The sequence below is a fragment of the Diabrotica virgifera genome, chromosome 3 (assembly GCF_917563875.1).
Source record: "Diabrotica virgifera virgifera chromosome 3, PGI_DIABVI_V3a".
Taxonomy (NCBI): domain Eukaryota; kingdom Metazoa; phylum Arthropoda; class Insecta; order Coleoptera; family Chrysomelidae; genus Diabrotica; species Diabrotica virgifera.
In genome coordinates, this window is record NC_065445.1 from 5045307 (window position 1) to 5333664 (window position 288358).

The 288358-nt window shown below is 33.0% G+C and overlaps 9 protein-coding genes and 1 long non-coding RNA gene across 16 annotated transcripts in view; 4 read left to right on the forward strand and 6 right to left on the reverse strand.

Annotated features, from left to right (window-relative positions):
• Positions 1–983: 983 nt before the first annotated feature.
• Positions 984–14725, reverse strand: LOC114326601 (coiled-coil domain-containing protein 63-like). The gene is made up of 9 exons (XM_050647413.1): positions 14572–14725; positions 12809–13084; positions 9297–9475; positions 7902–8076; positions 7304–7486; positions 5196–5346; positions 2559–2771; positions 2196–2302; positions 984–1287 (listed from the first exon to the last, which is right to left on the reverse strand). Exons 1-9 carry the CDS (start codon positions 14662–14664, stop codon positions 994–996), a joined length of 1671 nt encoding a protein of 556 aa, XP_050503370.1. The 5' UTR covers positions 14665–14725; the 3' UTR covers positions 984–993.
• A 3246-nt stretch (positions 14726–17971) lies between these two features.
• LOC114326602 (clathrin heavy chain) lies at positions 17972–94964 on the forward strand. The gene is made up of 21 exons (XM_028275017.2): positions 17972–18197; positions 58015–58686; positions 58748–59000; positions 59733–59951; positions 60787–60904; positions 61610–61784; positions 61847–62133; positions 63407–63786; positions 66126–66436; positions 68255–68511; positions 69848–70051; positions 72171–72364; positions 72455–72658; positions 77252–77564; positions 78635–78903; positions 79168–79349; positions 79451–79689; positions 84501–84633; positions 85963–86244; positions 92522–92747; positions 92869–94964. Exons 1-21 carry the CDS (start codon positions 18153–18155, stop codon positions 92958–92960), a joined length of 5055 nt encoding a protein of 1684 aa, XP_028130818.2. The 5' UTR covers positions 17972–18152; the 3' UTR covers positions 92961–94964.
• On the forward strand, positions 37555–39133 carry LOC126882771 (uncharacterized). The gene has a single exon (XM_050647769.1). It carries the CDS (start codon positions 38500–38502, stop codon positions 38956–38958), a length of 459 nt encoding a protein of 152 aa, XP_050503726.1. The 5' UTR covers positions 37555–38499; the 3' UTR covers positions 38959–39133.
• Positions 39209–39814, reverse strand: LOC126882772 (uncharacterized). The gene is made up of 2 exons (XM_050647770.1): positions 39579–39814; positions 39209–39446 (listed from the first exon to the last, which is right to left on the reverse strand). Exons 1-2 carry the CDS (start codon positions 39644–39646, stop codon positions 39209–39211), a joined length of 306 nt encoding a protein of 101 aa, XP_050503727.1. The 5' UTR covers positions 39647–39814.
• Positions 94965–96961: 1997 nt separating the features above from the next.
• On the reverse strand, positions 96962–135617 carry LOC114326604 (cullin-2). 2 transcript variants are annotated; one of them, XM_050647771.1, is made up of 12 exons: positions 135394–135617; positions 134917–135120; positions 130322–130602; positions 127383–127558; positions 127046–127258; positions 121780–121971; positions 121335–121595; positions 115995–116153; positions 115715–115936; positions 110120–110386; positions 104989–105204; positions 96962–102775 (listed from the first exon to the last, which is right to left on the reverse strand). In XM_050647771.1, exons 2-12 carry the CDS (start codon positions 135033–135035, stop codon positions 102644–102646), a joined length of 2238 nt encoding a protein of 745 aa, XP_050503728.1. In that variant the 5' UTR covers positions 135036–135120; positions 135394–135617; the 3' UTR covers positions 96962–102643. The 2 variants fall into 2 exon arrangements, with proteins under 2 accessions (XP_050503728.1, XP_050503729.1); XM_050647772.1 differs by lacking the exon at positions 135394–135617 and adding an exon at positions 135224–135342.
• A 3525-nt stretch (positions 135618–139142) lies between these two features.
• LOC114326605 (60S acidic ribosomal protein P2) lies at positions 139143–144888 on the forward strand. Its single transcript, XM_028275022.2, has 4 exons — positions 139143–139295; positions 139509–139680; positions 143845–143940; positions 144758–144888. Exons 1-4 carry the CDS (start codon positions 139191–139193, stop codon positions 144829–144831), a joined length of 447 nt encoding a protein of 148 aa, XP_028130823.2. The 5' UTR covers positions 139143–139190; the 3' UTR covers positions 144832–144888.
• Positions 144889–148772: 3884 nt separating this feature from the next.
• LOC114326606 (uncharacterized) lies at positions 148773–168275 on the reverse strand. The gene is made up of 6 exons (XM_028275023.2): positions 168115–168275; positions 157520–157925; positions 156899–157069; positions 152610–152819; positions 152243–152377; positions 148773–149225 (listed from the first exon to the last, which is right to left on the reverse strand). The coding sequence occupies exons 1-6, from the start codon at positions 168130–168132 to the stop codon at positions 148834–148836; spliced, it is 1332 nt and encodes a 443-aa protein (XP_028130824.2). The 5' UTR covers positions 168133–168275; the 3' UTR covers positions 148773–148833.
• A 1577-nt stretch (positions 168276–169852) lies between these two features.
• Positions 169853–172141, forward strand: LOC126882773 (uncharacterized). Its single transcript, XR_007697380.1, has 3 exons — positions 169853–170225; positions 170861–171018; positions 171961–172141. It is a non-coding gene; the product is annotated as an uncharacterized LOC126882773 (long non-coding RNA).
• A 19810-nt stretch (positions 172142–191951) lies between these two features.
• On the reverse strand, positions 191952–268433 carry LOC114326607 (neuronal synaptobrevin). 6 transcript variants are annotated; one of them, XR_003651868.2, is made up of 6 exons: positions 268279–268433; positions 255789–256006; positions 252746–252825; positions 247920–247971; positions 232813–232990; positions 216662–227599 (listed from the first exon to the last, which is right to left on the reverse strand). XR_003651868.2 is itself a non-coding variant. In XM_028275028.2 (6 exons), coding segments are annotated over exons 1-5 (366 nt in total). In that variant the 5' UTR covers positions 268281–268433; the 3' UTR covers positions 216662–227599; positions 244040–244058. The 6 variants fall into 6 exon arrangements, 5 of the variants coding, with proteins under 5 accessions (XP_028130827.2, XP_028130825.1, XP_028130826.1 ...); XM_028275028.2 differs by lacking the exon at positions 232813–232990 and adding an exon at positions 244040–244072; XM_028275026.2 differs by lacking the exons at positions 216662–227599; positions 232813–232990 and adding an exon at positions 191952–195373.
• A 13463-nt stretch (positions 268434–281896) lies between these two features.
• The window catches only part of LOC114326614 (acetyl-CoA acetyltransferase), a 55009-nt gene continuing 48547 nt past the window's right edge, over positions 281897–288358 (reverse strand). Inside the window, exon 7 of the mRNA XM_050647778.1 lies at positions 281897–282289. Coding sequence (XP_050503735.1) covers positions 282011–282289 — 279 coding nt within the window. The 3' untranslated portion in view covers positions 281897–282010. The remainder of the gene's footprint in view (positions 282290–288358) is intronic.

Genomic DNA, 288358 nt, shown 5'->3' on the forward strand with positions numbered 1-288358 from the left:
ATGGATTATCTAAGGAGAGCGTGTGGTATATCCAAAAAAGATCACATCAGGAATTCAGGAATGAAGATATTAGAAGGAGGACAAATACCGTGTATTCCAGTGTAGATACAATTGAAACGAGACAACTAGTGTGGTATGGTCACGTAAAACGAATGAATGAAGATAGATGGCCAAAGAAAGGGGAAGGCCTTCAGTTGCCTGGAAAGATAATGTACGGCGCATGATGAGAGATAGTGCCATCAAAGAAGACGAATGGATGGGCAAAAAATTATGGCGGTCGCAATGCGAGAAGCGGCAGAGGTTGTAGGAACCTCGCTTATAGATAGATAGCAATTATTGTATCTAATATTAACAAGTAGGCATTTTATTACATGAAAATAAAAACTAAAATTCTCCCAGAAAAGCTTCCTGTAGCTTAGATGTATTTGACGACAGTATATTATGCTGTAGAAGCACGATTTGTTTGTCTCTGGCCATTTCAAGCTCATCTGTTAGCATCAGATATGCATAATGTTGTTCTGAAACTATTTCCTTGTGGCATTTTTTGTAAACAACTCTTCTAAATGGGAAATAAGCCACAATTAACTAAAAAAAAACGTATTTTGACAACGACATCCGATGTGGACGTCGAAACGTTAATAAAACCATTTTTTAGTTAATTGTTGCTTATTTTCCATTTAGAATAGTTGATTACAGATATGCATAAATGTGTACAAACTCAAATACGAAGATCAACAAGATTGTACGGTTAGTCTAATTAAACTTAAAGTTAAGATTAATATTTTTAGAAAAATTTCCGGGTTAAACCACGTCCAATTTGTCTACACCGAGCTTTCGACCTCCTCTCTGAAGCCTTCATCAGATCTTCCGGGGTTACGGTCTCCTGAGCCACCTGATTACTTTACTTGTGCATTGTTCTTTGCACTACTAGTACAGTAGTGCATTGAAGTAAAGATGAGAAGAAAGACAGAAAGAGTGATCACTTTATAATTTTTATTGATATCTTTTTTGTATAATTTGTCTGGATTTCGGCAGATGACAGGCGGATACATTATGCAACTTGTCGTCTGCCTCTGTTTTATCGATTTTGATCTTAAGCCTCTCCTGGATCTCTTCTTTGGTAAGCGCGAATTGCAGTACATCTATGACATCACTGACATGCTCATGTTCAACGCACAAAGGGCAAGGATTAGTAGCGACTATTCTCTCGATGGGTTCGATCATGGGTGGACATTTCACGTGTCTCAAAGTTGTTATTTTGGGTTCCTTGTGTTTTGTTCTTTCCAACTGAAAAAAAAAATAGCATTCAACAAATTTGCTAAAGGTACAAACAGAAGGAAAAGCAAATAAAAAACTTAATTAAAGAAAAAGGGAAGGATGTAAAAGGGAAAGGAAAGGGAAGACACCATCACAGAGATAAACAGATATAACAGCTTTCTTAGATATATGTGTAGACGGTAGTATGCCATCTAGGAGTAAAGTGCTTTTGCAAGTTCTCTGGTTCAGTCATAGATATATGTAATAACAAGTAGATTAGGCCAGGTCCGAAAAATAGCGTAACGCGGAGCAGTTCGGGTCTATATATCTCTCTCTACCGGAAATATTCGTTGTCGCGATAATCCAAAACAGACGTATGTTGGTGGAATGAACCATACACTCCAATGCATTGAGTGGCATATAACTAGCCTGGTCTATTGTTAACATGTCTCTGGGTTCAATACATAAACGCATATAGGTACATATTAACATACACTGACCAGACTGTAGAGCTAAGTGACGACTCCCTATCTATTTTCATTGTTCATTGTGTCTCTATCTTTCTTTTTGGAGGGAGAGAGAGAGTGAGGACTTTTAATGCGCCAGCTTTCTTTTCGTTGTTCATTGTGTCTCTGTCATTCCTTTTAGTGGGGGAGAGATAGAGAAAGAGAGAGAGAAGGTAGGGGAGAGTGATAATTTCAATGCGCCAGAAAGTGACAGATCGAACAAACGCAAGAAATCTTGTCGTCAGCTGCGGAGCCGGTGTGCTTGGTCTATATTAAAATATATGTGAGTCATATGGTTCAATGAGAGAGAGTAAAACATACTCTGGACTATAAAACTAAATTCTAACATGCTTTTTATCATTGTGTTCTTTATAAAACCAATTCTTTATAAAATAGATAGATATTAGCAAAAGGTACATAAACTATACGTACAGTTTGGGTCTCCTTGAAATTGACAGAAACCATTGCCTCTTCGATGTTGTTTTCCAAAATTTCCAGATACAGCAGTACATTATAATAATGTATGTTTTGATTTTCACCTAAAATCAATTTTAAAATTACACATACACGAAGTTTAGCAATATATGCTCGTACAAGTTGGAATTTAGCGTCCCCCAAAAATAAAAATCTAGGGGAGCTAAGTCTGGTGACTGAGGGGGCCATTTTATTGTACCTTGTGTATTAATCACATGTTTACGAAAAATTCAGGCCAAGTAGTCTCTAACGGCCTATACATTATGTGAAAGAAAACTATACTACAAGTAAGATAATCGCTGTAATATTTTAGATTCTTACCTAATAACTTTATTAGAGGATCATTTTTGCATCTAAACATTCTAAACAATTGGCCGATGCCATTTATAATCGTTCTCAACTTTTGATCAATTACTTTCAGCTCTTCAGATTTTTGACTCGTGATCTGTTTAGCATCTTCAAAATCTTTATTCAGCTTTTCCAGCCTAGTTTCTTGTTGGTGCTTACGCAATTCATTTAGTGCCTCCTGCTCGCCTAAAAAATATAAATATTTTTATTTATTAGACCAGAAAATCAACTGAAAAAAAAATCTAAATAGGTATATGGTTACGTTCGAACATTAGTCCAGGAACCAAAGCTTTTCACCTCTCAATTTTTACAGAATGTAAGAATAAGTAGTGGATAATCCATGGATCAAAATCTGTATGATTCCGACAGGTGCTTTTACCATGGGGGTGGTTGCCGCTCCATCTCGGGGTGGAAATTTTTTATTATATTTTGACCGCAAAAGTTAATAAAAACATTCATTCTAAGCAAAAAATGTTCTATACATTTTTTTGATAAAATTAATAGTTTTTGATTTATTCGCTATCGAAAGTGTTAGTTTTATATGTAAAAAATCAATGTTTTTCGATGGTATACTCATTTACGATTCACTCAATTTTTGCCGTAGAACAAATTTTATCAAACCAAGTTCTTGGGAATTAAATAAGCTACAATTTCATATTTAAACATTTTTTCCACCTACCTCTACCGAAAGTATACTTTTCCGGACCTGATTGTAGGGAGCAAAGTTGTACTTTTCCTCCCTAGGGAGGAAAATATTTTTCCTCCCTAGGGAGGAAAAGTAAAAGTGACGTCATGTTATTTCATTCATGAAATATAACTTATTGACGCTCTGTACAATATCTATTTTCTATTACGTAAGTATCTATACGTTTTAACGTTTATTTAAAAACACTCTGTATTTTGCAGAATGGTAAAAAACAGTAAATTGTTATTCTAATTTAACAATGTTTACATTAATAATTTGAGTTATATTTGACAGTTGACAGTTATATTGTACCTACTTCTTAGTTTTAGTTCTAATAAATTTTGTTGGTTAGTTACCTAAACAAATTAAGTAAAAATGAAAAAATGACTTGTTATTTGAGGAAGGTGGAAAAACCATATGTATAACATGGGAGTAAAGTGCCTTTTCCTCCCTTGAATGATTACTGCCCTCCGCTACGCGTCGGGCAGTAAACTTCATTCTCGGGAGGAAAAGTAGCACTTTCCTCCCTTGTTATACAAATAGCTATTTCGTATCTCTGATGATAATCTTTGTATTCTGAAGAAAATGGCATTTTTTACCAAATTGCAAACATTCGTTATTCGATTTAAACTTCAGTTTTTTAAAAACTAATCATTCTAAGCCAGTCAAACTTCTAGAATCTAGAATCTATTAATAATACATAAAGAAAGAAGAATAAATAAGACCAATGACAAAAAACACCGCTAACTTACATTATTATGCTTCCAATTGGATTTCTCCTTTTTTTCATAAAAATATATTTTTAACCGTAACTTTTTTATTTTTTATCTTAGAAAGTTCGTTAGAAAAGAGTTTTGTAGGTTTTAACAAGATCTATAAGGCTGTTAATATTAAATCCTTTTAAAATTCTCAGTCATAAAAAGAGGTGGCATTGAAAGGGTTGGTAAAGGTGGTTTTTGCATGATATTACAAGTTTTAATTGTCAATAGCTCACTCAATATTTGCCGTAAAAAAGTTTGCAAACCAAGTTCTTGAGAATTAAATAAGCTACAATTTGATATTTAAATATTTTTTCGTATCTCTGATGCTAATCTTTCAATTATAAAAAAAGGTATTTTTTACCAAAATTGAAAAACTCGTTATTCGCTTTTAACTCCATTTTTTTTAAACTAATCATTCTAAGCCGATCAAACTTCTAGAACCTATTAACAATACATAAATCAAGAAAACCAAATCAGGTCAATGACAAATTTTCATTTTGCAAAAAATCACTTTTTTGCTGAAAAAAAAATAGGACTGACATTCTTTTCATTATAAGTCACTTAATTTTTTTAGCTAGAGATTTTTTTTATTTCTGGAGATACATATTTTTAAATACTTTAAATGGGTTTAAACAAGTTATCCTCGAAAGATGCATAGTTTTCCCGTCCTTTGACTTTGAAACTACAATATTTAGCATTTGACGAAGAAGAGGCAACATATAATAAAGTATAGCTCGATTACTATTGATCTTAGAAAATAAAAAACGGTTTTGTTTATTTTTTCAAAAGGTACATTTTTGTTAAGTAAAGTTGTTTTGATAAAACGAAAACTTTTTGAGCTATTAGCAGAAAACTGATTATAAAAACATTGATATTTTCGATAGCGAATAAATCGAAAACTATTAATTTGATCAAAAAAATGTATAGAAGGTTTTTTGCTTATAATGAATGTTTTTACCAACTCTTGCGGTCAAAATATAAAAAATTTTCACCCCCGAGATGGGGCGGCAACCAGCCCCATGGTAAAAGCGCCTTTTGGCATGATATAGATTTTGATCCTTGGACTATCCACTATTTATTCTCAAATTTTCAAGCAAATCGATCCATTCTGTAAAAATTGCGAGGTTTTGTCCTATTTTAAGCTTCATTACTTGGACTACATACCAATTTTGAGTTGCAATTTTGCTAGACTGTCCGTAAGATCTTCCATTTCTTTGTTCAAATGATTAATATATTTAAACATCGCAAAATTTTCTTCTTCTTGGGTTACAAAATTGTTGGCAATCGTCGTAACTTTTTCTTCTCCGGTAAATTCCTTAAAAAATGTAGAAAATTCAAATCTTTATAACCGAATTTTTATATTATAGTACCAAAATCTGTCATATAGAATTCAAACAGAATCATTAATATTCAGTTCAGCGGGGTCCTACTGAAAGAAATGTATACTTACATAAACAAGGGATCATTCCATAAAACAGGCATATCCCTTGTTAATGGAATTTCACACCTCGAAAAATAGCACCCCGATGAGCTGAATATTATTGAGTTTCTTAGATAGATGGTAGTATTATACTGTAACAAAAGATTACTTCTGACTGACCCTCGTATAACAGGTCCCATCTCCACACACGCATTCCACGTGGATCTTTCTAGATAAGACGCGATGTAGCGCGACGGAAGACGAGAAATGTCTGTCCGAATGTCTGGACAATAACTAGAGATGAGCGTGGATTGTTCCAGAATAACGGATGGTGTTTATATAGGAACGAAGTTTGTAAATAGGGTTAGTTTAAGCTAGATATTTGTAAAGAAAACTTGTATAAATAATAATAAATACAAACGCTCGTTTTATTACAGTGGTGTCCGCTGTTCGGTAAACTTAGTGCGATATAAATAAGAGAATTAGAGAAAGACTGTAAAAGACTTTTGAACTTTATTCGTAGGGGAAAAATCGGGCTGCGTTAATTGTTCGGTATTCGGAAAGACTTTTAAAAGACATTTTGAAAAGTACGTGTGTGCCGACCAAAGATATTGCTAGAAGAACTTTCTGTAAAAGAGCTCCGTGAACAATTAGAAGAGTACGAGTTAGACGCCAGTGGGTCCAAGAAAGTCCTGAAAGCACGACTCGAGGAGGTCCTCAAGAAGAATGGAGATGACCCAAAGACGTTCCACTTCCAGTCAGCAGAACAAGCAATCTTATCGAAATTCGAAAGTGTTTCTCAAAAGATCGATGAAACGTCTAAGATAAGTCTAAGTCTTTCTCAAAAGATCGATGAAACTTCTATAAAGAACAACGAGAAACTTGAAGAAATTAGTAAAAAAAGCGACGAGAAATTCGAGAACGTTGCTAAAAAATTTGACGAGACTTCTCAAATACCTAATTAAAAAGGTTTGTAGACAGAACAACGAAAAACTTGAAGAAGTTTGTAGACAGAACAACGAGAAATTCGAAGAAGTTTTTAGAACAACCGATAAGATACAGATAAGTGTAGACGACAATAAAGAAATGTTAGAAGAGAAGATCAAACAATTAGAGACCGTAGAAGAAAAGATCAAAGAATTAGAGAGCATAATAACCAATACGAAGATGCAACCACTAGTGAATGCAGTAGCGTTAGATCCTGTAGTGAAAGAAGAATCACTGAGAGACGAAACGTCGCATCATATGAGATTTAATTACCACCATTTGATGGAAAGTCTTCTTGGTCCATATACCTTAGACAATTTGAAGCTATTGCGACCGCCAATCATTGGACCGAACAAGAAAAGGCTGTTTTCTTGACTGCTGCTTTACGAGGTGATGCTGCAGATATATTAAGATCAATTCCTAAGGGTCAAGAAAAATGTTACCAGACCTTGTTCACTCGTCTAGAAAAACGCTATGGAGATGCCTATCTACAACAAGTATACAAAGCACAACTGCGAAGTAGAAGTCAACGAGCAAGTGAGAATCTGCAAGAATTTGAAGCAGATGTCGCTCGTGTGGTGCGGTTGGCTTATCCGGAGGTGCCAGACAGCGTTTTAGAAGAAATTGCGGTAGATACCTTCGTCAATGGGTTGAAAGAGAGTGAACTACAGAAAGCTTTACGACTAGCAAGACCGAAAGTTTTAAATGAAGCACTTGCTATTGCCTTGGAACACGAAGCAGCTAGCCAAGCTTCACGAAACAATCGAGTAATAACCGTGGAAAAAGGCGATAAGAGAAAAGATGAACGTTTGGAAGTAACAAAGATGACGTATATCGGCGTTTACTTTACGTTGAGCATACATACCTTAATCGTAATTAAAATTTGTAAGTAACGTTCCAATTTCTTTTCCATATTTTCTTTATTGAGCATCCTTTTGTTTTTTTCTTTTTCTTCTAGTTGTCTCATGATTCTTTTTTGGCATTTCACTGAGAAAAACTCTTGTAGTTTCTGATCGTCGTCCATTTTTCTTTGCAACACCCTCATTTCCTATTGAACGAAAAAAAAAGTATTTTGTATAATGTCAAATAAAGTATTTTAAGATATCAAGGATAGATATTGAAAATGGTTATTCAGTCAACATATTATTTTATTTTTTTTTATTTTTATTCATAAAAACACACAGGTTTTTATGAATTGTGATTATGAAAATACAATTAGTGTAGGAAGCAAAAATCCAATTAAGTGTAGTAAGCAAAATCACAAGGTTGCACAGTCCAGCGCGCAGAGAGAGAGAGAGAGAGAGAGAGAGAGAGAGAGAGAGAGAGAGAGAGAGAGAGAGAGAGAGAGAGAGAGAGAGAGATTAATTACATTTGTACAGAATCGATAGAAGTGTCATTTTGATGTTAATTTTGTATATTTTGTTGATGAATTAATATTTTGGAAAAATATAATCTCTATCTACCTGAATGTGATTAATCAGATCATTGTGGGCTTTTGTTCTTAAAATCTGTAGCTTGGACACCCACTCTTCCCTTTGATCATAAGCTATAGTTGCTTGTTCTATCAAGTCCAACATGAACTTCTTTCCGACAGCTAAATTGTTGATAAGGCTGTCCCAAATTTTGTTAAAATCGTTTCTAAAATAATAATTATCTATATTAGAAATACCACAAAACAAATTTTCAATGTATCATATAATATTATGGGTATAATAAGGTATTATATAATGTACTATTTTACTGGGAATTACCAATTAACCAAGAAATAACCAAACAATACTAAATCCCATCAAAGCCAACAGTGATAGAGAAAGTAAAGTCCTACACATTGGCATAACATCTAAACAGGTAGAAAACATGGAGCATGACAGAAAAGACAATAAACCTTATCAATTATTTTCAAATAAAGATACTGAGAAGGATATTCGGACTCATCTGTGACAGTAGTATGGCGAGAATAAGCTTCAACTACGAGTTGTGTCAATATTACAAATAATCCTCTACAAAAAATACAAAGATTGCGCTGGGCAGGTCATCTTATAAGAATAGATAATGGCAGAAAACCTAGTAGAACGCTTAGTGGTACTATGGTGGGACGTCGACCAATAGGAAGACCAAGGAAGAGGTGGATAGACGAAGGGAGAACTGAGGCTAAAGAGATATTGGGTGGATAACTGGAGAAAGGCAACCAAAAACAAATACACTTGTAGGCAGATGCTGGGAGAGGCCAGGGCCTGACTTGAGTTGTAGCGCCATAGGAGGGAGATTATTTAACATTGTACTGTACACCGTTCCAACAAAGGTAAACTCAAATAGATCACAAATTGAAAAGGAGGAAAAAACATAAGCTAGCGCTGTTTAGGAAGCCTGCAATGGCAGAAACAGCTGTCCAGCGATTGTGCATCCCTCTGAATCGAAAACAAGCAAAACCATCTTTTACTTTTTAAATGGATCAATTTACTGGGGATTAACAAATAAAGTGGAAGATCTAGATTACGCTAAGTAAAAAGATTACGAGAAGAATAAAAGAATAGCAATAAACATTAACAAAACCAAACAGATGCGATTTGACCCCAGAAACGATCAGCCTATTGTGATCAACAACCAGAAAATTGAAAGAGTGATGGAATCTGTATCTACATCTTGGCAGCATAATAATTGACTGTAACGGTGTATGTACAAAAATAATTAATATGGTTCATAATGCCTACAATATGCCTAATAACATAGAGAAATTGGAAATTCAGGATTTACCCAACTAACCAACCAAACCAACCAAAATAATTAAAAACTAGACAGATGAATATTGTATACCGATATATTATCTTTACCGAGATATATTAATTATCTTTAAATACCTTTCTAAAAGTAAATGATCAATTTCTTCTCTTAACTTGATATTCTCGGCTGATATTGAGCAAAATTTCTTTATTTGGACTTCCAGTTTGTTTTCTAAAGTTTGAACCGTCTTTTCTCCTGCAATTACTCTTTGTTGATACATTTCGTCTGTAATTTGCTTCGACCTTAAGTCAAGAACCTGTAAAGTAACATAAGAGAGTAAAAGATTAAGACCAGTATAAAAAAAGTGGTATTATAAAATTTTAAAACTTTATATGCTGTATAGCAGACTCCCCTCGTCACGTAAATTGACTATTCCGAATGTATCGTGGCGCTATTTCCGTGACGCTCGCCTCAGCATTTTAGTATTGAAAAAAAGTTATACAACGCCAATATAGAAGCTTCGCTTCAAAATAATTTTTCTTCAAAATATGCAAAAGAAACCACAGTTCAAGTAAATAAAATTTTATTCTTCATTGATTAACTGTCCACCATTGTACATTAGCCCAAGATAGTGAAGAGACACGAATTATACGTACCCAATGCAAAAATTCGAAAAAGTGGGGAAATCTCCATTTTCTTCCAATTCACAGAGCAGCTGCAAGTGAACCAGAATGCGAATAGACGTGAACATACGAGCACTCAGTTGATCCAGAACCGCTTAGCTGTTTGTGTGGATAGTTTTACTGTAGAAAAGATTCGCGACGTTGACAAATTTTGTAAAAACCTCAATTTTTAATAATTTGTTCATTTAAATAAAAATGGAGCAACAATATCAATTGAAGTGATTATTTCATTCATAGGAGATTCTGACCAATAGAAAGCTACAGAAATAAAAATTAAACTGATTATTTTTTGATGATTTTAACTTCCAATCGTATAGTAAGATATTTGATCACGTGTTTATTTCTGTCCAATCAGATTAAAATTATACTGAGAATAATCTACTGTAGAAAATTACCGATAGCATTTTTTTAAGTAGATTGTTTCTGTTTAATGGCAACCAGTTTCCTAGTTTTGACAACTGTCACATTTAAGAAAATATCCATAATATACGCATTAAAAAAGAATCTTACGAATATCACACGACAGTAAGAATAAATAAGAAAATAATGCTTCATTTTTACTCAAATTTGTTGTCATTGGGCAATAGCCACTCGAGCCCTGCGGGCTCTCGTGTCTATTGCCAGATAACAAATTTTCGAAAAACTGTCGCATTATTTTCAATTTATTCTCACTCTCTAATTATGATTATATTATGATGTGATATTGTGCCCGATAATATTTGATAATTTCCCGTCGTCAAGTATATTACGTCAGATGCCCTTCGTTGCTATGAAAAAATACATTCAGTGACATTAATGACAATTAATGTTTTAAAAATTATAAAAGTGATGACTTTCAACCGTCAAATTTTTATAACAACTGTGTGTTTAATTGTACTAATTTGTACTTACATAAATAAATTATAATAAAATTTTGGTTTTGAACAGTTTTATTCATGAAATAATTGCAACAAATTGCACTCGATCTCTAAAATTAATGTGACACTTTAACATAATTTCACTCGCCTTCGGCTAGTGAAATTAAAACTGTCAAAGTGTCACTCGGGAAAAAATCAATAATTTTAGAGCTCTTGTGCAATTACTACTGAAAATTTTTAAATGATCAATCTCTTGTAATAATACACTCAATGTTAAAATTGGTTCAACGAGAAGCAGCTGCTGATAAACCTATTATTGACTTTAAAAAAGTGCAAGAGTGTGCAAACCACAAATAAATTCTGCATCCCTCCTTCAGTTTACGCACAGCTTTCGTCTATTGCTATACGTAGCCAGGAAATGTGCTTGAGGGGGGTCCAAACACAACTCAAATTTTGGTGCTCTCTGAACTAACTAAAATAAGACTGCTATTGCTATTGTTTCGATTCACAACGAAATGATTATTTATTATTTTTATTAGTTCTACTCCTATTCTGAGGAACTAATCTTTGTTTGAATTTTGCCGTGCTGGACAGGCGGGTAGTGAGATGCAACTTGATAGATCTCCCTCTTTACTCCGGCGATTCGTTGGCTTGCAAATTTTAGAAGCCACGAATGGTGTAACCAAAAGATTAGTTCTGATAAAGTTTTATTTTAATATTGTTAATATTAGAAGTAAAACTTTCGTTCGTCTGTAGCAGATGCCACCACGGCATCCATATCATCATAATCTTTCGTGCGTGGGTAGAGTGTAGAGGCTGACTGCCAGAATTTTAGTGGTTCAGAGAGAATCAAATATGTGTTCTCTGAAGAGACTCTTACAAGAGTCGAAACTAGTTAGAGCACTTTTGGCGCTCTCTGGACTAACTAAAATAAGACTGATCTTGTTTCGATTCACAACGAAATGATTATTTATTACAACTCAAATTTTTTGTTAGATTAGACGGTAAAAATTTTCAAATTTCACCATTGTATCTTTCCTTTTAGCGTCTCTGAATATGTTAGTCATCACATATAACAGGGTTAAAGTGGAGATTTGCGGGTCATAATGCGAGACAGGAAGATAAAAGATCGAATGCTACAATACAAAACTAGAGGCCGTGATAGGGAGAAGAGGAAGACCTCAGATGCGATGAAAGGACGATATTGTATAAGCTACAGGAACTCACTGGAAAAGCGCAGCCAAGGACAGATTATATGGAAAAATTTGGTGAAGACCTATGTCCAAAGCTGGATAAAAATGGGCTAAAGAAGAAGATGATGATGTTAGAGATTACTATGTATAACGAAATATAGGATTCCATAGAAAAGATTACATCTGGTCTTCTATTCAGTTGTCGACCCAGTCATTTTTGGTTATTTGATAAGAAATATACTTGGCTTTAACTCAACATTCCAATGAACTTACCAAAGAGCCAATAAAATGAGTCTTTCGCTTTCGTTTCCCATCTTGTTTCCGGGTGAAGTTTTTACTCGATTCATTGTTGAGAACGAACGTATTACACTGGCCGTTGTGACAGGGATAGTTGCCAAAATTGTAAGGAATTTGTAAATTTTTGGAAAAAAATCTCTATTACAATATTCATTACGCGGAGACTTTCGGTATTTGGTTCCAAATATGATATTGTGTTACAGTTATACCATAACATATATTCAGCTTTTATTGCTCTAAGAGAAATGTCGTGGGAGTAATAGGCTGACAAATTTTCTAGTAATTTTGCTTTTTCTGCAGAGGCAAATCCAGGTAAAAGAATTTAAAATGTTGATAGAATACTTTTCCTCGTGGTAAATCTGATTTCTAAATATGTTGAAACGTACACTGAATAAAAACAAATAATAATCCTAGTAAAATATAATAATAATTTCGTTTACTTTTTCAAAAATAATAATATAATAACTTGGGGATAAACTTGCTGCTTTGGTACCAAAGCCGAGACAGTTTTGGGAGGGGTCCGGACCCCATGGACCCCCTTTGGCTACGTGTCTGATCCTGGGTGTACTGTACAAGAGTTAAAGCTAGGTCCACCGAACCTATAAACATACTTTCTTACCTTTTTCTTGGTCATTCGAATCTGTCCATCGATCTCACTAATATGTGATTTTTGTTGAGTGATTTCAGCGTCGAAATCGTCGTGCTCTCTAAGTAAATCCTTCAATTCCTTGGACTTCTTTTCGTCCTCCACTCTTCTAGCATCGGCAGACGCTACAGCAAGATCCGTGAGAATATTTTTTTGTTCCTTCTTGAAAATGTCCAGCACTTTTCGTTGTTTGAGAAGTTTACCACCTGTATCACATTTTTGGGCTCGGTTTCTTTCTAGGATCGTATACTAAAAACAATTAATTTGATGTATTTTCTATAAAATTTGGTATGTATAGCATTCGGAATTATAGATCGAATATTATAAATAAATGCTGACAGAAAATCGAGCCGAATTCCAAGATAATGGCTACGAAAAATATGATATTTCTTACCGAGAAGAAACTGAAATAACACAAGAAGAAATTAAAAAACACGCTGTTATGAAAAATGGGAAGGCTCCAGGACCGGGGGACTACCCATAGAACTGAATTAATATGCCTGACAAACTATTTCAGCTCTTGGCTTATATTTTTAATTTATTCTTGAGATGTGAAGAGAGTTTTACCCAGAATGAAAAACTGGATATATCAGCAATCTATAGAAAAATAAAGGTGACAGAAAGGATTGTAAGAACTACCGAGGGCTTAGTGTAACCAACTCAATTCGAAGAATCTACGGGAGATAATTAAAAGCCGAATTGAAGATTGTTGGGAAGACTCTCAAGATCAAAGTGGCTTTCGTACTGGTCGTTCTTGTATAAACATTGTATTCTGTCTAAAACAAACCATAGAAAAACGCTTGGAACACAGTTGGAGACACACATGGTATTTATGGATCTTTAAAAACCATATGATAGTGTCCCATTAGCCACGCTGTGGCAGGTGCTAGAAGTCATGAAAATTCTACCGATTGACATTAATGCTTTGAGGGAGTTTGCACGACGATATGGCGAGTTCAATGAAGATTAGACAAAAAGTGACAAAGAAGATAAAAATGACCAAAGAACCTCACAAAGGCTGCTGTATTCATTGACATATTAAGCGTAGACACGGCATACTTACCAAAAAAGCGTAACGCGGAAACAGCATGGAAACAGTCGATCGGTGGTCTATCTATCTCTTTCAACCAAACGATCCCGCGCATGTGACAGACAAAGATGGCTAGACCACTCAATCCTATGTTGGCGTTACACCTCGATGCATTGAGTGGCATATGACTAGCCAGATATATCCTTAACATGTCTCTGGCGGTCGCTGTATTGCGCCTAGGCTTTTGATTCCAAGAAAAAATGAAGATAGGAAGATGATGACCTTAAAAAACATGCTGGAAAAATACTGGATGACAACACCAATAGATAGAGTCTAGTGGAAAAAGCAAATGATCTCTAAAAATGAAGAAAATATTAATTCGCTGACATTTTCTTAATGGTTTCTCAAGGTTTGTAAATTTGGTGGGGCATCGCCTATATTAAAGTGATTGATTAGGGAAGAATACTAAAAAAACTGTAAAAGAATCTTCAGTACAGATAAGAGAAATACGTTTTTAAGGTCCATTTGCCTACACTTTTTGAGATACATTGGTCACTTGCGTTCTTTACCTGAGTCTCCGTTTCCAACCAATGGTCCGATTGACTTTTTATATAGTTTCATCATTTGGTATACCATTCATTATCTCCAATTTTTCGATATTTTCGCTGAGCTAGATATTCAAAAAATTTAAAAATTTTGTACTTACAGTTCTGACTAGTCTGCCCAGTTCCTGCTCAGCTTGCAGCTGAATATCGAATTTTTCTTCTTCGGTTAGTTCTTTAACGTTATTTAAAACCATGTTTCTAGTAAATTCGTGCAAAATTCCTGTAAAATGTCAAATTTTATAAACGTCAGGGACGTATTCATATCATTCACTTTCTTCTTATTCTATTCATTATATGAGAATGAAATATTATTTAGATTCTAAATTATTAAATAAACAAAACTATGGGAAAAACAAAGCTTCTTCTTCTTCTTGTAGTTCCTTCTCCTATCGGAAGTTGGCTATCATCACAGCTATCTGTACCTTATTGGCGTCTGCTCTGAAAAGGTCTACTGAGCTGCAACTATATCACTCTCTTAGGTCTATCAGCCAGGAAATTATTCTTATGGATATTTTACCCTTAATTTTACCTTGAATTATAAGCCTTAATATCTCATATTTCCCACCTATGGTAATGTGGCCTAAATATCCCAGCTTTCTTGTTTTGATGTTCTTTATCACCTATCAATATTTTTGTAGCCTTCTTAACACCTGCATTTGTAACTCGTTGGATACATGGTATTTTCAAAATCCGTCTATAGCACCACATCTCAAATGCTTCTTCTGCAACTTCTTTACATTATCTACTTTTAGTGTCCAGCTTTCCATTCCAAACAGCAAAGTCTAGAACACGTAGCATCTTAAGGCTCTTATCCTCAGCTCCAGAGGAAGATCTCGATTAACAAACATTTTTTTCATTTTTATAAATGCTTGTCTTCCTGCTGTTTGTTGCTTAGAAATAATCATGAACTTGGGTTTCTTAACGTTCATTTGTAGTCCATATTCCATATTTTATACTGACTTTATGTAATATATTTACTAGTCGTTGCAGTGCTTCTAGACTGCCTGCAAAAATAGCGTTGTCGTCTGCGAATCTTATGTTGTTCAAGATTTTTCTGTTTATTGATACACCCTGTTCTTCCTCTGATATTGCTTCCTGAAACAAAGCCACTAGGTACTAACATATTTACTACAGTCCAGAAAAAAATGAAAATGTATTGGCCATATTCTGAGGGAAGGTCAAAGAAACATAGCGAGACATGCACTTGAAGACCAACCAGAGAAGAAAAGAAAGAGATGAAGACCAGATAACAGCTGGAACAGAACTACAACGAGAGAACACTAAAAAATTGGACAAGAAAAACAGAGCAAGAAATACACCGGAATGGAAGAAATAGAGAATGGAAGAAACTAGTACATCATCTACATTCAAGTATACGAGTACACGAAGACATAGAAAAATTCAGCATGGTTCGAGGAGTAAACAAAGTAGAGAAGCTAAAGATGTAGAATTAAAGAAAGAATTTCGACTGCTTACAAGAGCTCTTTGACCTGAGAGAAAAGAAGCCGTGCACAGTAATAACGATTGAATACACTTTATGGGCAACAATATCCAGGGGTGGCCAAGCTCCTTGATAGCCAGAGCCACTTTTCACAAGTTAAAATTTTTCGCGAGCCGCAATTAAAAACGTATTCAAAAAGTATGTAAAGAAGGTATGTAGGTAGAATTGGTACAAAACCTCATGAACCTTGAAAATAAGCATAACCTAAAAAAAAATAAATCCTAAAAAATTCGACTATTTTAATTTCATACTTAATTGCGCAACAGGATTACAGGATCCGATCTGCACTCTGATGTTTTCAGTAATGTTCAATTCCAGCATTTTGTTCATAGATTGACATCACCAAATGAGTGAGTCAGGTTCATGAGATTTTGTAAATAGTCTACAATGTTTTTTAACAGAACTTTTATTTATTGAAAACAGAAATAAAATTACGAAATATTAAAACTTAATTACATTTGTTTTCCTTATTCTTCTTCTCGTTGTTCTTACGCCCAATAAGAGAGTCGAACTTTGCTATCACCTATCCATCTTTTACTTATTTCTTCCACGCCTTCCGGTCTTCTTCCCATTTCCTTCACCTGTTGCTCTGTTTTCCGTCTCTTTGTTCCGATTTCCTGGATTTGTTCCATCCGCCCATTTCTAGGTCTTCTCCTTCTTCTATTCCCCTGTCACTTGGCATCTGTCACCTCCTTTACTAGTCTGTTCTCGTTCATTCTAGTTATATGTCCAAACCAATTCAGGTTTCTTTTTTCAATTTTTTTCTCTCTTGGTCGCTGTCTTAGCATGTTTCTAATGTTTTCGTTCCTTTCCCTGTCCAACGCATTTGTTTTCCTTCTTTTGGTAATTCTTTAAAATTTGGTGAATAATTTGTGGTAGCACTTCTAAGTAATTCTTTCAGATGTTGGTTAGTTAATACTGATATGTGTTAGGAATTCACGAATTTTAAAATGGAATTAAATGGTACGTTGTTTCTAATATGGAAATAATTCGACATCATCCTTTTTTAATTTAGAGTATGTAGGTACTTCGATTTTGGTACAAATTTACAAAATTCGGTAATCGGTGTCGACTTATAGTTTTATTTTCAAGCTTGATCTTCTTGCGTCTCGGTTAATTTTAATTCTCCAGATGTTGTTTGGGTCATATTATGGTAATAAAAAATTCACCTTATGGACCATGTTTATTTCATGAATTCAGAAAAAAATGAAGAGACGATTTAAAATATTTTAAGTCTTGAAATAAATTTTGGAGTTCGCTCAATATTCCTTCTGGCTTTTTTATTTACTCGTTAAGTTTTTCTAGTTTAATATTGTAACAATTTTTTTAAGTCGAGTAAAATGACTACAAATCGCTCTGGAGTGGGCTGATTACTGACTTTTTTGTCGCGCCACTCTTAATATTCTTTCGCGTAGTTTTCCATTTTTCATATCACTCTTAGCTTGGATGGAAATGGAATTTGTTATAAAGTTGCATTTGGTCTTTCATATTTGTTGTCAGTAATTTAAAAAACATTCTGAAACACACGTGGAACGATAATAACTTTTTTAAATAATAACACAAAACTGAAAAGGATCTCGGGTACATTTATCCAGGGCCACAAATAATTCTTCAAAGAGCCGCATGTGGCTCGCGAGCCACAGTTTGGCCACCCCTGTAATAGACAAAAAAGTCAAACCAGCATCATAAAATATAAATTTTGGTTGTTTTATGTGTTGTCTGTATTAAGGGAATCTAGAAGCAACTTCCCCGATACAAAAGTTTATGTATCGAGCATTGAAAGTTTTTTAAAGGTCGGTTGATTTGTTAGAAAAATACAAGAAAATAGTCAAAAAGTCGAAGCTTACTTGCTGTAAAACAAAGATAAAGACGGTAGGTTTAATTTTCATAGTGCAATAATCTATCAATAGATTGCAGCATTGCAGAAGAAGTTCAACTTAGTATGACAGTAGACGTTTGTTCCATGTCACCTGTAAAGTTCCATGGGTGATGTGGCGAATTGTTGACGTCACACGTCACCGGCCTGTACAAAAGGGCGACGCCATATTAGATGTTTGATTCAGCTAGCTGTCAGTTTAGTGAAAAAATTGTCATTTTCCTTAAATTTCCGAAAACGTTTCAATAAGTAAAGTGGAAAGTGTTTAAATTTTATTTTGTGTTTTGTTGCAAAGAAAAAGCAACATGACGCAGCAACTGTTACCTATCAAGTTCCAAGAACATTTGCAGGTAAAAACAAAACGCCCCTTACCTACTTTGATCTCCATTTTTGCCATACCAGTAGCATGGATTTCTATATTGACTTATTGTATTTATTATTAATAATATATTTTCATTTATTGTTAAGTCGTAAGGGACATGGGGGAACGTACCGGTGATATTTTGCTCTTTAGTGGGGGCGTATTGTTATCAAATTGTGTTCAGGTTTTTCTAAAGTACTCTGCACGTCTTCTCAGATAGTCTATCAATTGACAATCAACCTATTAATAGGGGCACTGTTGAAGTCAACAACTCTTTGGCCTTTCTTTTCTTTCATGAAAGGAAGTGGTTTTAAAACCTACAATTGCTTGCTAAAAATCGGGTGTTCCTTATGTTTTTCACTAGTAAAACCAATATGAAACTAAAATTGTTTAAAAATGATGAAAAAAGTCTGCAGTTTTTGTTATGAGATATGTTTTATCATTAGAAAAAAAATTGTTGCTATAGTTTGATGAGTCACTTGTTATACCTGTTTTATTACAATTATTATAATTTGGCTAGGTGTAATTTTTGTGCTTAATCACTTGGAAATAATTGAGCATAGTGAAATGAAAGACCTTTCCCTTTGTTTTGAATATATGGAAAACATGAAGATAAAGTTATGTTTTTTCTTCAGTTTTTATCATCTTTCTGAAAAGAATAATGAAACATTAAAATTTTATACATTTCTTTATGGTTATTCCTTTTATGTTCTCCCAGAAATGTGTTATTATCTTGTCCTAAAAATAAAAAAAACACATCATGTTTTAACAGACCTATTTTTGCAAGGTTGTGCTGAGATTTTTTATTTATAATTCACCTATGGAAGTTGATCTGAACAAAAAATTTAAACGTATACTATGGAGATACAATATGCTTGTTCAAGGCTTGACAGTGGCAGTATTGACGTTATTTATGAATTAGGCAATCCATCGACTTGTCAAAGATAAACCACGTGATCTTTGGTTGACACACAAAACTGTTCTTAACCTAGACTCAATGTAATTATTGATTTTTCTTATGTGTTTTTTGTCGTGATTTTGAGGTAGTATAGTATTAAAAGACATTCATTAGATTAATTATTTTATAAACTTTACGTTTTTGGTGATTTTGAGTGCTGACAACATGCCTGTGACTTGTATAGTAGTGAACTTGGAAGTCCAACTGATCGGGATAATGTTAATTTTAATTTGTTTTTTGTCCTGATTTTGAGCTAATATAGTATTTAAAGACATTCATTAGATTAATTATTTTATAAACTTTACGTTTTTGGTGATTTTGAGTGCTGACAACATGCCTGTCACTTGTATAGTAGTGAACTGTGTAAGTCCAACTGATCAGAATAATGTTAATTTTAATTTGTTTTTTTGTCGTGATTTTGAGCTTAATATAGTATTTAAAGACATTCATTAGATTAATTATTTTATAAACTTTACGTTTTTGGTGATTTTGAGTGCTGACAACATGCCTGTGACTTGTGTAGTAGTGAACTGTGGAAGTCCAACTGATCAGAATAATGTTAATTTTAATTTGTTTTTTGTCGTGATTTTGAGCTTAATATAGCATTTAAAGACATTCATTAGATTGATTATTTTATAAACTTTTCGTTTTTGGTGATTTTAAGTGCTGAAAACATGCCTGTAACTTGTATAGTAGTGAACTATGGAAGTCGAGTTGATCGGATAATGTTAATTTTTTTTGTGTTCCCTCTATAGGGCTTTTCATTCACAGTCATTTGTTTTGAGCTTCTGTCATATGTTGTATAATCCGTGTATAGTAATATTATATACCCTATTCCATGAACATATGCCTGTTTTGGATTACTTCGACAACAAATATTTTACTGTGCAAAATAAGAAGAACGAAAGTAAATTGCAAATTACATTGTTGTTTATTGGAATAATTATTAGCGCCATTTACTTTCGTACTTCTTATGTTGCACAGTAAAATATTCGTTGTCGAAGTAATCCAAAACAGGCGTATGTTCGTGGAATGGCCCATACACGGATTATACAACATTTAACAGAAGCTCGAAACAAATGATAATCGATGAAAAGCCCTATTAGAAACTCATTTATGTTTCCTCGCCTAACTAAATTATCAAAAAACAGGAGGCACTCATGCTAGGAATTAAGGTTTTTATTAATATTATTACATTTATTTATATGTGACACTAACGTAACTAGTGACATTAATTTTAGGCCAATGTGACAAACTTTATTAATACTAAATTTTAACATTTATCCCGTATTCCTGTTATTCATTCTATTCAAAATAAATGCAGTTTTGACAGGGAATTTGTTTTGTTATTTATTTATTCCATATAGACCCGGATCCCGCGTACCAAAAAAAAGTTGATTAATAGCAAGCTGAAAATTTATTAATAGCTTAACGGTGTCTAGTCCGACAAACTTTGATGTATGGGAACACTGGAAGTTTTAACTGTGGAACGGGTTAAAAATTTGGAACGTCAAACTATGAAAATGTTTATTTAATTTGTCAGATAAAACTTCCAATTGATTTGCTACCAATTCATTAAACTCTCATGCAAAAACCAGACTGGTGAAAAAATCACCAACTGGGCATTTTAATGAGTAGAACACGAAGACCATGTCAAACTACAGGAATCTTGTTGATTAGTAATAGCAGTCTGATTTTTGCATGAGAATTTAATGAAAGGGTAACAGATCAATTGGATGTTCTGTCCGACAAAATATATGGGATGTTTTCATAATCTGATGTTCCAAATCTGAGTTTCCAAACTGTTTCACAATTAAAACTACCCCTGTTCCAGTGTCACAATACATCAAAGTTTGTCCTACTGGACACCGTTAAGCTATTAACAAATTTTCAGCTTGCTATTAATCAATTTTTTTGGTACACGGGATTCAGACCTAATAGGTTTGTTCGTAGTATGACACAAACGATTAGCAACTGCTGCCAACCATCAGATGCATGAGCAGTTAACAGTTAGCGTTGTGCAGTTAATAGTTAGCATTCATAGACTACGAATGCGCATGTGTCTGATGGTTGGCAAGAGTTGCTGATCGTTCTACGAACAAACCTATCAGTAAGCACAATTTGTGATATCCATGGGTAGTTACTAACAGAAAGAGGCAGGATTCGATTTTTAAAACATTTATTTTAGAGTCAAAACATAGTCATACCTTAAACGATAAATGTATATAGTAGAGTAGAGTAGAGTAAATTTTTATTTGCATAAATTTTTAACATAATTGAGCAAATAACGTCACATTACTAACAATCACATATTAAAAAATGTTACTAATAATCACATATTAAAAAGATATATTAACAATACACTAAAATATACAAACAATACAAATTACATACAGTGCTAGTCAAAAGTCTGTACCCCCCCTCGTATCTTTTGAACGGTTATACCTATAATAGTGAAATTTGGAGGGAGGAAATAAACGGACGTAAGCTTCTTATCTAGTTATGACAGGTGACTTAACAGTGACAGGTGACGTTACAGAGCCACTGTGACCGATAATTTTAAATGGGACCTTATGGCAAGTGATACCTCGTTTGAACGGTATGTAAAATACCTATTCAGTCATACTAATTTTTTTGGGTTTAAGTCGATTTTGATTTTGGTGAATACATTAAATAAATATAATATTGTAGTTTCGAATTTGATTAATAAAAATTAAAATGTCCGCCTATGGATTTTTTGTCAAAAAAGTTGACGTTTTTTAATTCTCTAGAAGATTTTACGTCAACGTCAACCTGTTTGACAAGTAATCATAGGCGGAATTTTGAATTTTTATTAATTAAATGCGAAACTACAATTTTATATTTATTTTATTTGTACATCAAAATTAGCTTAAACTCAAACAAAATTAGTATGACTGAATAGGTATTTTCAATACCTTTCAAACGAGGTATCACTTGCTATAAGGTCCTATTTAAAATTATCGGTCACAGTGGCTCTGTAACGTCATCTGTCACTATTACGTCACCTGTCATGACTAGTTAAGAAGCTTACGTCCGTTTATTTCCTCCCTCCAAATTTCACTATTATAGGTATACCCGTTCAAAAGATACGAGGGGGGTACGGACTTTTGACTAGCAGTGTATATGCTGATCAAGGCTGATAGGCCAGGTACTCCACCACAGTATACGGCTCAATGTTAACCAGGTGTTGAAAAACCGTTTTTTTTAAAGCTTTATAGCTTGTTTCCCGTTGAATGTCAGATGGTACACTATTGTAAAATTTAAAGCACGCATACAATGGACTTCTCTCTGTTAGGGACAATCTGTGAAGTGGAATATTCAAATTAAGGCTTCTTGTGTTATATTCATGATTTGGTTGTAGGTGATAAAATAGAGTAAAATTTTTAAAGAGAAACATAATACATTCATATATATAGATAGCTGAGAAAGTGAGTATATTGAGTGATTTGAATCGGCCTCTACAGGATTCTCTCGCCTTTAGTCCTAGGATCACCCTGACTGCCTTTTTTTGGACTATGAAGACAGTTGAGCTATCCACCGAAGCACCCCAGAAGACTATTCCATATCGCATAAGAGAATAAAAGTTTGCATAATATACCGATAGTAAGATTCCCTGGTCTAGATAGTTTTTCAAAACTCTTAATGAGTAGCAGGCTCTATTTAGTTTTTTTGTCGCATTTTTTATTTGTTCTCCCCAATTCAAGTTCTGGTCAATATGAAGACCAAGAAACTTAACTGATCTAGAAGGTTCTGTGTTTTGGGATAAAAGATTGACTGTATCTGGGAACTCTTCTCGTGATTGGCTGGTTCTAAAGTAAACAAATACTGTCTTATCAGTATTAAGCACCAGCCTATTTCCACAGAACCACTGTTCAGCCTTGTCCAGAGTTTGTTCTGCCACTGTGAGGAGTGTTTCTAATGTTTCTTCCCAAAATAGCATGTTTGAGTCATCAGCAAAGTTTACCAGGTTTGAGGAACCACTAATCACTGCATTTGGCAGGTCATTTATATAGACCAAAAAGAGAAAAGGCCCTAAAACGCTCCCCTGTGGTATACCTAATTTTAAGTTTATCGGTTCAGAGTAAACCTTACATCCCTGTTTCTCCAAGCATACTTTTTGTGATCTATCTGTAAGAAATGATTTTATCCATTTCAATGCTGGTCCCTGTATTCCATAACAATATAATTTTTGCAATAGGAGAGCATGATCTAGGCTATCAAAAGCCTTAGATAGGTCTAAAAAAGCACCTAGTGTTTTCATTTTTGACTCTAGTTTTTCTAAAATTTTTGATATAAAATCATAGGTAGCTGTCTCAACTGACCTCCCTGCAAGAAAACCGTGCTGCGAATTACTAAATAAGTTGTTTGTAGTAAAAAAGTTTTGTAGTCTGTAATATATTGCTTTTTCGAATATTTTTGAGAATGATGGAAGAAGGCTTATTGGTCTATAGTTCTCCATCTTAGTAGCATCACCTTTTTTATGTAGTGGCTTGACAATTGCTTGTTTTAGACTTTGAGGAAAATATATTATCATTACAAGTTGATACTAATTACAAAAATAAATACACATGTAAAAGACCAATACATAATTACTCATGATGAAGAAGTACATTATAATTAAAAATGAATAACCATTTTCATATCGCTGCAACACAATGCCAAAGCCATCTTATATTTCAGTTCGTTTAGTGAGCGCAACAAACACTCTGACCGAACAGTTTCAAAACTCAGTAGTTTTTCATCAGAGAATGCATATGTTGCTATCTCCAAACCATGTAGCTGTAACATATGTACATGCATTGGGTTCTTCTTCGTCTGTCTTGCCCTGTGCATACTCAGCTAAAAATAGGATTGCTGCAATATGGCTGCAGACTTCACTATTACCGGCCATACGCATACAATGTGCATTTGCTATGTCATCAGAACTAGCTATCACCCCACCCAAGCATTTAGTCGTTTAGCATTAGCTTTTTGGAAATGCTTCACCTAAAAAAAATATTTTATTTTTTTGGAAATTCTTCAACTACAAAAATTAATTTTTATTAGAGTATTTGCGTTCTTTACAATGATTGAGAATATTTTATTTAAAATCAGACATTCATATAATATAATTTTAGAACAATCATGACAGTAATTCAAATAGATGGCAGTAATAAATCATTTTCAGAGAATTATGGAGTTCGCAGTTTACAGATTAGGATGACGATATGTCTGGTTTCATACAGATATATAAACGTAAATAAATCTAATATTTAGAACCAATTTATCCAAAAGACACTAATACTGTTATCCATATATTTCTTAATGGTGAATAAATAAAATAAAGGCATACCTTTCCAACAATAATATGGAAATCAGGAAATCATTAACAATTTTTACTCCATTCAAAACAAATCCAGCTGTAAAATATTTATGTGCCTGAAGGCTTTTGTATGCTTTCATCTGCTGCTTAGAGTAGCAACTGTGAGACTCCACCAGATATGTATAAATATCTTTAATAGTAACTTGATGGACTGCACTTCCAATGGACCGCACTGTAAAATCCAATTCTGACTGAATTGCGTATGGATCTAAATCCCCAATTATTTTCAGCTTCAATAAATATCTAAAACAATAAAAGAAATAATGTTATTGCTTGCAAAATTCATCATTATTGATAAATATCGGGGCAAAATGAACAGTAAATAAAAATTGTTTCGCCTATCTTTCTCGCAACATCTGGAGTTTCCAATAATAATTTCCTTAAATAATCACTTTGCATTGTGGTAAAGTTTATAAAGTTCACAAAAACAGGAAACGAAATCCAAATGAATCCAAAATAGAAAAAATACGACGATAAACAATGAAAAATCATTGAAAAATAGATACAAACATAACCTCTTTGTTAGTTTGTGTGCCAACCAGAGGTCACGTGGTTTGGATTGCCTAATATCGGAGTTTGGCTGGCATTCATAACATGGAATTGAACATTCTTCCTATGTTATGGAATAGCTTGTTTCACTTTAACACACTCAGTGCCACTTATATTCAGTTACTTTTGTATGGAGCCAATACGAAAATAACCCTGTTTAATACCACAGGTTATGAATGCCAAAAGGTGACAGTGGCACCTGACTCAAGTAGCAGAAAACATCTTTTAACGTCAGTGGCTGAGAATGTGTTAACTTGGTTTCAACCCCTCACATAATATATGTATGAATTTAGGTCTCTTTCACTATTTGGTTGGTAAACTTGGCTCATCTTTTTCATCCTAGGAGATATTCAGTTCTTATTATACCAAGTTTTGGCTTTTTTCTCTCCCTTTACCCTACTTGGTAGTTCTTGCAGAATTCAGGGACTCGAGAAGTTGTTCAGCTAGGTCTGGGTCTCTGGTTTGCTAATATTGATCATACAGGTCTTTGCATTCTTCAGTCCAGAATGGGATGTATCATTTGGGTAGGCCCCGTGGAATATGTTTTTTACCACAGCTAACTTTCATAGTTTTCTACCTTAGGCTCAATATGTCTGATGTCATTCTCCAATTGTGCTTAATACTTATCCTAGTTTGCCTTACGAAAGTTCCATCTAAACAGAGGAATTGACTGTATAATGGGAATAGTGATGTCCATAATAATTATTACTGGCCCATGCTGCGATTTTGGGAAATTATCAAGAACTTCTCTAGTTGCATGATTATGGCAGTAATCTTTGGTGGAAATGTGTTAATGATAAACATTCTAGTCATAGTTTACCAAATGTTATGATTTACAGCCATCAACCTACTTCTAATGGACAAAAAATTGCTAATTTGTTTACGGCTTTCTTTCAAACTGTCTATACCCCTGGGGTTGATAACCTTCAGGTTCCCAATATCCCAATCAATAAAAATGTTGACACAAGTTATAATGGGCGCGTTTACCAGATGCAAACGTTGGCAATCAGTTTGTGCTTTATGCTTCTGAACGACTTGCTAACGTCAAACATGTTTGGAAAGCGGTCGCCATTTTTGCAAACATAAAATATTTAAGTTGAACTTTGCAAACGTGTTGAATATTGAAAAAATATGGCGGGAATTTAAATTGTATATATTGTAGAATATATTGATAAGGGTTTTATATATTAAATAAAGGCTACTGAAGACATTCTGTTACGTTATTATCTATTAAATAAATTTTGTTTTTTTCTTTAATAAAAAAAAAATAAATTCAAAAACGTATTTATGGAGAAAATTTATTTTAGGTTACGTTCAAACCAAGCAAGCAAAATGTCAAATTTTAACCTAAACAACCAACTGTTCAGCTCGCTGTCAACAAGTTTAGAATCAAAGCGCAAACATTTGTGAACGTGTTTGCATCTGGTGAACGCAGTCATTGTCTCTGAATTTGCTCATATCATTGATATTTTTGATTGCATAAGTTCTCTTCCAAATAAGATTACCTCTGGACCTGATGGTGTTCCCAATTTTCTTTTACAATGGTGCCACTCCATTCTAGCTTTAGTTTAACACTTAAAAACTATACTGCAAAGAGTACTACTTAGTTGTATTCATGTAATCATTTTGAAATAAAATAGGCTTTTAAGATATTTTAGGAAATTTATATCTTTTCCTGGAAACTATCTCGTAATGGTAGATAATTTCTGTTTATTGATAATTGACCAAGAAAATTTAGTTAGTCATCTTGCATATGGTTTCTTAAAAGCATTTAAATAATTAAAAGTAAAAAAACATAGTTCTGATTCTGTTGTTAACATTGAAGCTATAAAAATAATGTTACAGCTTCCACAAACATCATGTAATGATTGTGAGAGAAAACAAAACATCAGCAACGATTTTCTTTAATTGATGTCTTGATTATATTGCTTTTAATCTATTTTTCAGTCTTTACACAAAATACAGTAAAATGCAAGTATGTGGAATGGTTAATTATGTACTTTGACTTTGTAAATTTTGTTTACTTCTAAAGTAGTAATCTTCTTTCTCTTTTTCTTCAAATGCAAATCCACTAATGGATGTTGGCGATCACATTTTCCATTAACTCTCTGTTTCTTGCAATGTGGATCAGTGATTGTATGTCGGTAATCCCTGTCCATTGCCTTATCTTTCGGAGCCAGGACATTTTCTTGCGTCCTATTCCTCTCTTGCCTTCAATTTTACCCTGGATTTTAAGTTGAAGGAACTGGTATTTTTCGATACGCAAATACGCCGTTTTTCTTTTCTTGATGTTTTCGAAAAGCTGACGTTCTTGGTTGATTCTTTTAAGGACATCCACATTTGTGACTTTCGCCGTCCATGGTATCTTTAGGATACGGCGATAAAGCCACATTTCGAAGGCTTCTAATCTGTTTATATCCCTCGTTTTGAGTGTCCAGCCCTCTATGCCATATAGCAGCACCGACCACACGTAGCATTTAGTAAACCTTAGTCTCAGTGTAAGGTCGAACTCTGAGCAGCTCAGTACCTTCCTGAATTTTACGAAAGCTTGTCGAGCTTGCTCAATGCGACATTTTACTTCCCTGTCCGATGCCCAGTCTTCAAAAAGCCACGTTCCTAGGTATTTGAATTTGCTCACTCTCTCAATGGACTTAGTATTCAGTGTTATGGTGGAGTTTTCAAATGCATCCAAGTTTCTGGAGATTATCATGAATTTGGTCTTTTTGGTATTAATCTCTAATCCCATTCGCTTACTGTATTCTTCGATTATAGTGACAAGTTGTTGAAGATCTGCTATGTTGTCGCAAATTAAGACAGCATCATCAGCATATCGTATGTTGTTGATTAATACTCCATTCACTTTGATTCCCATCTCTGCATCTTCCAAAGACTCCTGAAATATGGCTTCCGAATAAATGTTAAATAAAAGAGGGGAAAGCACACATCCCTGCCTAACACCCCTTCTTATATGTATGGATTTGGATATAGAATTGTCTATTTTTAATTGTGCTGCCTGATACCAGTACCAGTTTTCAATGCATCTTATGTCTTTTTGGTCTATATCAAGCTTCTTGAGGATCTGCATTAACTTGTGATGTTGGACACGATCAAACGCTTTCTCGTAGTCTAGAAAGCACAGGAATACGTCCTTCCTCTGATCGTAACAATTTTGGACCAACACCTGTGTTGCTACTATTGCTTCTCTTGTTCCCAAACCTTGCCTAAACCCAAACTGAGAATCACTGATGTCTCATTGACATTTTTTGTATAATCTTTGATATAGTATTTTTAAGAATATTTTTAAAGTGTGACTCATCAGGCTAATGAGTCTGTGATCCTCACATCTTTTTGCATTGACTTTTTTGGGTAGGGGAATAAATGTAGAGAGCAACCACTGCTGAGGATAGCAACCAGTTTCATAAATAAAATTAAATATTTTATGTAGTGCTGAAATTCCCCTTTCATCTAGTAGTTTGAGTATTTCTGAAGGGATTTCATCAGGTCCAGGTGCCTTATTGTTTTTTGAATATAATATTGCCTTTTCTATTTCCTCTTTAGTAATTGAAGGGCCAGTCAGCTGGTCGTCTGTATAAACTTCACTCATGGGTCTTTCGTCATGAAAGAGCTCCTGAATATAGTTTTCCCATATATGAATTTTTTCTTTTTCACCTAGCACTACCTGGTTATCCTGATTAACTATAATAGTTGGTCTTCGTTTTCTGTATATTCCAGCAGTCTCCTTAAGCTTTTTATGTAAATTCCGATCGTCGTGCTGTCGTTGTAAATGTTCTAGATCGATACATTGTTGCTTAAGCCATTCATTTTTTGCTATTCTTATCTTTGCTTTTATTTGCCTGTTAATGTTTTTATACATATTGCTGCCATCTGGGTCATTCTTGTGTCGTCGTCGTTCATCCATTAGTAATAGTATTTCTTCTGTCATCCATTTTTGCTTCTTGTTCTTTGGTTTGTACCCCAAGTTGCTTTTCATGATGTCTGTTACAGCACTTGTAATCTTATTCCATGTTGGTGTTAGATCTTCGGTAATGTTTGTCGTCAATATTTGAATTTGTGTGTTTATTTCATTACTTTCAGTTTATCCAATGCGATCTGTTGTTGAGTTTCAGGCTTGTTTTTGCATGAAAGAGCGATCTTTATGACGGCCACTAATAGTACATGGTCAGAAGGCACATCTGCTCCAGGATATGTGCAAGCTCTTTTGACAGTTGTGCTGAATCTACCGTTGATGAGAATGAAGTCTATCTGATTTTTTATTATGTTCTGAGCTCTATCGGCTGGAGATTTCCAAGTATAAAGGCGACGGGGGTGGAGTTGGAACCATGTGTTGGTAACTCTCATGTTTTCTTCCTGACAAAATTGTACAAGTCGGTCACCCCTTTCGTTCCTTCTTTATATCCTTGTAATAATTAATTAAAGATAGTAGATACAATTTGGCAAAGATTGGTAATTTAGTTAAGATATAGTGGAGAATACGGACTCTCTCCTCACATCAAAAAAACCAGATTTATGAGCATTAGCAAGAACAACAATACAAACGAAATATTAACAGTAGGCAGCCAGCAAAAAATATACTTACTTGGGAATGATAATCACAGAAAATAACGATTACAGTGCAGAAATAAGAGTGAGAATTGAAAAAACATGTGCCAACTTCGTGAAAATGAAAAAGATTTTATGCAGCAAAGATATGACATTGGCCCTTAGAATAAGGCTAATTAAATGTTATGTACACAGTGTGCTTTACTATGGAGTTGAATCATGGACATTAAACCGAAATGCAATAAATCAACTTAATGCGTTTGAAATGTGGACATTTAGAAGACTGTTAAGGATTTCATGGGTAGATAAAGGAGGCCATAGATGGCAGAGAAAGGGAAATTGAAAACACAATAAAAGAAAAGAAATTGGAATATCTCGGGCATGTGATAAGAGACGAAAGATATAACATCTTGAGACTCATAATTCAAGGAAAAATAGAGGGTAAGAGAAGTGTAGGAAGGAGACGCGTTTCCTGGTTGAAGAACCTGAGAGAATGGATTGGTTGCAGCTCAAGGCAACTGTTCAGAGCAGCTGCCTCGAAGGTCAGAATAGCCATGATGATTGCCAACCTTTGTCGTGGAGATGGCACTTAAAGAAGAAATACAATCGGCTGCATTAGAACTAATGTAAAATAGAAGACTTTGAGAGTAAAAACCCATAGTAACGAGGGGCGGCTCGTGATAGTAGAAGTTGGTGAGACATACTACTAGTCCTGTCGCCAGGGGGGGTACAACGGCCTCCTTAATTCAGATTCAGATGGACTTACCCAAGTTTTTTTATATATTTTGACCCGCAGAATACGAATTTTTTGGGTAACAGTTGATCCGGATGTCGATAAGAATGTTATAGACAAAGAACTTGAGGAATTACACAACAGCGATTTCTCGCAAAACAAAACATCTTTTTGTATTTTTTGGGTCATTTTAAGCAAAAAATATTCCTACAAGTTTTTTCGTAGAATGCATAGTTTTCGAGATAACCGCGGTTGAACTTTCAAAGAATCGAAAAATTGCAATTTTTGAACCCGAATAACTTTTGATTAAAAAATAAAGTAGCAATTCTGCTTACCGCATTTGAAAGTTTAAGTCAAATTATATCGGTTTTGATTATTTGCATTGCTAAAAATTAATTTTTTTATTGTTAAACAAAGCTATAAACACATAGTGTTTCCCGTGCCTAATACATGCGTTTTAACGCATGCTACGTAGAAATTGCCTCGCTTGCACTTGTAGCTACTCTACCTACTCGTTCGATTTTAAATGAGAAATCATTGAAAACATCACTCACGCACTAGGTGATTATAGCTTTGTTTAACAATAAAATAATAAATTTTTAGCAATGCAAATAATCAAAACCGATATTATTTGACTTAAACTTTCAAATGCGGTAAGCAGAATTGCTATTTATTTTTTAATCAGAAGTTATTCAGGTTCAAAAATTGCAATTTTTCGATTTTTTGAAAGTTCAACTGCGGTTATCTCGAAAACTATGCATCCTACGAAAAAAATTGTCAGAGCATTTTTTGCCTAGAATGACCCAAAAAATACAAAAAGATGTTTTGTTTTGCGAGAAATCACTGTTATGTAATTCCTCAAGTTCTTTGTCTGTAACAATCTTATCGACATCCGGATCAACTGTTACCCAAAAAATTCGTATTCTGCGGGTCAAAATATATAAAAAAAACTTGGGTAAGTCCATCTGAATTAAGGAGGTCGTTGTACCCCCCCTGGCGACAGGACTATACACCTGAGGAATTTTATTATGATGGTTAGCTTCTCTTTAATGGCCGGAAAGTCGATTTTGTGACGTTATAACGCTAGGACGAAGCTAGGACAAATAATCCCCACAAATTATTCCTGGACAAGAAATCCCCAGACAAATAATCCCCGGACAAAAAATCCCCACAAAAAATCCCCGGACAAATAATCCCCGGACCAAAAATCCCCACAAAAATCCCGGACAAATAATCTCCACACATTTTTTAGACAAAATATCCCCACAAAAAAATCCGGACAAAAAATCCTCAAGAAATATTTGCTGCCGATTAGTTCTCTAAAAGTTTTCCCGTGAATGCGATCGACTCAAATGCTTTCAGCCTCAGTGCATAGAGTTATTTTGAATTCCAATTCCATATCGAAAACTTCGAATTTTATATAACAAAAGAGTGTGAGTTTTTTCAAAAATCCTGGAATATATGGGGAATGAGCTAAGGCTATGGGAATCATGTTGCAATATTATTCGCTTAAATCTTTTGCTCACTCTGATTTGAATAACTATGTTCAAAAAAATTTTACAAAAAAAAACACAACCACAACATATAACATTTTTGAAACACTTAAAAACTTTTTTTGGTATGTAAATGTAATAAATAAATAAAGAAAAATAATTTATTAGTTATATATTTTACAAAAAAACACAAACACAAAATACAACATTTTTGAAACACTTCAAAACTACTTTTGTAAGTAAACGTCCGATGTGGAAGTGGAAACGTTAATAAAATCATTTTTTGTTAAATTGTGGCTTATTTCCCATTTAGAATAATAAATTACATAAATCAAATGTCACAAAGAAATAGCTTCAGAACAATATATTAGGTGATAATGAACAATGATTTAAAATGAACAATGCTTTAACAAATACATATCCATAAACTTCTAAAATATAATAATCCATTCGTATATACCGCGTATGCATAGAAAGCTATGTATGATAGTCGGTTCAGTTCGGCTGTTCCTATTCCTTTCCGCGGAACCTTAAGTAAAAAAATACGTGTTTGAGGCCGGCCTCAAGGATAGATGAATTTTGTTCCCAGAATCGGTGGCACATTTTTCAAATTTTGCCGGTTTTACTGTTGTCGTTGCCCCATTTTAAGAAACGGTAGTATGCTAGACAAAAGGATGGTGTGAGGCTAGCCTCAACTGTGATGATTTGAGGAAGTTGGAATGAAATGCATGATGCATAGATGCATATAATACTGGCACGTGGAAGACGGTTACAAAGATAAAGTGTCAGGGCCGTACCGACTTTAATTTTTTTCATAAAAATAAAGATATTTAGGAAATTTCAAAAAGCTAAATTGTATTTAAAAAAAGAATGTGCGTGTACTTTGTACGCACGTAAGAAGTTATACTTCTATTATATGATTTAAACGAAATTAATATACTTTTTATTTATATTTTGTTTAAATATTAAACTAATTTATACTTACTACTTCTCAAACATTTTTATTAGAACAGTGCCAAAAATTAAAATAATAAAAGAATAAAACACACACAAACACATTAAACAAGCCACAAATGATGTCTGAAAATTAATTGTCGAAAATTTTTTTAACTAAATACGTATTTTCTGAAAATACAATTATATAATAAATATACTTACAATCATAAAATGTATTAAAAAAAAAAACAAAAAAGAAAGTTTCTATTGGGACTCGAACCAGCGCTGATACGAGCGGTTGGTATTGGAATTCACTCGCCTTCTCCGCTTAGCCACGGACACTATGTGTCATTATTTACGAAGATCGACTAACTAAACGGATTAAACTTGTGATATTTTGATATTTTGAAAATTGATCAAATTATTTTAATTTTGAATTGAAATGATTTAGAATTGAAAAAATACAACAAAACATAGAGCAAAAAACCAATATATTAGGTGAATATTGATAGAAATTTTGATGGTAATCAAATTATATAAATAAAAGTATTACATACTATGTATTTTGGCAGATCAAATAGGTAGGTTTATACCCATGATACATTAACAATTATTACGTACCTGTTGCTTTTAAAAACTATTTAAAAGTCACTACAATATTATAAACTTTTTTGTTTCTGTCCTCACAACAATAAAACTAATATATTATACATTTGTTTACCTTTACCTCCAAACCACAGCTGCCATATCGGATAATTTTTGACATGTCATTTGAACATCCAATCAGAACAAAGTTATAATGCGCATGCGCCGGGATGATAGGTTTTAACATATAAAAAAATCACCCTCTATCGCCGGTAAAGAAGTATAACTTCAAAAAACTGATTATGAAACAACGAAATAACGTAAATAGTCGATTGATATACTGGTGAGGCACTGCCTCACCTGCCTCATAGGACAAGCCTCCACTGATAGTAACCCCTTATACACTATAAACATAAAGGGTGCAGCCATTAGTGACAGGATGTCCAATTACTCATTTATTATAGTATTATAATAAATTACCCATATATTATAGTATAATTGTGCACAATAATTGTTGATGTAATGAAAATTATATTTCTTAGATGAAACTGTTGTTTGACGATTCAATTTCCACTCTGGAAGTCGTCCTTAGAATTATTATTTTTCGTAAGAGATACGAAAAACATTGTTAAGCTAAAAGTTGGGGTATAAATAGAACCATACTTTAGAAATATTTTCAGATATACAGGGCCACCCATATTGACAGGTGGAACAAACTTACCTTTTTTTAATGGAACAGCCTGTATATTTTTACATTTTTCAATCTCCTCGATGTTCTCGTTTTTTTATAGGTTTTGCGATGTGATGCAAGGTAGTTTAAAAGATAATTACGGTTTTTTATTAAATTTGTAACATTTAAAAAATATTTACTCTATAACTCTATAACTCACTGCATATTTTGTTGGTTCAAAAAGATAAAATTTATTAAATAATTATATTCTAATTGTTGTGTAAACACCAAGATAAGGGCGCCGTGAATATTTTTATCTATTATCACAATAGCAAAGGCGTTTATCTTCCTTGCCCATTGTTAATTGTGAAATTGATGAATTTAATTTATACAGATCATCCAAAAAATATTGTTGTTCCTTTAGCTGGACTTTTCACAAGCAGCCAAAATATTTTAGTGTAAAGATACAATGTTTTTTAAAACATTTCAAAAAGCTTCAAAATGGCGTGTTCAAAAAGTTGTGAAATTAATTTAATGCTCTGAAAACTGCAAAATATTTAATTGTTTGTGTCGAAACTGTGTTCTAGAGATGTAGATGTTTTATCGACTTCGAAAAGGCCTTTTAAGGTCGCGTCATATTATAATGCACGTCGCGTTTTCGGCACGTAGCGTTTGCAGACCGTCAATCGGACTGCCCATTCACATTATCATACATAGAACGTTTACGTTGGGTTCAGTTTGGTGTGGTGCAGATGTGTTTATTGTCACAACACATGTTTACATGACAAATTGCCTCGAAAACTACTTTTTAAATTAGACCGGGCAGTATCGTCGCCCCCGCTAGCGCAATTATTCTGATTCGATTTTTTTGCACAAACTTACTCAAAAAGAGGTCCTTATAACATATCCACAGGGTGCCGGGCGGTGCCGTGGTCGAAAAATTTTTCAAACAATTTTTTTTAAACAAATTCACAAAAATAATTTTTTTATTTCCAACAATTTTTTTTAGATAATTTGGGTCATTCTCAGCAAAAAAGGTCTCCTGTCATTTTTCTCTAAAATTGACTGTTGTCGAGTTATACGCGATTAAAAATTTGAAAAATGCGAAAATAACCATTTTCAAGGCTTCATAACTCGATTAAAAATGATTATTATGAAATTCAAAAAAAGGCAAAATCAAGATTGAAATACGTTCTTCAGCGTCCTGAAGAGATTTTTGTCATTATTTTATTACAAAGCTGTTATTTTTAGTTATTAACAATTAGCGGTATAGTCCAACTGTATCGTCGCCCCCGTTAGCGGAACTATTTCGATTAGATGTTTTTGCACAAACTTACTCAAAAAGAGTCCTTATAACAAACACATCCACGGGGTGCCGGGCGGTGCCGTTGTCAAAAAACTGTTTTAACAATTCTTATTAAACAAATTCACAAAAATAATTTTTTCATTACGAACGATTTTTTTTTAGATAATTTGGGTTATTCTTAGCAAAAAACATATCTTGAAAAAATGCGGAAATGGCCATATAACTTGACAACAATCAATTTTAGAGAAAAATCACAAGAGACCTTTTTTGCCCAGAATAACTCAAATCAACGGCGGATCCAGCAATCTTGCAAGGAGGGGGCAAAGAAATAAAAATTTTCTCGTCACTCGCGTACGTAGGATTCTTTTTCGGTATGGGCGGTTACTTTATTTTTCTTCATGTACCATGTCCTTTGAGAACGTTGGTTACTATCACAGCTATCTTAATTTTATTCACTACCACCCTAAATCAACCACGAAGTTCTTTTTCATCCTGGGCTGCCTTTGCCTTCTATTTTCACTTGCATAATATTTTGTAGCAACCTATATTTGAAATTTTTATTACATGTCCAAAATACTCCACTTTTCTCTTCTTGACGCCTTCTATAATCTCAGTAGTCTTGCTGAGACGTTCTATTATTGTCGAGTTTAGAATCTTCTTCCCCCAAGATACTTTTAAAATTCTTCTATAGAACCACATTTCGAAAGCCTCAAGGCGATTTAGGTAAGTAGATCGATTTTATTCACAGTCCAAGACTCGACACCATACAGTAAGACCGAGAACACGTACTTTGGAGAAGGAATTCTGTTTTATGTTTTATTCCGTCATTCAATTGTCAACAGGACAAAAACTCACTATTTATTTTCAATCGTATTTATCTCTTTCTTAAAAAAATGCGACACCAGGCGAAGTCTCAAGGAGGGGGCAATTGACCCCATTGACCCCCCTTGGATCCGCGCCTGACTCAAATTATTATTAATTTGGGTTTAATTAAATTATTAATAAAAAATTATTTTTGTGAATTTGTTTAACAAAAATTGTTTAAACAATTTTTAGACCACGGCACCGCCCGGAACCCTGTTGATGTGTTATAAGGACCTCTTTTTGAGTAAGTTTGTGCAAAAAAATCTAATTTCGCTAACGGGGGCGACGATACAGTTGGACTATAGCGGTAATTGTTAATAGTTAAAAATAACAGCTTTGTAATAAAATAATGACAAAAATCTCTTCAGGACCTTGAAGAAGTTGTTTGAAACTTGATTTGGTCACTTATTGAAATTCATAATAATAATTTTTAATCGAGTTATTAAGCCTTGATTTTTCGCAATTTTAGAGAAAAATGACAAGAAACCTTTTTTGCTCAGAATTACCCAAATTATCTAAAAAAAATATTGCTCGAATGAAAAAATATTTTTGTGAATTTGTTTAAGAAAGATTGTTTAAACAATTTTTCGACCACGGCACCGCCTGGCACCCTGTGGATATGTTATAAGAACCTCTCTTTGAGTAAATTTGTGCAAAAAATCGAATCGGAATAATTTCGCTAGCGAGGGCGACGATACTGACCGGTCTAAATACTCGGTATCAAATTCAAAGAAATACCTACATAAACAACAAGGGGAAAACGACCCGTATCTGTCAACATCCGAAAAATATTGTTTTCGAATGAACCGAACGCAGACGTAACGTGTCTTAAGGAATGAACAGACTGCTGCGATTTAATCGTTGCGTCGACGACAACATCGCAATGCGAAATTTTCGCGAGACGAATGGCCACGGCGGTTAACGAGAACCAACACATAGGTGCGATGATTTCTCGCAGCGACAACGTTAGTACTGCGTTATATTTTGTTATCGCAGTTGGTTGCGTTTTCTGTCATCGTCGTTGCGATTTTACAATGGTTCCAAGTTCCAACAGAGAAATTAATAGAATTAGTTAAAAAATATCCAATACTTTATGATTTGTCACACGAGGACTATAAAAATATTAGAAAGAAGGATAAAATATGGGATGAAATTGGTCAAGAGATGAAAGAATGCCGTAAGTATTTTAGTTGTAAGTTTTTATTCACTTTAATTATTATATTAAATAATAATTTTTATACATTCACTTTAATTATTTTAATTTAGAGTTTTTATTCACATTTCAAATATTAAAATGGTTAACAAACTTTTCTCTAGTTGAAAATGCTAAATTGGTTGCACGCCTTGGGTCTCTTTCTATATTGATAAAAGCTCTACCTGAATTTTCTTCAGTTTCTGAAAACTCTCGTCCTTGTTGGTTTACTTTAGTGCGTAAAAAATTATGCAAAATGCAACAAGTTTCAACGATTGAAATTGTCGTTTCAACTTTTGTCTCAATTGGCCTAAAAAATACTCGCCATTTTTGAGCTAAAATGCCAAATGCATTTTCCACCACACGTCTAGCTCGACATAAACGAGTATTATAATTTTCTTTTCGTCTGTCACTTCTAGATTGCTTGTAGGGAAAAGGTCTCATTAAAAAAGATTTCAAAGCAAAGGCCTCATCTCCAATCAAAACATGTGGACAAGGAACATTCATTAAACCTGCTTCAAATCTCTGGCCCATGTTTGAATTTTCAAATATGCCTCCGTCGCTATTTTTTCCGTAGCCTCCTACATCAATGCATATAAATTTGTAATTAGCATCAACGATGGCCATCAGTACAATTGAGAATTTTTTCAAATAACAAAAATGGTTTGACCCGGTTTTTCCAGGGCATTTTATAGTTACATGTTTTCCGTCCAAACTGCCGATGCAGTTAGGAAATTGCCACATGTTTAGAAAATCTTCAGCTGATTTTTGCCATATTTCTGTTGTCGGTTCGGGAAGAGAAATAGGCTGTAATCTTTTACGTATAGCTTCACATACTTCATTTATAATTGTAGAGACTGTTGAAAATCCAACACGATAACTGTGCCCTATTGTACTGAAGCTGTCGCCAGTTGCTAAAAACCTAAAACAGTATATTTTTTAGGTGAGGAACTAAAGAGAAGGTGGAGAAGTTTACGTGATTCTTATGTGCGATACTTAAGAGTAATCAAAACAAGAACTGGGCAAGGTGCACAAAATAAAACATGGCAATGGGCTGAAAGTATGAAAATGTTCCAACCTTTCTTGCTTTTTGCTAAAACCTCTTCAAATGTGCCGGAAGTTGTGACTAATGTAGAGTCTGCAACTGAGAAAGATGATGGTGTAGATGTTTCGCGTAATGAAGAGAGTGAAATTGGTGATATATCTGAGGTACCTTTACCTACAAAAAATAAAGAGTCTGCTACTTGCGCTGATGTAACCACCCCGATTGTAGAACCAGAACCAAAAAAACGAAAAGTCAGAAATGTACAAAATACGAAACCAACTTCAGTTGACTCTATTATTAGTTATTTTGAAAGCAGAAAAAAAACAGAAAAAGACTCCACAGATTTATTGTTTCTATCATATGCAGGCTTGATAAAACAATTTTCTGGAAAACGTCAGGCCGAAACAAAATTACAAATTGCTGAAATAATTGCCAAGCAAGAGTTAATGCATTATGAAGAGCAGCAGCAGCAGTAGATAATTGAACTATACCAGAGTGCTCAACCATCAACTTCCAATAGTTACACCTCTGATTCGAACTTCTGTGAAACTCCACTTATTTCGCCAGACCAAGGAACCATTTCCCATGAACATAATCCAGGTACCAGCAGTGCAGATTGCGAACAATCATTTCCGACTTCAGCAGGCACCTTTTTACGAGTTTATACTCCTTTGTAATGTTGATATATAAAAAAAATATTAAAATAAAAATACAATGAGTGATGATTTACCTCCAAGTAATGGCTAGTCTTTCTTCCGCTGAAATAGATTCACGAAAATTGATATCAAGCTTAGAAATATCTTCCCTTATTAAGTTTACAATTTCATCAAAATAAGCAATTTTCATTCTGAAGTATTTATAAAAACGTTTTTCGTCATTTCGAAGTTGTGGCACTACTAACGTATGAAATTCTCCTTTTTGATGTCTTTCCAAATTTATCTCATGAGTCCAAATTTTTCTTTTTCTATAAAAAATATAAATAGATATTAAAACTTGCACATTATATGAAAACAGATATTTGGTATAATATTTCCAGTTGCCTAGTGAGTACATAACAAGACAATCTTTAATTTTAATATATATTTAGATATTTTACCTTTGATCCTCCTCGTCTGCTAAAGCTACCAGCAAGATCAAATCTTCCTCCGATTCCGAAGAATCCATTCTAGACTATGTTGTTGTGATCGGTTCAACGTCATCAATGACAAAAAACACGTCGTCGTCACGACGAATAATCGCAGCAATGTGTTCATCACATGAAAAAACGCTGTCGCTTATATTGCGAGAAAAATCGTGTCGTCGACGCACCGATTAAATCGCAGCAGTCTGTTCATTGCTTTATACGCTACGTTACGTGTCTTATACGCACAATATGAATGGTTCAATTTAAAAACCATTAAATTATATTTTTCGCAAACGAAACGCTACGTGACGAAAACGCGACGTGCATTATAATATGAGGCGACCTTTACTCTTTGAGCGGGTAACCCATGACAATCTGATAGGTGTCTTGTCACAGGTGGGAATTGATTACCAATATCCTCCGTATTATCAAAAATTTGTATTGGCATCTACGTGATAACATACGAATTGGTCAGAACACAACAGAAAATCAACGGACTTAATGTCAACAATCTCATAGACACATACAACACGGTACTGATTGCTTTCAATAAAAAAGAGTTGTGACTTACCGAAACTTATGTTGAATATGGGCTAAATCTTTTAAAATAAAACTTACAGATGTCATCAAAACGGAGTTATAGCCAATGAACATCAGAGCATATGGAATACAGTGAGAAAGAGGAATACATATATCAATACCACCTATTTGGGCGCCAACGTTAAAGATAACTGGGATATAAACAAAGAAACAATATAAACGCGTTGAAAAAGCCAGAGCCGTCTTCTATAAACTAAAGAAAAGTTTCATTAATAGAGATATTACATTAAACCTTAAAATCAGATTAATACGCTACCACATATTCTGCACATTGCTGTGTAGCATGGAGAGCTGTACTCTTACAGAGACACTAATGAAAAAATTGCCTTTGAGATGTAGAATAGAATAGAAATATGCATGAAAAATTGTACAATTTTATCGACAAAGCTTATAAAAAGTCAAGAAAACAAAACAATAACAATTCAATTTACTAAAATTACATAAATCGTCAATATAATTAAAAAAATAATAATATTGAAGTTAAACAGAAAAAAGAATCAATTGCAAAATTTAAATAAATTGCAAATTGCATAGTCTACCTAGTAATTAATAAGTTTAAAAGTTAAGCTGCTTCATATGACACCCAAATATAGATACAATAAAAATAATAAAAATACTACTTGTGCAAAGAGTACACTGTAATTTCTTAGTTATTGATTAAGAAAATCGTCTACTGAATAATATGGTCTTTCAGATAGGTAGGCTTTTGTCAGTTTACGGAATTTGGGGAAAGATGCTGCAGATTTAAGTTGTAGAGGGAGATGGTTGTAAAGTTTTTTTGCGGAATATAATATAGATTTCTTTTCTAACTCAGATGACGGGGTCGGTAAATAGACGTCAAAGGTAGAATTTCTCGTGAAGTAGTCATGATTAGGTCTTGGAGGAAAGACATGCAGATGTTTACGAATTAGGCAAACTGTTTCTAAAATATACAAAGATGGAAGGGTTAAAATTCGATGATCTTTGAAGTAACTTCTGCAATGTGTTGTTCTTCTGAGGGCAAACAGATATCTTATTGCTCTTTTTTGTAATTTGAAAATAACATCGAATTGGGCAGCTGTACCAGAACCCCAAAAAGGAAAACCATAACGAAGATGTGACTCGAACAAAGAAAAATATGTTATTTTGGAAGATGCTAAATTGAGTTCATTCGAAACAGATCTTATAGCATATAGCAAGCTGAAGATAGTTTGTTCCTTAACAAATCGATATGGAGGGACCATTTAAGGTTGCTGTCTAAAAAATACCAAGAAATTTTACAGTTATCAAACATTAAACGAGAGTAAATTGAGTCAGACCAGGTTTTTATTGTAAGTAGATCAGAAGATATAGTAGCATGAAGAGTTGCAATATTTGAGTTATACTGCGATACTGGTATCTTCAGCAAAAAGGAAGATTTTTCCATCGATTTTTAAACTAGTGATGTCATTAATAAATCTAAGGAAAAGTACAGGACCCAATACTGAATCTTGAGGTACCCCACATACAATGTTTTTGAGACTAGAGTCTGTATAATTTGCTCTAATTGTTTCCTATCATTCAAGTAAGATTGGAACCAATTTCAAGAAATACCTTGAATTCCATAGAAATTTAGTTTTTTATCAAAATGTTGTGATTTACACAATCGAAAGCTTTGGCATAGTTACAAAAAGTGGTGGAAGTATGAAGTTCAGTGCTTGATAAACCTCATGTAGTACAGAAAACATGGCATCAGTGGTGCATTTATTATTTAAAAAGCCGAACTGATTTTGTGATAAAACGTTTTTTTCAACGAGAAAGGACATAAGTCAGGCTTTTATGAGTCTCTCAATTCTCAATAATTTTGGAGAGTACCGGTAGTAGTGCAATAGGTCTATAATTGCAGGTATTAGACTACCCTTATGAAGAGGAATAATGATGGCTGTCTCTAGGCATTCTGGAAATTTACCTTTCTCAAAAGAATCATTAATTAGTGAGATGAGGACTTCCAACACATTTTTTGGGAGATTAGAAACACTTTTTATCGATAGACCATCAGTACTACAGTAAGATTTGCTTTTGATACTATTGATTGTTTGGATCAGTTCAGATTTATCGACTGGTTTTACAAAGAATGAATTCGAGACCTTTCTTGAATTAGGGAGATTCATAGAAAATGGGACCTTGTTGTGGCAAAATAGTTGATGTAATATTTTTACTCACATTAACAAAGTATTCATTTAGATTTTCAGGGTCTGGAAGAGAAAATGTTTGAGCAGTGTGGGTTTTATTTCGAAGATCGTTTATTATGGACCAAGTTTCTTTTGCAACACTTTTAGAGCTTCCCAGATGGTTTTGGTAGTAGACTTTTTTAGCTGATTTTATAAGTTTAAGATAGGGTGCCCTGTACTTGGTGATATATTCAGTGATAGAGACGTTGGTAGTAAATTTCTTGATGTAGAGTAGAGAACGCATATTCTTGGAAGATATTCGGATACCTTTAGTAGTCCAGGGCTTGCGATGTTTTGGCTTAAATGTAGATTTACTGATGAACATTGCGGATAAATTGGTTTGCTCGAATAAGAAATGAAACAGTTTTACACTGAATGAAAAAAAGCACAGAAATAACAAAAACAATAAAAATTCGAAAGTTACAATATTTCGGCCATGTAATGAAACATCCAGAGAGGTATAACTTACATCTCATAACACAGGATAAGATCGGCGGAAGAAGAGGCCCGGGCCGAAGAAGAACATCTTAGCTCCGAAATTTCCGAGAGTGGTATCAAGAGACATCCGCTAATCAGTTTCGAGCTGTCGTAGACCAAGTGCTTATTGCTGATTGCTGAAAGAAGAAAAATATTTGATAATTAATGTTGTCGTTGTCAGTTGATCTATCATTACTCCTAAACCATATTTTAACAATTTCGTTTGGTATCCCATCTTTACTTGCAGGTTTTCTACAAGTTTTTATTTGTACTTCATGCTTGCTTGTATGAATTGCTTCGTTTATGGTAATTTCTAGGCTTTGTTGTTCCTCTGTATATAACTTCTTTATCCATGCATCCTTTTCGATGTGTTTTAGGTCTCCCCAATTCCTTCACCTTGGCTCTTTGACTGCTTATAAAGGCAGGTTTACATGTATCCAGTAACTGGCGCCAGTCGCACTGGAACGACAGTGCTGGCATGGTAGTGGCATCATGTAAACGCTTTTTTGCTCCAGTCCAGCGCTGTCTGCCAGCGCTGTTTCGAATAGAAAGCTGGTCTATTTTTCATGCTAGTGGCCCTCGTCCGTGTCCCCTTTAACCCCGTGCCAGTGGTTGTAGACACGTGTAAACAGCGTTCCAGTCGCTGCCACTGTCGGACCTCTGGTTTCAGTGGCAGTATTAGGATTTTTAATAAGAGTGCCAGTGAGATTGGCGCCAGTTACTGGATACGTGTAAACGAACCTATCCAGCGCTGTCTTAGTCAAGCACTCGCATTCCAGTGAGACTGGCGTCAGTTACTGGATACGTGTAAACGTTACTTAAAGCGTAAATTATACAGTGATGAGCGCGCTAATAACCGGCAAAATAACCCAAAAGATGGAAAACATAATACATTGTGAAGTAAAAAGGGATGGAAATAGTAGAGATGGGAAATTTAGCGATAGAAACGTATAAATTTACATTTTATTGATTGTTTCCCACCTTAAGACGTATCAGACGAGTATGTGAACTAAAACTGCTACAGTGTTTGTTGCCAAACTTTTCTGATGCGTCTACAGTGGGAAGCAGTCAATAAAATGTAAATTTATACGTTTCTATCGCTAAATTTCCCACCTCTAGCAGTTTCATCTCTTTTTATCTCACAACTTAATATGTTTTCCATCTTTTACGTTACTTTGCCGGTTATTAGCGCGTTCATCACTGTATAATAGTTGCGAAGGATTCCCACAGTTTGGTTTTAATTCTTCGTACAAGTGCATATATTTCATTTCTTATTCTGTTGTAATCTTCGTACGCTTGTTGTGTCTTGTGACATGTACTTCAAGTAAGCTTTTATCTGTATTTGTAGAAGCTTTCTCTTGTTTATATCTCCGGTGTTATCAGGTGCATAAATTGCTCACATTTTAAGGTCTTAAAGTGTACATAGTTTAATCTTTACGTGAACTATTCTTTCTGAGACAAATAATTTACAGTCTTCTACTTGAAGTTTCTGGTGTACTAATACACCGACTCCTTCTTTGGCTCTCGTTTTTTTTTAGCAACACCATAAGAACATTACGATTTTTACATTGTACCAAATTCATAGACATACATAGTTATGAATGATATAAAAAGACCGGTGGGTTGTATGACATATTATTTAATGATTTTTTAAGTTTGTAAGCTCTCTCTAAAAAACGCCCATAGATCGATGTGCTTTATCAGATCCGGTTGAATGCTACTCAATAGTTTTTCGACGATATCGCCGCATAATTCTGTGTTTGATACTATCACATCTAAACGACATAAATCGATAGCGCTATTTATAGTCTAGGGCTTTAAACTAATACGTTAAATATGTATTTTATTTATGATTGACCATACGAGGGTTCCTCGATGTCTATACATAGGCGAAGAAATAAGGCACTAAAATCGCCTAAACCTCTTAATTGCTTTAAAGTAAGTGAAATGGAAAAACAGCAGTAGAACTCTTGAGAACCGCTTCAGATAGAGTAAAATAAGCCGTGATGATCGCCATTACCTCCATAAACCTCTTATTATAACAGGGGATTTCAATGTGCACTTCAATGAAAAAGGGATATTGCAGCCCTGGATCTGTGCAATTTCTTTAGATCCTATAACCTCAAAAAATCAATAAAATTTAACACCCGTTATAATAGATGTCTTGATAACATATTTACAAATATTAATAGTACCATGTTGCAATCCGAAGCTGTTGATCTTTCACACACTTCAGACCACAAAGGCATATTGTTTAAATGTGAAGTGTCCCAAACTACTTCTAAATCTAGAATAAGCTACAGGCCCATTACAGAGATGGGACTGGCCTCTTTAAATAACAATCTTTGCTTACAAAATTTTGAATTTATTGATAATGAATGTATTGATGTGGACTCAAGGTTTAAAATGTTTATCGATATTTTAACTCAGGCAATAAATCTGTCTTTTCCTGAAAAATCTAGGCTTGTTGAGCAAGGTAAACAATGTAAAAAAAATTCTTGGTTTAATGATGATTTGAAACTTATGAGGGAGAAACTACAATTTTTGACATCTTTAAATAAAAGTGACCCCGTTTTAGTGACAAAGAAAACACTCTCAGAATATAGGAAAAAATACAGACATGCTATACATAAGGCAAAGATTAAATCTAATGATGATTTTATATTAAACTCTAACAACCGTCAACAGGCTATGTGGTCCCTAATAAACTCAAGATGTAAGAATTTACCAATAAAAAATTCATCACTCAATGCAAATAGTTTTAATGATTTCTTCTGTGGTATTGCTGAAAATGTAATAAATACACCTAATCATACTGACCAATCATTCAATACATACCTTAGTTTTATACCACATGCTCCTTCATTCGCCTCTAATCATTGCTCCTTCAGATTTGAGCCAACAAATTTGGAGGAAGTTGTAAAAGCAATTGAAGAATTAAAAAATAGCCAGAGCAAGGACCCGGATGGAATGAACACAAAAATAATCAAGGCAATTAAACACAACATTAGCTTACCTTTAACTAAACTAATAAACTACTCAATTTCATCCTGCATTTTTCCTTCAGTGTTTAAAACTGCGAAAGTCATACCTCTCTTTAAACGTAAAGGTTCGGCTGATGATCATAATAACTTTCGTCCAATTTCTCTTTTGCCAATTCTTTCCAAAGTGTTTGAGAGAATCCTAAAGAAGCAGATCAATGACTATTTTGAATCTAATCGGCTTTTTGCAGTGCAGCAATTTGGATTTAGAAAAAACAAAACAACAACACTTGCTATCGATCATTTTACAGGCAGTATTTTGGAAGGATTTGAAAACTTTCTTGATATCCTTGCCTCGTTCCTTGATCTTACTAAAGCTTTTGATTGTGTCACTCATAGTATTCTTCTTAAAAAATTACATGCCTATAATTTTCATCCTATGTCTATTCAATTGATTGAGTCTTATCTATCAGATAGATTTCAATATGTGTTTTTTAACCAGCTTAAATCTGATAAAAAACCTTTGATGTATGGAGTGCCTCAAGGGTCAGTTCTAGGTCCAATATTATTTCTCATTTATATAAATGACTTGGGATTTTCACAAGAGGGCCCGGTAAGCACAGTCCTATTTGCTGATGATACTACATGCTATCAAAGTTACCACCCTTCCCAAATCAGTGATATTGATCTTGAGACCACAGAGAGCAATTTGTTCCAATGGTTTTTGGCAAATCGTCTCTCTCTCAATAACTCAAAATCACAAACAGTGAACTTTACCCTAAGACATAACACCATTACACATCCCATTTTAACAGATTGTTCACAGGAAGCTAAATTTCTTGGTGTTTATCTTGATCAGGGACTCACTTGGGAACGGCACATACTGAAACTTTCCCAAAAGCTCTCAAGCCAACTCTTTTTATTTAGAAACCTATCTAAGGTTACCTCCCTTCAAACCCTTCTTACATCATATCACAGCAACTTTCACTCACGACTAACTTACGCAATCCTTTCCTGGGGACACTCTTGCCATATAGATAAGGTGTTTGGTCAGCAGAGAAAGTGTATTCGCATAATCACAGGTCAGGGTTATCGGGACGATTGTAGGCAGTCTTTCAGAAACCTGAGGATTCTCACACTACCTTCTGTGTACATTATGCAGTGCCTGTTGTATGTTCATCAAAATGTAGATCTGTATAAAACACAACAGCATACTTATCAGACTAGAAATCATGATGCCCTTGTACCAGACTTCAGTCGACTTGAGAGGACCAGAAATGGAACCAGATACCTAGCATTGAAATTTTATAACTGTATACCAATATCTATTAAAAGTCTTGATTTTAACCAATTTAAGAGACAAATTAAAAATTATCTTCTGATGGGTGCTTTCTACTCATTTGAGGAGTACTTCAGATCTAAATTTTGTTTTGTCCTGTAATTTAATTAGTGTTTAGTTTTTAAATTTTAGTAATAGGTTTTTTTACTGAAGTACTGTCAACTTTTAATGTAATTTTAGACAATTTTAATTATTGCTGACCTGTAAAAGTACATTTGTACATTATTACCAATAAATACTCTACTCTACTCTACATTGTTCCTAAAAATAAAGATACACTAGAAGAAGACACCAAAAATTAACGAAACTTTTTTAAAGTAAGACGGATCGTTATGAAACCTTTTGCTTTTGCATTTGATTCGGAAGACCTTCAGGAAAATTAATGAACACTTGTCATGAGGGACAAATTGCATTGTTGTATGCTGAAAATGCATTTTCCAAAGTGCATCCCAAAGTGTTAAAAAATTAAAATTCACAACTCGGAAAATAATTATAAAAATGCGTTCAATTTTCCGCGGTTCATACCTGCTGGTTTTTGAGGAACAGGAATATGGGGTCGGCGAAGCAGTAAGAGGTACCTGGGCCTCGATTTTTGACCCTTCGCTTCGTTATCGGACGTATTCGCTTCGTATCTGTTTAGTATACGTAGCGAATACGTTCGATAACGAAGCCAAGGGTCAAAAATCGAGGCCCTGGTGCCCAGTATATACTAGACCGGACTCTCAAAGGAGTTTCGTTTGAAAAAATTGCAGACCGGATTCTGACTTCTGAAATGTGTTATTGTAACCCTGGACTTTGATTTCACAGATGTTGCCAGTCTGTACTGTGGTTCCCCCTCCCCCCACCCCACCCGCTCCAATACTCCATATTTGTTTTTCAAAAAATTCTACAGACTGTACAATAGCACCAGTAAAGTTAATTTTAAATTTGGATCGATCTCTTAAATATGACCTACATAACAAAAAATGAATCATAAAAATCGGTTCATAAATGATGGAGTAATCGCGTAACAAACAAAAAAATCATACAGATAAAGGCTTGTATTCGCGATGAAAAAAATAAAGATGCGATGAGATAAAAGCTTCTTTTATTGAAGTCGATTAAAAAGACTATTGCTTTTAGGCATGAAATTTTATAGGTACCTACTTGAGGCTATGTTTTTCCTATTCATATGTGGCGAAAGTAAAACTACAATAAGGATTTAAAAACTTTTAATAGAAATGAAAAATGCACAAAATAATTTAATATTCACATGTTTAATTTAACTTTGTTTTAAATTCTTGCAATCATTATTGATACATTTACACAAAGATATACAGTTTAAATTTTCTTTTCTACAAGAATATGACATTGTGTGACAGTTAGATTTACATTTGCATGGGTTAATTAAAGAGATAGGCAGAGCATTTTTTGTCATTTGCTTTGGATATAAGTTTTCTTCTCGTAGCTCATAGCCAAATATAAGGAAATCAATGGGCTCAAACATTGGTTCGGAAGAGTATTTCCAAAGATATATTTGTGCTGATGCTCTTAAACAATGTAAATACAATGCATCGGAGGTACATATAACTCTTGACAAATTTAAGACAAAGCCTATGTTTTGACATATCAATTTATGTCGAAGTTCATCGGCTGTTGTTTGATGTTTGGAAATTAGGTAAGTGCAAACTTTCTCCACATCTTGGAAATGCTGCCTTGACAAAAGCCCATCGCCCAACTTAAGGAGTGCGTTCTGAACAAAACTAAGCTTCATGGCACTTAGCATTTGTTTTTTCGTACCTACGCGACTTCTGGTATCGCAGCTGGTTAAAGAGTGCAATGCAGGAAGAACATTACATACATTTTCACCAAGAGACTGTGCAGCCCAATGACACCCAAGGAAACGGTTCTTCTTTCGTGATCCCTCAAACCACAAACCCCAGCACCCTAGTTTTCAAGTTTATGCCAGAAATAAATACCTAACACAAATATGTCTGTGTCAGGACTGAGGATGATAATTTCTGTTTCAGTATTTTGTTTCACGCCTTGAAATATATGACAGAATATTCTGCAATCAGCCTCTAAGTGATTTGATTTTAAATTAGTAACTTCAGCGAAAGAACCTCTTTGCAATTTATAACATTTTGTAGGATCGTCAAACCCACCTCAAATATAATATAGCTCACTATTTTCACTTACTTCTACATAAGTGGGAGCGTACTTGCAAAGAAATTTTACTAATTGTAATTTGTTTTCAGTGCTAGTAAAAAAATCTTTGCAATCAGCGGGGATTTTTGTCAGTGGACTGGTAATCATTACTTGTTTTGTGTTTCGTTATTTGCTTCGTAACTTTGACTCCATAAACTTAATCGATATATCATCATACCGATCAAATACCACAACAATTCGCGTAACGGAAGTTTGAGACAAAAATGCCGTTACTTTTTTGAAAAACGCTGCCGCGAAATCTCCGAATGTACTAAATTTATTTAGTTGTATTTGATACACGAGTGCCATGCAATCTACATGATAAATTTTTGGGTTTAGTACAATATCTTGTGAAGTGCAATTGCTATTTTTTTCAATTTCCAGAGCTAAACTTGACTTCTGCGATTTTCTATAAAAACCATGCTTATGAAAAATATATTTTGGATAGTCCAGTATTTCGTGTGATGCAAGTTCTTTGAGGTCAAAATCACGTTGAGAAGTTAACATGAATGATTGTTGAACTTCTGTAACATCTTTTGTATCTTGATATTGTTTATTAGAACTTGTCATCTTTACTTCATACTTGCTTTTGGTAGGTTGGAAATTGAAGTTTAAAAATTTATTTCTTGTTATGGTATCAAATACACTTTTTTGTTTTAATTCAAAACGTGCTTTATCAAAATCTTTTTTCAGACGTTCTCCCGATTCTTTGATATTAAGAAGACATTCTGAGGTATCTTTATCAGCCAAAGCACCAGTATGTATGTTGTAGAGTACATTGTTCTCCCCATTAGATTTAAATGGATTAAAGTCATTCAAAATCGAAATAAGATTTTGAATATCTTTTTCATCTCTAGCGATCCTTGATTCACTCCACTCAGTATGTACCCTTGAATCAATATCACCCGTAGCATCTGTTTGCATTATAAGATATGACAGTAGTGTGGAATGAATTGAGTTTTTGAAGGGATACAGAAGGATCCACTGTTGCATCGCTTCTTTATTTTGAGTTATACCAATCAGGCCTCCAGTTACGACCGAAGACCGATTCTGCGACTGCTCTAGAGCCAAATCACAGCCAACAGAATTAAGCTTTCCCATGGATCGCTTTACTGAAAGCATTCCGCGTCTGAAATCATCCACGATATCTTTAGCCAATTGAATCATGTCTTGTAAGTAGAGTGACACTCCACGGACATAATTTGTGTGGTTCACAGGCTTTGGTTCACTCACTAACTGTCCGGGCGAATCGCAAAACAGACACATTAGTTCACTGGGTCTCTTTCTCTTTAAATTCATGATTTCTAGCGACATTGTCTCAACAAAACATATTACTTTAATAAGTAAATAACGTACACAATCGAAAACATTAATATTCGGCGATGTTTACGCGTCGACTGGCGTGCACTGTACAAGCTGACAAGGTCGCGCTCGAGCACAAAGGCAAACTAGGGAAGTGGGCGAGGCGCGCAAGGTCGGAATGGCAACGCACCGCGCTCGCTCGTGGCAACAAGTATTTTCATACTGCTAAAGGTACCAATAACACGTATCAAAACTCAAATCACGGTCGGCAATTTTTGCAAACGATTATCTGTTTCGAGCCTGCACTATACGTCATCTCCTTGAGTTTTATGAAAATATGGGCCGTTCAAGTATTACGTAACGCAGGTTAGAGGGGGGTTAAAAATCTTCAAAAATTGCGTTACGTAATACGTGAACACCCCATTAAAGTGCGTTACTTAGGGGGAGGGGGGAGGGTCAAAAATCTTCAAAAACCGCGTTACGTAATACTTGAACGGTCCCATATAGTTAAAATGAATGATGCATGCTGACACCGTAGACTTCAGATGGTAAGGTTTCTTGACCTTACCATGATAAATATTCGTTTTATGTAATGTAATTTTTCGTGTGAAAGTCCTTTGTGCTTGTAATAGACGTTTTTAACTTTTTCGACCTCAAAAACAACAGCAAAGTTGAGAATTTTTCGACAGTCAGACAAGTTTTTTTTCTATTTTTTTCTATCAATTAAAAAAACTGCATAAGAAAATAGAAGTATTTTTATATCGTACATGGGATTCATTTCTCTTCATAGTGGTATTTTGAACCTTTTGACCATAGCTCTGAAGATGGCTTTATAAGCCGAAAACGCTCAGCTAGGAATTATTTAATTTACACACTTCAAAAGTACACTTCTCCCTCTTTACCTGTATTCATAAGTGTGTACAAAACTATTTCAGTTTTTACATTTGTTAGATTATATGTTTATCATAATTTTTATATGTCGCGCATATCGTAAATCTCATACATACTGATCAAATCTTACAGGATATTCGGATTTTTTGAAACAGTGCATTTACTCAATAGTCCTGTCGCCAGGGGGGGTACAACGGCCTCGTTAATTCAGATGGACTTACCCAAGTTTTTTTTATGTATTTTGACCCGTAGAAAACGAATTTTTTGGGTAACAGTTGATCCGGATGTCGATAAGATTGTTATAGACCAAGAACTTGAGGAATCAAATAACAGCGATTTTTGGCAAAACAAAACAATATTTTGTATTTTTTGGGTCATTTTAAGCAAAAAATATTTCTACAAGTTTTTTAGTAGGATGCAGAGTTTTCGAGATAAACGCGGTTGAACTTTCAAAAAATCGAAAAACTGCAATTTTTAAACCCGAATAACTTTTGATTAAAAAATAAAATAGCAATTCTGCTAAGCGCCTTTGAAAGTTCAAGTCAAATTATGTCGGTTTTGATTATTTGCATTGCTAAAAATTTATTGTGTTATTGTTAAACAAAGCTACAAACAACTAGTGCGTGAGTGATGTTTCTATGATTTCTCATTTAAAATCGAACGAGTAGGTAGAATAGGTACTAGTGCAATCAAGACTATTTCTACGTTACATGCGTTAAAACGCATGTAAAAGCACGGGAAACCCTACGTGTTTATAGCTTTGTTAAACAATAAAAAAATAAATTTTTACCAATGCAAATAATCAAAACCGATATAATTTGACTTAAACTTTCAAATGCGGTAAGCAGACTTGCTATTTTATTTTTTAATCAAAAGTTATTCGGGTTCAAAAATTGCAGTTTTTCGATTTTTTTAAAGTTCAACCGCGTTTATCTCGAAAACTGTGCATCCTACGAAAAAACTTGTAGAAATATTTTTTACTTAAAATGGCCCAAAAAATACAAAATATTGTTTTGTTTTGCCAAAAATCGCTGTTATTTGATTCCTCAAGTTCTTGGTCTATAACAATCTTATCGACATCCGGATCAACTGTTACCCAAAAAATTCGTGTTCTACGGGTCAAAATACATAAAAAAACCTTGAGTAAGTCCATCTGAATTAACGAGGCCGTTGTACCCCCCCTGGCGACAGGACTACAATAGACATCGGAACTAATTTCTTACAAAACTTGTTGAAAACAAAACAAACCCCAGCGCGTCTGTTCGACCACATTTGAATATCAAACGAAGTATTGATTTTCCACTAGAACATATGTACCTTCATAGTAATATTAAATATCCGTCATGACCCCAATTCCTAAAGAGTTTATCATGGAAGAAAGGATTTGTTGGCCGCAGGCCAGTGTGGAAAACATTGCAGTGGAAAATTTGCAATCTCGGAAAGATTCGTCTGCTAAAGTATTTTAATATACGATTAAATACAGTATGTGGCAAAGTAAACAGTACTGAAATGAATATTCCTGTTTTTTATTATTTATATATTTAGTATAATATGATATAGCTTTGCAAAGATTATTCTCGACGGCGTTCCCTATAAAACAGATGTTCATGATGCAATCCGTGCAGTTTCAAGCATGCGTTTTTGAAGAATCTCAATTATGTCTCTAGTGTTGGAAAATTTTCGAGAGTGAAAAATCGGAGAATATTCTCGATATGGAGAATTTTCTGAGAATGAACCCCATGACGCACTTAAGAATATTGTTGAAGATGAAAAAGGTTTTAAAAATCATGATCTTATATACAAAATTATGAGACGAAACAACAGTGTTCTTTGTATATAAAAAAATACAAAAACAACAGAAAACACAAAATTTCTTTGAAAAAAAAATGAAATTTTCTTTTTAGTAGCAAATAATCGATGTGGTATGATAAAAGATGAGACCCCAGATTCAGAATATATTTCTATCATTAGCTCATCCTAGTCATCTACAATCTGCATTTCAATGTACTGATGAGTTATGGGATTTTGTTTTTCACGAGTGGCCAGCTCAGTCATGGATTGGTCTACGTCTAACAATTTTAAATTGTGAGCAATAGAAGTTACCTTACAAGCCCATTCAGCAGTGAGCCGGTTTCTTTTAGAGGAGTGGATAAAAAAACCATAAGTCCTGAAACTTCTTTCAGTCGCTGCACTGGATGAAAGCATGCTTAATAATATATCAGCTGCTATTTTAGCTAATTTTGTTCAGAAACATGTTGCTAAATTATCTACAAACTCAGTTTAGCCTACACACATGCGCAGTATTCCACGCTTATCAGCTGCACTCAGACGTTGTCTGGTCTGTATTTTGTATGTTAACCCACCAATATTACTACCCACAACATTAATTTGACGGAGAAATCGATCAGTGATATTCAATTTTAACCCTTTCAGACCTGACTTTTTCTCTGCAGGAAATTTTTTTTTCTATTGAATCTTCTTAACGGAAGATTGTAATAGTCTAAAATCACATTTTTGTTTAATAGGTAGTAATTTGACAGAATGTCCATTGTAATGGACATTGGGACTATAATAAGAAATTAGGATAATAGTCACATATTATATATATTTTTTTAATTTATTATATTTATATCAAGCAAATGTTAATTAATTTAAATGAAAATATTTAAAACAATTTTTGTCATTTACAAAACATAAATGTTCATTACATTTTTTACAAAAAACATGAGTTTTCCCTTTACACCCAACATTTTTGCATCTGGATGCTTCCTTTTTGTTATCGCAATCTGGTATATGATCTATTTTATCTATGCGTATTTCCTTCAATGGTCTAATTTCAACTCTGTGTCTTTTTGGAGTGTGGGTAGAATTCTAAGTTGATATTTTCGGATGACTAATGCTTCTTTTATGGGGTTTTCCACTTCAATTAGATTGATCTTCAATTTGAGAGAGCACATTATCAGATAATTGTTCTAATTAATCATCATCATATAAAAAGAACATTAAAATCTTCTAATCTTTTGGATTATCCGGAGTAACAAAAATATCAATATAGACCTGTTGTCCATTGCAATGGACATCATATTTTAATGTTTGTTAACAACAAAAAACAACAAAAAATTATCTATATTGAAAAAGTAGTATGTGTATAAATTGATATGTCTACTATTGTATAAAATAATATTTGGTAACATAAATATAACAAATTTACAACGTGAAGAAACATGATATTTACTTGGGCTTTCTAGGATATCGTGAATTTGCCATGTCACACTATCTTTAACAACACTTAACTTAGCTACGATTCAAACTAAACTAATAAGTGTTATGTTTGGTAGTAACTGAGATATGCAAAATAAAAAATATGTAGTTGTCAGCAATTTACAGGAGTATAATTTTTTTGTAGAGCTTACGTAAATGTATGTCCATTGCAATGGACACCAGGTCTGAAAGGTTTAATGATGTTCTTCTGAGGCTTCGTTTCCGAGACGTAAATGCGTCTGAGCAACTGATTTTAAGCTTGAACCGTTTTCGCGACCTTTTCCGTATGACCGAAAATAGTAGTCCTCGATAAAAAAGATCTGCTACACTGAGAACAATCCTGAAGCACCTAACATTAACACGACATTCTCATACGTTTAACGACGTTTGGAAACCACTCAGTATGTACCTACGTAATATGTCTGTCATAATAGATATCCTTTTCTTCGGATTATACCCCCATCATCTTTATTACTACGTTCGTCATTCCATTATACGAGTGTAATGGTCTAAGAGCTAGCAACGTTTTTCGAGAAAGTATTTTAAGACAGCTGATTCTTTCATAATATATTGTTCCCTATGCTTCCTCAAATACCGTACCGGCCATCTGGCTGCTGATAATGTTGCGTTCATTACTTCGCAGCACTCTCTATTCTATAGTAATAGACAGCAATAACAGTTAATAACAAAAATTGTAGCCAACTTCACATTGCAAAATTTGTTAAAATGTTTCATGGGGCCGTCCATTAATCACGTGAGGTTTTTTTGTCATTTTTTAACCCCCCCTTCCCCTTGGTGATACATTGTGAGTTGTTAAGTCCCTGTATATCACGTGTACTTTGACATTTCGTGATTTTTATAGACCCCTCCCCCCCTTTCGAGTCTCACGTGATTAATGGACGGCCCCCATGGTGTTCGTTAACAGTGGCAGACCAAACTTTTGTTTTTTTAAATGGAACACCCCATATTTTATTTTATATTCGATATCTTCTTAACTTCCCCATCACAAAAATATAAAGGTTTGTTATGTTACACAGGGTATTTACAAAGTTATAACCAATGTTCTATGAAAATCGTAATGGTAGGGGAGCAAAGTATGCTAAATGTGCAGTCACTCGAGCGCTTTGGGGACCTATTGGGTTGTGAAGAGTAGGTCCTAAAACCAAAAAAAGTTAAGTAAAGTTTTCCATTTTAGTGGGCGCTTGCCATTTTTTTATTTAATTTTCCATTTCCAACAATAGTTTTTTTCGATTATAACGCCATCTATCCATAATTCTAAAAAATGTTTCGAATAAAAGTTACTTATTTTTACGTAAGGAATCGAAATCTGCAATAAAAAATGAGGGCTCCTATTTAAGATTTTAAAGTAACCCCCCACCCCATGTCCATAGGGGGTCCTGTTTGGTGCCATTCGATAGATTTTTCAAAAATATTGAATAAGTGTATTTTACAGTTTTTCGATCTGATGTTCATTTCGCGAAATATCGCGGGATTCGTATTTAAAATATTAAATTTACCCCCCACCCCTCTCCGTGTGAAGTCGTGTTTGGTATCATTCGATAGATTTTAAAAAAATATTGGACACATATTTTTTAGTTTTTCGATCTGTCAATCATTTTGCGAATTATTCGCTTTTTTCTTGTGAAACTTTGGGACTCACCCATTTCCTTACGCCCGGCTCAAATCGTCAGATTTTTGAAATATACACTCTTTTGCATGTACTTAACTTACCGTATCTTAATCTGACAATTTCGAGTTTTTTTAAGGATAGATTTTTTTTTTCGGGCCCCCCTTAACGAACTCCCCTGTGTTAAGAGCCAATATATGGTAGAGGTACATCTGCAGAGTACCAGGTTTCTCCCCATATGCTAATCTGACGCGCTCGAGTAACTGCAAAAATCCCCGCTTGGGCTCCCCTACCATAATAAGTTCAGCTCCCTGTATAAATAAAAATAAGCACAACCGCAATGGTTTATTGGTGCCATATTTTTTTGTTAATTGTAAAAATTTATAAAAATGGTTGATATTGCTAATTTTCTTTATATCGAATACAGGGTGAGTCAAAACGCAAGTACATTATTTTCTCAGTAATTTTAAATAGAATACCCTAATTAATAACTTGCTCTGAAAAATGAAAATATCTCGAAAACTAACAAATTTAAGCATAGGGAATATTATACAAAAATTAAAGAACGGTAATGACACTTTTCGATGGTAATATAAAATACAGAGTGTTCCATTTAAAATTTCTGAGAAAATAATGTACTTGCGTTTTGACTCACCCTGTTTCGATATAAGGAAAATTAGCAATATCAACAATTCTTAAAAATGTTCACAATAAACAAAAAAATATGGCACCAATAAACCATTGCTGTTGTGCTTATTTTTATTTATACAGGGAGCTGAACTTGTTACGATTTTCATAAAAAATTGGTTATAACTTTGTAAAAGCCCTAAATAACATAACAAACCTTTATATTTTTGTGATGGGGAAGTTAAGAGAATTTCGAATATAAAATAAAATATCGGGTGTTCTAGTTAAAAAAATATAAGTTTGGTCTGCCACTATGTTATCGAACACCCTGTAACATTCTAACTAATTTCGTAATGTAAAGCTGCAAGTTAACTACAATTTTTGTTAATAACTTTTATTGCTATCTATTACTATAGCGGATCTACTGAGTTTTATCACACTCATCAATCACCCTGTATATTGAATTTAAATTATTTTAGGACGAAAAATTTTTTGTCATTACTTTATAAACCACAGAAATGTCTGGCAAATATAGTTCATATTTCTAATAATGTTTAAAAAGTAATGACAAAAAAATTTTTTGTCTTACAATAATTTTAAATTCGATATATTTACCTGTACAAATGTGCTGCGCAGTAAAGAACGCAACCTGTATCAGTAGCCAGATGGCCAGTACGGTGTTCGAGGAAGCATAGGGAATAATAATTAAAGAACCAGTTGTCTTAAAATACTTTTTTTTTCGACGTTGCTAACTCTTGGTCCATAACTATAGTTAATTTTCTTGTCCCAAAATGCCCCCCGTTATCGTATACCGAAGAATCTCTGCATTGGTTCATTTTAAGCATCACTACATCGTTAGATCAGAATCTACGGCGCACCGGAGTGTCATCATCATTGTAATTAGTACAAAGTTACTTTTTTGTTGCAGCTTACCAATGTTGGTATCCATGCTACCAACATCACGTTCGCCAATCTCACCATGGAGAGCGACAAGTACATCTGCGTGAGAGAAAAAGTTGGAGAGACGTCCCAAGTAGTCATCATAGATATGGCCGATACGGCCAATCCCATCAGACGACCAATCACCGCCGAAAGTGCTATTATGAATCCAGCATCCAAAGTCATCGCTCTTAAAGGTAAAGCAGGCGTAGAAACACAAAAAACCCTTCAAATATTCAACATAGAAATGAAGTCAAAAATGAAAGCCCACACCATGTCTGAAGACGTAATTTTCTGGAAATGGATCAGCCCCAATACGTTAGCGCTAGTCACTGAAACTTCAGTGTATCATTGGTCCATGGAAGGTGATTCAATTCCACAGAAAATGTTTGACAGGCATTCTTCTCTTAACGGCTGCCAAATCATCAACTACCGAACAGATCCCAAACAAAACTGGCTGCTACTGGTCGGTATCAGCGCTCAGCAATCTCGCGTCGTTGGTGCAATGCAACTGTACTCAGTAGAAAGAAAATGCTCCCAGCCAATCGAAGGACACGCCGCTTCTTTCGCGACCTTCAAAATGGAAGGAAACCCTGAACCATCGACTCTCTTCTGTTTTGCAGTGAGAACTTTACAAGGAGGAAAGTTACATATTATCGAGGTAAAATATCATACTACTTCCAGTATCTTCCAGATCTTACTGTTTCCTTTCTTATTCTCAGGTTGGTCAAAGTCCAGCAGGCAACCAATCGTTTCCTAAAAAGACAGTGGATGTTTTCTTCCCACCCGAGGCCCAAAATGATTTTCCTGTAGCTATGCAAGTGTCCGCTAAATACGACGTCATTTACCTGATTACCAAATACGGCTATATTCATATGTATGACATCGAGAGCGGCACCTGTATCTACATGAACAGAATATCTAGTGACACAATATTCGTAACCGCACCCCACGAAGCTACGGGAGGAATCATTGGTAAGAAAGTTAAATATTTTTTTGAAATTTGTACTTTTATTCGATTTTTACTATAGATATGAAGATATATTTGTATACTTGACAACACTGTAAGAATCGCAATGCTATTCGCGATGATACCATATGCTAAAATTCTCTTTACTTCTCTTTATGTTCCATCTTCCAATCGGAGGTTGGATATCATCATCACTACCTTTACTCTATCTACCGCTTCTCTGAACAGTTCTATAAAACTGCATTTAAGCAGTCCCTTAAATTCTTAATCCAGGACACTCTTCTGCTTCTTATAATCCTCCACCCTCTAATCTTTCCCTGTATTATCAGTCTTCGCAATTCATATCGCTGTCCCCTCATTACGTGTCCCAGATATTGTAACTTTCTTATTTTTATTATGTTTATTATTTCGTTTTCTTTGTCCAGTTCTCGCAGTACTTCCGTGTTAGTTTTCTTCTGTCTCCATGCTATTCTAAGCATCTTCCTGTAACACCACCTTTCAAAGCACTATAGCTTATTTATGTGTTCTTGCTTCAATGTTCAGTTTTCAAGTCCATATTACAGTATTGAAAACACGTAGCATCTCAAAGCTCTTACTCTCAGTTCTAATCTAAGGACTTTGTTACAGAGAATTGTTTTCATTTTTACAAACGCATTTCTTGCTATTTCTTTGCTGTCCCTTATTTCTGTAGTACCTCTACTAATTGTAGCCAATATATTTACTTGTGACATTTCCAGGTGTTAATAGAAAGGGTCAAGTCCTATCTGTCTCGGTAGATGAGGAGAGCATTATTCGATACATCAACACCGTCTTACACAATGCTGACTTAGCGCTGCGTCTAGCTACGAGAAACAATCTTTCAGGAGCCGAAGAACTGTTTGTTAGTAAATTCCAGATGTTGTTCCAGAACGGACAGTACGCCGAAGCTGCTAAAGTGGCTGCCAACGCTCCAAAAGGTAAGAACAAGCTTTTTGTGATCGTTTAAGTGCAATTTCAATGCGTATGGTATTGTTTAATATGTTGATGTTGTACATCAAGAAAAAGTGGTAGATAAGAAAAAAGGGTAACAAAAGAAGTGTTAACTGGTCTTTTAAAACGTCAAACGTTTATAAAAATCAGTTAATATGCTTTTTAAAACGTCAAATTTTTTGTAAAAATGAGTTAATGAGTTTTTTAAAAATGATTTAATGAGTTTTTTGAGTTTTCCAAAATGAGTTAAAATATTTTTAGAACGTTAAAATTTTGCCAAAATAAATTAAAAGCTTTTTAAAACTGAAAAAATTGCGAAAATTAATTATAAGCTTTTTCAAACGTCAATCATTTGTAAAAATGAGCTAATAAGCTTTTGAGAACGTCAAACTTTTGCCAAAACGAGTTAATAAGCTTTTTAAAATATTAAACATTTGCCAAAATGAGTTATAAGCTTTTTAAAACCTAAAACATTTGCCCAAAATGAGTTAATAAGCTTCCTAAAACGTCAAGTTTTTGCAAAAATGAGTCGTTAAGCTTTAAGAACTTTTAGAAATCTTTTATAACGTCAAACATTTGTCAAAATGAGTTAATAAGCTTTTTAATACGTCAAACATTTGTAAAAATGAGCTAATAAGTTTTGAAAACGTGAAACATTTGTCAAAACGAGTTATTAAACTTTTTCAAACGTCAAAACATTTGCCAAACTGAGTTAATAATATTTTTAAAACTTTTGACTACCTACATGAGTTAATAAGCTTTTTAAAACGTCATACATTTGAAAAAATGAATAACAACTTAAAAATTGTAAACATTTTTCAGGAATTTTAAGAACCCCAGCTACAATTCAAATGTTTCAACAAGTCCCGACTCAACCTGGACAAAACAGTCCCCTTTTGCAATATTTCGGTATACTTCTAGACCAAGGGCAACTAAACAGGTAATGGTTAACAATATTTTTAGTTAAAGGTAAAGGCAGTTTTTGTTTTTATTTGATTCAGAGTTTGACCACCATCTCCATATAGCTATTTCTGCATCTATGCGTCTTCAGTGGAGCTATGCAGTCACAATTCTAAACCAAGTATCAACACCCTGCCTATTTAAGGGAAAACATCGCGATGCAATGATTCCACCTTTGAGACGCAAAAACAGTGACATCTCTCGTAATAGGAGGAAGACGAAAAGCCCTAGGTACAAAGTTTACTACAATTAAACAATTAAAATAATTGAAATAAAAATAATTATCAATATTTTAAATCCAAGACTTTTCGTTAAGAAACTGCTTTCTGGCTGCATCCTGTATCTCTGGCATTTACAATATATAAGCCCAAGAGACGACGAATATAGAAGAAAGCAAATAAAGGACACTGGCCACGTATTTACCTTCTTTTCTTCTAGGAAAAGGACCGAAAGACAGTGTCAGGTACTCAAATCTGAGTAAAGATGAAAAAGGTAAAGGCAGGTTTTGTTTATATTTGATTCAGAGTTGGACCACCATCTCCAGATAGCTATTTCTGCATCAAGCGTCTTCAGTGGAGCTGAATATTTTTAGTATAGTTTCGAAAAAACGCCAATAAATATCGTTTTTGGTGATTTTTTTTCGTGTAATCATATTTCATGCTATATCGTATATAATTTTTTGCAGATACGAATCTTTGGAATTGTGTAAACCAGTTTTGTTGCAAGGTCGCAAACAGCTTCTAGAAAAATGGTTAAAAGAGGAAAAATTAGAATGTTCCGAAGAATTAGGAGACCTAGTCAAACAGGCAGATCCTACTCTGGCTTTATCTGTGTATCTTAGAGCTAATGTACCTGCAAAAGTAAGTACCATTTAGTTAGACAAATATCAGCAGGAGTAGAAATATTTCTTTTTTCGTTTCAGGTTATCCAAAGCTTTGCCGAAACTGGCCAATTCCAAAAGATAGTCCTCTACGCCAAAAAAGTGTCTTATACTCCCGACTATGTATTCCTGCTTCGCCAAGTCATGCGCACCAATCCCGACCAAGGCGCAGCATTTGCAGGGATGTTGGTAGCAGACGACGAACCTTTGGCCGATATCAACCAAATCGTGGACATTTTCATGGAACAAAACATGGTGCAACAGTGTACTGCGTTCCTGTTGGACGCCTTAAAGAATAACAGGCCTACTGAGGGGCATCTACAAACTAGGTAAGTCTCTAATTAAACGAAAAACATGTTTGAATTTTTGAATAACTCACAAGAAAATATATTTTTAATGTTTATCCGAAAGTTATACTAGTGCGAATATTTTATGTATTGCATTTGTAAATTAATGTTAATTTACGGGATAATTGAAGCAAGATGTTTCAGAATTGTTAGAAGCCTTTGAACCGTGTAGACAAATATCGCTAAAAAACTGGACAGAATGGTTCAAAAATATTGAAAAGTACCCAAAAAAAATAGTAAGGACATTTTGGGAATATAAAAGTACTCAATATACCTACGAGCACAAACACTGAAGAAGACGGAAATATAACAATAAAGGAAAACTCAATTGAATAAAGGAAAAGGTCGGAATGACAAAATAAAAATTCCAGTTTGATTAAAAAAAAAGTATTTTTCCGTGTAGTTCTGTACATAATGGCCTTCGAACTAGATTCAGTGAATGTTTAGAATGTTTAGTGCTTAGCAATAGCGTAAATGTCTTTTTGACTTAACTTCTTCGGAACTTTGGCGTAGAAAACAGTTTAAAGTGCTTGAGGGCCATGCTGACGACAAATATTCGGCAGAATTTTCATATTCTTGTCTGAGACACTGTGTATGTCATTCATAGTATGTACTTAGAAAACAGCTTATACCTCTAGGTATATCCAAAATCGTTCATATGTCTTTAGACTCTAACGCTTATAAAAGTACTCTTAAGCCCCTTCTTAAGTTTTCAAACCACCTTTCAAATCTAGGTATGTGTCAACTTATATCTAGAATCAGTTTCACTGCCCTAAGTACTTCCAAAATCACCATTATATTTCTACTTAGTTATTTTCAAAATACAGCTCTAGTTAGTTTTCAAATCAGTAAAAGGTATCATAAATATCTTCCAACAATGATTCATTCGCCTTCAAGTATTTTCAAAATTAGTGGATATGCGTCTAGGTACTTCCAAAATTACTATTATAGCTGTTTGTGTTTCTAAAAGCACTTGCTTGTCACTAGATACTTCTCAACGACTCGTATGTCTCTAAATATTTTCAAAAAGGAGCCTCAAAACATAAGCACTGAAGAAGAAGGAAGCCAATGTCTGAAAATGCCTAGTTTACTGAGGAACTATGTACATATTGGTCCCTCGAGCCGGATTCATTGAATTTTTAGTGCTTGACAAATACGCAAAAGTTCTTCGGACTCTAATTGTAAACATACAGTTGATTTCTTAACAAGTTAATTCGATAATACTTAGTTACTTAATCTTTGCTTTGTTTACCAGACTATTAGAAATGAACCTGATGTCCGCACCGCAAGTAGCAGACGCCATTCTCGGCAACAACATGTTCACTCACTACGACCGGCCCCACGTAGCCCAGCTCTGCGAAAAAGCTGGTCTTTTACAAAGAGCTCTAGAACACTACACTGATTTGTATGACATCAAACGTGCTGTGGTACACACCCACTTGCTTCCAGCTGATTGGTTGGTTAACTTCTTCGGAACTCTCAGCGTGGAAGACAGTTTGGAGTGCTTGAGGGCCATGCTGACCGCGAATATTCGACAGAATTTGCAGATTTGCGTGCAGATCGCTACCAAGTACCACGAACAACTCACCACTAAGGCTTTGATCGATTTGTTTGAAGGATTTAAGAGCTATGAGGGTAAGTAACGTTGTGGTATATTCTTCTTCTTCAGGTGCCATCTCCGCTACGGAGGTTGGCAATCATTATAGCTATTTTAATTTTAGAGGCAGTACCTCTAAATAGTTGTTTTGAGCCAGGGCGCGAGGATATATATCATGATATTTATATTATAAATATCGTGATATATATCAGTATTTTATTTCGTACTAATTTTTACATAAGAAGGCATTGTGGCAAATGCTAAGGACTTTCTAGAAAGATTACATCCTGTTTCAGTGGCAGTTGATAGAATGCAACGAGACTCAACGACAATTGCTGTCGCCGTAGAAATTTGGATTCATCTGGAAAAAGATCCGAGTGATCAACCAATTCAAATTAAGAACGTTTATTACAAACGGAGGAATATGGTTAGATTCGCCTCATTTTTTGGCAAACTTACTGGACCATCCCTTTTTGGGAGAAAGACTTACTGCCGAACAAAAAGAACAGGCTTATGAATATTTAAATTCAACACAGATTTTGTTTCGTTCGTAATGGCCCTAACTTCGAAGTCTAAACCTTTTCCGTCTTTCATGTATGGTCCAAATTTCAAAAAAACATCTCCATTATTATGGTGGAAGTCTGTTTCAATCGCTGAATCTGCTTGGCCTGATAAAAGCATATTTCTCGAACGAATTAACCAATTACTTACAGCAGTAGCCTAAACGACAGGCATTGAAAGGTGCTTTTCAAGCTTTGGACTTGTGCATTCCAAATTACGGAATAATTTAGGAACAGAAAAGGCTGCTAAACTTGTATTCATGTTTAAATATTTAAACAGTTCTTTATACCAAAAACATGACAATTTGGAATGGATTTGGCGAATTTGGTCTGAACAAGAAACTGAAAGAAGGGAAAATGAAGAGGCAGAATTAAGTTTTGGTTGCTTTACTGGTTTTGATTCAGACACTTCCGATGTTGAACCTTCATCTTAATTAATTTTCTAAATTATTTTGTTTTTTAAATGTTCAGAATTTTAAGTTATTTTGGAAAAATAGAAATACCTATATGTTTATGTTAATGTTTTCAATATGTTTAGTTAATTTAGTTGTTACTTGGATACGCCTATCATTTTGTTTTCTGTTTATGTAACATACTACCATACGTGCGTTAATATTTTTGACAAAAATTTTTGTATTTTTTATTTAAGTAAAAATATATCTTTTATTAGATATGTATTTTTTATTTAAAGTAAAAATATATCTTTTATACTGTTACTTATTTTCGTCAATTTAGTTTCTCTATTGAATGTTTTCCAAAATATCATAAATATCATATAAATATTACATTTTGGATATATATCGGATATATATCATATATATCCGATATTTTGATATTTACATAAATATCATGGATATTTTGTGCCCTGTTTTGAGCTCCATTCAAACCATTCGCTCAGATTCTTCAGCCATGAAATTCGTCTTCTTCCGATGCTTCTTCTGCCATTTATCTTTCCTTGCATTATGAGTCGCAGGATGCCATATTTCTCGCCCCGTATCACATGTCCGAGATACTGTAGCTTTCTTTCTTTAATTGTAAGTTCAACTTCCTTCTCTTTACCTATTCTTCTCAGTACTTCATTATACGTAACTCTATCTACCCAGGAAACTCTCATAATTCTTCTAAATGTCCACATTTCAAAGGAGTTAAGTCGTCTCATTGTCTCTAGATTTAACGTCCATGATTCCACTCCATAGTATAGTACACTGTATACGTAACATTTTGTTAGGCGTACTTTAGGAGCTAATGTTAAATCTTTGCTACATAGGACCTTTTTCATTTTCATAAAATTAGAACATGCTTTTTCGATTCTGACTTTGATTTCTACAGTGTAGTCATTAATTTCTGTTATAAGTGTTCCTAGGTAACTGTACTTTTTTACTCCTTCGATCTGCTGGCCCTCTACTATCAAGATTTCGTTAGAATTATGGTTGTTTTTACTAATTTTCATAAGCCTCGTCTTTTTGATGTTGAGAGAGTACTCCCTCCTACACCTTACTATTTTACTCATGAGTCTTTCCAGGTCTTGTAAACTGTCGGCTATTATTACTGTATCATCTGCATATCTGATGTTGTTAACTAAGACTCCATTTACGACTGTTTCATCTTCCAGAGTTTCTCGAATTACCTCCTCAGAATAAGTGTTAAATAATAGAGGTGATAGTATGCAGTCTTGTCTGACTCCTCTCTATTTCCATTTATTCAGATGTTTCTTTTTCAAATCTTACTATTGCTCGCTGATTGTAATATTGTGTTTTATACTATATAATAGAGGTGTGGTACATTGAGGTATGATAAATTTACGAGACAAATTTCAGGTTTGTTCTATTTCCTCGGCTCCATCGTCAACTTCTCCCAAGACCAAGAAGTGCACTTCAAGTACATCCAAGCCGCATGCAAGACTGGCCAAATCAAAGAAGTCGAGCGTATCTGTAGGGAATCAAACTGCTACAATCCCGAAAGAGTCAAGAATTTCCTGAAGGAAGCCAAACTTACAGATCAGTTGCCGTTGATTATTGTCTGTGACAGATTTGATTTCGTCCACGACTTAGTGTTGTATCTATATAGAAATTCGCTGCAGAAATATATCGAGATTTATGTCCAGAAGGTCAATCCCAGCCGTTTACCGGTAAGTGGATGTTAATGTTTATATTTTTGTTAATAAGTATAAGCGTGACAGCGAAAATGTTACGATCAAATTCATTTATTCAGTGTGACCTTCTGTTGACCCTATATTGGGTTTATAGCCCCTAAACTGTTAATTTTTTACTATAAGGAATAAATATGCACTCTGTTATTTGGATACGTGCATATTTTCGGTGAATTCACGCCTTATTTGTCTCTAGATACTTCCTACAACACATATATTATGTCTACAGGTACGTTTAACAGTACTTTTACATCACTAGGTATTTTCCAATATAACTTATTCGTCACTAGGGATTCTTAAACAGTCATACCACTGTAGGTGTTTTCCAAATCACCCCAAGTCCTTAAGCTTCCTCCAAAATCACTTTAACGTCTCTAGATACTCTTACTCCAAATCACTCTTATATCTTTAGGTCTCTGAAACTCTCTAAATATTTTCCGAATGTTACTCATACATTTCTGAGTAAGAATATGAAAAATGGGGCCCCAATATGAATATGTTAAAGACTGAGTATCTTAAAATAAAAAAAAATGAAGAAGATCCAAAGTTAGAAATTCAACCACAAAAACATGTAAATAATATAAATACCTCGGATCTATAATATTTAAAGAAGGCACTACCAAAAGAGACATCGAAAAAGAACGCAGCATGGAAAGAAAGCGGTAAACATTCTAAGCTCTCTACTATCTCTACTATGGTCTAAAGATATTAGACAAATTAAGTAATTGACAATCTATCGAACCTTGGTAGAGCCTATTATGACTTATGGGGCAGAAGTTTGGCAGATCACGAAAAAAGATAGAAAAAGAATAGAAGTGGTAGACATGGCTTATCTAAGGAGAGCGTGTGGTATATCCAAAAAAGATCACATCAGGAATGAAAATATTAGAAGAAGGACAAATACCGTATATTCCACTGTAGATAGAATTGAAACGAGACAACTAGTGTGGTATGGTCACTGAAACGAATGAAGCTATATGGGCAAAGAAAGCTTTAAATTACATACCACAACAAAGAAGGAAAAGGCATTTAGTTGTCTGGGAAGAAAATACGACACATAATGAGAGATAGAACCATCAAAGAAGACGACTGGATGGACAGATAACGATGGCAGTCGAAATGCGAGAAGCGGCAGGGGCTGTAGGAACCTCGCTTATAATAGATAGATAGACATCTCTCAGTACTTCCAAAATCCTCAAAAGATATTTTTAAAATGAATCTATGTCTCTAAGTACTTTTTAAATTATTCATACATCTGTAACATATGTTAAACTAGGACCTAAATGTCTAAATATTCTCCAAAACGTATAAAAATAACTCTTAATGTATTTCTAGATACTTCCCAAATGAATGTGTCTTTGGTTAATTTTAAAATCGATTAGACAGAAAGTACTTACTTTTGTATTTGCATCTTTTACCAACTTTAGTGAACGAATTTTAGTGTCATATGTAATCTAGACACCAAAAAATGTTTAACTTGTCCTAGTATACCTACTTTCTACTTTCAATAGAAAATAATATATTGACGGAAAATACAAAACAAATTATACTATTTTTCAAAGTTAACATTATTATACTATACAGAAATCCAGACTATTATTTATAATAACAAAGGTGAAGAAAAATTAAGAATATTCGAAAGAAAAATTCTAAGAATTATGGGTCCTATAAGAATTGAAAACGAAGAAATGAGAAGAAGAATGAACCAAGAACTGAGAGATATAATGAAGGGAGATTTATTTTATATTATAATGAGAAAATTATATATAATTTTATAATAAATTTATACCTTTTCAGGTTGTGGTAGGAGGTCTTTTAGATGTCGACTGTTCCGAAGACATAATCAAAAACCTAATTCTTGTCGTCAGAGGCCAGTTCTCCACTGACGAATTAGTAGAAGAAGTAGAAAAGAGGAACAGATTGAAACTGTTGTTGCCCTGGTTGGAGAGCAGAGTACACGAAGGATGTGTCGAGCCAGCTACGCACAATGCTTTGGCCAAGATCTACATCGATTCCAACAACAATGCCGAAAGATTCTTGAAGGAAAATCAATGGTGAGTCATCTCTAAACAAAAATGTGATCAGTTATACAGAGTGAGTTTTATGTATGGAAACCCTCAATTATCTCGAAAACGACTTTCACGATTTTTATAGATTTTGGTGGGTAGGGGTTTTCTAATGCGGCCGATATTATAGTGCTAATTACGTTGTTGTCATACTTTCCGTTTTTCTGGAAATCTAACGAACTTTCCTATTTCAAATGGAACACCCTGTATATTTTTTGCGTTTTGAAGTCCTTAAGAAATACTGATTATTTTTCATGTTATATTCCTTATACCTAAATGTCTTAATTTCGGAGTTATTGCTACATTTATTAAAAAAAATTAAACAAATAAATAAGGTTTTTCAGATCGGATGTACATCATTTTACGTTCGGTTCATTGGGAACAAAAAAGATCTGTAATTTTTCTCCAAAGTTAATCATTTTCGAGTTATAAACAATTTAAAACTGGAGAGATCGACTAATGACGATTTTCAAGGTTCAAAGACACACATCAAAATATAATTTTTGACGTTACGAAGTACCTAAATTCAAGCTCAACCCTTCTTCTAGGAGCTCGCCATAAGACTTTTTGGTACGTTTTATTCTAAAACATCGCTTTTTAATTTGTTAATAAAGCGCATATGAGAAGACGGGCGATCGGAATGCATTAACAACTAAAAAACAATGTTTTAAAATGAAACAAGCTCAAATTATTTATCAGTAACTGATAAAATGAGGCTTGAACTTGAATTTGGGGACTTTACAGTTTCAAAAATAATATTTTTGATTTGTATTTTTGAACCTTGAAAATGGTAATTATTTCATTTTTTTTTCAGTTTTAAATTGTTTATAACTCGGAAACGATTACTTTTAGAGAAAAATTACAAAAAATCTTTTTTGTTCCCAATGATCCAAAGAATCTAAAATAATGTTTACCCGGGCCGAAAAAATTGATTTTTATAATTTGTTTTAACTTTTTTTAAACAAATGTAGCAACAACTCCGAAATTATGGCATTTAGGTATAGGGAATATAATATGAAAAATAATCAGTATTCCTTAAGGACTTCAAAACCCAAAAAATATACAGGATATACCATTTGAAATAATAAAGTTCATTATATTTCCAGAAAAACGGAAGATCTGACAACAATGTAATTATCACTATAATACCGGCCGCATTAGAAAACCCCTGCCCACCAAAATCTAAAAAATCGTACAAGCCCTTTCCGAGATAATTGAGAATTTCCATACATAAAAAACTCACTCTGTATGAGTATACATATTTATTTAGCAAGAATCACGAAATATTGCACAAGGTGGCAACACTGTATTTATTATTTTTCAGGTACGATTCCCGAGTTGTGGGACGTTATTGCGAAAAGCGCGATCCACATCTGGCTTGCGTTGCTTACGAACGAGGCCAATGCGACAGAGAACTGATAGCTGTATGTAACGAAAACTCTCTATTTAAGTCTGAAGCTCGTTATTTGGTCCGTAGACGTGACGGAGAATTATGGGCTGAGGTTTTGAACGAGAGCAATCCTTACAGGTAAATATACAACACTTGAGCAAAAAATTTGAGTATAATTGGCAACGTTGCATTTGTTAAATTACTGGAAACTTTGTTTAATTTTTTTTTGAAAAGTAGCTGAGACCTTTGTCATTTAATTGGTTTATCTATATTTATCTTATTGAAACATAAATATGATCAAACCGGCATGTTATGTTCCGTGGACCTTAAGAATGCATTTGATAGGGTCAAATTAAAGAATGTTATGTACTTATTGTACGCATGAGATAAACCTCTAGGAATAATCTACGATCGAAAACATCTACAGATCAACACAATAAAAGTAAAAGTAGAAGAAGAACTAATTGACTCAATTGAAGCTGGCAATGGAATTGTAACGAAAAAGCGATGGACTACCCCAGCTAATTGAAACAATATTCGAAAATATTACCTCAACTAACCAAGATAGCCATCGTTACACCCTTAGCTTAGCTCAGTCACTCAGGTGTGTGTTCGTCTTGTCCTAACCTTAGAATGAACTCTGAAAATTGGAATGGAAGCAAACAAAACAATAATTTTAACCAATCATGTTTATTGTTCATAAAGATATAATAAATAAAATGACTTAGTAAATTGCATTAACAAATGTATTCAAATTCTTGCCAAAAACTAACAATTCTGGATTATACTTATGGCTTTTGGTAGCTGATGGTATCTTCTTGATGTCGTATGGCACTGCTGTTGTAGACTTCTCGTAGGCCTGGGCGGATCTTTGGCGCAAGGCCCCTGCAGCTAGAGGTGGTGGTTGTGCAGTCTGGATGTCATTGTCTTTGCCTTCAAGTGTGCATCACCGGTGATGTGAGGCTCAGGTTCCCGAAGAGGGAAAGGTTGATCTCTTTCCAAAAAACTGTAACAGTAGAACACATATCAACAATCAAGAAGAAAAAACCAAAATGTACCTTTGCCAAATAGTATTCAGAAATAGTAATTGGCAAGGGTAAATTACATAGAATTTAGATGAGAATAGTTAAAATTTTGATTACTAAACGTGCATATTAATAGATGAAAAGAAATATAGAAACCAAACACATGGTTGAACATTTGAAAGTTAGATAAAATATAATGACTGTAAGAAATTATTAAAAAAAAAACTGTTTGTAACTCACCCCAAGAGGAAGAAGATTTATTGAAATGAAAATGATTTATTTTTGGAATTACATGCCTTTTTAAGGATTAATTTTTCCCTTCCAGTCTGTCAGGGAGTAGGGATGACGGATGAAGTGACACTTTCATGACAGTGCGACATAGGTGGCGGGCATGTTCCGAATTGAGACAGATACTTACAGATTAAGTATGTACGAGGTGCGTTCAGAATGATGATTTAGATTTTAGATGAAAAGAAATATATTAAATAGAAATAACAGAGGATAATAAAAGAGGATAATAAATGAGAGCGCCAACCGATTTTTAAAGGGGAAAATGGGTAAACCAATTAGAAGATAATTATTAATGAAATATTAAAGAAAATAAGGCAAAATAATTATTTAAAAATAAAATATCAAAGATGTGACGTTTGCAACGTTACAGAATAAGACAGGGGGATTCCCTGAGTCCTCTATTGTTCAACCTGATCATTGATGACATAACAAAAAAAAGTAAGAACTAAAAAAGGATAGCAAATGAAAAAAAATGTAAAATAATCTGCTATGCAGACGTCACAATACTAATCTCTCCAAGTGAAGATGATTTACAACGTATGCTGCACCAATTTACTGTAAAATAGACAAAAAAATGCATGGTTATAACAGCAAATCTACTATGATGTAAATTAGAGTTGGAAGGAGTCATAATAGAAAAAGTGATGATAATAATGACATAGCTAGCAGAAACACGAACTGACACATCGGAGACAAAAAATACTAGAAACAACAGAGATGGGGAAACCCCGCCAAAACTTTTGACTTCCTTTGTGGAGTCATCTTCAAGAGTTGGATCATTTTTTATGCTTTACAAATGTGTATGTTACGCCAATGTTTCAACTTTTAACTATTTGCCTCTTTGGTAAATCCCCGTCAAGCTTTCTATTCATTTTCTGGAGTCATATTTCAGAGTTTGCTTGTTTTTCTTGTCATATAAATGTATCTGTTTTGTTTTTTAGACGTCAGTTGATAGACCAAGTAGTGCAAACAGCTTTAAGTGAAACCCAAGACCCCGAAGATATCTCTGTTACCGTTAAAGCATTCATGACAGCTGATTTACCAAATGAGCTCATTGAATTGTTGGAAAAGATTGTATTGGATAGTTCTGTGTTCTCCGAGCATAGAAACCTTCAAAATTTGCTTATCCTAACAGGTAAGTGTTAACACGTCAAATCAGTAGAGTTCGTAGATTCCTCTTGCACGACGAATTATAATGTTTTAATGCTTTTCTCATTTTATATAGCAATCAAAGCCGATGCTACAAGAGTTATGGACTACATCAACCGCTTGGATAACTACGATGCCCCTGATATCGCGAATATAGCCATCAACAACCATCTCTATGAAGAAGCTTTCGCTATTTTCAAGAAATTTGATGTCAACACCTCAGCTATTCAAGTATTGATCGAACAAGTCAACAACCTGGATCGTGCTTACGAATTCGCAGGTAAAATTTATTTTTTTTATTGGTAGCAATTGTAAAGTGATAATTTCAGTTAGATTAGAATATAATGGTCAGTTGTCGAGTAATTGGCCAGAATAAAAAACGTTAATCAAAACTGAGAGTTCTGGAAAAACATCCATAACTTTCTTAATTCTTACTGAAGAAGTAAAAGACTTCCTTAGTTTTTAACTATGGTGTACAGCCAACTGGAAGGATTTCCCTTTTAATGTTTCAGCCATCTTGAGTACTGCTTGTTCCCCTCATTTCCCTTCATTTGACTTGCTTTTCTTTCTCCATTCTTGAGCATGTGGTACATTTGAACTACTTCTCATGTATCATCGTATAATATCATCAAAGTTAAAAAAAAAGTTAGCTACCTGGGACACATAATGAGAAACGAAAGTACCGCCTCGCGCAACTGATCATCCAGGGGAAGATTGAAGGAAAACGGGGTCCCGGTAGACTCCATATTTCATAGCTTAAAAATATCGAGAGACTGACCGGTCTTGACTCAACATCTTTGTTCAGAGTCGCATTGGACAGAGACAGATTTGCCAGTGTAGTCGCTAACTTCCAATAAAGGACACAGCACCACAAGAAGAAGTCATGTATCATCCTCTGTATATTAAGGTTGCTTCGTCTGGTTACTTGGTACATCTGAACTACTGGTTGAGGAAAAGCCATGAAAACCACATATCGTTTTCATGGCTCCGTACAAAGTTTCCTAAATCATCAGTGATTTTGAATACTAGGGGAGAGTGGGGCACAATCGGCCCCATAATTGTTTTTAGGTAAAAAAATACAAAAAATGTTTCATTATATTTAACTTGCAAACAAAAAAGTAAAATTTGTACTTTTGTTCATTTAAACAGTAAAATAATTTTGTTGAATATATTTTAGTTTTTTGTTAATAAATAAAAAAAATATATTACACTCTGGCTGATTTTGCCCCCAGTTGGGGTACAATCAGCCAGGCCAAGGGGCACTTTGGGCCTTAATGTGTTAAGGTATATAGAAACGACATTGTTACAAGTTAAACTGTTTAGGAAGAGTTATCAAACATTGTTTTGAATGTTGTTCTGAAGCTATTTCCTTGTGGCATTTTTATAATCAACTATCTTCAATGGAAGATGAGCCACAATTTTATCAAAAAAAATGATTTTATTAAAGTTAATAAAATCTTTTTTTTAACGTTAATAAAATAGTTGATTATTGTTTTGAACATACAAAATATGGCAAAGTAAGAAAATTCGCACATCAAAAAAGAACTAATGAATTAAAAAAAACATTATTAACTAATAACTAACAAAGATATTTTCTTAACGGTAATTCCTTCAAAGTTGTAGTCTGGCATGAATACTTGATTTTTCGCAGGTTTCTGTATGCTCTATTTGAGGAAAATAAAATTTATTAGAATTTCCCTGCGCCGCAAATATTTGACAAAATATTCAGAGTCAGATATTTTTTCAACCACATTTCCAACATAGTAAGCTACTGTTATTTTCAGTTCAAATGTTACTAATATGAAAGTGTCTTTTATGAGTTCCTCGCCGGATTCAAAAAGTTCAAAACTTTCATTGGCATCCAAGTCGTTACAAAAAATACTAACTTCCGATTCACTACTAGAGCTGCCATCAAAAACTTTTTTTTTTATTTTTTGGATTCTTGCTTTCTTTACTTGTTCATCCCTATTGGTTAAAATTGTTTGCTTCTTTCTTAGATTAGGTACTGTCCTCTTTTTCTGATTTCACTTTTTCTTTTATTTTTTTTTTCATTTTCTATTTCTTCCAATCACTGTTTTTCGGGAGTTTCTGTATAAATTCTAGATTTTGGGAAAGGTCTTACATATTCCGGACTTAGAATTTTGCTCGAAACTGTTTCGTCGCTGTCGATCTCCGACTTTTCATTATTATCTTGTACAGAGTCATCAGGGCCTGCGCCAGCACTTTTTGAAGTAGATGGCTGATTATTTATTTCAAAATCTGCATCTTGATTTGAGATATTTTCACGCCTTGATTCATTCTTTAGACATTAGTGGCATCAAAATCTGCATCACTAAATGCTTGTGAATTAAGGGGCCATATTCCTGGTTTTTCAAAGGAGCTTGTAATATTTCTAAGCGAAAATGCCTCTAAAATGGTTAAAAAATCCACAAGGAAAGAAAAGTTTTCCTGTAGTTGGCTGTATACCATCAATCACAAAAATTGGAATAAATCCTTTGTAAAAGGTATAAAATTTATTAAAATCCCTAAAGGGCTACATCAAAACAAAACGTTTTCGATTTTATTACAAAATCATCATCAGTGTAAGACCTAAAAGTAAGTATAACCTATTTTATTAATGTAAAATTGATATTTAAATTCTGACTAAGGTTTAAAACAAGCGGTTATACTCACAGTCTGGATGCTAGCTGAGCCACCAAAGAAATATAGGGGTAATAACCCTTCAAATATAAAATTTATGCTTTACAGATGCATATTTACTTAAAATGTTTTGTGATGGGCAAATGACAACAGGAATAATGCCCTAAGGTAAGGTATTTAAATTCCCAATATGTGGGATGCAAAAAATTGAGTTGTTTACATTTCGATGACTTTATGGCAACTGAATGAAAGTTGAGTGATGTTTCTGAAAGGTGTCAAAGATCAAACCGAACAATGTGACAATGTGACTTAATAGTTACCATGTGTTACCTCAGCAAACTGATTGTGATATGATATTTTTTTTTAAATTTCCAACAGTAATAACTAACATCAACAAAGATGTGGCTATAATAAAGTTTACACCAATTATGTAGGTTGTATTAAATGATTTATGGTTGTTTTGTAATTTTTGGAATATTTTTAACAGCAACAGTTTTTCCCGGATTATTTATCATCCACTAATTTAAGGCAAAAGAGCATTTACTTTTAAAAGGCCCAAAAACTCCCACATCAAGTGGTTGAAGTTTATGGGACGTATGCGGAGGAAACGAAAGCATTACTATTCCATGATCTCTGGCTGCTCCCCTTTGGGACATATTTCTTGAAAAAACATTTTGTAGAGCATTTGTTACGCGCTGCTCACTTATATTTGCTCGATCTGTTTTATTTTGGTAATTTCCTACCATGCAATACAAAAAAAAAAAAAATTAATAATCACTAAAACTACTATTACATTAGTGTAGGGCAAAATCAGCCACTGCCGAATGTACCCCATTAGGCCGGCCGAAAGTGCCCCGCCTGACTTTGCAAACGTGAAAAATTTATTGTGACCTTCTGGTCTAAGTTAGAGGTTATGTCAATACATATTCTGAAACTAGAGATTTTCAACCTAATATGAGCAAATTGTTACAAAAATATGTGGACAGCAACTATCTAAATTGCATAAAATAATTTTTTTAAAACTTACCTTTAGCTTGAAAAAACACACTTAAAAACAAAACAAATATTTGGACGCTGTTTATTGCAGAAATACCAACAAGTAAAGTGAAGATGGATTGCTGCCCCATTTCTAGCGAAAAATCTGTGCGAAATTCTGCTTATTTAAAATTTTAGTTGCAGTGGCTGAATCTGCCCCCAGGCCGAATGTGCCCCACTCTCCCCTACATGTTCCTCCTCATTTTCCTCCGATTGACTTGGATTTCTTTCTTCATTCCTGGGCACGAGGTACAGTTACGTTCACTGAATAGTTTACACCTTAATTTTTATATTGTAATACTCTACAATTGCAGTGTCGTACGAATTTGATAAATGTCAAAGTCAAAAAATTTCAAAAAGTCAATGCTTGTCAAAAAATTCGCTAGTATTGAAAAATAAAATTAAATAAAACGATATCAAACTCCTCCAAAATGGTTAGAATGCATTTGAGTGATATGCAAAAAGCAAGAGCAATTGCCAAACTCGAAGAATGTTGTTCACTAAGGAAAGTTGCTGCAGATTTGTACGTGAGCCATATGCGCATATGGGAAATCAAAGAAAGATGGGATAATTATCACTGTACTGTATAGCAAGGTTGGGCGGATCAAGGAGGCAGAAGATCTCCACAGATCAACAGGATGAGTTGTTAGTAGATTATTTGAGAGAATCTCCTTTTGCCAGAGCTCAAAAAGCTAACGAGACAAGCGTTTCCGGGCAGTATTTGCACTGAACGTATAGGAATTACACAAATTATTGTTTATTATTTAACATTGTTTATCATTATTTAATATAAAATAGATTTAAAATAAAATGGATATTTTAATACCATATTTCCCTATTTTCGTTACCTATTAAGACCATAATCCATTTTATTCAACAAAAAAACCTTTTTCTATACGATCCTTTTTGTTAAATTTTGTAAAATATTTTTATATTATTTTTATTTTTTAACTTTAATCAACCCATTGTAGATACACCACTGTTAACGTCACTTTGACTTAAAAGGTGGGTTTAAACGAGGTAAAAATTAAAAAAATTGGCTCCTAGATACGTAAGCCTGTAAACTATTCAATGCTCGTAACTGTACATTCGAGCAACTGATAAGCTGTTAAGATGGCTTAATGGTAGTTACAAAAATGAACAGGCGTATTTATGGATTTGGGGACCATATCATTCATTACAAATTTTCTTTTTGCAGAACGTTGCAATGAACCGGCCGTATGGAGTCAGCTGGCCAAAGCGCAACTGAACCAAGGCTTAGTCAAGGAAGCAATCGATTCTTACATTAAAGCTGATGATCCTTCAGCTTATAAGGACGTCGTTGAGACCGCTTCGAAAAATAATAGCTGGGAGGACTTAGTGCGGTATTTGCAGATGGCAAGAAAGAAGGCCAGAGAGAGCTACATCGAATCTGAATTGATTTATTCGTACGCGAAGACCGGAAGATTGGCTGATTTGGAAGAATTCATCAGTGGACCCAACCATGCTGATATCCAGAAGATTGGTGATAGGTATGTATTAGAATTTATACTTTCAGAATTAAAGTAAATTATTACTTAATAGAGAAGGCGAAAACGGCGGTTTCGTTGGAAAAAATATTCCCATGAGCTTTTTTTGCATAATTACATTCGTGAGACATCCCAGAATAAGGTTCAAGAAGTCGCCCACGTAAAAAGTGGTTCAATTTTTTTTAATCACATTGAAAAAATCAATATTTTCGGCCCGGGCAAATTTTTTTAGGTTTTTTGGACCATTCTGGACAAAAAAGGTCTCTTATAATTTTTCTCTAAAGTTTCTCTAAAAAAACGAAAAATGGCGATTTTCAAGGCTCAATAACTCGGTTAAAAGTTATTATTATGAAAGTCAGAAAGTGACTAAATCAAAGATTAAAGCCACCTCTATAAGATCCTGAAGAAATTTTTGTCATTATTTTATTACTAAGCTGTTATTTATAAGTAATAATAATGAGCGCCCTGCACGTATTAGGCTGCCGTCAATGGTGAGTGCGAGAGCGATGCCATTCCGGCAGTCAATGGTGCATCTTACTCGCACTCACATTTATAGCCGCGTCAATACGATCTTACGGCTCATTAATAATAATTAAAAATAACAGCTTAGTAATAAATGAATGACACGTTCAGGATCATGCAGGGGGGGGGGGCTTTAAACTTTGATTTAGTCACTTTCTGACCTTCATAATAATAATTTTTAACCGAGTTATTAAGTCTTAAAAATGGCCATATTCGCGTTTTTCAAATTTTAAATTGCTTATAACTCGAAAACTCTCAAGTTTAGAGAAAAATTACAAGAGACCTTTTTTGTCCAGAATGGTCCAAAAAACCTAAAAAAAATTTGTCCGCACCAAAACAATCTATTTTTGCAATTTGATTAAAAAAAATTTGGACCACTTTTCGCGTGGGCGAATTCTTGAACCTTATTCCGGGGTGTCTCACGAATGTGATTATGCAAAAAAGTCTCATGGGAATATATTTTCCAACGAACCCGCCGTTTTCATCTTGTCTATAAGTTTTATGGTTCTTTTCTTTATAAAGAACTTACTGAACCTTATACTCTTCTATAGGTGCTTTGACGACAAGATGTATGATGCCGCCAAGCTACTCTACAACAATGTATCCAACTTCGCTCGTCTAGCTATTACTTTAGTGCATCTAAAAGAATTCCAGGGAGCTGTTGACAGTGCTAGGAAGGCTAATAGTACCAGAACATGGAAGGAAGTGTGTTTTGCTTGCGTCGATGCCGAAGAATTCAGATTGGCTCAGATGTGTGGTATGCACATCGTGGTACATGCTGATGAGTTGCAAGATTTGATTAATTATTATCAAGATAGAGGTAAGTTTTTTTTGTCTTCCGCTTATAATAACAAGTGTCTATTTCTCCAGATTTTGATCTTTCTTGAACAGAAATAAATTAACTACATGTAATTTCTATACGACTTCTTTGTTTGTATTAGAATTAACTTTTGTATCCTTGGTTAACGATGGTATCTCAATATTTTTTCAAATCAAAATTTTTTTCATAATTGGCGCAGTCGGCAGGATCTGCGAGAATAAATACGTTGTTTATGTTATCGTTTTCATGAAATGTCTCTTTTAGGATACTTTGAAGAATTAATCGGCCTATTGGAAGCAGCATTGGGCTTGGAAAGGGCACACATGGGTATGTTCACCGAATTAGCAATTTTGTATTCCAAATATAAGCCCGCCAAAATGCGCGAACATCTGGAACTCTTCTGGTCTCGAGTGAATATCCCCAAAGTTCTTAGGGCAGCTGAACAAGTAAGAAATGTGTATTTTGTCAACTAATTTTTCTTTATTTGATCTCTCTCAAACCCTTTCTCTCGATTTATATGATGCTATATTTCTTTATTATTTTTTAGGCACATTTGTGGGCAGAGCTAGTGTTTTTGTATGACAAATATGAAGAATATGATAACGCTGTGTTAGCCATGATGGCTCATCCCACCGAAGCTTGGCGCGAAGGTCATTTCAAGGATATTATTACAAAAGTTGCCAATATCGAACTTTATTATAGAGCTATTCAATTTTACTTGGATTACAAACCGCTGTTGTTAAATGACCTTTTGTTGGTGTTGGCACCCAGGATGGATCATACTAGGTAGGCTTTTTTTTTTAATTTTTTTACACTTCTCCAAAACATAAAGATTTCCAATTTTTGCAATGTTATCTACACTTCCTCAAGAAATTAACGCACCACCTTAAAAACGGATCATTTTTGATGTCTCCAATTTCCTGAACCTGTTGTCCGATTTAAGTGATTTTTTTTGTGACATATTATAGCCTTATTCTTTAACATTATCGCTGTAAGAATATTGATGCAAGACAGGTAAATTGTCTTTATATACCGGGTGTACCAATCAAACTGTTTTTTTTTTCTCAAAGTTCGCAACAACCTGTGAAATATTTTAGCATTTATAAAATACTGAAATTAAAACCCAACTATAGCCTTAGATTTTCTTAACATTTTGTTTTTTGATTCACTCGCTTATGTGGGATAATAAAAAAGTTAGGTACTTTAACTAGCCATGTTTTTCATCAATATATCCTAATTTTCTGCTTAGTTTAATAAACAAGCGTAAAGTAGGTTGTGAGAAATTAACAATTTGATAAATGTCAAATTGTTAACAGTCAAAAAGTTTCTGGTTTGTTATGAAAATTAGTAGGTAGATTTATTATTTAAAGTTTCAATTAAGTCCGTATTTTTTTTTGTTTGGTGGAAATGGAACGAGCTACAAGGAATTTGACCCGCGATGAGTGTGTTCAAGCAGTGACCTTACATAGCGAAGTACTTAGCTACCATGCTATCGGCTCCTTATATAGGTAACAATTTTTTGCTAATGCACGATAATGCAAGACGTCACGTTGCACAGACTGTAACCGAATATGTATTTACAACAGGTAAATCTTCGGACTTTGAATTGAATCGGTGAGATCTAAAAGGATAATATTCCATTTTTTGCAAAATTTACGGCTATCCCTACTTTTTCTGTCTTTACACGGCAAATTACGTGTAGTAAAATTCACACTGGTATGGATACGTAAACATTACTAGAATGTCATTCTACTTGAAAATGTCATCATTAACTTAAAGAGACGGCTTTTGAATGTTCTTGGATAACTGTTATTTGCATAATTGCAAATTATTAATTCAGTTAATAAATGTGATAATTTTTTCACTAACTATGTATTTAGTGATTATAATAATTTATATGTACAACAAAAACTAATACTTAATCGAGAAAAGAGGAAAAGTGTTGAAGTGATTTTTTAATAATATATTGTTACTATGGAACGCTTACAATTTTGAACATCTTTAACAACAAAATACTTGGATCCCAGAATATATTATCCTGATGTATTCTTTGCTTGGATGTTCCACAAATAATACACAATAAATAACTTTTTATTAAGTTCACGTCTTAAATCAATTATTTATCAAATACACTATACAGGGTGATCAACTTCTGTGACAAAGTCCAATATATCTGTTAATATAAAATATGTGAAAAAAAGTTGTGAATTAAAGTTATAGACACATTTAATGTACACATTTTAAAATTAGTGAGAAATATACAGGGTTCTCATTATCACGGTGCCAAACCAAAGTTATGTTTTTTTAAATAGAACACCCTGTATTTTATTCAAAATCTGGTTTCTCTACATTTTTCTGATTAAAAAGATATAACACTTGCCTAGGGTTATACTGAGTGTTTCAAAGTTATGAGCACTTTTATCAAAAAATCATACTGATTTGATCGCCCTGTATGATTCTAACAGTATAATATAAACTTATTTTTTTACTGCCGTTGACTGTCAATATTAAAGTAGTTTTGCAACAACGTACAATCTTTTTATCACTATGCAAATTGTATACAGGGTAAGTCAAAATGCAAATAAAAGATTTTCTTCATATTTTTAAATGGAAGACCCTGTATTTTATACTACCATCGAAAAGTTTTTTCATTATACTTGCATATCTTTTAAATATTCCCTATACCTAAAGTTATTAGTTTTCGAGATATTTTAGTTTTATTGCTGATAACTCATAGATACGTTTATTACAGTAAATTAATTACCCTTAAGATTAGAAACCTCCAATGAGTTTGTTAATTATAATTAAAATTAGACTGCATTTCATTTTTTCTCCAAGTTTATTTAATAACGACAATTTTATATTTACTAACAAAATGATATTAATTTTCCGCGAAGAAATGGGAACTATAAATTGCTGCAAGTTCTTGTTTAAGGTGGCTTTGAAATAATTGACACAATAACTTTCAGATGTAAGATTTTAATTATCTGTACGTTTTTATTTTTGTTATTGATTATAATTGTTTGCCATATTGTTATAATTATTGTTACCTAACAATAAATTTTAGTCGTGAAGAAATGACAGACATGATATGGATTTTAGGAGAGTGTTTAAAAAACTCATTAGTTGCCACAAGAATTTATAAGGAACGGTGTCCGTAGCGTCAACAATCAAATAAGAAAGCATTTGAAAACTTATTAGACAGGTTTAATCGTACTGGTTCTGTTAATGAAGCAAAGGAAAAAACAAAAATCATTATTACGGATGAAAATGAATTAAATGTTTTACTGCCTGTTACAGAAAATCCTCATACAAGTATTTAAAATATTACAAGAGAGCAAGATATAAGTTATGGATCTATTCAAAACATACTCAAGAAAAACAACATGCACCCATATCATATACAATTACATCAGGAACTTGTTGAGGAAAATTTAGAACGAAGAATGGTCACAACAAATAGTTATACAGAGAGATTTTTTTGAGTTTGTTCCTTTTTTTTTGGAGACGAAGCAACATTCCACAAAAATGGTAGTGTAAACAGACACAATTTTACGTTATGAAAGGTCATGTTGAACACCTTTGTACCACTTCAAGTACGTTGGACATTTTTTTTATTTAATTTAGTTTTTTTAATAAATTTTAATAAAATAAAGTATTGTTATTAATAACTAAGTAATACATGTTGTTATCGACAATAAAACTAAAATATCTCGAAAACCAATAACTTTAGGTATAGGGAATATTTAAAAGATAATGTAAGTATAGTGATAAAACTTTTCGATTGTTCTATTTAAAATTATGAAGAAAATCTTGTATTTACATTTTGACTTACTCTGTATACAATTTGTGTAGTTATAAAAAATTGTACATTGTTACAAAACTACTTTAATATTGATAGTCAAAATCATTAAAAAAAATAAGTTTATATAACACCGTTAAGAACATACAGGGCAATCAAATCAGTATGATTTTTTAATAAAAGTGCTCGTAACTTTGAAACACTCAGTATAACCCTAGACAAGTGTTATATCTCTAGAATCAGAAAAATGTAGAGAAACCAGATTTTGAATAAAATACAGGGTGTTCCATTTAAAAAAACATAACTTTGGTTTGGCACCGTGTTATGGAGGACCCTGTATATTTCTCACTAATTTTAAAATGTGTACATTAAAGGTTTCTATAACTTTTATTCACAACTTTTTTTCATATATTGTATAATAACAGATATATTGGACTTTGTCACAGAAGTTGATCACCCTGTATATCAATATTATTTAATCAACAACTCAAAATATTCTCGATGCCATGTCCAATATTTAAAATTGTCACTGATTGTCATTGTCTGACTGACAATATGCTGACAATATTCTATTCGACTGAGTGCGTTAAGACAAAGATAGATTTGGAAAATATTACGCCGGACATTGTGTTCATTTATTTCGAATCCTGAAAAAACCAATAAATATTTTTGAAAAATTTAAACGCAGAATGAAAGACTAAATTATTACCGAGGGCCGAAAGTCCCTTAGAATAAATAAAAAGTTGATTTTGAATCAGATATTTGAAATTAAAAATCACACTAAATTTTCTCTTAGTTTTTCACCCCTGTAACTTATTAAAATAAACATTCTAGAAATTCTCAGGAACTTTCGGTCCTCGCTAATAACGTAATCTTTCATTCTGTGTTTAAATTTTTCAAAAATACTTACTAAAAATAGTTTTCTCAGGATTCGAAAAAAATTAATCCCCATTTGAATAGCATTGCAGCCGAAAATACGTACCCATCCCCTTAAGATAGCAGTTTTGTTCGCTTGACCAAGCTCTACAGACTTAGTCAAAGAGATAACATTCCATCACATTTTAGCTATTTAATGTGTTGGAATGTTTTCTAAGTCTGTAGAGCTTGGTCAAATGAACAAAACTGCTGTCTTAAATAAATTCGACAAAAAAATGGAATATTATCCTGTTAGATCTCAACGATTCAATTGGCCACCGCATAGTGCAGATCTTAACCCGATCGAAAATTTGTGGAACATAATTGGCAGAAGACTACGACAGCGTTTGCCACCTCCTAGAACCATACAAGAGGGAGAAACAGTAGCTCTGGAGATTTGGAATGATATAAGACCAAATAGCATACCTCATTTGTAATATAAAAGTACATATCTCTTTTATTATCGAAAATAGGCGAATGAATAAAAAAACAAAACGTTAAGAAAGCTTAAGGCTACAATTGAGTTTTAATTTCAATAGTTTATAAAGGCTAGAATATTCCACAGGGTGTTCCTAACTTTGAGAAAAAAATACAGTATGATTGTTACATCCGGTATACAATGACATTTACCTGTCTAGCAACAACATTATTACAGCGATATTCTTAAAGAATAAGGCTATAAAATATTACAAAAATCACTCAAATCGGACAACAGGTTTAGTAAATTCGAGACATGAAAAATATCTCAATTTTAAGATGGTACATTGATTTCTTGGAGAAGTGTATTATAAGAATGTGTGTTGATGATTTGTATGTTTTGAAGTGCGTTTAGGTAGGTTTTATAATTTTAATAAATGTGTAACAAATTCTGTTGTTTTAGGGCTGTTTCTTTCTTTACAAAAACAGGACACTTACAGTTGGTTAAATCCTATCTCCGGTCTGTGCAAAATTTGAACAACAAAGCTATCAACGAGGCCCTCAACTCTCTACTTATCGAAGAAGAAGACTTCCAGGTATGTTTACATGCTTTTGTTACTATATTATTATTTTATTACTATATGATTGTAAGTAATATTAATAAAATTGAAAATGAATGCTAAAGTTTCATGTTCCACCTCTAATTGCGATGTTCATTTGAACTACTGTGTTTATATTATCTGATAATATGAGCGAGACTCTTACGCAATATACACAAAATGTACTGTAGATACTATACTACAGTATAACTACCCTGACCACCTTAACACACTGGAACAGTCACACATACAAAACACAGTACAAAAAAAACACCTAAAAAATAACAGGTACAAATAACTGTGACAAAGTATTAGATGATGTCAATGTGAAAGTAATTCTTTTTATTTAACCTCCCAATTTATTTACAATCTGTAAAACAAGTTACAATGAGTAAATGTTGTGACCACCAGTGTAGGTGACTTACAGAAAATGATTCATTAATCATTTTCTTTACAAAAATATTTTACATAGATATAAAATTGTTTGTCTCTGGGAATTACGGCACATATAACTAAAATCGCGATGGTAAATCACTAATAGGTGTATTTCGTCTAAGTCTTCGTCTGACTGGTTGTCTAATCAGGTTTCTGCCTAGTACATTAATTTGGATGTTGTGTCAGTCTGTCTTCATATTTCTGTGCGAAGTTAGTAATTTCTTCTTTTACTGTGGCAATTTCTAGATCGCGTCTCATAATATTATTTGCAACATACCATGGGGCATTTGTGATTATTCGAAGAACCTTCGACTGGAACCTCTCCAACATTTCGATATTGGAGTTTGATGCAGTACCCCAAAGTTGGATCCCGTAACTCCATATTTCCTTCAAAATTGCTTTGTAGACAAGTACTTTATTTTTCATCGAAAGTGAGGATTTGTGACCAATCAGCCAGTAAAGATTGTGTAATTTGAGACCAAGTTGTTTCATAAAAATGTGTGTTCTCCAGTTTAATCTTTGGTCTAGGTGCATTCCAAGGTATTTGACTGTTGCTTGCTGTTTTAGTTGGTGGTTGTTGATATATACAGGCGGGCAGCGACCTTTACGGTTTTTGAAGGTAATATGAACCGACTTTGTTTCATTTGTTTGAAAACGCCACCGTTTTATCCAAGTTTGCATTTTGTTGAGGCTGGTCTGCAGAAGTTGAGAAGCTATCCGTGGGTCCTGATGTACTGACATCACTGCTGTGTCATCTGCATATGTAGCTGTCGTGGTTTAAAAGTAAATACTGACGCAATATGTCCTGATTGAACCCTTTTGCAAATTTTATTAGTTGTAAGTCATATATTTGAACATGACGTAGATTTTTGACTCAATTTGTTTTTACAGGGTCTGAGAACGTCCATCGACGCCTTCGATAACTTCGACAACATCGGCTTGGCTCAGAAATTGGAGAAGCACGAACTGACGGAGTTCAGACGCATCGCCGCCTACTTGTACAAAGGCAACAACCGGTGGAAGCAGAGCGTAGAACTGTGCAAAAAGGATAGACTATTTAGAGACGCTATGGAGTACACTTCTGAATCTAGAAATCAAGAATTGGCCGAAGAGTTGCTGGCATGGTTCTTGGATAGGAAGGCCTATGATTGTTTTTCGGCATGTTTGTATCACGTAAGTACTTTTCCGTTATTTATACATTAAAAACCGTTGTAAAAACAGTTCTAGGCATAAACGAAGAGCAAAAAAATTTTAAATTACAGTGAAAATCCCAAATTTTCTTTTGCGTGCATTATGTTAAAAATGTTAATGAATCGCACATTGAAGATATATGCCTGGTAAATTCAAAGAGTCTAACATTACGTGGTACATTTGAACTACTGCACTTGTGTCCACTTCTATCTGTTTACTACTCCCACTAAACCAAACTACGCCTTTCATAGATATCAAGAAATAATAAAATATTATGTAGCAGAGTATTCTTAACAAAATTCTTTAGAAAATAAATATTCAATTTTCAAAAAAAAAAAACAGGAAATAAGCTGGATTCTGTCGTCACATTCCGAATCGATGAGAAATATTAAAATAAAATTTATTACTTTAGTTTTCCAAATGGGTATGTAGTGGAAATTGAGCAACAGGATAAGCAAATGTAAAACAATCAAAATATGGTTGACTTTATTCGTACATGCCTCAAACTAGACGGTCTCAAATTGAACTGGTATTAAATTAACTGCATATCAATACGAGAGCGTCCTAACAAAATACGCTACCTCGCAAAATCTGGCCAAAAAGTCAGGACTTTTTGTGACTTTTTCACATTCCAAAACCAAAATTATTGTGTGAAACCAGATTGTATGCACAAGTAAATTTTAAAAATGATTTATTAGACAGTGACAGTTAGTCGGTGGATGATCAGAAATATGACTGTCGTTATGGAATTTGTTTGAAAATTGAATTTAAAAAGTTTTCTCGCGGTGACCACTTATTATTATGATTACGTCATGCAAGTAATCGGTGTGAATTAAAAGAGGGATTAATATTCTTAAATTAAAGGTATACTTATTTCGGATCGTTACAATACGGTCGAGAATTTACATTATCTACGACCACAGCAGCCACTTAGGCCTACTTCGGCTCTGGAACAAAAACTCAAAGAAACTGTACTAAATACAAACTACTAATTTTCTCCATTGAACTATTTTCAACAATTTTCTCCGTCAGCAAGCAAGGCAAAGAGCCTGCTGACGGAAAGGCACAAACTTCTTATTCTAGACTCTCTAAAACTGATCCCTCTTCTCGACTACTTGGAACTGATCTCTCTTCTCGACTAATTAGAACTGCTCACGAATCTACTTCGAACTCTCCCACAACCCAAAACTCATTCCATCTCCCCATTTTTCCATCCTACTCAACGATGTCCGGTTTCATCAATCAAAAAATTCGCCAATTTCCACTTTTCATTTCAAAACGAATAGAAAAGATTCAAGCAAACTTCAGCCACGCCTTCAAAGGCAATAACTTCTTCTCCCGCAAATAGGATTCAATCAACGAAATTCTGATATTCATATCTGAGCTCAATATTCTCCCAGGCTTTTTCGCATCGTTCGCAATACTGCACGTGTAAACTTGTTGGATTATATAAACACACTCAGGGCCTCTTATCCGCAACGGTATGCACTATGTAAACAAATCAGCTTCAAAATAACATATTCCAGTCGCCAGAAATTACTTATAGAAGAATTTACGACTGTAATTCCTTTGATAAAAAAACCGACAATCCATTTCACGACAGAATAACGGCTAACAAAACATGACACTTCTAAAACCTGCGTTCTCCGGAATGAGAAACTAAAAAAAATATTCATGAGAATCGAGGACGAATTACGTAATACTACAGATTCATGAGCAATGAAAAAGAATCACACATTTCCACGCAACAAACAAACACAATTTCTGAAACGGATTTGCCATACAGGGTGAAGCAACAGTATCAGGAATTCGAAAACGTTAATGCTATTTGCACCCGTTACAATATCTAGTCCTTTTCATGACCATTTTTCAGTGCCTAACAGTTTTTCGATTTCTCTCTAACGCATTAAATTGTATGTGACAGAAAAAAAGGCACGTCGGTGATTACAGACATTTATAACATTTCTTCTAGTTATTCTAGTTGTCGATAGATGGCGCCATAATCAAAAAAGAATTATTTATTAAATAAAATAATATTATCAATATAATCTGTACAATTTATAAGACTATACAAATCAAAGAAAATACCATTTTATAAATGCAATAGACACAATTGATTTGTTTTTATTCCAAATTGAAAACAAAATTTGACAACTGTCAGATTCAACTAAAATGTCATGTTAGAATAAATGTCATAAATGTGTATTATCACGGACTTAGCTTTTTTTCTATAATTTGTGACGCACTGAAAAATGGTCATGAAAAGGAGAATACAATCTTATAATCATCCTCTACCTTTGAGGTACCACTGTCTGGCTACGTGGTACATTTGATTTACTCGGCATGTATCTTTCTCTACATGTGGAGGTTCTACTCTATGGGTATATGGTACCTTTGAACTACTCATATTTTTGTTTGTTGAGGTCTCATTGTTTTGGGTTGTTCACATTTGGACTATTCAGCATATCGGTACAAGGGTACAATGGCTGTGCCATTGGATCCAGAAATGTAGAGTCCTGTTCTCACATTGCCGAAAGTATTTATTAGGCCAGCAAAAATATATAATTATTTTAAAACCTTCTTTAAACCATTCGCTACTCTAAACTTATTCGCCACTCGAATAAGGGGCGGGCGAAATAAAAATCGTTATTTGTCACATTTATGAGGTTATTTGCTTAAAATGTGAAGAAAATCACCAAAAGTTTTCCGTATTTAGAGTATATTCCGGAGAGAAAATAACAAATCTGATCCCGCCATTCAAAAGAACGAAAAAAAATATACGAAAAATAATTGGACGGCGTTATGCATAACTCGACCAAGCGCCATTTCTTTAATATCGAGATAACAGCGGATTCTGGTGACACATAGCTAAAATTATCTTGGAAAAAATCCCTGTTATTGTCACGTTAACGGTTACTAAGAAAAACAAAATTAAACCAAGCGACATTAATCCACTTACCATTAAGCGACCATTAAGCAACCAAGAAACGAAAAACTTTGAAGCCATTTATCTCAAAACTATATTTTGGCGCTTGGTCGAGTTATGCATAACGCCGTCCAATTATGAGTTTGCCAAAAATTACCTACATAACCTAAAATATTTTTGAAAAATTCAAATATTTTTCATGGGCTCAATTTTGAACCAAAAAAATTTGAAAAAAATCAGAGTGTTTATGGGCATAAACAAAGAACATATTTTTTGCTCTAGTGTAGGCAGCTAAAAATTTTGCTAAAACGGTTTTTAAATATGTAATTTCGAGTGAGTCCCAGTCCCAAATAAGAATCAAGCCGAGTGCAGATTTTACCATCTTATCTCGCAGCGGCGGCTCGTGGGTCAATCTTCAGGGGGGTCATTTTGGTTTGAAAACTTCAAACTGTTGATTTTTTAAAGTATTTAAAAGATCTTTTAGCATTTATATTTTAGATAAAAAATACAGACTTAGATAAAACTCAATACTATTTACCCTAGTTTTCCGAAAATTAAATTTGTCTTTTTTTAGAGTAAATCTTTTAAAAAATATAGGAAAAATGGTATGAACAGGTTATTGACTGATATATAGATAGGAATATTTATAGTATAATAAATTGTAAATTTATTAAAACGAAACTTACTTTAAATATTTTTATATTTTAAGTCAATTCTTCTATCCTTTAGTTCTGCAAAATAGTCTATGACCTTCTCATTGAAATTTGGAATGCTCTTGACAAGCGTTTTCTCGATGCTCAGCATAGACAAGGCACTAAGTCTAGGTTGTCCCATCGTATTACGCAGGAATGTTTTTACTCTTTTTAAAGTAGAAAAACATCTCTCACTTTCCACGGTTGTCATAGGGAGTGTGCACAAAATATTTAATAACTTCACTGCTTCAGAAAATGTTTCAGACAAATTCATGTTAATAAAAAGCTGAAGTATGGCTACTGCACCAGCACTATTGCGAAAATCCTCACGACAATATAAGACTTCAAGTTCCGATTTTAGTTTGGAAATATTCACTGTGGGATAATTAGCCGTCACCATTTTTAAAATATTTTGCGGAAAGTTGGTAGTGTATGCTTCAAATTTCTCTATGTAGAATAACTGTGAAATCATGAGATGATCATTGAAACTAAACCTGTGATTTATTTCAGATATAATAATATCACAAATTTCAAGTGCAGTTCGTCGCTTTGGATCCTCTGCAGTAGTTTTTCTTTTTTTTGCTGTTGATGTGCTTGGTACTTCTGATTCCAAAATAGTATTTCTAATTATTTGGATATTGTTGTTAAAAGACAGGATACAATTTTTGACAGATATAACATCAATGTCTCGCATTTGCAATTGTTTAAACAATATATCAACATGGGGCATTATTTTATGGAAAAAATTTAACCAAAATAAAAAATGCTCATCTTCCAAATGTCTTTTTAAACCAGTTGCTTGATTTATATTGTTACCATCTTGCTCCTCATCAATAATTTCCTCTAAGCAAGATTTTAAATCATCTTTATAAGTGTATACAATTTCAACACATTTTGTATTGAAAGCCCATCGAGTAGGCGCAGCTTTAGGTAGCCTTACTTTAACCACTCTATCCAGAACCATCGTACGTTTTGGAGATCGGCCGAAAAAGGACGAAAATCCGTGTAAATTTGCAAAAAATATTTTTATCGGTTTGTGTTGACTCGCCGCTTTTTGGAGGATAAGATTAAATTGATGGGCATAGCAGTGAATGAAGTGTGCATTTGGGTATATTTCTTTAATTTTTGTTTGTACTCCTCCCAGTTTACCGCTCATGACTGATGCACCATCGTAACTTTGGGCAATCAATTTTTCAGGTGCTTCATTAATTTTTAATAATTGAAGTTCTTCCAATATTACATTAGTTAAATGTTGTGCTGTAGTACCTAGGGGGTTAACAAATTTCCAAAATCTTTCATGTACAATACCAGTTAATACATATCGCAATATGATAATCATCTGCGTTTTATTGGAGCTGTCTGTGGTCTCATCTACTTGAATGGCCACAAAATTTGTCTGGCCAATCTCCTTCATGATATGAGTATGCACAATGGCTAACATTGATTCTAAAATATCGTTCTGAATTGTTTTCGATGTTCCTTTAAATACTGTACTTTTTTCAATGTGTTCTTTAAACATTAAATCCAGTTCAGAAACAAAATCGATAAGGCCCAGAAAAATTCCACGATTATTGGAGCTGTCACTTTCGTCATGACCGCGCAATGCAATTTCGAAAACTCCACAAAATTTTACACAGTCGATTAGTTTGTTTAAAATATACCTATTTTTAGATACCAATTCATTAAAGTCATGCACAGATTTACGATATACACTATCAAGTTGCTGTCTTATGTTAACACGTCCTAAACTTGCGTAACTCATTGATGAATTTATATGAGTAGTTGAAGAGGCATGTTTTGTAATTTTCACTTTTAAATGCTTAATGTCAGTTACTCCATTTTTCGCCCATACAGCGTCATTCGAAAACAGTAAACACGGATAGCAAAAAAATGCATTTCTCACACTGCAGCCACAAATCCAATCACACAAATTGTACATTGATTCTTTAAAATATCTTTGAATGTCCTTACCCCTATCCTTTGTTGTTTGTTTTAAATTCATGTTTGGTTTTGGTCGACCACTTTCTTTTTTCTCAAGCCGCCGTTCATAATTTAGTGTTCCAGCAGATTTTAAGGCAATTATTTCGTCAACAACACTCATCTTGTTTTTGTTACAATCACAAAAAAATCCAACAAAACAAAATAAATTACGCAAATACGCCGCGATCGATATAGACCTGCCGTGAAGTGCGGTCAGCAGACGGTAACTAACTAAACGTGAGGCCGTCGACTCTACTAGAGGTATACGACGGAAAGGTCACTCCCACTCTCGCCCACGAAATTGCTATCTGCCGTCTCTTTTCTATTTTACATGCATTTGTCCATAAGCCATAAGAACTGTATATAGACAATTTAAAATACGGCCCAGCCACGGGCTTGTGTATAGCGCGAGGCGCGACGTTATTATATCTATTATATTTGTTTTGCCAATGCAGACTGCTGAGAGAGAATTTTATATTTCAGAGTGAAGTTTTAGATAAAAGATATTTTTAATAAAATTGGTATTTTTATGAGATTATTTTAGGGGGGTCATTGACCAATTGACCCTAAGGAGGAGCCGCGCTTGTTATCTCGTTTTATTATCTATCGCCTTTTGTGGATAGATTTATTTATTTATAATTTCTTTTTCTGTATTTTCTAGTGCTACGACTTGTTACGGCCCGACGTTATCCTTGAACTAGCATGGAAACACAACATTATGGACTTCGCAATGCCTTTCCTTATTCAAGTAACTAGAGAACTGACGACAAAAGTAGAAAAGCTAGAACAATCAGATGCCCAACGACAAAGCGAGGCTGCTGAAGAAACGAACAAGCCAATGATGATACCAGAACCCCAACTTATGCTAACGGCTGGCCCTGGCATGGGTGAGTCTTTATACTCCAAGATAAAAAATCTAAAAGTGTAACAGTTAAGAAATTACTGTTCAAAGTAACTGTTACGTGTCGAATTTTTTTGTTTCAATTAATGTATAAATATGTCTTACAGGTATTCCACCCCAACAGTATGTACCTCCCCAAGGCTACGCGCAGCCAGGCTACGCCCCGCAAATGGCTTACCAGGGATACCCAGGCATGTAATATAAGGCCCCTTTTACAGCCAACTGTATAGGAAAGTGGAATTAGTTTTCAAGTTAAACTGAGGAGCTAGTGCTAAGGACAATAGAGAAGTTATAACTAAAAAAATAGCGGTTCCAATTCGTTTCGTGTATTATGAACAACGTTACTTTCTAAAAGAAGAAGAATATATTGAGGAGTTCGTTTTTAAAATTATGTACAAGTAGAAGTTTTAATACTTGGTTAACTAAAAACGTTACATTTTTTTGAGATTACAAATAACTGAATAATTGAAAATATTACTTACAATTTTATGCGAACTGCTCGATAAATTTCTCAAAAATAGCAAAACAAATAATAGGTTTATTGAAGTGTTACAGAAAATTTAGGCATTTCCTTTAAATCAAATAAATGTTTCATTATTTGTGTGAAAAGTTATTTATTAACATTATTCATCTTTTGCTAAAAAACAGTTGAGATTATTGCAAAATGTTATTGCATTTTGAAAGTAAAGATGTAAATGTGTTACAAATGATCTATTTGTAGTTTTGTCATCATTATGTTTTGTTTTTCCGTCCATTGTTGAGTATATTTCTTCATAAATAAAGTATCAGATGATGTTTATATATAATACAATAATTTTTATTCTTTAATCGCTTCAATATTTGTTATAATGTCTTCAATTTCAACATATTGTTTTTTTTGTCGTATTGGTCTTTTTAGTGTTTCCTGCCACCTCTAACCAATTATTAGGCGATTTTACATGAGGATTAAGCCTACAGATGTCAAAATGGCGTCATATCTATCGAATGACAACTGACAGTTGAAGTGTCATATTTAAATTATGATCATACTGTTCCGTCTTTCTTCGTCTGTAATTCTAATTCGTTCATAACGATCTACCTACTCTTTTCATTTTTTTTTGTGTAGTTATTTAGGCATTTTTAAGTCTACGACTGTCAAAATAGTGTCAACTGACAAGTTGGAAGTGTCATACTTAAATTATCACCATTTTATCCTGACTCCCTTTGTCTTCAATTTTGATTTCATAATAATTTTTATTTCAGTGCCCACTTGAACCTTTTTTTATAATTTACATATCTCATAGTCATTTTTAGGCGTTTAACTTACAACATTGTTTCCACACACATTTTCCAGCTTCGATATCAGTTATTGATTTACAATAATTTAAATTTGCTCCTTTATACAAATGTAACAACCCAATTCCAACCCTTTTATTAATTTTCTTTTTGTTTTGATAAGATTTATTTGCAACAAACAATTCTAGCGAAGGAAGAATTTCCAACAAGTTAAAAACAAACTTATTTCAATTGTCAAACCTTTTAATTTTCTTTCGAAATCTTGATATTTCTTTCGCTAGAATAATTGCCCCAAATTGAATTTCAGGTACTTTCCTTCGAGTCAAGATCTGGTCATAACCCCAAAAAAGACAGTTGACGTGTCGTGTCATGACACTGACGTTTGAACACTTCAATTGTCAGTTGTCATGGAAGACCGTTGGTAGAGATAAAATGACCAAATTTTCTGTAGCACATTATGTAAGCTTAAAGCTTAAAGAATAAATGCTTAAACAAATTCTAGTTAAATACAATCAATCTTGTTGAACTGTTTGTTGTAGTTTTAATTCATTCGCATCATTTTCGGACATTAGGCTTCGTTTTGACGGGACACTTGATTTACTTTTTCAGTTGGAGAATGTATATATATTTTTATGTACTAGCACCCCACTTTAGAATGTATATAATCTAAAGAAATTATTTTGTTTTCCGAGAGAATTATCAATGCGTTCTTTTGTTTGTTTTCTTTTTTTTAGTCCGTTTATCATTCCTTTATTTAAACATAGATATATGTATATGAAGTGACTATTTAACTTATATTATTATATGAATTATATGAAAGTGATTCTTCAATGTTTAATAAATAACTAAATTGTTTTTTTTATTCATTATTATTCTTATTTATGTTAAGATTTTGCGAATATATTAGTAAATATATGTAAAGAATCGAGAGTGTAGTTATTTATCCACTCCTTGCGGCTTCAACGATTATGGTGCACCGGTGCCAAGAGTTATTTACACAAGCACTTGAAAACTGTACAGAAGGGTCAAGATAAATGGTGAAAATATAACGGTCGTTATGCCGACAATACAGTCATTATCGCAGAAAGTGAGAAAGAGCTGCATACGCTAATAAACACAATTTGTCATGGTTCAAACTAGGGAACAATTTGGTTTAAAGGGACCGGAGCAAAATGCAAAATTTTGACGCATGTCAAAATTTTCAATGTGTTTTAAATGTATTCATTTTTTCGAATCCTGAGAAAACTAGTAAGTATTTTTGAAAAATTTAAACGCAGAATGAAAGATTACATTATTACCGAGGGCCTAAATTTCCTTAGAATAAATAAAAAGTTTCTTTTGAATGAAATATTTGCAATAAAAATTACACTAAATTTTCTTTTATTTTCACCCCTGTAACTTATTAAAATAAAGATTATAGAAGTTTTCAGGGACTTTCGACGGTCGCTAATAATGTCTTTCATTCTGCGTTTAAATTTTTCAAAAATATTTATTAGTTTTCTCAGGATTCGAAAATTTGTATTTTACATTAATTTGGAGAAATATACAAATATTAGTGCAAAAATATGAGAAAACTACAAATTCTATTGTTTCTAAATTGTAGTGGGGTCTTTACTGATAAAATACTAACAATAACACTCAAAATTACTTAATTAGAAAATGAAAACATATTACCTTACACTCTAATCCAAAATTAGATACATACTCATAATCACTGTCGCTCGTATCTTTATTCGGAAATTACTTCTAAGCTATTTTCGCGCATCCAACATTCTTATTAACTGTATTACCATTGTTTGTATAGTAATAGCTGGTCCACGCAATAGATAAATTTGTTTGATTCTAATAGGGAACTTACATAAAATTTTAAATTCGAAAAAAATGTTATAAATCACAACAGAACATAATGTAAAACATGCATCAAAAATAAAAAAAGTTGTTTTTGTGCCCCGTTTGGCCCCTAAAGACGATTCTAAATTCAAATTAAAGCAGCTAGCGTTGTGACGTCATATGGTTATATAAAAAAACTAACATGAAATAAAAACCACTTCTATGTAATTGTATATTTATTAAAAGTTTTAAAAATCGCAGTGGACTGGATATAATGTGACCAATTCAGAACGTTTTCGGACCTATCAGTCCATCATCAGTGAATTCGAATACTTGCTAAATAGAGAATTATGTGTAAAGCTATAGAATAATAATTAGGGGTATATCTTATCTTTAACTAATGCTCTTTCTAATGATTCCTTAATTTTTTTATTTAAAGATAGAAAGCTTCATTATCGGAAGTCCATTTTGTTTAAAGTGAAAACGATATAAAACAGATTATAATCTAACTCCATAAAATTCACGTAATGAGCGCATTGGACATAAAAATTGTTTGTGATCGTTTGTAATTGATTCCAAGCAAGTTAATTTCAGATGAGTAAGCGAATTCGTTTACAGCAAACAAAATTTTTAATACATTGTCTAGAAATTTTAATTTTAATAATTTATTTGCATTGGCAGGTAACGAGTCAGTTCAGTAAATAATATAAAGTCCGGCCCTAGTAGCCGTTCCAAAACTATTGCCAGCTGTCGCAAAGATAATTGAGGGATTAGTAACGTCAACTATTTATTATGATACTTAATCGGTAGGGACATCCCACCAGCGTCAGGCCAAATTTCTTATATCTTGACGCGAAGAATTCCTCGCCGTTGTTTATTGTTCTTCGATCAACGCTCTAAGAATAATAATCAACTAGGCTTTTCGTTCCGACTTTTATATCGTCCAAGACGGTACAAAAACACGTTTTACTTAATTCATTGGCGTACTCTAGACAATAAAATTATATTATCGTCACAAAGGGTATTTCACGCAAGGGTTTTCTATTGAAATTTTAAATAAAAACAACATTTGATGCGAATTTACTCGGATCGATATTAAAATAAAAAATATTTTATTTAATTACACACAACAAATAAGAAATAACTTCGTATCACATTGGTTAGTCTAACAAAAGAATCTTACAATAAACTTAAGTCTGTATTTTACAATAATATTTCGGTATAAATTAAAGAGAATGTAATAAATAATTGACAAAAAAATCATCGAGACAATTTAATTTAATTTAAAACTAAAATGTGTCATCACAATACTTAAATTTTTCTGTCTGGATTATAGTGGATTTATTGAGATCTAGTTATTTTATGTACATTTTGACAACACCGGAATTTAAAGAGCACAAATGACTTTGAGAAAACTTTTTTGACCTTTGAGATGGTAATTGAAGAGTGAATGGGCTGTAGTAGGTTGTTATGAAGACTTTAAATGCAAAACATTTAAGGTCAATCAGTTCCACTAATTATAGAATAGTTGCAGATTATATAGACGAAAGTTTCAGATAGTATAGAATATAGTGACTCGCAGTCATGATTTAGATCACATTTTTTTACTATTTTACATACTAGTATTTCAAAAGGAAGATATTTCAGAGAGCTAGGGAAAGGAATATCATCAGCTATTCGTAATACTCCATTAAAATGTTACATTTTTTAAGCCGTACCTTGCATTTGTTAGGAGTCAATTTTATTTCTTTAATGTGTAGGGGAGATCAGTAGAAGCTAAGTTTAAGTTTTTGGGGTCGCCACCCGTGTCCCCCAGCCGCCATCTTGGAAATGGTGTGCAAAGGGGTTTCGCGCTATATCTCGTAAACTACCAACCCTACGGAAAATCTAATTAAACATAAAATGTAGCAAATTAAATTTTCTACAATTTTATTTCTATTACTTCTTATCGTCAAGTGACCAACAAAAAAGATATAAAGAAAAATATGTAAAAAATTTTAACAAGATTCCTTTTGGAGGTTATAACTTTTTTTCAGTTCATTTTAAAATAAAATAACATTATAGCAATTTTTGTAGAGGGTTTTTCAGCGAACAATTTCCACTATAAATTTGTTTAATTCTATTTATTTATATAGGTGTTACAGCGCTCCAAACTTGACCAGATTCTCGAATGCTCATAGGTATATTATAATAAAAACAAAAGTTAGGCTTACTTTTCTATCTATATATATTTTTTATTCATACAATTTATTATGATTTTAACATTCCTATGCTATTATTAATCTGTTTTTGACCTTTCTCCCCACTATAAAACTCATAACCCGAAGCATATATAGAAACGGCCCAAGAAGTTGTTTGAGGACAAATTCGCCGGTTCAGAAGAAGAATGACGCAACCGCATATTGCAAAATTCTTAAGAAGAGCAAAAAACGAATTTTTGTTATCAAAATCATAAAGTATGATCAAAACTAGCCATTCACCACACCGTGGTCAGGATCTCAAGATATAACCGTTTTTTGGGGTGTGCCGCTTGTTTATGAAGTAACATAACTTTTTTCCTATTGTATATTTTGACTTAAAATTTTCCAAAAAACTTCTTCATGAATTATATTTTATTGTTTTGTTGGTTAAAATTATAAACTAAAAAGTTTGTCACTCAACTTTTTTAAGTAAACATGAAACTAACGAAATATGATCACGAAATGTTTAAAAACTAACAACTCCTTTTTTAATGTGTTTAAATATTTAGGACAAATCCCATTGTTATCTACATACTTCAGAGATTAAACAGTAAAATTTTCAAAAGGAAATATTTACAGCGACCAAAGATACAGCGAGGTAAATTTGAAAAATCATCAAAATTGATTTTTGGCATTTTTGTATAAAATTTATTTTTTTACCAAATCTAGATAAAAATAAACTTCATATTCGGATTCACCGACCTCGAAAACATAAAAATTCAACAACATTGGTCATTCACCTTAAATTTGATTTTCGTGGTCGGCATAAAGATTGCTGCTCGACTAATATACAGGGTGTCCAGAAACTCTACCGACAAACGAAGACAGGAGATTTCTCAGATAATTTTAAGACAATTTAACCCAATTCACCTAGTCCGAAAATGCTTCCTAAGGGAGCTAGAGCTCTTTGAAGATGTCGCTATGTAATTAGTTTTTCTTAAATACCTCCAGAATGCTTTCATTTAGAAAAACGAAAATTTGTATACATGTTTACTTTCCAGAAATGAATCGATTCCATCCATTGCGAATTTCTAGTACCGGCCATAGGCGTCCGTTTTGGGTAGGGCAACGGTTATTTTATGGCATAACTTTTTTGTCTTCAACTTTTAAGCATTTTTGATACTGGATTATTAAATTGTGAGGTATTCTAGTACTAAAAGGTACTCTTACTTTAAGTCGGTCGGACACACCGTTTTCTAGAAAAATCGATTTGAAAGGTTTTCGTTTTGGGAATTTGAAAAAAAAATGAAAAAAATAAAAAAAAACGATTTATTTTATCAACTTAAAGCAAGAGTAACTTTTAGTACTCGAATATCTCATAATTGAATAATCTAGTGTCAAAAATACTTAAAAATTAAAGACAATAAAGTTATGCTATCAAATAACTGTTGACCTACCCAAAACGGACGCCTATGACCGGTACTAGAAATTCGCCATTAATGAAATCAGTTAATCTCTGGAATGTACAAGTTTTCATCTTTCTAAATAGTTTTTGAATCTTTTTTTTTAAATTCAAAGAACGAAAAATTTTCAAATCGATTTTTCTAGAAAACGGTGTATCCTATCGACTTAAAGTAAGAGTACCTTTTAGTACTAGAATACCTCGCAATTTAATAATTCAGAGTCAAAACCGTTGCCCTACCCAAAACGGACGCCTATGACTAGTACTAGAAATTCGCAATGGATGGAGGCGATTCACTTCTGGAAACTAAAAACGCATACCAATTTTCGTTTTTGTAAATAGAAGCGTTCTGGAGGTATTTAAGAAAAACTAATTACATGACGCCATTTTCAAAGAGCTCTAGCTCCCTTAGGAAGCATTTTCGGACTAGGTGAATTGGGTTAAATTGTCTTAAAATTATCTGAGGAACCTCCTGTCTTCGTTTGTCGGTAGAGTTTCTGGACACCCTGTATAGATAGAAAAGTATTTTTTTTTATTGTATTCCTATGAGAATTAGAGAATCTGGTCAAGATTGGAGCGCTGTAAAACCTAGATAATAAATAAAATTAAACAACTTTATAGCGAAAATTGTTCATTGAAAAATCCTCTACAAAGTCGCTATGATGTTATTTTATTGTGAAATGAACGGAAAAAAAGATAACCTCCAAAAGGAAACTTCTTCCAAAGTTTTCTCATATTTTATTTATAACTTTTTTGTTGGTCACTTGACGATAAAAAGTAATAGATATAAAATTGTAGAAAATTTAATTTGCTACATTTTATGCGTAATAAATTTTCTGTAGGATTGCTAGTTTAGAAGATACAGCGCGAAAACCCTTTGTACCCGTTTTTCCAATATGGCGGCCGGGGGACAAGGGTGGCGACCCCAAAAACTTAAACTTAAGCTTTTACTGAAGCCCCCTACACCCCCAGTCCCCCTAAATGTAACATTTTAATGGACTATAAAGAAAGTTTGTTGGTTACTGTATATAAATATATTGATTGCATCTATAGTTTATACCAAACCCTTCTTTCAGTGCGTCATTAATTTTGACGTCATATAGGATTTTAAAAATGTCGCGAATCATTGCATGCCATTTAAGTTAAATCTGACAGTTGTCAGAATATTTATATTTATATAAATATCAATATTTATACAAATTTTTGCAAAGAAATTAATATTTTAATTTTTTAATGAAAAAATAAATAAATGTGAAATAAAATTTCACTATACTATGTCCGAATATACCAATAACATAAAATATTTATATTTACGTCGTTGAAAAATAATAACCTACAAAAATAATAACCTTCATTTTACCCGTTGACATTGCGAAAGTACTGTTACGATCGAATACTTTTGCGTCAAATTATCTTTATTCGCATCATTGATTGTTTATCTATTTAGCGTATTGTAATCGTCAACCAATTATACATCTATAAGTATAAGTCGCTTTAATATGCAAATACCCGTCACCGAATACATAATTTTTTAAGTTCTATGTATAATAATCATGGAGGTACGTTTTTGAAGATATTCTTCTTTAGCGGCGAATCGATTGAGGGTAAAATTGTACATGATCCGCGCGCCTGCGCACACTGACAGTATGTAGTTCATTGCTAATCTTTCAAGATAGGTATGTATGTATCTGTAACCGTGCAAATAAGTCATTAAAAGAATATATTAGTGGTTTTAGGAAATGTATTATTTATTATAATTCTTGTGTTTTTGGATTTGTGTTTCCCTGTAGTAAAATAATAAAATATTATGTACCTAAGCATAACATTTTTACACTATATGTCGCCGTGTTGTGTAATTATATCCGAAACTTACATGTCTATTTCTAGGGCCTCGGTGGAGTAGTGGGTAATGCGTTAGCTCTGAGATTGGAATGACGCGGGTTCAATTCCTGGGCGATTCATATGTTTTTTAATTTTTGGTTGTTTTAATAAAAAATTTTTGAAAGTGGTAGATAAGAAAGTTAGTTTGATTTTTAAATAAAATATAAATAACCTTTTAAGTATATTTACTTCGTTTAAATTACCTATTATATAATAGAAGAATATCTTCTTACGTGCGTACAAAGTACACACACATTATTTTTTCTGTTACCTCCAACTTAATGCGTTAGAGAGAATTCGATAATCTACAACGCACTGAAGGGTTTCGTGTGAACTATAGTCGGAAAAACAAAAAAATGTGTGGTAAGTGTCAGATATAGGGCTACAGCGTTGCCAAGTCAAATTTATTTCTTGGTTTTCGCGAAATAGTCGTCGATATTCCAGATAGAAATTTTTATGTACTGTAAATAGTTTGAATATCGATGAACACATTGCGCAATTACGAAAGACGAACATTTAACAAAATATATTAACCCTTTCATATTGCATGATAGCAAAATATTCGTAAAAATTACTGGTATGAGGGTATATATCATGGATAAAAAGAAAATGAAAAACCTTGACAAGAAAATCAAAGGTAAATCTTAAAAAAAGAGGAAAATGTACATAATTTAAAAGTAGTTATAATGACCTTAGAAGCAGTTCGTTGTTGAGTGTAGCGTATGTTTTTGCAGCAAGAAGGGTTTATATTTTTTATATACGGTCAATTAATGTTATTTTGCGGAATTTTCCACAACAGTAGTCCTTCGAACCGGATATGAGACAGTGATCTCTAGATTTTTTGTTGCGCACTAATTCAGCTAAATAATATTAAGAGATTGTAAAAAATAATTTATCAATCTTCGTTAGGTACAACAAAAATATACGGAACAATCACCCTATTTTTGCAGGTTTTTCCACTGATCTGTACTTTTCAGTTATTCAGTGGCGACAAATTTAAATAATTTACATTATGGTTAATAGTAAGGAAGAATTTAAAGGAAAATAGTATAAAATTAACAAGAAAAATATAAAGTACCAAAAATACAATAAGTTATTATAAGTAAGAAAATTATGAACAGCATTTCATAATTGTCGTAAAATTTCATAAATACACAATGCAAATCAAAGAAAAATATGTCTTTTGTAAAAACGCACAGCGTCCATCAGTCTGTCTTCTACAAGAAAAATAAATTTTTGCTTTTTTATATTTATTTATGCTACATAACTGTATTCCTCGCTAGATTGGGGCGTCCTTTCGATATATTGTTTATCTATCAGCGATTCTATACATTTCTTTATTAACTGTACACTAGGGGCGAAGGATACTTTTGATTGAGCATAAACCTAAAAAAGAATATGTTTGATTACTTGATTATACTGTCAATATATTTTTAATATTTTCTCAATGATAGCAAATAAATTAGACGATAATACATCCAACTCCCACAGAAAACTGGAAGCACGTTGCCACTAGCGTCTCTGTCTAAACATACAAATTTAATTTTGTTAATTTTTGGATAATTAATTAGCTAATCTTGGTAAATTATGTTTGTATTTTTACACAAAATGTCTTATAAAATAGGTTCGATAAAATGGAATCTCAGCAAACACCTAGGATGGCAACAAAATTAAGTAAAAAGTGTATTACTTTGCCTCCATTCACCCCGATGAAAGGGCGTTTAGCTGCAATTTCTTTTTACAAGAAGGCTAACCCCAGACTGTATAGGAAATTTATTTTATATTATTAGGGCTAAGGATACACGTGATAGTGTGAAATTTAGGTGTAACTTATAAAGGGAGCTTCAGATAAAATTAATGATATATTTAAGAGGTGTTTTTAAAATTATATACAAGAGAGTGTTGAAAATGTTAAATATAATTTAAAATTAAAATGTTACTTACAAGAAACTCTCCAAAATGTATGTACCTTCCTGCAAATTGTCACAAAACTTTTATAGATAAATATTTTGATCTTTTAATAAAAGCGTATGTAAATAAAATTAACGATAGTAAAAAGGAAAAATTATGTAAATTAAAAAGTAAGAATATAAAATTAAAAAAATAGCTCACAACTAAATTTGTATTTTGATTTAATCCTATAAAAATACCTTTCTTTTAAATGCATTGTTTGTGGTTACAACCCATACCACTAGATGGCGCTATTTTGTTTGCTTCCACAAAATTAATGGGAAATGTCAAGAGTTGTATGTATTATCGTCTAATGTATTTGATGATAGTATGTTTGTAATTAACACATTAGAACGTCGATTGTCACTGTCACAGTCTATTTTTTTTGAGGTTCAGGATTTTGTAATGTTCAAACATGTTAACCGTAAAACTGAATTAACCTTTAACAACACGCGCTGGCGTATTTTGTACGCCAGATATAATAATTCTACTGAAAATATATTTAAAAATTTAATTTTTGACCCTCTTTATCTATCTAACCTATTGTTACAAATCTGACTTGATTTTTCTATGATCTTTTAGGCAATAATGTTTAATTTTAGTTGACTTTATTTATTTTTAATAACTTACAACTAAACAAATGAAAAACCCTGAATTTATATCTTTTATTTTACAAAGTACGATATCTAATTTATTTATTACACCAAATCTACTAATTTATCTAATTACAAATTCAAAAATTATACCGCGCCCGTTACATGTCAAAGTACACCGACGGTTTCAAATTCACAACTGACCAAATATACAATTTTGTTTCCTTTTTATAGAAACATAATCTTTCGCGAATACATATTCCGGAAAGAAATTGTATGTTTACATAATACAAGTAAAAGAATAGTACAGAAAAATCGAGAAACAATATTTATATAATAAATCAATAAAATTTCTAGAATGAAAAAGAAATATCGAGGTGTGTACCTGTTAAAAAGGTTCCCCTTTTAAATGCATTCACAGACACATAAATCAAAGTCAGCAAACAAAAAGGGACTAATAAATTATAATAAATAGGCCAGGAGCTGAAAACAGTCGGGCGCCATAATCATGTCACACTATCACTGTAATTTGCTTTACATTTGGTTTTAGTTTCGTTAGAATCGGCGTTATGAGAAGAACGTAATTACCAGTTTATTATTTCTTGTTTCCGGTGGTATACAGAATACGCCACAATTGTAGTAATGTAAGTACATCTTTCAATTGTTTTTTAGTCATTATGGCACAAAATATATTTCTCTTCATAAACGTTACTTCCCATGTGATAAAAACTTTTTTATTAATAAATGAAATTAATGATTTTAAATCAAAACGAAACGTCTATTTTCTATTTTTACTAATACTTTTATTTTTCAAGGGATTAGATTCCAGTTAGAAATCCCAATCGACTTACAGAGAAGGAACTCCAAGCATTCGCTGATGCCAAATAAGGTTTATAACAAACAACTAAGTGTATTTAGAAAAAAAAATAAACAAAACCGCTCTTTTTAAGTGTATTCTCATGTGGTGTATAAAGTACGCCACGCGTGTACTTATGTTATAACTTGATGCGCGAGTAGTTAAAGGTTAATAAAGTAATAAAAATAGTGTCCACTAACCTCTTGGATGAGCAGATTGTGTTTAAGCACCTTCCGCGATTTCATTATTCTAACAATGGCAGCCTGCAGGTACATTTTTCTGTCTTCTTCTATAGAATTCATCGTCTGTTCTACTTCGTGAGGTGTTTCCTTCTGTACGGCAGCTGTTATCCTAAATTTAGTTCTTTTATTCGAATAGTCCATATTTAATGAAAGTGTCACTTCAGGTGTCAATTCCTACAAAATTAATCGACTGTTAAACAAAAACGTAAAAGAAAGGGAAACAATCGATGAAATTGAAGCTGATCACATGATAGTAGAAATACAGACAAAGGAAAAAATAGAAAATGAAATAAAAGGACTAAAGACAATAAAACTAAACATCGCGTGCCTTCGCAAAAAGCATACTTCACGAACTGTTTTATAAATAACTATTAATGATACTATAATATTTATGAGATTTTTAAAAATCGGTATTTTAATGAAATTTGATTGGGTGTTCACTTCACAAGTGAACCAATGGAGAAACCTCCCTTGCTTTAGGAACTGGGTGCGCCAAACCTCTGGTCTTCTTTGATTACGGCTAAACTATGAGATATACAAAAACATGTTTATAACAAAACTAATGTGTATCAAAGAGGTCTATAATTTAAAATTATTTTCAATTATACAGGGTGAGTCAGAACGACGGTATGAACCAAAGTTGTATTTTTTTAAATGGAACACCCTGTATATTAAATCATTTTTGAATATATTATTTAAAAATATGAAAAATTTGTATAAGGTCTTATAGGCCTAAAGTTAATAATTTTCAAAATATTTACATCTTTATTGAGAAAAATGGTAATATTTATAGGGTTGTGGATTATGTTTCCAAGGAAATAAAAATTTAGGTGATAGGTCAAAGTTTTTAAAATACAGTGTTATTTTTAAATAATTTAATATTTTTTACTTTTAGCCATAAAATATACAGTGTGATCACTATTTGCAAATACAAAATTTTCTCATTTTTTTTAAATGGGACACCCTGTATATTAGTTTTGCGTTTGGTAGTAAATATTACAACCTTTCTTTTGGTATAAGGTTGTATGTACCTAGCATGTTTCGTTTTGTAGATATTTTAAAAAAACTATAGATTTTACGTTTTTGCGGATTTTTTATTTAAAAATTTTTTTGCAAAAAAAAATAATTATAATCTGGTTTTAGAAACATACACTAAAATATAAAATATGAAAATAAAAACGTAATTAAAGATTAAAATAAATCGTATGCTAGTACAATTCAATTGAATTTAATAACTTTAAATTATTTTACAAAAAATATTTTACCTTATTAATGAATACATAAATTAGTTACTAAATTAAATAAACAACCAAATTTTAAATCAATCGTAGTAATTCTTCTACCGCAGCAACTTTCCTGTACCAAATTAATTGTTAGTTATATTGTATTTACGAGTAAGATCAGTTAATAACTTTTTAATTTACCTACATCTTGAGAACGTATAAAGTATGCTTTGAAACAAATGAACGTTATGGAAGTATATTAAGAAGTAAATAGTATCTATGTACCTACTCGTGTCACAAAAGCTGGTAATAATTTCTAATGGTTTCGCCCAAAACAAAAGTCATATCCAAAAATTTTTCGGTTAAAAAATTAAAATTTAAAATATAAAAAATTGTTACAAAAATTTCAACTACAAAAGTATTACCAGTTTTTGTGACACCAGTAAATACTATTTATATTAATAAATAATTTGGATGATACATTTAACATTCATTTGTTTCAAAGCATACTTTATAATAATTTTTATATTCTCAAGATGTATGTAAGTAAATTTAAAAGGTAAATTAAAAGTTTAACTAAATACAATTTAACTAACAATTAATTTGGTACAGGAAAGTTGCTGTAGTAGAAAAATTACTACGGTTGATTTAAAATTTGGTTGTCTATTTAATTTAGTAACTAATTTATGCATTCATTAATATGGTAAAATATTTTTTGTAAAATAATTTAAAGTTATTAAATTCAATTAAGTTGTATGTACTAGCATACGATTTATTTTAATCTTTAATTACGTTTTTATTTTCATATTTTATATTTTAGTGTATGTCTCTAAAACCAGATTATAATTATTTTTTTTTGTAAAAAAAATTTTAAATAAAAAATCCGCAAACACGTAAAATTTATAGTTTTTTTAAAATATCTACAAAACGAAACATGCTAGGTACATACAACCTTATACCAAAAGAAAGGTTGTAATATTTACTACAAAACGCACAACTAATATACAGGGTGTCCCATTTAAAAAAAATGAGAAAATTTTGTATTTGCAAATAGTGATCACACTGTATATTTTATGGCTAAAAGTAAAAAATATTCAATTATTTAAAAATAACACTATATTTTAAAAACTTTGACCTATCACGTAAATTTTTATTTCCTTGGAAACATAATCCACAACCCTATAAATATTACCATTTTTCTCAATAAAAATGTAAATATTTCGAAAATTATTAACTTTAGGCCTATAAGACCTTATACAAATTTTTCATATTTTTAAATAATATATTCAAAAATGATTTAATATACAGGGTGTTCCATTTTAAAAAATACAACTTTGGTTCATACCGTCGTTCTGACTCACCCTGTATAATTGAAAATAATTTTAAATTATAGACCTCTTTGATACACATTAGTTTTGTTATAAACATTTTTTTGTATATCTCATAGTTTAGCCGTAATCAAAGAAGACCAGAGGTTTGGCGCACCCTGTATATGCGACAAATATTTGCAATAAAAGAAATCCACACTATGTGCTATGAACATAACCAGCAGTATATGTCCTGTCGTCGACTTTAACGATGTAACGAGTAAAGAGACAACAGATGTACGCACTAATAAAATAGATGGGCCTACAAAGTAAAATCATAAAGGTCATAAATCCAAACAATTTTGAAAACAAAAGAAGAATTAAGACAAGGAGACCTACTCTAACGACTCTTTTTAATCTGATAGTGGAAGGAATAAATTAGAAAAAGCAAAATAAATATGTGCGAGCTTTAAAAATGGCCATCAATGTATAACACTCGCAGACGATCAACACTATTGACGACAAGTAAGAAATAACTAAAAAGATTAATGAACAATAGAATAAAAGAAACAAAAAAAAAATTGGGTTTGTAATAAATAAGGAAAAGACAAAATACATGATAATGGGAGAAATAGATAAAGAAAAAGGATAATTTCACATTGGAGATAGGAGAAAATACATGAATGTTCAAAAGACTTTCAGAATTGACTTACGTGAGACATGAGGAATGAGAGATAAAGGCAAGAATAACAAAAGGAAACAAAAAGTATGGAGCGTTGCGATCATTAATGAAATTCAAATGTGTCTCAAGAAAAACAAAAATTAGAATCTACAAAACAGTGATCAGGCATATAGCTACATAGGCATGTAAAACATAGGTGCTTAAAAATCAGAAATAAATCTATTAGAAAGATGGCAGCAAAAATATAAAGAGCAAAATATGGAGGTGTGAAAAAATATGGTAAATGGAGAAGAAGAAATTGAAGAAGTATCACGAAGGTAATCAACACAGGATAATATGATATAAAGGACACATTGAAAGAATGGGAAAGGAAAGAATGTCGAAAATGACACTATCACGAAAGCCAATACAAAAAAGAAGGAAAGGTTTACCAATAAAGAGATAGAAGGATAGCGTATATGAAGACTTTTTATACAAATAAATGTAGATAGGACTTAATGGGCAGTCAAAATTTTTGAGCTGAGCTTTATAAATAATAAAATGGGTGAAAACAATTCAAAGATTCCTCTCTAAAAACCGATATTATAGGCAGTCTGTAACTTTGAACCGTTGTTTTTGTGAAATCAGCCCTATACTGTAACTTTTAACAAATCGAATAGAAATGACCAAGCCTAATTGGAATTGCCCGAAATCGGAATGTTTGATATCTATCGCGGCATTTGCGTGTTTGGATTCTCATTCTGTAACTCACATCGTAAGCAGGGTAAATCGAAATCGCCCGTTTCTAGTTGACGCTCGCAGGAGGTGATGGCAACCCCGCATTGACAAGCGAAATTAGTGTTCTGTGTTTGTTACTGGATTTATACTTGAAATATGACACCGTTGCCATATCCTCAATTTTTTTATACTATCACATTACATAAAGTGTTTTTGAAAAAAGAAAAATTTTGAAAAGTAAATAATAAAATATTAAGTAGTTTATTAATACTGAATACAAAAAGCTCAAAAGAGGATAAATTGTTTTAAATCAAAATTAATTAAAATTGTTATAACAAATAAAATAGACTGATAAATAAAAAAGATAAATGAAGACAAGATGTATAAATTTTTTTAAATCAAAGATAATTTAAAGTGATGTTATTAGTTATTATTATTAATAAATTACTTAAAATCGATATGTATTACTAATAATACGCAGTCTTAAGATTTGATTCCAGCTCAAATAACTGCTAAACAACGTTTCCCAAAAATGGCTTTTTTTCTATAATTTGTTCAGACTATAAGCGTTGATTGATAAAGAAACAAATATACTGATATAATATATTTATCAATCAACGCTATAATATCTCAATATTTTAAACGTTCTTATAAATATTATTCTTGTACATTACACCATTGAGTGAAATTGTACAAGAAAATAAATTAAGGTTAGGTTCAATGCATACTCCTACAACATGTCTAAATTAAATATACAATTCTCTAAATAAATAACACCACAGACTAACAAATTATAAACAATTATAAAGAAGTAGTGATTAATTTTTTTTAGTGGATATATAAAATATTAACGTGAAAACAAAATAAATTGCGCTTGCGCCAAGCACAATTCCGATATCGACAACCCATTTCGACAGGGTAAATGCAGGTAAATGCTGTCGAAGTCATTTCTATTCACTATTCCGATTGTAGAGATTCCGAAGTAGTTATGAAATACCGATTTGGACAATTTCGATTCGACGAATTTGACTTTTGTGACAAATTCACTAGAAATTTAACAAATTTTTGGCTAAGATTATAAAAAAGTACACACATTGTTGTTTTTTTTTAATAAAGAAACTACACACTGTATAATATGGCAATAAAGTTATAATACTAACCTCTGAATCTGCTAACAGCAATTTCGAGTCTATGAGACTCACTACATGTCTATTGAACTGCTCGTTATTCAACTGAAGAGTTTCCCGAATATCTTTACACGTTAAAGCATTAGTATTTTCAAAGAGAAGCAGCATAGCCATCTGGAACGTCTGAACAGTGACCATGTATGATTTCTTGAGATGGTTCAATTTCAGTTCTGCTTGACAAAGGTGATGGAGCCAGGTCAGTTTTCTGCCGTTGAATTTGTTGTGATAGAAGGATTCGAACTACAAGAAAAGTAAATCATAAACAAGAATATTGTCATCGAGTGATTTATATGTATAAGCTTGTTTAATTGAAACATAATATCTTGGGTCAGGTTAGCCTTGAAAAACAATAGTAATCACTCAACTGATGTTCTGAAATGTTAGTTAGGTTTCTATACGTCATACTGATCAGTTCTTATCATTTGTATTTGACTACTATTTTAAGTATACGCTGTGAGCTTCGCTGGTATCGCCAACTAGCGGATTACGAGTGCAACTTTTGCTGGAAATTTAATGAGAAAAGTATTGCGAATAATAGCAAATAATTGTTTCAAATTTATTATTTTTAATTCTTATCCTGTAATATTTAAAATGTAAAGAAGTAATTAGATTATTTTTTTAGATTTTGCTTATTATTTTGACGTATTGACTGGCGAATATTAGTTTCCTTCTTTCCCACTTCTGATATTTTGACAATTATCGTGTAGATGGCGCTTAGACTAATAGATTAATTATTATATAAGATGTAAAAAAAAGAATGTGTGTGTATTTTGTACACACGTAAGAAGTTATACTTCTATTATTATGATTTCAACGAAATAAATATACTTTAAACAGTTTATTTGTATTTTATATATAATATTAAACTAATTTTAATACTTACCACTTTCAAAAAATTTTTACTAAAACACTACCAAAAATAAAAAAAAAAGGAATATGAATTGTCCGGATTTGAACGCGGGACCTTTCGATCTCTAGTCGAATGCTCTACCAATGACCAACCACGGCTCTGTATACATCGCTTCTCGGACATAATTACAATCACGGTGACAAATAGATCAAGTGAAGTATAAAATAAGAATGTTTTAATAATACTTATTATCTTGTTCCCGAGAAAGACAAGTCCAAAGACGCAAAAATTATAATATATTTACTAAAAATACTAATATATTCGTTTTGCACCTTATTTGCGCTGATACATATCTAGATAAATTGAAAGGTTTAGCAACTAAGTCCATCCTGTCTGTGTGCGCAGGCGCACAGAATAATAAAAAATAATATTTAAAACGTAAAAGTATATTTTAATGTAAAATTATATGCCACAGCTTTGGCCAACTAATATTTTTTCCTATTAATGTTTTTAATTTCAATATTTTAAATTAATCACTTTGACATTAATGTCAAATTTCCAGCCGAAGTTCACCGATTTGTCACTACTGGCGCTCACGAACTTTTAAATATCCCCTCTACCTACGAGCTCACAGCGGATAGTGACTTCAAAATGGCGTTTGTTGTTAACAATCCGTCCAAATTATAATCAGTGTGTAGTCATACAATTTCAACCTTCTGCGGGCAAGGTCACGTTAAAATATTTTTTCAACCATGAAGGACCCTTGCCCATGGAGTTTTCGGAACCTAGAGTGCATATTAACGAAAACCTTTATAGGGAAACTTTAAACAAGGTTTATCAAGCAATATGACCAAAACGCCCAGAAAAGCTTGTCATTCTTCTGCACGACCATGCTTTGCTTTATGTCGTCGAAGAAGTGAAAAAACTACAATGAAAGAAATAGAGGATATTAGAGTATCCACGCTATAGTTCTGATTTATCGCTGTACGTGTGAGGATATATAATATAATTTTTTCGTCTAGAGTACGCCAATTAATTAAGTAAAACGTGTTTTTGTACCGTCTCTGACGATATAAAAGTCGGAACGAAAAGCCTAGTTGATTATTCTTGGAGCGTTGATCGAAGAATAATAAACAACAACGGGGTATAAGAGGTGAGTTATCCCGATCATTTTCCGCCATCGTTTTGGTGCGTTGAACGAATCCGACGGTTTTTCCTTTTACCTATCCTTATACGAGCGGTGATCGTATTTCCCAACATGTCTTTTCCCCTGGCGAGCTGAGCGAGATTTCCTCTCCTTATACGTCCATTTCATAAAAGTAATTCCTAATCCACGTGATCGTCAATATTATCCATTTACGTACAAAATATCGTCACATCGACCCGAACCGAAAGTTCGATGCGTAGATTATAAATATATTTTATTAACGAAATTAACGAGTAATTAAGGCTAATTATCTTATCTTTTATATGTTTTGATTCTAAATAAAAATGTCTTAAAAAGCGAACCTTTGTCTTCGGCTGAATTTTGTTACCTGGAGCATCAGATAAAACGACAACGTTACATACGATTTTCAGATCATGGGGCTACTGAAATATATGGGACTGATCTATACTAAATTTACAATCAAGATGCAGTAGAAATAAACAAACCAAGTCACGTTAAACGCTACTAGGAGCAATTCCGAATCATAATTTACAATGTATAAACTTTGGAAATCATGATTTGGGATTTACAATATATATACATTGTAAATTATGATTCGGAATTGCTCCTAGTAGCGTTTAACGTGACTTGGTTTGTTTATTTCTACTGCATCTTGATTGTAAATTTATTATAGATAGTCCAGAAAGCCACTGCGCATCCGCTAGGAAAAATATTCTAATTCGAATTTTTTGCACAATCTTACTCAAAAAGGACTCCTTTTAACAAATTTGCATGTTGCCAGGACCAAAAGGTGGTCAAAAATTTTTTAAACGTTTTTTTTTTGTTTTTTTCCTAAAATTATTTTTTTTGCATGAAAAAAAGTTTTTTTAGGTTTTTTGGATCATTCCAAACAGAAAAGGTCCTTAGTGACTTTTCTCTAAAAATGATAGTTTTTGACATATCAGCGATTAAAAATTGAAAAATTGCGAAATCGGCCATTTTTAACCCTCAAAAATTATGTGAAAGACTTAAAATTTTAATGTTGCCAAGGTAGGTAGATATTCTTTAAACATCGATTGATGAAATCCCGAAGAGTTTTTTGCAATACAATATTCAAAACTTCTTTGTTTTTTAATTGCTAATCAAGCGTGCGCGACACTATTTTCCACCGAGAGTATGGTGCAAATGAAAGGAATAAATTCGTTATTTCATAAACCGGCGACTTTAAGGAAAAATCCCGAAACAGGTCGATTTTTATTTTTAAGTTATGATATTGTGGCATATATGGTATACTAGTGACGTCATCCGTCTGGGCGTGATGACGTAATCGATGATTTTTTTAAATGAGAATAGGGGTCGTGTGGTAGCTCATTTGAAAGGTTCTTCAATTCTTTATTCAGTAATGTAAACATTTACATAATTCAAATATTGAATGGGTTGCATATGTGAGTCCATATTAAATATAGTAATGAAACACAGACTTACTCACAATCATTTAATTATACTTTGACGACCGGTTTCGATCTCTACAATATACAGATCATCTTCAGGTCGGCGTTACAAGTAGTTAAATGCTACAATAAGAGAAAACTTGTGTTAGACCAGTGTCTGATTGAAGAGATGTTAATAGAAAGCCAAATTTAAAAAATTTTTTTATAAAATTTTTTGAAATAAAGGTTTGCAACTGTTGACATTTCAGAATATTGGTATATACAAAGTGAAACCTATGAGTAAAAATGCTCATAGGCATGTATGTGCAAATGGGTGCATACAGTTTGAATTTGTTGAAATTAAAATTTTAACCATTAAAAAACAAAATAAACATAAACTGACTTAAATATGCTTCCAAATTCAAAGTAGTAATAATAAAAGAAATAGTAATATTGTTCTAATCTACTTACATGCCGTTACAAGGATTGCGTTGCAACTTAGTTGTTGTCATATTAGTACGTCCAAATTATGCTAATTGGTTTGTTGGGATAGTGATAGGGTAAACAGACATGTTACGTAGGTTAAAACACAGTAAGATTTCGAATTTGGAATGGATCCTGAAGGAATCTTACTGTGTTTTAACCTACGTAACATGTCTGTTTACCCTATCACTATCCCAACAAACCAATTAGCATAATTTGGACGTACTAATATGACAACAACTAAGTTGCAACGCAATCCTTGTAACGGCATGTAAGTAGATTAGAACAATATTACTATCTCTTTTATTATTACTACTTTGAATTTGGAAGCATATTTAAGTCAGTTTATGTTTATTTTGTTTTTTAATGGTTAAAATTTTAATTTCAACAAATTCAAACTGTATGCACCCATTTGCACATACATGCCTATGAGCATTTTTACTCATAGGTTTCACTTTGTATATACCAATATTCTGAAATGTCAACAGTTGCAAACCTTTATTTCAAAAAATTTTATAAAAAAATTTTTTAAATTTGGCTTTCTATTAACATCTCTTCAATCAGACACTGGTCTAACACAAGTTTTCTCTTATTGTAGCATTTAACTACTTGTAACGCCGACCTGAAGATGATCTGTATATTGTAGAGATCGAAACCGGTCGTCAAAGTATAATTAAATGATTGTGAGTAAGTCTGTGTTTCATTACTATATTTACATAATTATTTTAACAGGGTGTCCTTCTACTTTTTTTTGTCAACTAATTTAATTTAATAAAAAGTTGTTGGACACCCTGTATAAATAATTATGTAAATGTTTATATTACTGAATAGAGAATTGAAGAACCTTTCAAATGAGCTAGCACACGACCCCTATTCTCATTTAAAAAAATCATCGATTACGTCATCACGCCCAGATGGATGACGTCACTAGTATACCATATATGCCACAATATCATAACTTAAAAATAAAAATCGACCTGTTTCGGGATTTTTCCTTAAAGTCGCCGGTTTATGAAATAACGAATTTATTCCTTTCATTTGCACCATACTGTCGGTGGAAAATAGTGTCGCGCACGCTTGATTTGCAATTAAAAAACAAAGGAGTTTTGAATATTGTATTGCAAAAAACTCTTCAGGATTTCATCAATCGATGTTTAAAGAATATCTACCTACCTTGGCAACATTGAAATTTTCAGTTTTTCACATAGTTTTTGAGGGTTAAAAATGGCCGATTTCGCAATTTTTCAATTTTTTAATCGCTTATATGTCAAAAACTATTATTTTTAGAGAAAAGTCACTAATGACCTTTTCTGTTTGGAATGATCCAAGAAACCTAAAAAAACTTTTTTCTATGCAAAAAAAAATAATTTTAGGAAAAAAACAAAAAAAAAACGTTTAAAAAATTTTTGACCACCTTTTGGTCCTGGCAACATGCGAATTTGATAAAAGGAGTCCTTTTTGAGCAAGATTGTGCAAAAAATCCGAATTAGAATATTTTTCCTAGCGGATGCGCAGTGGCTTTCTGGACTAAGAATACTTCGGCGCGTGCCGTCCGAAAATGTTTATACATTTTTAATGTTTAATTTTTTTTGGATCAAAGATACATTTCAATTGAACAAGCCTAGTATAATACGTGAATTTCCTTTGGTTCTACTTACCTTTTGAACACTTTTTTCTAGTTGTTGAGGTAAAGCAAAAGGAGTGACGATGGCTTGACCCAACGGCCAAGCCCCTGCTTGCAATACGTAGATACTAAAGTTGATGCCTAGATCGATATTATCTTCCTTTAAAATTGAGTTGAATTTGTTGTTAAGATCAGAACTGACGGACATATCAGTGAACATGCGGTGGAGTTTGCTGGTAAATTCATAGCCGCAAGCCTGAAAATAAATGAAAAAATAATTAAAAACATTAACTTTTAATCTCTTTAAAGTATACCTGTTTCAGCCGATTGATCATAGACTCTTCGGCGTCCATGCTTTGTGTTTGTTGGTGTATCAGTCTTTTAGCCAGCATTCGTGAATAGAATTTTTGAAAAACATCTTTATCATCTATGTATTTAAATATTATAATGCTTTCTGCCAATTTTTCGTCTACCTAAAATGTATAATAACTCTTAAAACATACATTTGTCATGAGATTCTCCAAATACATTCACATTTACCCTGTACCATTGATTTTCTTCATTTATCCCAATCAAAACGACTAAAATATATACACAGTGAGCACGTAAAGGTTGGAATAAATTCAATTTTTCATGAATGGGCGATTTTGGAGATTAATTCCGAACAGGTCGATTTTTATTTTTAAATTACGATTTTTTGTCATATATCATACTAATGGCGTTATCCATCTGGAGGTGATGACGTAATCGATTATTTTTTTAAATGAGAAAAGGCGTCGTGTGATAAGCTCATTTGAAAGGTTATTCAATTCTCTATTCACTAATATAAACATTAATATATTTACTTATACAGGGGATCAAAAAATTTTTTTTAATTGAATTAATTGGCGCAAAAGGAAGAATGAATGTAATTTATTTCATTAAAAATACATTTTACAGCTCAAAGCTATACATTTTACAGCTAAAGGTTCAAACTGCCAAGAAGCGGGTGGGTGGCATGTTTAACCTTTAATTTAAGTGAAAAACAAAATTTATTTGTCAAATAAACATTTTTCCCTGTTTTCTGATAGTAGTAAAATGCATTTTGAATTCAATAAATTACATACATTCTTCTTTTTGCCTAAATTAATTTAATTCAAAAAAATTTCCTGTATAAATAATTATGTTAATGTTTATATTACTGAATAGGGAATTAAATAACCTTTCAAATAAGCTGTCACACGACCCCTACTCTCATTTAAAAAAAATCCATCGATTACGTCACCACGCCCAGATGGATGACGTCACTAGTATGACATAATATGCCAAAAATCGAATTGTTTTGTGATTTATTTCCAAAATCGCCCATTTACGAAAAAATGAATTTATTCCAACCTTTACGTATATGCGAAATATATTATGTGGTAATATTTTTTTTAATTATTAAGCTCAAAATGCCTTGTAGGCCTAGGGCTAAAATGTTTACATGTTTGATTATATGATTACATATTTTATTTTAGTCTTATAAATTTTATTTAATTACACTTTAAGTCTTTCTATACACTCCTTCACCCCTCCCTCCATCACCTTCTGTCCAATACTAGTTCTTTTCATCTCTCAAACTTTTCTTCAGATCTTCGTACACACTATCCTTCCATCTTTCCCTTGGCCTGCCTTCCCTTCTCTTGTGTATTGGTCTTCGTGAGAGTACCATTTTTGGCTTTTTTTTTAATTCCCTTTCTCTCGATATGCCCCAAATATCGTATTCTCTGTGCTTTGATCGTCATCGTGGTCGATGGCTCTTTATATAGTTCTTCCAATTCTTCATTGATTCTTCTTCTCCACTGACCTTCTATTTTCACACCTCCACATATTGCTCTTTGCATTTGTCTCTCCCATCATTCTAAAAGGTCTGTTTCTGACTTTTTCAGCACCCATGTTTCGCATACGTATGTTACTGTAGGTCTGATAACAGTCTTATAAATTCTGATTTTTGTTTTTCTTGATACGTATTTATTTTATTAATGTGCGTAATGCTCCACACTTTTTATTTTCTTTAGCTATTCTAGCCTTTATCTCCCCTTCCTCATGACCATTTTCATCTATTTTGGCTCACAGGTATTTATTTTCTTTGGCTCTTTTGAACGCAGTGGCGTGCTGGCCATATAAATGAATCGGTGCAATCACCGAGAGGCCGCGGCCTATTGAGGCCGGTCAAATAAGATTTTTCCAAAAAATTTTGGATGTAACAAACTGTTTTTTAATTTCTAATAGAATGATATTAACAAAACATTTCAAAAATATTTTATTTCCATACATAGTGTTCGAGCCATTTTAATAATATTGCATGAATTCCAGTTGTCTATTTTATACACACCCTGTATTTCAAAACGGTTAAAATTAAGACGTTCAATTGAGCCATGAATACTATGAATAGGTATTATTCGGCTGATGATATAAACACAGACTTTTACACAAAATACGACTCAGCAATTGTATATATTTTTTTTGGAATAATTCGTTAACTATTTTTGGATGTTTTCGGTTTTGCTGAGTGGACAGAACCAGGCGCTGTATCGCGGTTATCTTGAAATTAGCGAGGATATATCCATTAGAAATTATATGTTTAATATAGATTTTATAATATTTTCTATAAATGGAAAAACAACTTAAAACAATCTGCTATGCAGATGATGCAATACTAATGTCTCAAAGTAAAGATAATTTCCAACGTATCTCTCTATCTCTTGTCGTTTTCCCATTACTGAGGATCGTGATTTCTTCCAATATTCCTAACAATTTTATTCCATTGGTCTCTATCTTCAGCTGCTCCAAGTGCTTTGCAGAATGACTTTCCAGCTGAATTCTTAATTTGGTCGGACCATCTAATTGGCGATTGTCCTCTTGATCTTTTCCCCGGAACGTTTCCAGAAACAATTAATATCTCCAAATTATCGTCACCTCTGTGAACCACGTGACCGAAGAATTGCAGAATTCGTTACAGACATATGGACAGACTTTTTTTTAATTTCGAGTTGGTTTAGAATGGAAACGTTTGTCCTATGAGCTGTCCAAGGTATGCGCAGCATTCTTCTCCAGCATCACATATCAAAGGCATCCGCTCTCAAAAGCACCACACTTGGACTCAAAGAGTCCAAGTCTCTGCCCCGTATAGAAATATTGAGAATACAAGGGCATTCACCAGTCTCATCTTGATATTTTGAGAGATAGATCTGTCTTTACAAACTTTAGTTAGGTGACTCATCGCATTTTTTGCAATACCAATACGTCTCCTAACTTTTGCTTCACAGTTACCATCGTCAGTTGTACTAGACCCGAGATTGACAAAGGTGTTTACTATTTGGTATTCCTGTAACATGTTAGTCAATTGAATAGTGTCGAATCTGTCGACCACCATTATTTTATTTGTCTTAGCTTTATTGATTTTAAGACCAACTTTATTGCTTTCGTACTCAACTCTTCGCAGGAGATCAATCATTTCTTACAACGTATGCTGCACCAATTTAACATAACCGCCAGAAAATTCAACATGTTAATTTCCTGAAAAAAAAATGCATGGTTATATGTAACAGCAAATTCAACAGAGTGTATGTAAATTAGAGCTGGAGGGCTAATAGAACAAGTGATGGAGTTTTAATAACTAGACATCACATTATCTAGCTACGAAAGGGTCTAAACAGAAGTGAAAGATCAAGTGAATAGAACAAACAGAGCAGCGAGTTGTCTGAATGACACAATATGGAGAAATAAAAATATCGGAAAAGAAATGAATAGCAGAATTTACAAAACAGTCATCAGACCAATAATGACATAGGCGGCAGAAACACGACCCGACACAGAGAGGACAAAAAGCCGTTCGAAAAATCGATGGTAAGACTCTATGGGACAAGGAGCTAGAAGTACAGATATACAGCGGAAATTGAAGGTGGGCAATATTAATAACTGGATAAGAAACAGAAGAATAGAATGGAATGACCACATACGCCGAATGACAACAAATAGAGTAGTATGGACAGCGATAGACGGTTTCCCAATAGGAAGACGATCAGTGGGAAGACCACGAAAACGATGGAAGGACAACTTACTAAAGGCACATTGAAAAAACAGACAGAGTCATGAACACAGAGTCACAAGAAGAAGTATTTTTGTCTTATAAATAAGAAATAAAAATTCTGATAATAGAAGATAAAATAAGGATGGGAGGCCGCTTTTCTATAAAATCACCGGGCCGCATGAAAAGTTCCAGCACGCCACTGTTTGAACGAGTATGTTTTTTCTCTATCTATTTGTACTACGATGTTATTTTCTTTTTGTTTTTGGATCTCTCCCATTAGCATATACTTTGTTTTTTCTTCATTTATTTTTAAGTCCCAATTTTTTGGCTACTGCTATTATGTTTTTCATTAACTTTTGAAGTTCTTTCTTGTGATAATTTTATTAATTAAACGTTTAGGAAAAATATAGAACAAGAAAATAAATGGATACAGATTCAGTAGAGCACCCAGGGGGGGGTTATGGGGGTTAAAACCCCTCCCAGGGCATATAAAAAATATGTAAAGAATAGTAGGAAAATGTAACTTGTCTTTCACAAACAATACAAAAAAATTTCGGTGCCCAAGCCAACCCACCCACAGGAAAATTCTAGATGCGCCACTGTACAGATTACATGATTATTATTATGAATTAAACATAAACATTGAATTTTTTTGCACGTTGATACAAAAGCTAACAAAATAATAGAAACATTAAAAATATCACAAGGAAAAATTTCTGTAACTGGCTGTATACCATAAATCACAAAAAATAATAACCTTATCTTGTAAAAGGTATATTTAAAATCCCTAAAAAGGGCTATATCAAAACAAAACGTTTTCGGAATCAATATTCTATCATCAGTGTTATCACAGGTTTACATGTTTTAAGCCACCAAAATATACGGGTAAAAACCCTGAGTTGTTTTAAAATGTTGAGAGATTACATTATATTGTCAGATTTTTAAAGGACGTTAAAAATATTTCCAGATTAACCCCTGGCATCACATGAAATCAACCATATTGGTTGGAAATTTGTAGGTAGGACCTTCCATGGCAGAGTTTAGGTGACAACTAGTTGTTACCTAACGAGTTGTCTAACGAGTGACAACGAGTTGTCACCTAAACTCTGCCATGTAAGGTCCTACCTACAAATTTCCAACCAATATGGTTGATGTCATGTGATGCCAGAGGTTAATCTGGAAATATTTTTAACATCCTTTAAAATCGGATAATATAATGTAACCTCAACTGTTTAATAACAACTCGAGGGTACTTACCCGTATATTTTGGTGGCTTAAAGCATGTAAACCTGTGATAACAATGATGATCGAATATTGATTCCTAAAACGTTTTGTTGTGATATAGCCCTTTTTAGGGATTTTAAATATACATTTTACAAGATAAGGTTTTTATTTTTTTTTTAATAGAAACGTTATTATTGATTGAATGAAGTGGCATCGGCAATTCGATTGATGATACTCGCGTCGGCAAATCCGATCGTTGCCGATACAGTGGACGCACTATGAAAACTTGATCAGTTTGATGCGTCCGTCCGATGCCACTTGCCACCGATGCGGGCCTGTGAACGCTTGCCTATATAGAAAGAAAGATTTAACTCACCTCAGCTTCCCCAATTCCTTTGCTCGATTTCTTCAACAACGTATCACAATATTTAGCAAGAAGTTCAGGACTTCTGCAAGGTGACCTTCCCTGATTAGGCCTGTGATTGATCACTGCATTGCAGGCTTTGTCTAAAGCACCCATGAAGTTCTGATCTGACTTAAACACCTCCTGTATCAGCTCTTTGTACTTTTTATATACTGTCAGTAGGTTTTCGACGAAAGATATATGGATGTTATCTCCTTGGAGGTTGCCAACAGCCTGAAAAATATTTGGAATTGATATTTCTGCATTTTGATTCAAATATTAATTGGTCAAAAATTGGAAAATTGTTCCATTATTTAAAAAAAATGTTTTTCCTGAAATGTTCGCAACATTTGTCAAGTTCTTCAAAAATAACTCTTTAATAAAATATCAAATTATTATGAGAATAAAATATACAAACCGCCAATCCTTGTGTTTTTATGTGATCTAACACTGTTTCTACTAATACAACCATAGCATTCTGTACACTTTTTAATAAGTCATACATGTTTGACAAATCCTTCTTCCTTTCTTGCTGTACCATATTTAAACACTCGCTGTACAAAAATTGCAGATGTTCAGCCACCATATGAGTTTCGCATCTATGTGATACCTAAAGAAACACAATTTTATTAGGTTTGTTCGTAGAACGATCAGCAACCGTTGCCAACCATAAGACGATGTAGAGAAGAAGATGTATAATGGAAAAATGTGGTGAGCAACTTGGATAGTCCATAGCGGCCAGCTGCAGCTTTTGAACTGAGTAGAGAGCTGTGGAAGAGTTTGCTATGGAACTCTAAGGACCTCATTGCCTTCTTTATGTACGAATAGGAAAATAAAAGTTTTGACTGGCTAATTGACACCCAAGTCTATGCCATAAAAAAAATCATAAGACGCACGCGAGTTCGTAGTCTACGAACTCAAACTGTTAACTGCGCAACTGCGCATCGCTAACTGTTAACTGCGCATCACTAACTTTTAACTGCGCATGCGTCTCATGGTTAGCAATGGTTGATGATCGTTTGGATCGTACTACGAACAAACCTATTATGAAAATGCAATTATAGAAAGAATTTTGAACAAATATCAAGCAATTTGATATCCTAGTTGAAATAAATGTATTAATCAGGGTTCATATAAAGAAAATGCATAATTTCTGTTAAAAGAGGGTCCAAAAAAAGTAGGAGTAGTTTAAAGAAACCCAAAATAATAATGGAGCTAAATCTTCTTCTTCGTGTAGCATGTCCTTTCAGAATGTTGGTTACCATCATAGCTATCTTAATTTTATTCACTGCCCTAATAACAGCATGCTTGTATCAATACCGTACCAATCTCACAAGTTATTCAACCATGAAGTCCATCTTCGTCCTGGACTGCGTTTGCTTGCTATTTTTACTTATATAATATTTTATAGCAACCTATATTTGAGAACTATAGAACCTATATCTCAGTAGTTTTCCTGAGACATTCTAGTGTTGTGGAGTTTCAAACCTTCTTCACCCAAGAAACTTAAAATTCTTCTATAGCACACATTTCGAAAGCCTCAAGGGGATTTAGATCAATTTTACACCATAAAGTAAGATCCAGAACACGTAGCAGCGAAGTAGGCGAATCCGCAATGCCAATTTTAGGTTTTTTACTTTATCGTACTACATACGCAGTATGAGTATAATAGATAAAGTTATAGGATCGTGCAAAAAAAATTTTTTCAGATTTCACTTTTTTTCGACGTTTTGAGTCCCCCTGAGTCTAAAAAGCAAATAAAAAAAACATGTCGGAAGTATGTACGTATGTACGTACGTACGTACGTACGTATGTCGCCACCGCCCAGCAAAATCTACTGGACCGATTTCGATGAAATTCGGTATGAGTAAGTTTAAGAGAATTTTGTCGAGAAACTAAGCTTTTGAAAAAAACATCTCAAAGGGGGGCCGAAATAGGGGGGTTATTTGGGGCCCATTTTTGCAAATTTTGACCGAAACAAATGAAATTTAACTTAAAGTTAGCTCATTGATAGGTAAATAGAAATACAGAATTTGACATTTCCAAATCCAAAATGGCGGCCAGCATGGCCGACCGCCCACCCGATACATTTCCCTACCAATCTAAAAACGTGTTTAAGATAAATTTAATTTGAAAAAACTTTTATATAGACTAAAGATGGGGCTATAACAAGAATATTATAGTTTTTCATAAAAAGTTATGGGTTGCCTATATTTAAGGGGTCAAAATTTGACATAAATTTGAACTAAATTTTCTCAAAAATGACTCCAAGGAATTTGTTTATTTTTTGATATATTTTTGATATCCTATCAGTAAATTTAATAACATTGGTCAGATTTCTTAACTCCTCATAGGAGGGGAGTTATGAATTTTTTATAAAAAAATATTCGAGTGCCCGTAACTACCTCTGTAATAGAAACTAAAATTTGAAATTTGGCAGACGTATATAGTACTTTGTTATCTATTAGCACAATAAATTTTACCCACAATATGGCAATATTGCAATATGGTGCAAAAAAATATATGACTAATGTACTTTAAGGAAAAATGAGAAGTACATACATTTAACCCCTCATTCACCAGAATTTAAATGCATTTTTTTCTTTTGCAATACCTCTTAATATAGTGTTATTTCTACTTTCAAAAAGTTGGAGGGGTGAAAAAAATAAGATCAAATTATAGAGCGCATTTTTAAATTTTCTTAAAATTCTTCCTTTTGCTCCATGCAATTCGAAAATAAAAATGTTCTATCCCCGAGAAGTGGTGAGAACCGCCCCCATGATAAAAGCGCCATAGTATATAGGATAGACTTTGAATTAGGAGATTGGGCTTTGGGCTACTCCCAAAATTTCATTACAATCCATGCATTAAAATGCAAATATTGTAAACTATTAATTTCTCAGAAAAATGGACTAATTTGAAATGAAAGTATGACTAATATTCTATTGATTTATGCAATAATCTATAGTGTGTCCCCGAACATTTTCTCAAATGCGGGAATTAATGATGCGTAGAACCATAAAATATTTTCAAGTATACAAGGCGTTTCTAAAATATCAAAATAACGAGTAACTTTGTTATTTTTATAGAATGCCAGTATCTAGTACGATAACGATAATAGATCGGTACGATAAAGTTCTCGGGCGGCCCTTCCGTCCAGCGTTTTTACATAACACCTTGAACATCGGATCTGGCCTGCTCTATTCTGGATCTAGTTTCACTGTGACTCTCTGCGTTACAATTTAACTGATATCCGAGGTAAACAATTTGATCAACTTGCTCAAGTTTGGTATTATTTACATACAGTCTCTGGCCATATTATTATGACCACCTATGAATTTTTACAAAAATCAACTATTCCACTAGGTAAGTTTTGTTTAAAATATTATTTTTAAAAATGTATAAACATTGTCAATTTCTTTGCAAAACGAAAATGCAGCAGCTGCATAATACTCTGGTTAAAGCGGAGAGTGCAGGAAGAGTCTACACCGGTTTCGGAGATCTTTTTCCCCTCATCAGTAAACCCATATCCTCTTCTCTCCGCTTTAACCATTTACCATAGCTTGGGCCTTCCCGAATTGCAAAGAAAGAAATGTCACGGATGAACTAGGGCCATCTACCGAAAAACAAACTAAGTTATCAATCGAAGTAGCGCAGAAAACGACAATAAATATCGCCTCCGTACCACCAGATTGACAACAAGTGGAATACTTTCTTTGGTTACACCTCCTGAGACTTTCAAAATTTATAAATCATACAGGGTATTATTTTTAAATTTAGTTTTGTTATGCAATGTTAATGTTATGCAATAACTATAATATATTTAATAATAAACAACAATAAAATATTTGAAAATATTACATGTTTATATTTTTTTAATATTTTGTTGAACTTCTGACCTTAATCAGATGAAAAATATTTGGGAGCTTTTAAAACGAGAAATTTTCGTTGAAAAGGTCACTAGCGAAATTGTTTTGATTAAAGAACTAATATATCATTGAAACCACAATGACAAATAAAGCAAAACAAGATTTAACTGCATTCAAAGTATGCCAAGACGGGTACTAGCGGTAATCAAAGTTAGAGGGGGCTCAGCAAAATATTTAAAAAATGCGAATATGTGATATTTTCAAATGGTTTATTGCTGTTTATTATTAAATGTATTATATTTGATAATAAGAACCAATAAAACATTTAAAAATATCACATTTTTATTTTTTCAATATTTTGTTGATCCCCCTTTAACTATGATTAGCGCTTGTATCCGTCTTGACAAACTCTGAATGTAGCTAAATTTTTTTTGCTTTAATTGTGGTTTCAATGATATATTAGTTTTTTAATCAAAACAATTTCGTTAGTGGCCTTTTCATCGGAAAATACTAGTTTTAAAAGCTCCCAAATATTTTCCATCTTATTAAGATCAGAAGTTCAACAAAATATTAAAAAGTATATAAATATGAAATATTTTCAAATGTTTTATTGGTGTTTATTATTAAATATAATATAGTTAATCTGTAATATTAACATTACATCACAAAATTTAATTTAAAAATCATATTTCAAACAAAACGTACCTAGTGGAATAGTTAATTTTTGTAAAAATTCATAGGTGGTCATAATAATATGGCCAGGGACTGTATATAGATGGTTTTATATTCTGTTGTTTACTTATTATGAATATGTCGGTTTTTCTGTATGTTCAGATCCAGACCCGATTCCTTACAGCTCTCAACGACACTATCAAGTAATGTTTGCAGATCTTCTTGAGTAGAGGCTAGTGTACAGGATTTATATTAGCATTCAAAAATAAGAGCAATTCATATCGATTTAATTTTTAAAGGTCTTAAACAAACATTACTGTTTATAGTAAAATAACTAGGTGACATTTATTTCTCAATGTAGGCCAATCGGTTCGAGAACACCTCAGTCAGCGATTTTGATATTATGAGTATTTCACGGTCACAATCGTGTCGTCAAAATCATAACAAAACAATTACGAGTTTATTTATAGATACAGAGAAAGTATTGCACAGATCATTCTTTATTCATCATTCATTATTTAGACATCAAGTAGTTAGAATATAGACTTTGCTCACCAACTGGTTACTGGTATATTTAGTGTTGGCAACTAAATATCTGTCTGATAAATAGTGTTCAACTTACTCAACCCCATCATAGGGGGTACCTACTCCAACCACCATACTAGGAATAACGTGTCATCTGCATATCGCAAATTATTGATGACTTCACTGTTCACAATTATTTCTTCTTGCTTTTCAGAAAGTGCATTTCTGATAATTCTTTTGGAGTAAACGTTGAAAAACAGGTGCGACAAGAGACATCCTTGCCATACTCGCCTTTTAATATTAAGAGCCTGTGATTCTAAACAATCTACTGAAACTATGTTTGATTTCAATACAAATTTGCAATTATGCGAACGTCTTTGCCGTCCAAACCAATGTCTCTTAGAACTTTGGTCAATATAGAGTATTTAACACGATCAAATGCCTTGTGGAAGTCAATAAAACAACAGTACATATCTACAGAACTATCACTACATCTTTGAACAATGACGTTTATCCCAAACAATGCCACTTTCGTTCCAAACCCTTTAAGTAGACCAAACTGTATGTCACTAGAGCTAGATCAAGGAGGAGATATTAACAAAAAAAAACATGACTTACCTTAGCAAAGGAACTGTAATGTAAAAATCTTCTGGCCCTGAACAACTCTTCTTCAATCTTGTCTTTAACCTTTTCCATATATAAACTGACGTCTTTTTCCTGTAAAAGTCTAGCAGCATCTCTTTTGAAGTGTTCTCCACTAGCATCAAGAAATTCTTCTTCGAACAGTTCTTGATACAACTGTAGTGGGGCTTTTTTCCTATAGCCTTGAACCTGCAAAAGATAAGATGTCTTAGTTATTTGACAATATAAAAATATAGTGCCCACCTTTTAGAGAATCTGTACATAAATTTTTCTTAATTTAGTAATAGATGTAATAGTAATGTATTGATAATACCTCAACGAAACTTAAAATGGTTCCTTTTACAGCCTCGATAGGTACAGTCAGTGTCTGTTTTGCTCGATCTTGGTCTATAGCCTCCAATAAAAGCTTCACCAATCGTAAGCCCAATGGAGCAATCATCCCACTTTGCCATATTTCCAATGCCAATTCACCAATTTCCATTTGCTCGCCTAAAACATGAGAATTATTATATCTTTATCTTTTATTATTGATACGCACAATGGGCTGTTAAGACATATATAGGGCATTTTTATACACTGCACGTCAGAGAAAACAGGCACCCCAAAAAATTGATCATTTTTGATGTCTTGTGTCTCCTAAACCTATTGTCAGATTTAAGTGTTTTTTTAATATGTTATAGCCTTATAATGTAGCAGTACCGCCGTAATAATATTGATGCTAAACAAAAAACATTTTTATTGTATACCGGGTGTACGAATCAAACTGTGTTTTTTTCTCAAAGTTCGCAACACCCTGTGGATTATTCTAGCATTTATAAAATACTTAAATTAAAACCCAACTATAGCCTAGCCTCAGGTTTTCTTAAAATTCTGTTTTTTGATTCGTTCGTTATGTTGGATAATACAAAAGTTAGGTACTTTAACAACTAGCCATGTTCTTCATCAGTACAGGGTGTTTCTAAATAAGTGCGACACACTTTAAGGGGCAATTCCGCATGCAAAAATAATGACAGTTTGCTTTATTGACATATGTCCGCAAATGCTTCGTTTCTGAGATACGGGATGTTAAATTTTTTCTTACAAACTGACGATTTATTTTTTGCCCTCAAACCGGTTGAGATATGCAAAAGAAATTAAATTTCTGTCAGACTTTCATATAATTACAGTGGCTTTGGTAACCTTTTCACATCTTCTTACCTCCTTGATAGAACAACTCCACCTCTTTGTTGAACTGTCCTTCTACCTCTTTTATTTCAACTGATTATGGTATCTCTTTTCTTTCTACAGAGCTTTCAGTTTTCCGAGAATTATTCTATATTCTAGTTTTTTACGCTCTCTATTATCTGTTAATAATTGTTGTTTGATTTTCTTCTTTTCCTTTGCTATCACCTGACACTCTTCGTTAAACCAATCCTTGTTTGTACTTCTCTTGAAGTCGTCCTTAACTATTTTCTCACTAGCTTTTCCTACAGCAGTTTACCTTTATCTTGTTTTTTATCTCTAAGCTATTAATTAATCAACTGTATCAACTTAAGGCCATGGGTACCTAATTCGCAAATATTTTACGGCTATCCCTACTTTTTCTGTCTTTATACGGCAAATTACGTGTAGTAAAATTCACACTGGCATGAATATGTAAACATTACTAGAATGTCATTCTACTTGAAAATGTCATCATTAACTTAAAGAGTTGGCTTTTGAATGTTCTTGGATAACTGTTATTTATTGTATAATTGCAAATTATTAATTCAGTTAATAAATGTGATAATTTTTTCACTAACTATGTATTCAGTGATTGTAATAATTTATATGTACAAAAAAATACTCAATAGAGAAAATAGGAAAAGTGTTAAAGTGATTTTTTAATAATATATTGTTACTATGGAACGCTTACAATTTTGAACATCTTTAACAACAAAATACTTGATCACAGAATGTATTCTCTGCTTGGATCTTCCACAAATAATACACAATAAATAACTTTTTATTAAGTTCACGTTTTAATCAATTATTTATCAAATACACTATATATCAATATTATTTAATCAACAACTCAAAATATTCCCGAGGCTATGTCAAATATTTAAAATTGTCACTGATTGTCAATGTCTGACTGACAATATTCTATTAGACTGAGTGCGTTGTAAGACAAAGATAGATTTGGAAAATATTACCACGAACATGGTGTCCATTTTTTCGAATCCTGAAAAAACTAATATATACTTTTAAAAAATTTAAACGCAGAACGAAAGACTAAATTATTACCGAGGGCCGAAAGTCCCTTAGAATAAATAAAAAGTTTATTTTGAATGATATATTTGAAATTAAAAAATCACACTAACTTTTTTCTTAGTTTTTCACTTCTGTAACTTATTAAAATAAACATTATAGAAGTTCTCAGGGACTTTCGGCCCTTACTAATAACGTAATCTTTCATTCTGCGTTTAAATTTTTCAAAAATACTTATTAGTTTTCTCAGGATTCGAAAAAAATGAATCCCTATTTGAATAGCATTGCAGCCGTAAATACGTACCCATCCTCTTAAATTAATAGTTTGCATAGAAATGTTTAATATGAAACAAGTTTAAAACCAAAATTAAATATTTTTGGTGCTACTATAGAATGCGTTCTATCCCGAGGATGTGGTCTACCTGTGCCTACTACAGTGTGCGGTCTACCAATTGCAATATGAAAATTCCTCAAGGAATTGCGCAAAATAATGAAATGCGAGAAAACTCTTATCGAAAAAAAAATTATTCACAAGTAATAAACGTTTGGAGGTAAATATGTAAATATAAAAGAAATGGGACTAACAATTAACAAAAAAATACATTCCATCCATTTACAAAAAAAATATATGTAACCTAATTATTTACAAATCGATACAGCGTAATTATTATTAAAGAAAAAATTCATTCACATTAATTTAAGAGAGAAAGGCAGTCAATGATTCTAGCTGAAAAAAGTCATGCAGGCAACCTAACCAAGAAGATTATGGTATTATTTATATAATAGTAAAGTATAATTAAAGAAATAAGTTTATTGTATATTCCTGAAAATGTTTACTACTTAGCAATTCACATTTTGCCCACAAATAGATTGCTATCTTTCATTATGTGTGTAAACCCTTCTGGGAAAAGATTATGGTGTTGTTTAGTTGCACAGATAGACTGAATTCCTCTGTACAAAGCAAGCTATAGCAGGGATGCGATGGTAGATGCATACTATAGTGGCATCTATTTTTTTACTTACCTCCAGTAGAGTCTGGACTTCCATAGATGATTTCAGCATCTGATAGCTTCTGTGTTTTAATATGTTGTTGGTTTAAATACAAATATAAACTGTGCAAATATTGGCTACCTACAGAGTACTGAGACCAATAGAGGAAATAGTTTTTTATCAAGTTTTGTTCGCCTTCTTCTTGAACCTTGTTCAAAAGTTTTGCAACATGATCTATGAGGTACTGCTTAGTTTCTGCATACAGCCTATCAGCCATAGGCTCTGGATGTGCCACACATATTGAATAAACATCGCTAAAAGAAACAACCACATATAAAATTCTAGCAAACATACTAAACATGAGACTTAAAATACTGTTATTGTTACTTAAAAAACTATATTTATTATTTCAGAGCAACTGTCTAAATGAATTGAAATTATTCCATTAGGGTAGCGTTTCCCAACCGGTGGGTCACGGACAGGTTTCAGGTGGGTCGTGGCTTGGCTCTCACAGTAGCTGAATAACGTAGATATATATCATTATGGGTGAGCGATGGGTCGCGAATATGAAAAAATGTCAGAAGGTGGGTCGCCAGACATAAAAGGTTGGGAACCACTGCATTAGGGAATATAATTCTAATTTGTTGATAACTCTGATTTATGTAACTTGGTTAATAAAACAAAAGATAACAATTTGTTTATGTATAAAAAAAGTGGATTTAGCAGGATTTGAAACTAACCAGTGAACTTAACGTGGAGTTAGCGGATTTTGGATATAACTACAGGTGGATTTAATGACTTTTCCTTTTTCTTCTTTTATTAGGACATACTTTTTCAACTTGTTTAGTTATTTCTTCCATTATTTTAATTAATAAATGCAAATTACGGACAACAATAGTCATACCGTTTTGAACTGCCATATTAAAATCTTCAGAATAGAGTGTTGTGATTGGTCGAAATGGATTTAACACGATTTGGATGTAAGTATGAAAGGAGCTGGTGGGTTCTGGAAAAAATTCTTAACACAACTGTCAAATTTAGTCGGGAGCTGGCGGTTTTAGGTACAAAATGAACATAATGACATCTAAAAAATTGCACAGACTATCTAAAAACAAAGTTAGTTCCAAATTTATATGGAATTATACGACTCATTTACAGAGATGCCCACACACAGATATCGCACTAATAATACAATAGTGTCGTAACTCAAAATGTTGCGAATTTGACCTAACACTATATTCACACGTAAAATTCAATTCCCTACAAGTCAATAGAACCGTCGTTTTAATAGTGCAAAAAAGGAATAAGCGGTGGCGCCATAAGACGTTATTCATGACTGACCGACTGTCGTCATCGCCCTCACAATATTGCGCCATTTTTAGTTGCGGCCAACAGTGACTGGGAACGCACGTGGTGCTTTGCTCATCATTTCGAGTTTCCATGTTATTGCTGAATCAGGTATGTAATTTTCATATCTATATTTTGAGTTATTGCATTCTTGTTGATTTGAACCCAACCATAACATTGTTGTTTTTCTACATATTACACTATTACTGATTTACACAAGCATGTTTTAAAATAATATTTTTACTAACGACACTATTATTGGTTCAGTTCATTATTTTTGACATGCTACACTATTGTTGAATCATAACTTTAAACCGTTTTTTGTTATTTGTAAAACATGTATTAATCATTATCTATTTGTCAATCACTGTATAGGAATAACTCGTTTAAAATGTGTAGCAGTGTTATTAAAACAGCTTACTACCTACTAATTATTTTATAAATTTAGAGTTGCTACACTCTTCTTGATATTTTTATTCATTTTGTCAATGGCTTATGTTATTAATTACTTAATTTATTTTTTAGAGGGCGATTCATAGCGACAAGTAATCGTGGGCGATTACTTGTTGCTACGGAAACAAAAATGTTGAGGGAAGCAAGCAAGAAAACTCTTTACCTTCGTTATTCTCACTGATGAGTACAAATAATGAACCTGGTGCCCGTATAGAACACAGTGACGTTACGAAACTACAACTGGCACCTATACCTTCACCATTTATGAGTCATCAAGTACTTCAAGAAATTGCCGTAAACAGTTCCTTTAGTAAGGCCAGTAATGTTAAACCTCTTACAGAATCCAACCAAAGGCAATATTACATTTCACCGGTGCACTCAAACCAGAGCGACTTTGATTCCGACCGAGATCTGCATTTCGTTCCTGCTGTGCAAAGGAAAACCTATATACGAGGTCGAACAGTAAAACCACCAAGTAGCTCTTCATCGAGTAGCTCTTCTAGTAGTAGCTGTTCATTAAGTAGCTCGGATGATAGAGTTGTGGATAATTTAAGTCATTTTGCTGGAACGAGTGGTATAACTAATGAATCAAATGTTTCTTCGGAAGAACAAAACAATAATACTAAGGGCAGAAAGAGAGCACATAATATTAAAACCTGGAAACACAGTGTAGCCAAACGACTTCGCAATACATACTGGCAAAGCATATGAATCTGTGAACAAAAAACCTGCAAGAAGAATGCAAAGTACCTGCAAGAAGAGTGGGTACGACTTGTGGTGAAAAATGCACTAATGAGAAATATAATACCCAACTCCTGAAACTTTGTATAGGGATTTGACTGATTACAAATTAATACACAGCATTACTATTTAATTGTGATCTGTATACTTGGAAATTCAGACTGATTTAAACTGAATAATGAATTATTTAACTGTTAAGTTACCACGATTTACTGTTAAATTACCTATTGGGACCGTGCAAGTTCGGCAAAGCGACCTCTATTTCTACGCTCTGTACTTTTATTCGCACTTTTAATTATATTAGTCCTGGTTGCTGGATAATTGTCAAGGCCATAGTCCAAAAAAATAATAAGAAGAAAAAATAAGATGCAGGTTATGTTATGCAAACGTAAACAATTGTATGTAGTAAATAAAATTAGTTATTAAAATGCAGTACTGCAAGCAAAATACAATTAATTAAATTTACCTTTATATAATAACTGCATATCATATCAATATTGTGGAGCAATATATAATTTTTCTGCTTCAATGACAGAAGGTATGAAATATACGTCAATTTGACAATTTCAACTGACAATATGAATTATTTAAGATAGTTGCAATATTTCTCCGTGACTCGTGCATGGTCGTTTCTCGTTTCCCTTCCAAGTACTTGCACACCGCGAATAGTAAATAAGTATATTTAAGTATAATAATAAATATGACAATTTTTTTCTTTTTTTTTGGAAGGTTTATTTTGTTACATGCAGATTTCAGAATACTGTAATTTCAGAATCTGTGTTTGGAATAACTGTTATTGTTTCGGAAGGTTTGTTTAATTTAAATAATGTTCCAACTAAGTGTAGACAAGCATTGTACTTTTTTTTCACTTTTATTTGAATTATAAACATAATTAAAAACAATCTTGATTTATTTATCAATATCAAAAACAAAAATTCTCGGTAATTGTTAATGTTTAATAACAATCTATTTGGATCCAACGTTAACAAATACCAAGAATCAGTTCCCAAAATTGTTGTAAGTCCAAAAACTGACTTAAACTGCAGAAAAAATTACTAAATCAAATTGTAGTAACACAAAGTTTTTCATTAATAATGTCGCAACTAAAAATGATATTTCATTTCGAACATTTTCCTTAGAGCAATACCGTTTTAACTCAAAGTTCTTAAATAACTTCACTGACAATATTTTTATTTAACTAAGAGTACAAAGAAACTTCCTTTAATATTAATTAAAAACATATTATGCATTAATTTTTTATTTACCTGCAATTGGAAATGAGTGATGAGTTTTTTGTTGATTCTGAAAAATCATCTTTTTTGAGTTACGACACTATTGTATTATTAGTGCGATATGTTGAGACGGATAACTAACTGGATACCAATATAAGGTTCAGGGGTAAAGGAAGGTTTAGAATAAGATGGCTGGATGGTGTAGAAGAAGACATAAGAGCAATAAATGTGAAAGACGGGAAAGTTTATAGGATAGGAGGAAATGGAGAGTCACTACAGCAGCAAAGACACACAGAAAGCTATAAATGTCATAGATGAGTAATCCACCTCACCCAAGAATAGGATTTTGAATGCCATGGAGTTACTTATAATAATAATATTGTATGGCATTTTTGCCGGAGAGATCCTTTCGGACAGGTTCAGGTGCCATTTACATCTTTAACCCTGTTTCAAGTAACTAGTATCGATGTACACACTAGCCCAAGGGGACCGACAGCTTAACGTACTCTCTGAGGCACGGTGAACAGCTCGTATCAGTTTTAGAAATGAAAAATGGATTGTCTGTGCCAGGGCTCGAACCTCGAGGTTTATGAGACCAGTTATCATGCCTCTGCGCTACAGCTGTTCAGGGAGTTACCTATAATCACTAGGGATTGTAATGCTCAATGAATGAATGAAAGAAAAGAAACAATTAAATATCAAAATAAGAAAATTTCATGTTGTATTAAAATATTTGTTTACATGTATATTTATTATTGTTTAATGATTCACACTAAAACGTAAACACTATCAAAAAACTACAATGTCATGGCACATGTAGTTCTTTGTTAATTAAACAAATCTAAACAAACTTACGAAAATCTATCATTCCAGACAGGCCTTGCTACGTGATTTAGAGTAATCACACCATTGATGGTTTCTCTGATAGCGCCCCAAGTGGCGTTAAAGTCTACTCTTCTTGGTTTTAGAGACATTTCACTACTTCCACTAACATTAACCAACCAATTTTGCTGATGTCACAGTTTGACAACAATCCAAAATCCAGACAAAAATAAAAATCTAAAAATAAAGAAATACGCACTTAGTACAATTAAAGTTAAAAATTGGTTCGATCTTCTCTCTGCATTATAATTACTAATGATCTTGACCGAAATATCTGTACCTATTCCAGTTATAACCTTCTTTATATCAAAATTGTTTTTGAGTTTCAACAAATTCAAGGTTATGTAATCGTCATAAGATTTTAATAAGAATTTAATATTCTTATTTTGATTCTTGAAAATGTGATAACAAGCAATTTAAAAAGAAATTTCATAAAATTTAATAACTTACAAGTCTTTCCACTTTTCTTTGACGTTTTAACAATGTTTTCCTTCTTCTTTCTTCTGTCACTTTAATTTATCTGATTTGTGGAATAGAAACAGATAGGCCCTCAATCCACAATATATTATACTTTCAACCAAATTAAATGTTGATGCTTCCATAAATGAAGAAATAAATAATAAATAATAGAGCTAATTATTGTCTATTAATTGTGAGCCAAAAAAAATTAAAAATTGGAAAGTAATATAGTCATAAATTACGCTGTGTCTAGGTACACGCTAACGTGTATGCAAATAAAAAAGTTAGGTACACGCTTAAACGTCATCAAGTCAGTGACGTCATTATTTAGCGTGTACTATGACTGGGTTTTTTGGTACACGCTAATTTGAGCCGCGTGTATGCTGTGTTATTAAGTATCTGTAAGTATCGCGAGTGTCAGAGTGTGGTTAGAATTAGTCTAATCGTCTTATGTTTACACTTTAATATTGATTTGTAAAGAGTTTCCTTATTTCTTACTTGTTTAGTGTTTTTTTAAAATTAACTATGGAGTGTGGACAATTACTGAGTTCATTTAATAAGTTTAACAACATTCTAAAACAGTATGAAAAAGATAAAAGATAAAAATTCGTGATTAAGGGCAGCAGAAGTAATAAGATAAAATATACGGGGCGATTGATTAGTGTGATAAAGCTCAGTAGATCCGCTATAGTAATAGATAGCAATAAAAGTTAGTAACAAAAATTTTAGCAAACTTTGAGGTTCATGTTACAAAATTACTAAAATTAGTTAGAATGTTACAGGGCGTTCGATAATATAGTTGCAGACCAAACTTATGTTTTTTAAATGCAACACCCTATATTTTATTTTATGTTCGAAATCTTCTTAACTTAAGGTTTATTATGTTATACAGGGTATTTACAAAGTTATAACCAATTTTCTATGAAAATCGTAACAAGTTCAACTCGCTGTATAAATAAAAATAAACACCACAGCAAAAATAAACACCAATATAAACTGGTATAATTAACTTACGTTACGTATAAAAATTATTTTAGTAGTATTTTGTATATATCATGTTAACTAATATTTATTTTGCTAACCTGAATATATACTTTTATATACATATTGTTTTTATACAATTAAGTTTGAAACATCTGAATAGCTTTGCTTCCCTTCCCCTTCCCTTAATAAAAATATTTTCTATCAAAGAAACAACAAACACTAAACATATCAAAATAGCGTGTACCAAAATATAAAGTCACTGAGCACGCTAAATAATGACGTCACTGGCTTGATGAAGTTTAATTCGCGTGTACCTAACTTTTTTATTTGCGTACACGTTAGCGTGTACCTAGACACAGCGCATAAATTATAATATTATATAATTTCGGGAATGTATAGTCAACCAACAATCAATTGGGATGTGTTATCGACTTGCACACATATGAGGCATAGAGTTATATATTAGCATAGAGAGAGTGTCATTCAGAGCGAAGTGACGACACCATCTTTTTTATTTGGATTAGTGCTGTTTCACTCTTATGCATAGTAAAGCTGCTACAGTTGTCCTCCTCTTCCGTGCCTATATTCACACTGAATGTCATCATAGATTTTCGATACAATGTGTTAGAAAGAGATGCAGCAAACCAGTCCATGAGATCTTGTCGTCAGGAAGCGCGGAAGGTAGGCTCCCTCTATGTTAATATATACCTCTATGCTCTATGATATGAGGTATGGTATTGGCCATGAGCCGATGGGTAGAGGGGATTTGACAGTTTTCGCCAGCGCTGTTAGTGGCAGTTTTGTGCATTTATCTGATAAATTTAAATGGCGCGCAATGGGTAGAGAAGAGGGGATTTGACAGCTTTCACCAGTGCTGTTAGTGGTAGTTTTGTGTTTTGTGCATTTATCTGATAAACTGAAATGGCGGATAATTAGGATTTTTCCAAAAGGAAAACAAGATATTGCAGCTGTTGTATTGATTCATGTAAAAATACTGGATATAACAGTGATTGCAAAGTGTCCTGCATCAACTAAATCTTTTCCTTTTTTGGTGTTGCTGGTTGAAATTGGATATCATGGGAAATACACTTGAATCCAGTATAATGGTTAATATCCATTTTGATGGAATTCAAACAAATTACAAAAAAAAAACAATTCAAACAAATTACAATTCATACAAATTACAAATTGTAAAAAGCAGTAAGCAGACAAAAATAATATACAAACAGAGGTACAGAGGTAACTTTTAATTTAATTACATAATTTAATAATTAATATAAACTTCTTCTTTTCCTCAATGGTCTCTTGCGTAAGCAGTCATCCAGTCGCACGAACTTATATATTAAATATTAAAATTATAATGAATAAAATAAAAAAACATAATTAATTTTACTATTAATTCTGTGTATTCTTTCAGTAATCAGGTTACAATAAGATTTCAGTTCATAATTTGTGTCTTTCTAGATAAATATCTATTTTTCTCGTTTTGTATATTTCACATACACAAATTTTATCAGAAAAGTATAAGTTTCAAACCGCGAGATAACGCTACCGTCGAAACTCACAGCCAATGGGTAGACAAGGCACAAGGCATACTGTTGAGCAAAGAAGCGTAACGCGGAACCAGTGGATCGGTGGTCTACCAATCTCTTTTAACCAAGCGATCCCGCGCATGTGACAGACAAAGATGGCTACACCACTCAATCCATGATACTATAAATAAAGTGTTATTTATAGTATCATGACTCAATCCTTAATATTGGCGTTACACCTCGATGCACAGAGCGCGGTCCATACCTTGCTCAATCTACTAGTTATTATATCTATGCTTGCACATCCTTTTCATAGATTTCATGCACGCATTTGACCGCGTGTATTAACACCTGAAAACTCAGACAGCCCAATGAAACTCATAAAGCTCACAAATAACGACTATGGCATCTCCAAAAATATAGAAATAGAAACTGGAGTACGACAGGGCGACTTTCTATCAATTTAATGTCGCTATAGAACTATAGAAGGATCAATAAGAGCTACCGAAATAAAGAGTACAATTAGCATTGATTAGCAGTTTAAAGGAAGAATTTGTGAAAATGTGTAAGTAAGCAACAAAAAGGGTTTGGCAATAAATCAAAATAAAACAAAATACTTAATGTGCTCAAGAAAAAATCCAGTTAATGTGAGAATGTGACAAGATTAAATAAGCGAATATATGAGTTTGAAAAGGTAGAACATATCTTGGGATCTCAGTTAATGGACTAATGATAAACACCAATGATAGAAATCAATGAAAGAATCCTGGCAGAAAACAGAACCTACTGGAAATCCAACTTCCTCAAAGACAAGAAGGTTACTCAGAATACTAAACTGATTACAGAGTAATCACACACATGGTGCTGATGTAATGTAACGTGCTTGACACAGATAGATGAGGTAAGGTTGAGGATCCTAGAGAGAAAAATCATAGTCAAAAAATCCTCAAAGAGGGCGGCAATCACTCCCCTCCCATAGGAGTCTAGATGCCATGATGATGATATACAGCCTAAAATAACGTTCTAAATTATATCGCAGTTCAAAATTATTTATGAACAAATTTCAAATATTTAGGACTGATTATACACTTTTGAATGGGATGTGCGATATCATAATCAGGCTTACGTAGTTTTTATATGAACTATTTTTAAAAACAAGAGAGGGATTTTTAAAAGGTTGGCTCAAAAAATTTACTATTAATAAATAGTTGAAAGCCGGAGTATTGCATTATTATACACTCCCTTAATTTAGTAAGTCAATGTCACCTGTCAATGTCAATAATTTTAGTTACTTTTTATTTCACTTTTCACTCCATTTTCCTTCTTGATATTTTGATATTTTGTCGGTATACACGTTTCGTGTCTCAAGACTTAAAAGTAAGTAAAATATGGATATTCCTTAAAATATTATTATATTTCTACCATTTAAAGTTGCTTTTATCATTTAAAATATAAATTCTTTTCAAATTTTGGAGGATTGATGATATTTTAATAGATATACTTTTTTACTCATAACCTCAATTCGTTTGCAAATAAATATTTTAAAGTACACATTAAATTTTTTTGTTATATAATAATTATTTGTTTTAGATGCGTTACGTGGCTGCTTACTTATTGGCCGTTTTGGGCGGCAAAGCCTCTCCCAATGCTGCAGATCTTGAAAAAATCTTGGGATCTGTAGGTGTTGAAGCTGAAGGAGAAAGAGTAAAGAAAGTCATCAGCGAGCTCAGTGGCAAGTCTGTTGAAGAACTCATTGCTCAAGGTAAGTTAATAAACACCTACAAAATATGGATTTGAATTTGTAAACATGTGTTTTTAACCCGCCATCACACGCGCTATGAGGGAATCCCTCACCATATTTGTTTATAACTAATGAAATTGTGTAAACTAATACGACAACCTTAAGCACCCAGGAATGCCTTTAGCATGGTTCATGAGAGGGTATGAAAAAGTTATAGAATATTTCAGGCGGTCAGTGTGCTGTGTGATAGTTGAAAGAAGAGACATCCCTCTTCAAGTGAGGGAATTCCTCACTGTGCGTGCAATCACGGTGAAATCACGTTTCTGTTATCTCAAAGACACTTTACAGGTTTTTATTTAATATTTAGGTAGGTTTAATTAAAATATTATTGTTTGAATTAGGTTGGGAACAGTGGCACACCGAGGGGGGTTTGGGGGTTAAAATCCTACCCAGAGCATATAGAAATATATATAAAAGAAAGTAGGAAAATGTAACTTGTCTTTCACAAATAATACAAAAAACGGTAATTATTTAGTGTTGACTCACCGCTCCCACAAGTCTGACAACTGTATATATGGTATCTGCCTTACCTTCTTATCATTTTAAAATTAACAATTAACTGCGCTCGGCTTTAATTTTTGTATTTATCTCATTTAAAAATGTGAAATTTTCACATCAATTTCAAATTATGGCCGCCATTACAGTATGCGCAGATCGCTTACGTATGGATTGATGACAGTTTATTTCTGCAATGTTTATGTCTGCAATTGATATAATATGCAGTTTATGTCTGCAATTAATATAATATTAATTATTAATAAAATTAAAAAATTAATATATTATGTATTATACAGTACAATTTCTCAAAGGAGGAAGACCTAACCCTTCGGTCCAAACCTAACTTTCGGGTATTAGAGTGTAGAGTGTTTTGTTAATTATTAATAAAATTAAAAAAAAAAAATAAAGCACCTTCCGTCTTTGCACAAGAAATTATAAAAAATTTTAAATTAGGCAACATTGCAGAAATAAACTGTCATCAATCCATACGTAAGCGATCTGCGCATACTGTAATGGCGGCCATAATTTGAAATTGATGTGAAAATTTCACATTTTTAAATGAGATAAATACAAAAATTAAAGCCGAGCGCAGTTAATTGTTAATTTTAAAATGATAAGAAGGTAAGGCAGATACCATATATACAGTTGTCAGACTTGTGGGAGCGGTGAGTCAACACTAAATAATTACCCCCATTTTTAAATTTACCTATTCTAATTGGGAAAAAAGCCACAGTTTAACTTGAAAAATTGATTTTATTGACGTTTCGAATTCCACCTCGGACGTCGTTATCAAAATACAAAATATTAATAGTTAATTACATAAATGCCACAAAGGAATAGCTTCAGAACAGCTGTTAATTTTAATTTGTATTTTTAGTAAAATGAATTCGCGTAAAGAACGTTAATTTCTTCAGTGGCCTGCTGAAATTGAAAATTAGGAAAACTTGCTTTTGATTTATATTATTTTTACTTTTGTTTTGTTAAATTAATACAAAAAATTGGTTTACGAGATTTTCTATAATATGTGAGTACAAACCATTTTATATTTATACATGTTGACATTCATTCTTCCTCGAAATAAGTCGAATTTATGTAGGTGAGGGCGACGCTCATACGCGTGCAACCATGTCACAATAGAAGACGCGTGTAACGGCGGGTTAAGTATAAAGAGCCAAATGGAAAACAGCCAAATACTTCTTTATTAGTAGAGTTTACTAATTTATAAATAACTTGGTGATTTAAAGCATTAACTGATCTTAAGTAGAGAAATAAACACTAGATAACACAGTCTAAATTTGGAACTAATGTAAAACTTACAATTTAAAACTAAGATGTAAAGTAGAATACAATTCCCTAGAAATCTTAGTGTAGGATAGAGAAAGCAGGATAACATTTCAAAAAATGGCTAAGCTATTCAAATAGTCTTGATTTATCAATACAGTAAAACCTCTGTTAACCAAAACGTCGTTTAACTGAAACGGCTGACACTTTCAATAATTTCATCAATAAAAAGTAAATTTTTATCGAAAAGCAGAAAATTCTGATAATTTGTTAACTTTGCTTTCATACAACTAAAGAACGCATATAAATATACAACACATTAAGAAATCACCTCATAGTATTGTTTAATACTATCTTGACCAAGAATACTATGCAATTTGATACAAGAAGAATACAAAAACCCATGTTATTTTTAACCGAAATTCTTGTTATCCGAAGCAGCTTTCCTCCCAATTATTTCGGTTAATGGAGGTTTTACTGTATCCATAAATATCTGGTTACTAGAATGTTATATCTTTCCTATACTGTTGTTGGTCATAGACTCTCACAGAAAACACCTGCAAGAAAATTGAGGATTTCGAAATATGGCTTCGTCATCGAATCCTGAAGGTATCTTATACTGACCATGTTACTATCATCATCATCATCTTGGTGCTACAGCCCTTAGAGGGCCTCGACCTTCTCAAGCTTTCTACGCCATTCTGTTCTGTCCCTTGCTTGCATTTTCCAGTTGCCGACTCCGATCTTCTCGGCATCCTGTGTTACCTCATCCATCCACCTCAGCTTTGGTCTACCCCGTCTTCTCATTCCAACGGGTTGTGCTGTTAGAATCTTTTTTATCATGTTTGATTCGGGGGCCCGGGCTACACGTCCTGCCCACTGCAGGTGGTTTCGCTTAATAGTCATAGTCATAATCATAATTATAGTGATAATATCTTTTGCACCAAACGTATGCTTGTAGATATTCTGCAGTTCAAAGTTATATCTACGCCTCCATATTCTGTTATCACAGACCGCTCCGAATATCTTACTTAGCACCTTTCTTTCAAAAATTGACAGACCAAATTCATCTGTTTTAGTTAGAGTCCATGCCTCTGATCCATATGTGAGAACAGGAACTATCAATGTTCTATACAGCCTTATACAAGTTTTTTGAGACAGACATTTGTTAGCTAAGTACTTTGATAGACTATGATAACACCTGTTTGCAATTATTATTCGTCTTTTTATTTCCTCTGATGTGTTATTATTGGGGTTAACCGATGTCCCTAGATATATGAACTCTTTGACTGATTCAAAGTTTTGGTCATTGATGATTAGATCTGCGTCAACATTTCCAGCTCTTGTGTTTGTGTTAGTCACCATGAATTTTGTTTGATTTCGATTTATATGTAACTCCATTCGTTCTGCTGCTGCTACTAGCTCGGTTAGGATTTCCGCAGTTCTTGGTTTGGTTCTTGTTATAATGTCCACGTCGTCTGCATGTGCTAGAATTTGGACAGATCTATTGAATATTGTTCCCCTGCTATCTATATTAGCGTCTCATACGACTTTTTCTAATGCTACATTAAAAAGTTGACACGCCAGCACATCTCCCTGCCTTAACCCCCTATGTATTTCAAATGGGGTTGACAAGTCGTTTTGAATTTTTACTGTTGATATCATCTTCGCCATTGTCACTTTTATCATACATATGAGTTTTTTTGGAATTCCTAACTCATTCATAGCGTTGTAGAGACTTCATACACTGTCATAAGCAGCTTTAAAATCCATGTTACTAATCATGGTGTTTTGTTGGGAATACAAAAGAAAAAGAGCTGTAAAACAGTCAAAATCAAATACCTCGGTCAGATCATGAGGAACAGTGAAAGATATGGACTGCTGCAACTAATACAGTGAAAATTGAAGGGAAATGAGGACCAGGAAGGCGAGGGATTTCCTGGCTGAATGTATGTGGTTCAACACAACTGCCACAAATCTTTTAGAGAGCAACAGTGTGCAAAGTATAGATTGCATTGATGGTTGCCAATATCTGAAACGGATAGACACTACAGTAAAAGAAGAATTTAATAATTGTTATGTCTTTGTGGAGCAGTAGAATGCTTTTCATTATTTATGTTCTTAAAAATATGAGAAGTCAATGTATATTATCTTAATATAGAATGTTTGATACCTAAATAATGTACTTTACGCTGTTTTTAAGTCAATTTATCATGATGAATTAACACTATAACCATCTTTCGTATGAGAAGTTGTGATTTTCACTCTTTAACTGACATTAGTTAACATAAATGTAATACAGGTTCACTAGATCTGCATGTTTTAACATATCTATCTTTGTTCTAGGTCGTGAAAAGTTGAGCTCCATGCCAGTTGGTGGTGGTGCCCCAGCTGCTGCCGGAGGTGCCGCTGCTGCTGCTCCAGCTGCTGAAGAAAAGAAAGGTTTGTAGAATGTTAAGATTATATATTGTTATAGCTTCTCTTTTCTTTAAAATTTTGTCCTTGATTGTATTCAATTCAGCCATTTTTGAGATATTTGGATATCAGAAACTTGTAATAATAACAATTCTTATTTTTTGCCATCAATTTATCACATTTTTTGTGTGTCAATATTATGTTTAAATGAGATGAATTACATTACAAACTGAATTGATGCACAATTTAGTCTTCCATGTTATTTTGAGTAGTAGGGTTGCTGCATAAATCTAAGAATTGAAGAGTCAACACTTGCTTCCATACAGTCATGATGTGAACTTGTCAGATAGAGCTCATTGATACCTCGGGCGAAAAACATTGGATATCTTAATCATCCATGTTATAATTCACATCTTAGTCATATGTTCCGATGACGGATCAATTGTAAAGGGTTTTTACCCTGTTATTTTTACTTTGGTGGCTTGCATGTAGCTTTAAGATTGCACTGATGATGATCGGTCAACCGATTGAAAACTAGTTCTGTCTTTGATGTAGCCCTGTATAGGGATTTTAATAAATATACCTTTTATAAAGGATTTTATGTTTTTGTAATGGTATACAGCCAACTACAGGAAATTTTTCCTCGTGGATTCAACTTTATTTGATAAGACATAGTATTATTTGATCTTGAAGAATATTAATCCTTCATTATGATGATTACCACATAACACCATCTTTCGCCTGAAAGCATTGATGATACTTTCAAACTGATGCTCCTATATAAATTAAAATTCGTATTTAAGATAGAAATGGTACTCATTATTGTTTTTTATTTAATTTTCAGAGGCCAAGAAGGAAGAAAAGAAGGTTGAATCTGAATCAGAAGACGACGACATGGGCTTTGCTCTATTCGACTAGACTCATTAGTTGTAAGATCAACCTTGTTTTGTACCTTAATATATATTTTTTAAGTTAGGATTTCTTTTATTTATATTACCTCAGTTTCCTTGTGTACCTTGTCTACAAACCTGTTTAATCGAACAGAACAGTGACTTGAACAAAGTACTATCAGATTAACATATTGCATGTGGATGTCTGATTCAAAGACTTATACTCTGAACAGACAAAAAAAACATTGAAAATGTGTATAATCAATGGCATACATGTGTGCTGTTTGCACATTGGTGAAGGCATCATGTAGCTCACATGTATGCCATCTGCACAGAATGTGTTAATAGTTTGTCATAGCAGAATGGAAGAAGGAACTTTAAAAACTGAACTAATCTGGTGCAAGACAGAATTTTACATCAAAGTTGTTTGTTTATGACTCAATGAGTTTTTAGCATGACAAATCACTTTTTTACAGAGAGTTAAGTATCAACTAGCCACATCTAAGAATAAAAAATCTTTCCAAATGTTTTTATTGCAAAAAAGCACCAAAAACACAAACGAGAGGTAGTCTGCTTAATGGAAACAAAAGTTTTATTTTATGCATTTTTTTATTTTCCTGTTTGGATTTAGGCCAGGATCCCTACTGTAAGGACTGCTCTTTAATCCACTGCCACAGAACAAATCTCTGCACAAGCGATTTCAAGTTCGAGCTAAGAGTTAGGTTGGCTAGGTGCTACGTTTTCTAGACTCGTTTTATGGAATGGAAGCTTGGACCTTGAATGCTGCATCAATGTGGTGCAAACGTGCTATTTTGGGAAGAAACACTCCTCACAGTGGCAGAACAAACTCTGGACAAGGCGTAACAATGGTTCAGTGGAAATAGGCTGGTGCTTAATACTGACAGTATTTGTTTACTTTAGAACCAGCCAATCACGAGAAGAGTTCCCAGATACAGTCAATCTTTTATGACAAAACACAGAACCTTCTAGATCAGTTAAGTTTCTTGGTCTTCACATTGACCAGAACTAGAATTGGGGGAACAAATAAAAAATGCGACAAAAAAACTAAATAGAGCCTGCGACTAATTAAGAGTTTTGAAAAGCTATCTAGACCAGGGAATCTTACTATCGGTATATTATGCAAACTTTTATTCTATTATGCGATATGGAATAATCTTCTGGGGTGCTTCGGTGGATAGCTCAACTGTTTTCATAGTCCAAAAAAAGGCAGTCAGGGTGATCCTAGGACTAAAGGCGAGAGAATCCTGTAGATGCCGATTCAAATTCACTTTCTCAGCTATCTATATATATGAATGTATTATGTTCCTCTTTAAAAATTTTACTTTGTTTTATCACCTGCTACCAAATCATGAATATAACACAAGAAGCCGTAATTTGAATATTCCACTTCACAGATTGTCCCTAACAGAAAGAAGTCCTTTGTATGCGTGTGTTAAATTTTACAATAGTCTACCATCTGATATTCAACGGAAAACCAGCTATAAAGCTTTTAAAAGAACGGTTTTTCAACACCTGGTTAACATTGAGACCTATACTGTGGTGGAGTACCTGGCCTATCAGCCTTGATAAGCATATATGTAATTTGTATTTGTATATTTTGGTGTATTGTTAATATATTTTTTTTAATATGTGATTATTAGTAATATTTTTTAATATGTGATTATTAGTAATGTGACGTTATTTGCTCAATTATGTTCAAAGTTTATGCAAATAAAAATTTACTCTACTCGACTCTACTCAATAAAAAAACTAGAATCATTCGAGTGGGTGTACAGAAGAATTCTGGAAGTATGACACAAACAAAGAGCTAAGGCTACCAAAAAGAGTACTGAATGCTAGAATGCAGGGAAAGAGACTGGTTAGAAAGCAAAGAAAGCGCTGGGAAGACACAATAAACAGTGACACACAAGCCCTTTTAGGAGTCCGTGTATGGAGAGGAGCAGCCACAGACAAGCAAGAGTGGAGGCAAAAAATAAAGGAGGCCAAGGCTCAATTTGGGCTGTTGTGCCGAAGAAGAATGACACAAACAAAGAGGTTCTGAGACAGATGAATAAAGAAATGAAAAACTTAAATATTAAAACCAGAAAATTAGAATATCTCTGACATATTATTACATGTAGGGAGAGATACAGATACAACTTGATCCAATTAATTATGCAGGGAGAGATTCAAGGAAGAAGCATAGGGAGACACAGAATATCGTGGCTGCGCAACTTGAGAGAATGGCTCGGATGTACAGCTGGTTCCTAAAAAAACTGATACGACTCTTGTAAGATTTGATCATTTTGAGCAGTGTATGATTGATCTGACATATTATACGCTGTGAGCTCGTACGTAGAGGGGATATTTATAAATTCGCGAGCGCCAGTAGTGGCAAGTCTGTAAACGTTTACCGGAAATTTGACATAAATGTCAAAGTGATTAATTTAAAATTAAAATTAAAAACATTAATTATAAAAAATATTAGTTGGTCAAAGCTGTGGTATATATTTTTTCCACCTACCTCTACCGAAAGTATACTTTTCCGGACCTGATTGTAGGGAGCAAAGTTGTACTTTTCCTCCCTAGGGAGGAAAATATTTTTCCTCCCTAGGGAGGAAAAGTAAAAGTGGCGTCATAGTATTTCATTCATGAAATATAACTTATTGACGCCCTGTATAATATCTATATTCTATTACGAAGTATCTATACATTTTAACGTTTATTTATAAAACACCCTCTATTTTGCAGAATGGTAAAAAACAGTAAATTGTTATTTTGATTTAACAATGTTTACATTAATAACTTGACTTATATTTGACAGTTGACAGTTATATTGTACCTACTTGTTGTTTTAGTTCTAATAAATTTTGTTGGTTAGTTACATAAATAAATTAAGTAAAAATGAAAAAATTACTTGTTATTTGAGGAAGGTGGAAAAACCATATGTATAACATGGGAGTAAAGTGCCTTTTCCTCCCTTGAATGATTACTGCCCTCCGCTACGCGTCGGGCAGTAAACTTCATTCTCGGGAGGAAAAGTTACACTTTCCTCCCTTGTTATACAAATAGCTATTACCTTAAATATACTTACGTTTTAAATACGGAATTTACGTTTTTTTAATGTTCCGTAATATGTAACTATAAATAAATGTATTAATCTTAGCGCCATCTACATGATAATTGAGAAAGTATCCGAAGTAAGAAATTAATATTTCATCAATAGAACGTCAAAATGATTAGCAAAATCTTAAAAAAATATATTACAATTTAATTACTTTTTAGCGTTGTAAATATTAAGCGATAACATTTAAATAATAAATTTAAAATTACCGGTGAAAGTTGAATTAGTAATCCGCCAGGAGTGACACCAGCGAAGCTCAGAGCGTATATTTATTATGACAGACAAATAATAAAATAAACAAACAAACAGTCATTTTTTGAGGTTGAAGTTATCTGACACATTTTAAGATTTGGCAGTGACAGTGACAATATGTAAATAATAAGTATTTATCCTTCAAAATATAATAAATTAAATATAATTAAACTTATATTCATTATATCACACCTCATCAAAAGCTTTTTACAAGAACATAATCAGCGATTTTGATATGGCTTAGAGCCAGACTACATCAAGATCGCCTATAAATCGTGCTGGTAATTGCCTTGCAGCGAGACCAAAAAAAAAAGAAGAATAAAGTACAATGCCTAATTTAAGAGTCGTATCAGTTTTTTTTGGAACCAGCTGTACATCAAATGAATTTTTAGAGGAGCCGTACCTAAAGTTCAAATAGCTATGATGATTGCCGACCTCCGTCGCGGAGATGGTACGTGAAGAAGAAGACAGAACAAATTAATAACAATTTTTTTCTATTCTGTGCCACTGTATTGATCGTATCTCACTTCTGGGAGGCACATACTTTATTCAGGATACAGAGCATGGGAATAGACATTGAATTAAAAAACTGATGAAGTTTTGATTTTTATTATTTTATTCTTTGTTATCAATTAAAAAAATACATCAATGATTTTACCTCACTTTATATTCAGAACTGTTGTTTATTAGATCTTCAAGCGCTTTATCTCTTCTCTCGCCGTTAATATCATCTTGCGGTAAAACATCCTCTCTAGCTTCCACATCTGGAAAATCAAGAAAACAAAAATCTTCGTGCTCATCTTCACAGTCGATTGCTAAGTTATGAATCATACACGCTGATTCAACACATTGTACCGCCATTCCCATGGCTCGGTTCTCCACGTTTTGAAGCCTCTGGAACCTTCCTTTGAGAAAGCCTATAGATTCGGTAAATGTGTTCACGATGGTCTGGTGACATGTGTTGAAGATTGTTTGTTCCACCGTAAGGTGACCGTTGTCTTTGTATGGTTTAACTAGCCATTTTCGGTTTGAATAGTCTTTGGAACCTGTAAGAAGGGAGAATAAGTATATATAAACAATAAAGGGCATCCCCCGTTAAGATATACCAAATGCCCCCAATTCTAGAATTGTTTCATTTTTTTTTTACATCCTATGTGATTAAACAGTAGGACTCTCTCCAATTTTAGCCCCGAATTCAGCTTTGAGGCCTGAAAATATTCTTTTTCATATATTTTTTGAATATCAATCGGAGATGCATTGATTCAGGTTGTATTGATCTCAAAAAATATGATTAACTCCGCAAAAACTTAAAAACCTTGAAAAACATGTTATTTTGCCCTATTTTTGAATGTGCTATGTCTCAGATACTTAAAATTATATACAGGGTGTCAAAAAACTCTACCGATAAACGAAGACAGGAGATTTCTTAGATAATTTTAAGACAATTTAACCCAATCCATCTAGTCCGAAAATGCTTCCTAAAGGAGCTAGAGCTATTTGAAGATGGCGTCTGGTAATTAGTTGTTACTAAACTGGATTAAATTGTGTAATATACAGGGTGATTGATTAGTGGGGTAAAGATCCGTAGATCCGCTATAGCAATAGATACCGATAAAAGTTAATAATAACAAAAATTGTAGCCAACTTCGAGATTAAAATTTCAAAATTAATTAGAATGTTACAGGGTGTTCGATAACATAGTGGCAGACCAAACTTATGTTTTTTTAAATGGACCACCCTCTATTTTATTTTATATTCGAGATCCTGTTAACTTCTTCATCACAAAAATATAAAGGTTGGGTATGTTATACAGGGTATTTACAAAGTTATAACCAATTTTATAAGAAAATCGTAACAGGTTCAATTCCCTGTGTAAATAAAAAAAGCACAACGGCAATAGTTTATTGATGCAATCTTTTTTACTTATTGTAAAATTTTTTAAAAATCACTGCATTGCTAATTTTCTTTAAATCTAATACAGGGTGAGTTAAAACGCAAGTACCGGGTGTCCCAATAAGAATGGCTCTCGGCCATATCTCAGGAACCGTTTATAGTACAGCTTTGAGAAAAAAATATTTATAACAAAAGTTGCCTCTGGAAAAGCCTGGAAATTATTTTCGTAATTGAAGGTTCACCGCTAGAGGGCGTAATTGAATATCAAAAATTAAAAAATCAAAATTTTACAAAATTTGCTTAACAAAAGGGCACTGGAAATCCGATCATCGTATTCTTCCTGGCGTCTGGTAATTAGTTGTTATTGAATATCTCCAGAACGCTTCTAGCTAGAAAAACGAAAATTGGTATTTATCTTCCAGAGATAAATCGACTCCATCCATTCCAAATTTTTAGTACCGGTCAGGCGTCCGTTGGGCAGTAGTTATATTATCGCATAACTGTTTTGTTTTTAATTTTTAAGCATTTTTGAGTCTGGATTATTAAAATGTAAAGTATTATAGTAATAAAAGGTACTCTTACTTTAAGTCGATAGAATACACCGTTTTCTAGAAAAATAAATTTGAAAATTTTTCGTTTTTTGAATAAAAAAAAAAAATTAAATAAAAAACTATTTCGAAAAACGAAAACTGGTACGTTTATTTATTCGCGGTGTGCAAGTACTTGGAAGGGAAACGAGAAACGACCGTGCGCAAGTCGCGGAGAAATATTGCAACTATCTTAAATAATTCATATTGTCAATTGAAATTGTCAAATTGACGTATATTTCATACCTTCTGTCAATGAAGCAGAAAAATTATATGTTGCTCCACAATATTGATATGATATGCAATTATTATATAAAGGTAAATTTAATTAATTGTATTTTGCTTGCAGTACTGCATTTTAATAACTAATTTTTCCGCAAATCGCCAGGAAATTTTGACATTCCTGTCAAAATTTCTTGAAGAAAAAGTCAGGACTTCCTTACTGTAAGGAAATGTCATTTCCTTACTGTAAGGAAATGATATTTCCGTACAGTTGTTAGTGTTAAATTTATAAGCGTCAAGTTTGACAATTCAACCTCAATACGTTTCCATAGTAACCCAAGTAATTTTATTAGGAATTTCAAAGCACCATTTATTTGGGAATAAAATTATCGCGTTTTTTTTAAATCAATCAATATCTGTCGAATTTTAAACGATTTGCGGAAAAATAGTATGTTTACCTCGTAGGAAAAGCCACATTCCTGGACTCTGTGTTGCTAAGTCTCGGCTTGCGCCTCGACTTAGCAATCTTCACAGTCGTCCAGGAATGTTAAGCTTTTCCTACCCGGTAAACAATGTACTATTATTTACTACATACAATTGTTTACGTTTTCATAACATAACCTGAATCTTATTTTTTCTTATTATTTTTTTGGACCATGGCCTTGACAATTATCCAGTAACCAGGACTAATATAATTGGCCAATATAATTAAAAGTGCGAATAAAAGTACAGAGCGTAGAAATAGGGGTCGCTTTGCCGAATTTGCACGGTCCCAATACTCCAGAGATGAATCGCTTAGAAGGTATATTTTATAAAATGCATCGTTTTCTCGTTATTTAAGCTTGAATACTTAGATTTGAGTACTCATCGAAAAAAATATACATTCAATTACCCATAACTCACTTTGAATTAACATTAATTTAGTTCTTTAAGTGAGGAGTGTATTCAATTTTTTATTATCTTCAATTTTTGTAATCAACTTTTTTGAAAAAGCTTATAGTTTTTGAGTTATACGTGAAAACAGCTTTAAAACATGCATTTTTTACAAAAAAATAAGATCTTTGATCTTTAATAACTCAAAAAGTATTGATTTATATTAATAACTTTAATATATAACAAATTTTGCTTAGAATTCGTTCTCTATCGATTTATGGTATTACTTTTAATAAAATAATTTTCACCCCAGAGAAGGGGTGGCATCCACCCCCCGGGTAAAAGCGCAAGTTGGCATCAAGTCACCTTTGTTTCTTGATGTATTCTCTAACTACTCACCAATTTTTGTGAAAATCGATGGAGGTTCAACGAAATCGGAGGTGAAAACCTTCAGTGACTGCACTAATGATAAAACAAACTATACTTACTTAAAAGATAGTAATCACCCAGTAAATTATTTTCGGCTTCAATAAACAGCTGGGATTTTTGTAAAAGTTGTTCTGGTTTGTTGGAACCTCCTCCAATGAATATATCTAAGAATTTACCATTTACAGTTACTACACCTACAAAAAATGATCTTCATATAATCAAGATTCATTAACATGTAGGAAGATATTATTTATTTTCCTCGAAATGCTGGTTGCATCTTTACACGAATGAAAAACATCTAATGACCTGTGACCCTTAGAACCCGAGTTAGCCCTTTTTTTCACAAATTCGCCAAAGCTTTATTTATAAATATTAAGAAACTTAAAACGCACTGGTCTATAAATCTCAACGTAAAATGTATCTTACCTTGTAATATTACGCTTTGATAGTAGTGTTCGTTCTCATAAATTTCATTATTTTTTATATTTGATTTAATTCTGATGTATGAGACTCCCAATACTCCTAAGCAACCTTTCAAATTGCCAACTTGTTGAAACAATTTTGAAATATTCGAATATTCAGCATCGGATGGCCATATTATTTGTGCACTTAGTTTTTGAGATAAGGCACTGGTGGCTGCAATCAGAAAAACCTTATTAGCTACATAGGCTATTGATTATGTATTTTAGAAAGGAACTACAACGTTAACGGGGTTTTATTGTTTCATATACAACGTTAACGGGGTTTTATTGTTTCATATAGTCAATGGACCTCTCAGTATGAAAATACCGCAGAGTGCTACCATTTAAAGGGGTCTGTTTTTGAGAAAAGGGTGAATTAGTCCCTGGGCACAGGTCGAATTAGGGTGAGTTCTATGCACATCTGGTGCAAACATGTATACAGGAAAATTGTTTCAGGTTAAATTTACTATAGAAATATCATATTTTAAAGTCAAAAATATTTTTGAAGTTATACTTCTTTACGCGCGATAAGAGGGTGAATTTTTATATGTTAAAACCTACGATCCCGGCGCATGCGCATTATAACTTTGTTCTGATTGGATGTTCAAATGACATGTCAAAAATTATCCAATATGGCAGCTGTAGCGCAGCTGTGGTTTGGACGGTTGACGGTTTGGTTATGTATGGTTGTTGCGTTTTAAAATTTGTGCGAAGAGAAACAACAAAGGTTAGTTAATAGTTATACTGCCTTTTTAAATAGTTTTCATATTATATTTTTGAAGTTATACTTCAAAATGTTTTAATTTATGTATGTATCAGTCCAGAAAAGGTGTGGAAAGAATATATTAGTGTTTTTAAATATATTTTTCTACAAACGTGTTAAAAATGCAATTTTTAGGACTCCATAGGAGCGTTAAAAATGCTACTTTAAGGCACTAGTGCTTTAAAATTTTTAAGGCACTGCAGTTAAAAGTGAATTGTCAAATTGTGAAACGTCAAAATGTTTATATTTCATTTATTAACATTAATATTAATAATACAATTGGCGCAATTTGAAAAAGGTGGTTTAAAAGGTTTTTTATTATAATTTTGTGTCTTTGGATTTGTCTTCCTTGGGCGTAAAATAATAAAACATCTATTTTTATATTTCACTTGTCACCGTGATGTATAATTATGTATATCTGAAAGGTAAGTAGCATGCGGCTTGATGGCCTTGTTGGTAGAGCATTGGACCAGAGATCAAAAAATCGCGAGATTGCGGGTTCAAATCCCGGACGATTCATATTTTTTTCTTTTTTTTTTTAATATTTGGCATTGTTAAATTTTGGTTTATTTTTGGTAATTATTGTTAATTTTTTGTATTGTAACTGTTAAGTAGGTATATTTATTTCATTGAAATTATATTATAATAGAAGTATAACTTCTTACGTGCGTACAAAGTACACATACATTCTTTTTTTTTACAAAAATATATTCAAAAGAAAAGCAAGAAAAAAACACGAAAGATAGCAATTTTGTTTTTTATCCCAAAACTTTTTTCAACGGGGATATAAGTATAGGCATTGTTTTACAGAAAAAAAACTTCCATCCTTTTTCTTTAAAGTGACGTTTGGTATAAGTCCCTATGATTTATAGTTTCCAAATTATGATTTTTCAAAGATCGCCACTCACAGCGATTTTGGGACATTTTCCTTGTTACTTCGCAAAAATTGTTCTGTAACTTTTTTCTACGCAGCTTTAGGTATATGCAATGTTACATTTAATAGGAAGAAAAATCTAAATGGTCTATCGTAAAAGGCTGTGTGACTATTTTTAAGCAAGATATGGTTTTTCAATTTTTAAATTTCTCATTAAAACTTTTTTTATTGTACCATTTAGGTATATACATTGTGCAATAAAAATAACTTATTTTATTTACATTAAAACTCTGTATTGTAAAAAACTCTAGGACTATTTTTAAACAGGATATGCTTTTTCAAAATGTCACATACACATAGGCCCCACTAAGCTGGAACCATAGGGAAAACTTTTTTATTATTAGCTTTATGAAAAAAAGTTATTCTTTATAAAATGATCTGCATAGTCTAAAACCTAAGATGCAATCATTGGATATAAAATTTTATCAATAGTGTACGAGGTATGTTAAAAAATATGAATTTCGCTCAAGAGCTTTATATTTCAAAATATCGAAAAGTGTTATTAAGAAAAGTTATTTGGAATTAAAAATTATGTTATAATATGCCATTATATACTTCTAATTGAAAAAATTAAATCATTTTCTCAAATTACGGATACCCTTGGATATCATACGGATATCTTGTTTAAAAATAGTCCTAGAATTTTTTGCAATACGCCATTTTAAAGTAGAGAAAATATGCTTTTTTATTTCACAATGTATATACCTAAATGTACAAGAAAACAGTCATAATGAAAAATTCTAAAAATAATCATAAAAAATATCAAAAATCATAAAAGTATAAAATCTTGAAAAAGCATAACTTGCTTAAAAATAGTCGTACAACCTTATACAATAGACCATTTTAAAGGTAATTCACTTCTCTTTCTACTAAGTGTACCATTGCATATACCTAGAAATGCGTAGAAAAAGTTACAGAACAATGTTTGCGAAATAATGGGCCCAAAAAGCGGCGAACCTTGAAAAATCCTATTTCAGAAACTATAAATCCTAGAGACCTCTACCAAACGTGATTTTAATGAGGAAGGATGGTAGTTATTTTTCACTGAAGCAATGCCTATACCTGGAAAAAAGTTACTTACTTACTTACTTAGTCCTAAGCCTTTCTACCTTTAGGTGTAAGGCTAAGGGCGTTGTCTCCGTGGCGAAGCGTTTAATGCGAATGAACCCCAATACAACGCCAATACCAACTGCGCTGATAAGTTGGTTCGAATCCCAATAGAAACTTTTGGAGTTCGAGTTTGGCAAGCAAAGCGAGAGGTCGTGTGGTAGGTGTATTGGCGATAAGGTAATTTCGGATTCGAAACCTATCACAATAAAAACACCGGTTTTTTTAAAAGACCTATCGTTATCGTTATCGATAATCGTGGAAAAAAGTTATGGGACAAAAAACAAAATTGCTTTTTGTGTTTTTACTTGTTATTCTTTTGGGTATATTTTTGAAAAAAAAAATATTTTTGACTTTAATGTTTGATATTTCGATAGTAAATTTAACCTGGAACAATTTTGCTGTAGACGTGTTTGTACTAAATGTGCATATAACTCACCCTAATTCATCCTGTGCCTAGGGACTAATTCACCCCTTTCTCAAAAATGCACCCATTTAAATGGTAGCACTCCGCGGGTTTTTCAAATTTAGAGGTCCATTGTCCATATGAGATAATAAAATCCCATTAACGTTGTAGTTCCTTTTAGCTCTCTTATTTTGAACATAATCCATGACCGATACCTACTGAGGTATAAATTAAATGAAGAATCAAAGTATACGTAACAAATATATCAGCCTCAGAAAAATGATGTTGCAGGGTTCAAAATACACAATTAGAGTAGATGGAGAACTGACTTCCTATTCGACATCAATATAAGAGTGAGACAAGGAGACACACTATTAACCATGTTATTCAACTTGGTTATTCAGGCAGTCATCAGAAAAACCAATGTAATAGGCCATATAAATACCAAATCAGTACAAATTTCTTCATACCCAGATGATGTAGTTCCATTGGCACGATCAAGAAACCGCTAATGGAAGCTTTTAAGGACATTGATCCTAAGGCAAAAGAACAAAAATGAGCATCTACAGAACATTAATTAGACCGGTAGTAACCCATGGTTGTAAGACCTTGGTAATAACAAAAAAGACATGAAGTGTAACTCAGAACATTTGAGAGAAATATACTGAGAAAAGTATACAGCCCACTGCAAGAGGAAGACGGCGCATGAAGAATCAGGAGAAAAGATGTGATTAATGAATTGCATGAAGGGCACGATATTGTAAGGTTTCTTAACAGTCAGAGATTGTCATGGCTGGGATATGTCCAGAGATGAGAAGATACAAAACTAACAAAGAAAATAAAATATTACAATGGAAGCCGATAAAAAGGCCTAGAACGAGATGGTTGGATGACATGGAAGACGACCTGAAAATCCTGAGGTCCGAATGTAAGGACACAGCCAGACTGACTACCAGATAAGCAAAGTTATATCCAAGGTTATGATGCCAAAAGACGAAGAAAAAATGAAATGAGCATGTTAAGGATATTAATTTGTTACACTACCTGTCTTAACGATTCCATGTAGAGTACTCGTAGTATTCTTAAATCTGTCTGCCATTTGCTTAAATGTTTCTTTGTTGCCTAAATACCAGAGAAATATATATGTTGCCTTTTCTGCAGTTATCCTCTCCCTTCCACCCTTGTGGTCCGCACTAAAGCTGGGATAAAGCATTTCTAAAAAGGAATAGGTTCGTTAGTCTAATAAACAGTGTTAAAATCCTTAATCTTAATCAAGTATCTTGTTTGTACAGTAGACTCCCTCTATAACGAGAACTGAAATGACAGACTAATTACCTCATTATAAGCCGATGTCGTTATATCAGACCACAATAATATTGTGGCCTCGATAAGTACACAGATTTTAGGCATTTCTGTATACAGACAGCTGGGGTATTTATTTATAGCCATCACCAAGCCAAAAACAGGTAAAGAAACATATTCTTCGATAAAATTTTCCCTCGTTATAACTAAATATGCCTCGTTATAGAGGTGTTATAGTTCAATGGGAATTTCATAGGACACCTATGTACCTGATTATAAGCAAAACCTCACAATACCTGTGTTCGTTATAGAGAGATTTTAATGTAATTGAACTTTACTGTATACTAAAAGTAATAAACTAACCTAGCACCTTGGCATATGTTGTCTTATTCACCCTGAAACTATTCTTAAAATCATACTCATTTAAAATAGGCACCTCTATTTCAACAAATCCATCCTGCTTCCTATCCGTTGGCGTTGGTACATCTAGTTCAACAAATTCATATGCCTTTTGCTTCTTCTTAGGTTCTGGTTCTGTTTTCACATCAACTTCAAGTAAGCCATACAGCATTGTCTTATTTTTAGGCTTTAATTCTACCGCTGCCTCTGTTTCGCCAGATTCAGTCAATTTCTGCTTCTTATCAGGTGGAGGTTCGGTTTCTGCATCACATGTACATTCAACCTCGTCATCTTCACTGTCACTACTGCTACTGCTGCTGTTGAACAGATATCCATCTTCTCCACAATCTGAGGTATACAAATAAGTTTCCTGTAACATTGAAAACTGAATCAGATTAATTATTAATAGCCTGAAAATATGAAAAATGAAAACCTTAACTATCAGTGTTAAGCTAAAAAAGATGAAGCCTAACTCAGGATATTCGAGTGAAAGATACGCACTGAGAAAAGTATATGACCTGGTGCAAGAGAAAGACAGAGGGTATGATATTGTAAGATTTGTGAAAAGTCAAAGACTGTCATAGCTGTGACATGTTCAGAGGCAAGAAGATGCAAAAACAGCAAAGAAAATGTTACAATGGAAGACGAAAAAAAGGAAGGCCTAGAACGAGATGGTTGGATGACATGAAAGAGGATCTGAAAATCATGAATATAAGACAATGGAGAAGAAGGGCACAAGGGAGATCTGATTGGAAAGACATTGCCAGACAGGAAAAGATCCATCCAGGGTTATGATGCCAAAAAAAGAAGAACCATCAGTGTTTTAAGCGCATATTAGTTTCAAGTATTGGCATGACATATCAAACAATCTTATTTTAAACAGACAAAACAAAAGATTGGTTGTGATATTTTAACAGCCTATATACCGCCTGGTGAGAACAATAGTGACGAAACTTCAAAATGAACATTTAGAGATAATCGTATTTGAAGTTTTGATGAAACTGCTAAACAGTATACTTAACTGACTTATAGGTAATCATTTTGCAGAATTTTTCTAATAATATGCTTTCTAGATATATAAACCAATTAGTAGAAGTAATTTAATTTGAAGAAAAGATGGATATTGTATTTATTTTTGATTTTTTTTCTGCGTTACGCCAATATTGCATTATCGAAGATATTTAATTTGATGTTTCACCACTATACTTTAATACTACTATACTACAACAGTTTAGTTTCTGTTTTAAATAATTAAAAAATTTACTTTTAAAAATAAATTAAACCCATCAAATAAAATATTTTATTGTAGGGTAACTGACCCAGTAATGGACACTGTACCAGTAATGGACACTAATTTGATAAATTACCAGAAAATAAGGAAAATGTCTTATGTAACCCCCACATCGGGCTAGCTAAATGTTCTCTGCAGTATTGGCCATCATATTTTCAATGATTAAATAGCTAACTTCACTCATCTGTCAAAAGTCAGATTAAAAATCAAATGAAGTTTGTGTGAGTCAGCTGATGTAAAGTGTTTATTTAAAGTACCGTTTTTTACAATTTACTTGATTAATTTAAGTTTTAATATTTTTTTGCAAATGGAACAGGCTTAGTTTTAATTGTTATTGATGATATTAACTGTAATTTTCGTCAAATTAGATATTTTTAATTATCTAGTTTGAAATTTAGGGGGGTGACCATTACTAATACACAATAAACCGAGAGGGCTAGTTTTGGACACCGGGGGTGTCCATTTACAAACGGTCGGTTTTTAGTAATGGACACACCTCAAATTTACTACTTACCAGCTACTATGTTTCAGTTTAATAATTTGTGCAATAATTTTCAGCAAATGCCGAAAACTAAAAAAATTGGCACTCGCCAGTTTTTTTCATATAGCGAAGACGACTTGAAAAAAGCTATTGAAGCTGTAACACAAAATGGAATTAGTAGAAAAGCTGCAGCACGTCAGTTTAATGTTCCTCGAACCATACTGATCCGTAAATTATACTCGCCTGCTACTACTCCTCGGAAAATGGGTCCAGCAACAGAGCTTTCTGAAGCAGAAGAAAATGTTTTTGAAAACTGGGTACTAGCAATGGCTCGCAAGGGTTTTCCTATTCATAGACAAAACCTTATGTTATCAGTGAAAAAATTTCTTGAGGAAACTGGCCGAGAAACTAAATATTTATTAAATAAAACTCCTGGGCGTTCTTGGTTTCAAGGATTTTTAAAACGTCACCCTAAAATTAAAGAGAGATATCCTGAAGCTGTCAGCAAAGCTCGGGCAGCAGTAACACAAGACCGAATTGAAGCATGGTTTGATGAAATTCAACTTTTTTTAGAGGAAGATAGATATGATGAAATATTATTAGATCCAACTCGGGTATTCAATGCAGATGAGGCAGGATCTTGCCTATGTCCGAAGAGTGAAAAAGTTCTAGGCCCTGTAGGCTACAAAGAAGATTTTTATATTACGGTATCATCGGAAAAAGAGCAGATAACCGTAATGGCCACTTTTTCAGCAGATGGCAAGTATGTTCCTCCAATGTTGATCTTTCCTTACAAGAGAATCCCAGAAGCTATAGCTAAATCAGTGCCAGAAAATTGGGGTCTTGGTAGATCTGATTCAGGGTGGATGACATCCCAAGTATTTTATGAATACATTTCGAACCATTTCCTGCCATATTTAAAATCCAACAATATCCAAAGGCCAGTAATTTTATTCGTCGATGGGAATCGATCACATTAAACAAAACATGTTATATATGGAATTATTATTAATAATGGAATTATTTTGGTATCACTTTTTCCCAACACTACCCATATTATGCAACCAGATGACGTATCTGTTTTTAAACCTCTTAAAGCTGGTTGGTCAGCAGAAGTGAGAAACTGGAAATTTCAAAACTTTCCAAAAGATGTGACACGTTCTACTTTTGGTACTATTTTAGAATCTGTTTTTAGTAAATATGCTTCTGAGGAAACAATTAAAAATGGATTTAGAAGAAGTGGATTGTATCCCTTTAATAAAAATAATGTTGATTACACAAAATGCATACCAAACAGAATAGTTGCTGCACAGATTTCTGATAAAGAAACACCTAAAAATGCCTTAGATGTACTAGAAAATAAAATTGAAAAAAAATACCTTACAGAATTTATACAAACATATTCAAAAAGAGAAACCTGGTCTCGAGACATATCTTATTCAAAGCTTTATAGTGTCTGGGCCGAAATTAAAATGGATTATGAAAATGAAAATCCTCAACAGAAAGAAATACACCCCAAAAATATAAGTATTACGTCACCAGTCGCTGGACCATCGAGACGTCAATGGGAAACACCTCCCCAAAAATTGGAATATGAAAATCCTCAACAGAAAGAAATACACCCCAAAAATATAGGTATTACATCACCAGTCGCTGGACCATCGAGACGTCAATGGGAAACACCTCCCCAAAAAAACATTCGCTACTATGAAGAAAAAGAATCAGAAGGGTTTAAAATTCCAACTCCATTTAAAAAATGTTTAGTATTTCCTCAAACACCTGATGGAACTTTAAAAACACCAAAACACAAAAGAAAAATATTTCCTGCAGTAGTTTCAAGTGCGAAATATAGAGAATTTTACGAGAATGAAGTAAAGAAGAAGAATGGTCCGAAAATAACAAAAAGAAAACAACAAAAAACAAATACAGTCAACGAAGAAAGCAGCTCTAATTCAGATATGGACGTTACTTATCTCGACGAAGATCTTGATCTTAGTGAAAATGAAAACATCATACTAAACACAAATCAACATGTTATTGTCAAGTACATGGATACACACACACACACACACACATGCTCGTATCAACCCCAGCCCCGGGGAACATGTGTGTTCCAATGGAAAAGTGGAACCCACATGTCCGAAGATCAAACCGGTCACACCCCGTAATGGAGTGGTACCTATCTGACCCCCAAGCTATACCTCCACCCCTCCCCATCGAAGGACATACCGAATGGGGAGGCGTTGATCTTAATGTTACTTTGGATGCCCTGGGTAATGGGACACCCTTTGTATTACTTCATGTGGTTAAGCCACCTGGTTTTAGGGGTAGCTAGAAGAGCTTTTCTCCCTATTAATGACTAAGTTAATTTTTTACTTTACTTTGGACTTGAGTCCTAAAAAAATGTGTTCCGGACATCAAGGCACCAATCTAAATCGGTGTCTTGCTGTCCAGACCGTGTGTGCTCGGTCACTCAGCCGGCGAATTGGCAAAATAAATTTTGTTCTCCTCGACGGCTGAGCGCCCGAAAGGTGTGGCCATCAAGCCCACGTCTGTCGGTACGTGACCTTGATGCTCACATTCCGCGGCTATGGTCCATTTGACCTACCTGAAGGGTACTTAGTGCCTGAAGGGCGACATTTGTGTTTCGATATTCTGTGGTTATCTCAATTTTTCATTCTTAAGGGTTTCCTCTATATCCAGCTAACTGCTGTCTAGGCCGTCTATGTACCGTTCTTTGGTTTTCGTCGTAGTTAGTCAATTCTCTTAATAATCTGCTAGGATGGTGTCTGATATTGTTAAATATTTCATGTGCTCTTTCGTCTATCATTCTCAGGACTTTCTTTTGTTGCGTATGTCCAAATACATATCTTAATGGGACATATGTAGGTATATTCAGAGCTTCCCTGATCATGTGGTTTTGGATGGTTTGTATTTTTTTCTTATTGGTTTTACACGTGTGCCCCCATGCGGCTGAGGCGTATGTTAGAGTTGGCAAAATTATACAATTTGCCATCCTAATCTTTGTCTTAAATCTCAGTTTACTCTTTCGACCTATTAGCGATGACAGTTGACTCCTAAGGGCTTTAGCTTTGTTGACCGTTTGTTTTACGTGTTCTGTAAAGGTCAGCCTTTTGTCCAACATTACGCCTAGGTATTTGGCTTGATTTGACCATTCAATTTGGGTATCAAATAGGGATAGTACCTCATTTGGTCTGCCTCTTCTTTTTTGGTACATAACGGCCTGTGTTTTGTCAGGATTGACAGCTATTTTCCACTGCACACACCATTCTTGTAGTTCGTCAAGAGCTCTTTGTAGATGTCTTGTTGCAAAATCTGGGTGGGTACTGCTAAAAGCTATCGCTGTATCATCTGCGTATAGACTTAGCAACGATCTGGGTTCAGTTGGGGTGTCTGCCGTATATATGGTATATAGATATGGCGACAACACTGCCCCCTGTGGCACACCAGCCTCCATGGTCCCAACTTCGGACAGGGTTGGCCCTATCCGAACTCTGAACCTCCTGTTGGCTAGGTATGACGAGAGAAGACACGTCATCGCCTCACTATAACCATATTGGTTCATTTTATACAGCAGGCCGTCGTGCCATACCCTGTCAAATGCTTTACTGACGTCTAGAAAGGCGGCCGCTGTATATTTCTTTTCGTTGAACCCTTTCGTGATATATTCTGTTAACCTCAGCACTTGAAGTTCACACGAGTGCTCGGATCTGAATCCGAACTGTGCTTCAGGTATTGTTCCGATTGCTTCAGATTCTTCTTTTAGCCTAACTAATATGACCCGCTCTGCGATTTTGCTTAATGCTGATAATAAGCTTATCGGTCGATAATTCTGTGGAAATGTACCATTTTTTCCTGGTTTTTCAATCATGATTACGTGAGCCTCTTTCCATCTGTCAGGAAAATGTCTTAGTCTTAAGATGTTGTTTATTAAATTTGTTATGTACACTATTGCTTTTCCTGGCAGATTTTTCAGAGCTCTGTTTGTAATCTTGTCCGGTCCTGGAGCTTTTTTAGCATTAGTACGCTTGATAAGCTGTCTGACCTCTTCAGGGGAGGTGTGTGTAATACCTATAATGCCCTTTCTTCTTTTTAGAATTCTACATCTTCGTTCGACTTCTTCTGTGAAGTCTAGATCTTCATCGGGATGATAGTTTTCCCTACATTCTCTTTCTAGCGTGTTTTTCATTACTTCCGCTTTGTCTTCTTCTGTGTACACAATTCCATTTTCACCGTGTAAAGGAGGGATTGGTTTTTTATCTTTTCTTAGTATTTTAGATAGCTTCCAGAACGCGGATTTATTTGGGTTTAGTTGCTGGATATAGTTGTCCCAGTTTTCATTTCGATGATCGTCTAATTGTTTTTTGACTTCCCTATTCAGTTCATTAGCAATTCTTTTGTCCTCTGGGTTTCTTGTTCTGTTGGCTCTTCTTCTTTTCCTGTTTTTCTCGTTTATCAGTTCTTTCAGCTCATTGCTGATTTCCCTGAATCTTCCTTTTGTTGTTGGAGTTTTTTCTTCTGTGGTGCTGGCCTCGATAGCGTTTTGTATCGTTTTTTCTAGATGTTTAACGCATTCCTCTAGTTCTTCTTTTGTATTTATTGTTGGTATTGCACCAATAGTTTCACTTACTATTCTTTTGTAGTTTGGCCAATTTGTTCGTTTTTTCTTATAGGTTTGCAAGTTGTTTGTTTCTACTGCTCCCAGGGTCAGTACAATTGGGTTGTGATCTGAGTCACCCTCATTCATTGAATATATTTCGTATTGTTGACCCACATTTTGTAGAATTGCTATGTCTAGGAATGTGGGAAGTCTGTTTCCACCATGGAAGCATGTGGGTTCTATGGGTCCCGCCACCATCGTGTTTGGTCGTTCTTCGAGATAGCCACACAATATTCTCCCGTTGCGGTTTGTGGTTCTATCGAACCAGTTCGGAGATCTTGCGTTCAGATCTCCTATAATGATAGAGGGCTCTACTGTGTCTAATATGACATTTAAGTCTTCCTTGAAGATTGGATCATTTGGTCTAACATATGCTGAAACAATTTTCAGCATATCTTTTCCTGTCTTGATCCTCACTATGGTGGCTTCCATAGTGATGAGTCCGTCTGGTGTAGGAATTACTTGGTGTTTGATTCCTTTTTTCACCAAGATCGCCGTGCCTCCTGATGTGGCTGTGTAGTCATTTCTATAGACATCATAACCTGGAAATTTTGTTTTTGTTTTTTCCGTTATCTTAGTTTCTTGTAAGGCTATGATGTCTAGTTCGAGTCTGTTGGAAAACTCGTCCAAGGTGTTAATTTTCTGTTTTAGCCCATTTGGATTCCATGACCCTATACGCAGATCGCCCAACTGATTAGTTAGTTCTGTTTACACCAATATTGCCCATAGCACTCACTACATTGGTCATCCTCTCGAACATGAACATGAAGTTTTTCATCTGTTCATTTACAATTGCCATGAGATTTGCCGTTTCGTTGTTTTGTTTAGATTCATCTGTCGTCTTTGTTATTTGTGCGTAGCTTTTGTTGGTACTTCTGTCTGTAGGTGTGTGTTCTTCTGTTCTGTTTCTTGTTTGTGCCTGTGCGGTGTATGTTTTTCTTTTTGGTGCTTTGGAGCATCCTCTGTAATTAGCTGTGTGGGCTTCGCCACAGTTTGCGCACTTTGGTTCGGTGTTCCTGTCCTTTGTGCATTCGCTGCTAATGTGTGATCCGCCACACTTAACGCATTTAGTTCCACAGTGACAGGCTTTGGATCCATGGTAGAATCCTTGGCAGTTATAGCACTGCATAACTTCTGTATTTTTTCTTATTTCTTCTTCGATATATATTTTCATGTAACAGAGAGTTGTCAAGCTTTTCATTTTTTCTTTATCTTCTTCGTTTATTGTAACTAAGAAAAGTGGCAATTTTTTCTTGTCTTCCTTCTTGGAGATCATATTTGTTACTTTAATGGCCATGATTCCGTTTTTGTTAAGTTCTTTTTGTATATTGCTTGTTTCTGTTGTTTCATGTAATCCTCTGATTACTAATCTTGTGGTGCGTTCTGAATCTATTGGATATGCGATGTATTCAATAGGGCTTTCAGGGTTCTTTGTATTTTGTTCTTCAAGTATCTTGATCATTGCTAGGTACCCTTCTCTATTATTTGTCTGGATCACGATTGACCTTCCAGATTTAGCGAATTTATTAGCGGATCCGATTCCCCTTTCTGCGGCTTTTTGTAATATCTCTTGGCTTTTTCCTATCGATTTGAGGATAATCGCCGGTGGTCTAGGTGCAGCCTTCGTTGGCTGTTCTTTTTCTGTTGTTGTTACGGTATTTTGTTTTTGCGCTGGTAATTTGGGAATACTGTTTTTCGATTTTTCTTTTTCATTTTTGTTTTCAGTCTCCATTTCTATTTCAGTGTGTTGATCTTTCTCTTGTTCATATTTCTTTCTTAGCATTCCTCTGGCTACGCATGCTTCTTCATTTCTCTTTTGTATTATTAATGTCTGCTTTTCAGCAGCGCTAATATTTTTCGGTTCTTCTTCTGTGACGTTTTTTTCTGTTATTTTGGTTTTTTTGTTTTGTTTTTTCTTCTGGTGCTGCTGGGTTGTCCATTCAGCATTGTTGTTTTCCATTTCAATTAAGTTTTCTTTATTTGGACTATTAGCAGAAGTTCTACGTCTTTCCTTTTCATGCATATTTGTTGGTTCTTCTACCGTCGTTTTCTTCTGCGTTTGTTTTTCAGCTTGCGTTGGTTTTTCGTTCGATTTTAAAATCAGCTTTTCCTTTTCCGCATGTTTGTCTATCATCTCAAGTAGCTTTTGAGTTAGTTTCTGTATTTCTTGATCTTTGCCGGTTATTTTCTCTTCTAGTTTGACCATTTGGAACTTGTTTTCTTCTTGCATTTGATGGATTTGATTCATTAGGCGCTTATTTTCCGCCTCCATTTTTTTCATCTGTTCAGTTAATGTGTCCAATGATCGAACTAGTTCTTTGTGGTATGTGTCCATTTCTTTGGCACGTTTAATTTCTCCTTTGTCTGAGCCGCTTCCTAAGGAATTGAGTCTTTTTCTTTTCTCTTTTTGTACGTTGCTTATATTTGTACTATTTTCACTGATTTCATCTTCCCTTTCACTTATTTCACCCTCGCTAGAATTATTATGGGAAATACATGTGGATATATTACTATTACTAGACATGGAATCAGTAACTACTGTTACTATGCTACCTACAGAATATGAAGAATTAGCTTTATTTAGGAATTCAATGTTTGCAATATCTATTTTCTTTTTATTTGTTTCTGAATTATTTATTATGTTTAAATTGTCTGATGGACCTAATTTTGTTTTTAGTTTATTGGTATGATTTGAATTTACTTTATTTGTCTTATTTAATTTTGAATTTTCTAAATCATTAGCTAATTCGTCATCTGTCAATTCAGGCAAGCTTTCAAAAATATTATTGTCTATAAAATCATCTAAGGTACTTAGCTTAGTCGTCATCCGGTGTCTGGAAGGCTCTTTCGTGGGCCAAGAGCCCCTTTCTGTCCTGTTGTTTAGCACTTAACACTGTTGTTCTTGTTTTTTTTTTGTTCGTCACTTATAAACACAAATAAAATAGTTAAATTAGTTTATATTTAGCACGTTAGTTCATCAGTTTAAAGCCACGATTTTCTTCGTCAAATTCACTAATTTTTTTATATACTGACACACTTTTATTATTAAAAAAGTTAATTTTTTTGAGAGCAGATTAAATTTATAACTATCAGTTTGACGTTTATTTGACGTCTTTCATGGATACACATTATCCAGGTAAATGAAAATAACTGTAAAATACCTTATAACTTACCTGTTTTTATTTCTTGCTTGTAGGAATAGTTCTGAAACATGATGAATTCGGAGCAGATATCCGAACTATGGTTAGTGCTGGCATAAATTCCTGGAAATGGCCAGTTAAAGGCAAAATATATCCCTGAAATGGCAAAATATAATGGTGTCCATTACTAAGTCCATAATATGTCCATTACCCATGTTTTGTGACCATTACTAGCTCATGTGCTACCTTTTTTAAATAAGAGATTTTCTAAAATTTGTTGTCCTTATTTTCAAAAATCCTCATAATATCCAGAAAGTACATAAAATAAGCTTTAAATTCATTAGTGTCAAATATTGTATATGAAGCTGTGCCTCAGTAAAACATTATTAAACTTAAAATTTGCTTAAGAGTGTCCATTACTGGGTCAGTTACCCTACACACCTTATTTGCAAAATGAAACTAAAGTACAATAGAAAAATAACAAAATAAGATCTTAAGTAATAATTATGAAAACAATAAACATGATAAAAGATAAAAAGTAGCAAAGGAACTATGAACAGTAAAATTAAATTCATCACTTCATTCACCTATGTTTCATGTTTCAAACTACTAAAGAAATGATTGTGGGTAGAAGGAATTGATTTATTTTGTAAGACTTCTTTTAGAAATGAATATTGGTTCTCGATAGTGTGGAATTAAACAATACTGATCCAAAGTGGATACATACAGATTCGCCAGTATTGATATAAAGTTTGGTCTGCTCTTGTCGTTAATGCATCAAAATATTTGGACAAATTCACAATACCATAAAGACTTGTAGGCGCCCTCTAGTAATAAGGAAATTAAAATAATTGTTAGCCGATATTGCACATAAAAGAGGGCATATTTAGATGTCGATTGATGGACTTAACTCAAAAACGTTGATTTTCGTGTTTCGCCACTATATGAACTAAACAAAAGACTTACCAGTACATATCGATCCATGTTATAGCAAAAACAACTTAAGTATTTACTTATTTAAAAGAATATTCAAAAATTTGATTAGATTTAATATATAAAAAGATATAAACAACGTACATAACCTTTTTGTTCTAAAGTGACATTTCTAAATCACAACAAAAATAAGTGAAGCTTCAAAAACTATTGTTGGTTGCATATATCGTAGGTAACAAATTTCATTCAGTCTTTGGGCCAGTGGCAGATCTACGGAGAGGGAAAATGGTAAAATATCCCACCTAAAAAGATCCGAAATTAAAGAAAAACATTGTTGAAAAATAAAAATGTATTAACTGGCCTGAAACTTAAACCACATACAGACAAATTCAACCCAATAAAACCGCTAGTTAGGAAAATCAAGGGAACTTAATGCATACAGGGTGTCCAGAAACTCTACCGACAAACGAAGACAGGAGATTCCTCAGATAATTTTAAGATATTTTAACCCAATTCACCTAGTCCGAAAATGCTTCCTAAGGAAGCTAGAGCTCTTTGACGATGGCGTCTTGTGATTAGTTTTTCTTAAATAACTCCAGAACGCTTCTATAGGGCTTTTCATTTCCAATCATTTGTTTCGAGGTTGTGTCAAATGTTGTATATTACATGCCCCGCTCACTCTAATAAAAAACATGTAATCGTATTTATTTTCCTTCCATTTAGTCAGAGGCGCTGATGTCGGCCTTGTGATTGGTGGAACATGACTTTTGACAAATCCTGCGCTATCTGTGAATCTGTGTTCAGTGTTCGTGTTCGTTCGTTCGTTGTCGTTCAGTTATTTTATATGGTCGGTTATGTGATGTGTTTGTGTCACCATAAAAAGCTGATATTCAGTCGTGTTTTTTGATATTCTTGTTATTTTGTAGTCCAGTAAGTCCAGTACCTTTTTAAAGGTAAGTTTTTCTGATTGTAAGGTAGAGATTTTCTGATTGTAGGTACTGTTTATCCAACAGTTTTAAAATACACACTTTATTTCGCGTTTTGTTGTTAGGTCTAATGGCTCTGTTACTCTGTTCAGCTGTTGTGTGCAGACGGTAGAAAAGTTCAACAAGTAAACATTTATTTAGTCCAAATTAAATACTCATATTTCTATGTAAAATATCACATTATTTTATAAATAAATAAGTAAGAAACAAAAGTTGTTTGTGTTTCACCTTTATTTTCCACCTGAATAAAATATTAAATATTGGAAGTACCGTATGGAGGCTATGGTGTACCTAGCATGGAGGCTAGATTACGCCACTCTTCCTATCCAATCAACAACAAGAACGTTTAAAATTTCACACCTATCATGTCGAAGCTACAGCCCTAACAACACACAACATTCCAGGAATGTACTACCAAAGTTCTATCAATATTTGAATGTCCTGGACATTTAGGGAACATTCGGTGAACATCTGTTTAAATTATTCCTGGAATGTTACCATAAGACATTCTGTGAACATACTACCAATGTTCCTATATTTTAAGTTGCGAAATAATACATACGTGTAAGAGATACAACATTACTTATAACATACCAGACAAACTAAGTGACATTTTAGGCCTACAGTGCAATAATATGTCAAATTTAAAGAGTTTCCCAAGATTATAAACATACAAATGTAATAAAAATTATTGTTCGCGAATATTCAATTTGGAATGCGATTTTGTTAATAAAAAAAATACTTATAACTTATGCAAAACCCAAGAGAGGCATTTATATTTATTTCTTTTGCGTTCATTTTCAAATTCGCCGTGCATATATTTTTGTTCATGGCGCTTGAGAGGGCATCACGTGACTAAAAACGACCAACCAACGACCTCGCTTCGGCCATCTTGGCATCTTCATCTTGGCGACCTTGCCTTGCCGTGGATTGTTTTTAGTTGTTTGTATTATTTGTGCTTTTTAAGAATATTTTTTTAATTCGGATACTTTTATAATAGCTTTAATAGTATTATTAACATAGTGCATAAAATGGTGTCCTGTTTTTAACGCAGTTGGAGTAGCAGAAACAAATGTAGATAAAAAAATCTGCAGGAATAACGTTTCAATTATGACAGAAGCTCCAAACAAATGACTGAATGAAAAGCCCTATTAAAAGGTTAGTATGCAAATATGTAAACGAAAGCATGCCCTGTATTTCAGAAAATAAATTAATACTATTAATACCCTAATAATACTATTCATAAAAAATCTTTTAAGTAACGTAGATATAACAAAGTGAATAAAAGGCATAAATCAGAAGAATTATTATTTTATTTTATAAGTTAATAATTGGTCATATCCATTTATTATTTTAATAATAATTGTGAATAAGCCACAAACTTCGCTTATTCCTAACTAAAATAGTAAATAGAGATAGGTAATAACAAAAGGATTTATAAAACTAAAATAATTCTTTTTGCGTTTTTGCTAGTGTATGCGTTTATAAATAGGATGGTAGACCACACACTATAATATGCAGTACCAACTAATGAATACACAGAATATTATAGTCGATTTGCTAAACTCAGTCTCAGTACTAATTACTGTAATTTTGGCAAAATTGGCCAAAAACAAAAAAAATTACCTACTAAAATCACTAGCCAGTTGTGTCTGAGTTTGGGGAACCGACTATACTAATAAACAATTTCTAAGCTGTTTTATAATAATTTTGTGAGTTCATTAATCATATTTTTTATTTAAAACTAAAATTTGTTAATAATGCTTAGTAATGCATATATTTTGTATTTTTAGCTTTCCAGAAGATCCTGCGAAGAAGACATGAAGTATAGATCAGATTTGTTAATAGAGGAGTATGTTCAAAACACTTTTTAGAAAAAGATATTGACAGAACTTCACTTTCATCTGTTCGTTTGAGAGACTGTGCTGTTCCAATAGCTTATGTCACACAGGTATATGCATAACCTAATTAATAATACAGTCCGTACAATATAGATACTGTTGTAATTCATTATCTACATCGGAGATCTAAGTTGACATTGTTGCCCAACTACAAAAAATTTTTGAATTCATTTTAAGTCAAATATATCACATAATTATTGCGAAGTAGATTATACAACAAAACAGATTAATATTCAATGTAAATAAATAAAAACATCAGAAATCGAAAACAAGAATTAAGGTATAATCTTATGTTACAGTTATTAAGGTACCAAGGGTATTATAGGGATATACGTTGACCGAAAGCGTTATTATTATAATACCTGTGGTGCCTTCAACGTTTAATGCCCGACTAAATTATTCTTTATATGCGAAAAATTTGAATGAATTTTGAATTGATTAGTTTTTAAATAAGTACATTTACCAGTAACAGTAGTAACGTAATTGTGGTAACCATAGTTTTACTTAGGTTGATATTTGTCAACTTGACAGTATCTAAGTCGTTATTTAAATTTAATGCCCAAGGGCGTTATATCGTACTTAACAGACTTCGAAATGTCATTATTTGTCAAATAATGTACCAGTAGGACATTAAAGTAAATAATAAAAACAATAAATATAATGAATACTAAATACTTATTTGTTTGTGAAAAATCTATTTCTTTGTGGCTTTTTTGTAATTAATTATTCTAATGGGGAAATAAGCCACAATTTACTTGAAAAAATAATTTTATTAAGGTTTCTACTTCCACATCGGATGTCGTTGTCAAAATACAAAATGTTCATTATTATTATTTTATTTATTAAATATTATTTATTATTTATTTAAATATTATTTAATATTTATTTTTTTATTATTATTATTTATGCATATTATTACCTGTAAATAATATTTCTTCTGATTGTTAATTGTAAAGGATAGAAAAATTACCTTTTATTTTATTTTCTTTTAGAATCAGCTGAGAGAAGTGGTCTACAAAAAACCAGAAAGGAAACGGAATATGTGGCTACGAAAAGCAAAAGAAAGGTTTACAAAGCAAATGTGACACATTTTTTTATAATATTTAGGAATGTCAGCAAATTACATTAAAAAATGTATGTAAAGATTTTTTGCAATAAAAATGTTTATATTTATCAAGGATGTATTATTTGGTATGGCCATATATCGTCAGTGATGTGACAGTACCTCCTATCTGTTTTTTTCAAGAGATTTGTAAGATAGACTAAAAACTTGTTTCGGCCACCTCCTGTTTTCATATATTTTTTGACTTGTTTTGCAGTAAATTCAACTATCTATTTACTACAAAAAAGTCAGAATACGTACGAAACCAGAAAGTGACCTTAAAAAATGTTTTTCGTCTCCTGCAAACCTCATGAAAAAACATATAGGAGGTATTGTCACATTACTGACGATATATTTCAGTGAATGTCTAAAAAATATACTGTGAATGTTCAAAGAACGTTCGTAGACATTCATGGAATGTTCTAACAAGACATTCAGTCTAAAAATATACTGTGAATGTCCAAAGAACATTCATGGAATGTTCCAACAAGACATTCAGTCTAAAAAATAGACTGTGAATGTCCAAAGAACATTCGTAGACATTCATGGAATGTTCCAACAGAACATTCTAAGAATATTTAAAATGCTGACACAGCACTTTCCTGGTACTTTCCAGGGACATTCGTGTGCATTTGGGGACATTCCAGGAATGTTTTCAATGTCCTGTGTGTACATTCTAGGAACATTCATGGAATGTTTTGTGTTATTAGGGAGACCACTTATGTGGAGGCCAGATTTGTAGTATCCTTCCATTTAACCAGGTGCTGAGATGGCGCTGAAATACGTGACATGTTTTTTAAAGAGTAAGATCGCATTCTACCAAATCACACAACACTTTTTTCTATGGTATATTATTATACACCGATTATACAACATGTGACAGAAGCTCGAAACAAATGACTGAGAATGAAAAGCCATATAGACAAAAACGAAAATTAGTACACATATTTATCTTCCAGAGATAAATCGACTCCATGTATTGCGAATTTCTAGCACCGGTCATAGGCGTCCGTTTTGGGTAGGGCAACAGTTATTTTATGGCATAACTTTTTTATCTTTAACTTTTAAGCATTTTTGACTCAGGATTAGTATGTATGGTATCTTTTATCCTGTGTAAATGACCCCACCAACTCAGCCGTCTCTGTTTTTTTTTTCATTAATTTTTATATTGCATGATATTTTATTTTCTGCATAGGTACCTATCAATTTTTTGTTTATTGTTTGATACACTTGTAACGTTTTCTCTATTCTTCTATTGATTTATGCTTCTAGAGATCCTGTAGGTATCTGTAAAAGTTTTAACTTGTTCTATATTTATTCCTGCATTTTTTATATGAAGTTCTTAGCTTGTTTCTCCTATCTGCATACCCTACATTGAGCTTTTTAATTCTTTTTGTGAATTTCTTAATACTCTCGTCCATAAATATTAGAAATAGTGTTGGACTAAGTGCTCCTCCCTGTTTTAAACCTCCATTTGTTGTATCTGATGTTGAATTATTACTAATTACCGCATTGCTGTTCTCATTGTTTATTTTTTGTATAATTCTTAGTAAATTGTTGTCCATTTTTTTTTCTCTTAATGTTTTCCATAGTTTCTGTTTTGGTACTTTATCGAAGGTTTTGTCTAGGTCAAGAAATGCTACGTATATAGGGTGAGGCAGATAACTGGCCTATTAGAAATATCTCGAGAACTAAAGGCAACAGAATCATGAAAATTGGAATGAAGGGGTTTTGAAGGATGATCTATTAAATGAAAATATTTTCATCTCTTTGCAACTTCCGGTTATACCGGAAGTTGCTTATAACTTCGTTTTTTTAAATGGGACACCCTGTATATTTTTACATTTTTCGATTCTCTTCGATGTCTTCTTTCTTAAAATGTGAGGTTTTGTAATATTATACAGGGTATTTTAAAAGATAATTACGTTTTTTTATTAATTTCGTAGCAACATTCACACCCTGTAGAATTGTAGTAGTTTGACATCTAAAACTCTACTTACCTTCAAATGATTTTTAATATACTCTACTATTGTTTAGAATCATTAGTATAGCTAAATTTTTAATTTTAGTATACAGGGTTGGTCGAAACTCGGAATGAGTATTTTCTGAGTTTTCTTAAATGGAACACCCTGTATTTTTGTATTGTAATGAATTGATATTTTATGATACTTTTTTATTTCTTAAGCATTCCCTATACCTAACTGCTTTAATTTTTGAGTTATTGGTGATTCAATCTAAACATTAATTGCAACAGAAAATACGTAAAATTTTATTAGGTTGGCCATGAAAATACTCAATCCCAAATAATTTTTCAGAAATAAATACATATTAATCCAGACTGGTCCTTAAAATTACCAAGAATGGTTTAGCTATCAAAATACCTACGTAGTTAAGATTGTTGGTGCGATTAACAATTAAGCACAAATTAAAGCAGTTAGGTATAGGGAATGCTTAAGAAATAAAAAAGTACCATAAAATATCATTTCATTACAATACTAAAATACAGGGTGTTCCATTTAAGAAAACTCAGAAAATACTCATTCTGAGTTTCGACCAACCCTGTATACTAAAATTAAAAATTTAGCTATACGCTGTGAGCTTCACTGGTGTCGCTCCTAGCGGTTACTAATTCAACTTTCACCGGTAATTTTTAAATTTATTATTTAATTGTTATCGCTTAATATTTACAACGCTAAAAAGTAATTAAATTGTAATAGATTTTTTTATGATTTTGCTAATCATTTTGACGTTCTATTGATGAAATATTAATTTCTTACTTCGGATACTTTCACAATTATCCTGTAGATGGCGCTAAGATTAATAGAAGATGAATTTATAATTACGTATTACGGAACATTAAAAAAACGTAAATTCAGTATTTAAAACGTAAGTATATTTAAGGTAAAAATATATACCACAGCTTTGACCAACTAATATTTTTTATAATTAATGTTTTTAATTTTAAGTTTAAATTAATCACTTTGACTTTTATGTCAAATTTCCGGTAAACGTTTACAGACTTGCCACTACTGGCGCTCGCGAATTTATAAATATCCCCTCTACGTACGAGCTCACAGCGTATACTAATGATTCTTAACAATACTACATTCGCTCTCGCGAGTTTTTTTTGACACTGACGTTAGTAATTTCTTTTTTGAAAAATTCAGTTGTCAGAAGTGACTGGAAATTACTACAAAACGAACGCACCTGCTCATATCCAATATTATTAATAGTAAACAGACATAAAAATAACATAAACCTTACGCCAATCAATATTTATTTATTTAAACCATTATGTATTGATAGCAAATGAGAAAATTATTTATTGTACAAAATAAAAATATTTTGTAGAAATAAACTTCACAAAATTTTATGAGATTAGTAGACACTCCCACTATTTCTAATAATTCTTCTTTTTTTAATGAAAGATTAAGTTGATTTGAGTTGATTTTAGCAGTTAATAGTGTGAGGTAGGAATTTTTGTGTTGTACGTTTCCTATTCCGAATGTCTCAAAAAAAATCTCGCGAGAGCGAATGTAGTATTGGGATAAACCGTAATCGTACCCCCTCCTAACTGCCAAAGTGTCATGGCCGCCGTCGGGACCTATTGTGCTGACATTTACAATGTTTACATATAGAAAAGTTTGTTTTTTTCTGCTTATAATGCCGTTTTCTAAAGATATTAGTGAACAAAATCGATTTGCTAACAATATTTAATATATTTTAAATGTGCTAAAATTGGATTCAACAGCAAAAGTCGCATAAATAACATATAAATAACGAATTTGTTTACCTATTACAAATGGGGTTATGTGGTTGTAACTGTTTATTTTGGGAATAAAATGAAAATGATCAATTAAACGACTGGAAAACTGTAAGTATTACAATTAAAACATGTTTATCCTATCACAAGAGTTCACTTCATTTTAAGAAAGCTAATTATTATTATACAATAGACATTTATAAACTGCCATGTACTTTTAAGGTTACTTTTGATCTGTTTTCAAAGCTTATGATTAAATGTTACCTCTTTATTAATTAGATTTGCCAACAAAAGATGCATGATTAAGGCCAAATGCAATTCCTTTGCTAAAGTCATAAAAAAAGTACCAATACAGTTAAAAAAATTATTTTAAAAAGGTCTCTCAAAAGACATGAAAATATACAACAACTCAAAAAACTAGAGAATGTAAAGAAAGCCAGGTTATTGGAAATGGAATTCCTGTTTAATTGAAAGCCACTAAACTATCCAAGACTTTTCAGAATCAAATGTGTCAACTTGTAAAACGATTCTTCTGACATTTTTAGTAAAAACCAGATTATCCTCAAGAAAAATTCTGTTTTAAGTGAAACTCAAAGTCATATATATAAATATTATTTTGTGAATGTGTCATCTTTGAATGAAACAAATTTTTTACCTAAACAATTAAATGTATGGATCTAATTAAAAACAATGCTGAATCAAGTACAGTAGAAATACAATCCTTTGAACTTCTAAATGTGATTGTTAAAAGTGTCGAGATAGCTACTGCATAGGGATTCGAAAGGGATAGACTTGTTATGAACGCACTTGATCATGTACTTCTTACTGTTATAAAGTTGAAACAAAACTTATTTTATGCTTTTTTATCAGTCACTTTTAATTGTGTATCAACTTTACGTGGTACATCGTGCAAAAATTGCTAAAATGCAAACATTATATTTATTTTCTGTGTTACATTGGATACTATGATTGAATGTCTTCCTCTTTTAGATAGTAAAGTGAAGAACATCTTGAAGTTCCAATGATGTTTCAAGATGAGATAAATCGAAATAATGGTTGCATGTTAGAAGGACAGAGAATACGAAGAAATGTTATTGCTGCATACTTAGTGTAGTGAAATACAAACTTCAAACATTATAATATATTTTTTTATTTCAAACATTTCATATGATTATGAAAGAACATCTTCCTCTTTAAAACAATGAAGAAGTGAAGAACATAATAAAGTTCCAACTAAAATGATTCCAGATGAGGAAAATCGAAATAATGGTTGTATGTTACGTGTATAGAGAATACGAAGAAATGTTATTGCTGCAAACTTAGTGTAGTGCATTAAAAACTTATTGTCAAATACAAATCAATTTATTTCATACTTTTATAATATATAGTGGTACAATTTTATATGTGTTCAAATAAAAATATTAATAAATAAAATACAATAAACACAAATCATGCATATCTTACAATGAATTACAAAATCAAAAATTAATTACAAAAATATCAAAATAAATCTAAAATATTAAAAAGTAACCCATAATTTTTATAGTACCTACATACTTTGGTTGGTACTCTAATAATTTGGAAATCCATTAAAGTTTGTAGATGGAAATTGCAGGTATCTAAAAAATATATAAAGTAACTCAACAATCTCTTTTCAATTAGGGTTGCAGTTGATAAAGATGAATGACCCTTGCTCGGGAAATCAAATGTATCTAAAAAAAATTAAGTAACAGCTTTCTAACAAAACAATCTTAGCACTAAACGGAAACAAAGATACTGGTAAGTATTAAAACATTTTTTGAAAAATCTTTCTGAAAGTGAAAATAAAGACTACTCTCTATGGGAACAACTAAAACTGGGCATGCTTTACAAAAAAATGTATCCAGAACAAACTTCTTCTCTATAAGGCAATACTACGACAAGTCTGGATGTACAGGATTTAATTCTGGGGAACTGCCAGTAACACAAATATGCAAAGACTACAAAGATTCCAATCCAAAGTCTTTCATGATGTCCGATTTTTTTAGTACCACTACCAAATATCACGCTAAACTTAAAATTCTTACAATGAAGATAGCTAAAGCTTGAGTACACATAGATATATCCAACGAAATAAATAAAAACATTTAATGTATGTAAAATGTATGTTAGTCTTCTTCCACTTGCAGAAGATATTTTCAGTTGTTTGTGCCACTGTGAACTTAAGATCTCTAATATTAACCGATGATAAATTTATGAAAACTGATTTTAAATATTAAAAACTTTCAGAGATATTTCAATTTTCGAAACATCTTATAAAAGAGTGAAAAATATTCAGAGACACCTTACAGCCATAAACCAGAGTAAAACTAAAATATTTAATGTTTTTGTATAAATTAATATTAATATTTATGAACTTTTTAAATATATCTTTAAAAATTTTATGATAAATAAAATGTTTTTGAGTAAAGGCAATATTTTTTTATATGGTAATAGAAAAGATTAATATTTGAAATCATATACAGCATCACATTTTATAAATTATAATATTTTTATTATAAAAATAGTAATACAGTGTGTCTACAGATGGGGTGCCCAAGAGGAAAAACTTTTTTATTTTCAATTATAGCGAAAAATGTCATTCTTGATAAAAAGTTTTGCTTGTTCTAAAACCCCATAAAATGAACTAAAATTCAAGTTTTTCAAATCCTGCTTATTTTTATAGCCAATTTTATGTAAATCCCTATAAATTTTTGCACTAAGTTCGAAATTGTAACAATAATAACTTAGGAGAACAACCCTTTCACTTCTCTGGATTACGAAGCCAGACTTTGTCGTTCTCCTTGAATCATCCAATTATTTATTAATTAAATAATTATTAATACAACAATTTTAATAATGAAATTTATCACAAGATAAATTCTTTATTGAACGCTTAACATTGTCAAAAAAATTGACAATTCGCAAATTATTTATCGAAGTTGATAGTTACTAAGCTACATTGTGGCTTGGCAACACTAGATTATTGTTAAGATTTCAAACTTAGTGCAAAAATTTACATAAAATAGGGATTTACATAAAATTGGCTACAAAATTAAGCAGGATTTAAAAACTTGAATTTTATTTCGTTTTATGGGGTTTTGAACAAGCAAAACTTTTTATCAATAATGACATTTTTCGCTAAAATTGAAAATAAAAAAGTTTTTCCTCTTGGGCACCCCAACCGTGGACACACTGTATATAATTATAATACTAAAGTCACAATAAAGATGCACTAGAAAGAAACAAACACAAGACATGATGAATGTTATGAGGAGCACTCACAAATCATGATTTACAAAGTTTATACATTGTAAATCATGATTCGGGAGTGCTATTTGTATCATTCAACATGTCTTGGGTTGTTTATTTCTGGTGCATCTTTATTGTGAGTTTAGTATAAGAGAATTACAAGTTTTATGTTAAATCTTCTGAATCAAATTTTTGTTAGGTATCATGTCACTCTTACTAATTTTATCCCATAAACACTTTGAAATAATACATTTTTTAGTTCCATGACTGTTATCAATTGTTGGATATCATATTGGCTACCATATTCGCTATTGTGGCTTTATTGACAGCAGCTCTAACTAATGATGATGGAGTCGATTTTCCATACTATGGTCTTAGATTGTTCAGCTATGATTGTGAGATTCTACCAGAACCACATTTACCTTGGATCTTTCTCTGAATTATCAAATGCAAAAGTTCATATTTTTTAGGGTGTTTCATACCTAAGTATTATTGACCTAAGTATTCCAGCTTGTGTCTCTTTAGTCAAATGGAAATTATTATATGAAACTCTACAAGAACACATTCATATTATAATCAATTAAGTATATTAATTTTAATCACAAATGTTTATTGGTTGAGAGAGTGACTTTTTTACTTATGCTCATTCAAATATTTTTACTATTTTCTGTTAGTTTTTTAATAGTTATTTATGATATAAGTGTTAAAAGTACACATTTAAGGCACGCATGTGAAAGTCTGCAATTCACATGAGTGCCTTAAAAATGTAGTTTTTAACACACATATCATACAATATTTTTTCTACAAACGTAATTACAGAATAATATCTACAAAAACTTTTTTCTACAACTGTGTTAAAAATTCAATTTTTAGCACTCCATAAGAGCATTAAAAATGCTACTTTAAGGCACAAGTGCTTTAAAATTTTTATGGCACTGCAATTCGTATTGACCGTATAGACAATTTTGATGTAATGTCACAAAAATATAAAAATGGAATGTCAGTCAAGTTCAAGTAAAAGTTTTTGTAGATATTGTCCTGTAATTACGTTTGTAGAAAAAATATTGTATGATATGCGTGTTAAAAAGTACATTTTTAAGGCACTCATGTGAATTGCAGAACTCGCTATCGCTCATTCTGCAAACTTTCACATGTGTGCCTTAACCCTTAAACGCCCAAGGGTGGGTAAAAAATGTCCACCTAATGCGTATTCCCTTGTAACTTATTTATTAGGTACATGTGTAAAAATTTTTCAAAAATTATTTATTGTTACAAATACAGCCCTTTATCTAATGTTAATTTGGTTTTACCGATATTTTTGAAAATAAAAGTAATATCTTGAGTTAAATATGGGTGGTCATAAAAAGTACACCTTTTGTAAAACTTGTTACTAAAGGTTTCTCTATAATTTCTCGTTGGTAGGAACATAATCCATATAATTATCGACGTATAATTACATTATCGACATAATTCTCCGCCAATGAGGAGGCTGAAAGGAAGAATGTGGAGAAAATCGACAAATTTGAATTAATGGCAGTTACTGGTATGTTAATTTTTATTTATATTGTAATTTTGTTTCAAGGTTTGTAAATTGTTTATATTAATATTTTAGAAGATGCTGTGTTTCTTAAGCATCAGATTCTTAAGTTTAATCCATTTCCAACAACTCTCAATAAATATATTAGCTATTTTCAAGGTGGACATTTTTTACCCACCCTTAGGCATACATGGGACCTAAAAAAGGTTGGGCGTTTAAGGGTTAAACGTGTACTTTTAACACTTATATCATAAATAACTATTACTTGAACTGACATTCCATTTTTATATTTTTTTGACATTACATCAAAATTGCCTATACAGTCAATACGAACTGCAGTGCCATAAAAATTTTAAAGCACTAGTGCCTTAAGGTAGCGTTTTTAACGCTTGTATGGAGTGCTGAAAGTTGCATTTTTAACACGGTTGTAGAAAAAATAAATTTTATGTATATTTTATCTAAAAAAGTATTTAAGCACTTAAATATTTTTTCAAAAATAGAGTATTTTTATGAACTTCTTTAATTCTTTTTTATTTTAACTTTAATGCAATCTGTTATCATGATAACAATATGACAGATATAAAAAATGACACAGTGGGAACTACACTCAGGGGTGAGAACTCTTTACATATTTATATTAATTTAGTCTACATTACCATATTTCTGACTTTTTTACAAATTAGTAACTACTATCTACTTCCCAGTGGTGTAGAGATCTGTAACTTTTCTTAACCCTCTAGTGCCCTAGTTTGCCTCAAGGCGGACCATAATAAAAATTTCCATGCTTACTATTTAAGTATTTTATAGCTGCAATACCGAAACCAGCCTCTGGACTAGATCAGATAAGCATCCAGCTTTTAAAAGTTTGGGTGATCAGACAGATTTTTACCCTATAATTTTCAGTTTAGCATGATATTTGGTAGTGGTACTAAAAACATCGGACATCATAAAAGACTTCGGATTAGAATCTTAATAGTTTTTGCATATTTGTATTACTGGCAGTTCCCCAGATTTAAATCCTGTACATCCAGACTTGTCGTAGTATTGCCTTATAGAGAAGAAGTTTGTTCTGGATACATTTTTTTGTAAAGCATGCCCAGTTTTAGTTGTTCCCATAGAGAGTAGTCTTTATTTTCACTTTCAGAAAGATTTTTCAAAAAATGTTTTAATACTTACCAGTATCTTTGTTTCCGTTTAGTGCCAAGATTGGGCGCGTTCACCAGATGCAAACGTTGGCAATCAGTTTGCGCTTTATGGTTCTGAACGACTTGCTAACGTCAAACATGTTTGGAAAGCGGTCGCCATTTTTGCAAACATAAGATATTTAAGTTGAACTTTGCAAACGTGTTGAAATATGGCGGGAATTTAAATTGTATATATTGTAAAATATATTGATAAGGGTTTTATATATAAAATAAAGGCTACTGAAGACATTCTGCTACGTTATTATCTATTAAATAAATTTTCTTTTTTCCTTTAATAAAAAAAATAAATTCAAAAACGTATTTATTGAGAAAATTTATTTTAGGTTACGTTCAAACCAAGCAAGCAAAATGTCAAATTTTAACCTAAACAACCAACCGTTCAGTTCGCTGTCAACAAGTTTAGAATCAAAGCGCAAACATTTGTGAATGTGTTTGCATCTGGTGAACGCAGTCATTGTTTTGTTAGAAAGCTGTTACTTAATTTTTTTTTAGATACATTTGATTTCCTGAGCAAGGGTCATCTTTATCAACTGCTACCCTAATTAAAAAGAGATTGTTGAGTTACTTTATATTATTATATTTTTTAGATACCTGCAATTTCCATCTACAAACTTTAATGGATCTCCAAATTATTAGAGTACCAACCAAAGTATGTAGGTACTATAAAAATTATATGTAACTTTTTAATATTTTAGATTTATTTTGATATTTTTGTAATTAATTTTTGATTTTATAATTCATTGTAAGATATACATGATTTGTGTTTATTGTATTTTATTTATTAATATTTTTATTTGAACACATATAAAATTATATCACTATATATTATAAAAGTATGAAATAAATTGATTTGTATTTGACAATAAGTTTTTAATTCACTACACTAAGTTTGCAGCAATAACATTTCTTCGTATTCTCTATACACGTAACATACAACCATTATTTCGATTTTCCTCATCTGGAATCATTTTCGTTGGAACTTTATTATGTTCTTCACTTCTTCATTGTTTTAAAAAGAAAGATGTTCTTTCATAATCATATGAAATGTTTGAAATCAAAAAATATATTAAAATGTTTGAAGTTTGTATTTCACTACACTAAATATGCAGCAATAACATTTCTTCATATTCTCTGTCCTTCTAACATACAATTATGTCGATTTACCTCATCTTGAAACATCATTGGAACTTCAAGATGTTCTTCACTTCACTATCTAAAAGAGGAAGACATTCAATCATACTATCCAATGTAACACAGAAAATAAATGTAATGTTTGCATTTTTAGCAATTTTTGCACGATGTACCACGTAAAGTTGATACACAATTAAAAGTGACTGATAAAAAAGCATAAAATAAGTTTTGTTTCAACTTTATAACAGTAAGAAGTACATGATCAAGTGCGTTCATAACAAGTCTATCCCTTTCGAATCCCTATGCAGTAGCTATTTCGACACTTTCAACAATCACATTTAGAAGTTCAAAGGATTGTATTTCTGTAACTGTACTTGATTCAGCATTGTTTTTAATTAGATCCGTACATTTAATTGTTTAGGTAAAAAAATTGTTTCATTCAAAGATGACACATTCACAAATATGACTTTCGAGTCTCACTTAAACAGAATTTTTCTTGAGGATAATCTGGTTTTTACTAAAAATGTCAGAAGAATCGTTTTTACAAGTTGACACATTTGATTCTGAAAAGTCTTGGATAGTTTACTGGCTTTCAATTAAACAGGAATTCCACTTCCAATAACCTGGCTTTCTTTACGTTCTCTAGTTTTTTGAGTTGTTGTATATTTTCATGTCTTTTGAGAGACCTTTTTAAAATAATTTTTTTAACTGTATTGGTACTTTTTTTATGACTTTAGCAAAGGAATTGCATTTGGCCTTAATCATGCATCTTTTGTTGGCAAATCTAATTAATAAAGAGGTAACATTTAATCATAAGCTTTGAAAACAGATCAAAAGTAACCTTAAAAGTACATGGCAGTTTATAAATGTCTATTGTATAATAATAATTAGCTTTCTTAAAATGAAGTGAACTCTTGTGATAGGATAAACATGTTTTAATTGTAATACTTACAGTTTTCCAGTCGTTTAATTGATCATTTTCATTTTATTCCCAAAATAAACAGTTACAACCACATAACCCCATTTGTAATAGGTAAACAAATTCGTTATTTATATGTTATTTATGCGACTTTTGCTGTTGAATCCAATTTTAGCACATTTAAAATATATTAAATATTGTTAGCAAATCGATTTTGTTCACTAATATCTTTAGAAAACGGCATTATAAGCAGAAAAAAACAAACTTTTCTATATGTAAACATTGTAAATGTCAGCACAATAGGTCCCGACGGCGGCCATGACACTTTGGCAGTTAGGAGGGGGTACGATTACGGTTTATCCCAATAGTAGAGTATATTAAAAATTATTTGAACGTAAGTAGAGTTTTAGATGTCAAACTACTACAATTCTACAGGGTGTTAATTTTGCTACGAAATTAATAAAAAAACTTAATTATCTTTTAAAATACCCTGTATAATATTACAAAATCTCATATTTTAAGAAAGAAGACATCGAAGAGAATCCAAAAATGCGAAAATATACAGGGTGTCTCATTTAAAAAAAAACGAAGTTATAAAGATGAAAATATTTTCATTTAATAGATCATCCTTAAAAACCCCTTTATTCCAATTTTCATGATTCTGTTGCCTTTAGTTCTCGAGATATTTCTAATAGGCCCTTTATTTGCCTCACCCTGTATAGCTGTTTCTTAATCTTTAGGTTGTAGATGTTTCTTATTCTTTAGGTTTGATATTCTTCCTCTGATTTTTGTTATTAGGTACAAGATAGTGGTCACTATCTAAGTTTAGACTTCGGTAGCTTCTGACGTCTATGAGGTCGGAAGAATTTCTCGCATTTATCAGGATGTGGTCTATCTGGTTAACGGTTTCGTTGCCAGGAGATTTTTGGTGCTTGCAAAGTTTATTAGTATCACCCTTCATCGCTTGACCCTTATGTAAGCTCTCACGTCCTATAGTTAGCTGGAAAAATGGCTCCTTGCCAATTTTTACATTAAGGTCCCCTTCAATAGTATTTTGTATTTTGACAACGAAACCCGATTTGGGCTTCGAAACGTTAATAAATTCATTTTTTAGTAAAACTGTGGCTTATTTCCCATAAAAAATACGTAATTATAAAAATGCCACAAGGAAATAGCTTCAGAACAACATTAAGGCCCCCTTCTTCTTCTCCTTCATCTTTAAGTTCCATATCTTCTATCGAAGGTTGGAACTCATGATGGCTATTCGGACTTTGTTGACTGCCACTTGAAATAGTTCTGCACTATTGCATTCAAACCATTCCCTCAAGTTCTTTTTCTTCTAGTGCCGACTCCAGTAATGAAGGTTGGCTGTAACCATTGCCAATTCGTCTCTATCTTCTGCTTTTCTGAAAAGCGTCTGTGTGTTTAACCCGGTCAAGTCGCGAATGCTTTTCAAACAGGAGATTTGTCGTCTACCAGGACACCGCTTTCCTTCGATTTTACTATTCATAATCAGCTGTAATAACTCACTTGCCATTTCTAAGTTTGTACCCCAAATATGCCGTTTTTCTTTTTTTAATCGTGGTCAAAACTTCTCTGTCTCTTTCCATTCTGTGGTCCACGGTATTTTCCTGAAATTCTCCTGAAAGTCCACATCTCAAGAGCTTCTAGCTTTCTCATTAAGTCAACATTAACAGTCCAAGCTTCGACACCATAAAGAAGAATAGAGTCGATATAACATTTTATATATTTATATACATCGGTATTTAGGTGTCAACGCCCTTCCGGTAGGGATCTATGAGGGAGTGTCACCGAGCCTCAAGCCCTTATCCCTTGCCGTAAAGCTCCCTCATAGGCCGATCAGACGCCCGCATATTCCAGTCTAAGCGTCAGATTCATATTAGAATTTTATACTGACGCGTTAGTCTTTTTTGTTTTCCGTTGACCTGGCTGGGGATTGAACTCGCATTCATCACGGCGAAGTGAAGTGTGGTCAGCTGCTAGGCCCACTGAGCTGTTTGATCGATTTCTCTACAAAGTGATTGATTAGTAGGGTAAAGCTCAATAGCTCCGCTATAGTAATAGATAGCAATAAAAGTTAATAAAAGAATGTGTGTGTACTTTGTACGCACGTAAGAAGTTATACTTCTCAAACATTTTTATTAAAACAGTGCCAAAAATTAAAATAATAAAAGAATAAAACACACACAAACACATTAAAAATGCCACAAATGATTTCTGAATATCAATTGTCGGAAATTTTTTTTAACTAAATACGTATTTTCTGAAAATAAAATTATATAATAAATATACTTACAATCATAAAATGTATAAAAAAAAATAAAAAAATAAAAGTTTTTATTGGGATTCGAACCATGCAGCTACCAGCGCGGTTGGTATATTGGGGTTCATTCGCCTTAAACGCTTCGCCACGGAGGCAAGGTGTCATTATGTGCGAAGATCGACTAACTAAACGGATTAAGCTTTTGACATTTTTAAATTAAATTAAATTATTTTGATTTTGAATTAAAATGATTTAGAATTGAAAAAATACAACAAAACATAGAGTAAGAAAACAATATATTAGGTGAACATTGATAGAAATTTTGATGGTAATCAAATTATGTAAATAAAAGTATTACATACTATGTATTTTGGTAGGTTCAAATAGGTAGGTACCTATAATACATTTACAATTATTACGTACCTGTTGCTTTTAAAAACTATTTAAATGTCACTACAATTATAAACTTTTTATGTTTCTGTCCTCACAACAATAAAACTAATATATTATACATTTGTTTACCTTCATATTGAACAATTATTTATTATTGACAGATCATTTCAACACCCAATCAGAATCCGTATAACGACTAATACCATACTGTCGGTGTGCGCATGCGCGCAGATCAATATAAATTCACCCTCAATCTCAATCGCGCCTAAACAAGTATAACTTCAAAAAAAATTTTAGCCACCCTTGAGCTTCACATTACAAAATTATTTAGAATGTTACAGGGTGTTCGATAACACAGTGGCAGACCTAACTTATGTTTTTTTAAATGGAGCAGCCTATATTTTATTTTATATTCGAAATCCTGTTAACTTCTCCATCACAAAAATATAAAGGTTTGTAATTTACAGGGTATTTACAAAGTTATAACCAATTTTGTATGAAAATCGTAACAAGTTTAACTCCCTGTATAAATAAAAATAAGCACAACAGCAATGGTTTATTAATGCCATATTTTTTTATTTATTGTCAAAATTTTTAAGAATTATTGATATTGCTAATTTTCTTTATATCAAATACAGGGTGAGTCAAAACGCAAGTACATTATTTTCTCAGTAATGTTAAATAGAACACCCTGTATTTTATATCACTATTGAAAAGTAACATTAACGTACTTTAATTTTTATAAAACATTTCCTATGCCCAAATTTATTAGTTTTTGAGACATTTTCATATTTCAATGGACCAGTAGCGTGGCCACCCAAATCACCAGAATTTAATAAACTGGACTGATTTTTTTTATTTATACAGGGAGCTGAACTTATTACGATTTTCATAGAACATTGGTTATAACTTTGTAAATACCCTGTATAACATAACACACCTTTATATTTTTGTGATGGAGAAGTTAACAGGATTTCGAATTTAAAATAAATTATAGGGTGTTCCATTTAAAAAAACATAAGTTTGGTCTGCCACTGTGTTATCGAACTAATTTTGTAATGTGAAGCTCAAAGGTGGCTAAAATTTTTGTTATTATCTTTTATTGCTATCTATTACTATAGCGGAGCTATTGAGCTTTACCCTACTAATCAATCACCCTGTATATAACATTTTACCATTTGATATCGGATTTTGCAGAGTCTTTGGTTACTCAGAAATTTTCTTATATTCGAAAAGGCTGCTTTTGATAGACCGATTCTTGATCGAATTTCTGATTTTGGATTTAGATTTTCCGTAATCCCGACTCCTAAGTATTTCATTTTATCCACTTGTTACATATCTTTATTTTTTATCGGGATCCTTGTTATGACTTTGACTTTACCCCTCTTGCTGACTACCATGGTTTTTCTTTTATTTCTGTTTATTGTTAAACCAAACTGTTCCGCAGTATGACAAATTGTATTTAGAAGCGTCTGCAGGCCTTTCTCACTTAGTTCTTAAGCCAGGATATTATTCGTCTTCCCACATTTCGCTTTCCTAGAATTTTGACTTGTATATACTAAATTTACAATCAAGATGCAGTAGAAATAAACAATCAAAGACACGTTAAATGCTGCCAGGAACACTCCCAAATCATAATTTACGATGTATAAACTTTGGAAATCATGATTTGGTATTTACAATGTATATACATTATAAAATTATTATTTTATATTATTATATATATTATTTTATATTATTTATATTATTATTTATATATTATATTATTTTATATAAATTATTATTAAAGTAGTAGCGGATAGATACACTTATACGATCCCGGTGTAAGTCAGATCTATTTCAGGGACGCGACCCTGCTCACGCAAGCCATGGCTATCCCCCAAACCCAAATAGGGGAGGTCATGTCCCGATCCAAGTTTCCTACCAAATATCCAAAAATCCATTCCGATTATCCAACCCACAGGAGTAAACCTAATGCACCAGAAAAATCATTGGGGAAGGCAACGGGAAACCACTCCAATTATTTCTCCCGAGTAAAGTTAACATGGCGCAATCCAAACATAATCAGAGTATTACTGATCATGGATCTCGGAAACCAAGATCCGGCAGGGAAGGGTGCGCACCAGACTGTAGGGCCTTCCCGGTCGTCACCACACGAAACCCCTACAATTTAAAAAGTACAACTTTAAAAATGTCTAGCAGTACAATCAGATTAGGCACATGGAATGTTAAAAGCCTCTATGCAGCAGGAAAGCTCGGTAACTTAGTTCAAGAGGTTAAACACTTAAAAATTGATATAATGGGCATCAGTGAGCTCCGCTGGCCTGGAGCGGGAACATGTGAACAAGATGAAGGCACACTATACTATTCTGGAAGTGTAGAAGATGACGTATATCATAGGAATGGAGTTGGCATATTTATAACATCTAAATTCAAGAAATATGTTAAAAATTTTGTACCTGTGAACGACAGACTAGCGATACTCCAATTAAATAGTAAACCATTTAATGTCAATGTTATCCAGATATATGCCCCTACTTCAGAAAAGAAATATGACAATGATGTTGAATCATTCTATAGTCAATTAAAACAGACACTTAACCATCTAAAAAGGAACGAAATCACATATATTATTGGAGATTTTAACGCGAAAATTGGTCAAGGACGACGATCTGACCTGATAGGTGAATATGGACTAGGGGAGAGCAATGAAAGAGGCGATAGATTATACCAGTTCTGTCAAGAACATGACATGATAATCGCAAATACATGGTTCAAATTACACAAAAGAAGATTATATACATGAAAGGGACCAGGAGATAACTCACTTCATATAATTAGAAATCAGATAGATTATATTCTAGTAAACAAGAGATTTAAGAATGGTGTCAAGAGATCAACGACATATCCTGGTGCAGATATCGGTTCAGACCATAATCCTCTAATAGCTGACATCCAAGTGAAGCTCAAAAAAGTCGAAGAAAGCCCCAAAACACCAAAATTACATATATCAGCATTCAACAAAACGCTAATAGAAAATGACCTGAATAATCAGCTAAAGAATTCAACAAATGAAAACAATACAGAAATATGGAACACGTTTAAAGATCTCACCTGGAAAGTAATGGAAAAATATACAACAACGATGCAGAGGCACAAAAAACAACAATGGATGACTGATGAAATCCTGGAATTGATGGAACAGAGAAGAAAACTGAAAGATAACAAAACAGAATACAAAGAAAAACAGAAACTAATTAAACAAAAGATAAAGGTAGCTAAAGAAAAGTGGATGGAGGATAAATGCAAGGAATTAGAAAAGTTGAATGAAAAACATGATACGTTTAATGTGTTTAAAAAAGTTAGAGAAGTAGCTGGTCTTTATCATAAGAAAACTCCACATACTATAACCGATTCGTCGGGAAAAATGATAATAGACGAACACGAAATTCGAACTACCTGGTATAATTATATAAATGAACTGTATAATGATGATAGACCCGAAGAACTGGAGACTTTAGATGAAGGGGAAGGACCAGAAATACTGAAATCAGAAATACTACATGCTATAAAATTGGCAAAAAACAAGAAAGCCGTTGGTCCCGACAACATACCTACAGAAATGTTAAAGCTCATAAATGAGGAAAACATTGGAATACTAGTCAAACTTTTCAATGATGTTTATTCGACTGGTGATATCCCTGAAGATTGGTTAAAGTCCGAATTCATAACCTTACCAAAAAAACAACGTCCAAAAAACTGTAGCGATTATAGAATGATAAGCCTTACGAGCCACACTTTGAAAATATTTCTACGTATCATCCACAGTAGCATCAGAGATAAATGTGAAGAAGACCAGGATGAAACACAATTTGGCTTCAGAAATGGACTGGGAACCCGGGACGCACTCTTTGCACTAAATGTGTTATTGCAGAAATGCCGAGATCAAAGGAAAGATGTCTTTGCTGTATTTATTGACTATGAGAAGGCCTTTGATCGAGTACAACATCACAAATTAATTAAAATATTAAAGGATAAAGGAGTTGATAGTCAAGATGTACGAATCATAAAAAAATTATACTGGCGTCAAACAGCGACAGCTTGCATAAATCGAAAATCAACAGAAATATGCAAAATACACAGAGGTGTCAGACAGGGTTGTATACTGTCCCCACTGTTATTCAATTTATATTCAGATAGAATATTTAAGGAAGTGCTGCATAATTTGGAATGGGGTGTGAAAGTTAATGGAATTCTGATAAATACAATCAGATATGCAGACGATACAGTTATTTTAAGTGATGATATAAATGGATTACAACACCTTTTAAATGCCATTGACACAGTAGGAAGAGAGTTTGGCCTAAATATAAAGTGTTCAAAAACAAAATACATGGTATTTAGCCGTTTGGCCCATCAAGATTCACGGTTATATGTTGATGGTCATATAATTCAAAGAGTACCCAGTTTTAAATATCTTGGTTGCCATATTACTGAACAACTAGATCCAGATAAAGAGATAAAATGTAGAATCGAGATAGCCCGCACGACATTTTTAAAAATGAGGTCATTCTTCTGTAATGATACCTTGCAACTTCAACTTCGAAAGCGCATGATTAAATGCTACATTTGGTCAGTCCTCTTGTATGGTGTCGAAGCATGGACATTAAAAATATCTACCATTAACCGTTTGGAGGCCTTTGAAATGTGGCTGCACAGACGTATACTGAAAATACCATGGACGGCTACGCTGACATATGTGGCAGTCCTTAAGAGAGCAAATGCTACCCGCGAGCTGCTTGATAATATCAAATATAGAAAGATGGCCTATTTTGGACACGTAGTAAGGGGAGACCGGTATAATATTCTTCAACTTATTATGATGGGTAAAATCGAAGGACGCAGAGGAATTGGTAGAAAGCAGGCCTCTTGGTTGAAGAATATCCGGGAGTGGACAGGAATAAAGAAAGCAGAACACCTATTTAGAATAGCTCGAGACAGAGACAGTTTCGCCATGTTAATCGCCAACGTCAAGGGGACTTGATAGGGCACGTTAAGAAGAAGATACATTGTAAATTATGATTCGGGAGTGCTCCTAGTAGCATTTAACGTGTCTTGGTTTGTTTATTTCTACTGTATCTTGATTGTAAATTTAGTTTTTTATCACATATCCAAAGTACTCACGTCTTCGTCTTTTGATAGTTAATTTTCCGCTTCATTTTTCACCCTTCTCGTTTTTTCCACGTTTGACATTCTCTGGATCCACGATATTCGGCCATAATAGTCCATGGAATTAAGGTCCCAACAACTATTTTCACGTTATGACGTGGACACCGACTTCTTCGGATATATCGAAGAAAAAATAAAGAATAACACTCATAGACACCATGTCTTTATTTTCTAACATAAGGTAAAATACAATAATAGTAGGTATGCTCATATAATAACACATCTGAAATAAATTAGAAAAATAAGCCACAACATAATCTCACAGAAAAATATAAACTACGAGCTATTCACTAAAGTAGCCAGTACAAGTATACACGTCTCATAGCATTAATTATTTTATGTATATTATCATACACTAATAGGTGTTTGTAACAAAAATCTCCAAGTTTTTTTTAACCTAATAATTTGCTTTTGTTAGGCGTTTTTGTTCTCTACAGATTTGTCGACAACAATTATTTGAATACTATATAATTTATAAGTAAGTACATACATGGATGAGAAAGGAGTATTGGAGTATGTTGATTCAGCGGAATGTGTCACCATTAGTCGTATTTTTTCTGCCTAAACCTGCTATTTCAGGTCATCTGTGTGAACTACTGCAGCCATTTATTATGTTGTTCTTATCTCTACTTTTTCTTGATTTGCTAATTATTTTGTTTGTCGTTGTTTAAATCATCAACTTTTAAAAAGTGAACTATATAAATTAAAAAAGAAACAGACAAAAACATGAACACTGGTTGCAGTAGTTTTCAAAGGTGACCTGGTATGACAGGTCTACTATAAGAACTATTAGTTTTTCAAGATCCATTTATCCATCCTGCTACCAATAGTTTCTGAAGTCCGTGGCACACGGTCAAATATTTGATCAAATTAGTTTGAGTATATCAAAAGATATATGACTTCTTTTCCGAATTTGATCAAATCCTCTAAAAATAGAGGATCTTCTATTATTCAAGATCATTGTAAGGCGTGCTACCTTAACGAATTTTACAATGTCAGGTTCTCCGAACTTCTATACCATTTCTATACGATTCAAAATTGCAACGCCTGCGCTACAAACCTTGCTCTTTTATTCCTCCATATAATCCTCTTAGGATTTTTAGCCCGAAACGTGTAAGCAGTTCTTGGCCCTTTTGAGTAAGTGACTACGTTTCTGCTCCATATGTTAGCTCTGGTCTTATTAGTGTTTTATAGACGGTCATTTTAATTTTTCCGTGTAGTTTTAAGGCCACCTGTCTTTTCAAGCCATAGTAACACTTATTGGAAAGCAGTATTCTTGCCATCACACTGTCTCAGTCCATTTTTGCAATGGAAGGGTCTTGAAAGATCGATCTAAAATCTGGTCATGCTAGCTGTTCCTGTGAGAGTACAGTTGACATATGACGTGCAATATAATATATACGTCATTGGTATATACCAAAGAAGTATTCCGTATATTTATTTTACGTCATATGTCAACTGTACGAGAAAAATGGCGGTGATGAAAAATGGTCCTATGGATGCATGTGGTTAAAGACAACTCGTTTTATAAGAAAAATCTGACAACGTGCAAACAAGTCTAGGTATATATAAGTACATTTTCAATGACGATTTCGTCCTTTTGGGCCCGTCTTTGGTAGATAGGAACGAAAAACTTAGATATTTTTGTAAACACCCGATATATAAAACATTCCTAACAGTGTGAGATTATATCGTTGAGTTGGCAATCGTATAACTTAACGTCTATCATTAATTACATTTTCACAGTTGAATTATATGAATTACCTAAAGATATTTTCAAAAATGTTCACTCATTTTTTACTTACAGTTATTATAGCACTTGTCTGTTTCTTAAAAGATGTGTAGAACTTTTAAATAACAGATATATTTATATTGTTGATAAAGTTCTTTGCAAATCTATAGGTACACAGTTCGTTTTCTTCTCTACTATGTTACACAAAGGTTCTAGAAAGCATTTTTACACATTTATTAATATAATTATTACACGTCGTGTTTTAGAGACCAAATGAAATATCATATCCCTTTGAAATGTTTATTCAATATTTTTCTAGCCAGATTTTTGAGTTACATATCAACATTACCTGCGAGGTAAACACGATATTATGTTTCATGAAAGTGTATAGTGAGTTGCCTGTGTTTTGGCTGCGTCAAGAATAAAATCAGCGCCACTTATCTAAAATAGATAATAAGACAGAACGAGTATCACATTAATAATATAAAAAATTATTAATATGTAGTGCTACTCATCGCCGCCATTTTTCTCGTACTCTTGACATATGACGTACGACATATATACGTCATATGTCAAGAGTACGATAAAAATGGCGGCGATGAATAGCTCTAGTAGTGAAATAGTTCACGTCTCATTTTGCTATTTTTGTGTGAATTAGGTTGTCGTGCTGTTTCAATGTGTTGTCACAATAAGATGTGTTTCGAAATTCTCGATAGATTTAAGAAATGCATCATAACTTTGTTGCCTAGCTAGCAGGTCTTGAAAATTTCTGTGCCTGTTTGTTTATTGTATTTATTTCTACTATTCAACACATAAATTTTATTAAAACGTTTTCGAATCGATTTAAACAATTTCTACAATCCATTTCCATTAATAACAATGAAATGTATTTTTTTTGAGGTTTAGTTATATTATTTGAGTTAGACCACGTTTTAAGAGTCTCTTAATAAAATTTAGGGATCTTTTAGCATAAATAATAAAGGAAATATACATGAACATGTTCAAAACAATGAACATTATTTCGAAAGAATTAGGTATCTAAGTAGGATTTTCATTTCTAGCTCTAGTACAACAATTATATATCATGTTTTATGGTACTTAAATTCCACTGGGTGTAGCTCTGTCGTCATGCTTATACTATATACCTACTTCATAAATCCTCTCAAAATTTTAATTAAAAAATTGCATTCTTCTAGATTGTAGATTTTTTAGTAGGTACACCGTACAATCAGGGATTACTATTGTGGGTGTGGTGTGTGTATGTGTTGTGTGTCAGAAAGATTCCAATAAAATGGGTACATCCCATAGGCACATCTCATAAAAATAACTGTACTGCACCTACACTTTGTCCACAGCTGACCTAAATAGGGCTTTTCATCAATTGTCATTTGTTTCGAGCTTCTGTCATATGTTGTATAATCTGTGTATAATATTAATATACACCGATTATACGACATATGATAGAAGCTCACTAGTACTATGTATGTAACAAAAATTCAACAATCCTTGGTGTTATCTTACTTACTTACTCATCACTCACACTTGAAATTAGAATCTAAAATGTGATAAAACTTTAGTAATTGTCGTTGAATCAAAGTTGTCAGCCAAATCGAGAAGAAAACGAACAAATTGAATCAGTAAACAGTAAAACCATATTTGAAATTCAACGGTCTTATGACTGATATAAGGTGAGATCCACGTGAGATTTAGCCAGTCTTGGCGACGGTACCTGCTACTTCCTGTCCTGTTCCAGATCCTCCAGAGGGCAGTTGTTGAGTAGTCGACATGTATTGAACATTTGAAGCTCCGGCGGTCTCTTTTTTATCAGGCATGAATCGCACTAAAATAGTAAATGATAAAGAGGAGTGTTAAAGTGTTAAAGTGTTAAAGTGTTAAAATGTTACAGTGTTGAAAAAGGGGAGTTATGCAAGTATTTATATTGTTGGTATGTTGTGTTATAATAAACAAAATTCATTAATGTATGACTAATTAATTAATTATAAATTTATTAGTTGTGTTTTTAGTGTTTTATGTAAATAAATCAAAATAAGTGTTAGAATACTGTATATAAATTAATGGTCCAAGAGCTGTGAGACATTTTTGAGTAGGTATTTTAGGCAACCTGAAAATTTTTCAGGTGACTCTTCCATGATGGCCTAATACAAAAATGCCGGTCTGGCTGGAGGGCAGCGGTTATTTTCCCCAAAAATCCCCCCCCCCCAAAGCTAAAAAAGGGCAAAAATTGTTATTACAAAAAATATCATTGACGTGACTTTAAAGTAAATTTAAATATTCAAATATAAAGAAAATAAACAGACCAGGCGATTTGAGGGCGATTTGAACTCTGCAAGATACTTGCATGGGCGCCCCAGGATTATTTTCAGGGGGTGCATCTGAACTTCAGAAGATTTCATCTGAATCTGTACATACTATTAACGAGAATAAAATACACAACTATACATGCATAACTATGTACATTCCTTCCGGACAGGGAGGTGCAATTGTTATTTTGACAGGGTATTTTTTAATGTTAAAAATAAATATTCTAAAAAAAAAAACAGTTTTTTTTTATGAAATTTTCCAACTGCCAGGTGATCAAACAAATTACGCGTGCATATGAATGAAAAGCGCTATAGGTAAGCAGCAGTGTGAGAAAGAGCGTATACCGATAGCTGTTTGCGTCCTCTGTTGTAGCTGAGCGAGTCCGTTCGCTCGAGAAAAATCACGTGACCTGGCGTTATCCATGTTGTTCCTCGAAACGTTAGAGTATTTATTATCATATATTATAGTTTTTTAAGTAACTTTTTCTTAATTAAAGGAAAATAATACGTACTATACAATAGATTTTGCAAATATGATAGAAAAAGACAAATTTATTATTATAAATATATAGGTAGAAAAGAATAAAACTATAAACTAAATTAATTCTGTTTCCGAATCTTGTACTTCTTCTTCAAACTCCTCAGCTGAGCTTAAATATTCATTCTCTTCTTCCACGTCAGACTCCCCTCGAGACTCAGATTCCTCTTCTACATGATCTGTAAATAGTTGTAATATGTATTTAGAATTAAATAAAAATTAATTAGTGATTAACTAGCTGAGTTGTTACGTACTCTCCGTCCTTTTATACGGAGTCGAAGCCTGGACAATCACGGGCGCATCTGAAGAACGACTTGCCGTTGTTGAGATGTGGAGTTATCGAATAAAGTTAAATATATCATGGACACACGCAACAAACACGGAAACATTAATAAAGATGAAAAAGGCAAAAGAAATACTCAACACTATGAAGGAAAGAAACATGAGCTACTTTGGTCTTACCTACACTAAGAAATAAAAACGTGATGTGATTGGATAAGGAAAAGTATTAAGCATTGGTAATTTTTCATTAATTCTAAATACATATTACAACTATTTACAGATCAGGTAGAAGAATTTGAGTCCCGAGGGGAGTCTGATGAAGGAGAAGAGAATGAATATTTATTTTAGCTCATTTTTCTTTCCTTCATAGTGTTGAGTATTTCTTTTGCCTTTCTTTTCCCTGGAGAAAGATACCCTGTCAAAATAACAATTGCACCTCCCTGTCCGGAAGGAATGTACATAGCTATGCATGTATAGTTGTATATTTTATACTCGTTAATAATATGTACAGATTCAGATGAAATCTTCTGAAGTTCAGATGCACCCCCTGAAAATAATCCTGGGGCGCCCATGCAAGTATCTAGCAGAGTTAAAATCGCCCTCAAATCGCCTGGCCTGTTTATTTTCTTTATATTTGAATATTTAAATTTACTTTCAAGTCATATCAATGATATTTTTTATAATAACAATTTTTACCATTTTTTAAATTTGGGGAGCATTTTTGGGGAAAATAACCGCTACCCTCCAGCCAGACCGACATTTTTGTATTAGGCTATCATAGAAGAGTCACCTGAAAAATTTTCAGGTTGCCTAAAATACCTACTCAAAAATGTCTCACAGCTCTTATACTATAAAGACTAAATAGAATAGGTGTAAAATTCGAAATAAAGGTAGATACCTACTCAATACTTAAAAAAATAAGTAAATGCCAGAAGGTACTTTCTGACATAAATCCCCGTTTCTCGTCCACTGCTTCACAATTATTTATTCTAAATTTTTGATGTTCATTTGAATATTCATTTAAAGATGAAGTTATCGAGTAACGAAGCGAGTGCAGCATCATACTGCTCATCATGACATTACGCATCTCTCTCTTGGGGACAGATTTGCAAGACGAACAGAAAGAAGATCCAGTCTGCCCAAAACGGATCACTACGAGGAGCAGCGAACGTCCTTCGATACGTAGCGGAAATATTCCTTTTCAGAGACACCCAACAGATCAGATTATTAGACCAGATGGACGACAAAGCAAGAACAAAATTCGCCGAATTAATGGACCATTTTAATCACATCAGCAAGAGATCGTACGGTATGATATCTTCCACCGAGGGAAACACAGAAGACCCACCCAAGCAGCAAATGCTTGGTAATGACTAAGAAAAAATAGCATATAAGTAGCTCTGCAACTATCGACTAACTCCCACCCTCAGCCGATATTTATTCCAAAAGACCTAGGCTACAAAAAAAAAATAACAAAAAATGGCACATACCAACCAAAAAAAATACTAACGAAACGTTAAAAACTGGGCAAGAGGTAGGGTTACCATAATTTATTAAGGACAAATCCAGACAGGGTTAGTCCAAGGGGTTGTAGAAAATGTTAAATGTGAATTTGACTGTGTTGCTACCTCTACATTGTACATATATGCGAAATGCATATGGCACAATTAAAAGTACATCTGTTTCGCTACAATATGCAACTAACATCGAAAATCTCTGACAGTTTAAAATACATATACACCTATGTTTTAACCCACTTTAGACCTAAGGTGCTGCGCAGAATGAAATTTCCCACCGCTGGGCCTAGTATTTTCCATTTTTTTAATAAAGAAAAAATCCGGACATTTCTCATATCCGGACGCCAATCCGGACATGTCTTTCAAATCCGGACTATCCGGACGAAATCCGGACGTATGGTAACCCTAGCAAGAGAGGATTTTCCCATTCAAGTGTTGAGAGCCTGGAGTCTGTTCAGACGAAAGGGTCTGTTAGACTTATGAAAGCTTGACGCTCGGACAAAAAAAAAATTGATAAAGACGACAAGAAAATGAAGACCACGGGACTGAAGCGCCTCACGCTTTCCTGTACTTTAAGCTTTAAGGGGAGTTTCGTTTTCCTGGACCCTCAAGAAACAAGCATTATTATATAGTAGCATCCCATTGCGCATCAGCGTGCTATGAGGAGTGTTTCTCGGGTGATTCTTCTCTCTTCTACCTGCACCAATCCAACTCACCCCAATGAATTGTATGACCAAATGTTCCTACGGGCATTGCGCAAGTCCCATTCAGGTCGGGGAATACTATTGTGTGTGTATATGTCTGGTGTGTGTTTGTGTTGTGTTTCAGAAAGATTCCATTAAAACTGGTACACATCATACGTACATCTTATTAAAATAACTGTACTATACCTACTTCCCCAATACCCCACTTTTTTACTCAAAACCAATTATTTTTGAGTATACACACGAGTTTTGAGGGCTGCAGCGTTGTCGCTTTTAACTATATTGATTGGTTCTGACGAAGTAGATGTAAATGCTCAAAAAGAAAAGCATTTAAGTACTATATAACAAAAATGCAACAATTCTTGGTGTTATTTGACTTATTTTAGTTATTGTATTTAAATGAAGACATACTCATCACTCAAGCTTAAAATTAGAATCAAAAATGTGATAAAACATTAAATAGTCGTTTATTCGAAGTTTTCCGTCAAATCGAGAAGAAAACGAACAAATTGAATCAGTAAACAGTAAAACCATATTTGAAATTCAACGGTCTTAAGACTGACATAAGGTGAGATCCTTGGGGGTTTTAGCCAGTCTTGGGAGCGGTGCCTGCTGCTTCTTGCCCTGCTCCCGGTCCTCCAGCGGGCATTGGCTGAGGGGCCTGGATGTATTGAATTTGTGAAGCGGGAGCCGTTGCTGGTGTGTCAGGCATGAATTTCACTAAAATAGTAAATGATAAAGAAGAGGTTCTATATAAACATTTATAGGTTGTGACGATAATATACTTTAATCGTCTGGAATGTGCCTATGTATTAAGAAAAACGTGTTTTTATGCCGTCTCTGATAGTATAAAAGACCGAACAGAATTAGAGCATTCTCTGTGTGCTGAACGAAGAATAACTAACTAGGAATAGGTGCGCTGAACGTATTCCGAAGCCTTCCGTTGATTTGGTGAGTTGAGCGAAATCGATGAACCTCAATCCCTTTCAACGGCTATGTGCGTTGAACGTATCCATCATTACATATTTTACCATTTGGCGCGCTGAACCAGATACCTCCTTTCTTTATACATTTATTTCGCGTTCAGAAATAAATGCGACTCCTAATTAATTCCCTTGATCGTCAGCTATTATTCATTGTATATCAAATATAGTCACTCTAACTTGAGGTTTACGAAAGCCCTATATGTAGAATATAATTATTATACTTAGCTAACGAAGGCTTGGAAGGCTTCAGAATACGTTCAGGGCACCTATTCCTGGTTAGTTACTCTCCGTTCAGCATAAAGAGAATGCTCTATCTATTGTAATGATGTTCTGTTCTTTCGTTTATCTCACAATAAAACACTGAAAAACGTTTGTTTTCTATACTTCCACAAAATTTATTACAACTATGTTATTACTACAGCTGTTTCGGCAAAGTGCCTTTCTCAAGTGATATATTTTACAATGTGTTTGCCTTTTTAAGTCTTTAACTGAAGAGGTTGAGGAGTGGGGAGCTGTTTGTCTCGAGTTGGTCATTCAGAATTATATCTGTATTTTTCAATTTATTAATTTCCATTGATTCTAAAAGTGATAGCTTAAGGCCTTTATTTTGAATATGTAGAATTTGAAACTCTTCATTGAAAGAATGATTATGATCTAGAAGGTGAAGTGCGTATGTAGAAGTGTCTGTTTTTCTATTGTTGAAAGCCCTTTTGTGTTCTGCTATCCGTTTGTCAAAAGTTCTGCCAGTTTGACCGATGTAAGTTTTCGGACAGTCACCACAAGTTAGTTTGTACACACCACTCTGTAGTTGTTTTCTCTTTCGGCTTTTATTGTTTTTAATATGTTTGCTTAAGTTGTTGTTAGTTCTGAAAGCTGGTGTTATTCCTTTCTTTTTTATGTATCTGGCTATTTTTGTTGTTATTTTGCCAGTATATGTGAGAGAGCAGAAGGTACTGGGTTCTTTCTGTGGTGGTGGATACACTAATTTCAAGGCTTTCTTATGGAGTTTTTGGTTTAAAATGTTGTTAACTGTTTGTTCGTTATAGCCATTGTTAACAAACAGTTAACAACATTTTAAACCAAAAACTCCATAAGAAAGCCTTGAAATTAGTGTATCCACCACCACAGAAAGAACCCAGTACCTTCTGCTCTCTCACATATACTGGCAAAATAACAACAAACATAGCCAGATACATAAAAAAGAAAGGAATAACACCAGCTTTCAGAACTAACAACAACTTAAGCAAACATATTAAAAACAATAAAAGCCGAAAGAGAAAGCAACTACAGAGTGGTGTGTACAAACTAACTTGTGGTGACTGTCCGAAAACTTACATCGGTCAAACTGGCAGAACTTTTGACAAACGGATAGCAGAACACAAAAGGGCTTTCAACAATAGAAAAACAGACACTTCTACATAAGCACTTCACCTTCTAGATCATAATCATTCTTTCAATGAAGAGTTTCAAATTCTACATATTCAAAATAAAGGCCTTAAGCTATCACTTTTAGAATCAATGGAAATTAATAAATTGAAAAATACAGATATAATTCTGAATGACCAACTCGAGACAAACAGCTCCCCACTCCTCAACCTCTTCAGTTAAAGACTTAAAAAGGCAAACACATTGTAAAATATATCACTTGAGAAAGGCACTTTGCCGAAACAGCTGTAGTAATAACATAGTTGTAATAAATTTTGTGGAAGTATAGAAAAACAAACGTTTTTCAGTGTTTTATTGTGAGATAAAATGAACTTCCATCAAGTAACGGTCGAATCCATCAAATATAGTCACACTAACTTGAGGTTTACGAAAGCCCTATATGTAGAAATATAATTATTATACTTAGCTAACGAAGGCTTGGAAGGCTTCAGAATACGTTCAGGGCACCTATTCCTGGTTAGTTACTCTCAGTTCAGCATAAAGAGAATGCTCTATCTATTGTAATGATGTTCTGTTCTTTCGTTTATACTGCCAGAGATGGTACAAGAGCAAGTTTTGTTTAATACATAGGACATGGGCGTACTTTAGACGATAAACGTATATTATTGTCACAACGTGATGAACTGTTTGTGTATGAACATTATACATATAATAATTTTTTCAAGTAAATTAGACAAAATTTATTAACTTTTGACAGCACGATACCTTTATCTAATCGTTTTACATCTTTTTATGTAACTAAAAATGGAATTAATTCGTGATTATACGAATTTTACAATTTAATACTAACATAAAAGACATAGATATACACCAAGCATATCTGACGTGTGTGCTGACGACAAGATATTTTGCAGTTGTTCGATCTGCCTCTCTCTGGCGCATTGAAACTCCTCACTCTCTCACTTCGCCATCAAAATAGACGCTGCTATACTTACTTGATGTAAGACAGAAAGACAGAGACACAAAGAACAACGAAAAAAGAAGATGTCGTCACTTAGCTTTACAGACTGCTCAGTCTATGTTAATATTCGAGTATATTGAAATGTTAGCTATCCTGATCCCCAAGTATATGTAAATCAGGTTGGCAATATTGACAGTTGAAGTAGTCTAATAAAATGGTCGTCACGAAGCGTTGCATATGAATTATGTCTCCCAGTAAATATACCTAATTAATAAGTACTCGGCAAGCTTCCTTCTCCAAAAGGTTATGGACTCCAGTTTTACATGCCAAGAGTACATTCAATAAGAAGTAAAGTTTTTTAGTGTTGCTGTTTATACCGACCGGCAGTGTTGTGAGTGACCGCAAAAAAATGGCAGTCCAAGGTTTAAATGGCGCGAATTCAACCGTGAGTTTGTATCCGCAATTAACATCTACGAACTTTTCGTCATGGAAATTTAGATTAGGCAATCTTCTAGATGCCAAAGGTGTTAAAGATTTTATTACCACTGAAGTAACTGCAACGCAATTCACACAATTATCAAGAGACGAGCAAAATCAACATAAAAAGCATGATGCAACAGCAAGATCGATCATTGTCACATGCATTACAGATGAACATTTAGAATATATTCGTGACTGTGACTCAGCATTCGAAATGATAAAAAGTTTAGAAAAAGTGTTTGAAAGAAAAAGTATTCTTTCTCGTTTATATGTGCGGAAAAAGTTGTTAACGTTGAAATATAAACAAGGTATCGATTTACAAAAATTTTTCGTTGAATTCGATTCTTTAATCCGAGAGCTTGAATCGACTGGAACTACAATCGAAGAAGATGACAAGGTATGTCACCTTTTGTTGACAATGACAGATACGTTTGACACTGTTATTACTGTCCTAGAAACTTCAAATGATAAACTATCTGTTGATTTCGTTAAAGCAAAATTATTAGATGCAGAATTGAAGCTGAAAAATAATGTACAAGAAAGTGAAGAATCCTCTTTTTATACGAAGCAATACAATAAAAAACCCCGATGCTCATTTTGTGGACTTGAAGGCCATCTAGTGTCCAATTGTTTCAGAAAAAACAATAATCGAGGTAGATTTTTTCGAGGAAATAACTATTCCCGTGGCAGAAGAGCCAATAATGATACACAAGGTAAACAGAATATACATGTAGCCGAAGACGAAGTAAGTTTTATCACAGCCCTACCAGCTGAAAATCTCAAGAATGATGACAGCCAAATTTCGTTTATAATAGATTCTGGAGCATCACAGAATATGTGCAGCAATAAATATAAACAATTTATAAGCAATATTATTGAAATTGAGCCTGTTGGCATTAAAATAGCAGATGGAAGAGTGATGACGGCTCGTACAAAAGGTAAATTAAAAGTTTATTACAATGAAACTCCTATTAACATTGATGTTCTCATTTTAAATGAACTAGAATATAATTTATTATCAGTCAGTAAACTAAACAGTTTAGGTTTCACAGTAGTATTTAAAGAAAATAAGGCTGAAATAAGAAAAAAGAACTTTAAACTTATTTGCTATAAACATAAGAGTAACTTATTTGCTGCAAATTTTCAATTAAATAATTTTCAATCTAGTTTAGTAGCAAAGCCTAGCGATAAAGACTTATGGCATTTACGTTTAGGACACGTAAATAGAAGGGGACTACAATTGTTGGGACTTCCCTATTCAGATAAACTATGTGACTCGTGTCAACAAGGAAAAGCCACAAGGCAACCTTTTAAAGAAGTTATATACAAAAAATCCTCTAGAGTTGGGGAACTTTTACATGTTGATACTTGGGGACCATCCAAAGATCCCACATTTTCTGGTGAAAAGTATTACTTATCAATTATTGATGATTTCTCACATTTTAGTGTTGTATATTTAATGACAAGAAAAAGCGAAAGCGAATCACATCTTATTAATCATATTGAAAAATTAGCTGCAGAAGGCAGGAGAGTATCTAGAATAAGAATGGATAAAGGTGGAGAGATGTCTTCTAAATATTTTAAAAACTATTGTATACAACATGGTATAGTACAAGAATTTACTGCAGGGTACACACCTCAGCAGAATAGTATAGCCGAACGACTTAATCGTACTATTTTAGACAAAGTAAGAGCAATGTTTGTAGAAACAAATCTTCCAAAGAGTTTGTGGGGAGAAGCAGTTAGAACAGCTGTTTATCAGCTTAATCGAACTCCATCACGAGCAATTGAATTACAAGTACCAGCAGAAATATACTTAGGCAGACTTGACTTGTCTAAACTTAGAATTTTTGGTTCAAAAGTATGGTACTACAACCTACCAAAGCAAAGTAAATTAGAACCAAGAGCAAGTAAAGGTGTAATGGTTGGATACAGTGGTGCTGGTTATAGAATTTGGAATCCACTGACCAAGCAAATCAAAATTTCAAGAGATGTTGTTTTCGATGAAACACAGTATAAATATTCTCCAGAAATATCATCGAATAATCAAAATGTTGAGGAAATTTTACCAAGCCAAAATGAATTGGAAACATTTGAAACAAATTATGAAGAAAGTACAGTCCAAACATTAAGAAACACTACTGAAATTAATTCACAAGATGAAGAACCAGTAAATTTACAAAATACCAAAATTACTTCCTCCAATAGAGAAATAAAACAACCTTCGAAGTTCAAAGACTATGAACTTTATTATGCATATTGCTTAGTTACATCAACACCAGTAACTTATGAAGAAGCAGTAGAGGAGGATGAATGGAAGCAGGCAATAGAAACAGAACTAGAATGTCTTGAAAAAATGAACACGTGGAGTGAAGCCACAAAAATACCTCATGATCAACAAATCATAAATACAAAATGGGTATTTAAAACAAAAAGTGATGGCACGAAAAAAGCTCGCTTAGTCGCCAAGGGTTATGAAGAAGAAGTGTTTTTAGATATATATTCACCGGTAGCTAAGATGGCAAGTGTAAGAATTTTATTATCACTGGCTCTCAATAACGACTGGAAGGTATACCAATTAGACATTCCTTCAGCGTTCATCAACGGAGTGCTACAACATGATGTTTATATTCATTGTCCTAAGGGTTATAAACGACAAAGCAAAGTTCTCAAACTACAAAAGGCTTTATATGGACTAAAAGAATCACCCAAATGCTGGAACCAACGATTCAACAAATGGGCAATCAAAATTGGTTTTAAAAGTGCGGAAAGTGACTGTTGCGTTTATACAAAGAAAAATGTGTGTATGTGTATATGGGTCGATGATATCCTATTGTGCGGTGAAGATAGCGATTCGATTCAAAAAATTATTGAAAGTTTAAAAAGTGAGTTTAATGCAAAAAATCTCGGTTGTGTAAACAACTTTTTGGGTATTGATTTTGAATATTCTGTAAATAAAAATGATGTAAAAATGTATATTTCTCAAAAACCCTTAATCAATAAGATAATTGAGAAATTTAATATGACGAATTGCAATGTTTGCAAAACACCAATGGAAACAGGTTTTCAGGTTGACAAAACTAATGCTGATAATCAAATCTCTGTCAATGTGCCTTATAGGCAATTAATTGGAAGCTTAATGTATATTGCATTGGGTAGTCGCCCTGACATAATGTTTTCAATCTCTTATTTGAGTCAATTTCTCGATTGTCCTGATGATATATTATGGAAAGCTGCTAAACGTATTATTAGATATTTAAAAAATACAATTAATTTCTGTCTTATATACAGTAAAAATATAAAAAGAAAACCTTTAATATTTGCATATTCAGACTCAGATTGGGCAGCAAATGTAAATGATAGAAAAAGCATGTCAGGAGGTATAGTATATTTTCTAGACAATCCAGTTTCATGGTATTCAAGGAAACAGAGCACTGTTTCATTGAGCAGTACTGAGGCCGAATATATTTCATCAACTGTTACATGTTGTGAGTTATTGTTCACAAAAAACTTAGCAGAAGAATTATTGAACGAGAAAATAACTGGTAGTATATTATATATAGATAACCAGGGAGCTATATGTATTGCAACAAATTCATTTAAAGGTAAAAGGTCTAAGCATATAGACACAAAATATCATTTCATTCGAAATTTAATTGAAAACAATGTAATTACTTTACAGTACATAAATACAAAATCAAACTGTGCTGATATTTTCACTAAAGCTCCTTCAAATGAAATATTCTCACGTCTCAGAACTTTGATCAAAATTCAAGAATGTTGAAAGTTTTTATAGATTAGTACTTTTATACTTTAGGCACAACTCATGTGAATTATCTATTTGCTTTTTTTATTTTTTATCATATTCTCATGTTAATATTTTTTGAGTTAATGAAAGTTATTTTTTGAATATTTTTCTATATAGGTATGAGTTGTAACCTGAGTAATGTAGGATGTATAAGTATGTTTTTATGATTTCATTTAGTTCAATTTTTGTCAAGACTTGGTTAGAGTCAAGATTGTTGTTTAGTCGACAATTCATCCAAATTTACTATTTATGTAAATGTTGTATAAATTGAGAGGGGGTATTGAAATGTTAGCTATCCTGATCCCCAAGTATATGTAAATCAGGTTGGCAATATTGACAGTTGAAGTAGTCTAATAAAATGGTCGTCACGAAGCGTTGCATATGAATTATGTCTCCCAGTAAATATACCTAATTAATAAGTACTCGGCAAGCTTCCTTCTCCAAAAGAGTATACGTCTGTGATATTGTCTGGTTGTAACCAATTCGACTTTTAGATTAGTGTGAAATTTTCCTATCAATTTTTTAGATCTAGAATAGTCTTGGCTCCAATCAATCAGAATTTTCGATGCTATTCTCAAAGAAGAATTTATGAAACTGCTAAGTTTTAATAAAGACTAGTTTATAGTTCAATCTCACTCAAGAATAAGGTAAAACGAAGATTAGTACGATTTTGAAAACAATTTTTAGTTTTAGTACCTAAACATTTTTTTCTTTCAAAAACTTGCAGTTACAGTTTATATAATTTAAAGTGAAGTTATTTTGTAACATCTTTATTAGACTAGTCTGTTTATAGGCCTGGATCTTACTTATCAAACAAAAGTTTATTAATAGCAAGTTGAAAATTTGTTAATAGCTTAACGGTGTCTGGTTATAGACAAACTTTGATGTACGGGAACACTACAACGGGGAAGTTTTAATTGTGGAACCGGTTACAGGTTTCGAACATCAGGGGTAAGAGCACGCAAAATAGAATTCTATTTTGCTGACGTCACCAAATCGAATTTCACAATGGGAGACTCGACGGTTGCTAGGCAACGTGACGTCACTAAAATAGAATTCTATTTTGCGTGATTCCACTACAGACTACGAAAACTTTCCATGCATTTTGTCTCTCAATGTACTCTCATGTAAAAATCAGACTGCTATTTACCAAAAATCTAATTTCTGTAATCTGACATGTTTTACGTGTCGAACATATTGAAATGCCTAACATATTTGTCGAACAAACATTTTTTTTTATATACACACACCGGCAAAATTAGCCGAACACCTTAAAAATGAGACATGTTTGATGTCTTGAATCTCCTAATCCTGTTGACCGATTTGAGTGATTCTTTTAGTATGTTATAGCCTTATTAGTTAAGAATATCGGTGTAATAATATTGTTGCTAGACAGGTAAATGTCATTTTATACCGGGTGTTACAATCATACTGTGTTTTTTTCTTAAAGTTCGGAACACCCTGTGGAATATTCTAGCATGTATAAAATAATAAAATTAAAACTCGATTGTAGACTTAGGCTTTCTTAACCTTTTCTTTTTTGATTCATTTGCTTATGTTGAAAAATAAAAAAAGTTATGTGGTTTAACAGCTAGCCACGCTTTTTATCAATAAATCCTCATAGTAGGGGAGGAAAGTATGCTAAATTTGCAGTTACTCGAGCCTTATGGGGACCTATTGGATTGTGAAGAGTGGGTGCTAAAACCAAAAAAAGTTACGTTAAGTTTTTCATAAAGTGTGGGACTCTCCATTTTTTAATTTAATTTTCCATTTCTGCCAATCGTTTTTTCCGATTATAGGAAATATAGGCTATATCTATCCATAATTGGAAAAAATGTTGGGAATAAAAGTTGCTTTTTTACGCCAAGGATCCAAATCTGCAATAAAAATTTGGGGCTCCTATTAAAGATTTTAAAGTAACCCCCACCTCACCTCCGTGAGGGGTCGTGTTTGGTGCCATTCGGTAGATTTTTGAAAAATATTGAATAGGTGTATTTTGCAGTTTTACGATCTGATGTTCATTTCGCGAAATATCGCAGGGTTAGTATTTAAAATTTTTAATTTACCTCCCACCCCTCTTCGTGGGGTGTCACGAGTCTCCACGGAGGTAGGGTGGGGGATTTAATTTAAAATCTTAAATAGGAGCCCCCAATTTTTATTTTAGATTTGGATTCTTGACGTAAAAATAAGCAACTTTTATTCGACACATTTTTTCGAATTATGGATAGATAGCGCTATAATCGGAGAAAAATGATTGTTTCAAATGGAAAATTAAATTAAAAATGAAAAGTCCCTCACTTTATGGAAAACTGAACTTAGCCTTTTTATGATGTTAGCACATACTCTTCACAATCCAATAGGTCCCAATAACGCTCGAGTAACTGCAAATTTAGTATACTTTCCTCCCCTACTATGAGGATTTATTGATGAAAAACATGGATAGATGTTAACGCACATAACTTTTTTATTATCTTACATAAGTAAATGAATCAAAAAGGAGAATGTTAAGAAAGCCTAAGTCTACAATCGTGTATTGATTTTAATATTTTACATATGTTAGAATATTCCACAGGGTGTTCCAAACTTTAAGAAGAAAACACAGTATGCTTGGTACACCCGGTATAAAATGATGTTTACCTGTCTAGCAAGAATATTATTACAACGATATTCTTAAATAATAAGGCTATAACATACTAAAAGAATCACTCAAATCGGACCAGTGGTTTAGGAAATTCAAGACATCAAACATGTCCCATTTTTAAGGTGTTCGGCTAATTTTGCCGGTGTGTGTATTATATACGCTGTCATATTGCTATTGAATAAACTTAAAAACAACCTGATGGTTTTCATAATCATAAACTTGTCAGTATAACACCTTCCACAATTAAAATCATGTTCCGCAATTAAAACTTCCCTTGTTCCAGTGTTCCCATATATCAAAGTTGGTCCGACTAGACATAGTTAAGCTACTAACAAATTTTCAGCTTGCTATTAATCAACTTTTTTGGTACGCGGGATCCAGGCCTATTAGAATTAAAATTTAATTTTTAAAAAATTTACGCAATATGACAGCGAAATATCAGTATTATACGGCATACACACGTTTCGACCGTGCCGTCCGACACGACTAAACTCCTCAGCCATCCTTGTTAGGGTAAGCTCTACACACGTCACGACCATAATATCCGACAAGAAAGAACTTCCAGACCATCCCTGGTGCTACACGCGTTCCGACGTCTGTCGAGCTGTCGGTATATTAGGGTTGTAAAACCATATCGTACAACTTTTTTTGTGATATCAAAAGCCTACACACACGTTGGCCCTGACGCGACCAACCGTTGCGTCGAGCCCAACGTCGGTTACGACAGTTCGATGGTTTAGTCGGAACACGTGTAGACCGTTTTAGAAGGTGTGCAGCGACCAGCAAGGAATTTGGTGACATTTTAACATTTTCCTACTACTGAATGATTTCTATTAGTGTAGGAAACAGAGGTTGAACCTCGCAAAATGGACACAAGTCCGGTTTTATTTTTTTCTGGTATATCAAGGGGTGGTTATTATGACACTAACTTTTTCTTAAAAAATTTCGCCCCGGAATCCCCCTTTTCATCCCTTTAAAGGGGGTAATTTGTGGTTTTTGCGAAACGTAGCCCTTCACTTAATAGTAAAATGAAGAGGATGATATTTCCTACTATTTATTTCCCGACAGCATATGTCTATCACCCACCGTTTAGCGGGGGTGGTGCCCCAAATTTTACAAATTTTTAAAAAAGGTGTTTTAAAAAAAATTATTTTTCCCTGACTGTAATGAAAATTAAGAAGAAACCCTGCGGAAATTAATCACAAATAAGTGGCTGATTTTTTGGTATAGGTTTCATTTAAGGGCAATTGCAAATTTTTAAATTACAGGGTGTTACATTTTAAAAAACCCCTTTTTATACCATCTGAACCGCCTATGCTAGAGTAAAAAAACTTTCAGCGATTATCCAGGTATAGGTGTTATTTACAAATTTTTATAATGCACCTCCATTTTTTTTTCCGGAACTACCCCAAAAAAGGAGAATTAATAAAGAAAGTGATTTTCTTGGAATCCTGCACACACCATGCCCTTTATTAAAATGCTTCATATATCATTTTGTACACATTCTTATTACCCAGGCATGGACACCAAAAGCGATTTCTTGTTGCAACCCTTGTAGCCAAAAAAAAAAAAATAAATAAAGCTTGAAGGCTTAAAATAAATAAAGGTTGAAAATTTTTTTTTTGCTTTTTGACCCATATGGACATATGCTTCATCAATAGGGTGTCAGTCCTACTATTTGCAGACGATACTGCCCTTCTCACCGCAGGCTCTTCAAGGGACACTCGTGTAGAGCCTTCTGTATTCGAAAAAGCCCAAACATTGCTGGACAAAATGGTCAGATGGTGTAACAGGTGGAGAGTTACGCTCAACGCCACGAAAACCCAGATGATCGCCTTCAGACATCCTAGTAGCCGATCCTCATTCGAGGAGGCTAGGATCGTTCTCCAGGGAGAGAGGCTCGAATATCGTCCTTCGGTGGTCTATTTGGGAGTTCACTTCGACTGGACTCTCAACTGGAACACTGACGTTACAAACACCTTAAACAAGGTAAGGAAGAGAGCCTGTCTCCTGGGAGCACTTTCTGGAAGGTTTGGAGGTACGTCCAGCAAAACACTTGTACATACGTACAAAACCTTCATAAGACCGATAATCGACTACAGATCGTGTCTCTATACTCTGCTAAAACCACGAGCCAACAACAGAATTGCTGCCACAGAACGTAGGGTTCTGAGGAAGTGCCTGAGGAAGGGAAGGTTGTATCCGTCTGTACTAGTACATCCACTCGCTAAAATCCCCAAAATAGTCGACAGAATACGTTCTCTCGGCAGCAAGTATACAATGCGCGTCATCAATGGCTCTAACATTAGAGCCAAAAACATCCTAAAAACACCTTGCAATAGGCGCGGTTTTAGACTCACCGGGATTCCCAAAAATAAAGTTCCGTTCCCTCCGGCTAAACTTCTTCAATTAGCTAGAAACGAACTTCCCGATGAGTTCCACGAAATTCTAGAAAACACTCCCCTACTATATCGCAGATAACCAAACTGCATCCCAAAAGCTGAATCCAAGAGCCGTTCCACAAGTGACAGCTACCTTCGCTGTTTGGCGGGTATCTAACGCAGAGATTAGCAAATACAGGACATATCATTTCTTCTCGCTCGCTCCAGCTAGCCCAGCACATAGCAAAAAAATCACCGTCTAAACCCACACGTCTCAACAACATGCTTCCCTTTGGAATCAACCATGTTCCACACACTCCCGCAAAAAAAAAGGGAGTTCCAGTACCCTGAAGAGGCTCAAGCCTAAACGGGGAATAAATAACATGTCTTGATTGATGATCAATAGGGTTTTTCATAAATATATATGATTATTGCAACATCCCTGCGGAAAATACCCCTATCCTTGAAAATAAACTGCAGAAACTACCCCTATCCCTTGGAGAGCATGTTTTTACGATTTTCTCATTACCTATGAATTTTGTTAAAACCAACTTATACAGAATTAAAGACCATTATTTTCTCTACAAATAAGTTCCTATGCATTTTTTTCGTATAAGCAACCGTTACGGCACAGTGGTGCCCTAAACCTCAGAAATGCTTTAGCGGGCTCCAGATTTTGTTTTTTTTTCGTCACCTATTCATTTTATTGATAACGTACTTATGGAAAATATAAGAACACACTGTCTGCTACACATTATGACCTATGCATATTTTATTTTCTTTGCACCCTAAAGCCACAGTGGTGGCCCAAAATCAATTTTTGATTATTTTCTTTATTAATTCTCCTTTTTTTGAGGTGGTTTCGGGGAAAATATAGGGGTGCATTATACAAATTTTTAAATAACACCAGTACATGGATAATCACTGAAAGTTTTTTTATTCTAGCATAGGCGGATGTAGGGGTTTTTTAAAATGTAACACCCTGTAATTTAAAAATTTGCAATTGCCCTTAAATGAAACTTATACCAAAAAATCAGCCACTTATTTGTGATTAATTGGGTTTCTTCTTAATTTTCATTACAGTTAGGGAAAAATAATTTTTTTTAAAAAACACTTTTTAAAAATTTGTCAACTTTGGGGCACCACCCCCGCTAAACAGTGGGTGATAGACATATGCTGTCTGGAAATAAATAGTAGTAAATATAGTCCTCTTCATTTTACTCATTTAGTCCTTTTCAAATTTACTATTAAGTAAATTTTTTGCAAAACGTACAGGAAGGGCTACGTTTCGCAAAAACCACAAATTACCCCCTTTAAATGGATGAAAAAGAGGGTTCAGGGACGAAATTTTTAAAGAAAAAGTTAGTCTCATAATAAGCACCCCTTAATATACCAAAAAAAAAATAAAACCGGACTTATGTCCATTTTTCGAGGTTCAACCTCTGTTTCCTACACTATATAACAAATATGTATTCTAATACAATTTTTTAATACGATACAATTTAATTAAACAGTTATTTGCTAAATTTTGTAATACCACTATTTAACTATCGAAACCCGGAGATCTGGTAGTTGAATGCCCTGGTATTTTCTAAATTCTTCCAATATAACTTCTTCACGGGTACGCCAAAAGAAAATCCAATTTTTGTTGTGTTATATCTGTCTGTCTTTCACTGTTAGACAAAAATGTGATGAAAAATGAAGTGATTGATGTTTTACAAGCAAAAGAATGTTATAAAGTTCTCGTGTAAATGTTAAAAGTAACTGCATGCAGAAAAGTTATTAGAAATAGATAAGTAGTATACCTCCTCTTCTTCTTAAGATAACTATCACTGTGGTCGATCCTGAAACATATATGTTTTCTTTAAAAGCAAAAGGAATTTACTAATTTTTCCTAAAACTCTCTTGGACGCCATCAAACCATGTATGTCGCTATAAACTTGCCACGTACCATAATATACAGAGTAGGCCAAAGAAAACAGTTCACCTCGATATTTGGCAGTATTTATTGCATTTTAAGGAAATTAAGAAACAGGTCGATTTTTAATCTAAGTGGCACACATTTTTACGGTACATACATCTGTCATTTGTCAACCCCCTCCCTTCCACTTCCTCCACCCCTTATTTTTAAATAGGACATAGGGGTCGTGTGCTAGCTCAATTGAACGGTTATTCAATTCTCTATTCAGTAATATAAACATTAATATAATTATTTGTACACGTTGTCCAAGAAAAAATATTCTAATTAAATTACTTGACACAAAAAGAAGAATGTATGTAATTTATTTAATTCAAAATATGTGCACTCAACTGCTGTCACAAAACAGAAACAATGTTTTTGATAAATAAACATTGCTTTTCGCTTAATTTCAATGTTCAAGCTGCCACTCATGTGCCTCTTGGTAAGTTGAATATTGAATTTAATCAACAAACAATGTTTATTTATCAAATAACATTATTATTACATTATTTTCTGTTTTCTGTCAGCAGTAGAATGAATTTTGAGTTAAATAAATTACATACATTCTTTTTTTTGGTTCAATTAATTTTTTTGAAATAATTTTTCTTGAACACCCTGTATAAATAATTATGGCAATGTTAATATTACTGAATAGAGAATTGAACACCTCGCAAATGAGCTAGCACACGACCCTTATTCCCTATTTAAAAATAAGGCGTGTGGATGGGGTTGACAAATGACAGATGTCTGTACCGTAAAAATGTCACTCACGTCCTTAACTGTTGAAAAAACTGATCGATGAGGTGCAAAGAGGGTTGTGGAAAATCTGCTATACCTACCTTTTAGGCATAAAATATAAAATGGATTGATTATATCCAGTCACCAGAGATGAAAATGGTACTGAAACTCTAAAATTCATACGAAAAAGCTGAATTTTGCTGGGAAAATCAATTTTATGATATCAAGAAAGTTTGCTCCTTTTACTTCCGGACTTTCCTCTATACCCCCCATCGTGGGAGTGGGGGGAACGGAAAACATCCATTTACCAAGAATCTGTACGTCTTGCAAAAAAATGTTGCAAAAGAAATGTAAAAAAGAAATTTTTACCCCCGAGTCTATAAAAATTTCTTGTTTGGAATATTTTTTCACCTTTCCTCATTCGCATTTCCTCTGTTAGTACATTATTTCACGGTTTTTGCTGTAGATTTTAAAGAACCGCTTGGATTGACATGAAATTGGGCATACGCATAGTTAACATGTCAAAGAAGAAAGTGATATGGTGCTGATGTGTGTTTTTGCCCAGGGGGTGACTTTCACCCCATCTCGGGAGTGAAAAAATATATGTCCAAGATAAGTCCCGAAATGGATAAACTGACTAATTTTAAGCAACTTTTGTTCTATAGAGTTTTTTCACCAAATCAATATTTTTCGAGTTATTGGCAAGTGAATATGTTCATTTTTCAACAAAATAACTACGTTTTTAGACGGTTTTTCGCAAATAACTCACAACGTAAGCATTTTGTCGAAAAAAATATTCTTAGCAAAACTATAGATTATAAAAAAGTGAAAAAAATGGTGTATATATTAGGTCTCTATACCTAGCAAAAGCAGAGTTATAGCTAATGAAAAATAGGTTCATGTTCGAAAAATTCCAAATAGAATAATTCAATGTGAAATATCCAAATAATGAAGCATTCTTGGGGAAAACACATTACAACTTTTTTAAAGTGTTTAAAAAAGATTTATTTCAGTTTTTATAAAAAAAATTTTTAGCATCAAATGTAAGCAAGTTACACTCAAAATAAAGTTAGTCCCATTTGTTTTGACAAAAAAAATCAGGAAGATCACCCCCCCAATTAGCAACTTAAATGAAATTAATCGTTACCGCTTCACAAGTTACTTTACTTATGTTGTGTTTATTTGATCTGTAAGTTTCATCGATTCAAAGTGCTTATTATTGAAAAAATTTGGTTTTAAAGTAAAATTTTGAAAAATTTTAATTTTGAAAAAAATGCTTATTTTTAAAAATAACTTAAAAATTGTTAAAGATACCAAAAATCTTAAACAATAAGAAAAGTCGGCTTTACTTTTCTGAATATTTTGTATTTTTTTGTTTTTCTGTAAGATAAAAATTGGTTAAGATTCGGTGTTTCTAAATTTGCATACACTCGTGATAAGTGACTCGTTTAAGCCCTTTTAACTACATCTCTTTAAAAAATAAGGACTTTGAACCGATGAAACTTATAGATCATATGATAAATACATACGCGAGTAAAAAATTGTGAACTGGTAACAATTAAGTTCATTTGAAATGCTAATTAGGGGGTGATTTTCCAGATTTCTTACCAAAAAGAAAGGGACCAACTTTATTTTGAGCGTAACTTGTTTACTTTTGATGCTAAAAATTTTTTCTAAAAAACAAAAATAAGCATCTTTTAAACACTTTTAAAAAAGTTATAATGAGTTTTCCCCAAAAAGTGCTTCGTTTTTGGTTATGGCACGTTAAAATATTAGATTTGGAATTTGACGAATATGAACCTATTTTTCATTAGCTATAATTCTGCTTCTACTAGGTATAGTGACCTAATATATACACCATGTTTTTCACTTTTTTTACTTGCTATATTTTTGATAAGAATTTCTTTTTCGACCAAATACTTACTTGTCGAGTTATTTGCGAAAAACCGTCTGAAAACGTGGTTATTTTCTATAAAAATTAACATATTCACTCGCAAATAACTCGAAAAGTATTAACTTGGTGAAAAAACTTTATAGAACAAAAGTTGCTTAGAATTAGTCATTTTATCCAATTACGGACTATTTTGAACATATATTTTTCACCCCCAGAAGGGGGTGAAACTCACCCCTAGGGCAAAAGCACACATCGGCACAATATCACTTTTTTTCTTTGACTTGTTAGCTATGTCTATGCCAAATTGCATGTCAATCCAAGCGGTTCTTTAAAATTTAGAGGTTTTGCAATATTTTACCTTTAAAGAACGTATTATGTATGAAGAGGGGTTTTAGAGGAAAACCCGAGGGTAGTAGTGGCAAACTTTTTTGCATTTTTTGGGATCCCAAATTTGACATTCTCAGCAAATTCAGCTTGTTCTTGTCGTTTTTAGAGATCCAAACCCTTTGTAATATTAATAATACAAATAAATAAATACAGTAGTGCCACATGTTTTATTAATTGAAAATTGGAAATTTCACAATTTTATCAAATTAAAAAAGTTTACAACGAAAAACTCATTTCTAAAATCGCCAATTGGTTTATTTTTTATGGGAATTTAATTATAAAGCAATGCGCAGTTTTTATTCTATTTACACTTATAAACATTTTCTCCTACATACAAATAATTCGACTAATTTTATAGCTTAGAGGGATTTTTGGTATCACTTAAATTTGCCGCCAACGATTTCCAGAAAGTAAAGCCAGTTTTCGAAGAATTGACTGGGAAATCTTTTGATCCTGAAAACCATCAAAGCCAATACTAAATTTACAATCAAGATGCAGTAGAAATAAACAAACCAAGACACGTTAAATGCTACTAGGAGCACTCCCCAATCATAATTTATAATGTATAAATTTTGAAAATCATGATTTGGGATTTAAAATGTATATACATTGTAAATTATGATTTGGGAGTGCTCCTAGTAGCATTTAACGTGTCTTGGTTGGTTTATTTCTACTGCATCTTGATTGTAAATTTAGTATAGTAATATATCTTGTAAAAGTGACATAAATAATAAATCTCCTATTAAAATCCCAAAAAGCTCTATCAGTAACATATTTCAAGCTTAGAGGTATCAGACAGGGATCAGTGCTCACCCCTTTTTAGTTAAAATTGTATTCAATCACAAAATTGTATCGTTCAAAGGTGTATGATTCATTTTCAATAAAGAAATGGTAAAAATATTAAGTAGGTATAGGTATAGATCAAATTAAGAAACGAAGCAATGGAAGACACTAGATACGCATTCAAAAAATTAAGAGGGAGTGGAAACGCACAAAATATGGCAAATTGGTCACAAATCTATAAATAATGATTTACGATTTATTGACCTAAAACAAGCATTTGTAAAATGCAAAATAAGAAATCCAGCCTAAATAAAAAACAAAGATTAATATGACTATATTATCCTTATTCTTATTGATCAGAAAATGTCAGAAGCAACTTAAAATTTTGGTTAAATCAGTTTAAAACCCATTTTGAGTACTTATTGATGATCTCTACTTTAAACTTTTATATATCTTGAAGTGCATTAATCAGCTATTTTCTTTGATAACTCGTGAAGACACTATTTATATGAGCTCAACTAAATGACCATTTCAGTACTACTTTATGGAATGGAAAATTGTGGACGGCAAATTTAGAGACAGTAGATTTTTTTGAACGTAATTTATTACATAGTTATGTACATGTAGCGACTAAGCAGTACCATGTGAAGTGGTGAGTGGTACTGGTACGTCTTTCCACAAAATCAAAATATTTACACTAGCAATCCATCGTTTGAAAACTGGAACTTACTTTTTAGGTTTTTCGTTAAAAAAATTCTTTCAACTTGCTAAGAAGCGATTCAGCTGTCGGTTCAGTCGGATCAGTTGTCAGTTACAAATTAAGGTTTAAAATCTGTGTTTTTTCCATCATTCTGAGGTTGCCGAAGAATATTATATTATTTGATATCGTCTTATTGGCCCTTCGAACCGAACTTTGTAAAGGTTACTTAAGAATATTCTCATATTTATATGCTTATAGACTATTGCATTTTTATATTTGCAGACAAATAAACCTGTTTGGAAGTTAGAATTTCTGTGCTGTCTTCCAAGGTTCTTTTAACAGTTTCATCTAATTCAATAAGTAAGAACTCACAAAGTTTTCTATATATATTTTTGAATTTTTTATCTAAATGCTTAAATATTAGCAACACTGAATAATTTTCTCACGTTTTTAAATCCTATATTTCTTTACCAATATTCGTTTTTTTTTTCAATTTTCTTTTATGGCAGCACAAATAAAAGTAGGTATTGTTATGACGTTTCATAGGTGGACTGAAATACTGATATTACTTCATAAAAAGTAAGTTGCAGTTTTATCCATACAAATTTCTAGTATATACCAGTTAATATTAACTTAAGAATGAAGTTAATAATGAAAAAACACATAAAATCTAATATGGTGTACTGCGGGTGTTCATTCAAAGGTTAAATATCTATTAAAATTAAAGTTTTAATTAGAGTTAATCTATTAGAACCTGAAATTCAACAAATAACAATAATTTTTAATCTATACACTTTTTTTACACGCCTTTGATAACAAGGCTAATATCTATGAAATGGAGACAGTCACTGATGGTCAGGAAGATGGTAAAAGGAAACATTTTATTTTGAAAACGTACGATGCCTAGATAAATGAAAAAATAAGACAAAACAGAACAAAGGAGACTTAGAATTTTCCAAGGGAAGTCATTTAGGGAAGTTTCCAAGCACTCATATAAAGGAAAACTTTTCTTCTTCTTCTTCTTCTTCCTCTTTATAAGTAGTTCTGCTTCTTTTTTGGCGGATTGATACCTGTTTGGAAGGTTGTCAGTCTGTTTTTTGTGCAGTCGTGATTTAACTTCAACACGACCAATGAAACTGAAAGATGAAAAGACAAGGAGATATTGATGCCCAAAAATATACAATACACTTAGAATCAAAGAAACTGTTCCAATCTAAGAATGAATCGTGTAGGAAGGTAGTGTTAGAATTAGATGATGAGCAACAAGGAACAAAATAATCAACAGATCGATAAATAACATAAAATTGAATGAAAACCCATCCGAATATCCTAAAAATATGATGAGTTCGTTGGACACCTTAAAAAATGCGTTAGCATCAAACCTTCAGCAAATAAAAGAATTCTTAAAAGTGGTAAAGGATAAACAATTAAAAGGAAGAAGCAATACAAATGAAAAAAGTTGTTACAATAATAACAAACAAAAGTTTTTTCCAAAAGAGGGAACATGTAAACTACTTATTACAAAAAAGCACGAAGAGGAAAAGCACGAGGAATAAGGAAGAAAAATGTAACAGATATGTCGAGTGAGTAGTGATGTTGATTATAATTACTTTCGAGTAATCGTTACAAATCGTTACTTTTGTATTTTTACCATATTTCCAATGAAAAACATGGGGGGGGGGGGGGGGGGTAAAAATGAGACATTGAAGGTCTTTTTCGTCTTCTTTTCTTTTCTCAAAATATCATTTTAAGCGATTTTACAGTGATTTGGAATCTATTTAAACAAATTTGCATTTTTTATCGTAACTTATCAATTGAAAAAATAATGTTTTAATAGAAGGGAGTCCAAAATGTGATTATTAGGCATTATAAAAAGTTTTTTGTGTTAAAAGAAGTTGTTGATCAAACTTTAGCGTAGAAAACGTAAAAATACTGTTTTTTTCATTTTCCTCCATTTCCAAAATACATACTTCTATTTGGGTGAAAATTTGCCCACATATAGCCAAATACAGGACTTTAATGGTTAAAAGAATTTGTATAGTTTTACAATACGAGAAAAGTTACATGCAATAAAGAGTCAAAATTATATAGTACAGTCGGGTTAGCATTTGATCTTGCATGCCGAGCTACCCAAGCAAGATTCTATTTTTCTAATCTTAAGGGGGTCAATAGTAGTGTAAATTTAAAATCGCGAATAAAGGAGAACCGTTTTTGCTCAATATCTCCGGTATATTTAACTTTTCGACAACAAGTGTAACGACTGAAGTTGTGGAAAATATGATTTCCTATAATTTATTCTATTATAATTTTTTTTGAGCCGTCGATATTTTCTGAGTTATGGGGGAAAGAGTGACAGTTACAGCATAATTATTGAATTATCTCGTTTATTATTAGTTTTATAACAAAAATGTACCTATACAAAAATGGAGAGAATTAAATTTTATACAATTTTGATCTGTTTCATGTTTTTGCTAAAATCAATATTTCAGATAGTACGTATGCGGTAAAGGCGCGAGCATAAGCCCTGATTGATATGATAGCAGTGGTTTTTGTTCAATATCTCCGCAATTCTCAACTTTTCGACAAAAATGGTAGGAACTGAAATTGATCCAAATAAATTGTGTTTACAATAATTATTATAATTTTCTTAACCATTTTTTTCGTATGGTCGATATTTTCCGAATTAATTGTACTTACAGTAGACGCCTATATTTTTGACTCTCATATTATTCCACGTATTTTTTTTGTATTGTAAAACGATACAAATTCTTTTAATCACTTAAAGTCCTGTGTTTTGGCTATCTGTGGGCAAATTTTCAGTCAAATCGAAAGACATGTGTTTTGGGAATGGAGGAAAATGTAAACACGGTACTTTAACGTTTTCTACACTAAAATTTGATCAAAAACTTGTTTTTAATCAAAATAACTTGTTATGATGCATTATAATAACATTTTTGTGTCACTACTATTAAAATATTATTTTTTCCATTGATATTTTACAATAAAAAAATGCAAATTTGTTTAAATAAATACCAAATCCCTATAAAATTTTCGTGGACCCCCACTTGCAACTTGTGAACCCCCATTTTTATTTCACGCCAACATAGACCCCCGTTGAGTCCCTTGTGGACCCCTGGGGGTCCACCTGGACCACTATGGGAATCACTGATTTACAGTATTCGTTACTTTGATTACTTTGTTTACTTTTGTATTTGAGTACCGGTAATCATATCGAGAATCGCATTTCTCAGTATTTCGTATAAGATAAAAAAAAAGAAAAGAAAAAAAGAAAGTTTCGTCTTTTCTTTTTTCCTTTTTGAATAGTAGAATTAGTTCGCTTGTTCTCAATTCTTCCGGTATTTTATTGTGTTTTATGATTTTGTTAATTAATGTTCTTAATTGTTCTGTCATTGCTGCTCCACAATATTAGTAATCTCAAGTAATCTGTTTGCATCAATTAAGTGCCAAAAACAAACCCTCGAAACTCTGGATGACGTACCTTAGCAGTAAACCTGGGCACCCAGGTGCTTCGGAGGTCGGTTCTGATTGCATATTCGTGTTCAGTGACCCCAAATACCTCGAAATAAGAAAATCTGGCACTTAATATACTGATTTAATATGTTTATGCATTTTTCGATGCGTTTTATACACTTTAAAATGTAATAATGCATTTCTACCCATTTTTCTATTGCTGATTTTTTTTTCAGACATCATCCTAATCCTAAATACAATGCAAAAAGTTGCAAGTCTCTAGGTACTTACTATATTTAAAAATAGATTTATTCTTGTGTTTTTAGTGTTAAATGTCTAATAAAAACAATGCCATACCTACATGTAAAATTAAAGTTGATGATCATAGTCTAGAAATATTATCATTTCTACATTTTTTCCAGTCAATCTAAACTAGGTATTTTTTTTCTAGGCCTGATAAGAATAGTGTGTATTTATTATTAAAATCTAATGTGTTGCACTTTTATTTTCAAAAGAACAAACATGTGTGAATTATCTACATCGACAAATCGTATTTTATCGTATAGACATCTGTTTCTGGGTACATGCTTTGTTAAATGATTTACCTCCCTCTGTTTCAGCTACTTCTTAGCGCTCTGTAATCCTGTAAAATTTTCTATAGCCTTCGCCCTTCATAGATAAAATTTTAGTTGTACTGATACCGAACACTCGTGGCGTACCGGTCCGATTCAGATATTAACCGATTGTAGATCTCTCTCTTCAATCCTGACCCCCCGGAGGGAGTGTAGTGGTCGACGTGATGTCGTGTATTGTCCGTCTCCAAAGATCTCTGTCTCTGGTCATTTCTTTTAACTCATGCATAGGTCTTTTGCATATTCCCGTAATTTGATCGATCAAATTTGTTGGGGATCTTCCTCGTGATCTTCGGCCTTTCACCTTTCCTTGAATAATGAGTCTTTCCATGTTTTCTGTGTTGGCTCTCATAACATGTCCAAAGTATTTTAATTGTTGGAGATGGACTTTACTGGAGAGCCGTTGGCTAACTTTTAGCTCTCTTAAAATCGAATTATTTGTCCTATGGTCGGTCCAAGGAATTCGTAGCATTCGTTTCCAACAGAACATTTCAGTGGCGTCTATCTTTCTTCTTTCCGAATTTCTCAGGATCCAAGATTTCGCATCCGTAGGTCAGTTTTGGGAATATTAAGCAGTTGGTCAACCTCATCTTTAACGCTCTTGAAATTTGACAGTCCTTCCATATTGTGGTCATTTTTGCTGTGGCGACTTTTGCTAGATCACATCTACGTTTTATTTCCTCCTGTAGTGATCCTGTGTATGTGATTAGTGATCCCAGATATAAGTATGAGTTCACAACCTCAAACCGATCAATTGTGGTTATATGTGGATGATTGTTATGTAGTCTGTCCACTATCATGATCTTTGTCTTTGATATGTTTAATTGCAGACCAAATACTTGACTTTCGTCTTCAACCAGTCGTATAAGATCAATGAGCTCTGCTTGACTATTTGCATATCTGCAAAACGTAGGTTGTTTATTTTATGACCATTTATTGAGATGCCTTTTTCCCATCCTTCAAGTGCTCTTCTCATAATATTCTCTCCATATATATTGAATAATTGTGGCGATAGTATACATCCCTGTCTGACACCCCGTTCTGGATGAAATTCGTTTGAAAGTGTGTCAAACACTTTAACTTTAACTTTAACTTTAACTTGTAGATACAATACTCAAATAAGTACTCCCTCTGATACGATTGGTACGAAGTAATCAGAGTAATCAAAGTAACGATTTGCCTCTCTATATAGTAATCGTTACTTTCGGTATTCGTAAGTAACGAGTACTTTGTAACGAATAGTTACTTTTTCAACATCACTACGATTGAGTAGACGTAGTAAGTCCTGAAATAAAGAAAAGTATCTCATTTAGTATCTCTCGTTGGAACGTTGAAATGCAACAATACAACACTGGAGACCTTACGAAAGTAAACGACCGAGAGGAAGACCACAGATGAGATGGGTTGATGATATTAAAAGAGTAGCCGGAACAAATTAAAAATATGTTACTCAGGATAGAGACCGATGGAAGGAGTCGGGATAGGCCTATGTCCAAACGTGGACGATAGAAGGCTAAGAAGAAGATCTCATTTAGAAAGGGTATAGCATATCATCGAAGATATTTATGACAATCTTTACGTTCTCATATAAAAACCATATTCTCCTTACTGACATAATTATCGGTGTTGATTAAACATTTTTACGAACACCCAGCTATGACATATAAACACCTACCTTTCAGTTACTAGGTGGTAGTCCTGTTCATCAAAGTACAGATAAAAATTTGACGAATGTTTCGGAATTTGCCGAAAATTAGAGAAAACCGACAACAACGCGGCTCTAACGGTTTGGCTAACATAGTTGTCAAACTTCATAATATTTCTAAATATTTCCGAAAACGAGATTCGAATCTATAATGAACATATTTTAGTAAATAGGTAAACAAAAATGACTAACAAATAAAAAACTAAGTAGCTATTTCATTAGAACCGAGTTGTTGGTCGATTTTCTACGCTTGAATTTCCAATTGAAGCCAAGTAGTACCTATCGCTTATATTAAAAGAAAAGAATATACCTACGTAGAAGGAAGATTTCTATGAGAACTAAATAATCTCTAAGCAACTACTATTTAGGTTTATTAGTTTCAGTCTTAAAATATTATTGGTAGTTGAAGGAAGTAGGTAACAGTTGTAAAGCTACACAAAATAGTTGTTAAGAGCTAAACTGTAGCTAAGATCGGGACAAAAAAGTACTTGATAGTCTTCTTCTTCTTTTTCTTCGTCAAACATTTTTCATCAATTCCTGAGTGTAGATCACTCAAAATTGCTTTTATCTTTCTCTATGTTGTGCTAAACTATTCCACTGCTTGCCTGTCACTGCTTTTATGTCATCTACCCATCACTTTTGAGGTTGTCCCATGCTTCTTGTAATCCTTCTTGGTCTCAATTCTAGAATTCTCCGTGTCCACCTGTTATCACCATATCTGGCTATATGATAGGCCCAGAGCCATTTCATTCGTCATATCTCGGTGTATCTGATCTTATCTCTCAGTGGTTGCTCAAGCATGACTCGTTCCATTGCCATTTACATCGTTTATAGTTTTTTAGAAGATTTTCTGGTAAGGGCTACGGTCTCCAAGCTGAAGGTACAAACTGGTAGTATGCATGTGTTGTAATAGACCTTTTTCTTTACACCCTGCTCTATGCCATAGCGTATTGATATAATAAAGTTATTACATATTATTATTAACTGATTATTTTTTTACAATTTTATCTTTCGTTTGTAGTGGTGAGTAAGCAATTAACTCTGAAACATTTCAAATACTTTTTGTGTCCAATGGATCTCATTCTGTCTACTTATAGAAGATATTTTGAAGTACGACTATTTTTCTTCTATACAAATTCAATTTTTGTTTTCGATGTTTTCTAATTAAATTATAAAAATCGTTATTACTAAACGGAAGATAGAATAACTATAACATTGACTATAAAATTCTACGATTTTTTTTATAAACTGAAATAGTCCATGTGGTGAGACCGCTCCCGTCTGAAAAAATTTCTGATTCGGTTTCTTTGTGGATTCCCATTAAAAATGTCCCCTTTAAACAAATCTGAAGGGTGCCGGGCGCAATTTTTGGGCAGAAATTGTTTAAACAATTTTTTTTAAACAAATACAAAAGATCACTTTTTTTGCCCTGGAACATATATTTCTAGGTTATTTGGGTTATTCTAAACAAGAAAGGCCTTATAATTTTTATTAAAAATTGATAGTTTTCGAGTTATAGGCGATTTAAAATCTGAAAAAGGCGAAAATACGCATTTTCGAGGCTTAAAAACTCATACTTAAATTAGTATTTTTGAGGTTACCAGATGCTTATATATTGAAGATTAAACATTCAGCTTCAAGATTCTGATGAGTGATCTCGTCTAACCTTAATTTATACCGTTGTTTTTAATTGTTAAATATGCGTGTTTATCCGATTTTTTGCCGGTGCGGCGCGCTCTATTTCCAAAATCTCCTATCTTCCTCCGAAAACTATTTTTCATAGATTTTTTGGGATATTCTAAATAAAATAAGTTTTCTGACATTTTTTTCAAAAGTTAATAGTTTTAAGTTATAAGCGATTTAAAATCAGAAAAATGCCAAAAAACGCGTTTTTGGATTTTAAATCGCTTATAACTTTAAAACTTTTAACTTTTGAGAAAAATGTCAAGAAACTTATCTTATTTAGATCGTCCCAAAGAATCTAGAAAAAATATTTTTCGGAGGAAAATTGGAGATTTTTGAAATAGAGCGCGCCGCACCGGCCAAAAAATCGGATGGACATGCATATTTAACAATTAAAAAACAACGGTTTAAATTAAGGTTAGAAGCAATCACTCTACAGAATTTTAAAGCTGAATGTTTAAACTTAAAGTATCTGGAAACCTCAAAAATACTAATTTAAATATGAATTTTTAGGGCTCGAAAATGCGCATTTGAGCATTTTTCATACTTTAAATCGCCTATAACTCTAAAACTATCAATTTTTGAGAAAATTTACAAGATAACTTTCTTGTTTAGAATGACCCACAAAACAATATATGTTCCGGAACAAAAAAACGTAATCTTTTGTATTTGTTTAAACAATTTCTGCCCAAAAATTCGGCCCGGCATCCTTCATATTTGTTTAAAGAGGACATTTTTGAATAGGTATCCACAAAGAAACCAAATCAGACATTTTTCCAGACGGGAGCGGTCTCACCACATGGACTAAAAGCGATCTTTGTACTTTCGATAAAAACAAGCTGTCAATTGTCACTGTCACTGTCAAGTGTCAATTTAAATTTCTATAGAAATTAGCAGCTTACCAAATTTAAACCGAAAAGGCCAAATTACCAAAGTTTCTTTAGAAGGTTTACCAACTGTTACGACTGCATACAACAATCTCCCAACCGTAATTATTATAGAAAATAGGAAAGTCATAGATACAGAATACATTATTAAAAATAATAATATACACTAATTTAAATCTGTAACTTTCCTTATTAGAGCCTTTCTCTGTTAACATCCTAAATTTCTGCCTTCCACAATTTACAAGGCATAAAGACGACGAATATAGAAAACGGAAAGGATTCTACAATATGCAATCACATTCCGTTTTCATTCGTCTAGGAAAAGGTACAAGTGAATTAAAAGACAATTTATGTTTCATTTTGATTCAAAGGCAAGGCATAATCTACAGACAGCGCTGTTTCTGTTATGAACTTTATCAGTGCAAATGCTTGCCCCATCTGCATCAAAACGAAACGAAATTGTCTTTTTAATTTAATTCGAAATTATTGTTGGCCCATATCTTGACAGTTATTGTTCTCCACTCTTCACTGTCTTTAGATTTCCTCTTCAATTTCTAACACATTTCTCATTAAGGTCCTTTTTTGCGGCATCTAACCATTTCCTTCTTGGTCCACCTACTCCTTTTTTTGTCAACCATATCTGTATTTACTAATATTTTTGGTATTGTTTCTTCTTTTAAAAATTTCAAATTCGGTTGAGAGAGCGTTGATGTGACAGCCTTTTATCGAAACTACAAGATTTTTCAGATTGTAAAGAATACTTTTTTAACAATCATTAGATAAATCTCTTAATTGTCTATAAATGTAAAAATGTAAAACTCTATTCTTTTCTTTTAATTAAACATTAAAAAGATAACAAAGTGTTCGCTTACTACAATAATATTAAAAAAAAACAAATTTTTCGTACTGTTCACCTAATTATATTAATTTTTTCGTTAAATACACAATTTTAACATTTTTGACAGCTAGACACTCGTATTTTACCGTGATAATAAAATAATGGTGTTTCCAGAGGCTTATTATTATTGAATTACAATTACTTGGTGAAACACCAGTGTCCATTTATTGAACCTTTAACAACTGATTATATTTTTTTCAACCAACTTGCCTAATCGTCTATTTCAATCCAACCTATAGATTAAATTACTTTAATATTGATTTTTTGTATTGGTGTGTTGTATTCAATAATTGTAGGTTTTCTGTATATGCCAATTATTCGAACTGGAAAAGATTAAATTTTTTGTCAATTTGCGGTTGATACAGACTATTTAGTTTTTGATTAGATATAATACACTGAAAGAAGCGCTAAAATCGGCAACATTGCTGTATACTATAATAATTGTATTTTAATTGTTAAAGATATTCAAATTTTATATATTCGTTTCGATAGTAACAGTATGTTATTAAAATCACTATAAATTTTTCTTTTTTCTCGATTATTAGTTTTTGTTGCATATTCTATAAATTATTCTAATCACTGAATATACAGGTTGTAACAAAAATACAGGTCATAAATCAAATCACATATTCTGGGACCAAAAATAGTTCAATTGAACCTAACTCACCTTATTCCACATGAGCACACAAAAAAAGTTACAGCTCTTTGAAGTTACAAGATAAAAATCAATTTTTTCCGATATATCGAAAACTATTAAAGATTTTTTAATGAAAATAGACACATGCCATTCTTATGACAGGAACATTTTAAAAATAAATTACAGTTAAATTTGTGCATCCCATAAAAATTTTATGGGGTTTTGTTCCCTTAAACCCCCCCAAACTATTTTGTAGGTTCCAATTAAATTATTATTGTGGTATGAGTTTGTTCAACAGTAATTGGTTTGAGTTCAATTAGTGCGGTCGTAAATATTATTAAATTTATCTGACCTGGCCCATTGTTAAGACCCACCCGGAGCGATAAGCCACCGAGGTAGACAGAGTTGGTCTTTTGCAATTAACTCTGACTCTAGACGGTACTCCCATAATAAAGCCTGAAATAAATTTTACCTGAAACCGAGCCTTTTATACTATTATCGGTTAATCCGGGCTGTTTATAGTGGTAACTAATTGAACTTAACCATTTACTGTTTAACATATCATACCATTAGTTAAACACAATGTTTTTAAAACGTTTTTACGTCCTAGTACTTTTTGGAAAAGCTAGTTTTTATCGAGATATTTTGAATATTTGTCAAACCCACCACATATTTGTATACTGTTATGTACGATTGTAGAGACCTGGTAATAATATGAAATTTTTAAAGTTATACTTCTTTACCGGCGATATGAGGGTGAATTTTTATATGTTAAAACCTATGATCCCGGCGCATGCGCATTATAACTTTGTTCTGATTGGATGTTCAAATGACATGTCAAAAATTATTCAATATGGCGGCTGTGGCACAGCTGTACGTAGTTTGATTATTTATGGTTGTTGCGTTTTGAAATTTGTGGGAAAAGAAACAAAGTTAGTTAATAATTATACTGCCTTTTTAAATAGTTTTCATATACCTATATTTTTGGACTTTTGGACTATTTTGGACAAGGAAAACTCATTCTAATTTGGTAAGTAGTTTTTATTATAATCATATTGTAATTATACATTTGGATTAGGTTGGAATACATACATTTATTTTCTCAAGAATGGGGATTTTAGAGAGAAATCCCAAATTAGGTCCGATTTTTATTTTTAAATTATGATTTTTTGGCGTAGATTTGTTTATCTAGTAGGTATGTAATGCTTTGATTTACATACTTAATTTGATTACCAACAAAAGTTCTACCAATCTTCATCTAATATATTGTTTTCTTACTGTTTTGTTATATTTTAATATTTTCTTCCACAAAATTTAAACTACATAATTTAATTATATTCAAAACAACTGTCAAACAGTAAAACGTTCAGTTACCCTATTTTTCCACATGACGAATAATGTGGAATTGGACGAGTGAGTCTAGGCTTCGATTACGAATCAAAGCGCCGCGAAGTTCACGGGTTCGATTCCCGATGCAGTTTTTATTTTTTTTATTTTTTTATGCATTTTATGATTGTAAGTATATTTGTTATATATTTTTTTTTTCAGAAAATGCGTATTTAAAATTTTTGCCAACAATTAATATCGTTCAGAAATAATTTTTTCTTTGTGGCATTTTTCAATGTGTTTGTGTGCGTTTTATTCTTTTATTTTTTAAATTTTTGGTATTGTCTTAAAAATCACATAATATGTAGTAGAAGTATAACTTCTTACGTGCGTACACACACATTCTTTTTTTTTATAAATTACAGTTTGAGATAATATTTTGAACCAATTAGAAAAGAAGCCACATCTCGATAAAAGGTGCCTCATCGGAAAAATACTAAGAGGCAAAACAGTTTTAAAAACATCCTGTTTAACTAATGGTACGGCAATAATAGTTTAATTGGAACGTACACAAACATTTGGGGGGTTTAAAGGCACAGAACCCCCATAAAATTTTTATGTAAACATATTAAAAAAGACGCCGCATTTCGATTAAAACTGGTTTATCGAAAAATATTAAGAGGCAAAAAAGTTTTAAAAACATTGTGATTAATGAATGGTACCACAATAATAATTTATTTATTTTTAAAATGTTTCGGCCATAACAATGCCACGTGTCCATTCTAATTAAAAAATCTCTAATAGTTTTCGATATATCGGAAAAAATCGATTTTTATCGTGTAACTTCAAAGGGCTGTAACTTTTTTTGTGTGCATATTTGTACTAAGGTAAGTTACGTTCAATCGAACTATTTTTGGTCCAAGAATATGTGATTTAATTTATGACCTGTATTTTTGTTACACCCTGTATAGTTAGTGAAAAAATATTGCTATTAATTAAATTATTGAATAATTTAAGCGATTATGCAAAGATCGACTGTCCAAGAATATTCAAAAACTAAACAAAATTGCCATCTCTATTTTGATTGTGAAATTGATACTCCGCCGTCGACAACTAATACAACTATAGGCAATACACTTGATGATGTTTACCTCTAGCGCACATTGTTGCCATTTAAAGGGTGTATATCTAATTTAAATCCAAACAGTCTGTATATCAAGAATATTTACACGGCTATAGGATAGTTCAGCGAGTGGAACTCATCGACGAGCGGTTTACACGTGGCTAGTTCATCCTAGTAGGCCACCTAGTAGGCCTACAGTCTCAAAAAAGATTCAAGAATAAAGACTGCAATGGTTTAATGACGTCAGACGTACAAATGATAACTATACCTCGTCCAATTTACTTACCGTTGCACGTCATCCGCGCCATAGCCTGTGACACGATACCAACACGAAATATTTAGGCGGTGGGTGTGTTCTTTTTTAGAATTAGAATGATTCTAAAGGGGAACACACCTACCGCCTAGATATTTCGTGTTGGTATCGTGTCACAGGCTATAGCGCGGATGACGTGCAACGGTAAATAAATTGGACGAGGTATATGTGGGATGAAGGATAAAGCTGTTAGAAGTTCATGGGATGACAGATAGAGGAAAATCGAGGAGAAAATGAAGAACTGAGGCAGAGAAATTGACAGAAAGGTTTAGGTGAAGAAGATACGAGGGAAAGAAATAGTTGGCGAAGAATAGTCTTGTTCTTCTTAAGATGCCGAGACCGCTTGTCCATCGTTGGCTCCCATGTTGCCCAGCATATTAACAATCATTGTCTTATTTACAGCCGCACGAAATAGTTCAGTGCTAGTTTTCCCAAACCATTGGCGTAGCTTTTTAAGCCAAGAAGTTGTACGACAGCCCACACTTCTTTTTCCCATTGTTTTATCTTGCATGACAAGGTGAAGTATGACCAAAGTATTCCATTTTACGCCTTTTAACCGTGTTCACTACTTCACAACTTTTATTCAAACGTTGCAAAACCCTTTCGTTTGTGACTCTTTCTACCCAACTGATCTTCAGAATACGGCGGTAGACCCAAATCTCAAATGCTTCTAGGTTTTTTAAAAGCGATTCTGTCAGGGTCCATGCTTCAACCCCGTAAAGTAGTACTGGGAATATATAACATCGAATTATTCCTATGCGAAGTTCTAAATAATTTAGAATTATTGTGATCATGACTGCACAGGATTTTCTTAAGTTTCATAAAACTTGTTCTTGCTTTGGCAATTCTACTTTTTATTTCTGTACTAGGGTTCCAGCTTTCATTAATATGAATACCCAGATATACAAGATAAGCGTTCAATTGAGTCATTACCAATTGTTACGTTATATTTACGACTGCCTGTTTACTAGTAACCATAAACTTTGTTTTTCTTGCGTTGAGTTTGAGTCCATATATCGCGTAGAACGCCACCATTCGGTTCAATAACGCTTTAAGATGTTCAATTGATCCTTTCATTAACAAGGTGTCATCTGCGTATTTGATATTGTTCATAAGCACACCATTAATGAGTATGCCCACTTTTGCGTTTTCCAACACTTCATTTAAGATTGTTTCAGCGTAAAAATTAAACAACATTGGTGACAATATACAGCCAGTCGAACTCCAGGAACTACTGCAAAAACTGCAGGAGAATAATAAGAAACAGTGAAGCTTTAGAACGTAAAAGTTAAGGAAGAAGAAAAACCTGTAGGTGTAAGATTTTTACGTGAAATCGATTATTCTTTCACAGAACTGCAAAACAAAGCTTGTTCACAACTGTGAATTCAATCGAAACAATGATTTAATTAGCTATTGAAGGAACTTTTTCAAAATAACATATAACCAAATAATCCCCAGTGTAAAATTCAGTGTAAACCAGTGTAAATTTAAATATCTCTTTAAAAAATTGAGTAGTGTTGAATTTCGCACTCGGTGAATTGTTCTCTATGAACTTGTAGTCTGTGAATTGCATTCGGTGAACTTCCAGGTAATCTAAACACAACACACATAGAAAATACTACTGAAAAAGTTAAGGAGAAACACGTTTTAATAACTAGATCACAGTTACCATCAATTTGATAATGAATTTTGTGCTAAATACTAACTAATTTATGTCGACGACACTATTTTGATGTATTGGTGAGATCTGGTGTATTTTTCTATATTCCTTTTACATCTTCATTTCAATTTTCTTTCTCCGATTGAGGTACATATTATTTTGCTTTGTATTTGATCTGTTTCTTTAGGAAATTTATATAATTAACTGAACCGAAAAAAGGACCTTATTGCCATCGTATCGTAGTCTCAGTTTTAAGAAAACAACACCGCGCGAAACTTAAATAAGAAATAACAAGCGTCCTGCAGCAGTAGTACCTACGAGTAGTCTGTAATGTCGGTGTATGATGAGAAACGGCTTGCAATAGGATTGATTAATCTTCTTATCGAATTAAAAATTATGTAAACACTTTAAAAAATGCAATTATTTATCTTTTTTTCAGAAACTTCTGTAAATTTAAAACATAGTGTCTCTTCTTACCTGAATTATCTTTTAAAGAACCTCTACCATGCCACATACGTGCATACATGCTATGCATTTCCTTGTAAAATATATAGAAAAAATAAAATATACTATAATATTGATAGTAAATTTTTTATATTATTAAAATACGTCTTTTATTGGGTGCTTTTCGATTTAAAGTATTTAACTAGTCCGACTGAAAATAAAAATTAAAAAACGTTAAAAATGAGGTAGTTTTTAATAAGAAAAAATAAAAAAGAAACAATATAAATAAAAATTTTTTCAATTACTAAAAATCCAAAGAGAGTAAAAATGAAATTTAGTTGTATTGTGGTGAATGTTACAAGTTAGTAAAAAAGTTTGTCCAAAAACGTTTGAAATTTACACGAAAGAAAATCTATCCATATATTGATTTGTTTTACATTCAAATTATCATAATCTGTTTCTTATCTTAACGTATGGAAGTTCTTCAGATGTAATAAATGGTATATACAAGTCAGAAAAATGAAAGAATACCCATGAACGATCATATCAAGCACATATTTTAAATTTGCTGCGTTTTTCTATTAATAAAAAACGCGAGAGATAGATTATTAAGTGTTGTCTACAAAGCAAAAACGTTATCCAAGACATACGCAGTTACATATTTATAATTGACAGAGTGAGACGGCGATACAATTGTTCAACGTATTTATATTAATTTAATAGAAAATTTAAACTCACACTTGACTATTTCTGTACTTCTAATATCATTCTTAGAAAAACATGCAACATCAGTAGAGATAATGATTGTATAAACTACTATTCGAGTAATCGTGCTGGTTAACTATAATCTGACAGATTCAGTTTCTGTCACTTTGACAGTGAAACTGGATTAGGTTCGGTAGAGTTTATAAATTTTAATAATCAGTCGTATTTACTTGAATAAACTCAGTTCTTTTAAAAGCTATTTTGATATTATATTGTATTTTTGGTTTGGTCCCACATAACAATGATGTTCGCATCATGTTCTAAGCATATACTACCAACATTCGTCGGAGTATATTCTTTTTAGTATATGTGTAGTACAAGCATAGCATCTACCTTAAAAAACATTCTAAATTTCATGTTCTTTGCATATACTTCAGTATATTCAGTATATTCTCGTACCGAATATACTAAGTATATTCGTGTACGTAGGATCTCGGAATATTCGTAAAGGTTTATTCTTAGAATATACCTTTATCGAATATTCTTAACACATACTTATAAGTACATTCTTAACACATACTTATAAGTAGATACTTTTAAAATATCTTAAAAATAATTTGTATGTATAGGAAGTATAATATTAGCCTTATAGATTATCAACTTCGTTATTTTTTAGAATACATAATTAATAAAATTTATGTATGTAGGTAGTATTGGACGAATTTCATTTCAAAATTGTTGTAGGGTAAAAAAGTTTAAACATTCACAGGCCCGGTTGTTCGAACGCTAATCAACAATGATCATTATCAAATATTTAATTACTGTCATGTCAAATTTGTTTGGGTTGCTGAAAACAATTGTGATATTACTTAATAAATTATGTTAATAATTGTTATGTTAATTGATTAACTAATCTCATAATTATAATCATTTACGTTTTCAGCAACCCAATATAAGTTGACATTGACAGTTTTGGTCACAGTAATTAAATATTTGATAGTGATCATTGTTGATTAGCGTTCGAACAACAGGCCCTAATTGTATTAACGTTTACATAGATACTATTAAAAATTCGTTTTCATAATTGAAATGACTTTACCATGCCCCGGAATCTTATATGAACAAACTGGGGAATTTCCCCCATCACTTTCACTACCGTCAGCTAATAAAGAGAAATGACAGCCTATCTCGCTCACGAAGACTTTAACCAATCATTTATGTTAACGCCATATCTGAATGTCATAAATAAAATAATCAAACGAGGCTTAACTCGGCAATGTCAATTCTGTCAAAAGTAATGACAGTTAGTGGAAAAAATTTTCCATTAGTTTACAGTTTTTATTTTTTATTGTATTACCTTTAACGATTTGTTCTTAGTAATTTCAATTTAAGTTGGTTCCTTATCCTTCGTTGATAAAGTGTAGTTTTGTTTTAGTTACTAAACGAAAGAACTTTTGTGTTGTGTTAATAAAAAAACTGAACATGGTTTATTATTGTTGTGTACCGTTGTGTACAAATCATAGAAAAGTTAGAAAAATGCATAGATAGGTAAATAGTAATTAGTTTATAAATGTTTTATCTGAAACAACAAATAAATACACGTACCTATATTTAGAAAAACATTGTCATAACTTTTTTTATATCCCTTTTCCTTACTAAATTTGACAGCAAAAATAACATATTTTTGTAACTTGGGAATTCCGAATAATTTATGAGTATTACTTAGATATTATTTAAATAAAATACTTTAACAAGCTTAGTAAGTTCTGGTATTTTATTTTAATAATATAGAATATAGGTGAGATTATAAGAAGATATTTTAATTAGTAACGAAAGGGCCCGCAAGAGGCGCTGAACGGATGAAATTAATGCTTGTCCATTTAAATTTCCCGCCAAATAGTGATTAGTTAACACTACGGTCGCAAGTGGCGAAAGGAACCAAATTTTTACAGTGAGTTGCCTATCTATCCGGTAATACTATATTATTAATCTATGTGACTTTACCATTTCGAGTTTATCATGAATCATTAGTATTTTTACATCCTTGGAATTTGAATTTAGGTACATTCAATTCAATAGGCCATTTCGCAGAACCAAAACGTGCCAAACTGCACAACCAAAGCAACCAGAGGCTTTGGCGTTGCCAACCGTCGAGTAAGCTTTTTCCGTCAACTTACCTTAAAAATTCCCACTTTTATAAAAAAAACTTCCCTCCTGTTTACAAAATCTGAGAAGATGTTGAATTATTTTCAAATATTTTGATTTTTTCTTAATATTTCACAATTTGGACTGAAACAATAATTCCCTTTTGAGTTAACTTTTTCCCTTTATCACCTTTTATGTTGAAAATTCCCGCAAAAAGGGAAATTTCTCTCCGTTTGGCAACACCGATTTTGTTATTCCACAATACATTCATAACCCCCCCACCCTCCCCCCCATCATATTCTGACCATTTCTATTCTTATTACCTGAATGGATCAGGGATAGGAAAAAACCGTAAAATATGAAAAAGAAAACAGGCATTATTTCATTATTTGTATCATCTATGGATCTATGCAGATGCAGTGTTAAGGATGAAGGCGAATGATGTAGTAGTAGGACTAGGACTAAAGAACATACATAATCTGTTTATTTTGTTTGCGGTGCTTCAAAATACATATAATCTATATTACTCAATATTACTTAAATAGGTAAGTACATATAAGTATTATATAAATTTTAGTTACTTATTATGCATAGTTTAGTTTAGCTAAATATTATATAATGATTTATATAAATAACTAAAATTTATAAATATGTACTTACTTTTTAAGTAATATTTTTAGTCTCATTTGCAATTAAAATATGTAAATAGATATTTGGTAGAACCAGTAGAACCTAAGATGAGATTAGGTGATGCTGAAAACATACTTCTAAGCAATATAGCACTTAATAGCACTTTCTTAGAATATTCTTAAAAATATAATATTCTTCCCATACAAAGATGTGCGGTAGTACGTTCTTAGTATATAAATAGAAGGTTTATAGCACTTCCTTGGAATATTCTAAAAAGTACCTTCTTGGTATAAACTAAAAATATGTGCGGTAGTATGTTCTAAGTATACACATAGAAGGTTTATAGCACGTCCTTGGAATGTTCTAAAAAGAACATTCTTGGTATATACTGAAAAGAAGTGCGGTAGTACATTCTAAGTATATACATAGAACGTTTAAGTACTGTAATGTAGTATATACTCAGTATCTGCTCTGCACATTCGCAATGGTAATTACGCACATTCTCAGTATATACTTTTTCTGAAAAGTATGTTCTATGAATCTACTAAGAACATGAAATTGTTATGTGGGGTAAGTATTTATTCAATTAAAATAAGTCAATAAAATGTGTAAGTAATCATCTGTCAATATATATATATATATATATATATATATATATATATATATATATATATATATATATATATATAATATGGTTAACTTCTGTCTATGAGTTTGCCAAACGTGTACATATTACTCTGACTTTTCAATCATAGTGTATGAAATTACAGATTAGTATATTTTTACGAATGTACATTTATTTGCAGATAATATCTGGAAAATGATCTGGATACCAAAATGATCTGAATTCATTAAGTGTACTTTCATTTAAGTCACTTATGCCCGGTTGCACCAACAGATCTTAAGCTTAAGTCGAGAATATCATAAGAATTAATATAATATAATTATAATATATTAAAATAAGAATACCATAATATAATAATAGATATAATTGATAATAAGGTAAGAATCTAAAATTATAGTGCAACGTAAGTGATACTCAAGGAGGCCCTATCTATAGGTAGAGCTTACCTAAGCTGGAGCTTAAGATCTGTTGGTGCAACCAGGCATAAATGCAGCTGACATAAACGACATTTTTTAAATTCCTGTTACTATTTACGTCTGGCAATTTTAACATGGAGAAATTCATAATACTATATTTGCTTACTCATTATTTTTGTATTATTAATCCATATCAAATAATTAATTACGGTAGTAAAAGTAACATTTATTACCAATAAATATATAGGTATTATCAGAAAAAGAATAACATCACAAAAAATTTTTGACACATTTACTTAGCGAAAAATCGTACGGAGAGTAGTCACATCCGTTTTTTTACAGTATTAACTTAGTTTAGACGTTGTTGTGACTAGAAATTTTTGATTTGATTCGTATGCATATCATCGATGACGCATGGGTATTCTTTCATTTTTCCTACTGTATGTAGGTACTAACTTTTGCTCGAAATGGAAGGAATAATAAACAAAATCTGTCTTTTCACTATCTAAACATAGTTTCAAAAGCTATGCATCACCCCTCTTATTCACTATTTTGACCCTTTTATAAATCCGTACCCTTATCACATATTTCACATATGGCACAGAGTCTGGAAGACCTTCAAACGCCTGTTTGAAGAAGGAAGACAGGAAGACCTGTTGAACGCTGTAAACAACGAATGTATTGCAAAGGGCTTGATAATCAACGCAAGAAACAAAAACAAAATGGATGGTGGTCGAAAAAATTAATATCGAAGACTCAGTACTCAAATTAGATAATAAATGGAAATAGTGGAACACTTTATATATTTTGGTAGCTGGATTGACTGCAGGTTTGAACATGATCAGGAAATTTCGACCAGAATATTCGACTAATCAAAGTTCCTCAGCTACAATCTAGATATGTTTTGTACCGCCTTTCAATATTCTACGAAAGCCAATGGTCAACCTTGCGTTACTCCATCAACAAATTACAATATCTTTATATTGCTCTTCTTCTGTATCTACATTCTTCTTATATATTTTCGTTCTTATTCCGGTATCACATTTTTTTTTCATTGATCCAGTATTTCCGATGAAAATATTTTTTTACCCCCCTTTTTTTAATTTAAGTAATAACTTATCTTGGTTGATTTCTAATTTTGAATATAAACTTCAATTAATATTTTCCAACGTTTTTGGACTGTTACAAATAGTTGATTTAAGTAATTAATGCATTATCTTGATTTATATTATGTTATTGACACTTTTATGAGAAATGTAATAACATCTGTGTTGGGAGATAACACAGTTTTTGTTGTTTTAGATGACTATAAATACACTAATTACTCAAAATTAAACAAAAAACCAGTAATTAGGATGTTAAATACATTTAATTAATTAATAACAAACATTTTGTACATTATTTTTAAAGTGAGATCTATATTATATTTAAAGTTAAAGATTACACAGACCTGCGATGAAAAAGCTATCTTAAATAGTTAAGTTTGTTAAAATGGAACATTAATTATAAGAAAAACATCATTCAATTTGATATAGTCATGTACGAAAACTTATATAAATACATAGTTTCAAAACTGTATAATTTGGATTAGGTCTTTCAGTTGGACTGTATCAAAAGCTATTGTGAGATCCACAAAGCATATGAAAAGAGGTTTGTTGAACTCTATGGCCTTCTCTACTAGTGGCTGTAATGTGAACATCCTGAATCTTTGTTGTTCTTCTGATAATACCTACGGTATTAATTAACTTCTGCTACACGATTTTTTTAACAATATTGATGTAGACTGTAGCAGCGTTATTATTCTATAATTATGTTGGTTGGTTTTTAATCCTTTTTGTTTATTGGTATTTTTATGCATGCTCTGCATTCCTCTGGCCCGGTACCATATCTTTGTACCATTTAAATATATTATTAACTTTACTATGTTGCAATCAAATTTAAAAGAATTTTGACAGTTTAAATTTTAGCGAGAGCTCCGCACTGATTTTTTTTAAAGTTTGGCGAATGTACCGGGTCAAGTCTGAATATTTTTTTAACTTGACAGTGTATTTTCAATCTGTTATACAATTACAATAAGTAAATTGCTTAAACTAAAGACTTCGGACTTGGTCTATATGTTCCAAAGCAATGTAGATTGCAAGATTAAACTTTTTTAGCCAGTTTCTCTAATAACTATGCCTTTTTTGAGCTATGGCGATATATTTTTAGATTTTTATCGGGAAATAGTGTTGGTAGAGAGAAGTGAAAGATGCTGAAAGCATAAACAGGGGATTGACCAGCTGTCTAACGGGAGCTGTTCGCTCAATTGGTCTGCTCTTTTCAGTGTCCCAAGGACCATTTAAGTCAATACTACCATTATTTTTCGAAATATCTTTGTTAATTCTGTCACGATTTCTGAGCTACAGTACTTAATAAGCTCCTTATTGACACCATCAGTTCCTGGCAGTTTTCTGTCTTTTATTTTATTGATACTTTGATTACTTTGAATATCTGCGTTACTTTGGTCTTATTCTTCGGTGTATACATCGGTGTCATTTTACAGATTTATTGAAGTATTCTGTCCACGTTTCAGATCTTATAATGTTTGTGTGAATTTGTTTATTTTCTTCTTTCTTTCTTCAAGTATGCGATGTGGTTTGGGTGCAGTTTTCTATTGGTGATTAAAAAGTAGATCATTGAATTTTGGCCTCTGGGGTTATTAAATGTATATTTATGTTGTGGCTTGTAGTCGATCATATTTATAGTAAAAAATATATTGAATAGGTAAACAGCTGTTACTTAACATACATAACATGCAAAACATAATAAGTTAACACGTAAGTTTTTGATTATTAAAATTTTACAAATCTGTGTAATTTATTAACCGAAACAGATATTATTTACTTCGAAAAAATCAAAAATGTTGTTAATAAATGTTAAGGTGTAAAAAACCCAATAGTTTGATACATTAAACAATAATTCGGTTAAAAACAACTTAACCATGCCAAGCATGCATCAAACATTTTTAGACTACTCTGTCATATTCGCATACAAACATTTAGCAGAGCTTTGATTAGTTCATTTGAAAACACCTAATTTTAAAAATATTCGAACTGAGTCAGTGTCTAGATTTAAAAAATTATATTAGAGGTAAGATGAACCGTTTCTTTTAATGATTCGATTCTTTACTCTTAATTGCCTATGATTCGAATGACTAAGCTGAATAGTATCGATTTGTTTTATAATAAATTTCAATACATATTGATTTATTGATTTCATCAATGGAACTGTCTTTTGTGAGATGTGTACTTTACTTGAAGAAAGTAGCTAGCACCTACATTTAAAATATATCACTTAGGCACAAATCATGCTTCTGTTAAATGTTTGTATAGGAAAAATATTCTACCAACTAACAGAAAATTAATTACCACAAAATTATATGATAAAAGATAACATGCAGATCTGAAAAGGTAGGTTATTCGCACAATGTAAGTAGATAGTAAATCAATTAATAATCTAAGTTGAAGTCAACATTTATATTAATCAAATATTCATAGTATGTGCTCTAGTTTTATTCTAAACATAATTCAATTGAGCTGCTTGTTTCAAAATCATCTTCAAAAAGAAGAAAAATCAATGTTCACAGAAAAAAGTAAACTATAAAAAATGCATTAATTTTACCTCAATAAAATTAAAAATAATATTAAAATAAAACTTTCTATTAGTACATATACTAATAGAAATAAATAATAGTTCCGCTGTGAATCGAAAATTAGAGACATCATAATAATATTTCAATTCATTCAGAGAGCGGTTTCAGAATGAATTGAACTAAAAGACGTCTCTAGTTTTCGGTTTACAGCAAAACTATTATTATTAAAATATAAGAGTAAATATTTTTTTATTGTAATATATTATAAAAGTACATAATTGCATTTCCTTTCAGTTAAAACATCACCATTGGTCCACACGTGTTTCGAGTTATTCAACTCTCGTCAGGAGCATCTGTGGTATTTCATAGTCTAGGCGCCAAATAGAGGTCACCGTGTCCTTTTCAATTCTGATGGACAAACTCAACGGTTTCTTATGGATTTTTTGCTGCTGATTACGAATTTCGAGGGTGGATTTCGATCCGAGTGGTCAAAAATTATTAAAAAACAATTTAATTGTTTATAAGTCTCTGGCTCATAAACTAAAAGAGATAAAAAAATGTTTCAAATAAAATTTGTTCCTTAATAAAAAACGAAGAAAAAAACGTTTACTAAACCTAAATCCAACAATTAGAACTAAAGATATTGTAAAATTAATGCACAATGCAAATTGTAAATTGCAAAATAAGTATCTTTCGAAACTTTATCGATCGTAACTCGGCTTCTACGCATGTAAATGAGCCTTAGAAGGTTTCATTTTAAAACTTAATTAATATACTTCCAAACAAAGTTTATTAAATTACTTTATCTTCATTTTTTTTAGTTATACCCGTTTGAAGTTATAATTTTCTTAAAAAAATTGTACATTAATTTGTTTATAAGGGTGTCAAGCAAATTTGAGCTATAAACATTTATACTTTAAACAAAATCAATGGGAAAGTCCCCGTAGCTGGCTGTATACCATAGTTAAAAAACCATACTGAAGTAAAAACTTCTTTTGTATATTGGTATAAAAAGTTTTATTAAAAAAACATAAAAGTCCTCCAAAAGGATTTGCAAAACGTTTTCAATCTGAATCAGATCATCCTCAGTGCGTTCTGCTTCATAAAAGAAACTAGCAACTTATTTAAAAAGGTTACATCGATTTAAATGGTTTACATAATAATTAAGTGATATTTGTAGCGACTCCAAGTCGATGTTACAAGATGAAATGTGCTAGGAGTGCTCAAAGGGCAACATGGTTCCCTGCTCGTTAAGAACTCGTGGTTCTTGCCAGTTCAATGGACTTTTTTTTTTTTTTTTTTTTTTTTTTTTTTTTTTTTTTCATCAGTTTTGAGTTGGTCTGTGTCCATTGAACTGGCAAGAACCACGAGTTCTTAACGAGCAGGGAACCATGTTGCCCTTTGAGCACTCCTAGCACATTTCATCTTGTAACATCGACTTGGAGTCGCTACAAATATCACTTAATTATTATGTAAACCATTTAAATCGATGTAACCTTTTTAAATAAGTTGCTAGTTTCTTTTATGAAGCAGAACGCACTGAGGATGATCTGATTCAGATTGAAAACGTTTTGCAAATCCTTTTGGAGGACTTTTATGTTTTTTAATAAAACTTTTTATACCAATATACAAAAGAAGTTTTTACTTCAGTATGGTTATTTATACTTTAATTAACAATAATGATAGAAGAACTCAAAAGGGACATTTTGAGCTTACGAAAATGTTCATAAGTTTATTTTTGGCAAAGATATCGATATTTTGGCTATGAATTACGTCACTTACTTGACTGTGAGCCGATCTTGCGCCTCACAGCGCGCCAATAAAATATCGATATCTTGGCCAAAAATAAACTTACGAACATTTTAATAAGCTCAAATTATTCCTTTTGAGTTCTTCTATCATTATTGTTAATTAAAGTATAAACGTTTATAGCTCAAATTTGCTTGAAACCCTTATGAACAAATTAATGTACCTACAATTTTTTTAAGAAAATAATAACTTCAAATGGGTATAACTTTAAAAAATGAAGATAAAGTAATTTAATAAATTTTGTTTGGAAGCCTATTAATTAAACTTTAAAATGAGATCTTCTAAGGCTCATTTTCGTGCGTAGAAGAGCCGAGTTACGATTGATAAAGCTTCGAAAAATAATTTTTTTTCCAATTTGCATTGTGCACTAATTTTACAATATCTTTAGTTCTGATTGTTGGATTTAAGTTTAGTAAACGTTTTTTTCTTCGTTTTTTATTAAGGAATAAATTTTATTTGAAACATTTTTTTATCTCTTTTAGTTTATGAGCCAGAGCCTTATAAACAATTAAATTGTTTATAACAATTTTTTGACCACTCGGATCAAAATCCACCCTCGAAATTCTTAATCAGCAGCCAAAAGTCTATAAGAAACCGTTGAGTTTGTCCATCAGAATTGAAAAGAACACGGTGACCCCTCTGGCGCCTAGAATATCAAACTCAAATAAAATGCAATTTATTTGGCCGCTGTAACATAACAGGCCTAACCACGCTAGCAGCGACATCTATACGAAACAAAAAAGAGTCATAAGACTTTTAAAGATTAAGTAACTTTTAAGAGCTCTTTTGTAAACTAAAAATAACATTACTTATTGTAAACTAAAATAAGTACACAATTTTCATTAATTATCCAATATTTCAGTTTATTTATTAAAATTTAACCGATATTAATCATATTAAATAAGTACTTTTTCGTTCCCAAAATGTCTTATATTCAGGTCATATGATTTGAATTTTAGCACTTCCAAAGCCTCAAGATTTTTACACATCTGTATAAAGATTTACAATATAATTTATGAAACATTAGACCTATTCCCAAATAAAAGTTGTATCTTAATCTTAATTACTTTTGTTATAATTCTGTTCTGAGTTTCATTATTTTATGGATTTAAGACATTTTGGAGATAAGTTCTTCAACGGATGACTTCTTTCTGCTACTTACATTATGCGACAAAGAAATAGTTATATTACAATTAAAGTTTGGTGATGAGGGAAGACAGTTATTGTTTCGAAGGTTTCTACGACAGAAAGACAGACAGAAAGCCTTTACACCAAAACACAAATTTCATTCAGAATTACCGAATTTTTGGCCCATGAGTTACATGAAGTTCACTAAGAAAAAATAAAACGATTTATTAAATTTCACGTATTTTTTTAAACTCGTGTTTTTTGTTAGTCGGGTGGCATGTTGGGCTTTTGCTACTGCCAGCAGCAAAATGTTGTTAGTAGGTTTTAGAATTCAAACAAAAATACCCCAAAAAAATGTCGGTGTGGTGGTAAAGTAACGGATTTTTAAAAATATTTCTTTTGTTAGACCTTTAATATAGTTTGTCAAACTGTGTATGTCCTCTGTATATCTAATATTACTGGAGCAATTATAATTTACGAGGATCAGATAATTCCCATCAAATGATATTTATATTTTATTAAGTAATAATTGACGGATCTGTCAAACTCAAACGTAAACAATATATGCTATATTGACACATAAACACTTTATTATTATTTGAATATAACACAATTTGTTATAATTCTTTTATTCGATATTAAAAATATTATTTTTATAACGTACCTATAGGTATAATTTGTTTAAAATTGTGTAAAAAGTGTATACATCTGTATATTACGGTATACCGCAAGGTTACCATTCACGTCACAATTTTTGAATGACGGAAAATACGATTTTAATCCTGTCAAAATTCCATACCGAGCGATAAGAAGTATTCACTTCAAAAATGAAGCCTAAAAATATTAGACTATTTTAATTTCATAGTCAATTACGCAACAATGTCCGATCTGCACCCATAATGTTTTCAGTAATGTATTCCATTATTTCGTAGATTGTGATGAGATTTTGTAAGTATTCCACAGAGACCACAGATAGAGGAAGGTGATCTGTGAAGTAGTCTAGCAGAGTATGCTAGTATGTAAAAAATAGTATTGAGAAGCTCTTCTAGACGTAAATTAAAGTTTAAAATAAGTAGGGAATAAAGGATGGACCGGAAAAATAAGATTTGTAATTTTGACAGTTAAAAATCTTGTTAGTGACTATAGTTTGAGAGCTGGCAGATGCACAGGTATATGCAAGCCAATAAAAAGAGAAAGAAGAAGATATTGTGAGAGAACGCAGTGAAAAACTTTGATACAATGCTGTCGAATAGAAAATTTCGTGTTATCAAACACTTGGTTTAAGCTTCCACCTCGTTGACTCTATAGTTGACAGTCGTCGTAACACATTTATTGAAATAATAATTAAAGATTGGTCTTTTAAAATGTCCCAAGTCGGCGCAAATATTAAAACTGCCCGATATAAAATATACGAGCTCGGATCATGGGATATTAATTGTTACTATTAAATAATTTTACATCTAAATGAAAAAAATACATTTATAGAATAACTTGTACAGTAAGGGAAAAAAACTCCTTACTGTATAATATAATATGTATCAAAAGATTTATATAATTTTAAATTATTTCAGTTGTTACAAAAGATATTGTTTCTAAATATGCAAACAAAACGAAGGCTGATTAAGACAGTTTTGTTTGTATCCTGGCAGGGTCGCCATGTTATGTTGGTATTGTTACGTTGTTATAATGCCATGATAATCTTGCGAGGGTTGAATGTCGAGTTGAAATACTGACTCTAACTTTATAACTTTATTTACGATTTACAACATCAATCAACATAAGATGTTGTTTCGCGGGGTAGTCCTTTAGGACACCCTTCTCACAGGACGGCTCACTAGCATAGTAACGATCTGAATAATAACAGTACTACAAGTATCCTATCTCAATCCCTCTGTGGGCTATTTATATTTCCTTATAATTTGAACTTTGAAAAGTAAAACTATACGTGATCGTCTACGAGGTTATACAAACAAACTGTCTTCACCAGCCTTAGTTTTATCTAACAATAAAACTCTGAAAACGTTTGTTTTCTATACTTCCACAAAATTTATTATAACTAAGTGACTACAGCTGTTTCGGCGGAGTGCCTTTCTCAGCTGTAGTCACTTAGTTATAATAAATTTTGTGGAAGTATAGAAAACAAACGTTTTCAGAGTTTTATTGTTAGATAAAATGAACTTCCATCAAGTAACGGACGAATCCATCAAGCCTTAGTTTTGTTTGCATATTTAGAAACAATATATTTTGTAACAACTGAAATTATTTAAAATTATATACATCTTTTGATACATATTATATTATACAGTAAGGAGTTTTTTCCCTTACTGTACACTATGTTAATAAGAAATTTCCCCTAATCTATAAAATTCCAAGATAAAATTATTATTATACCTACTAATGGGGTACTAATATCCACCTGTTAATCTTCAAGCCGACCTGGGTAGTTTTTAAAATGTACCTGGGTATCATAAAGGGCTAAAGGATTATAGTCAGCCGAAATGGGACCCCGTGATCTTACTCGCTAAGGTGTTCGATTTTTTGTTGTGTTGTATTGATGTGGTATTCTCTGTTTCTATCCTTTTTTTTTGGTATTTATTTTCATTGTAGTTCATCCCTCTGGCTTTACCTGCTTTTATAATTTCAAAAATTGTGTAAATTACCTATTTAATTCCTAGCTGAGCCCTTTCCGCTGATCACTAAAGAGGAATCCCATTGGTGAATCCCAAAACTTCGAAATTTTCGAAAAAAAGAACATCAAAAAGACAGCACTCTTAAGGTACGTATTCATTAGGTTGGTGCTCCGTGTAACTGCTCCAATAGATACGGCATGCGCTCTTCTACATATAAACCACAAACCGATTGAATCACCGAGGGTGAGTGCCGAGCGGGAGCACCAACGTACCCACTATGAGGAGAGCAGCTACACGGAGCACCAACATAATGGATACGTACCTTCAAAGATTCCACAAAAAACACATTGAAAATCTGCAATCAAGATGGAGGTGTTAGCCAGGTGACAGATAACTGTCTCATAAACACCATAAACAGAATTTTTAATGTGTTTTTGGTACAATAATGTGCCGTCTTTTAGATTTTTTTTTCACAACTTTCGAAGATTTTTTCGGGTTTCTTGGCAAGTTAGTTTGAAAATAATGAATATGTTTTACAAAAAGTGCTCCAAATTGAACTCTGATGTTGAATAACTGATAGTGGATCTTAATATGGTTTTCACCCATTTTCTTCTTCTTAACGGGCCCTATCAAGTCCCCTTGACGTTCGTGATTAACATGGCGAAAGAAAATAGGCTATCTTTCTACATTTGATAATCCAGCAGCTCGCGAGCAGCATTTGCTCTCTTAAGTGCTGCCACATTTGTCAGCATAGCCGTCCATGGTATTTTTAGTGTAAGTCACCCATTTTACAACATAAAAATGTGACAAATTTGAATTATCCATATCTGTTTGCCCGCCCGTAAACGCAACTACTCGGACTACTCCGTCATTCGAACAGATAAAATGACAAATGGGGTGGCTAATGAAAGTTTCGGTATAACCCAAGGGTGGTATTAAAAGTGAGAAATTTGACCTCGTACTTCCGTTTCGGAAGTTGCAACCGGACATAATATTTTAAAGTCGCCAAAACAGGATAAGCGGTATATTATTCGACGCGCCTTCACAATACGAGAAGAAATATACACTTCCGGTTTTTATATCACTTGCGGTTAAAAAATTGATGACCGGAAGTTTGGTAAAAATGACTCAAAATATGTGAAATCGTATATAAATCGATGCAAATTACATGAAGAGTTCAAATATCGACTTCACGTTTTCCTTCCGGTCACTTTTACAATTGTGTCATATAAAGGTACACTTTTATCTGTTACAATACCACCACACTGATCCCTAAACCCACCAAATTAGATATAGCTTGATGATATTTAGTATTAACTTTCCTTGAATGATTAATCTTACATATTAGTAGGTATGATGAAGGTGAGTGTTAGAAGGATATGATGAGATTAAAAATAGAAATAAATATTAGGTATACTCACTGACTATGATTATTAAGATTACAAGACCAATAACACCCATTATTATCATCATCTGAAACAAAAAGATAATGAATAATACGCATGGAAATGTAATTATAGTCCGTTCGCTAAACTCAGATACAACTGGCTAGTGATTTTAGTAAGTAATTTTGCCAATTTGGTAAAATTGGCAAAAAAAAATCATTACTAAACAGTTAGTAATTACTAAATAGTTAGTAATTTTGCCAAATTTGTCAAAATTGGCAAAAACCAAAAAAATTACCTACTAAAATCACTAGGCAGTTGTGTCTGAGTTTAGCGAACCGACTATATCACAATATAATACTATAATAAGTATCTAGATATACTACACTCCTGGCAAAAAAAACTGGGACACCTTAAAAATGGGTCATTTTTGATCTGTCGAATCTCCTAAACCTGTTGTCCGATTTTAGTGATTTTTTTAATATGTTATAGCCTTACTCTCTAAGAATATGTATGTAGTAATAGGGTTGCTGAACAGGTAAATGTCATTGTATACCGGGTGTAACAATAATACAGTGTCTTTTCCTAAAATTTCATAACACCCTGTAGAATATTCTAGCATTTAAAAAATATTGAAATTAAAACTCAATTGTAGCTTTAGCCTTTCTTAACATTTTGTTTTTTGATTCATTCACTTATGTTGGATAATGAAAAAGTTAGGTACTTTGACAACCAGCCATGTTCTTCATCAATACAGGGTGTTTCTAAATAAGTGCAACAAACTTTAAGGGTTAATTCTACATGAACAAATAATGACAGTTTGCTTTATAAACATATGTCCCCAAATGCTTCGTTTCCGAGATACGGGATATTGAATTTTTTCTTACAAACTGACGATTTATTTATTGCTCTAAAACCGGTTGAGATATGCAAATGAAATTTGGTAGGTTTTAAGAGGTAGTTATTTCACATTTTTTGACCTACAATTTAAAATTTTATATTCGCCATTGGCGTGCATACGGGTAATATGACCCGTATGCACATGGTGAATATAATGCAATATAATGCAATGGTGAATACAAAATACATAATTGTATGTCAAAAAATGCGCAATAACTGACTCTTACAACCCGCCAAATTTCATTTGCATATCTCAACCGGTTTTAGAGCAATAAATAAATCGTTAGTGTGTAAGAAAAAATTTAACATCCGGTATTTCTGAAACGAAGCATTTGCAGACATATTTTTATAAATCAAACTGTCATTATTTTTTCATGCAGAATTACCCCTTAAAGTTTGTCGCACTTATTTAGAAACACCCTGTATTGATGAAGAGCATGGCTAGTTGTCAAAGTACCTAACTTTTTCATTATCCAACATAAGTGAATGAGTTAAAAAGCAGAATGTTAAGAAAGGCTAGGGCTACAATAAAGTTTTAATTTTAATATTTTTTAAATGCTATAATGTTCTACAGGGTGTTACGAACTTTCAGGAAAAAACACAGTATTATTGTTACACCCGGTATACAATAACATTTACCTGTTCAGCAACACTATTACTACATCCATATTCTTAGAGAATAGGGCTATAACATATTAAAAAATCATTAAAATCGGACAACAGGTTTAGGAGATTCGACAGATCAAAAATGACTCATTTTTAAGGTGTCCCAGTTCTTTTGGCTAGGAGTGTAGTTGGTGCTGTGATAGTGAAAACAAAATTTATGCTATCAAAGAAGCTTTGCCTTTCAACATAATTTGTTCTACCAATACAGTTCATCTACAGTTTTTTTAATCCCGTTATGTCCTCTATGCCGCGGCAAGTGCTGAACAGTACTCATCTACTTCTTCTTCTTCTTCATAACATGCCATGCTTTCTGCATAGGCGCCCACCTTACATTGTATTGTCAGGTGAGACTTTAGACCGTCAGGATTAAATTAATCTATTTTAAAACGTTTTTATATACTTCACTTGTTCTTTGTCTGTCTCAGGCGCGGATCCAAGGAGGGGTCAATGGGGTCAATTGCCCCCTCCTTGAGACTTCGCCTGGTGTCGCCTTTTTTTAAGAAAGAGATAATTACGATTGAAAATAAATAGTGAGTATTGTGTCCTGTTGATAATTGAATAACGGAATGAAACATAAAACAGAATTCCTTCTCCAAAGTAAGTGTTCTCGGTCTTACTGTATGATGTCGAGTCTTGGACTGTGAATAAAATCGATCTACTTATCTAAATCGCATTGAGGCTTTCGAAATATGGTTCTATAAAAGAATTTTAAAAGTATCTTGGGCGAAGAAGATTCGAAACTCCACAATACTAGAACGTCTCAGCAAGACTACTGAGATTATAGAAGGCATCAAGAATAGAGAAGTGGAGTATTTTGGACATGTAATGAGAATTTTCAAATATAGGTTGCTACAAAATATTATGCAAGTGATAATAGAAGGCAATCACAGTCCAAGACGAAAAAACACTTCGTGGTTGATTTAGAGTGACAGTGAATAAAATTAAGATAGCTATGATAGTAACCAACGTTCTGAAAGAACATGGTACATGAAGAAAAATAAAGTAACAGAACATACCGAAAAAGAATGCTGCGTACGCGAGTGACGAGAAAATTTTTATTTCATTGCCCCCTCCTTGCAAGGTTGCTGGATCCGCCGTTGGTCTGTCTCTTTGTCACTGTGTACGAAAAATCTTGTGATCGATTTTAAACATATTTCCCGACTAGGTAGAGATCTGAAATTTTCAGAGTAGCTCATAACTCGATGACAATGCAATATTCAACATCTTTTACATGGATCCATTGAGTCTTATTATTCCAAAAAATCATAGTTATTTTAATACTGTTGCACTAGAACTTATATGCTACGTATTTATGTGCATACGTAACATCCAGTATGGTCTAGAGGCTAGGATACCTGGCTTTCACCCAGGAGGCTCGGGTTCGATTCCCAGTATCGGAAATCCGATTTTTTTAAATTGGTGTTATTATAAAAAGTTCTTATTTTATAAAAGTGTAATTATTTAGGAGCATTGTGAAGCATTTCATATAGGCCAGAAACCGAAGCTTTTCACCTCGCAATTTTTACAGAATGGATCGATTTGCTTGAAAATTTAAGAATAAGTAGTGGATAGTCCAAGGATCAAAATCTATGAGGCCAAAAGGAGCTTTTATCATGGGGGTGGAAATTTTTTATTTTATTTTGACCGCAAAAGTTGATAAAAACATTCATTCTAACCAAAACATGTTCTATACATTTTCTTAATAAATTTAATAGTTTTCGATTTATTCGCTATTGAAAGTGTTAGTTTTGTATAGAAAAAAACCAATGTTTTTCGATATACTTATTTACGATTAACTGAATTTTTGCCGTAGAAAATTTTTTTTCAAACCAAGTTCTTGGGAATTCAATAACCTACAATGTCATATTAAAACATTTTTTCGTCTCTCTGATGCTAATCTTTCTATTCTGAAGAAAATGGCATTTTTTACCAAACTACAAAAATTCGTTATTTGCTTTTAACTCCAGTTTTTTAAAAACTAGTCATTCTAAGCCAGTCAAACTTCTAGAATTTATTAATAATACATAAATAAATAAGAATGAATAAGGCAAATGACTAAAAACACCGCTAACTTACATTATTATGCTTCCAATTGGATTTCTCCTTTTTTTTTTCAAAAAAATATATTGATTTTTTAACCGTAACTTTTAAATTTTTTATCTTAGAAAGTTTGTTAAAAAATAATTTTATAGATTTTTACTAGATCTATAAGCCTATTAATATTAAATCTTTTTAAAATCCTCAGTCGCAAAAAGAGGTGACTTTGAAAGGGTTGGTAAAGGTGGTTTTTGCATGTTATTACAAGTTTTAATTGTCACTAGCTCACTCACTTTTCGCCATAAAAAATTTTTTGCAAACCATGTTCTTAGGAATTGAATAAGCTACACTTTCATATTTAAACATTTTTTCGTATCGCTGATACTAATCTTGCTATTCTGAAGAAAATGCCATTTTTTCCAAACTACAAAAATTCGTTATTCGCTTTTAACTCCATTTTTTTAAAAACTAATCATTTTCTAAGCTGGTCAAACTTCTAGAACCTATTAATAATATATAAATAAAAAGACCAAATAAGGTTAATGACTAATTTTAATTAGGGTGGTGATTAGGGGGTTGCTTGCGATCACTTTTTCGCTGAAAAAGTGATCACTTTTTCGCTCTTTTTATTTCTGGAGATAGATATTTGTAAGTAATTAGTTTGAACAAGTTGTCCTCGAAAAATGCATAGTTTTCCCGTCTTTTGACTTTGCATCTACAATATTTAGCATTTGGCGAAGAAGAGCCAACATCTAATAAAGTATAGCTCGATTACTATTGGTTTTAAAGAAAATTAAAAAAAAAACGGTTTTGTTTATTTTTTCAAAAGGTACATTTTTGTAAAGTTGTTTTGATAAAGCGAAAACTTTTGGAGTTATTAGCAGAAAACTTATTAAAAACATTGATTTTGAAATGAACGTTTCAAACTGAACGTTTTTACCAGCTTTTGCGATTAAAATATAATAAAAAATTTCCATTCCCGAGATGGGGTGGCAACCACCCACATGGTAAAAGCGCATTTCGGAATCATATAGATTTTGATTCTTGGACTATTCACTATTTCTTCTCAAATTATCAAGCAAATCGATCCATTCTGTAAAAATGGCGAGGTTTTGTCATATTTTAAGCTTCATTACTTGGACTGATAACTGTGGATGCCTGTCCATTGGCGAATATTAGCTCTATTTGCTGTGCTATTTTTTAGCTTTTGTTAGGATGTTTTCGATGTTAGTAATTAATTATATATCGTTTAAACTTACCTTTAAATTCTGTAACCAAAATTTTCTCTTTAGTTTTCCCGCTTGCTGTTCAAATTGTGAAGCACCTTGTTGTAAAGCATCTAAAACAAACATTCAGTTAATTTATAATATTAATAAAAAATAAACGAATACATTACATAAAAATACGTGTATATTTGCGGCGAGGAAAGTACTACTAGACGAATGAGGGAAGTACTAGACCAAATAGGTGAGGAAAGTACTAGTACTAGACGAATGAGATGAAGGAACCGGTATAGGAGACAGAAAAATGAGTAACATGCAATACGCAGATGTCACAGTTATTTTCTTCTTTAGACGGAGGTTGGCAATTATCACATCTATTCTGATCTTAGATGCTGCTGCTCTGAATAGTTCGGTTGATGTGCATCCGTGCCATTCCCTCAAGTTACGCAACCATGAGATTCTTCTCGTTCCTGCACTTCTCCTGCCTTGGATTTTCCCTTGTATAATGAATTAAAGTACCTATGTTGTATCTCTCATTACGCAAAACATGCCCCAGGTATTTCAGCTTTCGTGTCTAGATGGTTTCCAATATTTCCATTCTTTGGTGACTCTTCTCATGACTTCGTTGTTTGTTACATGCTCGGTCCATGGTATCTTCAGGATTCATCCATACTCCCACAGTTCAATTGCTTCCAACTTTTTAGTAGTCGAAGCGTTAAGTGTCCATGCTTCTATCTCGTAAAGCAGAGTCGAGAAAATATAACATCTTGCCAGCCTACACAGTTATACTAGCAACAAAAGAACTCGAAATAATTACCATCATCGAACGACCAAGCCAGATAATAAGTACCTAAAGAATTCGGACTTTAGACCAACACCGAAAAAACAAAAATAATGATGGTAGAGAGGAAGAATAATAATCTACCTTACATACACCAAGTGGAGAATTTTGAAGTTGTAGACAGATTTGTATACTTGGGCTCCCTGATAACCAACAATGGCGATTGCTTCTCAGAAATCACGCGTAGACTAACAATGGCCCGAACTGCAACACAGCTAAATTAATTAAAACATGGAAAGATCAAACAATAACAAGAAATACTAAGCTCAAGTTGGTTAGTGCTCTTATTTTTCCATTGCTACATCTTCTTCTTCTTCAACCTGTGTTCGTCCACTGCTGGAACTAGGCCTCTTCCATTTGCTTCCGTCGATTTCTATTCTTGGCAATTGTCATCCACTGTTTGCCCGCGACTTGTTTGATATCATCTGTCCACCTCTTCTGGGGTCTGCGTACTCCTCGCCTGTTCTCTCTTGGTCTCCAGTTTCTTAATCTCTGTGTCCATTTTTCGGAACTATCTCGAGCAACATGCCACTTAAGCCTTGATATACGTTCTACATACATTGCTACATAGCTACATACGCAGTTAAAACATTTACTCTCAAAAAATCGATAGAATTACGATCGAAACCTTCAAAATGTGGGTCTATAGAAGAATTCTATGTATGTACTGGACAGAATACAGAACCAACCTGTCAATTATGGAAGAGCTTCATATACAGTGCGCTGGAATAAGTGTTACACCCCCTTATTAACTTATTTATTTTTAGTACATAAGCAAAACGCTCGGACAGGTCGATTTTTAAAATAATCATAGTATATTATAGCATCAATGTTTCGAACTTTACGCGATCCCTCTTCGGGTGACAGGCACAACTTTGATTTTTTTAAATGGGAAAGTACATCATGCGACATCTCGTTTAAAAGCTTTTAAAATACTCATTACAAAAATGTATAATACTTTAATCCTTTTTGAAAGCGTAGGCGCAAAATTTCGGTCGAATTATTTTTCAATGTATCCATTTTTTTTGAATCCTGGAAAAATTAATATGTATTTTTGAAAAATTTAAACGCAGAATTAAATATTACAGTATTATCGAGGGTCAAAAGTCCCTGAAAACTACTATAATGATTATTTTAATAAGACACAGGGGTGAAAAAAAAAGAGAAAATTTAGTCTGATTTTTAATTTCAAATAAATCATTCAAAAGCAACTTTTTGCTTATTCTAAGGGACTTTCAGCCCTCGGTAGTAATGTAATCTTTCATTCTGCGTTTAAATTTTTCAAAAATACTTATTAGTTTTCTCATGATTTGAAAAAAAATATAAATGCGTTTAAAAATAATTAACGAATTTTTCGCCTACGCTCTTAAAGAGGATTAAAGTGTTATCTGTATATTTTTGTAATCAGTATTTAAAAAGCTTTTAAACGGGGTGTCACATGATGTACTTTCCCATTAAAAAAATCAAAGTTGTGCCTGTCACCTGAAGGGATCGCATACAGTTCGAAACATTGATGCTATAATATACTATGATTATTTTAAAAATCGACCTGTCCGAGCGTTTTGCTTATGTACTAAAAATAAACAAGTTAATAAGGGGGTAGCACTTATTCCAGCGCACTGTAAAAGACAGGCTATTAGCAGAAGTAAACCGAGCATACCTAAATTGCTTCGGCCAGATTACTAGAAGAACGGGGACCATGGAACTATTGGTAGTAGAAGGAACGGTAGAACTCCGAAGACCAAAAGAATGATCTCTAATAAGAATAATACGATGGACAGACCAAATGAAGACTCCGGTGGGAAAATTCCTACATGAAGCCGTCCATTTGGCACAGAACTGTAGCACCAATGGAGATAACAATGTAGTAATATTTAGAGTGTTATTACGTCCTTACAAGGGCTCAATGGATGAGGAGGTGGAGGAGGACATAAAAGTTAACATAACTTGAATCGTCAGTGCAATTCCCGTTACAACAGATACCTATATAAATGTTTAGAGCGAGATAGAGAGAAAGAGAGAAAGAGAGAGAGAGAGACCAAATCAAAAACAAAAATTTCTTTAAAAAGGTTGCAAGTGTAAGTCCATGATGTATAGATATATGAAAAAGGTCAATACTCACAATCTTTATTCATAAAAGCTGTTAAAGGAAGCCTCCTGTAATACCTGTTATCAATAAAGATTGTTAGTATTGAGCTTTTTTCATATATCTATAAAAAATTTCTTTGTTTTTCTTACCTGCTCTATCATCTAATTCTGATAGTTTCTGATCTCTTTCCAATACTTTTTCTACATTCGTTTTCATGATATCCACGACTTCGTCGACTTGCGCCTGTGTTTGTTGAAGCCGTCGTTGGGCCGCGATTTGTTGTGGCGTTCGCGGACCGCCCACAATGCCATCGTCGCCGCCGCTACCCGCCGCCCCCGCACCGGGGGCTAGTGCATCCCCTGCTGACCTGTAACAAGAAAAAAAATATGTAGATGCTGTTGGAATTTCATAGCAATTTTATACAAAAACTCGGCTACTTGTTAACTTTCTCTCTACTTTAATTAGAAGGAGTCATAGAAAAAAAAAACAATAAATATAATTGAGGGGGCCAGACGTAAAAGGGCTTAAGTGCAGTTTTGATAGTTCTGAGATAATCAGCTTCAAAGTTGTTTTAGTTTTTTAAATTCTATAAGTCATTAAACTAAAATATGTTTAGTGTACAATGTACTTATATTACTATAAAATGATAAAAATATAAGGGTAAATTATTACTCTTACTATATCCTTCCTTTTCTTCAATTATTAAAAAAATATACTTGAATCGGTATATGGTGTTGATAAATGTTACTGGTAAAACGGTTTAAGTGCAGATGTTTACTACATATTACTAATCATTTTTATCCCAGCTGTTATCCATAGTGTAACTACAACTGGCACGTTGCATAATACTTAATTAGTCTTCAAAATTGGTCACAAATCTAATATTTATTTACTTAGAATTAATAATAATAATAATATCGTATGGCATTTTTGCCGGGGAGATCCTTTCGGATAGTTCCAGCGCCAATTACATCTTTAACCCTATTTCAAGTAACTAGTGTCGATGTACACTAGCCCAGGGGGACCGACGGCTTAACGTACTCTCCGAGGCACGGTGAGACGGCTCGTGTCATTATTGGAAATGAAAATGGTTTGTCTTTGGCAGGGATCGAACCCACGTACACTTTCGTATGAGGCCAGCAATTATGCCGTTACTCCACAGCCGCTCACAATTAGAATTAATACTGTGTTTACGCATTACAGAATACTAAAAAAAGTTTTGTGGTAAAATGATTCAAGCGCACTTAAACCCGTTTATTACTATTTGTTTTTACAGAAAAATAAAAATAGTTTTGTGGTAAAACGGTTCAAGCGCATGGTTAAACCTATCTATTACCAAAGCAAACTGCAATTGTTTTCAGTGAACTAAATGTAATGGCGATAGATGGCAACTGTAGGGCGAAATATGATTAAATCATTTTACCACCAAGTTATAACACCATTTAAGTATGCGAATCTGTACTTAGAGTAAAATTTTAAAAAAGTGCACTTAAACCCTTTTACTTCTAACCCCCTCAATTCGAGCAAGCTTTGGAATGAGCCTTTCCCCTCTGTGGCTAGACACTTCCATACAAGAAATTCATAATAAATATAAGTCTTCTTAACCTAACATGTATACCTAGACTAGTATCTTGATTTCTTTGAAACCCAATACTAACACGACATATTTTACAACAGTCATCATATCTAATTTCATCCATCCTAGGGCTCTCCACTCAAATTAGAACCCTGGTATGTAGTCATTCTTCTCAACGATCGAGTGCCAAGGAGATTTCTTGCGTCCTTATACCCATCATCCTCTCATCGTTTTCTAGGTCTTCCAATAGATCTCTTCCCCTGCAATCTTGCATTCAACAGTTTGTATTTTTTTGGAAGCCTGTAGCATTTTTATTTTCTCATCCTGTATAACTTTTAATTTCTGTTCTAAAAAATCTTCGAAGAAAAACACTTTATAATTGCGTCTCAAAATTGTCGATTAGAATAAACAACATCCAATCATTTATTTGCCTGGAAAATGTCGCTGGCAGAACCATAAGTGTTTACATGGATAACCGATTAAAAAACGAGGCATGTGATCCAAGGTTAAGAGAGTTAGCGCCGCATCGACATTTTTTTAAAATTATTCCCACCTGAGAACATAAGGCGTTGAAATTGTTCCAGTACCATAAATTCCCGTTCGTCCGCCATAAATGGGAGTGAAAATATAAGTTTTTGTGTTTTCATTTTTGTGAAACATACTATGGTTTTCCTGATTTCAAATTTATCTCTTGGCTGAAAAAAACAAAACATGTTCAGCTACCTACTTATGGGAGTGGAGGTGAAGTAGTGTCATAATTTGCTCGCTGGGAAGGGAAAGCTAGTTCCTCCAGTAGTTATCTGTTAAAAGAACCCGCAAAGTCTGCACTGTTTGCAGTCAATGTATGTACAGTGAATTTGTGTTCCAAGTTTCTTTAATTTGTTCGCTGATTGTTCAGTTATTTATAATAATAGGAGCTACAAAGACCCTACACCACATAGCTGTTTGAATAACACCATTATTGTTTTCACCCAATTTTAAAAAAATGTGAAAACTTTGAATTATCCACGTCTGTCCCTCTGTCTGTCTGTCTGTCTGTCTATCTACCTGTCTGTGAACACAACTCCTCCGTAGTTATACCAGGAAGAATAACAAATGAGGTGTCAAATAAAAGCTTATAATCCAAGGATGGTACTAAAGGTGAGAAATTTGACCTAGGCTGTCTGTCCGTCTGTCCGTCTGACCACGAATATAACTCCTCCGTAATTATACCAGGTATAATGACAAATGAGGTGTCAAATGAAAGTTTATTATCCAAAGACGGTACTAAAGGTGATAAATGGCTCTCTGTCCGTCTATCCGTCCGACAGCGAATATAACTGATACGCCATTATACCAGGTAGAATGACAAATTATATGTCAAATGAAAGCTTATAATCCAAGGACGGTATTAAAGGTGAGAAATTTGACCTAGACTGACTGTCCGTCCGACCGCAAATATAACTCCTCCGTCACTATACCAGGTAGAATGACAAATGAGGTGTCGAATGAAAGCCTATAATACAAGGATGGTACTACGGGTGAGAAATAACAAATATATACTTTCGGTTTCACGACTGTCTGTCCGTCTGTCTGTTCATCCGCGAATACAACTCCTCCGTTATTAATACAGATAGAATGACAAATGAGGTGTCGAATGAAAGCTTATAACCTAATAGACCAGTAAGGATCTGTGAAAAAATGTCTATTTTTGGATGTGAGAGGTGGCATTCGGATTTTTGCAGATAAAGTTAGGTGACACCTTCAGTAATAATAATTGACTTATGCTCCTTCTCAAATATACCCGGAACATTAATAAAATAATTAAAATATTTAAAAATTTCGAAAAACGTTGATTTTTTTCTGCTTTCTTTGCTTATAACTTTAAAACGATTCGTTTTGGAACAAAGTCGTAGAGAAATAAAATAAATATAATTGAATTTTGCATGATATACGACTGGTCAAAAATGTCTTAACGTATCACCTTTCCTGCAATATAGCAATAAATACAAAATAAGGGGGCAAAATACGCCTGTTGTTCTTCAATGTTTTTAACCACTTTGGTGGCACTTAGAACCTTAGTAATTCGCTTAGGAAATTATTTGTAATATACTTAAACGGTGTACCAAATTTCACTAAAATCGACGTAATAGATTTTGCATAATAAATTTGCAATCTAAATGTTTTTAAAAAAGTTCAAATTTTTTAAAATCTTTCTGAACAAAAAGTAGACCATTTAGAAGTTGGCTAATTTTTTTACATATAAAGAGGTGCTCTACCTATCTAATACACTTTACAGAATTAAAATCGGATTATTTAAGGGGCCTCAGCAATGTTTTAAACTTATAAACAATTTTTTGGCTTATAAACAAATAGCTTTGTTTAGTAATAAAAAAATTAATTTTTAGCAATGCAAATAATTAAAACTGGTATAATTTGACTTAAACTTTCAAATGCTGTCAGCAGAATTGCTATTTTATTTTTTAATCAAATTTATTCGCGTTCAAAAATTGCAATTTTTCGATTTTTTGAAAGTTTTGAAAGTATGCATCCTACGAAAAAACTTGTAAGAACATTTTTTGCTTAGAATTACCCAAGAAATACAAAAAAATGTTTTATTTTGTGAAAAATCGATGTTATGTAATTCCTCCAGTTCTCTGTTTATAACAATCTTATCGACATCCGGATCAACTGTTACCCAAAGAAATCGTGTCCTACAGGTCAAAAAATACATAAAAATCTTGGGTAAGTCCATCTAAATAAAGTCTACTAAAGTCCACTAATTTGTTTATAAGCCAAAAAATTGTTTATAACTTTAAAACATTGCTGAGGCTGCTTAAATAATCCGATTTCAATTATGTAAAGTGCATTAGATAGGTGGAGTGCTTCTTTATATGTACAAAAATTGACAAATCTTTGTATGTTCTAGTTTTTGTTGTGCAAGATTTTAAAATTTTGTAGTTTTTAGAAAAAGTTAAGATTGCAAAATTATTATTCAAAATCTAGTAAGTCAATTTTAATGAAATTTGGTGTACGGTTTTAGCACATTACAAAAATTTTCTAAGCGAATTAGGAAGGTTCCAAGTGTAACCTAAGTGATGGAAAAGCATTGAATAAAGACAGGTTTGTTATGCCCCCTTATTTTAATTTATTGCTATTTTGCAGCAAGGGTGATAAATGAAGACATTTTTAACCAATCGCATCTGATAGAAAATTTAATTATCTTTGTTTTATTCCTATACGACTTTGTCCCAAAATGAATCGTTTAAAGTTATAAGCAAAAAAAGTAGAAAAAAAACGAAATTTTTTGAAATTTTTAAATATTTTATTTTTTTTATTAATGTTCCGGGCATATTTGAGAAGGAGCATAAATCAATTATTATTAACGAAGTTATCACCTAACTTTATCCACAAAAATCTGAATGCCACCTCTCACATCCACCTAAAAACAGATCCTTACTGGTCTATAAGGGCGGTATTAAAGATGAAAAATTTGACCTAGGACTTCCGATTTTAGAGTTGCAACCGGAACTACTGTTTTAAAGTCACCGAAATAGTACAAGCGGTATATCATTCGATGTGCCTTAGCAAGATGAGAACGAATGTAAAATTTTGTTTTTTTATATCATTTCCGGTTAAAAAGTTATAACCAGAAGTGCCATTATAGTCGCAGAAATAGTACATGTAACACATCAATCGAAGCGTATTGAAAAGTTGAGTTTAGTTCCGGTTTTGAAGTCATTTCTGTTTAAACAATGATGACCCAAAGTTTAGTAAAAATGACTTAAAATTAGTAAAATCGTATATCAATCGACTCAAAGCTACAAGAAGATTTCAAATATCGACTTTCAGTTCTACTTTTGATACTTTGGGTGAAAAACTTACCAAGTCCAATTACTACTTGTTACTTTATGTATTAAGACTGTATGACATTATGCATTTTCTTGTATAATTTCTGATATCGTTTCTGATATGTCAAAAAAATGCATAGTGTCACACACAGATACAAGAAACGATATCAGAAGCGATACAAGAATTTATGTCAGTACAAGAACTGCGCCAATTTGTGCGCAAAGAGCGAAAGCGTAAAACTTGCTGGTAAAACGTCTAAATGTCATAATGGCGGCTGAAAATGGGATCATATGATTTATTATGTATTTTTTGTAGGTATTATTTATAAATTCTTTATTGATACTTAATATAAATATGGACTACTATTCTACTAATAACCATATATTTAGCTCCTAGTAAAATTCAAACTATAACTTTGGCTTTCATTTTGTTGCATAATTTTTTAATAGAGGGAAATACAATAGTTCCTAATTTGGAACTGAAGGTAATTCTAATGCAAATATTTTAGCACAAATATCAAAACAAAATAAAAACAAACAAAAATCAACCTTATCAAACAGTCAACGTAAAAATTCTGGTTAACATTAAATGTTAAATTTATGTTTTGAAAAGATTATCAATTTTATAAAATCCTTAAAATCAGCTGTAGACGTAGTATGCAGTATCTACTACCATACCAATGTAACATGACACAGGGTGGCAAACAAAATTTCGACCAATCACGTGCCGAATGTACGTACAAGAAACGATACAAGAAAATGTATATAACTTTCTAATATCAGAAACGATATCAGAAATGATACAAGAAAATGCATAGTGTCATACAGCCTTTAGATTTGTATTAAGAGGTAGATACTATATTAAGAAATAAAGCACTTTTTAAATATAATTCTGATTTTTCACCAGTATACAAATGATTTTGTATAAATAAACACTGACTTCGTCTCTTTGTTTCTATTTCTGTACGTGTCACATAATATATTTAGGACTAGCCCTCGGCCCTTTACATGACTCGATAATTTATTCCGAGAATCTGAAGGGTGTTCAGGTGTCGGTAAAGTGGGGAACATCACGACACGTACTGAATGTATGAATGTGGGTAATGGTTGATCGTTGAACCCATCGATCCGATTTGTCGCTTATGTAGATTTTATATAGGTTTCTAAAAACACTAAATATTATTTTTCTACAAGAATAAACGAACTGCTTTATACGGGGTGGTGAATCGTAAAATGGGCCATAAAACTCTCAATGGGAAATTCTAAACTGTTGGATTCCTTCCTTCCTAATTATTTTACATCAACAGTCATGAGATACATTTGCAGAGGACTGAAATTTGACGATCAAATTTTTATGCTAAAGACTAAGTTTTCAATCTAATAGCACATAAAACAACACCAAAAAATGTTAATCTACATCCTACCAGATTGAAAACAATGGGAACCTTCTCTGGTTACACCTCCGAGGCTTCTACAATTTGCAAGCCATAACGGATGCTGAGACTAAGGAAGATGAGGGAATTTTACAGTTTATAATTCACGTCCCATCTGCTCAGCGCGGTAAAGTTCCAACGAGAATGGTTCCCTTCGTACTCCAATCAGAGTAAACATGTAAATAAAAAATGAATAGCCATTTTCAATTTCGTTGCAACACGAAACTATAGCCGCATCATTATTCCAGTTCAATCAGAGAGTGAAGCAAGCACCTCTACCCGTTTAGAAACTTATTGGTCTCTCATCAGGAGGCACATATGCTTAGTCTCAACATCCGTTATGACTTGCAAATTGTAGAAGCCTCGGAGGTGTTACCAGAGAAGGTTCCCATTGTTTTCAATCTGGTAGGATGTAGATTAACATTTTTTGGTGTTGTTTTATGTGCTATTAGATTAAAAACTTGGTCTTTTGCTAGCAGTTGCCGCTAGGGCATCCCTGCCATTTCGTTGGTTACAATCCGTGACTGCACGCCGGGGTTTGTCCTAGTTGGGTCAGAGAGAGCAGCATATGTGCCTCCTGATGCTAGACTAATAAGTTTCGAAACCGATAGATGTACTTGCTGCACTCTCTGATTGAACTGGAATAATGATGCGGCTGTAGTTTCGTGTTGCAACAAAATTGAAAATTGTTATTCATTTTTGATTTTATGCTAAAATTATTATAAAACAACAGTTATGAACAAAATCTAGGATTACATTATGCTCTTTGTCGATTTTAAAAACACATACGACTCCATCTCACGATACGGACTATAGGACATTATAATAATATCCTATGGAATTTTATAAACATACCATCTATGAGAATAGTATTTGAGGAAGGCGATATAACTTCAAATTATATGAGAAGCAGAAAGAGATGTATGGTAGAGATGTAATGCCTTTGATAAAAATAGGTAGGCTTTGATGGGCTGGTTCAAATGAAAATTGTCCACACAGATGAACCCTATTGGCGGTACCAGTAGGAAACAGGAATATAAGTAGCCCAAGACTGGGATGAAGGGACGGTGTGGAAGACGGTGTGGTTGAAACAGAAACGAGTGGGGAAGGTCAAGGCTCAACTAGAGCTTTATCGCTACTGATAATGGTGGCATTCTTGCCGAGGAAATTCTTTCAGACAGGTTCCGGCGCCAGTTGTACCTTTAACTCTGTTTCAAGGAGCTACTGTCGATACACACCAACTCGGGGGACCGACGGCTTAACGCGCCCTCTATGTCGTTGTTAATGCCGAGATTAGAACTCATGCGCTCTAGCTTAGAAAGCCATTATCTTCCCACTGAGCTGCGGCCGTCCAAACACGAAGCAATGAGATCACTAGGAATACCAGTAAACCTAATTAGATAAAAGTATGCTAACTAATCAGAAGAGTTCGAAATTAAAAGAGGAGTGCGACAGGGGTGTGTATTGTCACCACTACTATTCAATGCATACTCTGAAGAAATTATGAAAAGAGCTCTTGGGGGAGAAACAGCAAGGATAAAGGTAAATGGAACGCCAATTAACAACATTAGATATGCGGACGATACTATCATAATATCAAACAACCTTAAAGACCTCCAAAAGCTAATGAACAAGATAGTTGAGTATGGAGAAGAATATGTATTATCAATAAACATCAAGAAAACTAAATTTATGAGGATATCAAAAACCCAAAATAATGATGAAAGCCTGACAATTAAAGGTAAAACTTTAGAACAAGTAGAAAACTACAACTATCTTGGCACAATAATTAATCACACAAACGATTACTCCAAAGAAATCAAAGTTCGAATAGAGAAAGCAAGAACGAACTTCAATAAAATGAGAAAGGTACTTTGTGCAAGAGAACTGAAATTAGACTTGAGAGTTAGGCTAGCAAGGTGTTATATTTTCTCGACTCTGCTTTACGAGCTAGAAGCATGGACACTTAACGCATCGACTACTAAAAAGTTGGAAGCATTTTAACTGTGCGTGTACAGAAGAATCCTGAAGATATCATGGACCGAGCATGTAACAAACAACGAAGTCATGAGAAGAGTCAAAAAAAGACTGGAAATATTGGAAACCATCAAGACACGAAAGCTGCAATACCTGGGGCATGTTATGCGTAATAAGAGATACAACATACTTCAATTAATTATACAGGGGAAAATCCAGGGCAAGAGAAGTGTAGAAAGAAGAAGAATCTCATAGTTGCGTAACTTGAGGGAATGCTACGGATGCACATCAACCGAACTATTCAGAGCAGCAGCATCTAAGATCAGAATAGCCATGATGATTGCCAATCTCCGTCGCGGAGATAGCACGTGAAGAAGAAGATGCTAACTAATACAGTTAATAAAGTCATGATATATGGAAGTTCTTTAAATCAGTTTAACGTCAATAGAGGATTAAAAGACGGAAACCCAGTCTAAACAGACTTATTCAATCTAATACCAGACAATTAGAAGAGCCAAGATCCAGACAAGCGGCACAATTCTGAACAAACAACAACAGTGTATAGGTTTCGCAGATGACTTGGTGTTTCTGACACGTTCAAGAATAGAGAAAAATGTTCACAAAATTTGAAGAAGCTAGAAAATATGGTCTGACTCTAAATAAAAACAAATCAAGTACATATATGGAAATGAGAGGGGAAAATGCAGAAGAAAATAAATGGATCACTATAAAGATGAATGAGAAAGAGTATAAATTTGAGCAGGTAACATAATTTGAGTAACTTAGAGTAAGAGTTACCAGTAGAGGACAAAGGAGCAAAGAGAGAGAAATAGATAAACGATTGATGAAAGGTAGCAACGCAGCAGGATCATTAAACGGACTGTTGAAGGCAAAAACGTGTCCAGGGCAGCCAAAATTCGAAATTATTAAACAGTAGTGAGATCAACTTTGTTTAATCCATATGAAACTTGGAATTCGAATCAGAAAGAAGAAAAAGGGCTAGAGATTTGGGAGAGGAAAATCTTGAGAAAAGCTTTTGATGATATAAAGGGGGCTAACGGAGAATGGCGTAGAAAAACGGAGATGTTTAAGAGATCCAACATAACACAGAAATTCAGGGCACAGAGAGTAAGATTGGTTGGGACATATTATACGAATGCCATAAGAAGGAAACGACCCAAGAGTTTTGAACGCCGGAGAATAAGGGAAGGAAATAAGAGGGAGACCACAAAGGAAGTGGTATGATGCCGTCCGGACTGACATAGAAGAAATGGGAGCAAGGAACACTGAAGAGAACAAGTAAAGGACCAAGGGCGGATCCAGGACCGATTTTCGGGAGGGCCATGAACTTTTTTTGGGGAGAGGTACCGGAGGTACGGGGAGTAATTTTTAAAAATTAGGGTTAAAATGGAGAGTTTTAAGCCACTTTTCACACACTTTTACCATGTGTTAGAAGTGCCTTAAGATTCTCAATTCCTGCCGTAGTACTGATTCCTACACATTTCTTCGGATCCAAGTGCAGTTCTTTCAACAAGTTTATTACTATTTTTCCCAATGCTTCTCCGGTCAGGTATTGTTCTTTCCCTCTTTCTTGATTTTCTCTAATTATTTTTAGGTTCTCATAAGCGCCAATGAACTTGACAAAGTCTTCACGAATGTTGTTATTGTGTATGTATCTTAAATTTAGAGAAAGCTGTTCCACGTGCGATACGTCGGTCGTTTCGTCAAATATGACACACAGAGTAATGATTTGCACTTTGAACCTGATTTATTATTTGTTCAATTATTTCTTCACCACAACATGTTATTAATAGATTTTGACTGGTTCTACTAATGTACGTTGCTCAGGAAGATGATGTGGATAGGTGTTATTTAAGAGTCTTATCTCCTGATGCGATTTTAAACCTTAACAATTCCCCTCATTGCTAGGTCCAGCATCTTCGTCCAGAAGCAGAAGACCATCATCACGATGGTCTCTTAGAGGAATATTTTGTCGACCTAAGATAAGAACACCATAGACCCTACTATTGGTCGTAGTCTTTCTTTATTTTTTTTTTGTATCTGTTTAGACCTCTGAGAGTCTATCTGGTTAATGACTGACTTTTGAAGGGTTGCGATAACTTTGTATTAGAAAATACAACTCAACCTGAACGCACTCCTTGTGGTATGATGTTTTTTCATGGATTTGTATGGCTCCGTCATTGCTCATGAGTTTGGTGAAAGATGTTAAAGGTTTCGTGACAAGGCTTTGGGCTGTCATCCCTTTATTGTGACCATATTTTTCATTAGAAAAATAAAACGCAATACTTGTAAAACAAGTGCGAAAATACTAACCAACTCCTTTGTTCTAAGTGCTAGTGACTCAAGTAACGCTTCATTTATTTTTTATTTTTTGTGTGTATAGAATATGGAAATTGATACGATTTTGATGGCTGTCAAGGTCGTTCTAACAATTGGCACTTTGTAAAATTATCAACATTTTGATTTATAAAATATTCTATGTCATTCTTGAAGCTTCTGTTACTTCTAGTCGAGAAAACATATTTATCCCCTGTTTTGTACATAATATATTATGTGTTTGAAATTAAAAACATTTGAACTGCAAATATTTAAATTTATATTTTTTTAAATTCTCGGAGGGGGCCATGGCCCCCATGGCCCCCTCCCTGGATCCGCCCTTGTCGGAAAAAATGGAAGAATCTAGTTAAGAATATCGAGGCCAAAGAGCCTGTAAGGCTTGTAGGGCTGTTATATATAATATAAATTACTTTCATTAATGATTTACCAAGTCTATCCCTATCCTCACGTTGATCAATATCTATTAAAAATTAACGAAAAATTCCAATAATAAAAACTGTCTACTAAAATATTTCTATGGACGGTAAGTTCGTATATAATTAAGGACATGTACTTGACATATCGATTATTCAGCCGTTCTTATTTATTAATCATTAATTTTGCGGAAGTTTTTATCAGTAACCTGCTGTTTTCCTACTCGACATTCTTAACAAGTACAGCCGATAACAATCACAATCCAATACCGATTATATAATGAAATTAAACCAAATAGTACAAAAATAGATCTTAGATAAGGGCGAAAGGGTTACACTTACATTATTACACTCTAGAAACGGACAGAACCACGTCGGACACCCCAATCAACATTTTCTATTAATACTCGATGTATATATCTTTATATATAGGTCATTTAAGTCTACCGTAATTTCTTCTAAACGTCAATTTTCTTAAGATTACAATTTTCCATTCTACGTACTTCATACATGCCGTTTCTCAATACGCATGCGCCGGGAAAATTTTCAGCAAAAATCAATTCCTAACACCTACCCAAATCAAACAAATTCCCTTGAAAGCTTTCAAAAACAAATAGAAAAATTTACAGCGCCTTGTCCACGACTCTATTTAAAAGGAAAACCTTTTTACTACATGAAAAATAAATTCCAAATAAACTATAAACAAAATGCACGTTTATCTAGTATGTATAAACTATTAATTAAAAAACTAGTTGATTATATACAAATCTACGATAAGAAAATAATTGGACTGAATAAAACCTTTGTTGCATTGCGAGAATGTGTTTTTAGTTTAAAAACGAGAAAACTAATAATAAAAATGAACTTTTCTTAACAATCCTTGAATATTTACACACCAAAAAGTCATTAAAATAAACTAATTGTCCTCAAATCTAAGCTAGAATTGTGCGAAAACGATCAACCCTTTTCTACAACCCCGAAATACCAAAAAATCCTACTCTACATCTAATATAATTACTTATAGGCTACATGATAATATAAATGATACTTACATGATTGAAAAAAACTAAAACTTTTTATTAATATTGTTTAAGAACAAACACTAAAACACCGAAGGAATATGTGTGATTTTTAAGCAGTTGCTTCTATTGATCGTGACGTCAGACTGGCGCGCCTGACTTGCGCCTTTCAACGTCACATAGGACGACGCATTTGTAGATGTCAGTGTAGGTTTCCCACCTTTAAATTTGAAACATTTCCTACACAGTGGACGAACTAGAGGTTTTGACATAAGAGTTATGCAACTGGTGTATTTTTTTACGAATCTAGACAAAGAGAAACAAGTAATTGGACTTCGTAAGTCCTAGGTTTTCATTTAAAGTAATCGAAAATAGAACTGGAAGTCAATATTTGAACTCTTCGTGTAAATGTGCGTCGATTGATATACGATTTTACTAATTTTGAGTAATTTTGACTAAACTTTGGGTCATCATTGTTTAAACAGAAACGACTTCAAAACCGGAACTGAAGATTCAAATTCAACTTTTCAATACGCTTCGATTGATGTGTTACATGTACTATTTCTGCGACTATAATGGCACTTCGGGTTAGAACTTTTTAACCGGAAATGATATAAAAACCAAAATTTTACATTTTTTCTCATCTTGCTAAGGCACGTCGAATGATATATCGCTTATACTATTTTCGACTTTAAAACAGTAGTACTTACGGTTGTAACTCTAAAACCGGAAGTCCGATGTCAAATTTCTCGTCTTTATTACCATTCTTGGATTATAAGTAGGGGTCGACAAGACAAGAATTCTTGTCTTGAGAACAACTTCTTGTCTTGTCTTGAGAAAAAATCAAGAAATTTAAAAAATCTTGTCTTGACGTTTTCTTGATATCTTATATCTTGTCTTGACTCAAGAAATTTCAAGATCTTGAAATTTCTTGATTATCCGGTTTGGTGATTCCCCTGCGACCTTTTTATTGCGTTGCGTGCTAACACGGCCTCCACTGCCACTGGGGGAGTCCCTGATCAGTATTTGTTTCCTGACGAACCCAAAATTTATGTATATGCTTACAATAAGCATTTTGTATGCTTCGTACATATTCTAAGCTTAGCTGTCCAGGATTTCATAAAAATTGCTGAACCAAATAGAAACAGTTTAGACATCGAAAAGGATTTTGATTATTTTGAGGATGAGATCAAAGTAGAAAATGCTATAAATGCTACTACTTTAGATTTTAACTCTCCTGTAAGTAAATTTCAATACCTTATAAAAAAAATCAAAAACTCAGGGCAAATGCAACTTAAACTTAACAGTGCTCGCGAAGCTATAAATTGTAAGATGACTATGCCAGAACTAGATGTGCCTACAAGATGGCATTCAACTTTCGAGATGCTAACATGAGCTTAAGTGTAAAAAATGCTTAAAACTATATTTTGTTACAACAACCAAAATCTAAATAATTGGAAAATGTTAGATAAAGAATAGTTCTGATCAGTAAATTTTGTCAGTATCTGAGAAGGTTTAAAACACTTTCTTCAATTCTCGAAGGGGAAAAATATTGCACACTCCCATTGGTAGTAATTGGAGTAAATTTACTTTTGGACAAACTGGAAATATGGCTCATGAACTTAATAATAAAATTGATAGAGACGCTACCGATGAGCAATTAATTTACTGCAATCAAGCTGCGAGAAACAAAATACTAAAACACTATAACAAAACTACTTGGATATACTGTATTGTTGTTATTTTGAATCCTCGCCATAAAGTAGAGGCATTTTCCCCTTCATCTTGGAAAAAGCTTATATAATCAGAGGCAGTACAAAAATTTGAACAAATATTTGAAGCTAACTACTTTAATAAATTCTAGAATGATGTATAGAATCCAATAGCAGAACCAGTACTTAGTCTGAAAAAAGAATATAACGAATTTGATTAAGATTTAGAAAGCTGATATGATAATGATAAATTAAAATCTTGGAAGAATGAAATTAAAAAATACTTAAATGAGCCTAGGTCAGAAGATTTTGAGAATATACATAGGTACTTGATTGGCAGAGAAGACACGAAAATATCTATCTATCTGTCATTATCGAAAATGGCCAAGGATTTTCTCGGAATGCCAGCAGCATCTGTACCTGCGGAAAGGCTATTTTCAAGAGCATCTTTAACAATACCGAAGCCAAGAAATCAGCTAGGCGTTGACTCCATAAGAAGTGTTACCTGCCTTAATTCATGGCTTATCAATTCCGATTTAAAAATGTGCAAAATTTGTTATTTAAAATAAAATCTAGTTTTTATTATTAGGTAGTCAAGATGTTTCAATATTTCTTGTTTTCTTGACAAGAAATCTTGGTATTGACATAAAATTTCTTGTCTTGTCTTGAAATCTAAAATTACTCTTGTCTTGATCTTGTCTTGAAATCAAAACAAGATCAAGACAAGATCTTGAAATTTTCAAGAAGTTGGCGACCCCTAATTATAAGCTTTCATTCGACACCTCATTTGTCATTCTATCTGTATTAATAACGGATGAGTTGTATTCGCGGATGGACAAACAGACGGACAGACAGCCATGAAACCGGAAGTATATATATTTGTTCTCGTCTTACGAAAGCGCGTCGAATAATATATCACCTGTACTATTCCGCTGACTTCAAAACAGTAATTCTGGTCGCATTTATAAAACCGGAAGTCCTAGGCCAAAATTTTCACCTTTATTACCATCCTTGGAATATAAGCTTTCATTTGACACCTCATTTGTCATTCTATCTGGTATAATGACCGAGGAGTTATATTAGCGGTCGGACGGACAGACGGACAGACAGCCTAGGTCAAATTTCTCACCTTTAGTACCATCCTCGGATTATAAGCTTTCATTTGACACCTTATTTATGATTATACCTGGTATAATCACGGAGGGGTTATGTTCGCGGTCGGACGGACATACGGACAGACAGCCTAGGTCAAATGTATCATCTTTACTACCATCCTTGGATTATAAGCTTTCATTTGATACCTCATTTATCATTCTACGTGGTATAATGACGTAAATGACGGAGGAGTTATATTCGCGGTCGGACGGACAGACGGACAGACAGTAGTCTAGGTCAGATTTTTCACCTTTATTACCATCCTTGGATTATAAGCTTTCATTTGACACCTCATTTGTCATTTTACACGTATGATGATGGAGGAGTTGTATTCACAGACAGACAGATAGACAGACATACGGACAGACGGACGTGAATAATTCAAAGTTTTCAGATTTTTTCAAAATTGGGTGAAAACAATAAAATCAAAAATCCACGAGGAAAATAAAATTCCTGTAGCCGGCTGTATACCATAAATCACAAAAATACTAGATCCTTTGTAAGAGGTATATTTAAAACTCCCTAAATAAGGGTTACATTACATCACAAAACGTTTTCGGATATCCATCATCAGTGTTAAAGGGTTTTTATCCAAAACATTTTGATGGCTCAGGCATGCACATTATCGGCTTTTATTAACACTGATGATGGATTTTTTAATCCGAAAACGTTCTGTGAGGTAATGTAACCCTTAGTTAGGTAATTTTAAATATAACTTTTACAAAGTATCTAGTATTTTAAAAATGAAATCCACACATTTCCTCCATTTTCTCCTGTCCATAATCGCAGTTCTCCAATTTGTTATCCCGATTGTTTCCAGGTCTTCATTACACGCTTCTAGCCACTTTTTTCTTGGTTATCCTCTTCTCCTCTTTCCTTCCCCTCTCATTGAGAGGCGAAGGAATCCCCTACGCCATTTTCGCAATTTGACCTAACCACCAACTCTTTGTTCTGACGATCTGGCTTATTTCTGGTTTGTTCTCTGATGTCCGCATTTGTTCGTCTCCTCCAAACGTCTTCATTGTCTTTTACTCCGCCGAATATCTTCCTTGGTCCTTAAGACACTCCTCTCCCAAATATTCAGTATATTATCTTGATTTTTGTTCATGACCCATGTTTCTCTTCCGTACAGGAATGTGGGCTGCATCACTGTTCGGTATAGTCTCAATTTTGCCTCTCTGGAAATATTTTTTGCTCTTAGTAGTTTGTGTAGGGCTCCGATAATCTTTCTTCCTATCGAAATTATCGTCACAATTTCTTGGATTTCTTCCCCTTTACTTGTTAGAGTTACTCCTAGATACTCAACTTCGTCACCTTTTTAAAGCAATACTCTTTACTCTCGTGGTTTGTGGTAGTCTTCAATGGTGTTTCTTCATATGTGGTCTGTCCCATGTCCATATACGTTGTTTTTTGCTTATTAATCCTCATGCTTTAATCCTTTTAATGCCTAATCCTTTTGCTTATTGAGTGAAAATCCTCAGCAGTTCCCTTTCAGTTCTTGACATTAACAGTACATCGTCCGAAAAGGCCAGAGCCTGGCTTCTGTTGTCATACATCATACCTTTCGTTCGTATTCCACTCTCCCTTAATATTGTCTTATTGTCTCCAACAAGAAATTGAAGAGTACTGTGGACAGTGGATCTCCCTGCTTTAATCTTCTTTTAACTTCAAACTTTTCTGTTAGGCTTCCTTCTATCCTTACTCTATTATCTATGTAACTGAACAATGTTAGCCTGTAACTGTTCTACAATGTAGAATCACCTCTATGACCTGTCCTATACATTTGTAAAAATGACTTTAAAGGAATAATAAATATTTCTATTTCTGTTTCTATCGGTCCTCATTAAGGTCATTTTTACTACTCTGATCATCTTTTCCGTAATTCCAAGTACTCTTAGGGCCTGGTAAAGACGCCTTCTTATCACAGAATCGTAAGGTTGTTTGAAATCTACAAAGAGAAGGTTTAGCTTTAACTGTTTCTCGTACGTACTGCTCTGAATTATTTCCAAGACGGATATATTTGATCTATGGTGGATCTGCCCTTTTGAATCCTCCCTGGTATTCATTAATTTGCTCGTTTAATTGCCTTTCCAGTTTGCTTCATGTGACTCTGGCGAGTACCTTAAATGTTACGTCTAGGAGAGTGATACCCCTGTAGTTTTCGCACACTGCTTTATGTCCCTTCTTAGGAATGGGGCATACTATTGCCTCTCTCCATACTTCCAGCATTTCCTCTCGCTCCCAGATTTTCGTTAGCAGGCTCCATATTCCAGTTATAAGAGCTTTTCCCCCGTGCTTGATTAAATCTGAGTAATACCATTGATGCCCGCACTTTTATTTTTTTTTTCATGCTATGTATGATTTCTATTATTTCTTCCACGGTTGAAATCTCCGTTGTTTCCGCTGTGTTGTTAACTTTCTCTAAGTATCATTTCCACTTGCACCTCATCACTTCAATAAAATATTAGAGTTTCAAATCAATTAGTTAGGAGAAAAGTTGGTGTTACGCACGCAGTTAAAAGAATTACAACACTGAAATGGAACTGGGCAAGACATGTAGCCGGATTCAAATATGGAAGATGATCCAAGAAAATTTTAGAATGCACACCTAGATAAGATGCGTATCAATCGTAACCGAGGGTATCCTCCAATAATGTGGTAGGACGACTTCAAACTCATCCAGCACAACTAGATTCAGGATGCTCAAGATTGGATGCGATGTAATTATTTACGGGAGGTCTATGTGCAGCACTAGACTCAAAACAGCTAATAACGATGATAAATAGCCAGTTTAACCCAAAAAAAGAAAACCATTTCTAGAGGGGTTAGACAGGGCTGTATTCTTTCGCCACTGCTTTTCAAACTGTACACGAAACAAATATTTCTAGAGGCACTGGAAGAGTACAATGAGGGCATCAAGATTAATGGCGTACCAATAAGTAATTTTCGATATGCAGATGATACTGTTATACTGGTCGATAACATCGAAGATTTACAGATGATGCTAAATAGAGTAAATACAACTGGCAACCGATTTGGACTGAAGATCAATAGAAAGAAAACTAAATTCATGGTGATCAGTAAAAAGAACATTCAACTTATCGACCTGAATATTGAAGCCGAACGTATTGAAAGAGTACACCGATTTAAATATTTGGGATATACAGTAAATGATAGGTGGGACCCAGACGTAGAGATTAGGATCCGAATTGAAATAGCAAGATCCAAATTCATAAACATGAGAAAGTTCTTAAGCAACCGCAACCTAAGCGTTAACCTCCGATGGCGCGCCACGAAATGCTACGTACTCTCTACGCTACTTTACGGAGTAGAAGGGTGGACGTCAACAGCAGCAACTATAAAGAAGTTAGCGGCTCTAGAAATGTGGCTGTATCGACGCATACTCAGAATACCTTGGACAGACAGAGTGACCAACACAGAGGTATTGAGACGAATGGGTAAAGAGGTGGAATTGTTAACAACTGTTAAAAGGAGGAAAGCGTCATACCTGGGCCATGTGTTCCGTAATGATAAGTACAGTCTGATACAGCTTATCGTGGAAGGAAAGATTGAAGGTAGAAGGGGTTTGGGCAGAAAGAAGAAATCCTGGTTGAGAAACTTGAGAGAATGGTTTCAAATACCAGAAGCTGCGAACATAATACATGCAGCACAAAACAGAGAAACCTATCGTTTGATGGTCGCCAACCTTCGGTAGAAGACGGCACATAAAGAAGAAGAAGTTGAGGGGTAAAATGTATGAACTACTCCAAATTATATTGGAAGGTAAAGTGCAGGGCAAAAGATCAGTAGGAAGATGCCAAGACTCGAGGCTGAAATATCTGAGGAGATGGTTTGACCGCTCTCCGCAGAAATCTTTCTTGCAGAAGTTTCCAAAGCTACAATTGTCATTTGGATCGTCAACCTTAGAAAGGAGATGGCGCAATAAGAAGAAGATAAGAGATACAACAAAAAAACAGAAAAAATATTCCAAGGTCAATATAGTTCGCAAAAGAAAATAAAAAAAGGTAGAAAAAAAGGAGGGAACTAATTGAGGAATACTTTCATATAGCTAACATGAATCAGGCTTAATATATTGCGCTAGATATTTTCCAACCAATCCAATTACTAATTATATCCCGCAGACTAATTGAAAATCCCTTCTGACGTAGGAAATAATGTTTTCTTGAAAATGAATCGAAATCGATGCCATTGTGATATCCCCGCCGTCGGTGTCATCTGAACGACACCACATCGAGTGTAGTATTAGACGCCCAGGACGCCGACGCGTGACTCTGCGCCGCTTTGGTATAGGTCAAGTTTCATTAATAAATATTGTATGTGGGAAGGTAGGAATGTAAATAAGGGCAGTAGGCGGCTCATTATTAACAGAATTCATTTAAATAACTTATCTAACTCATCTATCTTGAGGTTTATCAGCGAGCTCGTTTTTAGACTTACCATATTTCAAGAATTAAGCAAAATAAAGACGTTTTTAATATTGTCATCTGTGAACATGAGTATAAAGTGCAGGGGGGTAGCTACCGCCGTATCAGCCATATCAATTATACGGGGCCCTCGACGTTCAGGGGCCCCGTCGCGGCATGTCGAAACAAAAGTTCCATTAAAAAAATTGAACAAAATATTCTACAACTTCAGTATTAAATCGCTTTGAATTGAAATAGTGTGTATTGTTTTTCCCATTTTCGTGTAATGGATTCTTTATCTATATTATAAATTATATGTATGCATATCTAATTACAGCCGCTCGCCGATATTCCATAACAACAGAGCTTTTTTGTTTTCAAGCTACTTTTCATTGTCCATTCACCGTTGGCTCTGAGTGATGGCTCTGAGTGATTGGATTTTGTAATCGCTTTACCTTTGGATATTTGAAACAGTGTGTATTGTTTGGGTATATTTTCCTGTAATCTGTTCTTTATCTATATATTGTATTTTCTTATATAAATTTCTACGGAATTCGAGGTATTTCTTCTTCGAGGAAACAACTGGCTAGAGCAAATGATACTGACTTTATTCTCAAAAACATTGTATGTGGGGTACCACAGGGTTCAATATCAATGATCATTATTAATTTAAAAATCGATGGAAATATTTTAATTTTTTTTGATGATACCAGTATCACTAGGAGCAACTTTTCATGCAACTATAATTTCTGATTTACATACAATAAAAACCTAGTCCGATTCTAATGTATTCTCTTTAAGGTGAATAAGACGGTAAGTAGCATTATTTAACACTTGCTTCTTAATAACAGCCAAATTACTACGTTGATTCTGTAAAATTTCTTGGTATTTTCTTATCAGTTTGTTAAGTAAGGAACTATAGCCTCAGCTTGCTATGTAATAAGATTTGTGTTGAAGGAAATCAATTTATCAACTTCCAAAAGAACATATTTTTCTTTGTTCGTGCCTCATCTTCGATATGGTCTTCCTTTTTGGAGTTCTAGTACAGCTGCCCAATCCGATATTATTTTTAAATTACAAAAAATATGAATAACTAAGAAATTACAGTTACCCTTATGTACAAATACCTAAAGTATTTTTATCTATATTTGGGTGTGATACGCAGAACTTATCGGTTCCTAAGGTTGTATTATGCAATTTGAAACTTATTTAAAGTTTGTAATAGGTATATATATTGTTCTTGTTTCATTTCACTATCTTTTATTAAGTGGTAGCGCGTGCGTGCAAAAGATTTAATGACGCCCTAAAAATAGTCAATTTTTTAAAAAATTGTCTCGTAAAATTTTTGTAACAATTCTAGTGGTGCCCCTTAATTGTTGGCGCTTGTGTGCGCCACACACATTGCACACGTGGACGGAGCGGCCCTGTTTATATTTTGTAATATTAACGATTTATGTAATTTCAGTTAACTGTATTTGTTATTGACTCTTTGTAAGTTTTGTCCATAAAACTGTAAAATTTTCAGTGAAAATAAAGCATGTTACTATTCTATTCTGTACTAGCGTTTTTGTTGCTTTGGTTGAACATTTTGTAGCACTTTCTCATATCAGTCGTGAAAAAGGGCCCCGCGACAAACATTGATACGGGGCTCCTGTGGGGCTAGCTACGCCACTGATAAAGTGGCCCATAGACGTTCAATATTATTGTGCAATATAATTGAACGTGTCTTCTTCTTGTGCCACTCCTATCGGAAATTGGAAATCTTCAAGGCTATGCTGACCTTGTTTACAGCTGACCTAAAGAGTTCATTAGTGGTGCACCTAAACCACTTTCTCAAATTCCGCAACCATGACATTCTCATACATCAAGGGGATTTCCCCTTTCTTCTATTTTCCTTGCATTATATTTTGAAGTAATGCGTATTTATGTCCTCTCATCAGGTGACCCAAATATTCGAGTGTCTGAGTCTTCAGTGAATGAACGTGTCTAGACAACATCAAAAGGTTGGACTAACAAGAAATTGCAGTTTTCTTATAGCATGTTTCAATTTTTCTCTTTCTTACGATGCCTAGATATTCCGGATGTTGGCGATTAGCATGGCTATAATAACTTTTGCTTGCTGCTATCCTGAATAGTCCGGTTGTCAATGTATTAAACTACTTTTCCGATTTTGAAACCAAGATATTCTTCTTCTCCTTAGTCCTATCTTTCCATATAGGTACCTTGTCCCGAACACTAAGTTGTAACACGCCATATCTCTGTTCATTTCTCATAACATGGTCAAGATAGTTCAATCCGCGCTGCTCGATACTTTTGCATAATTATTTATTACTAATGAATGCATTTTTTATTCACTTTTTTTAAATCAATTTGAAAGTTTAGCTCATGCTCTTTCATTTAATACCTGTAGAATGGTTACATTATTTCATTTTGACTTATGTTATTGCAAAAAAAGCTCTCTGGGATAAACAATTTAAATAAAATTTAAACAATTGAATAAATTGCTTTGAAATTTTTGTCACATATTAAGCACTAAAGAACCCTCATTTGACAAAAATTTCAAAGCTCTATACTTATTTTTACAATAGTTATTGCAAAATTAATTTTTTTGGAAATTTTGACTTTTTTCGCAATTATATTAACAACAAATGAGTGTATTAAACTTTTTAATACGCCATTTTAAAGCTTTTTCCATTCTCTCGAAGATGTCTGTACTAAGAAAACCATAAGTCTTACAGTTTTCTATTATTAAAAAAAAACGAAAAAGGCCGTTTTTTGACAATAAATTGTTTATAAATAAAAATGGCCGCCAGGTCATACGCAGGAAATAGTAACAATTTGTGCTTATAGGTATTACCTATCGAAAAAACGCTTCAGTACCCTGGCTGTTGAAGTGTCACGAACAGGGTGTATTTTTGTCTTATTATCCTGGCCTATTTTTGTAAGTGTTAATGTTTCAGCTCCATAAGTGAGTACAGGAAACACACATTGGTCAAAGATTTTCCTTTTGAGGCCTATGGGCAAGTCCGATTTAAATACATAGTTCAGTTTACCAAACGCTGCTCTGGCTAATCCTATGCGCCGTGTGAGCTCGCCCGTCTGGTTATATGTTAATCTTAGTCCAACCTCTAAGGAAGCGCTACATAATTTGTTCAACATTATTATTGCATCATCAATACGATCGGCTATAATGACGATGTCATCTGCGAATCTAAAATGACTGAGCTTCCTCTCTATTTATGTTGATACCATATTCGTTCAAATCTGCCTTTTTAAAAGTGTGTTGTGAATAGCTTTGGTGAGATGGTGTCTCCTGCTTTTTGGCCGTTGCATTTTGGTAGATGTATTTTATAATATTAGTGTAGCGATGGTCTATTCGGCATTCGGCCAATGCTTTTAACATCTTCTGTTGGCTTATGGTATCGAATGCTTTCTCGTAGTCCACGAATATCAGTGTCAATGGTTTGTTGTATTCTTCAGACTTCTCTGCCAGGTTTTTTTATTACTAGTAAGTTATCGTTAGTGCTATATCCGCATCTTAATCCATATATGTTAACCTCTAAATATAAGTCTAATTTTAACCTCCAGTCTTTTTTTGATACCTAATTTTTGTGAAAAGGTTATATATAGTCCGTCCGCTATAACTTTTCCCATGCGGTACGATTAATTTTCAATCAAATTAAGTCAAAACAGAAAGTAAAACGTACGCCAATGTGTGTAGTATATAGTATACAGTATATAATATAATATTGTTCAGACACATTCCGTTCATTAATACTCTTTCCTGTAGTTCTCTCAGTGCTTCATTCTTCATCGAAGATTTGTTCAGAGTACATGGTAAAAAACACCGGAAACAGGATGCATCCTTGTCTACGAAGATTGCCTCTGTCATCGACTTTAATGTTGGCAGTTTAGTGTAATTTAAATTATAGGTCTGGATCCAGCGTATGAAAAAAAAGTTGATTAATAGCAAGCTGAAAATTTGTTAATAGTTTAAGGGTGTCTAGTCGGACAAACTATGATATATGGGAACACTGGAACAGGGAAGTTTTAATTGTGGAACATGTTAAAAATTTGGAACGGTCACACCACGAAAACGTCACATGTATTTTGTCCGACAGAACAGACTTAAACTCTCGGAACAGAGATTAAACTCTCATGCGAAAATCAGACTGCTATTTATCACCAAATGGGCGTTTTAATGAGTGAAACATGTAGAATATGTCAAATGACAGGAATTAGGAATAAGTGAAATTCTGTAGTATTTTGCAATTATATTCATATATAATTAATCAAAATTTTATCGATTTAGTAATTATTCAATATTGATAACTATCTATCGATTAAAAATCGGAAGCGGCATGCAGAAGTCACCTGTCATCACTGTCATATTTAAAAAATTTAAATTGAAAATTGTATTTATTATAATAAAAGTGTTAAAACGAATATCAAATTATAGTACAGTAGTGCTGCTTTGGAAATGGAAGAAATACATGAACGCCACCTGAAATAAGCAAGAAATCGTTAGAGGCAGTTTCAGAGCTTCTCCCAGCAAAATCCATCGAAAAATACAATAGGCAATACAGTCGAACCCGCTTATTAGAATAGCCTTCGTGCCAAGCAAAAATATTCTTATAAACGGGATATTTTAATAACCGATCATTGATGGCTAGCTGAAATAAATGTACCGAATACGTTATAATAGTACATACTATGTCAATATTTATATGCATATGGTTTTAGGTCTATTTATGTCAATAAAAATTTATAATCTATTTACAAAAATCATTACCAAACGATTACAAAATAAATTGGAATTGGGTTTTAGAAAAGACTTCCGAACAAACGATCAACTATTGGTAATAAAAATAATCTTAAAGAAAAATGCTGTTTCTAAAAACATCCAAGTGTGTGGCAATGTACCTATAGAAATTTGTAGACAAATGAAATTATTTTATGACCTTGTCGGCATACGATTGAGTTTTCTGTGGGTAGGAGCGTTTACTCATCATAACACAGTAATAAAGTGTTTTAGGTAGGTACCTGAGAAACCCTAATAATATACAAAACGACGAACCGACAAACCATTAGATCAGGCAAATTTAAAATTTTTAGGAAATTGTAGGTAAAAAGTTATTTGTTGACTTGAAAAATTTATTCTAAAAAGCGGTATTAGGTTACTAAACCATATTCCAATAAACGGATAAATTTATTAAAGGGTAAATGGGAACGTTTTGGGACCTCGAATTTATATTCCATAAACCGGGATATTCCTATAACCGGTACTCTAATAAGCGGGTTCGACTGTATGACATATTTGAAGCATGGCGTGAAAAAAATTGTATTACAAATTATAGTGAAAGTGTTTTACTAGCATATTTCTCTGAATTGCCTAAAGAATATTCTCCATCTGCTATGTGGTCCTATTATTTAATGTTAAAGGCAACTTTTATTACAAATAAAGACATAGATATAAGCAATTATAAAAAAACTTACAGCTTTTTTGAAACAAAAAGGAAGGAATTACATTCCCAAAAAATCAAAAACCCTGCCGTAAGAAGAAGTGCTAAATTTCTTATTAAATGCACCTGACAACGATTATTTTTAATGATGAAGGTAATTCAACAAAAATAAAATTACTATTACATATTATATTGTACGTAAAGTTCTTTTTCATATCCTTGAATCTACCATGATTTATGTATAATGTCTTTTCATTTGATGTCAATTATTTTTTTTACATTTTTTACTTGCCTATTTGTTCTTTTTATACCTAATATAGGCCGTGCCTAGCAAGTGGTTGCGTAGGCTAGCGGTATGTGTATCTAGCTACGGACGTGTCAGTACTTGGTTCGAATCCCCCGTAAGGAAAACTTTTTTGTTTAATATTAATGGTTATTGACATACTTACACTATTATAAGGACTAAGTACACACACTCTTTTTTCATTAGAAGGATATAATTAAGTGTTAAGTAAGTGCTAATGTTTTTTATGATTGGCGATAAAATTTTGTATGCACCACGTCAGTAAAGACTCTTTATCGAACTCGTTTGTTATTCGCCTTGCTCGCTACGCTCACTCGGGTCATAATATCAGACTCGTTCGATAAACTTTACTGACTTGGTACATAAATAACTATTATTCCCGAGGAAGACAAATCCAAAGACACAAAAATTATAATAAATAATACATTTACTAAAAACACTAATATATTCTTTTAATGCCTTATTTGCACTGATACATACATAATTTGAAAGATTAGCAACGAACTACATACTGTCTGCCTGCGCATGCGCCAGGGAATTATAAAATTTCACTTTCGATCGTAAAGAAGTATAACTTCAATAAATAAAACAACATTCACATTAAAAAACGTATATGTCTATTGTCACAAAATACAAAATATATCTCGAATACAATGTACAAATAAACTTCATACTGAATAGGCAACTCTCAACACACATATTTTTTGATTAAACTTCAACAGCTAGTGCAATTCCCATTCCACCTCCAATACATAACGCAGCGACACCTCTCTTCAAGCTCAATCTGTGCAGATTGTGGATCAGAGTGACGAGTACTCTGGTTCCGGAACATCCCAATGGGTGACCCAAGGCGATAGCGCCCCCTGTGATGTTTATTTTAGACTCGTCTATGCCCAGTTCTTTGTTCACGGCGATACTTTGAACGGCGAAGGCTTCGTTTAGTTCGTAAAGGTCGACGTCTTCTTTCGACCAACCAATTTTTTTCAGCTGCAACAAAAAAAAAACAGTACAGATAGAGTATAACAGTGTTATGTACAGATTATCACAAATAGCACTATCTTTAACAAATCTATACAAATTGTCGGATATGCAGACGAAATTGACATCCCCAGAGTCTCTGATCAATGCATTCTGGCCATTAAGGGCATATGCACAAAGAATGGGACTAAATATAAATGCTGAAAAGACCAAACATATGTGATATACAAGTCCACAAACCAGACATCGAAAAAATAACAATTGACGATTTAGATTTGGAAGTAGTGGACACCTCCATATACCTAGGCTCGCTATAGACTAAAGATAACAACGTTAGCGAAGAAATTATTAAAAGAAGAAGCGTGACAGATGACAAATGGCCTCAAAACTAGCTGCGGGTAAATACAGTTGAGTCCGCGAGTCTTTACCCGTGCGTCATTAATACCTGGTGAGATAAAACACATACTTTTTATCTAGCATCATTCTCTTCCACTCATGAAACTCATGACAAACCAGCTGCCGTTTGTTATTAAGTAAAAACACATGTGATTTTTATGAACCATCTAGACTCAGTGCATTGAAAAGAGATAGGTACAAAAAAAAGACGATTCGGTATGTTTTCATATTTTAAGCACAATTTGTTTGACGTTTCTGCTTTGTTTACTTTTGTGGCTGTCAGTCAGTTGATTTTTTTGCGGTTTTTGTCGAATTTTTTGCGTTTTGAAGTTTCTTTATATTACACAAACAGTTGTTTTCTATTGCTATGCTTCTATTCTATGCTATTGAATTTTTTTATAAATTGTTTATTTATTTATTAATCAATAATAATAAACGAATTTATTAAGCTACTTCAAATGTAGCTGTAATTCTGCACAAAAATTTTGAAGCAAAACTTACATTTGACATTCTATATATTTGATAACGTCAAATTTTATAATAAAACCCGTAATCGGAACAGTAGCCACTTTCTGTCAGTTGTTGTTGCGTGAAATAGATTTCCGACTTATTTCGTATGCTTTAAATGATGACGCACGGGTAAAGACTCGCGGACTCCACAGTAGAGCATCTCGTGCCGTGACGTCAAAGTAGTCTGACGTCATGATGTGTTGTCAAAATCAAAATGTAAACAAAATCTTAACCTAATTCTACTTCACTTCTCACTTGTTTCAATTTGCTAATTGGTTTTGCTAATAAGTTGATTGTATTTACACATTGTAATCTTTAGTAGGTTTTAATTAATATTTAAGGCTATGGGTACATAATTCGCAAATATTTTACGTGTATCCCTACTTTTTCTGTCTTTACACGGCAAATTACGTGTAGTAAAATTCACACTGGTGTGGATATGTAAACATTACTAGAATGTCATTCTACTTGAAAATGTCATAATTAATTTAAAGAGATGGTTTTTGAATGTTCTTGGATAACTGTTATTTTTATAATTGCAAATTATTAATTCAGTTAATAAATGTGATAATTTTTTCACTAACTATGTTTTCAGTGATTGTAATAATTTATTTGTACAACAAAAACTAATAATCAATCGAGAAAAGAGGAAAAGTGTTAAAGTGATTTTTTAATAATATGTTGTTATTTTGGAACGCTTACAATTTTGAACATCTCTAACAACAAAATACTTGGATCACAGGATATATCTGATGTATTCTCTGCTTGGATCTTCCACAAATAATACACAATAAATAACTTTTTATTAAGTTCACGTCTTAAATCAATTATTTATGAAATACACTATATATCAATAATATTTAATCAATTTCTCAAAATATTCCCGATGCAATGTCAAATATTTAAAATTGTCACTGATTGTCAGTGTCTGACTGACAATATATGCTGACAATATTACATTCGGTTGAGTGCGTTGTAAGACAAAGACAGATTTGGAAAATATTACCACGGCATTGTGTTCATTTTTTTTCAAATCCTGAAAAAACCAATAAATATTTTTGAAAAATTTAAACGCAGAATGAAAGACTAAATTATTACCGAGGGCCGAAAGTCCCTTAGAATAAATAAAAAGTTTATTTTGAATGAGATATTTGAAATTAAAAATCACACTAAATTTTCTCTTAGTTTTTTCACCCCTGTAACTTATTAAAATAAACATTATAGAAGTTCTCATGGACTTTCGGCCCTCGCTAGTAACGTAATCTTTCATTCTGCGTTTAAATTTTTCAAAAATACTTATTAGTTTTCTCAGGATTTGAAAAAAATGAATCCCCATTTGAATAGCATTGCAGCCGAAAATACGTACCGATCCTCTTAACAGTTTTTAATTCATCCTTAGTAGTTTTTAATTAAACTTTAATAACTCTGGATCTTGAACATATCCATTTATGATTTTAAAAAGGAAACATAAATCTGCTTCAAACCTTCTATTTATATTCTATGATGTAGTGACGAGATATTAAGTATTGAAAGTATATCATCATATGTGTATGCTGTTTAATAAAACCAATTTTGTAAACACAATCCCTCAAGAATTTATTTTGAACTCTGGATACTGTAGATGTCACTATTATATTTAAGGGAGACCAAATTAAATGAGGAAACCATACTAAAAAACTGTTTGAACTAAACTTAAGTATAACATTTTTAAAGTTTGTACTGAAAACTGATTGCAGTTTCTAAGAATAAACCCCAACATCTCTAAAGTTTTAGTTGGAAGCTTCATTAATATAATTTAAAAGTTAATTTAGAATCAAAATTTATACCCAAATCTTTAAAATTATTACGTGTCTCTAAAGATATGTACATTATTTATTCAATAATCATAATTTACAAACTCTCTTGGTCTTCCAAAGTATAGCATATTTACCTAACACCAACTAGCTAAGCTTTTAAGATCATTCTGTATCAAAGAGGCATCAACTAGCAAACTAGCTTATTAACTACTACTCGAAATATTTTTGTCTATTTGTAAATTAATTTGTTGGTTATGGCCCTGAATGAAAAGTATACCGGCTGGTTTTCACTTCGTTTTTTGTATTTTTTGTTTTTAATTAGTATCTACCAATTTTAATTAGTATGTATGTGCGTGCATAAGCATGTAACATAATGTTATTATATTTAAGATATTGTAGCAAACAGTAATTTATTATCTATCATGGCTGAATGGATCAAGCAATCCAAAGCCAATAAGAAAAGAAAAAAAATACTCGAAATATATTAAGGTCATCCGCAAACATTAGAAAAAAAAAACAATAAATCCTGTATAAAAGGTATATTTAAAAAAACCCTCAAAAGGACCACATCAAATTCACATAACTAGTTTTCGACTGGTTTACCAGTCATCATCAGTGCTTACGTGCAATGTACATGCTTAACCACCAAGATAGTATTAGCCGATATATATTAGATATAGATTAGATATACTTGCCGTCTCACTTCCAACATGTGAACAAGTCATACCTAGATCTCAGATGTTAAGTAGGGCAAATTAGATAATATTTCAAACATCCAGGCTTAAGGTAGCATTTTATACCTATGTTTCCTTGACGGACTACTTTTACTGGGCTTTGACCCACATATTTTTGTGTAATACTATCTTGGTGGTTAAGCATGTACATTGCACGTAAGCACTGATGATGACTGGTAAACCAGTCGAAAACTAGTTATGTGAATTTGATGTGGCCCTTTTGAGGGTTTTTTAAATATACCTTTTATACAGAATTTATTGTTTTTTGTATCACATGGTATACAGCCAACTACAGGAAAACTTTTTCCTTGTGGATTATTAGAAATTTACTACTTTTAATGACTGATAATATAACATTAACAAACATATTAAATAAAAGAGGCCCAATATGAGACCCCTGAGGTCACAGATACTCGCTGAGATAAACAATTTTCATATTTTACATACTGACATCTACCAGATACATAACTATGTTAACTCTTTCGAAGGCTTTAGAAAGGTCTGTGTAGAAGGCTTTAGAAAGGTCTGACCCTTCTGTTTAACTGAATTAGCAATAAAATTACTATACAAAATTAAGTTCGTACGTGTAGACTTTACCTTTAGAAAAGCCATGTTGTTGAACATCAATTAAATCTTTACAATTCCACGTTAAAAAGTTATTTAAAAGACACTCAAATATTTTGGATAATACAGATTGGTTACAAACAACCCGATAATGTTCAATCATTTTTACTACCAGACTTGAAAATCTTTGTTAAATAACTAGTTTTCCAAAACTCAGTAAAGATGCCACTACTCAATGAGGAATTAAATAAGTAGTGGATAGCTTTTACAAGAGTAAAAATGCAATGCTTGAGTACATAAGCTGACAAACAATCTGGTCCAAGTGATAATTTCCAAGGCATCTTTAAAACACTATCAATTATGTCAGAGAGCGCAATACTAGAATTTTATTATTCACATTTACACTCTGCTGATAGTTAAAAATTGGGATCTGATTCATTTTAGAATCAGAATATGTAGTGGAGAAAAAATTACCAAATAAATTACGTCTTAAGCATTATCACCTGTACTATCACCATGGAACATAGTAGATGGCAGATTAAACATTTTACGTTTGTTATTAACATAAGTATGTACTTCCAAAAATGTCGAGGATTAGATAGAATGTAGAATTAGAAACATTAAATAAAAATTATTAAATTAAATAAATAAAAACATTAAAATGCAATAAATAAACGATGTTTAAAAAAATCTTATAATAATTATTTAACACATTCACAGACACGCTTCACATGTAGCCACATCTTATGGAGTAAATGACTTCATATGTAGTCGTGTCCATGAATGTGTTAATATTAATAAAAAAATTATTGTATGATTATTAAATGTTTAAAAAAAACTTATATTAATTATTTAATAATAAAAAAAAGAATGTGTGTGTACTATGTACGCACGTAAGAAGATATTCTTCTATTATATAATAGGTAATTTAAACGAAGTAAATATACTTAAAAGGTTATTTGTATTTTATAAAATCAAACTAACTTTCTTATCTACCACTTTTAAAAAATTTTTATTAAAACAACCAAAAATAAAAAAAATATGAATCGCCCGGGAATTGAACCCGCAACCTTCCAATCTCAGTGCTAACGCATTTCTAACTACTCCATCGAGGCTCTAGAAATAGATATGTAAGTTTCGGATATAATTACACAACACGGCGACATATAGTGTAAAAATGTTATGCTTACATAATATTTTATTAATCCAAAAACACAAGAATTATAATAAATAAATTTCCTAAAACCACTAATATATTCTTTTAATGCCTTATTTGCACGGTTACAGATACATACATACCTATCTTGAAAGATTAGCAATGAACTACATACTGTCAGTGTGCGCAGGCGCGCGGTAAATGTACAATTTTACCCTCAATCGATTCGCCGCTAAAGAAGAATATCTTCAAAAATTATTGTAGTTATGAGTTTTATTTGTAATTCCAAAAATAACAACCTTTACCTAGTTATTATATTTCATATCACTAATATAAGCTATTATAGCCTAATATCTGATTAAGTTTACCTATATTCAATTTATTTGTCTTTCTGCAAATTCGATACAGCCAAAAACTAAACAGAGGATTACCTTTTTAAAGGACATTGTGGAGTATTGATTATTTCTTATTGTCTTTCTATATTCTTGGATAAAGGCTGGTTGCTAATTTGAAACTTTTTCTTTGAATACATTTATTTTGAGTTAACAAAACATACTGTTTAAAGGAAACTTTCACATGGCTTTTATTAAAATTTTTAAATAAGTTTCAGTGGATGAAGTTACTTAAAAATGTAGAAAATCTGATTTGATTCAATGATTTGATTGAATCAATTTGATTTTGCTGGTGCATATAAGGGGGGAATTATAAATCTTGGCCAACGCGTGATCGGTTCAAGATAATTAATAATTAAGAAGCACTGAAGATTATTAGATATCTGTTTAATAATTTTTTCACGTACATACTTAATTATAAATCTTGTATTTAATGCAAATAAATTAAACAAAACAGCTTAGATTAGATTTTAGGTTATATTATTGTACTAACTTCATTTTGATCTAAGATTTTGACAACACTTCATGAC

Bases quoted from the DNA above. Each gene is read 5' to 3' on its own strand.
- LOC114326601 (XM_050647413.1), bottom strand. From the start codon at position 14,664: ATGGTTTTAAATAACGTTAAAGAACTAACCGAAGAAGAAAAATTCGAT. The intron at 2,303-2,558 runs GTAAGAATCTAA...AATTGATTTTAG, and splicing joins TCCTCTAATAAAGTTATTAG to GTGAAAATCAAAACATACAT. The intron at 1,288-2,195 runs GTACGTATAGTT...TTTTTTTTTCAG, and splicing joins ATTTCAAGGAGACCCAAACT to TTGGAAAGAACAAAACACAA.
- LOC114326602 (XM_028275017.2), top strand. From the start codon at position 18,153: ATGACGCAGCAACTGTTACCTATCAAGTTCCAAGAACATTTGCAG. The intron at 62,134-63,406 runs GTAAGTCTCTAA...TTTGTTTACCAG, and splicing joins GAGGGGCATCTACAAACTAG to ACTATTAGAAATGAACCTGA. The intron at 68,512-69,847 runs GTGAGTCATCTC...ATTATTTTTCAG, and splicing joins TTCTTGAAGGAAAATCAATG to GTACGATTCCCGAGTTGTGG.
- LOC126882771 (XM_050647769.1), top strand. From the start codon at position 38,500: ATGAAAATGTTCCAACCTTTCTTGCTTTTTGCTAAAACCTCTTCAAAT.
- LOC126882772 (XM_050647770.1), bottom strand. From the start codon at position 39,646: ATGGATTCTTCGGAATCGGAGGAAGATTTGATCTTGCTGGTAGCTTTA. The intron at 39,447-39,578 runs GTAAAATATCTA...TATTTTTTATAG, and splicing joins GCAGACGAGGAGGATCAAAG to AAAAAGAAAAATTTGGACTC.
- LOC114326604 (XM_050647771.1), bottom strand. From the start codon at position 135,035: ATGTCTCTAAAACCAAGAAGAGTAGACTTTAACGCCACTTGGGGCGCT. The intron at 130,603-134,916 runs GTAAGTTTGTTT...TGTTTCTTTTAG, and splicing joins GTCTGGAATGATAGATTTTC to CGATGTTTATTCAATATGTG. The intron at 115,937-115,994 runs GTATACTTTAAA...ATTTATTTTCAG, and splicing joins TGATCAATCGGCTGAAACAG to GCTTGCGGCTATGAATTTAC.
- LOC114326605 (XM_028275022.2), top strand. From the start codon at position 139,191: ATGTCAATAATTTTAGTTACTTTTTATTTCACTTTTCACTCCATTTTC. The intron at 139,296-139,508 runs GTAAGTAAAATA...TATTTGTTTTAG, and splicing joins TCGTGTCTCAAGACTTAAAA to ATGCGTTACGTGGCTGCTTA. The intron at 139,681-143,844 runs GTAAGTTAATAA...TCTTTGTTCTAG, and splicing joins TGAAGAACTCATTGCTCAAG to GTCGTGAAAAGTTGAGCTCC.
- LOC114326606 (XM_028275023.2), bottom strand. The intron at 152,378-152,609 runs GTAAGATACATT...CATTTTTTGTAG, and splicing joins TCAAAGCGTAATATTACAAG to GTGTAGTAACTGTAAATGGT. The intron at 149,226-152,242 runs GTAAGTATAGTT...CCCTTCTTACAG, and splicing joins GGGTGATTACTATCTTTTAA to GTTCCAAAGACTATTCAAAC.
- LOC114326607 (XM_028275026.2), bottom strand. The intron at 252,826-255,788 runs GTAAGAAAAACA...TGTTTGTTTTAG, and splicing joins AGAATTAGATGATAGAGCAG to ATGCTTTACAACAAGGTGCT. The intron at 247,972-252,745 runs GTAAGTTTAAAC...TTTTTGTTTCAG, and splicing joins TTTGGTTACAGAATTTAAAG to ATGATGATAATAATGGGTGT.